The following is a 288,358-nucleotide window of genomic DNA, read 5'->3' on the forward strand; positions in this document are numbered from 1 at the left end:
CACAAAGAGCGCATTCCTGTTTAATATGTGATTTTTGAACAAGGCAAAAGAGGAGAAGAGCAAGAGGCAGAAAATGGTCTCATCCACAGAAATTACACACACTCATATAACTCATAGGTAAACTCCAAAATATGTCCACACTTACAACAATTCATAGTTCCTTCTATTTTTACCCATATCATTAAAACAATCTTGCAAAACAAGAAACAATGCACCAAGCTGAATCTGATGTGGGAAATCCAGATGGAAAGAAGCATCAGGCTTATTATGGTACTAGAGGCCCAGTGCATGAAATTCGTGCATGGTGGTGGGGGGGTTGTCCCTCAGCCCAGCCTGCACCCTCTCCAATCTGGGACCTCTCAAGGGATGTCTGATTGTCTGTTTAGGCCCGATCCCAGACATCCCTCTCATAATCCAGGACTGCTGGCTCCCAACTGCTCGCCTGCCTACCTGCCTGATTGCCCCTAACCGCTTTTGCCTGCCAGCCTGATCGATGCCTAACTGCTCCCCTGCTGGCCCGATTGCCCCTAATTGCCTGCCCCTACTGGCCTGGTCCCCCCCAACTGCCCTCCCCTACCGACATGGTCACCCCTAACTGCTCTCCCCTGCTGGCCTGGTTGCCCCCAACGGCCCTCCGCTGCAGGCCTGGTCCTTCCCAACTGCCCTCCCCTGCTGGCCTGGTCCTTCCCAACTGCCCTCCCTTGCAGGCCTAGTCCTTCCCAACTGCCTTCCTCTGCTGGCCTGGTCACCCACAACTTCCCTCCCCTGCAGTCCTGGTTGCCCCTAAATGCCCTTCCCTGCCGGCCATCTTGTGGTGGCCATCTTGTGTCCACATGGGGGCGGCCATCTTTGACCACATGGGGGCGGCCATCTTGTGTGTTGGAGTGATGGTCAATTTTCATATTACCTCTTTATTATATAGGATTCAACCTGTCCTTTCATCTATGTATCTATTTGCACAGGGGAAAAGCATAAAGAATGTAAAACTGAAGAAGCCAAAATTGCCATTCCCCCACCAACAAGCTGATTGGGTGGTGCTGAGCAGAATCAACTGACCAGGCCACCCTTGAGTGAGGAGTGTGGTGAAGCTTCCCACCCGACTCTGCCCTGGCCAGCACATGACTTCCCCATCAAAGACATATGCATTTGCATACACACAAGCACAAATCGTATGTTGACCAACCAAATTATATGGTTGTCCAACAAATCATTTTTGAGCACCTACTAGGAAAGTGCTGTGTTATGAAGGGGCAAAAATGAATATCAAGACTGACAATGACATGGGCAAGAGCAGCCAAGGAAGAGGTGACATGAAGTCTAAGTTAGGGCACTGCTGCTTGGCAGTGACCCTCAGTCTCATCAGAACTACTTTAATGAATTGGGGGAGAGAAGACCAATGTTAGCAGGTTAACATTTCAATTGAATATGAGTGCCACAAAATGTGGGACTTTCATCTCCCCTTATCCTTGATCATGTCATTGTATTATTCTAATCACATGTCTTTTGGGTGAAAAGAAACATCAAGATGCCTAAACGTTGAGGTTTATGGAGATCAGGTCCCTTGTTAAACCCTAGATAGAATTCTGATAATATTTAAGACAAATGAATCCTGAGAGGCAGAGTTACATAAAATTTCTCAATCATAATCACCATTTATTTTGTGGTAATCCATCAGTCTGATGGATTGTTGAAAATGTGGCAAGCTGAATCTGTTTCTAATACATACAAACATGGAATCTAGATCGGTTACCTCAGTCCAGTTGTTTGATCACCCAGATATGTCCTTAGGGCACTGAAGAAGTTACCAAATGGTCACTTAAATAACCTCTACTCATAAAGAGAAACATAATCACATTATTTATTAACTTATCTATCTATCCAGAAACTCAGTCAGCCAGACAGCCAAAAATACTTATTAACAACATATTATAGGCCAGACATTTGTGCAATTAGAAATATCAAGAAGGAAATATCCCTGTCCTCAAAAAATTCATACAGCAGTCTTAAGTATTTTTATTGTACACCACCATGAGCATATACTAGTATATCCAATGCCACAAATGTGTATTTCCTTACTTATCCTATATAATAAAAAGGTAATATGCAAATTGACCATCACTACAACACACAAGATGGCCGCCCCAAGATGGCCAGCAGGGGAGGGCAGTTAGGGGTGACCGGGCCAGCAGAGGAGGGAAGTTGGGAGTGACCAGGCCTGCAGGGAAGGACAGTTGGGGGGACCCAGGCCTGCAGGGGAAGGCAGTTGGGGGGGACCAGGCATGCAGGGGAGGGCAGTTGGGGGGACCAGGCCTGCAGGGGAGGATAGTTGGGGGGGACCAGGCCTGCAGGGGAGAGCAGTTTGGGGGGACCAGACCTATAGAGGAGGGCAGTTAGGGGTAACCAGGCCAGCAGGGGAGGGCAGTTAGGGGTGACCAGGCCAGCAGGGGAGGGCAGTTGGGAGGATCAGGCTTGCAGGGGAGGGAAGTTGGGGGGACAAGGCCAGCAGGGGAGGGCATTTGGGGGCAACCAGGCCTCTAGGGGAGGACAGTTAGGGGCGACCAGGCCAGCAGGGGAGGGCAGTTATGGGCAATTGAGCTGGCAGGGGAGCAGTTAGGCATTGATCAGACTGGCAGGAGAGTAGTTAGGGGTGATCAGGCTGGCAGGTAGAAGCAGTTAGGGGCAATCAGGCAGGCAGGCAGGCAAGCGGTTGGGAGCCAGCAGTCCTGGATTGTGAGAGGGATCCCAGATTGGAGAGGGTGCAGGCTGGGCTGAGGGACACACCCCCCCATGCACGAATTTCGTGCACCAGGCCTCTAGTAAATTATAAACAAGTACTACTATGCTAACATGAGGATATATCTATATATATAAAAGGGTAATATGCAAAGTGTCCCTGTGGGAGTTTGACCGGGAGATCGGGAGTTCTATCACTCGCTATGACATGCACTGACCACCAGGGGTCAGCATGGAATGAAGGAAGGCCCTGGCTGGCAGCCAGCATCTGGGGAAGGGAGGTCCTGGCCAGCAGCTGGAAGGCAAGGCCTAGGGACCCTACCCATGCACAAATTTCATGCACTGGGCCTCTAGTACGTATAATATATATATATATATATACACATATATATATATATATATATATATATACATATAACTATATATATATGTAGTTAACCCTTGAACAACATGGGGGTTAGAGGCACCGAACCCCCATGCAGTCAAAAAGCCACATATAACTTTTGACTCCCCAAAACTTAACTACAAATAGAAGCCTTGCCAATAACATAAATAGTCAATTAACACATATTTTGTTTGTTTTAAGTATCATATATTGTATTATTTTTTAAAAAAATTTTGGACAACTTTTTTTAAGCTGGGGACAATGAAACAAGGAGGGACTGGGGAAATGAGCTTAGGCTGGGCTGCTTGGCTTCCTGAGAAGCCAGAGAAAAGGGGGCCTTGGGGAGAGGTTCAGGAGGTTTGCCTGGGATGAACTGCCGTTGCTCATTGCTGCCCTGGTTACAACTCTTGTGGGGACCCCTAGAGTCTAGGAGATGCATGCCTGTGGGGAAAGAAGTGGGAGGTGGGTACAGGCATGCTTTTGGGAAAGAGAGTGTGCTATACTGTGTTCTTACAGTAAAGTAAGCTAGAGAAAAGAAAATCATAAGACAAAATACATTCACAGTATTTACTGAAGAAAGTCTGCATATACTAGTAAGTAGACCCATGTAGTGCAAAACCATTTTGTTCAAGGGCCAACTATATACATAACAATACTACTATATTCATATAGCATATATCTATCTATATGTAGAGAGATAACATATTAAAAAATACACACACAAAATTGAAGTTAAAAAATGAAAAGAAAAATAAATAGTTCTAAATAGAGTAAGAGAAAAAGTTGAAAGGAAAGACCCTTAAATCTGCAGCTCAGGGACAGTATCCAAGAAGATGGGTCCCTTGCCCTTGTGCTAATGTGAGCTCTATCTACTAAGCATACCAGTGGCCCCTTTGTGGTCCCATCTACTGCTTACCCCCAGACTGCCCTGTCCCATCATTTTGATGGCAGCATGCAACATTCTGAGGAGTGAAGTCAGCTAGTCCTACATAAATGGTTTAGAAAACAAACTGTGATAATAGATAAAATTAGATTTACTTTGGAAAATCCAAGACCTCTTCGTGTGGAAATTTAAGAGACTTCAGGAAATTGATTGAAGCTTAAGTAAAAAAAAAAATATCACCCACAAGTTCTTTTTTGCATTCATTACTAACATAACAATGAGAAGCCAAATTCTGCCACATTATTGGCAACCATATTTATATCACTAAAAAGAATGATTGTATCACTGACAGATGCTAAGACTCAGTGGTTTGAATCACACCATGTGTTACAAATTAAAAGGGCTAAAATCACAATAATGCTAATCTGGAAAAGAATAGGATATGAACAATTGTTAGGAGCTGCAGGATTAATATTTAAAAGCAACCCACACATATTAGCCAAAAAACGATGTGCTTAAAATTAGGTAGCATATTAACCCAGGGAGTACCTTGAGCAAGTGTAGGTCTACTCAGCATAAAGCTTTTAAATATAAAAAAGTATCCAAACTATCTTTCTATTTAAAAAAAAAAAAACAGGTATAAGTTTACACATAGGAAAAACTAAAAGAATTTCTACTGAACTGTTAACATTATATGTATGTGGGAGCAGGTTGTATTAAGAGAAACTTTTACCTTCTTAAACATTCATGTCTCTAAATTTGAATTTTTATAAAGCTAATTTACTATTCTTATGGTCAGGAAAAATATGTATTTTTAACAAACAAAAAATCCCTATTGAAAGAAATCATAGTATGGTATAACAGAAAACATATTGAACTAAAAATCAGTAGGCTAAGTTTCAAAAAAATCAATGCTGCAACTCACCAGCCATGAAATAGGTGGTCATTAATATTGGTGCAGGTGCTGGTGCTGGTAGTGGTTGCTGTTATATGCTACAAGGTTGTACAAATGTGCCCAAGTCCTCTCTTCTGAGGTTCTGCCTCTTTCTTCTGTATTGTATTCCAGCACTGCCCCCTACCCACTATATGCTGCATTAGAGCCTGCTCAAATCGATGTTTTTTCCACCAGTGATAGCGTCATGCACATACTAAAAATATATAATGGGCTTTAATCTTCACAAACCTCATAGACTCTTTCTCTAGACTACAGCTTAGAGGATGGGCAAGCAAAACTGCTTGGTGGAAGATGACGTGTGTGAATCAAATGGTTGTCTCTGGAAAGTGAGAACTACCCACGAACCTCCCTAAGAGGCTCCCCAACCAGCCCGTACTCTCTGTTCTGCTGCTCAATGACTCCTCTAGACCTGAGCAGCCCTGGGTTCTACTCTGGCATCTACCTCTACATAGTGCAACACCCAGGACAAGTCCTCTAACTCTCTGTTTGGGAGAACATTCCAGGCATATATTTAAAGGGGGAGCTATCTTTTCTTGCTGTACTACATGAGGTCATGTAGAGAAATTCGTGAACAGCTTCTTGAATTATTTCAGCAAGCACTATTATATGCTAGATACTATGCCAAGAGCAGGACACGAATGAGATATGGCCTCTACCCTTAGTGTTCCAGATAATGGTGTCTCAAATTGGTATATGGACACAGATGTAAAAGATACACACTGTCATTCATAGGTTCACTAAAGGCGCAGTGCAGGAATTAATGCACGGGTGGGGTCCCTTGGACTGGCAGGCCACCGGGGCCAATAGGGGCCGTCTAGCCCAGACCTGATGGGGGCCAATCGAAGCAATCGGGCCGGCTGGGCCGGGGGGCGGAACCATGGGAGGTTGGCAGGCCACAGGAGGTTGGCTGTGGGAGTGCACTGACCACCAGGGGGCAGCTCCTGCATTAAGCGTCTTCCCCCTGGTGGTCAGTGCACATTATAGCAACCTGTCAACCGGTCATTCAGTCGACTGGTTGTAACAGTCACTTAGGCTTTTATATATATAGATTCCTTCATGTTAACAGAAGAAGCCATGGGCCTTATCTTCAAGGAGCTTACTTATTCATAGTTGGTTTATACTGGTTTACAAAAAAATAGAAGTGGTAGGTATAATTTTTGTAAATCCTTTAGAAAGTTAACACATTTATTCAGCATTTACTATGTCTAGGCACTAGGCTTGATGGCAGGAATACAAAGAAGATAAAAACTACTTCCAAGAAGCTGATAGGAAACAAACGAATTAGAGAGTAAAGCAGTAAGGGATCGGTTACCGCCTCTTCCTCGAGTACTTGAGGAATTCGTCCCTGGGAAAAACAATGGATCAGATCTTAAAAGATCCTTTCTTGCCAGGTAAAGAACAGAAGATAAAGGGGATGGCCAGGAATACCTCCAGACAGATGGAGGTAAAAAGGATGAAGGTAAGCAGGAGGCCCAGACTATGCCAGGCTTAATTCAGGAGAAATATGCCAGGATTTAGGGTCCCCTACAGCTAGCAATGGGGGCTTTATTAAAATGCACTGAGCCTTTGAATAAAGGCTCTGGGGACAAAGTTTAATTGAGAATAAAAAATGTAGGAGAGCAGAGAAGATACCCAAAGTGAAAAGGGATAGATAGTAGCTAGAAGCAACGACCAAATCCGACTTCTAACCTGTGTTCAGGGAACTGCTGGCTCAGAGCACTGTCTTCCAGTAGTTCTCAAACATTATTGGGGTGGTGGGGGATCAATGTGGTTTCTTGTAAATTATCCTGAGAGTCGGGTTCCATAGTTGTGAATAAAGGTAGTCCTAAGATTGTGCTTTCTTTCCCCTTAACAAACACCCCTGCAATTCAGATGCACATGAGCAACAGACTACACTCTTTGAGCTACACCAAGGAATCTGATGAACGAGGTAAAATTCCAGGGCTCTGAGATCTGAAACCCTAGCTGTTTCAAGGGTCCCAGAAAACCAGGAGCTGTCACTGCATGTGACATGACTCAGCAGAACCACATACAGACCGACAGAGCTAAAAATGTTCTACACGTTTGCCCAGAAGCATCAAGAAATTTATGCAAGCCTAGCAAAGTGTTTTTGTAAATACCATTGGATAGTAATAAAGAAATGGCTACTTCTGGGAATGCTGTTCATCTGCTTTGCTCTTCCATCCTGCATCTGCAAGTTTCTGAAGGGCTGTGCTCTCGGCGTGACTATTCACAACCTGGGAAGAGAAGAAGCAGCCCAGGCGATGGCAAGAACAGTGACCTGTGCCTCCACCCAGGAACCAGTCAGATGTGACCAGAGTAACTTCCTCAAGCAAAGCTACCCTCCCCACTCTGAAAGAAGGAAAAGAAATGAGGTAGACAGCAGCTCAAAACGAAGCATGGGGGAGAGAAGGAACTTTTTGTCCATCTTCTGAAGCTTGCCTTTCAATAAATATTCTTTGTTTCAGTTTTCCTGAAGAAATAGGACAACAAATCACTTTTTTTTTTTTTGCTAAAGATAAAGGTAAAACTGCAAAGTCATTCAAAAAGTAATAAACTTCATCACCAGGTTTTCTATTTTAATTTTATATTTTAATCTAAATTCTAATGGACAGGCTCATTCCTATTTAGGAACTTCAATTAAGATATAGAGAATAAGTTTATTTATTTTTTAACCGTAGTATACCAACTTTAAAGCCACTGGTTCCTCAGCCCAGTCTCAGTGTAAGGCTTAGCTAAGGTCTCCAGGGTAACATTCTGCAGGAAAAGGGTGACATCTGCAGGAATGCTGTGTCATTACATGGTAGAATCCACTGGAATTCTCAAAAATCCATTCGTCAGTACACAGATTACACACAAAGCAAGTTGCCTGGCACATAATAAACTCTCAACAAATGATTCTTGTTCCTTGCGTGATGGTGGTGGTGGTGGTATATGCTCTTACATTGTATTTCTTGAAATTAAAAAACAAAAAAAGCCCAAAGAAGGCAGGTACCAGAGGCTATTCAAATTCTTTGGCTTATTGTTCTGTTTTCCATAGGAACCCTTCTAGAGAGATGACAATCTACCTTGACTTTAAAGACCTCATAGAAAGAAATTGCACAACCTCCCACATCCACCACAATCTTCAGCATGGCCAGGCTTGGGCAAACTTAGTTAAGTATGTAAGTTTAGTTTGAGGAGCTCTCCTTTCAAAATGGATGCTATTTTACAACCAACATTCCTCATCTGGTCAATAAACAGTTGCTGTGCACCTACTGCATTCCAGGCACTGTGTTATGTAGCCTGAGTTCAGTGGTGAACCAAATACACCGAGTGGCCAGATTATTATGATCTCTGAATGCATAATAATCTGGCCACTCAGTGTATATCCTACATAATAAAAGGCTAATATGCAAATTGTCCCCTCGACCAGGAGTTTGACCAGCAGGCAGGCCGGCCAACTGCCCATGTCCCCTCCCCCTGGCCAGGCTGGCCTGACCCCACCCATGCACGAATTCATGCACCAGGCTTCTATATATATACATATATATATATACACATACACACACTGAGTGGCCAGATTATTACACGTTCAGAGATCATAATAATCTGGCCACTCAGTGTATATTTTTTGTCTTGAACAGTAAGCAGTCTGTGGAGCCTGCAAGACTCCAGGGACCTCCTGCTTCTACTTCCTTCACTGCCCCGTCCCCCCCGCCTCATCTTTCAGGTGCTTCTTTACAAATACTTTATGCTAGGAACTCCCATACTCTCCCTCGCTTCCAACAAAACTAACTCCCTGCACTTCATTTTCTCAGTTACAATCTAGGTAGCAACTAGCTAACGCAGTAAACTATTCCATGCCAATTGTTAATAGATCACATCACCACGGTATTTTAAACACATTTCAATGGTGTCTTTCTGAAGACAGAATAGGCACTTGGGCCTTTGTGTCCAACTGATGGAGACAACAGTCCGAGGAAGGCAGGACTTTGTGCTACAGCACCACTTCACACAGCTGGCACCTGCCTTCCAGAGAGCACAGCCAACCTTGATTTTTTTTTGTTTTTATGTCACTGCTTACACCTGTTTCTGGGTCAGCCTCACTAGAGTTGAAGAATATATATGCAAGCACCTTTTAATCTAAAGTAGCTCCTTTAAATTCCTGATAAATGTAAGTCTCTTCTCATTCTTCTCCCTGCCATAAAGAAGCTCCTTATAGTAATCCAAAATTTCCATTGAAAAATGCAAAATTATGTCAACTTGCATTTTTCATCTGTTCTGAATATTTTCCTAAATGTTGCACAGTAAATACCCAAGTGATAAAACTGCCACTTCTCTTTCCCAATTTTATGAGTTAAAATCAGGTAAAATACTCACTATTCCTGCTTGTTATAAGAGGTTAACTCTCCAGGTAATCATTGACCCCTGCTCTTGGCCATTCTACAAGTTGGTGTTTGTTTAGGATTCTGGGCCTTGTTGGTGGAGATCCTATTCCTGTCAGCATTTAATCACTAAAACTTTGTTAGTGTTCTTAGAAAACACAAATTAAGAAACACAGTTCCTTCACTTGGTTGAACTGAGCTGTAGTTGACGTACATACATTACTAAGAAACAAGTCAAGAAATAAGAAGATAGGGTTTGCCCTAACTGGTTTGGCTCAGTGGATAGAGCTTCGGCCTGTGGACTGAAAGGTCTTGGTTCGATTCCAGTCAAGGGCATGTACCTTGGTTGTGGGCACATCCCCAGTGGGAGGTGTGCAGGAGACAGCTGATCGATGTTTCTCTCCCATCGATGTTTCTAACTCTCTATCCCTCTCCCTTTCTCGCTGTAAAACATCAATAAAATATTTTTTTTTAAAAAAAAAGAAGAAGATAGGGTTTGTGTCCCAAAATGACAACATTTTCAATGGAGCATATAATATCTAATAAAGAGGGAATATGCAAATTGACCATCACACCATAACATTCAAGATGGCTGTACCCACAGAGGAGGCAGGGATTCCATAACACAAGATGGCTGTGCCCACAGCGGAGGCTAAGTTCCCGTAACAAGCCTTAACGAGCAATCAGCTGGGACCTGAGGCTGCGTGGCGCTGGGCTGGGGCAGGGGACCTCAGGCTGCACCCCCAGCCTGGCAGGGCTTGACAGGGGACCTCAGGCCGCACCCCCCGCCTGGCAGGGCTTGACAGGGGACATCAGGCCGCACCCCCCGCCTGGCAGGGCTTGACAGGGGACATCAGGCCGCATCCCCCGCCCCAGCACCGGGCTGGAGGACCTCAAGCCATGCCCCCCACCCTGGCACCAGGCCGGGGGACCTCAGGCCACACCCCCCACCTGGCAGAGCTTGACAGGGACCTCAAGGCAAGGCCCCTTCCCCGGCATGGGCCGGGGGACCTCAGGCTGCACACCCTGCCCCAGGCCTGGGACCTGAGGCTGCACCCCCTGCCTGGTGGGGCTTGACAGGGGATCTCAAGCCATGCCCACTGGCCCAGGGCGGGGGACCTCAGACCACGCCCCCCGCCCCGGTGCCAGGACAGGTGACCTGAGACCGAGCCTCCCCACCTGGTGGGGCTTGACGGGGTGGGCCGGCTGGGTCTGGGTCTCACACAATTTTGAGGGGCACGTGGGTGGGCAGGGACTTGACTCTGGTTCCATGGCACACCCCAGACTCTGATAGGAGGAAGATTTTCATATATATTTTACTAATTTTCTTTCATCTCTGACACTTCTATTATAGAGAAAGGGCAAATAGCAATATTAAAGTATTTCCGGTCAAGGGCATGTACCTTGGTTGTGGGCACATCCCCAGTGGGGGGTGTGCAGGAGGCAGCTGATTGATGTTTCTCTCACATCGATGTTTCTGGCTCTCTGTCCCTCTCCCTTCCTCTCTGTAAAATTAATAAAATATATTGATGCCTTTTCTATAGCAATCACTTTGTATATCTTATTTCACTTGATCCTCTCAAGTAGCCCTGTCAAGTCATGTAGGTTGTTTGGAAAGATTCTCATTTAACTGATGAGACTACCAAGGTCAAGATTCTGTAACTTGTCAGCAAGTGATGCTGTTCAGATTCAGCCTCAGGTCCATCTGGGCCTAGAGCACAAGCTCCTTCCCTGATCTCTGAAGAACCTTAGAAAAAGCTGGCTGTAAATTTCAAATATAAACTTGGTATTGAATAGAGATGAGGCTACCATGGCAAGCACTCTGATGGAGCAACTTAAAATGAAACTCCATAATTGAGCACCATAAAAATAAAAAAATATTTTGAAAGGACTTGTGGTTATATGTTTAATGTATATTAATGATTAACAAACTATGTTTATCGTTTGTGGGGCCTTTCAATTGTAATTTTCAAATAATGTAGTATCTGTCCATTATTTGTGAGGAATCCGATCTTACTACTGCTATAAATACAGTTTAGGCTAAAAAACACTGACTCCTAGGGTAATGAAGAAGCTTACCACATTTAAGCTTTATTGATTTTGTCGCTGTAGTATGTTTCAGTCTATTTAGAATATCATTCTTGTGGCGAATGTGACTGATTGTACAATTAGTGAAAACAGATTTGTTTGATCTTAGTATTCACTATAAATATTTTGGTGTAACACTATTTGTTCATTCCTTTGTCCATTAAAAATTTATTGCAAAATAGTTTGAGGTTCTGTTCAAAATTAAGCATGCAATTACCATATGACCATGACCCAACAATTGGATTTGGGGGCATTTACCTCAGAGAAATGAAAAATTATGTTTGCACAAAAACCTGTATACTAGTGTTTATAGCAGTTACATTTTATAATAGCCCAGGACTGGAAATAACACAGATGTCCTTCAACAGGCAACTGCTTAAACAAATGGTGGCACATCCATACCACAGAATACTATTCAGCAGCAAAAAGGAATTAACTATCCATATACACAGCATCTTGGGTGAATATCTAGGGAATTGTCTACTCAGGGGGGAAAAAAGCAAATTCCAAAATGTTACATAGTGTGTGACTCAATTTATATAACATTCTTAATATGACAAAGTTCTAGAAATGGAGAACAGATTAGTGGTTGCCAGTGGTTAAGGAGAGAGTGGAAGTAAGAGTGAAATAAGTATGGTTGTAAAAGAACATGTGCCGTACTGGGAATCGAACCATGAACTCCTGGTTCATGAAAACATTCTGTACCTTGACCATATCAGTGTCACTATCATCCTCTCTAATAAAATGGTAATATGCAAATTAACCACCACTCCGCTACATAAGCCACGCCCACCAGCCAATCAGGGCGAGTATGCAAATTAACCCCCATCCAAGATGGCTACAGCCACAGAGAGCAAGGTTACCCAGGTAACAGAGCAAGCCAAGCTTTCCATAGCCATTGCAGGCCTAAGCTTCCACTCAGGCTACAAAGTTTCACTTATAGAAGGTAAACAAATTCAAACAAATGGCAGCAGAATGGAGCTTGAGAGAGCAGGCCAGGGTTGCCGCCAGCAACAGGGGAAGCAAAGCTTTCCGCACACCCTGGCCGGGCTCACCCGCTTAAGGCTACAAAGTTTCAATTGTAGAAGGTGAATTAACTGCCACAAAAATGGCTGCCACCCTGGAGGGAGCAGCAGGCTTGGCTCTGCTCCAGGCTACAAAGTTTCAATTGTAGAAGGAAAATAAATTCCAGATACCAGGCCTCCGCTTGGGTTGCCAGGGGGCGTGGCCGGCCTGCAAACCACCACAGGCCCCTCACTCAGGCCGCCCCACTCCCCAAGGGAACCCCCACCCTGATCCGGGACACCCTTCAGGGCAAACCAGCTGGCCCCCACCCCTGTACCAGGCCTCTATCCTATCTAATAAAAGAGTACTATGAAGATTGATCATCACTGCAACACACAATATAGCTGCCCCCATGTGGTCAAAGATCCTTCCCCCATGTGGACACAAGATGGCCAGCAGGAGAGGGCAGTTGGGAGGCACCCGGCCTGCAAGGGAGGGCAGTTGAGAGGGACCAGGCTTGCAAGGGAGGGCAGTTGTAGGTGATCAGCCCTGCAGGAGAGGGCAGTTAGGGGTGACCAGGCTGGCAGAGGAGGGAAGTTGGGGGCAATCAGGCTGGCAGGGGAGCAGTTAAGCATCAACCAGGCTGGCAGCGGAGTGGTTAGGGGGTGATCAGGCTGGCAGGCAGAAGTGGTTAGGGGCAATCAGGAAGGCAGGCAGGCAAGCAGTTGGGAGCCAGCAGTCCTGGATTGTGAGAGGGATGTCCGACTGCCTGTTTAGACCCGATCCCACCAGGATCGGGCCTAAACAGGCAGTCGGACATCCCTCCAGGAGTCCCAGATTGGAGAGGGTGCAGGCTGGGCTGAGGGACAACCCCCCGCCGTGCACGAATTTCGTGCACTGGGCTTCTAGTGGTGTGATATTGTACTAGAGTTTTGCAAGATGTTATCATTGGAGGAAACAAGGGTACAAGGGATCTCTATTATTTCTTACAATTGCATGTGAGTACCTCAAAATAAAATGTTTAATTAAAAAAAAATACTTAAGATACTGGAATTAAAAACAGAGTAAAGACTCCTGAGAGGACATTCAAGACCTACTACAAGAAAGAAGGTAATTCCACTGTGGTGTGGAAAATTTAATTCTACAGTTTGCATGAATGCCAAGGGGACACAGGAGAAGCACTGAACCTATAGCTGGGATAAGGGGATACAGAAAGTTGTCCAGAAAGGGGGTGCTGTAGCAAAGACTTGAGGGTTAGTACAAGTTATGCTGACAAAGAGTGGAGAGAAAAGGGTGGAGGACATTCCAGGGACAGGGTAGAGGGCATTCCAGGGAGAGGGGGCAGCATTTACAAAGGCAAGGAGAATGGAAATGATGTGGTGCATTAGAAAACAGTAGGTCGGTATGTCCCCTGCGCAGAGTGGCTAAGGGAGCTGACATAGACAAGGCTCATCTCAGTCCTAAGGCAAGGTCTGAAAGGTACATATATTAAATGTCTTGAAGTACATCCTGTAGAGTATATCCAGAGATTGCCATTTTGTCTCTGTGTCTGTTTATAGCAATAAATAAGACTTACGTTCTAATGTACCCTAAAGGGCATAAGGGGTGGAGATTGAATTGTGAGTTGAAGTGGGGGACCAGAAGTAGCTAGTGAAATATGGTAAGGATTTAAACTATAGCAGTGACAATAGGAATGAAGAAAAAGGGGGATTTGAGATACTTAACAGAGACAGACTCCAACAGTATAGCAGGGGTCCCCAAACTTTTTAAACAGGGGGCCAATTCACTGTCCCTCAGACCATTGGAGGGCCGGACTATAGTTTAAAAAAAAACTATGAACAAATTCCTATGCACACTGCACATATCTTATTTTGAAGTAAAAAAACAAAGCGGCAAAAACACCTGCATGTGGCCCGCGGGCCGTAGTTTGAAGACGTCTGGTATATGGTGACTGGTTGAATGTGAGAAGGGAAGATGAGAGAAGATCGAGGGCATGACTGCAAATGATAAAACTAGGATGCTGCTCACCAGCCTAGAGCAGACATCACTAATCAATAATTATTCTCTTTACATCTCAAGTCATCTCTCCCCGGAGCCAATACTTACCCGCGGAAAGAGCAACCATGTGCCTGAGAATACATAAATCTAGAACAATGAACTGCAAAACATTCTAATAAAATTAATAAACTTTTTAAAAATATATTTCTATTGATTTCAGAGAGGAAGGGAGAGGGAAAGAAAGATAGAAACATCAATGATAGAGAGAATCACTGATTGGCTGCCTCCTGCTCACCCTGACTGGGGATTGAACCCACAACCCAGGCATGTGTCCTAACTGGGAATCGAACTGTGAACTCCTGGTTCAGAGATCGACACTCAATCCCTGAGCCATGCTGTCTGGGCAAATTAATTAACTTTAAATTTAAAAAAAAATCTTCCTAGCATCTAATCCAAAGAGCATATAATTAACAAGAAAAAGAAAATTATCATCAGATTCTACTACAACAATTGTTTATGTTGCTGAAAATATATTAACATATTTAAGAGATTCTTGAAAGAACATGTAAGTCGAGGATATTATATCCACAAAACTAACCTCTCACTAGGAAGAATCCAGACAAACTTTTATCAACATATAAGAACTCAAAAAATATTATTCCCACAAGCCTCTTTCAAAAAGTTTCCTAGAGAACAAGCAGTAGACAGCTAAAACAACTAGAAGATATTAACATTAGGACTAGTAGTATTAAATATATAGTCACTTGTAGAAATAAATGGCGGTTAAAAGAGAGGGTATCATATGTAATGAATTGATATATATATATATATCTAAAACCTAATACTGTAACTATTATACAACTATGAAATTCAAACTGGAGGGAGGGGAGAAAGGGCACAGGATATGCAAAATTTTTTAACTGTTTTCAGTAATCATAATTGGTGGTGGTAATAACAGCATTGTAACCTGATATTGTGTGTATAATGTGGGATAAAAACATAGGAATCATGTATCATCGAAATGTACACTGGAAACCTATATAATCTTCTTACCAATGTCAGCCTGATACATTTAATTTAAAAAAGTAATTATGTGATGTTATAATTCGATCATCCATGCATTCTTGTGAACCAGGATTCTCAGGGAAAACACCATAGTGCTGAATTTTCATTGAAACTATCACCATAAACTTATGTAGTATTTAACCTTTAAATACAGGTATTCCAATGAGTATACCTAGCACCCAGATTGTGGTTGTGAAATACTGTTTTGCATTAAAGAAAACCAAAATGGCTGAACAAAGCAGCACAAACTTGGAGGCTTAAAAGAACAAAGATTTATTTTCTCAGAGTTCGGGAGGCCAGACACCTGAAATCAAAGTGTCCACAGGGCACGCTTCCTCTGAAAGCTCTAGGGGAGAATAACTCCGTGTTTCTTCCAAGCTCCTGGTGTCTTCAGGTGCTCCGTGGTTTCCAGCAGCATAACTCCAATGCCTGTCTCTGCCTTCGCATGGCCTTCCTTGTGCTTGTCTTATTCTCTTCTGTCTTTTATAAGGACACATCTTTAGACTTAGGACCCAATCCATATTGAACTCTCCTGGAAATCTTTAACTTAATCGCGTCTGCAAAGACCTTTTTTCCAAATAAGGTGACATTCGCAGGTTCCAGGAGGATATATATTGAGTGCTCCCATTCGATCTTCTACAGTTTGATCACTGGCCCCCTACGACTCATGTCTAGCTAACATGCAAAATGCATTCACCCCATGCCAACATTGCCAAAAGGCTCAATATATTATAGCATCAACTCTAAAATCTCATCTACATACCATCAGCTCAAAAGTCCCAAATCTCATCCAAATCAGGTATAGGTCAGACTCTGGGTGTGATCCATTCTGTAACAAAATTCTTCTCTATCTGTAGACCTGGGAAACTAGGAAACAAGTTAGCTGCTTCTGAAATACATGGTTAGACAGGCACAGGAGAGACATTCCCACTGCAAAAGAGATCTTGGAAGAAATAAAGGGCTCACCAGTCCCAAGCAAGTTCCAAATCCAGCAGGACAAATTCCTTTGTGTTTCAAGGCCTAAAAATAATCCTCTGTGGCCCGATGCTTTGCCCTCTGGGCCTGTGATGGGACCTGCTCATCTCTGTGCCACTGGAGCTCTGCCCTTGGAGACATTCTTCCTTTTTCTTGGAGGGTAACACACTTTGCAACCAAGTGGCTCTATCAGCCCATCACATAAGAGGGTCCTCACAAATCCATCCCGGATAGCCCCAGTGCTACTTCAGGCTTCTGCCAGGATGGTTGAGTAAACCCATAAGTCACATGCCTACTTTCTTAAGCAAAAGGTTCCCCAGCCACATCCCTGATCCTCTCTCCAGAGCATGCTTTTCCTACAGTAAATTTCCTAATTTTAGCATCCCCTGTGATCTTAATATTTGGAGGACCTTCCAAATCATCAAGTGCTTATTTCTTTTTGCTTAAAATTCCTTCCTCCCATTTACTTCTTTCCTTCGTGTTTTATTAATTAAAAGCAGCAACGAAAAACCAGGCTGCTCCTTTAATACTTCCATTGGAAACCTCAAATAAATACCCAAGTTCATCACTTGTAAGCTCTGCTTTCATCCATTGACAGTACACAATTCAGCCAAGCTTTCTGCCACTTTATAACAAGATTGCCTTTCCTCTAGTTACAATATGTCGGACATCCCTCGAGGGGTCCCATTTCCTTCTGAGATCTCACCAGAAGAACCTTTAACATTCACATTTCTACTAATATTCTGTTCATGACTATATGTACATATATGTATATGTATGAATATCCTATCTAGTAAAAGAGCAATATGCAAATTGACCATCACTCCAACACAAGATGGCTGCCCCCTTATGGTCAAAGATGGCTGCCCCCATGTGGACACAAGATGGCCAACAGGGGAGGGCAGTTGGGAGGGACCAGGCCTGTAAGGGAGGGCAGTTGTAGGCAATCAGGCCAGGAGGGGAGAGCAGTTGGGAGGGACCAGGCCTGCAAGGGAGGGCAGTTGGGGGCGATCAAGCCTGCAGGGGCGGGCAGTTAGGGGTGACCAAGCAGCAGAGGAGGGACGTTTGGGGTAACCGGGCCTGCAGGGAAGGGCAGTTGGGGGGGACCAGGCTGGCAGGGGAGGACAGTTAGGGGCAATCAGGCTGGCAGGGGAGCAGTTAGGCATCAATCAGGCTGGCAGGGGAGTGGTTAGGGGATGATCAGGCTGGCAGGCAGAAGCGGTTAGGGGCAATCAGGCTGGCAGGGGAGCAGTTAGGCATCAATCAGGCTGGCAGGGGAGTGGTTAGGGGTGATCAGGCTGGCAGGCAGAAGCGGTTAGGGGCAATCAGGAAGGCAGGCAGGCAAGCAGTTGGAGCCAGCAGTCCTGGATTGTGAGAGGGATGTCTGACTGCCCGTTTAGGCCCGATCCTATTGGCATCGGGCCTAAACGGGCAGTCGGACATCCCTCAAGGGGTCCCAGATTGGCTGAGAGACACACACCCCTCATGCATGAATTTCGTGCACCGGGCCTCTAGTAGTATATATATTCATTCTCTAAGAGCTCTTCACTTCCTTCTTAGCTCTCATCAGAATTGCCATTAACATCTATATTTCCACCAACTATCTCTTCAAGAAAATTTAGGCTTTTTCTATCATTTTACCTCAACATTCTTCTAGCCTCTATCCATTACCCAGTTCCAAAGCCACTTCCACATTTATAGTGTTCGTTATGGCAGCACCCCTCTTCCCAAAATCACAATCTGTATTAGTTGCCTAGGGCTGCCACAAACTTGGTGGCTTACTACAACAGAAATGTATTCTCTCCAAGTTCTGGAGGCCAGAAGTCCTAAGTCTGTAGGCTTGGGCAGTGAATCCTTCCTCACCGCTTTCAGCTTATGGAGGCTTCCGGGATTCCGTGGCTTGTGGTAGCGTAACTTCAATCTCTGCCTCTATCTTCACATGGCCTTCTTCTGTGCCTGTATATCTCAAATATTCCTCTCCTTTCTCTTATGAGGATACCATCAGTGACTGGATTTAGAGCCCACACTAAATCCAGAATGATCTGGAGATCTTAAACTTAATTACATATGCAAATACCCTATTTCCAAAAAAAGTTATATCCAAGGTACTAGGGCAGTGGTTGGCAAACCACGGCTCGCAAGCCACATGCAGCTCTTTGGCCCCTTGAGTGTTCTAACGCCACTTCTTCAAAATAGACTCGCCCAGGCAGAAAACTGACTTCTGTGCATGGGCCACGAAGTTTCAATCGCACTGTACTTGTGCGCCCACACGTGGTATTTTGTGGAAGAGCCACACTCAAGGGGCCAAAGAGTCGCATGTGGCTCGCGAGCCGCAGTTTGCCGACCACTGTACTAGGGGTTAATACTTGAACATATATTTTTGAAGGCTATAATGCATCCACTATAAGGGCTTTTTTGGGGACATGATGACAAATATGGAGAAGTAAATGCACATGATGAGCCGGGAGCATCTTGACACACCAGATAGAAAGAAGCTATCAAAGGCTACAAAGAACTCAGGAGCCAGTTTGAAGAGGCTCCCACTGACCAGAAATGAAACAATTTAAGTATCAATGGAGATAAAAACTACAGTGTTTTGAAAATGATCAAATATCTTTAAATTCCTGAGTTCTGAGTAATTTTTAATTGAATTTGTTACCTCATGAAGATAACAGGGAACCAACGTATTATCTTGAAACCCACATAAATAAAACGAAAGAATCAAGCATTTATCTTTCTTTTCCTATATGAACTGCACCACTGAGTAAGCAATATTAGATAAGGAGTATCTCCTTATGAAAATTATTTCAGCTAAAATATGAAAACAAAATAATAGAATTTTCTTATCACTATTTTGCAACCACCATGAATTCGTGGATCTAGGCATTGAACATCAATAGCATGTAACATCCAGAAAGAACAAAAACCAGACACCCTGTCCCTCCAGATGAAAGAATACCTTACCACATATAGTCTTGCCAAAGGGATCAAACAGGGGGCTGATCAAGCCCCTGGATCCTGCTGCCAATCTTCAAAACATAGAGGGCAGAGAGACATATTGAACTGTGTCATAATTCTGCAAACAGCAGAATCCAGACTATGAAATGCCATGAGTTCTTTCAAAGATAAACTGTAAGCAGAGGAAAATCTATACAATAAAAAAAATACATGGAGATGTTGTTTTTTTGTTTGTTTGTTTTTTATGAGCAAACTAAAACTACCATGTCAAAAGATGAACACTTGGATGACGAAATGATCAGGAAGTGCAACAGGGTGACTTATAATTTAAAAAGTTCAGAAAAGAGAGAGTGGTCAAAATGTCAGCGCTTCTGAGATTGGCAAAGATGACTACCTAAAAGATGTCTTATTCATCTTTGTTTTCTTAGTGCCGAGGAAAATATGTGGCATACAGTCAGAACTCAGTAAGTATAAACTTCCACGGTGTGTCCATCCCAATACCTGTGAGTCTCACACCAACACTTTTGGAGTTGTAAGAAAATGCAAAAAGAATATACAAGGAAGAAGAAGGGAGAAAGGGAGGAAGGCAGGGGCAAAAAGAGGGAGGGGGATGGGAACAGAGAGGGAGGAATAGGAAAAAAGAAGAGGGGGGGAAATCTCACTCACCGAAATGCTCCATGCAGCCCCCATGTCTCTCCATCCCAGCTTACTGAAAATTATCCTACAGAACAAAGGCACAACCCAGGTTTTCCCAGACTGCATATGCCTGTAGGATATAGCAACAATGAAAATTTTGTTTCTGGATCATAGACCCACGCGAGAACGCAGTAGTTAGAACACAGTAGCTCCTTGGAGAACTCCCTCCCCACCTCACCCCCACCACAAGTGTCTCTAAAACCCAAGATGTGTCTCACAGGTGCTCATGATGGGGCGCTGCCGTTTTCCCACTATCTCTTTCTGGGTGATTCAGCTCCCCATCCTGTCACTTAAAGGGCACTGAGGTTTCCTGCCAAATGCAGCCGTTAATCTCCCACTCATCACCAGGTGCTGGAGACGCCATCAGGTGTCATTCCTCTACCAGGCATGCCACTCAAGTCTTCTGTCAAACATCATGACTAAACACCAGAGCCCTCAAAATGCCCAAAATGCCATGGTTACCTGTGAGAAACTGTGCCCCCTCCCTTACTATCTGTTAGAGGTGCCCCAAAGCTTTGTTGCACCTGCTTCCATTATCTTACAGGCCTCAGTGAAAGAGCGCCTTCAGTTTTTTTACTCACAGACCTCTTTCTCTTTCTGGGATTTAGACATGGATTGTAACTTGCTGTAACTATCTTTTCATATTTACCCATTCATTTTCATAAATGGGGATTTTTATGTGCTTAGTATTAAAGAGTGCTTAATTTGCCCTAGCTGGTTTGGCTCAGTGGAGAGAGCATCAGCCTGTGGACTGAAGGGTCCTGGGTTCAATTCTGGTCAAGGGCACGTGCCCAGGTTGCGGGCTCAATCCCCAGTAGGGGGCGTGCAAGAGGCAGCTGATCAATGATTCGCTCTCATCATTGATCTCTCTCTCTCTCTCTCTCTCTCTCTCTCTCTCTCTCTGCCTTCCTCTCTGAAATCAATAAAAATATATTTAAAAATAAATAAATAGGGTGCTTAATTTAAAAATTAATCAGAAATGAACTAGAGAGAACTGAAATGGGTTATAAATTATTGAAGTCAGTCAGAAGTCATTTTGCAACAGGTTTCAGGGTACATTCTTAACCATCAAAGCAGCTGCCATTCTTAGTTCTTCACTGTAGTGTCCTACCATTACCATAACACAGCTACTTTCTCTGTCTATGATCACCTCTGGGCATCTTTCTACTTCTGTTTCAAATACCGGGCTACGGGCTCTCTTCCCATACCTCCAGGTCAAATTCCCAAGAAAGAAACTGATTACCATTGCTCTTGTATGGACATTTGTGACAGGCTATCTCGATCCCCAGTAGGGGGCGTGCAGGAGGCAGTCAATCAATGAGTCTCTCATCATTGATGTTCCTATCTCTCTCCCCCTCTCCCTTCCTCTCTGAAATCAATAAAAATATTTTTTTAAAAAGAATGTCATATGGTCCCAGCAAGAATACATGTAGAAGGAACCTCTTAGCAGGGATCTATGGAAGTGGAAGACACTCTCAGGCATGAATTTCCTCCACTAGAAAATTAGAATTCCTGTACATAGTGATCTTCAGCAGAGGTAATGTACTGGGTACATAGTAAGCTCTCAAATATTAATTTTAGTTCCATGGGTTAAACAAAAAGTTTAATTCCTTTACATGACATTTAAGTCCATTGAGTCAACTTACCTTTTCATTTTAATCTACTAATATATCATCCCTTGAATTCTAATAATAGCTAACATTTGTTGGGTGTTAACAATATGCCTGGCACTTCCCTTAGAGCAAGCATGTCAAACTCGCGGACCACAATGAATATTTTTGCAGCCCAGCCAATATAACGGTACGTAAGAAAAGTTTTAATAAAAATTTCATAACTTAATTTTTACAATATCCTGTTATACATAATTATTAACAATGAACTACAACGTTCACTAATGATTGATTACTATAATCGTGTTGCATTCATTTCCCTTACACGCCTTACATGCAGGCGCACCATTTCTCTCCACTAATACTAGCAGCAAATATTTTAGCAGCCGATTGCCAAGTCATTAATCTTGTACTGACTTGTTTGGTGTGTGCAATAGGAAATATTTCGCTTTCGGAGAACAAGAAAAATAGGTTTATTTGCGTTACGTTTATTAACTTGTGCAGTTATTCAGTGTCTGATAAGTTAATGTTCAAGAAAAATATTAATTTTTATTAAAATGTTCTATTGTTTTATGCTAATGATTATTCATTTATTTCAGCCCTTTGTATTCAGCATGTTTCTATCGAAATAAACCTACGTTTCCATGAAAATTGAAGCTTTTGTTTTTTTGAAGCCCACATAAACTTAAACCTTGTTTATTTGGCCCATGTTAGTCTTTGAGTCTGACATGCTTGCTTTAGAGTATTACATACATTCACTCATTTAATCCTCACAACACAAAGCATCAATATTATCCCTATTTTACCAATGAGAAAACTGATACATGATGACATTAAGTACTTGCACAAGGACACATAGCTAGTAAATGGTTGAACAAGAATTCAAACCCAGGTAGTATGGCTTCAAAGTTCAGAACTTAATCATTAAACCATACCACCTCTCAAACATTAACTAATATCCTATCTAATAAAGAGAAACATGCAAATTGACCATACCTCCACTACACCCACCAGCCACGCCCACCAGCCAATCAGGAGCGAGTACGCAAATTAACTCAACAAATATGGCAGTGGCCATGGAGCTGGAGCAAGCAGAAACCTTGGGTTGCCCAGAGCGATGGAGGAAGCCAAGCTTCCCGCCCACTCTGGCCAGCCCTGGCCTCCGCTCAAGGCTACAAATTTCAATTATAGAAGATAAATAAATCCCAACAAAGATGGTGCAGTCACAGAGCTGGAGCCAGCCAGAGGCTTGGGTTGCCCCTGGCTATGGAGGAAGGCACGCTTCCTGTCCGCCCTGGCCTGCCCTGGCCTCTGCTCAAGGCTACAAAGTTTCAATTATAGAATATAAATAAATCCCAGATACCAGGGCCTCCGCTTGGGTCGCCAGGGGGTGTGGCCGGCCTGCAAACCACCACAGGCCCCTCGCCCAGGCCACCTCACGCCTCAAGAGAACCCCCACCCTGATCCAGGACACCCTTCTTGGCAAACCAGCTGGCCCCCACCCGTGCACCAGGCCTCTATCCTATCTAATAAAAGAGTAATATGCAGATTGACCATCACTCCAACATACAAGATGGCTGCCCCCATGTGATCAAAGATGGCTGCCCCCATGTGGACACAAGATGGTCACCACAAGATGGCCAGCAGGGGAGGGCAGTTAGGGGTGACCAGGCCTTCAGGGGAGGGCAGTTAGGGGTGACCAGGCCGGCAAAGGAGGGAAGTTAGGGGCAATCAGGCTGGCATGGGAGTCGTTAGAGGGTGATCAGGCTGGCAGGCAGAAGCAGTTAGGGGCAATCATGAAGGCAGGCAGGAAAGCAGTTGGGAGACAGCAGTCCTAGGTTGTGAGAGGGATGTCCGACTGCCCATTTAGGCCTGATCCTATCGGGCAGTCGGACATCCCTTGAGGGGTCCCGGATTGGAGAGGGTGCAGGCTGGGCTGAGAGACACACACCCCCATGCATGAATTTTGAGAGCCAAATTTTTTCAACTTAAACTTCTTCTAATGCCACTTCTTCAAAATAGATTCACCCAGGCCGTGGTATTTTGTGGAAGAAGAGCCACACTCAAGGGGCCCAAGAGCCGCATGTGGCTCGTGAGCCGCAGTTTGCCGATCACGGTGTTAGGTTAAAGGACATACTCTGAATGGTTTTAGTGTGTTTTGAGTGTGTTGGGGTTTTCTTAATGGCTCGGTGGATGCTCAGATTTTGGAAAATGTTCCGTGAGCATCAGGTTTCCTCTGTTTGCAACTACAGGAAAGGACTAACCTTAGCTTAGAAACCTCCAAGTTCCCTTCTGCCATTAAGTGTGTGAGATTCCTTGGAGGCACAGAGAAACCGGTGAACACTTAACTCTAGTTTTTGTCTTAAACCGTTTTCTCCTTGATTTTTCAAAATTTAACAGCTATTGCTTCTAATTAAAAAACAAAAAATAAAGAAAAGAAAAAAAGAAACACTTGTATTCCCCCGTGCAGTTCTGTGCCCTTCTTACCGAAAAGGGGAGACATGGGACGGGTCTTGTGCAGTTCAAGGAGCCCGCCCTGGACACAACCCGGCGCGCCAGGCGGCCCCAGCGAGGGGCGGGGCCTCCGCCGCGTGATGACGTCGGGGGCGGGGCCTCCGCCGGACCGCCCGGGCGCTGACGGCGGTGGCCAGTGTGCTCGCAGCCGGGCCTGGGCAGCGGCGGCGTCGAAGGACCTCGCGCAGCGTCCGCGGGCTCCGGGGCGGGGGCTGCGGCGGCGAAGCCCCCTCCCCGGGGAGGCGGGGCGGGGCGAGCTCCCCGCGGGGAGCGGCGGCGACCGGGGAGGATGCATCAGAAGCTGCTGAAGAGCGCGCATTACATCGAGCTGGGCAGCTACCAGTACTGGCCGGTCCTGGTGCCCCGCGGCATCCGCCTCTACACCTACGAGCAGATCCCCGTGTCCCTCAAGGACAACCCGTACATCACCGACGGCTACCGGGCCTACCTGCCCTCCAGGCTCTGTATCAAAAGGTACCGTCTGGCCGCCTCCGACGCGCCGGCAGCCCCTCCTCCCCACCACCCGGGATCGGTCTGGTCTCCCCGCTGCTTTCCCCGCTCTCCTCCGGGCGCTTCCTTTTCATCTTTCCGCCACCTCTCCTGCCTGTTACCTTCCCTCCTCCGCCGCGGGGGGGATTTGATCCACCGAATAAGAATAACGATAGCACCAGTGACCCTAACTCCTGACTCTGGCGCTCTGCTGTTCACAAAGGGCTTTGACATCTTCGATTCCTTTTGGTGATGACCGGATCACATGCCGGACTCACCCCACTGACAGTGGTGGAGCCGTACTTGCCCCTGTGTATCTCTAAGCTTTATTTTTTAGAGCAGCCCTTTGGAAATTCAGATGTTCGGGGTCAGATAAAATGCCTGTATGATAGGAAACAAGTTCACATTTTGAGAAGCCCCTGCTTCCTTCATCCAGCAGGTACGGTGGAGCCCCTGCCAGGGGACAGGCACCTCAGCCAGGTGGTGCAGAGAACAGCAGACAAGGCCCTTGTTCTCAGGGGCTGCTAAAGTCCAGCCTGGGTGGCACACGTTGAAAAGATAATGACACTATTACATAATAACCGTTGTGAAAAACGCCGTGTAGGAAAGGCACTTGGTAGCAAAGAGAGCCTATAACGGGCACCGCCCTCCACCAGAGAACTGTAGGAGCAACTCTGGAATGTCATCATCCAAACCCTGAACACCCCGGAAAGCCTGGGCTTAAAAAAAAACACAACTGAAAAATCAGTGTTCAGAGTCTTCAAAGAGCTTTCTGTGGAAAGTCACTGTATGTACTTAAATCAGGACCCCACTTTAAGAGAATTAAAGTGCAGATGTCGGCCAGCTCCAGGTCACTGTAGAGACAAACCCCAGTGCTGGAAAGTGGGCTGTTGGATTGCTCAAGGCAGCACCCACAAGTCTGGTTCTTGACCTTTTCAGCATGGTCCTTCCCCGGTTCCTTTGCCTGCCTTGACAGTATTTCTGTGACTCACAGTCACAAGGTAACAATCACTGTCTATCCCTTTTTTACTTTTAACGGACGGCCCACAGGACTTCACAAGTTGAATCCTAAGTAATCTTTTTCTCCCCAGTGCCTCCTCCTGTGGATAAGGTATTACACAGGAAATCAGAGCTAAGCCCTGCAGGTAGTGAATTGCCTTAAATATTTTATACCCACCTAGCAGTGATCCTCTGCATTCTATTATTAGAGTCCAAATCTTATGGATTGAGAAATGAAATCTAGTGCTTTGGATCTTGGGCTGTTGAGTCAAAAGAAAAACAAACAAACAAAAAACTTGGGTATCCAGATCTACCACTTAGCCACTGTGGGACCTTGAGGAAAAGTTAACCTCTCTGAGTCTAATTTTTCCCATTTGTAAAAGTGAGGGTGATCGTAGTAGCTGCTTCAGAAAGCTATAAGGATTAAATGAGGTTACATATGCGAAACCCTATACAGGGCCTATGCACACAAACAAATGGTATCATTACGATCATCGATTTCAAAGCTAAACAGATGTTGATGATGGAGATGATTTTTTTTAAAATATATTTTTATTGATTGTTCAGAGGGGAAGGGAGAGGGAGAGACAGAAACACTGATGGTGAGAGAGAATCATTGATCGGCTGCCTCTTGCACACCCCCTACTGGGTCTGGGACCCACAAACCGGGCATGTGCCCTGAATCGAACTGTGTCTTTCTGGTTCATAGGTCAATGCTCTACCATTGAGCCATCCCAGCCAGGCTGATTATTGATTTTGAAACTGAACAGTCTGGGCCTAACTTCTCATAAATTAAGAGTATGTTGTCTATTGAGAATATTCTCCTAAGTGCTTTTCCCACCAGCTTGGTCTTTTCCGGTTTCAGCCTTTGCCCTCTCTTCTTGTTGCTATCAAGCACGACCAGGATAGATTTGAGATATAAGGAGAGGTATTGTGTCACAACTGTTCTGCCAGTACTCTGTTAGTTGGAAGAAACATGCCAAGATTGTATCTGTCAGTTCAGTTAGTCCGGTTATACGGAGCTTCACAAAATGAAAAGTTCTGAAGCAACAGGCAGAACATAGTATTGATTGTCAAAACAGACCTGTAGTTAGATGGGTTCCCTCACATTCCTGCATCTTATCCCCTCGACACACAACAATGTAAGTAGTCTTTATACTTGGTGCTTGTACAGGATAAAACCTGAACTTCATGATACATGATTCACTTTATCCTTGGTCGTTTGACTGTGTGAAGCCCTGCTGTTTTTGTTGTGCAAAGATGGGAACGGAGAACCATGGTGACTGCTGCAGATTCCATGGGCTAGGTATATGTTAATGTTTCCTAATGAGGATTCTGAATCAGTAAAAGCCAAAGGCTTAGTTTAGGAAGATTATTTTGCAAGAGAAATGCAAGAATATTTTCATTTTTTAGTCATGATGTCACCTTTCAATAAATAATCAGGTCAGTTCTATCCAGAGCAGGAGAAACGCTTCACAAGATTAAGGAAGGAGCTGGAAGGGACTTGCAGCATCATCTAATCCAGCTCCCTTTTCTGTAGATGAAGATACCGAAGCCAGAGAGGTTAAGTGACTTTCTCACGATCACAGAGCTGACTTGTTGCAGAGGGGGTGAAGGGACAGTAGGCCTGGACTTGTGCCCGGTGTGGTACACCAGCCTGTGCTGCAAACCAGTCAGTCAGCAATAGTGACCTCCTATTTATTGTTCCTAATAGGAACATGCCACCTGGAAACTGTGGTTGCAAAACAGTGGTTTTGAAAAGTTGTTCCAGCATGCCTGTCTTAAAGGTCTTTCCAGTGAATTCATTTTTATTTACTCTGCTTCTCTCAAATCCATTTAATTTTGCATTTAACAAATACTAAAAAGGTATTTTAAGTTGTCTAACCTAATACTTAGGTTTTCAGACACCTATTATTGAACATCAGAGTATGCTAGTTAATATCCAGTTTTAATCTGCACATTTATTTCTGTAGACATTTAGCATCTAATTCGAGCAAGGCACTGTGCTTGGAACAGTGGTGTCATAAAGATGAATGGTGCCAGCCATCAGGGAGTTAATAGGCTGGAGGTTGAAATGGCATTTATACATAAATAAGTCTAATACAAGGAAGAAAATGGTCAATATAATAATACAGGTGAGCATCAAAAAACCTCTAAGATCCTAGGATTGGTTGTGGGAAAACTAAGAGATTAATTAAGCCAAATGATATATCAAATTTAGAAAGGCAAAGATGGGGTTGAGGGCTTAAAGTACCAAGTGTTAGGTAACCCAGAAAAAATTGTCCCTAACCTTTAAAATGCTGACAGTGAGCGAGCCACTATGATTCTGAACTTCATGGGCTTTGTTTTGTTTTGTCTTCCAGTTTGTTTATTTTATCTAATGAGACAGTAAACATTTGGAGTCATTTGCTGGGTTTCTTTCTCTTCTTCACACTGGGAATATATGACATGACATCTGTGTTACCTTCAGCAAGTGCATCCAGAGAAGATTTTGTAATTTGTTCTATTTGTCTTTTCTGCTTCCAGGTAAGTCATTTCATAAACACTGTTAGTGGGAAAGAGAACTTTAGTCAGACAAGTCTGGGCAGGTGATGTTACTTCACATCCACCACTTGCTTTAAAAGCCCCCAAAATTGCATATTGGATAGCTTACTCACTTTCATAGTATAAGCACCAAAAGTATGTTTTATAAAAGTGTATTTGGATGTTATTATTAGAGGATATTTGAAATCTAATAAGTTTTAAAGATTGGGAACATTTCTTTGTTTCCTTTTCTCTTTCCCTTTATAGACATCTCTGCTTTAAGATTAATGCAAGGATAGGAAACTCTGATTTTACTATATTTTCAGATTGAAGTAGAATACTAGTGGCTGCTTAACACTTGAGAAAATTTCTCATCTTTTTCCAATTTATACATCTGTGATTTTTGTACTTGTTTCTTTACCATCTTAATTTTAATGTCTTGTTTAGCTGGTATTGATCTTATCTGTTGCTTTAATGTTAATTTCCTTTGGTCCTTTTATGCTTGCCTGGTTTCAGATACTTACTTCAATTTCTCTCCTCTCTACCTCTTGTATTTGTTAGTTCTTTAGCACTTTCATTTTTCTTCAGAGCTCTTTAAGAGTGCCTTTAGCAGTTATACTTTAGTTTTGTAAACAGATCATTCTAAAGAAGAAAACAAATGTGGACAAAATTCCTGTTGATAATTTTTAAATTTAAAAAAAAAATGCAGAAAGTACAGAAGATCATAAAAATGAGAAGAAAAATGTGTTATCCCACTTTCTCCAAATATAGGCCAGCAGTCCCTGCAGTTAACCTGTTGCTACATGGTTTGAAAGGTGAATCTGTAAGCCATCTGCTTTATTATGTATCATCTAATCTTTGGCCTTCATCATTTGACTCAAGTTAAAACTTTAGACTTAAATGACTAAGAAACCCATCAGAAAATATCCCTTCTCCCCAACCCCCACCATTTTTTTTTAGAATCCTAGTTTCTAGTATAATATTTTAAAGTTCTTTGAGGGTAAGAATACTCTGTATTTTTGTGTTGTTATTATTAGAAAATTTCTTTTCCTTTTAAGTATTTTTTAAAATATGCTCTTTCTCAGGTTTAATATTTGTCCCGATTGAAGCCTAAATATCTCTTAGAATCCATTGTTGTTTTAAAATGAATCAATTTTTTAAAATAAATTTTTAGCTATATCTTAAAATAGACTGAGGTGCTCTTAATAATCATAAATAAGCAAAACTGGTTTTTACTCTCTTGTTGGTTATATGGATATTATCTACTTTGGGAATCCCTCTACCCTTAGGCCTGCCCTTTATCCCTTCACCACCCAGATATAACTAGTGTTGGTCCAGGGAAAACATACTGGTTTTCATATTGGCCTAAGAAAACAATGCATTGCACAACTATAAAGATGAAATAGTTAAAAAAAAAAAAAAAAACTGCTGGTAAAAAAACATCCAAAATATTACAGTGATCTGCCCAGGATTACTCATCATTACAGTAAAACCCTGTTCTCCTAACTGGCAGTGCAATGACTTTTTGTTACCCACTATAAAACTTGCTGAAGACAAATGAGTACATCTTCCCTACTTAAAAATATCACTTCTGTTATTTTTATACTAGAGGCCTGGTGCACGAAATTCATACAGGGGGGAGGGTCCCCTCAGCCCAGCCTGCACCCTCACCAATCCGGGACCCCTCGGGGGATGTCTGATTGCCGGTTTAGGCCCAATCCTGGGGATCGGGCCTAAACCGGCAATTGGACATCCCTCTCACAATCCTGGACTGCTGGCTCCTAACCGCACACCTGCCTTCCTGCCTGATCACCCCTAACTGCCCCCACTTCCAGCCTGATCACCCCTAACCGCCTCTGCCTGCCGGCCTGGTCACCCCTAACTGCCCCCCCCCCCCCCTGCCAGCCTGGTTGCCCCATGCAGCCTTGTTCGGTTGTTTGGTTGCTCCTCACTGCCCCCCTGCCGGCCTGGTAGCCCCACACAGCCTGCTCTTCAGTCGTTTGGTCACCCCTCCCTAACCCCCTGCCAGCCTGGTCACCCCACGCAGCCTGTTCGGTTGTCCGTCCGGTTGTTTCGATCATGAGGGCCCCTGGCTTTTTATATATATGGATTTATGAAATTACATTTATAATTTGTTCATCTAATTTTCCCAAATTCTTAGAATCAGCAGGAAGCATGGTAAACCATAAATATATGTATTAATGTTGATTTACATTTAATTTTTAAAACACTTTTTTTTTCTCTTCAATTTTACCCATTTTATATACTCAATGCTTTCCTCTCAACCAGATTAATAGAGTACATTCTGAGTAACAATGTGACTTCAGGGGCTCTAAACTACCCCAGAGGTCTTCCTGTCTTAGAGAAGAGTAGAATCTGAAAATGTCTCTCCCTGGATTCCGTTCATTTACAGTCAGTTCAACAAATATTTTTACATGCCTCCTCCCTAAATCCAGGTACTAAGCTAGGCATCGGGAATACAGTGCTAAACAAAACCAACCTGTCATGAAGGTCAGGTCACTCCGGTAGGAGGGCAGAAGGGAGAGGGAGGCAGGGCATTTAAGTAGGAAAAAATAATTTTTGTAAAGGCCCAGAAGCAAGATACAGCTTAACACTTTCTGGACTTGCAGTCACTGGTCTTCGTGGTTGGATCTTAGGAGAATGGAGAAAGATGGGGCTGGAGAGATAGGCAGGAGCCAGATCCTGAGATACTTGGTTATTGTGCCAAGGAGTTTAGATGCAGGATGTCACAATCTAATTATCTGTTTGCCTTGGTGAAATGAGATGTTCCACAGAAGAAAACTGAAATGTACTCTTTTTTCCAGATAACTTTCATGTCAGTTTTCTAAGGAACTCAGTAACACATCCCTTTTAAAACAGAACAGATTAAGTATGGGTTAACTTTCTCAAAACTCAGTGCTTCCCATTAACACTGTATATTGTACTTTCCCTTTGATACTGTAGTTTTTCCTCTTTCTTATCTTCTCGTTCACAAAGAAATTAGCTTTATTGTTGTTTTTATTATCACTATAAGATATACTCATGGAGAAATTCAAGCAAACAATAAAGTATATGGAAGAAAGTAAAAATCTCTTGAAATTCCACTCCCAGAGGTAACCACATGTAAAATTTGGGTTAAAATTCCTCCTGACATTTGTGTATGCACAGCTGCCTCACACCTGCCACCTGCCTACCTACCCGTCTACCTACTTCCAAGCTATGATCATCTCTGCATGGTTTTTGTCAGTTAAGATCTTTCCATTTCAATGAGAATATACATGTTGATATTTTCTGGATATACTGTGTTTAATCTCAAGGATCTGACAAAACTATCAAGCTTCTTAGAATTATGTTTCATTGGATCAATAAACTGACTTGTAGTTCAGTAACCAAAGCCATTAGACTGGGTGAAGAGGTTGTGGCTAGGTACATTGTTTTGCATATTGATATTGAGGCCATGGGGACTGATTAGGTTTAATGACCATGTTATAGAATAGCAAGATGACAATTATAAGCAACCTTAGTAGTTGCTTACAAAGGTTTATCCATTTGACCTGCTTCATATTGTTTATCTGTCCTGTTTTCTCCACCCCCACTGTCACTGGCCTAGTGAGGCTCTTGTCATTGCTCCCCAGGGCTACTCTTGTAGCCTCTTGTCTCAGCCTTTCCATAAGGTTGCACTTAAAATCTCCAGTATTATCACACCTAGCCCATAATACTGAAGTCAAAACTCCTTGATGTATAGAGCTTACCATAATCATGTCATGAAGAAGGCTGCATGATACTCCTTAACGGTTCTGTTTCTCAGTATGCTGCTTTTCCTGAGGACCTCCCAGTAAGCATGCACACATCTTTATTTTTGTCCTTAATGGATACCAGATCAACCTGTTAACATTCAGTTCAGGTGTTCCCACAACTCCCACCTCCCCAGTACACACGCCCACAGAGCCAGGACGCTTCCTCTTCTATTTTCTCCTTGTGCTCTGCACTGACTTTTCCCATGGGACTTCTTACATCACCATCTGTTCACTTGTTTCAAAAAAATCTCTGAGAGTATAGGTTTCATCTTTGTATCCCCAGTGTGTGACACATCACAGATACTTCATGTGTGTAGGGAACTCAGCCATAGAAACCTTATCCGTTTTCAGAGTAGCTCATTGAATCAGACTAGTTTGCTCTCAATTTGGCAACCATATAAAGTAAACAAAAGTCATAATTATTTTTTCTTGAACACAACAAAGCCATGTTTAATTTATAACTTAAAAGTAAACTCTATACAATGAAATCTCATATAGCCATGAAAAATCTTAAATGAAAAAAGCAAATTACAGAACAGAATGTTCAATGTGATTCCATTTGATTAATCTAAAAAAGTATATATATAGCCCTTGCCGGTTTGGCTCAGTGGATAGAGCATCAGCCTGCGGACTAAAGGGTCCCAGGTTCGATTCCGGTCAAGGGCATGTACCTTGGTTGCAGGCACATCCCCAGTGGGGGATGTGCAGGAGGCAGCTGATCCATGTTTCTCTCTCATCGATGTTTCTAACTCTCTATCCCTCTCCCTTCCTTTCTGTAAAAAAATCAATAAAATATATTTAAAAAAAAAAAAAAAAAAAAATATATATATATATATATATATATATAGCCCTAGCCAGTTGCTCAGTGGTTAGAGCATGGGCCCACAGACTGAAGGGTTGCGGGTTTGATTCCAGTAAAGGGTACATACCTCAGTTGCAGGCTCAATCCCGGCCCAGTTGGGGCGTGTGCGGGAGGCAACCAATCGATCGATGTTTCTCTCTCTCTCTCCCTCTCTTCTACTCTAAAAAAAATCAATGGAAAAAGAATCTTTGAGTGAGGATTAACAAAATAAATAAATAAGTATGTATGTGTTCTGTGGGTGTGTGCAGACTTCTATATTATAGGTCTTTGACATATTCATTGAAAATACCTGAAAGGACATAAATGTTATCAGTGGTTACCTTTTGGGAATAGATTTGAACAGGAGGGATTTATTATTTTTTTTTTTTTTTTACAGCATACAATTCTATGATCTTTGACTTTTTTTAAGGACATATATTACTTATATAGTAAATACTTTTTATAAAAGAAAGTCCTTCATGGATCAAAATAAGCCTCAGTGGATATTTTTAAAACATTTGTAACTTTCCTACTATCATGCTATTTATTTTAAATGTCTATATTGTAAATTAGCTATCATTTTGAAATACTTTTGTTATATAGTTATCCCCATTTAACCCATGAGGAAACTGAGGCTTAGAGAAATAACATAGCTCGCCTGACACAGAGCTAACCTCCAAGCTCAGGTGTGTTTGACTGGAAAGCCTGGGCTAGACCTACCACTTGCCTGAACAACATGCATATATGTTGGTTTATTTCTTTTTGTTTCACTTTCACTTGTGTTTGTTTTATTTTTCATAGGTCTGTATGCTTTGCTCTGTGGGCTATCATCTTTTTTCCTGCCATCGATCAGAAAAAACCTGTCGAAGATGGATGGCATTAGATTATGCAGGAATTTCTATTGGAATACTGGGCTGCTATGTCTCTGGAGTATTTTATGCATTTTATTGTAATAATGTAAGTAATTTAAAACATTTTTTTATTCTACTTTTCTTATAGGTTTAGAGTTTTCTTGCCATTGTTCCTTTGAAATTCTGAATAAGCACATAATTAACTTATGGAAGAAATGGAAGAGTTTTGTGTAGACCTTTGTCACTACACAATAACAGAAAACTGTCAACATAGTGACAGTGTAAAACTAGCAAAAAGAAAAATCAAAAATTTTGTTTGAATGTAAGAGTATGTATTAATTGTAGCCATTTACATATGAGCCGTTTGCTTTTTAAACCTAGTTTGGAACATAAGTATGTAATTAAACTAGAGGCCTGGTGGGGTCCCTTAGCCTGGCCTGCACCCTCTAGCAATCCAGGACCCCTCGGGGGATGTCCGACTGCCAATTTACGGGCCTAAACCGGCAATTGGACATCCCTCTCGCAATCCAGGACGCTGCATGCACCAGTGACCATACTTTTCATACAGGTGAAAGGCATCTTGCTGTTGTATGGGCAGCTACATTTTTTTGCCCGGATTATAAAAAGTAGTACATAACATGATCCTTCTGAGGCAGTAGTACCGTTTTCCCCATCTTATGGGTGGAAAAACTGAAGCAGAAAGAAGTTAAGTAATTGGCTTTGTCACACAGTTATAAGTGTCAGAATCAGGACTGACCACAAAATGTGCAAGCCAGAGTCCATGCATGTCATCACTGCATCATCCTGTTTTTTCAGTGTTAGAGTAGCCTTGTCAGGTTTTAATTTTTAAATCTAAGAGACTGTTCCCAATATATAGGGTAGGGTCCCTAGGCCTGGCCAGCGATCAGGGCCAATCTGTGGGGCGACAGGCAGGTGGGGCGATTGGGGGCCCCCCCGCTGTCACCCACCTTGGCTGGCGGCCTGCTCACTGGCCCCATCCCCCGTCGCCGCAGGTCACCTCCCTCTGTCTGCTGGCACCTGCCTTGGCTGGCCTGGCACTGCCCACTCACCAGCCCTGCCCCCCGCCAACTAGTCGTTCCACAGGTCATTCCGCTGTTGGGTCGATTTGCATATTAGGGTTTTATATAGATAGATATATAAGCAATTAACTTGTTATAAATTGATTTTACTTTAGTAGTCAACCTATTATGTCTGCTCAGCCTTCACAGCTTGTTTGTTTTGCATGAAACTATTTATGACCTTGAAAAATGAGAGGGAACCTGCTAACTAGGAGCTTAGTGAGGACAGCCATGTAGTGTTTGGATTCTTTTGCTTATCTTATTCTCTGTTTCTCTGAAACCTGTTTTCTGCTTATCTTTTTGTAAACATATCAGATAATCAAAGAGATTAGTCAGACACTTTTTGTGAATCTCCTCAGAAAAAAACTGGAAGTCCAGGATAGATGGAAGAGAAAGGAGAACTACTAAAGCCATCACAGTCCATGACCATTTAAGGGAACATTTTCTTCCCTCTGGTATCTAATCTTCCTAAACACGCACTTGCTGTAGTGGCTCTTTACCTTTTGGGGAGCACAGGCTGCTTTGAGGATGAGATTGCAAACTATGGACCCTCATCCGGGAGAATGTACATTTGGGCACAAACTAACCAAATAATTTGACATGTGATTTCAGGAAGTGAACAGCCCCACAGAGTCATAGGAGTCCAGGTTATGAACTCTGTCCTATGAGATGTTAACTTGTGAGCTTTCAAGACCAGGTTTTCAACTGCTCATTTAGAAACCTAAATATTCTATAAGCCCTTCAAAACTAATATATTTTTAAATAAATATTGTTTCATGCCCCCCAGTTTTCTTCCCCAGTAAACACACACACACACACACACACACACACGTGTGCACACACACACACACACACACACACACACCATTTGGATCATCTTTGTTCATTTTCTCCATTGATAGAAGGTGAATGTGGCCTTTCATACTGGAAACAGCCAAGCCATCCTCTGCTGCCCTCTCACACATCCAGTCAGCCAATAAGACTTCATTTCAAAAATGCCTCCTGAATCTGGTGCTCACCGCCATCTTCCTTGTTCAACAAGAATTCAAGCCCTCATTCACTTGTTGAATCAGTTATTCTAATATCTTCTAGCTCTCTTCCTGCCACCGCATTCTTTCAACATGGGCTGTTAGAGTTTTCTTTCTAGTAAGTCAGTTTGAAAAACAATCACGTCGTCCCATTCTTCAAGAACTCTGCGACTCCCCAGTGCCCACATGGTAAAGCTCCAGATGCTTAGCCTGACAGTCCCCCTGCCGTTCAGCCTCCCTTCTCAAAATGCCCCTGCTGCGTGCGGCTGCATGTCCTGTTTGTTCCTTGAGGGCTTCCTCTTCCCACACATTGTATGTATTCCACAAGACCCAGCTAAGATGTCACCTCCTCTGTGAAGCATTTTTGGCCACTCCAGGTAACATTAATCACTGCCTCCTCTGTGGTTCCACAGCATTCTGGTGATAACACAGTTACAGTACTCATCATTAGATTATAATCATTTGTTTACACGTCTGCCCCTCCCGTAGTCTATGAGCTCACCCACTGGGTGAGTCCATGTCATAGTCATCTTTGTTTCTACAGGACATAAATTGTCCCAGCATATGATAGGTCAGGGGCGGGGACCGTTTGGCCCGCTGACCGTACAGTACAAGGCCTGCAAAATCATTTGGTCTGAACCTGCCAAGGCATTAGGGGTGAGTTAATTAAATGTTTGACCAAATATAGCAGGCTAATTTTTAAGTTGATAATTTTGTATGGCCCTCAAATGATGTTATAAATATCCCAATGGCGCTTGGCAAAAGAAAGGTTCCCACCCCTGTAATAGATACTCAGAAAATGCTTTTTATGATAAATGTGGCCTCTTAAACCAGCTCACCTTGAAATTTGGTTTGTCATCCTGAGAAACCTAAAAGTTGTTTAGTTGTTTAAACCTAAAAATGGAACATGCATTTTTTTAAGGAAGGAAGGTAATCATGTTCGCAGATGCAAATACCAAGCCAATAATTTGGAATGTGTAACGTAGAAGCCATAATTACTTTTTCCTTCCCTTGGCAATAACAATGAAAACCTGATTGCCTTTCATTCCAGTATTGGCGGCAGGTGTACCTGATCACAGTGCTCGCTATGATCCTGGCAGTGTTCTTCGCGCAGATCCACCCCAGTTACCTCACTCAGCAGTGGCAGAGGCTGCGTTCCATCATCTTCTGTTCTGTTTCGGGATATGGCGTGATCCCTACTCTTCACTGGGTTTGGCTCAATGGAGGCATAGGTGCTCCTATTGTACAGGTGGGTTGAGTGGAGACCATGTTTTCCCCATTTTTTGTGTCCTTTTGATTTTATTCCTTTTGGGTAAAGTAGTATAATCAGGCAAGTGGCTGAGTCTTTGTCATTTGAGAACATATTTCTAGTGACATACTGATGCCATAATTTAAACACCTACACAAATAAGCATATCTTACAGGAAGAGAAGTCAAATCTAACCACCATTTTTTTCTGAGATTGCTTTCTGTGAAATAATACGTTCTGAATTCCCTCTCTATTTTTTCTGTGTGTAAGTACCTAAGTCCTTGCCTGAGGAGGATGACTCGCGTTTCTAACTTTGTCAGCTGAGGCGAGGAGAATGCTCATGATAATGCAAGTACAGAAACAGGAGCAGTTGGGTGATGGGTGTGTGTATGGGTAGAGGAGGAGGAGTTGGGAAGGAATTTTTTCTTGGACCTGTTGAATTTGAGGTACCTGTGGGATATAAAAGTGGAGATAGATTATAGAATTTAGGTTAGAGTTTGAGACTAGTGATTAAGATTTGAAAATCATGCCTGACCAGTGTGGCTCAGTGGTTGAGCGTTCACCTATGAGCCAGGATGTTATGGTTCCTTTCCTGGTCAGGACACATGCCCAGGTTTCGGGCTCAATCTCCAGTAGGGGGCATGCAGGAAGCAGCCGATCAATGATTTTCTCTCATCATTGATGTTTCTCTCTCTCTCCCTCTCTCTCTCTGAAATCAATAAAAATATTTTTTTAAGGATTTTCAAATCATTATTGTATTGGTAGCTGGAGTCATGGAAGCATATTTCACCAACCAAGGAAAGTATATTGAGAAATAGAAGCTGTTAGAGTTAGGTATGATAGGAGCACAGTTGGAGTGCATTAGGAAGGATCTCAGTGATAACTCCTGTGTATTCTTGAGGATTTGAAATAAGACATTCTTAGAGATCCATAGAAAAATGCACTAGAAAGTAAAGTTAAGAATTATTAACATAAGTAAGCATGCCCACAAATGCAGCAGAAATCACTGTACTTTTTACAATGGGAACTTTGTCTGGAATATAGGAATTGAAATATAGGTTGTATTCAAAAGAATCAGAATTTTTTTAGAAGTGGAAGGACTAATAGTAGGCTTATACTTGCATGGAGTTGGCAACACCATGGTGAAAAACATTTGGGTGTAAAAATGAAAGGAGGTAGTTCTGTGATCTAGTGAATTTGAGTGGTAGGACCTGTGTGGCCAGTTTGCCAACTCGAGGACAAGGGTGATGCTTTCCTCCTCAGACTAGGAAATTGGGAGAAAGATGAGAGTGTAGTGATGTGGAACTTCAGTGATCCTGGTATCTGTGAAAACACTATTTTCTGAGAATTGTGATTTCCTGAAATGAGTAAAGAAAATAGAATAAGGGACTACCACTCTCAATTCAATTCTAACCAGAAATTGATAACTGATTGTTGACATAGAAGTGACCAAAAGTTTGGGATGAGTGACACAGCCTTTTAAGCTTGTAACAACAAAGAAAGAGAACAAGACCCGTTAAGATAATGGATTTTACAGAACTCAGAAAAAAATGGGAACTTTCCCATGTTCAGAAATCTTAGAATAGAAATATGGCTTAGGAAGACAGTGGTTCTCAGATGGAAATCTAACATACTCACAGACCATTCCAGTGGAGAAGCAAAGGGAGACTTCCAGGGAAATCTCTAGTGCGCTCTAATTTTTAAGAGATGGAAAGAAAAACACTTAACCAAAGATGAAAAGATCCAGGAGGACTAATTCTGGGAGGTGGGGTGGAGTCAAGTTCTAGAATGTTTGAGAAATCTTAGGTTGATTAGTCTGAGGATATAGAATTTAGGGAGGGCCGTGATAATTCTCAGATACTTGAAGAGGGAAGAAAAGTAGTCTGTCTTTATTTCTTTACTAGCAGCCCGTTTGCACGAAGATTCGTGCAATAGACGTTCATTCACCTGGCTGCCTGCACCAGTTTTCTGCCGGCACCGGGGACCCAGGCCTTGGCTGTGGCCACCGCCTTCTGCCTTCTTTCAGGGTCGGGGCTTGGCCCCGGGCGGCGGCCTTGGCTCTGCTGCACCCCAGCGTCCCTGCTACGAATCGTAGGAGCCGACCCCCGTGGTTGCCTGCGATCCATGCAGGCTCCCCGCTGGTGCCCAAGGCCGGGAAAGCCTCCGCCCGAGGCTTTCCCGGCCTTGGGCTCCACCACACCCCAACGTCCCTGCAACGGTTTCCTGGTGGGCGTGGTTGGTGGGCATGGCTTGTGGGTGTAGCGAAGGTACGGTCAATTTGCATATTACTCTATTATTATGTAGGATTGGGTTCTTGGTAAATTGGATTTATAACTGGATTAGGTATATAATTGATAGCTGGCTAATAGTCTTAGGGCAAGGAAATGCTGATTGAGCTATAAGATGGACTGCTTCATAATAGTATTCATCAGGGCTATGTTCCCAGGATAGTGGAACAGACTTCATTACTGGGCTAAACCTCTTGGGTCTTTCAGCCCAAGTCCCTGGTCTTCCGTCTTCTTGCTTATTCATGTGGTAATTCCATCCCAGATGCACTCCACGAATATGCCTGTAGATGGATTGTTGATATAGGACCTTCAACCTTGTTAAAGTTCTGGCTCCTTTAGTACCTAACCTTTAGGGCACTCTATATTCCACTCTTGTGGACTGCTTTCTGCAGTATTAAGAGTGAGGTTTCTGTTATTGGAGACTGTCTGCAAAAGCAATTGAGATTTAGCAGACTTAAATTCCACCTATAATTTCAGCCTGTAAATTAGATTCATAATAAATTGGGGTTTCAGCCACAGTGGGAGACCTGTGAACAGTATGTTTTGCTTTTCAGGACTTTGCACCCCGTGTGGTGGTGATGTACGTGATCGCACTTCTTGCTTTCCTGTTCTACATTTCCAAAGTTCCAGAGCGGTACTTTCCAGGTAGGTACTGCTTGTATAGTGACTATATGACTTTATTTTGAATATATGTTGTTGATATGTAAACTTAGATTTACTTTTTCAATATTATTGCTTATGGAATGGCTCTCCTATTCTCCAATGTTATCTAAAACTTGAACTTTCAAAGGGTTTTCACAGATTTTTCCTGTCATCCTCACATTATAGATTGAGTCCAATAGATGTGGACTCAAACCCAGGATATAAGCCCAGGTAAGCTTTGGCTGAGTCAAGAATAATATGACAGCAGTGATGTTTCAGGTTAGGGGGCCAGGACTAGGGGAGTAGATAAATTCAAACTGCAGACTTGGCCTTCCTTTCTCCTGGGCTAAGAATCGCTTTCTCAGTGAATTGAAGGTGCCGCTGCTCATGTGTGCAGGGGAAGAAGAGAATGAATAGAACGTAGAACCTGAAACTTTCCTCTGTACACTTGGTTTTCACCACTGAGTTTTATAGAATGGAACACGAAGAAGAACCCGAGTGTTGTAAATAAACATTAGGATTCAGGATAATTAGGACATGTCCCTGAATTGGAGACCACCCATCCTCCAAGCAGGGCTGGAATTTTCCTCAGAAAACAGTTCTGGTAAAATACATGTTTGTATCACTTTATCAATAATTCTTTTAAAAAGTGTTTCCTCTTCATCACAGACATGTAGAAAATTAAGCCATGAACGTTCTCCAGCATTTGTAGGCCTTTATATATTCAGGAGTTCCCAGTTGTCTAATATAGGACATTTATAAAAGGTCAAATGTTAAGGAACTTAACATTCCAGCTAGATGAACTTGACATAAAATGTGTCCCATGTGGCTTAATGTTGGTGCAGTATGGATACCTTTGAGCAGTGATGTGGAAACCGTGAAAAGGCTACAGGTAAAAGTGATAGTCTCAGATGTTCACAGATGCGTGGCTTAAGAACCTTGTCTGGCCATGTGCATTGGTGATGAAATGGTGGGTAAATACTGTAAAATAAAAGAAACTTAAACCTTGCCCAACTGGCGTGGCTCAGTGGTTGAGCATTGACCTATGACCCAGGAGGTCACGGTTTCTCAGTCAGGGCACATGTGGGGTGTGTAGGAGGAAGCCGATCAATGATTCTCTCTCATCATTGATGTTTCTATTTCTCACTCCCTCTACCTTTCTCTCTGAAATCAATAAAAATATTTTTTAAAAGAAAAAAAGCTTAAACCTAAAAACTTCCTTTCAGCTCAGATTAAATTTTTAATATATAAACATCACAATGTATTTAATGAGTCCAAGCATCCCTCAGGTGTCCATGGGCAGGATTTAGTAGCTCTGTGATACTTGTGTAACAATATAATCAATTTTCTTTTTAATCCTCTGTATTCTTGGTTTTTAAAAATGAATTTATAGCCCTGACTGGTTTGGCTCAGTGGATAGAGCGTCGGCCTGTGGACTGAAGAGTCCCGGGTTCGATTCTGGTCAAGGGCATGTATCTTGGTTGTAGGCACATCCCCAGTAGGGGGTGTGCAGGAGGCAGCTGATCGATGTTTCTAACTCTTTATCCCTCTCCCTTCTTCTCTGTAAAAAATCATTAAAATATATTTAAAAAAATAAAAAATGAATTTATAGGTTTCATAAGACTGTCAAGGGGTCCATGACACACAAAAAGGGGCAAAAAACCCTACAGAAATAATTCTATTGACTTAACATTTTAAAATCTACATAGTGTACTGGTTCTTTTTCTTGGTAAGGAAAAAAGAAAGAAAAAGGTTAGAGATGTTTGCATTACAAGAAAAAGTTATTTAACTCTGGATTTCATTTCCTTATTTTTCCAGAAGATTCCTACATGTTAATTACTTAATCTCCTTGGAATTTAACCTTTAACCACAAAGAGAAATAGTTCTCCTAAGTTGTATATGAACTAACCAACCTTAATTAACCCATCACTAATTACATTTTGCAGATTATTTCATTAGTGTGATAGCTCAAGATGCAGATCTGAGCTTTCTCCTTACACTGCTGCTTGAAATAAAAGTGCTCCTAGCAGACTTACGGCCAACACAGCAGTGCATCTGCTTCATGCCAACTCACTCTGTGATCGGAACACGGGTTTCCTTTGCTTCTCTCATGCAGTGTCTTTTCTTCATCAGATATAAGGTGACACAAGGGAGATTAAAGGTCAGATTCCTGAAATTAACCAAGATAGATTGTTTGAAAACACATTTGGAATAGTATTTCTAAAATTCACCAGAGTGCTTCATGAATAAAACCTTAAAATTAGACTCAAATATGAATTCTTCCTTTCTTGAAAAATATTTGGGTCTCAAATCAGTTTCTTGGAGCTCTGAGGCTTACCAAAATCTTTTTGCTGTAGAGCTATATTTCCAAAGCCAGAGATAAAATTTTATTTTTATTTTTATGTCAAAATATTACAACCAATATTCTTTTCTCTCTACCTTCCTTTCCAGGACAACTAAACTACCTCGGATCGAGCCACCAGATCTGGCATATCCTTGCAGTAGTGATGTTATATTGGTGGCACCAGTCAACAGTGTACGTCATGCAGTACAGACACAGCAAGCCTTGTCCCGACTATGTCTCCCATTTGTGAATTCAGGTAGAGCTACCTGGTATGTTCGGCTGTTAAGCAATATATAACGGGGAGTTGTATACCCCAATATTTCTAAGATCCCCATTAGTTTTTCCTTTTCCTATTTAATATATTATGAGGAATACCTTCTAAAAATGGAAAAATCATCAGGAGCTGTAATAGTAAATGCTTTACAAGCCCTTAAAACTACTATTTTGCTGCTTGTACAGGAAGTGAAAATTAATTGGCAATGAATGTGAAACCAGTGTCAAAACAGTATTCATTTTACTTACCACCAGCTTAATTTCCTTAGGAAGGGCTCACCTCCATTATAAAATGGGGTCACCCTGTGTGAATACTTTGATAGAAAATTTTTACAGATGATCAAGTGCCTAATCAAGGCGAGGGTTGTGACAGCCTATGCTGAACACAAGCTGGGACAGTGATTTTGAATCATCACTAGCCTTTGAATACATGGTTTGTGAGAAACTGGCATATGCGATGTTATTTCCTTTAGCCGTGAGTTCTCTTCTCCCTGGGAACAGGGGATTTTTTAGTTTGCTGGAACAAAAATTTTAAACCTCTTCTCTTTTAAGTTGAAAGAGGCGTTGAGAAGAGAACATGCATTGTCATTTCCATCAGATAAGAATGGCATTACAAACTGACCATGTGATCAGGTGACAAATTCTGTGATCTTATAACCAACTAATCAGCCATTGAAGCTTTTTAATTTCAGATATCGTTTAAGTTCATATAATAATTGAACTCTTGCCAGTGGAGTGCAGATATTTAGTTCCAAAATCCCTGCAGCAGAAAAACTTTCACCTCTGAATTTGCAATCCTAGACTCCCTGATGACTGGGGGATGCGGGGTAGGGAGGGGGGGGGAGTTTCCCAACTATATGGGTGCTACTTTTAAGGCCATAGAATCTAGATGGCCTGGTCTTGACCCTGAAATGAACCTTAAGCCTTAGAACAAAGTCATGCAGATGCCCCATTTGATGGCAGATTATTCACCTGTGCTCTGGTCTTTCTCTGTTTATGCATGTGTTAACATTGTATTGATAACTCAGAGTATTGATACATATTAATATTTGGGCCTGAAACATTAATTGGGCATTTTATTATATATACTTAAAAAGATCTCAATGTCCTATCATACAACATAACACTCTTGTTCTTTGGTCTTTTTCATATGCATAAGTTAAATCTCTTAAAGCAGTCATTCATAAAAACATGTGGTTAATTGGAATATTATCCAAGTTTCTTAATGGGTTGACATGAGCTACTTTAAATATTGGTATATCTTCAGAACCTTGGAATTACTAAATATCAGAAGTGTTGATTAATGGTGAAGCTTATTCCCAGAATGCCATTTGTATATCTGATACTAGGAATGTTAACTTTAATGTGCCTCAGTTTATGCATCTATAAAATTTTGTATTTTTTTCAGTGTAGTGTTTTTGTAATATAAATTCCCCATGCTAGTATCTCAGTAAAAAGAGTTTTCCCCCGTAGGCCAACGACACACTGTATTTTGGTGGAACACTACTCTTTGAAGATGACCGTTTTATCTCATAAGGACACAATTTTTTAAAATATATTTTATTGATTTTTTAGAGAGAGAAAGGGAGAGGGATAGAGAGATAGAAACATCGATGAGAGAGAAACACCCATCAGCCGCCTCCTGCATGCCCCCTACTGGGGGATCAAGTCCACAACAGAGAGTGTGCCCTGACCTGGAATTGAACCAGCAATCTCTTGGTTCGTACGTAGGTCGACACTCAACCACTGAGCCACACCGGCGGGGCTCATAAAGCCACAAATTTGATCCATGTGCTAAGTAATAAAAGATTCTGGTATAATGATAATAGGATACATTTTCCCTAAAACTTCCCTTATTGGCTTTCATTGGTTTTTTCAAAAAATGTTTTTATTGATTTCAGAGAGAGGAAGGAGAGGGGGAGAGGAATAGAAACATCAATGATGAGAGAGAATCATCAATCGGCTGCCTTCTGCATACCCCCCACTGGGGACTAAGCCTGCATCCTAGGCATATACCCCGACCATTGAACCTCAACCTCCTGGTTCATAGTTCACTGCTCAATCAATGAGTCACACTGGCAGCTGGTTGATATTATTTCTTTTCAATAGATATTTTGTCATTTTTGCCAAACAAAATACACTATTTACAATTAATTTAAAAATGAAGAAGTCTACTTATTTGAGGTCTGGTATCATTTTTGTTATAAAATCTTCTCAAAAACATATTGAAACCTTAAGTTTTATTTTAATTTTTAAAAATATTCCTGATTTTTTGTTATAGTGTATGAATTATTTAGTACTTGTCATCTGAATTAATAAATAAAAAGAACATAATGTGTTGAAAACTGTTTTTCAAATATAAAAGGTCTGATTGTAAGAATTATACCATGTAAACATTTCATCTTTTCAAGAAAGTGTTAAATATTATAAGAAATCTGTCCTTCCTCATTCTTATCTTTACTATGATGTATTTACTGTAACATAGAAATGAATGACTGTGGATTGCTGTCAACTATAAACACTTTTGTATATCAGCATTTATTGACCATCTACTGTGTGCACATCACTACTGGCAAAATTTTTAAGGCATTGTTAACATTAAAGAATAACTATTTAAAAATTGCCTTCAAATCTGAGCCTTGTAATAATGTATATTTAAGTTATTTTTGTTTTACTGGTTTTATTAAAATTTTTAATTTTACCTATGTAAAAGCTCTTTACTGACGGACTTTACATTTTAAAATTATCCATGGCTGCTTTAAATTGTCTATAGTGATTTATAAGGTTGTAGTTAACTCATTTAAGAGACAATTATCTTTCTATATAAGGCATTTTTAAATAGCAAGATAGTGCTTGTCTTCTTTGTTATTCATCTGAGTGCAATTCACAAGCTGCATGGCAAAATATGTATTATGTAAATAAACTGCTTTACTATATATATTAAGTGCTGCTCCTCATTCTTTATAATACATAACAGTTTCAAAATCATGTTTTAGAACCAGGAATGAAGAGTCAGGGAATATCTGTCACACCTTATGACTCCCCACCTGGACAAAATAACCGATTTTAAGGCTGTGATAGACTGGCATAGAGCTGTACAACTCTGTTTGGCAGGTAGGTACCTACCTAGATATACCCTTTGCCCTGTATTAAATGTCAAGGGGCAACACCTGCCTTCTGGATGCCTGCCAGCTGCTGAGCTGAGTGGGTCCACATCCACCCCAAATCCTCACTTCAGGTCATTCTACCCCTGCCGAAGAAAGTGAAGAGTCAGCTCAGCTAGCGGACAAGGGGCAGAAGTTCTGCATGCATTATCACAATAACTGCTTATATGGAAGAGGCACAGATGCTACTGAAACTCTGTGCCATACTTCCTCAGTAGGGTAGGGAGATAATGATCCAAAACGGAATCTTACTGTTTTCAGAAGGGAGATGGGGTAGCAGGAGGGGTCTCGGGTGAAGAGTAAATCTTCCGTCTTCAGAGGGCAGGACTGATAGCCACACAGGGTCTAGTCCTGCTCTATAAATCTGGGATCAAAAACACTATAGAACAGAGTTGTAATTTCAATAGTGTCAAGCATCTGAAGCAAAAGTGAACTATCTTTTTAAATGTGGCACAAATAAAACTCAGATGCTCATGCCTTCCATATGACACTATTCGCCACATCTCATAGGATGCTGGAGCCGGACTTCCCTACAAAGGGACTAGCTGTTCAATACAGACAGCTCTAATTGCGGCATGTATCTGTCTGTAAAGACGTTAACTATAACTGAATTTGAACAATGGTACATTCCACAGTTCTTTTTTTATATAACTTCTAATTTGTGATATTTTGCTCCTTTGTACCATTTATTAAAAAGACACAAAGCCCTTATTTTTCCACATAACTTTAGATAAATGTTACTACTTCAACAATAAAAAGTCCATTCATAACCAACAAGATAAATCTTTCCACAAGCCACCTCTCTGAAGACTCCAGGCTGTGGAATAAATACCTAAGATAATACATATTGCGACATTGATGCCAAAGTGAGTCCAGCAATCCAATAAATAGGTTTTTCTCTTTATCTTGAAAAAGCCTCTTTTCTGACATAACCGAGGAGTACAATATTTTAACCAAACTGTAAGTTATGTATGTTACCAGTTTTTAAAGAGTTTTAAAAATTAAACATACTACATAAACTATGCCAAATATTCAAAAGGTACTTCAAAGTCTTATGTTTTTGCTTCATCTTCATCTTAAGTATCTGTAATCATAATGCATGAAGAAATGGTGTTAGTAAGTATTTTTGTGGCAAAAATGCCATGTCAAAGTGGGTTTTCTTACTTGAATCCTAAACTGTGAACCCAGAGATCCAATTCTATTCATTTTTCTCTTTCACTAGCTGGTACATAATAAGTGCTTAATGTCTGTGGTGTGAATGAAATAAGAGAACAGAAGTTTACAACCAAATTTTTCAATAAGACAAATAATGAAAAACTCCAAAGTCAATGATTATAAAGAATATGCAATCCATTTGAGATTTATTGCATTTAAAGAAAGCAGATTATTAAAACAGGTATGATAAATACAATAAGAAAATAACTTTAAATTTCAAACAAAACAAAGTGAATGGGGGACAGAATTCAGTTGATAAGAATAAGCAATGTCAAGGCAAAGTAGTAAAATCAGTTAGTGCTTAATTAGATAAAGGGAGAAAATAAAAGCAACTGGTTCTATCTCATAACAGTTTCCCAGCTATATTTGAAGTTACCATAGAAAGTACATTTTGTAACTATTAGAAATATAATAAAGATGTAAATCAGGCTTAATAAAAGTTATTTGCTTAGTGGTACATAAAAGGCTTCAGAAAATTCAAGTTTAACAAAAAATGGAAATGTAATCAAAGAAAGTGCACTTAAAGCTGTCTGCCAGCAATTAAAAAGTAGTTCATTACCATACTGCTTACTATAGATGACTTTCAATCACAAAAAGAGCTAGGAATAAAAACAATTCTTTCAGAAATAGCACAATTAGTTTTTAAATAAAAATCACCCCAAATGATGACCCATTGCATTTTCCTGTCTACCGTATTCTTTTAGTGGCTTTTGTAAACCCTCACTAGGAGTGGAAGTTCTTTTAGTAATGATTGTGGTTGCAATTCCATTTAAAATTGAGAAATTCACATTAACTCTACTGAAGAGACATGTGCATGTGTGTTTACATATTTCTCTTAATATGTAAACACCAGTGTGTATAAAAGTTTTCAAATAAACTATCATTTATGTTATTCTCACAGTAAGTATACCATCTCATTCTCACAGTAAATCTGTCAGCTCAAGATTGAACCTAAAATGATGAGTAATTTTGCTTAAAAAGAAAAAAAAAAAGTGTACTGCACGTTCTACATATATGAAAACTAATGTACCCAAACTCCTCAGGACCTGTGATACCAATACACATGTACCTTCTAGCAGTGCTTATATGAAGTACCAAAACCTAAGAGGAATCAAGCAGAGCAGCTGAGTAGTGAAAACTGCCCTGCCTGGTGAACATCAGAGCAGAAGAGGGGGCTCACCTTGGTATTTTCCACCAGCAAGATGAGGACAAGACTCATCACTGTTAAACAACAAGCAAGGTAGGGTCAAAGGGAACATTTATCTACAATCCCGAATAATGTAACTGTGCCCAAATATGTACACACACACACACACACACACACACACACACACACACATACACACACACACACGGGTGGGTCAGTGGAACAATTACACCATTTCCCAGGCTGATCCTTTTGTATAAATATTCTAGTCAAACTTTCATCCAGCCTACAACCTTTCCTCTTCCACCCAACATGTATACCAAGCAACGTTTGCATCTTAACAGATACATTCTTCAATGCCATAAAAGCTAATCTTTAACACTTAACATTTTGCTGAAGTGATACTATTAAAATAATTAAGCAAGTGGTCCACTTTTAGAAAGATTATTCAAAATCAACCAGCATGATTAAAGCTGTTAGGGCAGAAATAACTTTGGCCTCAGATTTTTGCTAGCTTCATATTTTACTTCCCTTAGTGATGTTTGTTCAAGTATTACAGGTTTAGAGTTATAACTATTTAACATGCACAAAGCACACCTGATTAATAGGAATATAATTTCAACTTTCCTTCCCTAAACAAGAATTGGACCACCCATAATAGAGCCAGACTTTCACTGCGTGCTGTGTGCCAAGTGTGTGTCAATCTTTTTCACATACTTTGGGAACTTTATTTTCATAATTCTCACAAGGGAATGAGCTGGGTATCAGCTGTATGTATATCCTAACAGCAGTGGGAGGAGATGACTGAAAATGGAAAGCAACCCTCATCCTGTACTGCTGGGGGAAATGCCTCTACTCCTCCAACAAAGGACTCCCCATTGAATCCTGTGTTTCCTCTGAACTATAAATCTGTAGAGGAAAGTCACTGGGCTGTGACGTAAGAAACTTAAAAATGTAAATATTTTAAACAATGTCAAAGTTGTTTCATTAGAATTTATCCACATTATAGCCCAGAGTCTAAGTCTCTTAAAAATATACAGTGTATTGATACACAATCTTGGGCATATGCCCTGCCCAGGAATCAAACCATGACCTCCTGGTTCATAGATCGACACAACCACTTAGCCACCTTGGCTGGGCTTGATGAAAAACAAATGTACCAGAGAGAGTCTAGTATTTCATGTTTACATCCCATGGAGACCACACTAATTCATCCACCACCCCTTCTAAATCACAGAACTCCTGAGGTCTAGCAGAGACCAAGGCCAAGGACTAAAGCAGTCAAAAAAGCATACTGTGTACATCAACCAACAGATTTTCATTTTAAAAAATTTCTTCTGTTTGATACAAACCTACTGTAGTTCATGAATTTACTATATGTAATCATCAACTCCTCATTTTTAAAATAAAGTATCCCATGAATCTACTTTGTAAAGTTTTCAAGAACAACTACTTAAACATTTGCATTAGCAGTATTATTCAACCTGAGAATTAAAAAAAAAAAGGTGCAAACATAATATTTGCCTTTGGCACATACAGGACAAGTAGTGGTACAGTCGGGCTCCAAAGTGCAGCACTTTAGCAGTAATGTGATGCTTGATCTGCCTCTGCTAACTGTGACTCACATATTGCTTCCCTATCAGTCCACAAATTTGTTTCTGTTTTAAAAGAGAAAAGAGAGGCAATAAAAATGAATATGTGGTCTAGTTACATATACTCTGCTGCTTCCCAAGTTTAGAACAGTGAAAACAAGCAAATAGCTCATCCCAACTGGGATACTATGAAGAGATTCTAGTAAGATTACTCATAAAATACACTTTAACTGGGTTCAAAGAGAATTTAAAATATAGCAATCAAGGAGAGTGCCAGTTGACAAGAGTTTCCACTCTTTCTGTGAGGTGCTTTCACAGAAACTTCTACATGTTAATTTGATAGGGAAGGGGACAGTAAATTATAATTTCAAATACTTGAAGACACATTAATTCATATATTTAATTTCTATCTTATTAGTTCCTATAAAATCTCAAGTTTCTAATTAGGATTTGTGGTATTGAAAAAGAAGCAATTTGGTAGCTGAGTTCTTTTCACTAAAGACACAGTCAGCTAGCAGAGTTAAGACACTAGTTCCTCATCACCGGATATCTTTTACTAGTATGGAGCCAGTGTAAGATCGTCAACCCCGCAGAGGGCAGAGGTTCGCAGCAGGATCCCAGTCCTGCCGTAAGGCTGGGGGCTCTCACTGTTCTGTGCACTTCATTACAACGACCCTCCCCTTTCCCCACCCCAAACCTAAGGAAGAAACTGTCGCTCTTGACTTGGAGAATAATTGGTGAAGGTGGTAATTTAATAAAGTACGTTAATACATGATTTTACATTGTAAACGTCTTAAAAACCCAGGGTTTCAGCTACAGCTTTTCTTTTTTCTGAAGTAAAAATTCTGTATAACCTGTCTCCTCACTCACAGTTTTCCAATAATCTCCTTTATTAGAGACATGAAAATAAAAGTTTTGAGCAAGAAGCCATTCAAAAGCGGAACATTAAATGTTCAAGTACTGTGTTTTTTTTTTCTCTTCTATTTCATTTTTTCTTTTAGATTTTGCACACATCAGGTATCTCTCAAGTTTTTGTTCTAGGCTTCTACGTAGAAATTCCATATTAATGGCACTTGTTTTTAAAAATGAAAGTTTTAGGCACAATAGTTATTTCTGGCTCTGTTTTATAGAGAAAGGTAGAAGGATTAAAATCTCTGCATTCCCCAGATAATAAATAACCTTCTGATTCTTGGTGAAGACAGGATTCTGTTTTACTGTTGGAAATTAGAAGGACCCTTAAAAAATCCACAAGTGCAGCCTGTGTGTGTACAGACAGCCTTGGCTTTAATGCTGGATTGTGGAATGAGCCCGGATGGGCACACAAACATGACATTCTGGTACAAAAATAATGCACATCTGGAGCCAGGCCACATGCATCCCCTGGATTTCAGTGCTGTGGTCAAGTCAGTAGCTGAAACCCTGGGCCAGAGCTTCCGAAGCAGCTCCCTCTTCCAGCCTGGAAGAGACACCAAGTCACTACCCTGTGGAGATACTTCCTTTTGCTATTTGGTTTATTAAAAATCACCTCTTGTGATTGAATTGTAAGAATGAATGATATAAAGAGCTATACAAGTACACAATGGCAGATTCTATGGAAATACCCGGTGGTAGCCTTCAGCTTCTGGCTATTGCCCCTCCTAGACTGGTCATCCTGTCAGCTATGACCGTACTAGCAAGTGCAATGCGGGTTATTCAGCGGATTCTAGGTGGTGTCCCAGCAGCCATGCTGTCACTACTTCTAGCAACCTTTCCCCAATTGTACGATGCAGCTCCCCAGATTCGTGAGTACATCATGGAAACAAGAGGCCTTCCAAGTCAAGATGGTAACCTAGCCCCATGGATAGTGGACAACATTGAGGTGACTGGTGAAGGGAAGTACAAGAACATTAAAGCGGCGTTGTCTTTAATGTACCATTTAGTAAGAAAGCCTCAGCAAAATCCTGTTGAGCAAATCCAAAGGAGGTTCAATGCTATGTTTGCTATAGTCCGGCCCGGAGTTACACCACACATTATCGACTTGTACACCTCACTGAACTTTACAGAGGCAGCTTCATCACTCTCCAGCAGAGGATGAGATGTAAGTCTGCTACGGGGTTTACCAGACATCCAAGAACATGCGAGAGTTGGACCTACCGGACGCGCATTTGTAGCCCAAGTAAAATGAGTTGCGTCATTTGCTGAAATGACTCCCTACATCACTATTAAGTCCTTTGTCCATGAAGGCATGAAGGCATGTCTCACACAAGCTTTCTACTGGGAGTTGGTCATGAGATAAAGAAATTTATGGATGTTGAGGATAAACTGCTCTAGAAATATGGTCCTGCCATGTTTCCTTACTTGAAGGCTCTTAGGCTTGAAGGTCTTGAACTGCTTGCAACAGTATGTTTCCCGAATCTGTGCAAGGTTGCAAACACTCACAAGAGGAAAGCTGACCCTACTTTCAGACTATAAGTCCAATAAGGAACAGCTCTCACATTTACCTGAGTAGGAGATGGATGCTGTGTTGTCTAAACCACCAATAAAGAAACGCATTCCTGATAACAAAGATGCTGAAGGAATAAAAGCTGCCTACCGCATAACTGATCAAGACATTAGCGCAGCAATAGAATCTTCTGAGCCTCAAACCACCATTGATATAATTAAGCAGTTCTTGGTTGCCTTAGGTGCAAACAGCTCCTGACCTTAATTTAGAAAAAAAAAACAAAAACAAAAAAACTATACAAATAAATTTTCTCTCAAATTCATAAAACTATTCATCCTTTTTTGAAACGGGTTAACACCAAGAGTCTATCAGAAGTCTCTACTGTTTAGAAGGAAATGGAGCAGCACCAAATGGGTCTAATTCGATGGACTGGGGCTGTTGGGCCTGAGGTGAAGGGATGCTCTGCACCACAAGTTCTGTAAAGGGCACGGCACCAAAGTCATCCATTTTCAATGCCTCTGCACTATGAAAGGACCCATGGAGTGAGTTGGGTCTTGGCCACCCAGGCAGCACAGGGTTGTGGTCAGCGCAGATGTCGCCCAGGCCCTGGTGGGAAGGGTGCCATGGCACATCTGGGGGATGGAAGGGCTTGGCCCCAAACGGGTCCAACAGACTCTCCTCGGGAGGCAGGACATTCCCCCTGTCTTTCCCATCCGTCAGCGCAACACTAATGTTCTCCTTGGAGTCTGAGATGGTTAGAAACTCGTTGCTGCTCTGCGAGTCCCGGCGGCCCACCTTTTTGTGCCTGCGGGCCCTCTCTGGAGTGCGGTAGGTGGGCTTCACCGTCTTCTTCGTGCTGGTGGGCGTGCCGTGGTGCCGCTTCCCGTTACTTTTGGACAAATCCTGCTTCGTGCGCCTTTGGCGAGAAGACAGTTTCTGTAAGCTACGCTGTTTGACTTTTTGCTGCTGACTCCCAGTTATTTCCTCAAAGGGCACGAGGCCAAAAAGGTCCTCGTGGCTGTCACTTTTACCTGTGGATGTGGGGAAGGGATGAAACGGAGTAGAGCCAAATACATCTACACTTTTGGGACAACCAGGGAGCGTCTGTGCTTCGGGCCCCGCTGCACGACCGTCTTGGACGTTCACCTTCTTGCCAAAGGGGGCCTTCGTGAATACATCAAATTCTTCCTGCTCCAGTCCCACAGCAGGAAAATAGGGCTGCTGAGGGGGGCTCTTCTCACTCTCTCCTTGTTGGGGCTGTTGAGCACGCACTGCAAAGAAGGGGACAGCGCCAAACACATCAAACTCCTGTTTGGGAGTCTTCACTCCTGCATTAGAGGGCACTTGGGGTGAGCTGGGGAGTGCTGCCTTCGGGTCTTGGATTGGTCCCCTGCCGGGTTTGTCTCTGTAGGCAGGGCTCCCAGCACTGTACTTGACTTTGGCCTGTTCATCATCAGAATCAGAGCTGTGTTTCTCTTCCTCTTCCTCATCCTCAGAGTCCATGAGGAGAGGCCTATGACCCAGATTTTCCGGTTCAGTGTCATCATCGTTGAAATCTTGTCCTCCCTGAAGAACTTCTTCATCCTCTTGCTCTTCCTCTTCACTGCTCTTAGGAGAAGGGGGATCTGATTCAAAATCGCTTTCAGATTCGTCATTTCCCTTCTGCACCTGACCCTGTACGGATGAATTCTCTGAGGTTTTCTTTCCAGCCCGGTGGTCTTTAGACACTGGACTTGTCTTTCTACTCTTCATAGGGCTTGCAGGGGTATTTTCTTGATTCGTGGATGAATGTTCGATTTTCTTTTCAGGAGAACCTGCAGGTTCAAAGAAAAATCATTATAGAATTCTAATGCATTTCAAAAACCATTTGCAATAAACAGTATTTACTAACAAAAGCATTCCAAACCCCTCATACCAGTTCTCTTAGAGTAAGAAATAAGGTCAGTTAGGCTCAGGGATTGCCACTTGTCCCCAACTGGATGGCCAGGTCCTTCAGAGCAGACACTTACTTGTCTCTGTCCCTACATGCCACCTACTCATCTCTGGCCCTCACCTACAGGTAAGTTTTATTTATAATACCTGGCATAGAACTCTGAATACAATACACAAGCAGATCTTCTTCTCCCACTTTCAAAATAAGATTATTCAGACAACTGCCCCTGCAATTACCTGCTTATATTTACCAACCTTTTGCTACATTTCATTGTTATAAAGTTTGATATCTACATAGAGATACCAACAAGCATGAATAGCTTCTCTGCTCAATTATGTGTTTCACTTTAATTTTGTTAATTGACATTCCGTTTTTGTGTGTGTGTTTTTGTAAACTAGTATCGTAGGAGTCGGGTTAACATGGAATGCATCCCCATAGCCTGACCAAAGCTAAGGACCAGGCTCTGAACTGAGGCTGTACCAGGGGCATCTGCCTTCTCCAGATGACACAGCTCCCTTTATCATTTCTATACCAGTAGACATTACATTAAAAGCATATGCCACCCATAAAAAAATAATGTTAATGGTCACTGTATGATCAGTAATAAAGTTGCATCAGAGTGCTATACAACGTCATTGTATGGTATATAATGAAGATATACTCTATTAGTTTACATGAAAATATACTGCCATCCCAATATGCTGGTGTACTGAGCTGATTTTCCAGAGGTAGAGACCAAATTGAGTTGATCCAACCACATACCCATTTACCCTTCCCCCTCCTTTGATTAGTCACATATTTTTAAAACAATTAGTGAGGGCTGTAAGTCTAGTCTGCAGTCATAAAAATAATTTGCTTATGATGGAAGGATTATTGCTTTCCTGTTGGTAACACGGTGCTCCTATGGCACACGACACCTCTGAGTTTTCCTTCTCTTTGAAAGTCAGGTCTGCTGTCTTCCCACCTCTCTGACGATTCTCTCCTGGTCATAATTGTAGAGACTTCTCTTCCAGTAGCATCTCCTTAAACATGCACGTTCTCCAGGGTCCTGTCCTTGGTTGTCCTTCTCCATCTGCATGTCTTCCCCTGGGTCTTAACTAATGTATGTTAACTGTCACATGCACCATAATGACTGGATCTCTAATACCATGAATACCTATCTGTCTTATTCATCTCACACTTATGAATATGTATCCTATTATTACTTCAAACTCAGCAATTTCAAAAGGAATCATCTTTCCTCTGAAAATGGGCTCCTCACCAGTGCCCTCTAAATGCCCTCTGCAAAACATTTCCATCTACCTAGTTCTACAAACCAGCAGATATCTGGAAATGATTTTCCCTCTTCCCACCAAATAGTGTTTTTAAAATCTCTTGAACCCGTTCCCTCCTCTCCCTCTGCCATTTCATCCCCTCCTTGTCTCTTGTCTAGCAGCACTTCAGCCTCTGACCTGCCTGCCTGCAGCCCCACACCCTCACTCTGCTCTTCTCCTGTCACCAGAACTTTTCCGAATCTCTCATCCTGTAGCTACTGCGTAAAACCTTTCAGTGGCTCTAACGTCCCACCCTGAGCCCACACAGGGGCCGTTCTCTGCCTGGACCTGTCTTTGACCTCGGGCCCTGATGTCTCCCATGAATTTTCTTCATTATAGCCACTCGGCCTCTCCCCACTCAAACTCAGGAACCGAATAGATTTGGGTAAAGTGGGTTTTTTGTTTGTTTTTTAGCTGTCTTGCTATCAAAAACAGGAACCAGGGGCACTCTGCTGTTTTAACATCTCTCTACCATTTAATACCGTACCTCAGTATGTCCTTCCAGCATTCCCACTCCCACCTGACCTGCCTAGTGGGCCTGGCTGTATTTCAAGACCCAGCCTGTGCCATAGCCCTTTGGAGGCACCCCTTGAAAAATGCCTGTATTTGGTGCTTCTGATGACCCTAGTACAAGCCTTAACTGTAGTACCTATTGTACTGTATTACAACGATGTGTTTACTCATCTGTTTTCCCTACTTGATTATGAGCTCTCAGACACAAGCCTACTTGTCATTTACCTCTACCCTAGCACTGGGCTGAATCCATATTTGTTGAATGAAACAAATACTCTGAGCTCACAAATATGGACACATACATATTCCATATACTCAGAATAAAGAACGTTACACAGAAAATAAACCCTTTACATTTGGAGATGTTTTAGCTCAGAATCAGGCACTTACATTTTTTTGATTCAACAAAAACATTTTATAGGGTACTTTCTTATACATTGGTCATTAATTAGTGAATAAAATGAACATGGTCTATGCCCCCAGGAGTTTACAACCAAATGTGGAGACAGAGGACAAGTCAACATGAATGGGGCTGGTGCTCTGAAAGAACAGAGCAGAGCACACGTCCCAGGACAGGGGAGGCACCAGCCTGCTCTGGACGGCTGGCGAAGGCTTCTCGAGGAGACGCTGACCAGTGACCAGGAGCCAGCGTGCCATGGACAGGCAGCAAGCTGCTCCAAGTGAAAGCCACAGCATGTGTGGAGGCCAATTCAAGAAAGAGGTTGGTATGCTTAAGGGACTGAGAATAGGCCACTGTGCCTGCAGCATGGAGAGCAAAGGGGATACCGCACAACATGAGGTAGGAGGGGGCCAAGGACCACACTGTAAAGGTCCCTATGTGGCCATGATAAGGAGCTCCGTTTGGTTCTAAATTGTGTGGTGGGAAGTCTTCACAAGGCTTTATTTAAAATGGGGGTCATGCTCTGATTGATATTCCCAATGATAACTGAGTGAAGAGAGGGAACAAAGGGGGAGATCAGGGAAGAGGAAAGTGGGGTCCTTCAAGTTAGAGATGGTGGCTTGACGATGGTGGTGTCGGGGTAAAAAAAAAAAAAATGGAAGAAGAGACTGAAGAGGATTACTCTGGATGGTAATGCCATCAGCAGGCAGGCAAGTGAGTAAAGAGGTAGGTGAGAATAGAGGCCATTATCAGGAACTGGTTTTGGACACAAGTCTTGAGGTATCTGGGAGACATTTCAGTGAGAGCAGGTATCTGTGGCTTGAGCACGCTGGTTGGTTTTTAGTGGAGAAAACAGATCTGGGAGTCCTCAGCATGCAGGGATATGCAGAATCATACTGAAGGAAACCACCTGGGAAGAGAGGACAGAAGAGGAAAAGGGGGTCCCACACTGAGCCCTTAGGTGTCAAACACTTAGAAATCGGCAGGGGAACCTGCACAGCAAGCTGAAAAGTGCCAAAGAAGAGGCCCCAAACCAGGTGAGTGCAGCATTACGGAGGCCCAGAGAGGCCCGCGTTTCTGGGGCGGGAACAGACAGCTGAGCGGGTGCTGCCAAGAGCTCCAACGCACTGAAGGCAGAAAACGGCACTGGCTCTGGTCGGCTTTGCAATTGGTTGGCATCTTGAAGCGAGGAGTGGGCAGGAAATCTAGTGGGGCTGCGTGAGGGGAGAGAGGACACTGAGAATTCCACCAGGTTCTACTAAAATACAAATAGAATCTCCATCCATTATTCACCTGCTAGTGCCTTAAAACGAGCCAAGAGCTACGTGCTGTTTCTTTGCAAATTTATAACAGGATTATCTTTAATCCTGACAGATTAAGCCCAAATCAAATGCAGAGTCTCCAGTTTGACTTCTCCATACATCATACTTCTGATATGAAAAACAAAGACTACTTTTAGGTTAGCCACAGTATTTTCATGAATTTTTATTCAAAAGCAAAAGATGTAGTGGCAAAAAACACGCAATCACCCCTCACTTGGGGAAATTTCCGCTAAGGTGCATTATAACTTATTACCTCCTCAGGCTACTTAGCCACCCACTGGGAACCACAAGGTGCACTCCTCACGCCTGCTCATGCACACTTTCAGCAACATTCCAGTGTGTTTCCCAAAGTACATTCTGCAGAAACTATTCCCATAACAAGAACCGAGCAGGTCTGTGGCCTCAGAGAGCTGAGTTTATGAAATGCTGCTCACCTAGAAAATGCTCAGTATAGTAAAGGGGCTGTTCAGTCCTACACAAGAGAATCTGTTTAATTTTATGCAATCTAAATTTCCCAGATCTGCTTCACTATACTTTTATTTACATGTAACACCTATTAACCTTTATAAAGAATTTTAACAATAGCGCTTTGGGAAAATGCTGCCCTACAACTTCTCTGGGAAAAGTTCCATTTCTAGGGCATAGAGTTTTTGTTCCCTAGGTTTTTTGAACATTTAACATAGGGCAAAATCCTTCAATTTGCCTGTTTCCTTTACTCAATTGGCCAACACTGCTTTAATTACACACACACACACACACACACACACACACACACACACACACACACACACATATATATATTATATACAATTGATTTTAGAGAGAAGAAGGAAGAGGGATAGAGAGATAAAAACATTGATGAGAGAGGAACATCATCAATAAGAGAGAAACATCTATCAGCTGCCTCCTGCACACCCCCTACTGGGGATTGAGCCCGCAACCTGGGCATATGCCCTGACTGAAATTGAACGGTGACCTGCCGGTTTATGGGCCGATGCTCAACCACTGAGCTACATGGGTCGGGCAGGCCAACACTGCTTTCCAAACACATTTGTCAGCTTCTCCTTCTCATTCTGTCTGCCCTTTGTCAGGCTTTCAAAGTTGTATTAATAGAGATATACATTTCTTGGTTATAAAGTGCTATACAGATCTATATTTTATTTGTCAATGAGGATATAAATTTGTGGGTGGTTTTTTGCACTTACCATTTTCAGTGCATCTTTACAGGTAGCAATAATAGTCCATTACTAATTCTAATAGAAACATGATAAAACACTGTATATACAACATGTCACTACCTGTAGAACCTCTAGGTTGTTTCTAATCTTTCAACATCTTAAGTAGAGCCATGAACATGCACTTTTTCCTTGAGGGGGGGAAAATAAAACTCTGCTTTTTAAATCAATTTAACTTTATCACTTTATTGTTATTCCCCCCCTTATGCATAATTCACAGCTAATAAAGTTAACCCAGTAACCGTCTCTGACAAGATCACAGCTGAATGCTCCCTGTTCCCTCATATGTAATGAGGGAATATATACATTATCGTGTTCTGAGGCAACAATGTAATAAGGCTGTTGTAAAGAAAGCACTTAGTGTAGTGGCTGACATTTAATTTAATAAGCACTTGGTGAAGATAACTAGCATCGTCATTTCCAGGGGAAAGCCAAACTCAGTGATCTCATTCATTATACTCTAAACTCCTAGCAACTTTTCTGGACTCAGTCGTTGAAGGTGAATCTAGATGAGAGGGAAGACTGAGGAAAAGGGAAAGAGGAGGGTGCAATTCTTTGGCTAATTCAAGAGTAGTTCATGTCATTGTTTCATACCTGAAACTAAAATAATATTTCATGTCAACTGTAATTGCAAAAAAATTTAAATACATCAAAATACACACACACACACACACACACACACACACACACACACACACACACACACACATTAGTTCCGTCCATTTTAGAATTGGCCAGAAATAAGTAGGCAAATAACTATATGTCCACATACCACAAGGGTGCATTTTGGATCCTGGAAACTGTATCTCTGATTTTTAAATAGCTAGAGTTGAGCACACAGTATAAGAAATTATAAAGAACTGCTTTCAAAAAGAATAAGAAAAGACACACACAATGATCTATGCCATCTTTGTGGTTGCAGATTACATCCCTAAAAAGTATGGGCAACTAGGGAAATTTTCTGTCTGTATAGACAGACTAGTTTTATTTCTTTTATTGCCTCCCCTTCATAAAATTAAATAAGCAATCAATAATATTTATCCAAATTCCTTTTTCTCCCATATTCTCACAACCCACTCTGACATTGTGTAAATGTCTATTTCTCCATCTTTCCACTCCGTCAACTGAAGTAGAGGCAAGAGCAGCAATGAGCCTCTCTGACAGCATACTAAGAGCAACTTAAGTGTGAAGCACCATAAGCAAAACTTATAGGTGGTCTCTCTCCAGTGCTTTCTGCTAAAGAAAAGGTAAGTTCCAGGCTACATATTACAACGATCCTAGATAAGGTTTCACTTTCTGTAGTAACAGCCATCTACTTAATTGTCCTCTCTTCACTGTAGCAGAATAAAGGAAGAAATGGAATTATACAAAAATAAAAATTATTTCAATACATTCTATGGCTTTTAGTCCTATCCCATGGCATAAAAGACTGTCAAAATTAGTATTACAAGTTATAGTGTTGGTTACTAACTATACAATGTACAATACTTTAAAATGTGACTCCATAGCTAAGAGTGTATCAACTTTTATAATCTATTTCTTTGCCTAAATATATTCCTGTAATAAAAAAATAAAAATAAAAGATAGATAAATAAAACAGCTCAGATATTCCTACTGTTTGCTCCTGGTGCCAAATTGCTTCTTCCAAGCTGTTATGATTTACTACAAAATTTAAATCAGGATTATTTATTTCACTGTTTGAGTTAATTTCCCACAAGGATAGCCTAAATATTGTCTTATAATTCAATATATCCTAAATCCTAATAATCCCTGTATTTGCTGAGATTTGTATTATTAACACAAAAATGGCTGTTTTTCAAGTAGGTAGAAGGGGAGATATGTGGAATATACTAAGAACATGTATTTAAAGCATAAACTAATATCTAGAATATGCCCATAATCATACCACAGTTACACCTTTTCTCTACTAATTGACTTTAAAATGGCATATATTGACCAAATTTTATATTCGATTCTACATAAGGCTTCCTTGTACTAAATACAGTAGGATGATATTTTGATGGCCCCTAGTCAGGATATTCTTTATTTCTGTTTTATGCCTTGAAACTATAAATTGTAAAATTTTCAGCTTTTTGACTATCCCTCATCTTTTGCTGGAAACAGCCAAAATTCAATCAGAGCCAAACCCTAAGAATAAGGTGAGTGGCTAAGATAGACAATGCAGATTTGGGTAAATTATTAATAACAGCAATGGTGAGTTGTGAAGTCTCAAGTTCTCTTGTGTGACATGTGAACTATTCCTCGGGGAAATTCCAAGTTAAGTATTGAAAAAAAAAAAGAGCAATGGAAGCCACTAAGGTAAGTGTCAAGAGAACCAGTACTTATTCTCACTGCTTTCTGGCTTAATATACCTCATGTATAGAATTTCAAGATAGTAGTTCCAAGCTAACTAAAGTAGTGTGTCAATTATTCAGTACTATTAGTAAAATAACAAACATTTACTAAATAAGTGAAATACAAAATTAGTCATTTGAAAACAGCCTGTACTATATATATGGCAGCCATGGCTAGTGTTGCTCAGTGGCTAGAGTGCCATCCTGTGCACCGAAGGGTCACAGGTTAGATTCCTGGTCAGGGCACATACCCAGGTTGGGGGTTCAATTCCCAGTTGGAGTGTGTGTGTGAGGCAACCTGTCAATGTTTCTCTCTCTCTCTCTCTCTCCAGAATCAATATAAAACATATCCTTGGGTGAGGATTTATATATATATATATACTAGAGGCCTGATGCACAAAATTAGTGCAAGAGTAAGCCTTCCTTCCCCCGGCTGCCGGCACCAGCTTCCCTCTGACACCCGGACCCGGGCTTCCCCTCAGGCCACCGGCAGGCACCCGGGACCTGGGCTTCCCTCGCAGCCCCAGCTTTGTCCAGAAGGATGTCCGGTCTAATTTGTATATTATATTTTTATTATTATAGATTACTATAGATCAGGGGTCCTCAAACTTTTTAAACAGGGGGCCAGTTCACTGTCCCTCAGACCATTAGAGGGCCGGACTATAGTTTAAAAAAAACTATGAACAAATTCCTATGCACACTGCACATATCTTATTTTGAAGTAAAAAAACAAAACGGCAAAAACACCCTCATGTGGCCCGCGGGCTGTAGTTTGAGGACGCCTGCTATCCTATCTAATAATAGACAAATATGCAAATTGACCACACCTCCGACATACCCACAAGCCACGCCCACAAGCCCACCATCCAATCAGAGTGAGTAAGCAAATTAACCCAAAACAAGATGGCTACAGCCACAGAGAGCAAGGTTTCCTAGGTAACAGAGGAAGCCAAGCTTTCTGCCTGCCCTTGCCAGGCCTAAGCCTCCACTCAAGCTACAAAGTTTCAATTATAGAAGGTAAACAAATTCAAACAAATGGTGGCAGAATGGAGCTTGAGAGAGCAGGCCAGGGTTGCCGCCGGCAACAGGGGAAGCAAAACTTTCCGCACACCCTGGCCGGGCTCACCCGCTTAAGGCAACAAAGTTTCAATTATAACCCCAACACAAATGGCTGCCAGCTGCGGAGGGAGCCCCAGGCTTGGCTCCGCTCCAGGCTACAAAGTTTCAATTGTAGAAGGAAAATAAATTCCAGATACCAGGGCCTCTGCTTGGGTTGCCAGGGGGCGTGGCCGGCCTGCAAACCACCACAGGCCCCTCGCTGAGGCCGCCCCACACCCCAAGAGAACCCCCACCTGATCCGGGACGCCCTTCAGGGCAAACCAGCTGGCCCCCACCCCTGTACCAGGCCTCTATCCTATCTAATAAAAGAGTAATATGCAGATTGATCATCACTGCAACACACAATATCGCTGCCCCCATGTGGTCAAAGATTCTGCCCCCATGTGGACACAAGATGGCCACCACAAGATGGCCAGCAGGAGAGGGCAGTTGGGAGGCACCCGGCCTGCAAGGGAGGGCAGTTGAGAGGGACCAAGCCTGCAAGGGAGGGCAGTTGGAGGTGATCAACCCTGCAGGAGAGGGCAGTTAGGGGTGACCAGGCCAGCAGAGGAGGGAAGTTGGGGGCAAACAGGCTGGCAGCAGAGTGGTTAGGGAGTGATCAGGCTGGCAGGCAGAAGCGGTTAGGGGCAATCAGGAAGGCAGGCAGGCAAGCAGTTGGGAGCCAGCAGTCCTGGATTGTGAGTGGGATGTCCCATATTGGAGAGGGTACAGGCTGGGCTGAGGGACAACCCCCCTCTGTGCACGAATTTCGTGCACCGGGCCTCTAGTAGATATATAATACTTCCCTTCCTTCATCAGCACAGACTAAATAAAAGTGTCCTTTGATGGCCTGTTCTCATCTGGAATCATGTACTGTGTCCCACTTTGTCTGTATCTGCCCCAGAGTTGTAGCAGGGATTAAAGTGAGAAAACCACTTTACGTACACTACTTACAACAGCGCTGGCACGTTGCAGACACTCATTAAAGGGCTGTATTATTGTTATTGCTAATGTTTTATACCATCATTTCATGATTATTTATGGAATACCTGCTATATACTTCCATATACTTCAAATGGTACTAAGAAATAAATCATGAGAGGATAGTAACTAATAGTGTCAAGTGCACAAATGCAGTACTGCAAGGGTTTTTCAAACATTATCTAACTCCCTACCATTAGGCTCACACAATAACGTAAAAATGCTCAGTAAGGTTTGCTATAATCTTTCCTCTTCAATTTATCAACCTTATCTTCAAAATTGCTCCCCTCGCCTTCCATGGCAGATCACTGTCATGACTTCCTACCACTGTTACCTCCCAATGCTCATTCCTTTGCTTTCTCTTTTCTCTTTCCATTTCTTTCTATTGGTGAACTTAATCCTGTTTCATAGCTTCAACTAGATCTTGAAAGCAAAAACAAGAATGGATTTTAAGAGATATCATCCAATCTCTTTTTACACATAAAGAATTTGAAACTAAGGAAAATGAATTGCCCAAGTTTAGGGCCATCCATTAAGGCCATAGAGACTTCTCTGCTGATGCCACTAGTTTAAAACTCTCATCTGCAAATTCTACAATCAAACTACCAGTAGAATATCATCAGCAGCAAACATTCAACACAGCATATCATCAACCACCTACAAAATACAACCACAGACTTGTCTTACGTTTCTTTCGTATCCCCTTTACAAACCATGCCTGAAAAGTAAAAACAAAACAAAACAAAACAAAACAATGAATAGAAGGGCATTGTATTGTTTCTATTTCAGAAAAATAGTGTCTTGTTGAACTGTACAATAAATCCCTTTTGAGTATTTTGTAGAGTTAAGTTATAGTGATACTATATTCTAATATGTTACTCATATCATTGTAAATTGTTATTTAAAACAGACCACTATACAAAAATGAAAGAATACTCAACTTTATAAAATCCATGGAAGATAAACATCCAAATAACCTCAGTTACTTCATCTCTACATAAGGAAAATAATGGAACTTACCTGATAGAGCTAAACCTTAAACAGCATTCATCTTACTTACTGAAAGCTTATTAAATATTAGTGTGTGTATATGTGAGAGAAAGCTATTAGATTACCAAAGTATATTTTGATAATTTATTCATCAAGGTATCAGATGGCATACAAAGATGAGTAAGACAACTGCTGCCTACAAGAAGCTTATCATTGACCAAGAGTTGTGAAACCCCGCACTAATCCTGACGAGTGACCTGGAAGATGACTGGCCCAGGTAAACAACGGGGAGGTTCCAAAGAACAAGCTTTCCTGACCAAATGAAAGGAAGGACATAAATCTGCCAAATGAATATAAGAACATAAATTCATCTATTCCATGTTTGAGTTTTCATGAAAGGAAATTTCTAGGTGTTCAAATTAATAGTTTTACAAAATCTAAAAGAAGATTCCAAACTCAAAAAGTAAAATTTGTAGTCAATTTTCATATTTTCATATATTATAGTATTCTTTTAAACAAATACTTCGTGAAAAGAATAAGATGCTAGCTATGCCAGTCTATTTTATTTTTCAAATTTATCTTTATTGTTCAAAGTATTACAGATGACCCTCTTTTTTTCCCCCTTTAACCTCCTCCACCTCACACCCACCCAGGTCTTCACCAAACTATTGTCTGTGTCCATAGGTTATAAATGTAAGTTGTATGATTAAAATAGTGCAAATGATGTATTTTTAAATGACATAGTAAATGCACCTTCATAAACTATACCAAAAATTTCAATATATTTAGAAAATGTCAAAAATGTGGAGAGTGGGACATGTTTGCCTCATACTATTCATATTACCACTCTTCTAATCAGGTTTCCGTCTTTTAGAGGACAGTTCATTTAGTTATAAATCAGGTGGTACAATTTTAATCATATAAGAAGCTTCCAGGTTCAAATAAATTTGTTTTGAAGTTCTTTTCTTTGCTATCAGATTATAGGGAATAAATGGCTTGAAACTGCTATTATAATTACATGCCTTCTGTTGTCTCCTCATCTATGATATAAGGGAGGAGGTGAGGCTGTAAGACTTTAAAACTCACTTTGAATTGGCAGCCATCATTTCTCAGCAATTTACTATGCCAGGCCCAAGGATTAGAGGATTAGGAAAAGGTTTTATCAAAATCTGTACTATTTTTCTGAACACAGGCTGAGTGACAAGGCTGAGTATAAGACAATCATACTAGCTGTGAACAGTATTTCCTAGCCAGATTAAAAATGCTGTAAAACTGACATCTCTAATAGGTTACTCATATCATTGTCAATTTTTATTTAAAACAGACCACTTAATACTTTTGTTTTGCAGAACAGAGTTTAGAATTACACAGAGCTAGACTCCTACTTATACACTATCTAACCTTAAGCAAGTCATTGACTCTGAGTCTCAATTTCCACTGTATTATACAATAGAATTCACTAAGTAGTAATCATTACTGTGAACATCCTGGAATAGAAGAATTCTTGATCTTCAAGAATTATATACTACAATCTAAAGCTATAAACCATACACCTAATTCATTATCCTCCTATATAATAAAAGCCTAATATGCTAAGTGTACAGTCGTATGGTCATCCGTTCAACCAATCAAAGCATAATATGCTAATGATATGCTAAGACTGCTCAACTGCTTGCTATGACGTACACTGACCACCAGGGGGCAGACAGTTGACCAGTCGACCAGTCACTATGACATGCACTGACCACCAGGGGGCAGACAGTCGACCAGTTGCTATGACATGCATTGACCACCAGGGGGCAGATGCTCCGACTGGTAGTTTAGTTTGCTGCTGGGGTCTGGCCGATTGGGACTGAGTGAGATGGGCCGGACATGCCGTGGAGCCTTCCCGCAGTCCCTCCCCAGCTGGCCAACCTCCTGTGTCCCTTCCTGGCCCCAATTGTGGGTGGGTGGGTGGGAGGTAATAAATCAAAGACCATCCTATATAATAATCCTATATAATAAAAGGCTAATATGCAAATCGACCAAATGGCAAAACGACCAGTCGCTATGATGTGCACTGACCACCAGGGGGAAGATGCTCTGACCAGTAGGTTAGCTTGCTGCTGGGGTCCGGCTGATTGGGACTGAGCAAGACAGGCCAGACATGCCCTGGAGCCCTCCCGCGGTCCCTCCCTGGCTGTCCAACCTCCCTGGCCCCAATCATGCACCGGTGGGGTCCCTCGGCCTGGCCTGTGCCCTCTCGCAATCCAGGACCCCTCGGGGGATGTCGGAGAGCTGGTTTTGGCTCGATCCCACAGGGGGAGCATCGTTCAGCCAGAAGCTGGGCTCACGGCTGGTGAGCACAGCGGCGATGGCGGGAGCTTCTCCCACCTCCGCGGCAGTTGGACATCCCCCGAGGGCTCCCATACTGCGAGAGGGCACAGGCCGGGCTGAGGGGACCCCCCCACCCCAGTGTACGAATTTCGTGCACTGGGCCTCTAGTGGCTTATAAAATGACACAGCACTTGGACTCACAATTTATAATAGTTTATGTTACAACAAATATTTGCTACATTTGTGCACCGGGAGGGTGGGGGTTCCCTCAGCCTGGCCTGCAACCTCTTGCAGTCCAGGACCCCTTGGGGGATGTCCACCGAGGGGTCCTTAGCACTGCCGCAGAGGTGGAAGCGGGAGAGGCTCCCACCACCACCGCTGCACTCACCAGCTGTGAGCCTGGCTTCTGGCCAGTGCACTGCTGTGGGAGTGCACTGACCACCAGGGGCAGCTCCTGGTGGTCAGTGCGCATCATAGCAACCGGTCATTCAGACGTTTGGTAGATTTGCAAATTAGGCTTTTATTACATAGGATATATGATGGGACCTTTTGCAGCCCTAAATTCAATTTAACTTCCTATTAGATAATGAAACCCATAAAGTGGGTCTGGGGTTTGGTAGAGTAGTTAAAAATGAAATGCAATGTAAGAAATCCAAACTTCAGTACATAATTCATATGGTCTATGTCAACAAAATTCTTTATATACTATATGTTTCAGAAGGTGTGTTTATTAAAATTAGGTATTCCAAATTATAGAATAATTCACAAAGCCACAGACCCTATGTTGGTAACTAACTGTAAAACAATACTTTGGGGAAAAGGAAAGGTGTGTGGGCTTCAGGATGGGATGAATACTATGCTTTTAATTATTTTTATGTGAATAATGTTAGTTATTGCTTTAACAAAAATAGAAACGTCAGTATTAAAATAGTTCTTGGTAGTGCAAAGCTTCTCAAATTAAGGTTTAAAGGTTTCATTCAGTAGTTGAGAATACTAGCTCATTATTACTAGAACTTTGTACTACTACTAACTGCATAGCATATGCAAAACTTATTTAACACTAAGATTTTGGAATTTAGTAGTAAGTAATAAAAGTATTATTTAAATAACACTACCAACAACAGCCACAATAGAAACCAACACTGAGGACATGTATGGTTTGTATAACATACTCTCGTTTAATCCTTTCAATAATCTCATGAAGTAGTTAATATCTCCAGTTTAAGATAAAGAACCCCCCACCCCAAGAAATTAGGCAACCCCCAAAATCACATGGTTAATTTGTGGTAGAACTAAGATTTATACTCAGAGCTTTACATTTTCAAAGTCAATGTTCTTTATGATGTACCATTCTAACATCAGTTTAGTAGCCTGCCATAACAGGTAAACATAATTCCATGATAGTTACAATATCAACTAATAGGATAAGGAGTTACTTTCACATACAGCACCACACAGAATCTTGCTATAATTAAATTTTGCATAAATGAATAATTACAAATTTTAATTTTGCCCATAAAGAAATGTTTAAAAAATAAAAAAAGGAAAAGCTAGATTTGATTCATTTTTAAGACATGGTCTACCAAAACATTATCTTCAGTGAAGCTTCCTAAAAGTCTGAAAGTAGGATCATAAGCTAAGGCACCAAACAAATCAGAAAGATGAGTCTACGTAGACCAACCTGTGTTACTATAGGCCAGCTATCTACCTATAGCAGACCTGGAGTACACTAAGTGTGAGAGGGTGTGGAAGCTAGGGTTAGGGGCATAGGGAGCAGCCATTCCCCTAGTTGAGGCTTTCCCCTAGTTGAGGTATTGTTGTTGGTTTTTTTTTGTGTGTGTTGTTGTTTTGTTACCTCAAATACAATGAAGCAGTGTCTCAAAAATTTACGATAAAAATGACCAACACAGAATTATCAAGCACCAGTTTAGGGAGGAAAAAAATATATTTTTAGGCAGCAAAGTTTAACCATTTTCCTCCCATGCAAACATTCTCAAGAAATCACTAGAGGAGTCCTTCTATTAACAAACCAAGAAAGAAAAACAGGAGAACCAGAAATTTTCAGGACTCCTGGTGTGGAAAAGAAAATATTAGCATGACAAATGTGTGGCAGGCACAGAAAGCAACCAATTCGGACAGCAGAACTCCATGAAAAATGTAACCAGGTACAAGTGAAAATGACAGCCACCTTTAATTAGGAAGAAATTTACACTTCTAAATAAAAATGAGTCAATGATAGGATACATAAAAAACAAGGGAAAACAGTGCTAGGTAGAGTATATTTTCATTCGACAAAAAATTCCTTTTTCTTTTCACAATTTCTAAAAGTTTATGAAGAATTCATTTTTGTTTCAGTAGATTCATTTATTTCACTATTAGTGGAAAATGAATGCCCCCAAATCCTTTTTTTTTTTTTTTTTTTACTGAAAAGTTATATATAACAAAGTATTTCTATGCTTGATAATGCATAGATTATATTTTGTGGGGATGAGGTTCAATTTTTAGGTTATTTTTAGGTTTTTAATTTTGTATTTTGGATCTGATAAATAGAAATCAACAATACTAGCATACCAGTGATTGCCCTTTCTTCTCTCTCTGGCAGCACATTTTCCCCCTGACCATTCCCTCCTTATTTCCAGTCTATCTACTCAATTTTTCATAACCAAACTCTTGCAATGTTCATGTTCAAACTAAATCTGAAAAGATATTTTGGAAGGGTAGCATTTATATTAAAGGGCATTTTTCAAGGGCACAGTCCTAACACTAAAGGTATAAATTTTTAGGGATAGTCATAATTTTTTCATACATCCAGTAAATATTACTAGGTGGTTACTGGGTTGGTTACTACCCAGGATTCAAAGACACACAATTCATATATCCAAGCCTCAATAAGCTTAAAATCTAATAGAGACTTTAATTACTCACAGTAAAAAGAGAAAACAAAATAAAATGCAGCAATCAAGCTAAAATCAGTGAGCATATTTCTAGCTACAAAAATCCTAGGCCAACTCCAAAATAAGTGTGCCCAGGGAAAAGGCAAATAATTGAGACTCACACTAGCTCCTGATTCTACCAGTCATTTGTCCAGGGTTCTTCAGAAGCTCTTTAAAAACATAGAAGTTGCATAGACATGTGCAAACCTGAAATCTATTATACATCTTCTTCTAGAGCAGCGGTTCCCAACATGGGGCACATGCCCCATAGGGGGGCAATTTGATTTTTAAGGGGGGCAATTCAAGAATGAGTTATTAACAGTGAATTTCCTGCATTTCTTATGGTTCTAGGGGCCACATCTACACTATATAGATGTAAATTGTGACATACTTATGCATTTCAGTTCTCTAGTATGTTTTGAAACTTTATTTGCTATTTTTCGTATCACTTCATATTATTATTATTTTAATAATTTCTTAGTGATTTCTTCCTCAGTACTTCAACTATCGTTTTGTTCTTTTATTTTTCTCTTTTATGGATACCATGTTCTTTGGATGCTTGTTTAGACCAAGTTAATGGCCTTTTAGGCTTCCTCCACATGACTAGGAGTTCACTTCTTGAATAATAAGAATTATATGTCACAGGGGCGGGGGGCATCAGGATTTTAGAAATGCTTAGGTGGGGCATGGCCAAAAAAAGGTTGGGAACCACTGTTCTAGAATATGAAAATAAAGCTAATACTGAAATGACTTTCTGCCACAAATAGATCAATATTTCAAGTCACTGAGTACTATGTCTGAGAACATATAGAGACCATTTAGAGCAGGGGTCCTCAAACTTTTTAAACAGGGGGCCAGTTCACTGTCCCTTAGAGAGGAGGGGAGTCGGAGAGTGCGGCGCACATTCCACACATGCGCACTGTGGGCCCGGGACGAGTCGGCTGCTAAGCAGGACAGGCAGTGGCGGCAAAAACAGCCGGCGGGCGGATAAATGTCCTCGGCGGGCCGCATGTGGCCCGCGGGCCGTAGTTTGAGGACCCCTGACTTAGAGATACCATAATTTTTTTTTTAAAGCCGTAACATTTGTATAGCCTGTTGGGAATGTGAGGGAGCACATTGATGCAGATTAACTAAATAGACACAGTAAACTGTCTTCCCGAATTAATAATGTCAGCTCACTCATGAAAAAGATAATTAGAAAACAAGCAGAATACGACAAGAATATAGACTCTTGTCAATAAATGGCAAAGTGTAAACTATGGACCATGACAGTTACTATGCTATAGTTTCTGGATAACCAAATCTTAACGTTGAAAAGGTGTAACGTTGCCTTGATGTGTCCACCAAAAATCCTGAACACCTATTTCTTTCTTTTAAACAAAAACAAAAACCTAGGGCACAGGTGGTCTCCCAGCCTCCCATCCAAGTAGTAACCAGGACGACAGCGCTTAGCTTTGGAGATGAGGCGCCTTCAGAATGGCACAGCCTAACACCCAGGTGTCGGTTCACCTAGTTCTTCTCTAGGCTTTACATTCATAGTGTTTCTTTTGTTGTTGTTCATTCTTGTGTGCATTTTTTAAAATGGTAGTGATGATTATTACACATGTAACTTGTCTGAGAAATAAAAGGAACAGAACCAAAGAACATGGCTGACAGTTACCTTGACTATACAGGGGTGGGCAAAAGTAGCTTTACAGTTGCGAGTACATGAAACAGTTAACAAACCTATTGTAATTATCATAACCTGCATGTTTTTTTCCCATATGAACAACTATAAACCTACTTTTGCCTACCCCTGTATTAAACAAAATCTTTACCTTCTACTGAAGCATGATTTCTCCCAATACATTTCCCTTTTCCAAGAGTAAACTCATTTTTTCCATTATAACCAAACCCACAAAAATCCACTTATGCCAAAGTGAGTTCCTACTCTATCCTAATGTTCCCTCAACACTGCTAACTGGGTAATTACTTTGAAAATGTTAAACAACCCAATCAAAAAATAGGCAATGGACCTAAATAGATACTTTTCGAAAGAGGACAGAAGGAAGGCCAAGAGACATATGAAAACATGCTCAAAGTCACTATCATCCAAGAGATGCAAAGCAAAAGGACAATGTGGTACCACCTCACACCTGTCAGAATGGCTATCGTCAACAAATCAACAAATGACAAGTGCTGGCGAGGATGCGAAGAAAAAGGAACCCTCGTGTACTGCTTGTGGGAATGCAGACTGGTGCAGCCACTGTGGAGAACAGTATGGAGTTCCGTCAAAAAAACTAAAAATGGAACTCTCATTTGACCCAGTGATCCCACTTCTAGGAATATATCCTAAGAAACTAGAAACACCAATCAAAAAGGATATATGCAACCCTATGTTCATAGCAGCACAATTTACCATAGCTAAGAATTGAAAACAGCCTAAGTGCCCATCAGCAGATGAATGGATTAAAAAACTGTGGTACATCTACACAATGGAATACTATGCTGCGGTAAAAAAGGAATTCTTACCATTTGCAACAGCATGGATGGAACTGGAGAGCATTATGCTAAGTGAAGTAAGCCAGTCAGAGAAAGATAAATATCACATGATCTCATTCATTTGTGGAATATAATGAACAACATAAACTGATGAACAAAAACAGATCCAGAGACAGAGAAGCATCAATCAGACCATCAAACCATAGAGGGAAGGTAGGGGAGGGGGGTAAGGGGGAGAGATCAACCAAAGGACTTGTATGCATGCATATAAGCCTAACCAATGGACACAGACACCAGGGGGGTGAGGGCATGAGTGGCGGGGGGGAGCAATGGGGGGATAAGGACACATATGTAATACCTTAATCCAGGCGTCCTCAAACTACGGCCCGCGGGCCACATGCGGGTGTTTTTGCCGTTTTGTTTTTTTACTTCAAAATAAGATATGTGCAGTGTGCATAGGAATTTGTTCATAGTTTTTTTTAAACTATAGCCCGGCCCTCCAATGGTCTGAGGGACAGTGAACTGGCCCCCTGTTTAAAAAGTTTGAGGACCCCTGCCTTAATCAATATAGAAAAAAAGAAAATGTTACTACAAATATTTTTAAATAGTGAATAATAATTAAATTCTGGATTGAAATCAAAGCAAAAATATAAGAACAAAGGAGTAAATGATTGTGACAAATACAAAACCTTTTTAAAATGCAGCTGTAAGCACATGTATAAACTGGGAAAATATAGGATTTTTAAGCAAAAGCTAAGCATAAAAATACCTTTTTATATGTTTTCAATATATAAACAACAGATATCTTCATGCATGGATTTTTTTCAACAGTATCCAATAACAAAGGAGAAAGGAAACAGTACGGTTCTATTATGTAAATCCACATTTTTCTATGTTGGCAAAAGCACAAGCGAATCACCCAATGGAAAGAATGACATTAGGAAGACCAGGATGGCTGAAGGTTAAAGTAATTTTCTATTTTCTGTAACTAACACCTGATTCTTACTTTGGCTTTATATTAATAGTGTTTTGTTCTCAATCTTGTTCTTGTGTATATTCTTTTTAATGAAAGTGATGATGTTACACATGTAACTTGCCTGAGTGAGAAATGAAAGGAACAGAACCAAAAGGATCTTCTGGAGGATGGTTATGTGGAGCAGAAAGTAGTTCTACATTCTTATCTGAGGATGCTCTCTCCTCGAGCCTATCTGCAAAAATAAGATGAAACAAAACAAAAAATAAAATAAAATAAAATAAAAAACGTCTTTAAAAAACTTTAAGTGGTTTACAGTGTAAATAAAAGTGAAAATTAAACAACGGAACAGCATTTTGAAAAATATTACATTCAGAGTTCATTTTCATAACTATTAGAGGTAATCCTGAGTTTAATAAATTTTTGGTTGCTAAAAGCAAGCTTAACAATGCAATCACACGGCTAGATTTCACTAAATGCAATTAACCTAGTAATTTGGTTCGGTTTAGTTAAATACCAGTTGTCTTCAACTTGTAACATACTGGACCTGCACTTAAACCCAGCGTACTAAACGGAGACATATTTGGCAGACTTTCTCCATAAATACATATGGAAAAAAGCATTGCAAATGTTCTCTCATTCATTAAATAAGTAAATCCTATTTCTCAACAGCAATAAAAAGTAACACTGTATTTTATAGTTCACTTCTCATATTGTTTGTAGTTATTAAATCGTTCACATACACACAGGTACAAAGATATAGGTATCTCTCTATTAAATTAAACATTTTAATGACATACTTTATTTATTCACCCAGAAAATGCTTCTGTATTGTTTAGATATAGGCACTATTTTAGGCAGTGGGTATGCAACACTAAATAAAACAAAAAAGCAATAAGCAAATGAGAACTATACATGTAGCATGTTAAAAACAAATAAACCTACAGACCAGGGCTGGGGAACTTACAAGGCCCATGAAATTATTTGGTCTGGCCCTGCCCAAGGCATTCAGGGTGAGTTAATTAAATGTTTGACCAAATTTTTTAAGTTTATAATTTTGTATGGCCGGTGAATGATGTGATACTCAAATGGCTCTTAGCAGAAAAAAGGTTCCCCAGCCCTGCTTAGAGAGAAAAATGTAGTGCCGGGGAAAAGGGATTAATGGAGATACTGACTGGATGGTTCTGGAAAGGGTCCTGAGATTCTGTACTTCAACAGGCTCCCAAGTGAAGAGACAGTACTGGTCAAGGGAGCATCTTCTTCAGAAGGCAAAAGCCCAGCGTCCACACTGTCCTAAATATACTCAGTTATTGCTATGAACAACTAATTCTTTAAGTATCTTTATGATAATGGATACAATTACTAACTTTTATGGCTAAACTAACTGCAAAGTCCACATGAAACTTTAGGTTGCTTAAATTTTTACTTAAATTTTTTTGAAGCACTAATATTTTGTTAAGAAAACACATCTGACAATTGACTTATGCACTAACAAAACTTCCAAAACTTAAGAGCTGTTTTTCAAATCCAATACTGCAATGGATAACAGTAAAATTTTATTTTAGGTTTTCTTTTTCAAGATATTAACTCTGTACTTGATTCAGGAAATCAATAACAAATGCTGATTGAATTATAGAAAAAAGTTTTTTTTTAATATTTTGTTGTTCAACACCTATTAAAGTTAGTCTCTGTATATTTCAGTGTGTGTCAACCACCCAAAGTCAATGCAACATGCAGATCACCTATCATAGAATCTACACTTGAAACCTATATAATCTTTAATCAACATCACCCCAATAAATTTAATTATATATATTTTTTAATTTTGAACATTAAAAAAAAGAGAGAGTGAGAGAAATGTTAGTCTCATAGCATATTTCTGGAAAAAAAATAAGACTGGAGAATACGTAACCAAGGGTCTTTAATTTATTGTGGTGGGAAGCCATAAATCAAACCGTAAGAGCGGCCTGAGAATCAGTGAATCATAGGGTACCTGTGGTTACCCATGTTTTCAGGCCGTAAGTGCATTTATAGAATATCTGTAAAACCAGAGACTGCTTTGTATCACAGTCCTAGACTCCCCCATCCGTTCTTCATTTCCCAAATTCTGGTGCACAAAAAGTGAGGACAAAGGAAAAGGGATGGTAAGGACAAATGAAGAGACTGTCTCAGAGTGATAACCACAGCATATAATTATCCAAGATCCTTCATTCTTGAAAATCAAGACAAGAGTTCATAGGAACTTAGTCTAAATCAGGACCAAACTTCCTTCCTAAACCATCTGCATCAATCATTGCCAGGATTCCTGTGTAAAATGTAGTTACCTGAGACCTACCGAACCAGAATATCTAGGAAGGGAGTCTGTATTTTAACATAATCTACAGGCTTATAAACTACTATACCAATGGTTCCGGAATATAAAAATGCAAAGTTACCACTAAGATTCTTTAAATCCTCACACACTGGTGGGTGAATTCATTATAAATGTTCAAATAACACCATATAGTTATGATAAGAGTATAAACATTACCACGTAGGAGAAAACTAATATTATTTTTATACAGAGGGTCCTCATAATTAAAAATATGAGGACACTGTTCAATGCAAAGTTCATTTATCCAAATATTTCAAAACAGATATCAGGATAAATTCACTATAAAATAAATCATGTTCTCATTGTTCCACAAAACATAGAATCAATTTTCCCATGAAAGAGTTTTTAACTAATTTAGATTTTCAAAGTTCACATGATAATCTGGGTCCCAGGACACAAAATACAAAATAAAAACACATATTGTATTAATTATTTTAAATTATCCATCATTTTATAAATAAAAACTAATGAAGTAGTATGTAAAATTACTTTTCAACTATATACTCACCCCTAAAATTTATTTTAAATTCCATTTCAAATAATTGGTTTTCTTTAACAATTAATAGATTATAATGATCTGATTTATCCCATGTGTCTCCCTGCCAATATCCAAAAAGAAATACTTTGGGGTGTTTTTTTTTTTTAATCTTGCTTTTGGGGTCACACAACATAAATTGTAGCAGAAATGTCAAACAAAAAAGTTGTGGCTAAAACAAAAAATTTAATAAAAAGATGTAAGATTGGTTTTAACCAAAGTTTACAAACTTTTAATAGAGCAAAGCTTTTGTTTCATTTGTCCAATATAAGAAACTTACCTCTTCCTGCCTTTCTAACGGAACTGTATTGGTGAATAAAGGCAGTATCTTTTCAAAATTTTTAATTGATACGGATGGCAAAAATACAGGAATGAAAAATCCTAGAATCAAACTATATTCCATAATATCTATCATCAGAAAAAATTTATTACTCTAAATTGTTCAAGCCATTATCTTATTTATTAACCTTTAGGCTATTCAAGCCATTGGCTCCGGAATATAAAAACCTTTGGCTTGAACAGCCTAAAGGTTAATAAATAAGATTTAAAAGTGCAGTCTTCATCTGATGCTTTTGAAACTGTTACAGTATACGTGCAAATTTCTGTTATTCTGCTCTGAAGGAACCGTTATATAAATTAGCTCAAAATGATGAGAGTTAATGTTTTACAACAAACTTATTATATATGCAGATGTTTATGTATATTTTATTCTGTAGCTTCATAGAAAACAAAACAAAACATACATTCAGTAGATTTTGCAAAATAGCCAGTCTTTAGTTTCTTCTATTCTTCCTTTGAGTTTTGATGTAATTTTAGACAAACAACAAAAAAACAATAAATTCACCATCAACAAAAAAATATTCCATTCCATTAAGTATTATTTTTAATTAACATGTAGAGCTACACAGCTATTTGAACAAATGCAAGTTAAACATTTTTCCAAAGCAAACACCTGTATTCTAATTAGCATTTAATGTGTTAACTATTATGACAATTAGATTATTAAAGTTTACATACTAATCTGGATATTTTAGTACAACAGACAATGAAAAATATACTTAAATTTTTAAAAATATCACTGAGACCAGCTTTATTAATAATTCTTCATTTTGATTTAATGTTTTGGTTTTAATTAGGAACAGATAAAAGATTCTGAAGCATAAATAATATTCAGTTACACTAAAAGCAAAAGTAAGAAGAATCTGGTTTATTTCACATGTTAAATCCCTTTCTGTTTTCTTAAAGATCACTAAAAAACAGCTTTTGTTTTATTTTTAGTATCTCAAAATATATTATTTTAACATTACCTTCTGAATAATACACATAAGTATTTCTTAAACATCATATGCTTTTTATTTTTTCCTTTTAATAAATAACCATGTGTCATTTAAAATAAAATGTGAAATAAAAATGTATTAGTGTGAGCAATCATTACATGGTCAATGGTTATATCTTTAAGAAAGTATCTCATAAACCAAATCTAAATTATTTTATAAAGGACTTTGAAAATTGGTGAAAAATAACTACTTGAGGAAAAATAGATGAATTTGGTATTTCAAATGAATCAATAATTTATTTATTCATTTTTGGAAAGTTTTTAAGAGACAGAGGAACCAACCAGTAATGACCAAACAATCAACTTCCATGACACTAGCTTTTACCAAAACTCTTTTAAGTTTCTGAAGAGGTCTTTTGCCCATCAGTGTAATTTAAACCTGATCTATCAACTAGATCAAATATTAGATACATTTCTGCTTGTGAGTGAAAGAGGTGCTAGAGATGACTGAATAGTACAGCTAAGTAAAACTTCGGGAGGAAGACTTTCTAAATTACATTCTATATATTCTTGATTTCTTTGTAAGCTTTATTAAAACATTTCACCTTTCTTGAACCCCATTATTATGACTATCAATTACTAAGAGAAAAAAAGACATGTTTCTGTATCTCCTTCCTTGCTGTTACCTGTCACTCTTGCTGTTGTGTTTGTTCACAAAGTCCCTTCTAATTTGGTTTTTTGATTGCCAGCTGAGAAACCTGACAATTTAAATATAATTTTCAAATTCTGGTTAAAAGGCAATAACCTCATAAGTTGGAGCCTAAAGACTTACACAGAAGGTAAGAAAAGGAAAAGTGGCATTTTATTGAGTGCCCCGATTCTTTAAAGACATTTCACTTAATTTTCTTGAGAACACTCTGAGTTAAAGCATCATTATACTCAGCTTTTAAATGAGGAAGTGAGACAGCAGTTAAGTGACTTCATTGAGATTACAACCTAGTTAAACGACACTGTCAGGGCTCAGAGTTCCTATTTTCTGGTGTTATATGCCAACTTAAGTGCATCAGCCTCTGACAAGGATTTCCATAACTCAGGGACTATCCAGGCAATCTGCCAAATGGATGAGTTACTCCAAGTACGACCTTCACATAAATTTCCTCCTATACTTGTAGTTGGAACTTAACACCTTTCCATAATTAACACTGCAATGAAGTCTAAACTCTCTTTGGCATATGTACATGTGCACAACTACATATACAAAGTACACACATTATCTGACCTTGAAGTTTGAAAGCAAATAGCTGGTTAAGAGTTTTACATGCTAATTGCCCAGCTGGCGTAGGTCAGTGGTTGAGCGTTGTCAACCTATGAACCAGGAGGTCGAGATTCGATTCCCGGTTGAGGCATATGCCCCCAGTGTGAGGCATGCAGGAGGCAACCGATCAATGATTCTCTCTCATCATTGATGTTTCTCTCTCTCCCCCACCCCCTCTTCCTTCCCCTCTGAAATCAATAAAAAAATTTCTTTTTAAAGAATTTTACATGCTAAACCAATTTTTATGAAATTCTGTACACATGAATATTTATATGCCATTCTTGCCTATGTGAAGTAAATAAAACTTGGATGTCATTACAAATTTTTACAAGGTCAAAATTATGCAAACAGTTTACCCATTCCATAAATTAATTTTTTTAAAAAGGAGTTTTTACCAAAGGAGTAAAAAATACTGATTTAACAAACCCTTGGTTATACTCTCACAGTAAGAACACATTAAAATAAGTATTTTAATTGTTCCTATTGCTTTAAAAATAATTCTGTAAATTATAATGATCTGGTTATCACTGTGCCTCCCTGCCAACCCCCAACCCCCCAAAAAATACTTTGTTTCCTTTTTTGTTTTTTTAATGTATTTTATTGATTTTTTACAGAGAAGAAAGGAGAGGAATAGAGAGTTAGAAACATCGATCAGCTGCCTCTTGCACACCTCCTACTGGGGATGTGCCCGCAACCAAGGTACATGCCCTTGACCGGAATCGAACCTGGGACCTTTCAGTCCGCAGGCCGACGCTCTATCCACTGAGCCAAACCAGTTAGGGCTGTTTCCTTTTTTAAAACCTTGCTTTGGGGGTCTCTCAACATAAGTTGTAGGGGAAATGTCAAACAAAAAAGTTGTGGTTAAAAAACAATTTTTAATAAAAAGATGTAAGATTGGTTTTACCAAAGTTAACAAACTTTTATTAAAGGCTCAGAACTCATTTTATATCTGCATTTAATCATCAATTTAATTTTTGATAATCATATGACCAGTAGGTAAAAAACAAACTCAAATCCCAAACAACTATTCTTACATTAACTCAGGGCATTTAAAATTTTACATAAAATATAGTATACCAATGTAGAACAAAGCATTTCATCTAGTAAATGTTCTCATGAGGCCAGTTACCTAAAATAAACTAGAAACTAGAAACTCTAACTAGGGACCAGTAATATCTTCTTTTCACATGCAAAAATGGGCACACACACACACACACACACACACGCACGCACACGCACGCACGCACGCGCGCGCCTGGGAAACCTGAAAATTACATGCACCAGAAGTGTTTTGCTCCAATATGGCAACCTCCTCAAAACATTCCACAGTTCCCTTTTCCAAAAAAGGAACTCTTCTAAAATATGTATGGCGAGGCTTGACATATATATATTAGGTAGTTTAAGAAAAGGCAAAAAGGCAATGATTCCAAGTAAAAACATTGAGATATCTGATTTAAAATGGAAAAGAATTTATTTAACTTTTGCCACATCAGGACAACAAAGCAGCCCTTTCATGTTATCACTCATTAAAAGGGCATTACAAAACATTAACATAATGTAGTAGCCCATGTTTTCTTTCAGGCACTTTCAAAGGGCATCTCAGACCCACAATATCTTCTTTTGAATATGCAAAAATCACAAAGCTTCAAAATGATTACTAGTAAAGCAAGATACTAATGTCTCCCTTTTTATTTGAACATTAATTTTCCATGTTTTGGAGATACTCTGAACTTAACATTCAATAATACGCAATATATTTTAAGCGTTAGGAATCAGTGTATTATCAGTAATCTTGGGTTTAATAGCTACTATCAAGCAACTGAGTTCTAATGCACGCATCACAGTTTGATAGTTCTGTATGTTAGAGAAGATGGCCTGATTTTTGCCCTCAAATGCGCAAAAAGAATTTTCTATTTACCCCCTTAAAGCAGTCTTTGGCCTTGCTGAATAATTATAGAGCTGTTATTTTACTCTGAAGCAAAATAAGCCTTCAAGTGTCCCTTACTTGATCTTAGAAGGTCAAATTCTCTGTCCAACAGTTCTTCTTCTGTTAATTTGGAGAAATTATCCTCTCCGAAAGGATTCCACCCTGACATATCAGGTGGGTTACTGAAGTTCTTCTGATTTGTAATATTTGCAACTGCCTCTTTTTCAACAACTGACCTAGAGTAATAATTAAGAGAAGAAAAACATTAAAATTGAATTTTTTAAATGCCCTACTTTATACATGCTTAGGAAAGCAGATAGCTGTATTGTTATGGAGATGACAGATAAGGGCATCGATTGCGAGAAAGACCAACTGGGATTTTAACAGGCCCTTTAAGGTCACCAGCTGTGTACCCTTGGGTAGATACCTTAACCTCTCTATGTCTCAGCATCCTTATCTATAAAACAGGAGTAACAGGATATACCTCATAGGAATACTGAGAAGATTAAATGATTTAATATACATAAAGAGAACAGTGTCTGATAAAAAAAATATTATTAAGCATTCAATAAATATTAACTATTATTATCATAGTAAATAAGCCTTAAAATGAAAATCAGTAGCCATATCAAAGTCATCATTCTAAAATCACTATCAAGGTGATTTTATGCCCTTACTGTGAGAAGTCACAATAACTTTCCTTTTAACAGAGGCATTTTCTAAGTAGCTACCAACAAATTATTAACTGCTAGAATTGCTTTATAAATTAGCTAAAACTAGGTAAGGGTTATTTTCTATATAATAAATCTTTCATGGTGTTAAAGTACCTATAGTCTGGAGTCTGGGACCAATGGTTCTATGAAAGCTATCTAATAGGCCACTAGGCTTTTAAGAGAAGATGAGAGTCTCAAGACTTCTTAACCTAAGAATATCCCTGGGCACCTCCCTTCAATCCAGCCTGCAAATACAGCATAGGAATGAAGCAACATAAAAAAGTTTGTCCAGTTCATTCCTAATTCAGATCCAGATGTTCTAACATTGGTAATGGAGGAACAATCTCTATGTGCTTCTTTATTTTTAATCCTCACCCAAGGATATGTTCATTGATTTTAAAGAGGGAGTGGGGGGCAAGGGGAGGAGTAGGGGGACACTACAGAAAGATGGCCTCTAAACTAATTCAGTAGCCACTTAAGGACTCCAATCCACAATTACACCTACTTCCACAAGAATTTCCTTAACATTCACTGGAAAAATACTTGCCTATTGGCACTATAAGAGGAGTCCATTATGGTTCCAACCTGAGCTGGGAGAGATGGAGTATAGGAAACTAAGGCCGGTGAGAACTCTTGAGGGGAGGTAAGATACTCAGATGACACCTGTTGTTGAGACTGCTGATGTTGAGCTAGCATTTGCTGCTGCAAGAAAGCCTGCTGATACCGCTGCACCTGAAACAAGAAATGCCATTATACAAAACAATGCTCGAGTTCACTAATACACTGTCAGCCCCACACCTGTTTACTATGTTCCTTCGTCTTTTCACATTGGTAACAAAATCAAAAAATTAAAAAGAATTTATATCTGAAGGAGCAATTCGCTACTAGAAAAATACAGCAAAATGAAATAAATCTAGTTAAGAAATTATAAAGGTAGGCTAATTGGAAGGATTCAAAAATTATCCTTTAAATATCTATACTAATAAAAGCCTAGGTGGTCCTCGCACACGATGTCATCACAAGATGGCCACACGCACAGCGGAGGCAGGGCCCAGCGGCCGCTTCGTGTGGTGAGGCTTCGGGATCCTGCGGCTCTGTGCCACATGGAGGAGTCCGGTCCCAGCATCTCTGCCACCTCACGCGGAGGAGGCGGGTCCCAGCGGAGGAGGCGGATCACAGCAGGGGAGGGCAGTTAGGAGCAATTGGGCTGGCAGGGTAGGGCAGCTGGGAGTGATCAGGCTGACAGGGGAGGGCAGTTGGGGTCGATCAGGCCGGCAGGGGAGTGGTTAGGGGGCGATCAGGCTGGGAGGCAGAGGCGGTTAGGGACAATCAGGCAGGCAGGCAGGTGAGCGGTTAGGAGCCAGTGGTCCCGGATTGTGAGAGGGATGTCTGACTGCCGGTTATCCCCCGAGGGGTCCCAGATTGGAGAGGGTGCAGGCCGGGCTGAGGGACACCCTCTCCCCATGCATGAATTTCATGCACCGGGCCTCTAGTTTTAAGATAATAGAGTAGGTTAGTCCTTATAATATGGTGGTTGCTGTAAAAAAGATCAAACTATTCTCTGAAACAAACATAATTTTCTTCAACTGACATTTGCCAAGTGAAAGAGATATGGGACAAAAAGATCATGGGTAACAGACCCATTTTCCTTATACTATGAGATAAACAAAAAATACTACCAGTTAGTTACAAAGTGCCAAATTCAGGTGCTATATAGTTCAGCCCACTTTAAAGCTGCTTTAGAATACATGACTGGCTTTGAGTCAGAGAAAGACAAGAATCACATGATCTCACTTATATGTGGTATCTAAAGAATAAAATAAACTGATGTTAAACTAAACTAAATAAAATAAAATAGGACCAGAGGCATGAGTAAATGGAACAAACTCACATATCTCAAGGGAGGAAGAAAGGGGAGGATGGGAAGAGATCAACCAAAGAATATATATACATATATACATATATACATAGCCCATGGACACAGACAATAATGTGGTGAAGGCCTGCGGAGGAGGAAAGGAACAGGAACAGGGTGGAGGGAGGCAAAGGTTGGGGGTGGGCAGGGAAATGGGTAACATCCCTAAAAGAGTCAACAACAAAAACAAAAAAGTAGAATAGCTATTACCAGGAGCTGAGGGGGAGGGGAGAAAGAGCAGCTTCTGTTTAATGGATACAGAGTATAATTTGGGATGACAGGAAAGTTCCTGAGATGGAGAGCACAATAATGTGAAAGTACTTAAATGCCATTGAATTGTACACTCAAAAGGGGATAAAATGGTAAATGTGATGTTATATACACTGAGTGGCCAGATTATTATGATCTCTGAACGCATAATAATCTGGCCACTCAGTATGTGTGTGTATATGTGTGTGTGTGTGTGTGTGAATTCGTGCATGGGTGGGGTCCAGCCAGCCTGGCCAGGGGGAGGGGACATGGGCGGTTGGCCAGCCTGCCTGCTGGTCGAACTCCTGGTCGAGGGGACAATTAGCATATTAGGCTTTTATTATATAGGATGTATAATTAACTAACGTGAATTGATTTTGAAATAATTAAATTCTGAATAATGCCACTCACACTGTGAATTCCAACAGCATATTCAGAGAGAAATCTCTAGAAATTATGTAACACTTACCATTGCAGGATACTGTGGTACAGAAGGCTGTGGCTGATATACTGAGTGCATTAAAAACTGTTGCTGCAGTATCTGTTGCTGCTGCATTGCATGTTGATACTACAATGAGAAAAGTAAACAAGTTCATCAATATTACTCATGCCTTTTTTGTGCCATAGTCTTTCTTTTTACATGCTGATTGTACCATAACAATGACTTGGGTACTCAGGAATCCAAACACCAATGTAAAATAGCTATAGTCAGTAAGTACAACTTATATATGTTTATTGGAAATGGCTTCAAAATTATCAATGAAACATAATGGATTCAACCAAATCCATTTCCAGCACTTTAAGGATGTTGGGAAGAAACCTAAACACATTTACCAGTTGATGAAGACCTTGAAGTTACTTGTGTCCAGAACTCATTATATTCAACCAGAGACCTTGTGTACGGGAGGGGGGGGAGGGGGGAAGGGGATGGGGAAGGGGGGTCCCTCAGCCCAGCCTGCACCCTCTCCAATATGGGACCCCTCGAGGGCAGTCAGACATCCCTCTCATAATCCAGGACTGCTGGCTCCCAACCTCTCGCCTGCCTGCCTGCCTGATTGCCCCTAACCATTTCTGCCTGCCAGCCTGATCACCCCCTAACCACTTCCCTGCCAGCCTGATCAACACCTAACTATACCCCTGCCAGCCCTATTGCCCCTAACTGCCCTCCCCTACTGGCCTGGTCACCCCCAACTGCCCTCTCCTGCTGGCCATCTTGTGGCGGCCATCTTCTGTCCACATGGGGGCAGCCATCTTGTGTTGGAGTGATGGTCAATTTGCATATTACCTCTTTATTATATAGGATTCCCAAGCTCCTCTTATCTCCCCTTCAATTATATCTTCTAGCCATCACCTACTTAACTACCCTCCACTCTGGGTCTATCATTCAAGACCAGAGGAGGGAGACACGCCTGAGAAGTGCCATTCATATAATTGGCTCAAAAATATTTCAAGAAATGATGAAAGGATAATGGTGACAGTCATTAAATTTAAAGTAGTTTAGTGAAACTAGAAATTTGCTGGTTCTGATGAGGCAAAGCACAGAACAGATCTTAAGGTCATTTTTTTTCTATATCCCTTGCAACTCTAAATGCCTCCTTCCACCATCCACAAACACACCAAGCAAAAATACAAAAACAAAACCTCATGACAATGTTACTTCTCTAAGCTTAATATCACCTTTCCAACAATAAAATAATTATAGCTTATGTATCTGAACTCAAAATATAACTAAAAAAAATATTTATCATAAACTGCAGTGTTTATTCATGATGCCAAATGACTAGATGAATATTCTTTGCCTTACAAAGCCATGATGCAACTATTTCAATAGAGAATCCTTAAGTAGTTCAAAGAATGCAAATAAAATACATATTCCTTAGTCAGAAAATTAAATAAAATGTTTACTTGGATCTAGAGTTCAAGGTGCCCATGGTAAGAAAAGGAATTCACGGATATTCAAAGCTACATGCATTGCCCAACAGTACTTTCACGTCTAAAGTAACAAAAGAACTACCTGCTGCATATAAGCATCCTGCTGCTGCTGTTGAGGATGGCGAGGCTGTAAATGAAGTTGCTGCAGTCTCCAATCTCCCTGCTGTAGTTGCTGAAGTACTCTGTTTTGCTGTGGAGGCTGCTGAGGGGGCCCCTGACCCAATAAAATATCAGGGCTGACTCCAGGTCTCAGTGCTCCTAAAAGGAGTTTCCAAAAACTTACATTAACATACTCATGGATTTCAAAAACAATGGGTGTATTTCAAAACACTAATTCAATAATCCTTTAACCAAGGCATTTATAGCCTTATTTTATAATATAGAAACTTTCATAAGCACATAGTCTCAGGGGATTATTTACTCTAAATCTAAGTACCCATGAAAGTTAATTTTGTCAGCTGCAACTCTGAACAAGTCAACATCTTAGAAGCACTTCATCTTTCACATTTCATCTCTCCGTGAACAAAGCAGCCATGTCAGTTTCTTCTGCATTTCTCAACTCTGTCATGCACTGATATGAGCCTGTCTTTGCCAAAACGATTCTCTCCACCTAGAATGTCACTTTCCACCAACTGCAATTTTTATCCTTTAAAGTTTAACTCAAATCTCTCTTCCTTGTTCCTTCATCTAACACTTCTACTCAGTTTATAACGTTTCATGTCTTGCACATATTAACTGTTTAATGGCTATTTCCTAACTAGGGCTGCAGAGGGATGAGGTGGTGACTTATTTATCTCTTAGCACCCCAAAGAACCTTTTACACAATAGATCAATAAATGCTACTGTAATGAATGTATTAACACTGTCTCCTAAATGGATATTTATTTATAAGCTTCATAAATTTTACTCTAGGAATATCCTATGAATAAACTTTAGAAATTAATGAAAAAGATACACAAAACACCAGGAAAAAAAATAAAGAAATACACTATAATTTCTATATTCTCTGCCAATGAGTTACCATAAATTCAAATGCAACTCTTTAATCCTAAGGGGAAAAAGGAGAAACAGTTAAAGGAGGGAGAGAAGGGTCCTTTTCCATCAACATTAATATCTTCGAACCTCTCTAGGCCTTAAGTATGACACCTCTGTGACAATAGCTTAATAGCTTTTTCTAATTCTTCCAATTATAAGAAACTGCTTGTTCATTTTAATTACTCCTGAAAATATTTATAAAATATGAGGAAGAAAACTAAAACCATAATTGCACCACAGACATAACCACCATTATTAGCCTTTAAGTATATTTGTTTCTAGTTGTAAGAGTATTAAAAAGTTAAGCTCCTCAGCTATACATTTTTCTTTTAGCACCCTGATGTCTAGGGGAAGAATAGTCGTGACTGGATTTGGTAAAACCCAATCACAAACCAATGATCATCATGCAATAATTCTTGAGCTTCACCTCTTATCTCACAAACTGTGACCTTTATTTAGTGTCATCAAGCTAAACAGAGCTCCTTGGTTCTCAAGACAAGGGCAAAGAGCACCAGAGAACTCCCAAACAACATCGCAACAAACCCACAAGAAAACACTGCTTTCAGGTACATCATTAAATGCTCCTACCATATTTTCCCCATCTTGCAAACGATGAAAGTACGGCTCAAAGAAATTAAGTGAATTAACAAATGAAATTAAAGACAAATGATAAATTAGAAGAAAATATTTATAATACCTTTGACAAATAGCTAATATTCAAAATACATAAAACATTCAGAGCAATAAAAATAAAGACAATCTTATTTAAAAATTGCAAAAATAATTCACAGAAGAAAACAAATGGCCAGTAAACACATGAAAGAGTACTATTAATCAGGAATATTTAAATATAACAACAACGAAAAAAAGTTTCACCTATCCGTAAGGAAACATCTTTAAAAACTGATTCTACCAACTGTTGACAAGAACAGGAATGAAAGGACACTCACTGTTGATGATAGTGTAAATTTTTTAAGTCTTTTTGGATAGCAACTTGGCATTATCTAACAAATTTTGATGAAGCACACTGTTTAACATCTTCCTCAGAAAAGTGTTCTGACATGTGCATCACAAGTCTGCTATAAGAATGTTCATCCCAATACTGTTAATAAGAGCAAATACGGGCTAAACACTGAACTGCTGCAAGTTTATTCCGAGAAGAAAAAGGAGGGAGACTTTTACATCTTCCTCTGATTGTTGCTATACTGCCTCAATATTTTAAAAGAATAGATGTGTCTGTTACTTTTTGTACACATGGGGAAAACAGTATTGTTTTTCCAGCTGGGCCTAGAAGCACCAAGGATAAACACTGCCCCTGACACGGAAGGCAGCAGGCCTGGCACTCACAGCAAGGTCTTGTTTCCCAGATGAACATATGCAATTTCACTCAACACCAACACTAGACAAAGCCCTCCTGTGACCATGATGGATCAGGACAAGACGACCACTCCGTGACCATGTCTCGGCACTGACAAAATCAGGAACTCTGCCCAAACCACAGGAGTGACCGAACCCTCCCTGTCCTGCCTCACATGAATGAGGGCTGCTTCCCACCTACTGAGGCTTTGGCTTCCCTCCTTCTATTTATGAAGGCACCTAATGATATCACACACCCCCTTCCTAACTCCTTCCACTCAGAGCAAAGCCCCACTTCTTATAGCCTCCCCAAAACTACCTAACACAAGCCCAAATCCTTTAATAAGGCTTTTCAAATACCACTTTACTGAGACACTCCCACAGATCCCCATGGCATGTGAGTAATAAACCCATTTGTCCAACTACAAGTGTGATGCTGGTAGTCTTTGTCTGAAGGGCATTAATGCATAATTGACTAATAGGATCTCCAAACCAAAAAAGTAGAAAAGAGAAAAATTAACACACTGAATATTTACTATGAAACATAATTTTCCTAGATAACATACACCTTTGTTATTTACCCCTTATGACAGGAAAAAGTTGTTATTCCCATTTTATAAAAGAGAACAGTGCGGTTAAGAAATGGTAAAATGAGAATTGGACACTAAAGGATTTCAAATTCCCCTATTTTCCCCTCCCCTCTTCCCTAAAATACTCTATCTGGTATACCTGATCACTACAAAGATATGCAGCAATATGTCAGATAACATAAACATTACCTTCCCTAACCATATATTTTACTTCATAGTAATAACAGTAGTTAATAGTTAACATTTATTAAGGACATATTATGTGACGGCATTATATTAAGCAGTCATTTAATCCTCACAACAATCCTATGAGAAATATTAGCATTTTACTAACATATATTACTAAAAAATTGGGGGGGTGGGGGGGACTCAGATCCAGGTTCATGAGCCTTAAAATATGGGATCTTAACCATTAGAGTAGTCTGAACATATAAAAAAAAACATATATCATGAAATAAAGTGCCAGAGAGGGTTTCCTTGAGATGTGCCTTCAAGTTATATCCCCAAACCTTTGACAGAACAAGTTTACTCTCTAATATTAGGGATATTTCCTTGGGGATGGGGGTGGGGGGTGGGGTGGGGAGATAAATATTTTTAAATCCTGTACTGATTCATAATGCTTAGAGGATATTTTATATTATAAAAACAATTTTTCTCAAAATCAAATGACAAGACATATTTTTATACTGCACTGTCCACATAGTCCAAGACAGACTCCGTGGCCAAGACTCTAGATCAGTGCAAAGACATAGAACTTTGTGAGGCTAGAGTTTCAACTTCCTCCTTTCCAATACAATACAGGATTCTATAGTCTTGAACTTTATCATCAACCTCAAACCCTACTAGTTGATGACACTAGGGGTAAACAAATTGTGGGCTGTGTATACCATACTTTTGTATGTCCTACAACTTTAGGAAAATAATTACAGGCAGTCCTCGGGTTACGTACGACATTTCATGGTTACGTCGCCATCTCCCATTTATTTATAAAAAAAAAAAAAAAAGTTCTGTCATTTCGAGTATGTACATATGTGCTTTATGTTTTTTATTATTTATTTACCACAAGTAAAGGTCAGGAATTGTTATCTTTCTTTTAAAATTTTTTTACTGTTTCACTTCATTACTGCTGTGTATGTGCTCCATGTGAGTGATGTAGGTGCTTATGCAGGTGGGTTCCAACTTATGGTGAAAATCGCGTTACGTCACGCCATAGGAACGGATCTCTGACATAACCCGAAGACCTACTGTAGTTGAGTTTATTAGACATCAGTAGAAAGTTTCTTAAAGCATTATGTTATCTGCTTCACAACAGTAAGCTTGAAGTAATTTATACTCCTAGGAAATCAAAGGTGTGTTTACATTAACTAAATTAATTCCTAATTTGGCAGGGCTATATTACCTTTTGATCTGTGGTTACTGAATTCCCCAAGCACAGGGACTTTAACAGGTGTAGCTGAACTCTGAATGGTCAGCACACTGGGGGTGGCAGTAGTAGAGTTGGCCTTTGGTCTTTGTCTTGGTGCAATTGAGGTTTCTGTTGGTCCAATGGTATCTGTTATTCTACAAGAGAAGAATACATTTCATTCCAAATATTGGGATTATTTCTAATTCACTCTTTGTTCTATAAAGCATCTATTTCAACAGATGCACTTTAACCTTTTGCACTCGGATGTCGAGTGTGACTCGACATGGTTAGCATCGGTAGCAGCTCGTATGTCGAGCCACACTCGACACGTAGTTTCACCGCGGGGGGGAAGGGGGATTTTTTTGTCTATTTTTCCAGTATCTTTTCTTGTTTTCATTAGCATGAAAGGACAAGTAAAATGTAAATGCTGTCTCAACTGATGCCACCACCTAAGCTTCACCAATGGCATCTTCAAAGGCTATTTGTTTCTAAGACACATCAGTCACGTGAAAAAGGTTAGACCAGTACACTAACTTCCAGGGGTAGGTTATTATCCACTAACTTAGAGCAACGTTTAGATGGAAAGCTCCATATAATCACACCTCACTCTAACAAAAAACACAAAGATTGTGTTGTTTGTTCTAACAGAAAAATCAAAGGAGGAAGAAGAGAGACGATTTATATTTGCGAAACATGTGAATGTAAACCAGATCTTCATGTGGGTGAATGTTTCAAAAATTATCACACCATGAAAAATTATAGAGATTAAAATTACTCTTTGAATGTATCAATAATTTGAAATATAAAAAATCCAAATAAGTAAGTTTGTATGAAAAGAAACTCCAGTTTTTTATTCTACTGCCGCGCTTTGTAAAATCTGGGGTATTTAAAAAATTAAATCCCGAGTAGAATAAAGGAATCTAGAAAAAAGCAAGCAAGTGCAAAGAGTAAATTATTATTACAATCATGTTAAGAGTTCTTGGCTCCTTCCTAAGTCTCATTCCCAAGTTTTAAATGTTTACTGAGCCTGGCTGGTGTGGCTCAGTGGTTGAGCATTGACCTATGAACCAGGAGGTCACAGTTCGAATCCTGGTAAGGGCTTATGCCCAGGTTGCGGGCTCGATCCCCAGTGGGGGACGTGCAAGAGGCAGCCGATCGATGACTATCCCTCATCATTGATATTTCTATCTATCTTTCCTTCTCCCTTCCTTTCTGAAATCAATAAAAATATATTTTTAAAAAATAAATAAATGTTTACTGAAGATAGGAAAGTAAGATAAGCCTAACCATTTCCTTTAAATCAGTATGCAACCATTCACAGTCTGCCTCTGAAGCTGGCAGGGAAAGAATATAAAATTGCTCTTAAGGAGATGAAATAAAGGAAATAAACAAACCTTGTCCTAAGGTTTTAGACAAAATTGAGAGCCCCCTCTCTGAACCAACCAGGAAATACCAAAAAGAAACAACAAGTAACAGTCTTCCTCAGCTTGGACTCTAGGCCTAAGAAAGAAGAGACTGCACCCAGGACACATAGTAACAAAAGAAGCCAAAACTTTTAACAAATGGAGTTACCTGCTCACATTTAACTTCTTGAATCTTCAACTTTCCTTTTCTTAAAACACTGAATGGAAATTACATAAAACTTTCCCACTAGGACTTAGTTTAGACCACAGACATGGGAAGTCAAGTAGCAATCATAATTTTAAAAGCAAAGGACAATAAATATAATTTAAGAAAACACAGGCATTTGCTCTTCTCTTTCAGAAAACCCCAGGAAAAAATCTTTAACTTGCATACCTACTAACTTTGCTTTCTATAAATTCAGTACAAAAACTCAATTTTTAATAGTTCACTCTTCAACAAGACTGCAATAAAATCTCTTTACCAAGTTTCATGAGCATATTTTCAAATGATTTAACACTTAACATTGTGCATATACATGATTTATTAAGTGTACATCTGCTGCCGTGGATCCAGTCCTGTCTGCCAGACTGCACAGATCCAGTTCTCTCTTATATCTACATGAGCCACAAGAGGGAGCCATGGGCACAACTATCTTTCTAAAAAGGGAGTTAAAAGTATTTTAGAAAACTGCAGAAAGACATTGTATGCATGCTGTTTCCTAAATATAATATTTATGTTTTAGATGAGATGGGGATGGTCTAAGTCATATGAAAACTGAACTAAAAAGCAAATAAAAGGTCATGTATACATATAACCAACTAGATCTTATTTTTATGATAAATCAAATATTTATTAAGTTCAAATGATGGATGTGGCACTAAAACCAATATTGTACTCCCTATAATCAAGTAATTTAGAGAACCTATTATATACACTCTTTCTGTTTATCCATTCTTTAACAGACCTCACCTGCCTTGTTCCTATTCTAAGTCTCTCTCTAAAGTTCTGAAGACTTTGTTTAGTGCTTCCTCATTTATTTTACCAATGTACCGATATCTAATATACAATTACTGTTATCCAGCAAACACGACATACTACCCTGTCTTCAAAGAATCCATAGTATACCTAGGGAGATACAGCACATGTTCATGAAAATATACTAAAATATAACAGTAAACATCATCATTGCCACACTAGTACTGTCAAGAGTTTCATGGAAGAGTAATTAATTCTACCTTTAACCTTAATTGGCCTGAGAAGGCTTCAAGTAGGAAATGGAGATATAAATAAATATGGGTTTATTGGGCAGTGAAAAGAAGCGAAGCACTGTGTGTGAGGAAATGAGAAGAAAAACCTGGACAGTCAGGCAAAGTGAAGATAAACACACACCTGCCTGAAATGAAAGACTGAGTCACTACTGGTAGCAAAACTGCTGCACCGCTTCACCTGCATAATGCAGTAGACACAAAACTGTTCCCCCTGCTCTCCTTCTTGTCCTTCCTCCTATCACCTGAACAATCTTCCTAAAACACAGTCTCTCTCCTCTTAAAATCCTTCAGTGTTCTTGCTAGCACAAGAGATTCTCAGCCTCTTAATCTTTAAGGTGTTTCATAAGTTTCCAAGAGGAGATGCAGGGCCTTTTAAGGAGTAAAGCAGAGTGCCAGAGATTGAAGCAGGGCAGATGTATAATATTCATAAAAGTTTTAAAACATGTAATTAGTGATACTAGCTGTTTAAAGATTTCTCCACCCCACCTCACCCTCACAAATATGCCTTTTACATGGAAAAAGATTAACTTATTTTTTATTACTAGTTTTATATACATTTAGTTTTTTTTCAAGCTCTGAAACTATCACTATAAAGTAAATTTACAAATAAACTTTTTTTAATATACATAATGTATAGTTTTAACATATTATGAATAGCACTGTGAATTTAGCTGTTAACTATTTCATTTGCTTATAATACTACTAGAGGCCCGATGCACGAAAATTGTGCAAGAGTAAGCCTTCTTTCTCCCGGCTGCCGGTACCGACTTCCCTCAAGCACCCGAGACCTGTGCTGCTTCGCTCCGGCCGCTGCCGCCACCCACCCAGCTCCCCGTGGTTCTCCATTCGCCATGTTACGATCAGAGCCTGTGGGCCAAGGGGGAGGGACCGAGAGGTGGTCAATGCACCTCATAGTGACTGGTCGAGCAGTCATTCTGGTCGTTATGGACGCTGGCCTTTTATTATATAGGACTAGAGGCCTGGTGCACAGGATTCGTGCACTGGTGGGGGGCATGGCCTGCGGGAATCGGCCGCTGTGGGAGCAGCCGCTTATCCCAGTCAGCCAAGTGACTGTGGACCCACCCTCTGAGCGGCTGCTCCCACTGTGGGAGCGCACTGACCACCAGGGGGCAGCTCCTGCATTGAGTGTCTGCCCCCTGATGGTCAGTGTGCGTCAAAGCGATTGGTGGACTGGTCGTTCTGGTCATTCCGCCGTTCGATCGCTGGGCTTTTATTATATAGCATAGGTATAACTTGTGTCCTAGTGAAGATATTCAAAGCATCATTCTTATTCAGTTGACTCATGCTTTATAAAGACTTTTTTAAGATTTCTTAAAGATTTAATAATTAACCAAATAACAATTTAAAAAAACCTAAGTAACAATAAAATTCAATGGACAAAATTCATAATTCCCACTTGACTATAACAGCAGTTGCTAACTACAGCTATGTCATAGACAGGACACACTGTTGGTCACGCTGAATTCCTGCAGGTTAGATGTAATTTTACTCCTTCATCTCTTCCTGAAGAGTATTTTAAAATTCAAGTAAATGAACATATTTTTTGAGTGATGCCTTATTATTTTAAAAACTAAGTCATTCCCAAATGACACTTTAACAATTTATAAATAATAGATTATTTAGAACACATCTCACAACCAAGTCCCAAATAGAACTAACAGCAAGGTTTAAAATTCACTGGCCTAAACGCCAAAGGCCAAATTTCTCAGCATGACATATAAATAAAGTTGCTCCTGACTGACATTTACCTGGCTCTTCAGCTTCATTCCCACCACTCCCGTATCCATCCCCCGTACTCCAGTATACACTCCCCACCCATATGTGTGCCGGCCTTACAGTCTCACAAAGGCCACTTTTCTTGCCTGAAGTACCTGTCATACCAGGTGATGGACTATATTATTCATCCTTCGAGCAATAGCTCAGCAACCCCCACGCCTAGGGAAAGGACTGGGTTCTTTCTGTGCTCCCTGCCTTTCCCTTCCTCCACGCACAGAGTTGCCTGATGTCTATCAGGATGGAATTGTTCAGTTGTCTAACTTCATTAGAATGTGAACTCTTTGGAAATAAACACTGCTTCTTTTTCTTTGTGTTTCCAGTATCTACATCTTGCATATAACAGGTACATGACAAATATATTTTATGTCAAATAAAATACTCTGTATCAGTAAAATACAACATTAAAAAGCTGTGACTAAGAAATCTCCTCAAAGGTAACATTATCTAAACTCTATACCACATGTAAGAAGGAACACAACATTTTTATGTAGGTATAGATGATATTTAATTAATTACATTTGCTAGGATTAAAAATGAAAAATATTCCCCTTTTTAAAAAGCCTTTGCAAATGTCAGCACAACTTCGCTTACCTCGCTTTTATTTGGCTTTTTCTAGAAGCTGCTTCACTAGCAGTCATGGGTTCAGGAAGAGCTGAAGGTATAGAAGAATTCTGGGAAGAAAAATAAAACCTGTCATTTTAGTTTTCATTTTAATTGCAAATAGCTTTACTTAAAGGCTATGGATATATTCTTAAATTTTAAATGTACTGTCTGTGAGATACTATTATTTTCACCTCAGCTACAAATTGTTCACATACATTTGCCAGATATAACCTGCAAACATCAGCACATTACACAAATGTCATTTTCATCTTCATGTGCCACAAAAAACCTTCAAAAGTAAATAGAACAATATCACTGTATCCACATTATAAGTGGACAAATCTTGGCTAAAAAGGATTACATTATACTTGCAAATCAATGACTATTTTACACTTTGGGGAAAAAAACACCAAGCATATGGGAAAAGTGTTGTTTCTACATAGAGGAATAATTTTCATGACACTGCATGTAAAATCTAAAAAACAAGAGCATTTGTTTAAGTTCTAAATATGTTTAGCTTATTGCAGGTACTCAAATGTTTATTGAATGAAAAGCTAACTTCCCTCTTTTCCTTAGTGGAGTAGATTAAGTTATACATAAAGGAAAACTGACAAGAACAAATGAGGCCAAAATGATTGTTAAAAAGCTAAGAATGGCTTAAAATCAGAGATGATTCTGGGCCTTTATCAAAATTATCAGAAACCTGGCCATACACAGTTAATCTAACATAGTTAAGTACAGTGTGCAGACACACAATATAATTCAAAGCCTTTCCATGATATTAGCTATTACTAACTCAGCACCTTCCATGGACTAGGCACTAAGTTTACATTTATTATTTGTAGTCCTCATAATTACTATCCCTGTTTTACAGAAAAGGAAAAAACATTAAGTAACTTCCCAAAATACAGTTGGCCTTCCATATCCAAGGGTCCCACATCTGCAGATTCAACAAACTTTGGATCAAAAACACTACTCAGGAAAAAAAAATGTTACATTGCTGACATGTGATATATAGTTAGGCCTATGATGACTGTATCTCTACTAAAATGTACAGACATTTTTTTCTTGTCATTATTCCCTAAACAATACAGTATAATAACTATTTACATACTGCTTACCTTAGGTATTACAGGTAATCTAGAGATGATTTAAAATACACAGGAGTAGGTTATATATGCAAATACTACACCATCTATAATAATAAAAGGGTAATATGCTAATTAGACTGGACGTCCTTCTGGACAACCTTCTGGATGAAGCCAGGGCTGCGAGGGAAGGCAGGGTCCTGGGTGACAGAGGGAAGCCGGTGCCAGCAGCCGGGGAAAGGAAGGCCTACTCTTGCACAAATTTCGTGCATCGAGCCTCTAGTTTTACATAGGGACTTGAGCACCGCAGATTTTGGTACCTGGGGGAGTCCTGGAACCAATCCCCTGTGGATACTGAGGGATGACTATACAAAATCAGTCACTGGAAAAGACAGGTCTTTCCATTTACAATGTCTATCCCCTTTGTACCAAACTTCCTCAGCGTCTAGAGTGCTTAGGGCAGTGATGGCGAACCTATGACACGCGTGTCAGCACTGACACGCATAGCCATTTCTGATGACACGCGGCCGCATGCCGAGGATGAAACATGTGCTGCTCCTGAGGATGAAACATTTGTGACTAGAGTCTTGGAGTTAGTTTTTTCCTCAAAGTGACATACTACCCAAGTTATGCTCATTTTTTTGGCGAAGTTTAACACACCAAGCTCAAAAGGTTGCCCATCACTAGCTTAGGGTCTCAATAATTTTTCATAACACCCCTAATTCACTCCCCCCCTCAAAAAAATCTAACAGTCCTGTTTTTTTAATAGTTTGGCCAAAACAACTTAATTGTTGTTTGTGCTAGTCAGACAGATGTCACTGTGTTTCTCTCAAAAATGCAAAATATCACGCAGTGCCTTCAAGTCTACTAAAGTTTCCTAGAGCACTTCAGTACCCAATTTGGCAACTGTGGTTTTGTGACAAAAATACTGATCACAAACACTATTAGACTACTTGTCACGAGACAAATAACTCTGAAAGTGTGTATGTGTGTATACATAAACAGACACAAACGCACGCACACGCACATAATAAAATGGATTTTAAATTCATATTCCATTTAAAATACTTACATTGATATTGGAGATGGGGCAGTCCTTTTTGGCAAATTTAAATGCAAAATAGGACACTTGAAATATATCAGGTCTACGCTCTGGATCTGGTTCAAGCATGAATCCTGCAGGAATAGGTTAAAATGTTAAGAAGTTTCACTGAACACAGAAAGTATATAAGGGTACATTAAAAGGAATGTGTGTGTGTGTGTGTGTAGATAGACAGGTATCTTTTTTTCCATTCTAAGGTTAGTGATGAATCAAGCAAATATAGTTAACATCTATAGAAAATATAAAAATTGTTATTTATATATGAACTTAAAGCATTATCACAAGCTAAAGACACCTCAGTCATAAAACAGGTCTGTACCAGAAGCATAATTAACAAATATAATTATTCTTTTGAGAAAATAAAACAAAAGTGAGTTTAGTGAACACTGGGAAATTATTCATGCAAGTTCTAGGGCCATAGTAGGGGTCCTTAATGTCACTATTATCTAAAATACCTCTACTAAATTTTAAGTAATCCCAAACCACTAAGACTAAATTGTGTGCATTAAAAAGTAGTACAGGGTTGACAGTATAGTTTTCCAGAACTATGCATTCTTCTCATACTAAGGGTAAGTATTCACCACAGTTTTGTATCTCAACATACTCTACATATAACGTTCACTCTATTATAAAGAGACTAGAAGCCCGGTGCACGAAATTCGTGCACGGCAGGGGGTTGTCTCTCAGCCCAGTCTGCACCCTCTCCAATCTGGGACTCCTCGAGGGATGTCCGATCAGGCCCAGTAGGATCGGGCCTAAACGGGCAGTCGGAGATCCCTCTCACAATCCAGGACTGCTGGCTCCCAACTGCTTGCCTGCCTGCCTTCTTGATTGCCCCTAACCGCTTCTGCCTGCCAACCTGATCACCCCCTAACCACTCCCCTGCCAGCCTGATTGATGCCTAATTGCTCCCCTGTTTGTCCCTAACTGCCCTCCCCTGCAGGCCTGCCCCTCCCCAACTGCTCTCCCCTGCAGGCCTGGGTTCCCCCCTACAAGTTCCCCCCCAATTGCCCTACCCTGCAGGCCCGGTCATCTCCAACTTCCCTCCTCTGTCGGCCTGGTCACCCCTAACTGCCCTCTCCTGCAGGTTTGATCGCCCCCAACTGCCCTCCCTTGCAGGCCTGGTCCCTACCAACTGCCCTCCCCTCCTGGCCTGATCACCCCCAACTGCCCTCCGTTGCAGACCTGGTCCCTTCCAACTGCCCTCCCCTGCTGGCCATCTTGTGGCGGCCATCTGTGTCCACATGGGGGCAGCCATCTTGTGCACTGGACTGATGGTCAATCTGCATATTATTCTTTTATTAGATAGGATTTCACACCAACCTTACAGCATTGCTTGAAATGCCTGACCTTTTTCCTAACCAAAATGACCATACCATTTATCTGTTAATTTACAATTTCACAAGAAAGCTGACATTTATACTCAACTCACTTCTTTAACTGAGAAATTCATATTTTGTTAAAACTCTCCATGTTCTAACTCTGATTTACTAATGAATTATAAGTTCTTAAAATGTTTAAATCATTTTAAAATCTATTTGAAATATAAGATTTACAATATTAATTAGATAATATTCTGAAATTTGCTAATAAAATTATATTCAGAGATCATAGTATATAAATAGCTAAATTAAAATTATAAATCAAAATTAATTCAATTTTTCTTTCACATTTAAGTAATTTTTAAACAAATAATTTTTACTACATCTCACACAGCATGATAAACTTATTTTTATTAAAAGCACAGTTGTTTGGCAAGTAATAGCATAAATTTAGCAGAAACTTATTTGGGAAATTATGAACTCAGTTTTAAAATATTCTACACATGCTCAGCCGGGTGTGGCCCAGCCATTGAGCGTTGACCCAGGAACCAAGAGGTCACTGGTTCAATTTCAGGTCAGGGCATATGCCCGGGATTGCAGGTTCAATCCCCAGTGTGGGGCATGCAGGAGGCAACCAATCAATGATTCTCTCATTACTGATGTTTCTCTCTCTCTCCTTCTCTCCTTTTCTCTCTGAAATCAATAAAAATATATATTAAAAAAATTCTACATGTAACTTGATTTTATGTACTGGAAAACACTAACATACTCTACATATAACGTTCACTCTATTATAAAGAGACTAGAAGCCCGGTGCTAAAACTTATAGAATTTATTTTTTATTATATTATAACCACTGTTAGATGGAAATAACTAAAAACATTTAATTCTAATATTAATTGGACTATATTCAACCTCATTCCTGAAAAGATTTTAAGAATCTACAAGGTTTATTTTATCCTTCAAAATCATATTTTATCATGATACCAACAGATATTAAATGTTATAAAGTAGCAACAGTGCATGACATAGGAATACATTTAGACTTTTAACAATAAATGTTTATTCAAATAATTTTTAAAAATAAATCACAACAAACATCAAATTCACAAACTTAAGATTCTACTTTTCTAACAATTCAGTTTATTTAACTTTTAAAATCCTATCTAATAATAGACAAATATGCAAATTGACCATACCTCCAACACACCCACAAGCCACGCCCACCATCCAATCAGAGTGAGTATGCAAATTAACCCAAACCAAGATGGCTACAGCCACAGAGAGCAAGGTTTCCTAGGTAACAGAGGAAGCCAAGCTTTCTGCCTGCCTTTGCCAGGCCTAAGCCTCCACTCAAGCTACAAAGTTTCAATTATAGAAGGTAAACAAATTCAAACAAATGGCGGCAGAATGGAGCTTGAGAGAGCAGGCCAGGGTTGCCGCTGGCAACAGGGGAAGCAAAGCTTTCCACACACCCTGGCCAGGCCCACCCGCTTAAGGCAACAAAGTTTCAATTATAACCCCAACACAAATGGCTGCGGGCCTCAGAGGGAGCCCCAGGCTTGGCTCTGCTCCAGGCTACAAAGTTTCAATTGTAGAAGGAAAATAAATTCCAGATACCAGGGCCTCCGCTTGCGTTGCCAGGGGGCGTGGCCAGCCTGCAAACCACCACAGGCCCCTCGCTCAGGCCGCCCCACGCCCCAAGGGAACCCCACCCTGATCAGGGACACCCTTCAGGGCAAACCAGCTGGCCCCCACCCCTGTACCAGGCCTCTATCCTATCTAATAAAAGAGTACTATGCAGATTGATCATCACTGCAACACACAATATAGCTGCCCCCATGTGGTCAAAGATCCTGCCCCCATGTGGACACAAGATGGCCACCACAAGATGGCCAGCAGGAGAGGGCAGTTGGGAGGCACCCGGCCTGCAAGGGAGGGCAGTTGAGAAGGACCAGGCCTGCAAGGGAGGGCAGTTGGAGTTGATCAACCCTGCAGGAGAGGGCAGTTAGGGGTGACCAGGCCGGCAGAGGAGGGAAGTTGGGGGCAAACAGGCTGGTAGCAGAGTGTTTAGGGGGTGATCAGGCTGGCAGGCAGAAGTGATTAGGGGCAATCAGGAAGGCAGGCAGGCAAGCAGTTGGGAGCCAGCAGTCCTGGATTGTGAGAGGGATGTCCGACTGCCCATTTAGGCCCGATCCCAACAGGATCGGGCCTAAACGGGCACTTGGACATCCCTTGAGGGGTCCCAGATTGGAGAGGGTGCAGGCTGGGCTGAGGGACAACCCCCCCCCCGTGCACGAATTTCGTGCACTGGGCCTCTAGTCTAAGTATAAATATTTATTCCTATAAAAGACTTGAAGTGGCATACAACCTCTAAATTTTTTAAAATATATAGAACATTAGGACTAATGGAAAAGTAATGGCTGAGAGACCCAAAATATCAACAACAAAAAACACAACAAATGCACCAGGATTATGATAGCCATAAATAAATTTATATGATTTGATCTTATAAATATAGGCCACAAATTCAGCTACCTTCTAGCTGTCAACACAAATAGGGCAACATGATCAATTCCATGAATCACAGTGTCCCTAACATAAAAATAAACCAGGTGCTAAGAAAAAGCACTACTGCTGATACCAAAAGCAAACAGTAAATGCTCCTTTGGGTCTTTCTAAAGCTGGCTCCCACTGTGTGAACACTGCCCTTAAAGAACTGCAGTGAGTGACACTGGGTAATGTCTTATATGATCCTTCCATGTGGACCAGTGACAAAACACCTACATGCCGTTAGGTAAAAACAAAATTCTGTAGGGGTAGAGAACAGTATGGTATGAGAATACTGTTCTTATCTGAATCTGGAGAAAGCTTTTTAAGTTTCTAGGGAGAAATAAAATGATACGTTAGGCAATCCTACATACTTTTTTTTTTTCTTTAACAGTAGGTGAGAAGCACTGAAGGGAAATAAATGAATTTGAGATTTGAGGTTCTCTAACAAATCCTATATAATAAAAGCCTAATATGCAAATTGACCAAACAGTGGAACGACCAGTCGCTATGACACGCACTGACCACCAGCGGGTAGATGCTCAATGCAGGAGCTGCCCCCTGGTGGTCAGTGCAGGAGCACCGCTCAGCCAGAAGCCGGGCTCACAGCTGGCAGGCACAGTGGTGGTGGCGGGATCCTCTCCCACCTCTGCAGCAGCACTAAGGAGCAGTGAGCTGAGTGGTAAGGAGCAGCGAGCAGACGGGTAGTAAGGAGGGAGGGGTCCCAGACTGCAAGAGGGCACAGGCCAGACTGAGGGACCCCCCTCCCCACCCCGTGCATGAATTTCGTGCACCGGGCCTTTTGCATTTGTATAAGTAATTGTATATCTCAAGTTAAGCATAGCACAACATCCTCTAATGTTCAGGTAGCTAGGCTGTGGGTAGAAATGATATCATCGTATAAGCAAACTAAAGGACCGGTTAAGTCCCTGGCTCATGTTTTCAGGTGGGACTACATCTCTGTGAGAGCCAGTTTAGTTTGTCTAACTGTACCCATCCCATTTATGTGATATAAAATCAGTTTAAAAGGTAGTGACTAGCATTTATTTTAATAAAGTAGAAAATATTAAGTACACTAATGTGGTATAAGCAATATTTCATGAAACTTGTTCCACGTGTATGTATGCCAGGTCATAACTAAAATGTATTTATTACTGTGGATCACAAACTCCTTGAAAACCACTATGCTAGTGACCACTCCCTATATAACTCATTCCTCTCTAAGGGAAAGAGTGATTTGTGCTAAGAAGAAGTGGGGGAAGAGGGAAAGCACATCTCTGCTGCTCTTTCAGAACAGTTTACTCTCAGGACGTACACTGTATATTCTATGCAACCCATGTTTTGCAAGTGGCCTGCTTCTGTGGAAGAAGTCTAAGGTTCCTAGCATTGCCTATAACTGGGTTTGAGTAAACCTGGGGCCTGAATACAAATGAAGAGGCCCATTTGGCATCAGGTCTAAATTTCATTCTGCAATCTACTTTATTTACTGATGTTGACAGTTTTATCTGATGAGCTCCTGTATCCCATCTCTGATTTGGTTCTAAATTCAAAGCATGATGACACGGAAACGCACAGGTAGAAAATGGCTACATTTTTATCTCTGAATATTTTTATACTGGATATTACCAGCCATTAAAAAAAGAAATAAACTCAAAAAAGCATCGTTAAGCATTTAACTTAAGTAATATAATTTTTCAAACTATCCAAAGGAATGGATAGCAAAATATACTCCTAGACTACTGAATAATATAACCTGAAGTTGCATAGTATCATCTACAAAGAAATAAAACAATCCATCAAACAATCATATATATTTATTTCATAGATCAGCTCTACTCCAGCTAAACACTGAGGCATATCTGCCAAGAAAGACAACTTTGGTTTAATTTTAAGTATAGTTGGTCCAAAGCCATTTGCTCTCGCAATAAGGAAACTTCAATTCTAGTATTTTTATTAACTCCCACTTCATGACAATAAAACTGTATCGTTTACCAAAACATGCTCTTGAGGGGAAGGAGTGAATTAAGGAATCCATGTGTCCAATTCATCTAAGAAATTAAGTTTTAAAGAGAAAACGAGGCAGAGAAGCTAAAATACAGCCTTGTTTACTCAATTAAAATGATCATGTGAATCATCATGAGAATACTCCCAGTGCCCCTGATTCTACTGCAAATATAAGAGTGACTTCTAAAAAGGTAACCGCATAGACATGAAAGGCTTTTTCTCTGCTCCTTTTAACTGGGTGAATCTTTCTATTGACACAAACCCCATTAATACAACCTGAGAACACAATATAGTCTCAGCATTAAAGGCAGTGTATGATTAAACCATCAAAATATTTCCAAGTGATGTATAAGACATATCTGACTAAATAACACTTATGTGAGGCAGCTGAATTAATTATTTTTGTATGTATTTTGTACTGGAAAGTACAACAACCATGCATATTACAACAGAAAGAGCAGCAAAAGGAGCTGCTGCTGCTATAGCAGTGGCGAAGTTAAATTATGGTTTAATTAAAGGCTCAAGCCAAAATTAAATAAAGGAGTTCCAATTCAAGTTACACAAAACCATGGCTCCAAGCCTAGTCTACGTCAAAGTTACTAGTATACCAGAATTTTTAATCTAACAGCTCAGCACATTTAATAGGAAAAGACTTTGGATACAAGTATCAAAAGAATGTTCCTACTTAAAATTTAATTTTTTTCCTTCCAAAAATACACTTTTTCTTTACCACAGACTGCCACTTATTATGGTAATTTACCTGAAAAGAGAAATACCCACTCTAATTTTGCAACCAAAAGTACTTCAAGCATTTACTTGTTGTTTTTATCTGTTAACCTATGGAGATTATTATAGAAACTTACATGTTGGGCATGTGTCCTACATACCATATTCTGTGGACTAGTGAAATGAAACCTATTTTAACAGCCATAATGAATGTGTTCAATCATAATTAAAACATTTAATCGCACCATAAATATGTAAGCACAGTATAGTTGGGATAGGCCTGGTAGCTGTCCCTAAAAGTTATTATCAGAGCCCTCTTTTTACATCTCCCCAGTTGGTTAACCCGGAGCCACTGATTGAAAACCTCCAAGGAAATCCTATCTTAATCTTTGGTTTCTTTTCAAAGACACATTAAAATTTCTGACATTTAAAAAATATATAGGAGAAAAGAGTAGGTAAGGGCGCATATGAAACAAGATTAGCCATGAGTGGGTACCCACTGAAGCATCACTGTACTGTGCTGTCTCTATTTTTTAAATTTTCATAATAAATTTTAAGTATATTATAACAAGACAGTTCCTGGTTTCCCACAGAAAGTATTAAAATAAATTTATTTATTCTCCAAAAGATTAAAAAAATAACAAGTGTTGGTGAGAATGTGGAAAAAAAGGGAATCCTTGTGCACTTTGATGGAAATGTAAATTGGCACAGGAAATGTATATTGGAAAACAGTATAAAGGCCCCTCAAAAACTTAAAAATAGAACTATCATGTAATCCTTCACTGCTACTTCCAGATCTGTATTGGAAAGAAACACAAACAATAACTGGAAAAGATATCTGCACCCCCATGTTATTGCAGCATTATTTACAATAGCCACAACAAGCAACCTAAATGTCCGCTGATGGATGAATGGATAAAGAAAATGTTATGTACACACACAGAAAAATATTATTCAGCCATAAAAAGCAAGTAAATTGTGCCATTTGAGACACCAGGGGGGGACACAAGGGCATTATGCAGGGTAAAAGAAGTCAGACAGAGGAAAGACAAATACCTATGATCTCACTTGTATGTGGGATCTTTAAAAAACAAACAAACATAGATACAGAGAACAGATTGATGGTTGTGAGAGGTGGGGGCTGGGTTATGCGTGAGGGTACAAACTTCTAGTTATAAAGTAAATAAGTCCTGGGGATGCAATGTACAGTATGCTGACTATAGCTAACAACACTACTGTATTTTAAAAGTTGCCAAGAGAGATGTTTAAAGGTCTCAGAACAAGGGAAAAACAATGTCTAACTATGTGAAGTGATAGGTGTTAACTAGAATTATTGTGGTAATCATTTCACAATATACAGGTTGTCCCCAAAAAATGTATACACACTTTGAACAAATATGAAGATAGTTTACTAAATACATTTCATTTTCAAAATGTAATAGAATCAGCTGTTAAAGTGTGTATACATATATTTGGGACACCCTGTATACATACACCAAATCATTATGTATATACCTAGACCTAATACATTATGTGTCAATTATTTCAATTTAAAAAATAAATTTAAACCTAATAGATAAGCTGCTAAGAGCTAAGATCCAGAATCATAAAGCAACAATATGTTAGCAAACCCAAACGCAACAACAAAAAAGCTTTCCTTGCTGTTCATTATGATTCATTACATTATTGCACAAAATAAGAGGTAAGAAAAGTAATTAGTTACATTTAAGATATATTCTGGAATATATGATAACTTATGGTAGGCCTTTGATAGATCCACCATTAATCTGCAAAACCAACTTCTGCTTCAAAGCATCCAAAGAAATCTCTGCAGGAAAAGGACATGCTATTGAGTATCCAACAGCAGATGCCCTGATCCTTACTCAGAAAATCAGAAATTAGGTTAGCTCAGGAAGACTTACATAGGTTTCAGTAGTATTGGTAGTGGTAGTTAACACAGCTGCAGTGATGTAAGTATTAAAAAAGTCATCTCTTACTGAGTACTTATACTAAGAAGCACTTTTCCTAATTCACTTTTCACAATAAACCTAAGAAGTAGGTACTTTTAATATGCTCACTTTAGAAATGAGACTGAGATGAACAGAGGTGCCCAATATTCCACTAAATAGGTGACAGCAGATGCAGCCCAGGCCTTCTGGCTCTTACTCTTAATCTCCACATGTACCTCCCTAACCACCTTAACAGAAGCTAAAAGAAAGATGAGGCAGCCAGCATTCTGTTCATACACCATAACTACTCAGTCATTCTGTTACAGTTTTGCTTCTCACTCCTCTAAATGTTGTCTAAGTTCTTTTTTTAAGTCTTAGATCCATAAGTAGAAAATGCTTCTCTCCTCATCCCCAATCCACCTCCACTACTTTTCTATTGGAAAAGTTAACAGAAGCTAAGAAAAAAAAAAATTGTAAATAACTGATTCTGCTGCTTAAGAAGTCAGCAGAAAAATATAATAAAATTGTTAAACAGAACTTTATGGATAGTATCTTTATATATAAAAAGGCAGTGACCATGACGACTGAAACGACCGTATGACCAGTCACCATGCGGTGCTAGCATAGATGCACAAACACAGGTAAAGTCTATGAGTGAACTAAGAATGAGCAAGACAAATGCTTGCCTTCACGGAGTTCGCACTGTAAGAAGGTTAGGTCAGGGATGAGAATTCAAAATTGCCACCAGCACAGACCTGAGGTGCCGCTTTCAGAGTGGCCAGAGATACACCCTGTAGCAGACTAGGGGTGTGACTGAAGGGCTGGCGCTGACATGAAGGCGGGGCCATTCTGGATTTCCTAGAGGAGCCAATGGCTGCCTAGGAGGCAGAGCTTTTGACGCTGACTGGCATAGAAACCGACCAATCAAAACCTAATCTGAGTGAACTGCGAAGGCAGAACCTAAGGTGGGGGCTAAGGAGGGGTTTTAAGGGCAACAGCTGTTTGGTTTAAGGTGTAAGAAAGCAGTTCAATTTTTCAATAACCGATTTGGCAGTATAGTGCATATGGCTGGCTATCAGTCAGATATAGGGGTTATGTATTTTTGTCTGCCAACAACATCTCCTCCTGCTGAAAAAGGCTTTCTTCTCCCCCCCCCCCCCCCATTTAAGCAATCCTATCCTATATAATCTATCTATACTAATAGAAGGGTAATATGCTAATTAGACCGGGTCAACCAACTTCCTTCTGGACAAAGCCATTGTGGTGGGGGCCAAGGCAGAGGCAGTTAAGGGTAATCAGGCTGGCAGGAGAGAGCAGTTGGGGGCGAGACCAGGCTGGCAGGGAGTTAAGGGCGATCAGGCTGGCAGGGAAGGACAGTTGGGGTCGACCAGGCCGTCAGGGGAGGGCAGCTGGGGGCATTAGGCAGGCAGGCAGGTAAGTGGTTAGGAGCCAGTGGTCCTGGATTGCGAGAGGAATGTCCTGGATTGGAGAGGGTGCAGGCCAGGCTGAGGGACACCCCAACGCTGCACAAATTTTGTGCACCAGGCCTCTAGTGTAATAATAATTATCCTTGACCAAATAGTGATAATCAAAAGTATATTCAAATACACCTGTATAACCACAAACCATACAGTTTTAACAAAGATTAGGCATGACTATTTCATTTTCAAATATCCTCATCACATAAAATTGATGCAAGTAGAATTAGTAATTCTATCAGTACTAAAAAGATGTATGTTTTTACTCCTTTATCTTATAATAATATGAGATAAAATATACTGCATAAATAGACAATTGGAAATAAAAAGTTACACTTTCAAAAACTATGTGCACAGCTAGGCCCTTCCTGGTTTTCTGAATGCAGGATTTATTTGAAAGAATTATAAATCACTAATTACAAAGCATAAAAGTAGACAGAGAAATCTAAATAGGACCGTGAGAAACAGGCAAGGTCACATGCGAAAAAAGTAAAGAAAATAAAAAAAGAATACAATTGCAAAGAGTCTAAATGTTTTCTGAAAACATTACATTATAGGTAAGTATGTTCTGGTTCCAAAAAATATCTACTCTGTTAAGCTTTACTACCTAAGACAATATTTAAAAAGTAAAGTCCATAAAAATCCTTTGACAGGAGACAAAATACCAACATTTACTTGAATACTTTTATTTTATTAAACCTTTTTTAAATTTTCTGGCTACCTCTCAAAATTAAGTTCAAAAACATTAATACATGGTCAAATTTATACAAACACTGATAAAAATGAAAATCTATGCATTTAGTGACAAGTAAAAGAAGCATAGGTTGCATCAATTTACTAGGATTAATTAAATCCTAAAATTATCAATAATGTTTAGTTTTTCAACCTTGCCATTACAAACACAGTCACACACACATACACACAGAGAAGGGGAAAAGATCAAACCTAACATAAGAAAATAAGATCTTCTTACTGCTTTAGTCAAATTAAATCACAAATCAGGGTATATAATGTCCAGTCTCCCATACAATATTGTCCAATAAGAATATTCAGAATTCCTAAGACATTGCAAGATCCCCAATAAAATCCTCAGTTCAATTGTGATTAAAACATTACTTAGCAACAAAGCAGTCACAGTTACAATGACTTATAACAAGGGCTTCAATAAAAAGTTAAACTTCAATTAGCCAGAACACAACATAGCCAAAATAAATTCCTTCATCTATTCTTTGAGAATTCCAATTAATCGGGGTTCTTACATGCTCTTGATGCCCTAATTTTTGTACAATGAAGGAGGAAACTGGCCAGATAAGATAGAGTGGGTTATGGATCTAATGCGTATTCAAATACACTCTAATGGTATGTTTGCTTTTAAAATTTTTCACATTCTGAAAAATGTCAGGCTAAAATTAACAGGGCTAAGGGAAAAATAGATTTGGAACAAACCATTGGAAAACCACAATTCTGTCACCAGAGCACTGACAAAAACATTAATTGGTACCTAGGAAGGTAACCTGGACTGCCCAGGCAGGTCGATTAACTTGGCTGGAGGCTGCCACAAGGATATAAAAACACATCAAAAGAAGGCTAGGAGATACTCAACCAATAAAAGTGGAACTGGCCCAGAGGGGCTGCTCTTCAGGGGGCCACCATTAGTAGGGAGCCACACAAAACTGACAGGTAAATCTCTGGAAAGAAAACTCCAGGTACAAGCACTCATATTTATTATTCTCCAATCAGAGCTACAAGTGTTTCTGCTGGAAGTTCAGCAACCAAGCTTAGGGCTATTTCCTTTCCCCTGCAAGTCATAACACCATCTCCCCAACCCTATTACTGGTTCCCCTTGCCTAGGAAAACATCCCACATGCAGCAATGTAATTTTTGTGTTCAACTGGTATAATTCTCTAATTTCTAACATGTGTGAGCAAATCCACATTACAGAAATAAAAAGACTGTGCTTTAAATACTGTATGTTCGCAAAGCAAGGCTAGCTATCCTTTAATACTTTTTGACCATTTTTCTTTTGGGTACTTCCTCTTTTTTACTTACATGAGTCTCATAAATTACAAGAGTCAGTCATTTGTCAAATGTGTAACAAATTGTTTTTCTAACTGATCACTTGATTTTATGCTGAGGTTCATGAGTTTGGAAAGACTTTTTAATGGTTTAGTTGTATATATTTATGGCTTCATCTTTTCTCATTCCTGAGATTTAATGCCTCACTTTTAGATTACCCATTCCAATGTTATAAGTAAATTCACACCTGTTTTCTTCAAATACATTTTTTACATTTGTCTTTAACTTATTTGAAATTTTAGCATAAAGTTTAAGGCAGAAATTCAGTCTGATTTTTTAATCTACAAATTGCTATTAACTCTGTATTTCCACTTTCCCCGCTAAGTTGAAGTGCCATTTTTATCATTCAAAGTATCAAATACATTTAGATTGACCCTCTTTTCTATTACATTGCTCTGTGTGGTTAGAGGCTATGACAGGGAATATTTAACAGGCAGAAAACAGAGTAGAAAATGCTAGACACACTTTAATTCAAACAGTATTGAGAGGTACTGTTTAAATTCTGCAGCTTCCTGATGGTCCTATCCCTCCCCAAATCATCATTTTTTCTGAAATTTTACCAAGTACATATGAAAGAAATTAAATTAGAGTACCTATCAAAAAGGAAGAAAAAAAGTCAGAGCAGGCTAGAAGGAAAAGTGAAGTATTCTTTTGAATTCAAAGGCCCATAGGACTATACTTCTGATGCACGTAGGTTGCTTCTGATAACCATTTTATAATCATAAAGAACAGATTAGTTAACAAGTAAGCTACATCTAAGATTAGCAATACTTTGATTCAAAAGAAGCAACAGATCTGGATATTTGGATTTCAAAAGAACAAAGACCAAATAATTAAATGTTATGCTTAAGTTTTTCCAGAAATTCCAGTTTCCTTAATTACATAATCTCTATGTTCTACAAAAGCTTATCTAGGGGCTTAATGTACCAGCTAGTAATTAGGCTGCTTTCATTCTATAAAAGTCTATAAACAACGTTTTTAATGTTTTTCTTTACTATAGCATCATAAAATTATAATAAATGAAATTAAAAGTCTGGATTTAGGCTAAGGGATGTAATAGCAGGCCTTATGTACAGTATCTGTCATAAATTTTTCCCAATACTTACTTATTAAGCAATGGATGTTATGGGAGTAACGTGAATTGTCTGGGATGGTAAAGCTGCCATCACAGATAGCAACCTGACTCTCACCAAAAGGAAGAGTGAAGAAACAAAGTTTATACAGTAAACATCCCAGTGCCTGTAAAATAAAGAAGCATGAATATCGTCAGAACTCAAATAAACAACTTAACCACAAGACATAAAAATAGCACTAAACCAAAAACTGAATTTATTATTTTAAAAAAGACTAATGTTTCTATACTGAATCAATCTTTTCACAAATTACTTGCTTAAACTAATTAATGAGCTTATTTATTGAGAAGACATTTAACTATATCATTTCCATGTTTTTCTATCACATCTGTGGATAGCTGTCTAAATTAATGCTATCATAGAACTCTAAATCATAAATAATATAACTAAAATTAGAAGTGGTTGGTCCCTTTGAGGAAAAAATTTTACTTTTATTTCTTTCACAAGGAAAATATATCTTTAATACATAACTAGCATATAACTAAGTAAGCACAACGAACCTTCTAGCAGCATTTTTTAAAAATTCACTATAAAACATGTTTTAAAATCCTGGGATTCCAAATGAGCTAGCCATAACAGTTAAATTTATTAGACACTAAGCATGTTTCATTATTTCCTACTATAAAAATTAGACTATTTTTCCGCATAACCCTATGATCTTTATTCTATAACTAGATGCCCAGTGCATGAAATTCGTGCACAGAGGGGGGTTGTCCCTCAGCCCAGCCTGAACACTCTCCAATATGGGACCCCTCGAGGGATGTCCACTGGGATCGGGCCTAAACGGGCAGTCGGACATCCCTCTCACAATTCAGGACTGCTGGCTCCCAACTGCTTGCCTGCCTGCCTTCCTGATTGCCCCTAACCGCTTCTGTCTGCCAGCCTGATCATCCCCTAACCACTCTGCTGCCAGCCTGTTTGCCCCCAACTTCCCTCCTCTGCCGGCCTGGTCACCCCTAACTGCCCTCTCCTGCAGGATTGATCAACTCCAACTGCCCTCCCTTGCAGGCCTGGTCCTTCTCAACTGCCCTCCCTTGCAGGCCGGGTGCCTCCCAACTGTCCTCCCCTGCTGGCCATCTTGTGGTGGCCATCTTGTGTCCACATGGGGGCAGGATCTTTACCACATGGGGGCAGTTATATTGTGTGTTGCAGTGATGATCAATCTGCATATTACTCTTTTATTAGATAGGATTTACTATTCATATTTGTACCTGGATAATCTATATTAAAATTCAAAAAGGCAGGGCTCTGTCTGCTTCACAGGCATCACAGTACCAATAAATCTACTTGCTGACAACAAAAATAAAATACCCTAAAAATGAAATTGTAGCTAAGCTGGTAACAGCTCAAACCAGAGAACCAGTAATGAAATGTAATTTTCGGGTCAAGAAATCATTATGTTGTCACAAGATGTGTAATCTACAAGCCTTAAATGTGTAAAGGGGTATTTCTAATTCTAAACAGATTGTACAAACTTATCCAATAGTTAGTATACAATTTTATCAACAATACTAAAATTTATCCTTACCATCTAAAAATCAGCAAATCAGTTTTGCTTTGTTGAATTTTCTCCACATACCAACTTAGCAAATGCAACTAAAAAATACTCTAAGCTTTATAACTATTATGAAGATCACAATACACAGAAACACCTGTGTTAAATTTAATATTAATTTACTAACCATTACTTTCAACATTTTAACAGTGTTCTAAGGAAAACATTTAAAGGCTCTAGAAATTTCAATATATCCATTCAAAGACATTACAGGGTTATTTATTATATGATTAACAAAACTGTGAAGATTCTGCCCAGCCAGTGTGGCTCAATGGTTGAGCATCAACCCAGGAACCAAGAGGTCATGGTTAGATTCCTGGTCAGGGCACAGGTCCGGGGTTTAGTGCTCAATCCCCATTGGATGGTGTGCAGGAAGCAGCCAACTGATGATATTACTCTCACACACTGATGTTTCTATCTCTCTATCCCTCCCCCTCCTCTCTCTCAAAAAAATCAATAAAAACATTTTTTTAAAACTATGAAGCTTCTGAATAGAAAAATCCAGTAAAATGTGGCTTTAAAAAATTTATGATGCTTTGTTTTATAAGATATCTTCAGCATGTATGCAGTAAATTGAGGATGAGGTTCCCTTAACAATAATAAAAAAATACTATTAATGGTGCAATATCTGCATTAAATTACACTTTCTCCTACCCAGATGACAGTCTAGGCCAGTGGTTCTCAACCTTTCTAATGCCACGACCCTTTAATATAGTTCCTCATGTTGTGGTGACCCCCAACCATAAAATTATTTTCGTGGCTACTTCCTAACTGTAATTTTGCTACTGTTATGAATCATAATGTAAATATCTGTGTTTTCTGATGGTCTTAGGCGACCCTGCTAGCGGTTCTCAAAAGGGATCTCCATTTTAGCCAGTTTTATCTCATCAATCAGACCTTTAGTAATGTGTCATGTGTTACAGTAAATGTTCTGGGAGTAACCAGTTAACAGTTTTAGACAGCAATGTCAGTATACTTAAAAACATAAATCTAAAATACTCTGCTTCATGTTGTTTGAACACAATGAGGTGTCCTAGTTTTTTCACACCAAAGGCATTTCCCTCTTTATCCATTTTATATTATGAGACTTGTCAAAAAACAAGAGAGAACAAATGACCTGATTTTAAAAGCTATCACCATCCTCCATTTTCCTCATAAAAAAAGGTAACATGAAGCATCTTCCACCTAAAATGTGGTAGCTTACTTATGTTTCACCTGAGCTAAGACAAGCATAAAAAACACACCATGCAAATTAAAGTTCTATCTCTGTCCAACATATAAACATAGCTTCTGTTTTCTGATTATTTTTCTTGCTTCTTTTTTTTTATCTTTGAGTATCTATAACCCCATAATTATACTCAGTTAGCTGTTGGAGAAATTCTACTCCATATACTAATCTATAAATAGCATAAATTTTAAACTTATCACTGACAACTTAGTATGTTGCTTGGCATGCACACCAAGTCTGGTGAAAAATAAACAACAAAAAGATTCCCTCTACTTTTCGTTAAGATACTGGGTAACCCTTCATGATTGCAAAACAGTACTGAGCTATGATGTCTGTTTCTTCTGCTGTTGAAATAGATTTTTAGGTAATACAGATTTCAACAGCCAGTCACAAAATTAGGTCAGTAAACGCTTCCACAGTCACCTCTTCTAATACTTTCATTTTATCAATTCAGATCCAATTGAATTTGCTTTCTACATTGTACTACAAGCCATTTAATGAGTCAAATGTTAATGCTGAGAAAAGCAAATTAAATTTGAGTTATACAAGCTGGTGATCTAAAAGCAGTATCAAATTAAACCAAACTTATTCATAGTGTGATTCAATTATGTGTATGGTTAAAAATGCAACTACCACAAGATTTAAGGAACACCATTTGGTGAAAAAAGTATATATTATGTGGACAGATAAAAAGATAACAAAGCTATTCTTTTTTATTATCTTGCAGGAATATTTGGGTATCCCAATCCCAAGAGGAAGAGTCCAGGAGAAGGGAACCAAGGAGATATTCATTTTATTTCACACATTACTTTGAACTACTTTCTGAACATTATGTTTTAAAAATAAAATAAACATGACTTTTCTAGTAAACTCTAGAACTATTTCCAAAGGATTTTTTTCCCTCCATCCCTAACATGGTCACTAGTGGTAGATATAGCTAAATACTAGCTGAAGTTAAGTGAATTCCCATTTAAAGTACCTCCCTGCTAGTTTATTAAATATTAGTAAAATATAGTTTGCTTATGAAATAAGTTCTAAAGAGGTACTGACATCTATATATATAAAAGGCTAATATGCTAAGTGTCCGACTGTTCGCTATGACGTGCAATGACCACCAGGGGGCAGACGCTCAATGCACAGGTATGGAAACATGAAAGAGACTGATGAATCTCAGAGGGAAGGGGGAAGGGAGAAAGGGGTAGGGCGGGAAGAGATTAACCAAAGATCTTATATGCATACTAGAGGCTCGGTGCACAGATCAGCCTGGCCTGCGCCCTTTCACAATCCGGGACCCCTCAGGGGATGTCAGACTGCTGGTTTCAGCCCAATCCCCACAGGCAAGGCCTGGGGACCCCACCGGTGCACGAATCCGTGCACCAGGCCTATAGTCCTATCATAAAGTTCAACTTTATAGAAATACAATCTATCTTAATAATTCAATCCAGATATATATGATATGCTAAATAAAAAACTTGATATATATTTTAGTCAATGACATGTTTATAATTAGAAAAAAAGTTTTACGCATGTTAATTTCCTAAAATATTCTAGGAAGTTATCAGGGTAATTACTCAAGAGTAATGTCCAGCTTTTCCATAAAGTGATCAACCAAAATTCCACTCAATCAAAAAAATGTTAACACTCATATATAATCTAAACACACAAAAAATATCATGGTAAAAAGTTACATTATATGGAAGCCAGTTATTTGCTTTTTTATACCTAAGCTTTCCTTCTCAGGATTAAGAAGATAAAATGTTCTATTTTCATCTCCTGAATAAGAATCTCTACTATACAACACTTTTCTGCTTATTAGGAAATACCTTTTGGGGGACAGGGGGCAAGTAATCAATTGAACTCAATTTTTTTAAATTTGGTTATAGAAAACATCAACCTTTCTTGGCCTTACCCAGATATCAGCCTTGGTGGTGATGGGTTTCCCTCCATAAAGGTTGATCATTTCAGGGGCTCTGTATGACAGGGTTGTATACCTGGCAGTAAATAAGTAAAATGGAGTGGAGATATAAAAATAAAATAAAAAGACAGATACTACATTGTTTCTACATAAAATACTACAAAAAAATTTCTCTGCTCAATAACATTAGATAGAAATAATACTACTTTTAAAAGGCATTAAAAGTCTATCAAGGATTAAACAATACAAAACATGTACATATACACATTTTTTATTCGACAAGTACAATAGCATCTATACTAATAAAAGGGTAATATGCTAATTAGACCGGGTCGACCAGCCATCTTCCGGACGTCCAACTTCCTTCTGGACAAAGCCATGGTGGTGGGGGCTGAGGCAGAGGCCGTTAGGGGCGATCAGGCCAGCATGGGAGGGCCGGTGGGGGTGGGATCAGGCCAGCACGGGAGGGCAGTTGGGGGCAATCAGGCTGAAAGGAGATGGCAAATGAGGGCAAGATCAGGCCGGCAGGGGAGGGCAGTTGGGGGCGAGATCAGGCCAGCAGGGGAGGGCAGTTGGGGGCAACCAGGCCTGCAGGGGAGGGCAGTTGGGGGCGAGATCTGGCCAGCAGGGGAGGGCAGTTGGGGGTGAGATCAGGCCAGCAGGCGAGGGCTGTAGGGGGCGAGATCAGGCTGGCAGGGGAGGGCAGTTGAAGGCAAGATCAGGCTGGCAGGGGAGGCAATTGGGGCAACCAGGCCAGAAGGGGAGGGCAGTTGGGGGTGAGATCAAGCTGACAGAGGAGGGCTGTTGGGGACGAGATCAGGCAGGCAGGGGAGGGCAGCTGGGGGCAAGCAGGCTGGCAGGGGAGGGCAGTTAGGGGTGATCAGGCAGGCAGAGGCAGTTGGGGGCAAGATCAGGCTGGCAGGGGAGAGCAGCTGGGGGTGAGATCTGGCTGGCAGGGGATGGCAGTTAGGGGCGATCAGGCAGGGAGGCAGAGGCAGTTAGGGGCGATCAGGCAAGCAGGCAGAGGCAGTTAGGGGCAATGAGGCAGGCAGGCAGAGGCAGTTAGGGGCCATCAGGCAGGCAGGCAGGTGAGCAGTTAGGAGCCAGTGGTCCCAGATTGCGTGAGGGATGTCCGACCGCCGGTTTAGGCCCGATCCCTACAGGGATCGGGCCTAAACCGGCGGTCGGACATCCCTCATGGGGTCCCCAATTGGAGAGGGTACAAGCTGGGCTGAGGGAACCACCCCCCATGCACAAATTTAGTGCATCGGGCCACTAGTCTCTAATGATAAAAAACTTAGTTCTCTTTAACCTTTTGCACTCAGATGTCGAGATTAAAATTACTCTTTGAATGTATCAATAATTTGAAATATAAAAAATCCAAATAAATAAGTTTGTATGAAAAGAAACTCCAGTTTTTTATTCTACTGCCGCGCTTTGTAAAATCTGGGGTATTTAAATAATTAAATCCTGAATAGAATAAAGGAATCGAGAAAAAAGCAAGTGAGTGCAAAGGGTTAATACAAAAATTTTAATGAAGACAATGTTTTGGAAACATAGTGTTCCTTGAGTTCCTTATTTAAAATAATATAACTTAAAATATACTTATCAAAATATTTTAATCAATCCTATATAATAAATAGGTAGTATGCAAATTGACCATCACATCCTCGCACAAGATGGCCATCCCCATGTGGTCACAAGATGGCCGCCACAAGATGGCCGGCAGTTGTGGGCAATCAGGCCAGCAGGGGAGGGCAGTTAGGGATGACCGGGCCGGCAGGGGAGGGCAGTTGGGGTGACCAGACCTGCAGGGGAGGGCAGTTAGGGGTGACCAGGCCGGCAGGGGAGGGCAGTTGGGGGGGACCAGGCCTACAGGGGAGGGCAGTTGGGTGGGGGGGGGGACCAGGCTTGCAGGGGAGGGCAGTTGGAGGTGACCAGGCATGCAGGGGAGGGCAGTTAGGGGCGGCCGAGCCAACAGGGGAGGGCAGTTAGGGGTGACCAGGCCGGCAGTTGGGGGTGACCAGGCCAGCAGGGGAAGGCAGTTGGGGGCAATCAGACCGGCAGGGGAGCAGTTAGGCATCGATCAGGCTGGCAGGGTATTGGTTAGGGGATGATCAGGTTGGCAGGCTGAAGCAGTTAGGGGTAATCAGGCAGGCAGGTAGGCGAGCGGTTGGGAGCCAGCAGTCCCAGATTGTGAGAGGGATCCCAGATTGGAGAGGGTGCAGGTTGGGCTGAGTGACACTCCTCCCCCCACCCTACCCCAGTGCACGAATTTCATGCACCGGGCCTCTAGTTTAAAAATAAAACTTATTTCAAAATATTAGTTTATATGTTCACTAAGAAGTTTGTTTTCATTGACTCTAACATACTTCCTTGCACATGGCAGTAAATCTCCTTTAGGTTTGTTTTTATAATTGTTGTTTTAAAAAATCTAGGTGCCATAATTTTAACTACACTAATTAAGTACAATTCTAATACTGCCATCATAAGCTATTTGGAATTATAAGACACTGTGAATATTAAGCAATACAAAACCCCCAAATACATTATGAACAGAATATTTTAATGAAGTAGTGCTTGATTCCATGGCAGAAATTACCAAAATATGGAAGAACTTCCTATATCATGGCATAACTTAAAATTCATTTTGACTGTTTATAGGTTTTATTTTACATAAAGTGTTCTTAGAAGTGAGCATTCTACCATCTTACTGATTTCAATGACCCTGATTGGCGGGACATTCTGAATGATAGAAACAACCCAAGAAACCATAATATGAAATGCATGCAGGCAGGACTTTTGTTCACTGCTAGCCTGCAGCACCCCCTTACTACTATCCTTTAGTGTCCACTACATTGCAGGACCTAGATAAATACCTCTTAATTAAGTAAATGGTTGGGCCATTAACTCCTCAACTGAGTCACAAAGCACACCCTCATAAGTTTACATTCATCATTAATGCAAATTTCTATTAAACCTTAACTATACTTCAGATCTCAACAACAAGAAATAAAACCTAGCAAGTTAGAGGTACTTGAGCAGAATCAAAGGAGCCATTATATATCACAATCCAATCATTTTTGCATTCTCAAGAAGTCAATTCAATAATTTATTGTTCTTGACTTCTTCAGGACATTTATATGTTTACTAAGGAGTTGTTTTTATGGAATCTAACATAATCACCATAAGCTAAGTTCTCTGGATAGAAATATGTAGTCTAGAAATCCATAGTGCTATACAACTAAGCTAGGGTAATATCAGCTCTACTTGAGCTATTTCAAAATATAAGTTACAGTTCAAATAACAGCTCCTAGATAGTTTAAACAACTGAGAATGTGTGAAGAAGTGGGCAACTCAGAAAAGGCAACTACTTATAAATTTGCATTCTGACAGATCTTTCTGCAGTCTGTATCATTTCATTAAGGTAATCTAAGACTAACAAACAGTTCCATTTTCTAAAACAGAAAAGTCTTAACAAGTAATCTAGCAACTTTGGAAAGTACAAGAATAAGGAAACATAAAGCAGATATGACTAATTTTTTTATCAGAGAGCTTTCCAGTACACTATTACTAAGTAACACATTTTTAACAGTTTTCAATGCATACAGAAGTCAACTTGTTAATATTAAATATGAAAAGTTTAAATGTTTTCAAATAATTTAATTTTTCCTAACAAAAACAGTACTACTAAAAATAAAGATGCTTAACTGAATTCAACAATCAGTGAAAACTCCCTTTAATGGTTTCTTTAATTAGTACAGCTTATTTAACAACTTTCTTGATAAATGTGTTTAATACATAGATGAATAACTTGTATCCATGGTAAAATGTATTTCCTATTGAGCTAGATCAGACATAAACTAATCAATGTCTATGGTATAAAAGCGTTTTGAAGAAATCTATGAAAGGAATATCTAAAATATATATTAGCAGAGCTGAACACAGACCCAAGTTATCTAAAATTCCCTTAAGACAAATGCAATAAAGATAAACACTTACTTTTTAATTTCTTCTTCTACTATATTCACTCCATCTTTTTGAGGATTAAGAAATTTATTAGTGGCACTGCCAAAGTCACAAAGTACATAGTTTCCACCATCATTCAACAAAATATTTTCTACCTTAAGAGAAAAAAATCAATAATTAGTACTATTTTCAAAATGAAGATTATCTTTTTACAACCATGACCTTACACAATAAACATTGAAGGGTTTATGATATATACATATACACATACATATACAGATCATATGAAATATGGTCTATACTAAGTTGTGCAGTAAGACAATTCCAGTTTTAAATCAGTAAAACTCAGATAAAATATCTACATGAAAAAACTTAGTAACTTTTAGTAATTTTAAATAATCTAAAAAAATCATACAATTGATGAGGGAAATGTAAAAGTTGTATAACTTGCTGGTTACCCAAATTAAGGGACACAGTCATGCGTTTCAACCTTGACTTAACTTGTATCCTTTTACCATAGGGTTCCCTGGATGATGTTTTCGTGGTTATGACCTATATTCTAAGTAACACCTTCTATTCTCTTGCATCTTAAGAGTATCTTATCACCTTTCATAAATTTTGTATAGTAAGTCAGAATTGAGATTCACTCATTCATTCATTAAACATTAATTATTGAGAGCACACTATGTAACAGGCACTGTTCTAAAAGCTTGGATACATTAATACAAAAGAGAAAAACCCTTGTCCACCTGGAGCTTATATTTTAGTGGGAAAAGACAGAAAATAAACAATACATAAGCAAATTATATAGTATCTTAGAAGGTGAGAAGTGATAATAAAAAGGAGAGCCGGTAGAAAGCGGGAATGTTAGGTTGTAACTGTAACTAAGGCAGTATAAGACAGAACTCAGTGAGAAGGTGAACCTGAGCAAACTTGAAGAGTGAAAGGTTAGCCATGGGATATCTGCGCATAAAGAATTTCAGGAAGAGGAATTTTTAAATCTTAATATTTGTGGATATCCAAGAAGACACCTATAGTTTTACAAGGTATGTGCACGGGCATCTCTAGTAGTATGATACCAGAAATGTTCGATCCACTTTGGGGGCTTTTTCCAATGTAATAGGGTATCAGATACAAGAGGTCTGAGTGCACAAAAAGGTTAAAATATAGTATGACTTTAAAGATAATCACCACCCAATCTACAGCCAGTTTTTAGATGACATCAGGAAATGCAGCAGGGGACAGAGGCCAAGCTCAGTGCTGGTAAGAAAAACTGATTTAGATGAAAATAGCCCAAGAACATTTTAACTTGAAAGTTAAAAATGCATCAATACATGAGGATTCTAAATTTTGTACCTTCAGATCCCGGTGAATTATTGGAGTCTTACACTGATGCAACCTCGCAACAGCTTCACAGGTATCACAGAATATCTGTAACACTTCTGGTTCCGTAAAACCTGTCTGCAGCTTCTTATTCATCTGATTCACTACCTGCCCAGCTAACCAAAAAAGTAATTTTGAGAGGGCATATTTGTATACATGCAGTCTATCACAAAGAAATTAAGAAATGCATTTATGATCTCAGGTACGAGGGAATTGGCTTTTTCATAATTCTCCTGTAAGGATACTTATTACACCATTAAGTACTGATTCAATGAAATACATTTTATCATATTTTACATCTCTAACTTGAGAACATCTTACATAGATGATGTCCTGCTAATGCAATTGCCATGTTTTAACATTTTAACATATCTGAAATCAGGGTGTACCTTATAATTGACAGCATCATAAATTTTTAAAAAGTTTATTTCACACTATGCTAATTATTGGGTAAACAATGGTAAACAAAAATAAAGTTGCTATTGTCATAGAATTTATAATCTAAAGGCAGAGGTAAACATTAAAAAGTCACATTAAATAAACACATATCATAATTATGTACAATCCTATACAATAAAAGCCTAATATGCTAAGTGTCTGGTCATCCAGTTGTCAGTTTAGCCAATCAAAGCGAATTTGCTAATGATATGCTAAGGCCCCTCAACCGCTCACTATGACATGCACTGCCACCAGGGGGCAGTCGACTAATCAACCAGTCACTATGACATGCACTGATCACCAGGGGGCAGACGCTTCGACTAGTAGGTTAGCTTTGATTGAGCGAGACAGGCCGGGCATGCCCTGGAGCCTTTCCGCGGTCCCTCCCTGGCTGGCCAACCTCCTGCATCCCTTCCTGGCCCCGATCGTGCACCAGTAGGGTTCCTCTGCCTGGCCTGCGCCCTCTCGCAATCTGTTGACCCCTCGGGGGATGTTGGAGAGCCAGTTTCGGCCCGATCCCACAGGCCAGGCTGAGGGACCCCAGTGGTGCATGAATTCGTGCACCGGGCCTCTAGTAAGAATAATGAGAGAAACCTATGTTAAACTGGTGAAGGAGGATGAGGAAGAAAGAGTGCTAGATAAGGCCAATCTAAGGAAGTTATATTTATGTTTAGAATGAAGGGTAGGTAGGAATTAACCAGGAAGAGATATGGAACAAAAGCAGATTAGGGATAGCGAGTGGCAATTACAAAGGCCTCCAGTTTGGGAAAGAGCTTAATGACTTTAAGTAGCTTAAAGAAAGCCAATGTGGACATGGTCTAGAAAGCAGAGAAGAGGGTAAGGTGAGAAGAGACTGACAAGGCAGAAAGCAATCAGAAATACTTACATTTAATTTAAGAACTAAAGAAACTTCCTTATCTGACTTTTTAAAAGATTTCCTTGATTGAGGGATAAGGGAATCAGAAGAGTGGAAATGAATAAGAAGCTAATACTCTAAACTAGGTAAGGGATAATGGGCAGAGTAATTTGCTAAAATTAAATAGCCACACATAAGTCCTGAGAGAACTATTATATACTACAATATACCACAATAATTGCAGTCCAGTAATGACAATTCTTAATTATTAAGAAATTATCATTATATTTTAAGAGCAAAAGTAAATATGTGATTCATTCAGAAGCCAGTCTGATAAAAATCATGTTTGGGGATTTTAAAAAGGCAAGTTTATGTTAACTTGAAACTTTCTTTTAACAAGCTTGAATAAATGAATCCTCGCTACTTTGAAATCTTTAAGAAAGTGCATATACAGCTCTTCCTTTTATTATTACTGTCTCAACAGCATTTTCTTGTATTTTCTGAAATGGTTGTTTCTTTTCTTAGAATTTTAAAGCAAAAAGAACATGAACATTTACCTATCAACCTCCAACTTTCTGAAAACACAAGCCCATTTCGCTGTAATTTGTTCAGGGTATCTAATAAGAATGAGGCGCTTGACCAGGCAACAATTTCCTTCACCCTCTTGTCAGACACCCTAACTCATTTTGACCCAAAATTAAACAGGATAAAAAATGTTTTTTAGGTATTCATTCACATTCTTGAAATATCATTTCACTGCTAAAGAAATCAAAATCTTAAACTCATTTCACCTCTTCTAAAGATTCAATGTTGTAATGAGTAGAATGAATTTTAAACAAATGTTAATCCTCTTCCTTCCACTGAGAGATATTTGAGCTAATAACCTTGAATGACAAAATTCAGCGCCCCCCCCCCCGAAAAAAAAAGCTAAAAGCTGTATTTGAGCTGCATTTCAAATGTAGACACAAAAAACATTTTATTATTCAAAATCAAACTCTTCTGAAAATTATGTTAAAGTAAGATTATTCTAAAGAAAAGTAAGATTTAACTATATATATATTGAAGGTCTTTTAAAACAAGATGCATAGAGCTCTCAAATCTTTCTATAGTTTCTAAACAGGTATCATCTCCTAAGCAAAACCTTAAATAGTCTTGCCAATTTCAGCACTAAAATAAAAAAGTCAACATTTCGCTAACCTCTCAAAGTAGGCAGCCAACCCTTCCTATCTGATCATACAACAGAGTAAGGCAGAAGTGGCAGTGTGCCAGTCCCAAGCCTACGCCTTAGGAGCCCTCACATCCTCTACCTGCCCTCTTATGTTTCTACCATCTCCATGGAAAAATATCCCCAGGATAGCTTGTTAGTGCCAAGAAGAAGATGAGAAATATGTAAAACCAGTCCCAGCAAACCCACTGGCATATGAGCAAGCCCAGTGAAAATGAGTAGTGTCACCCCACCAAGCTCAATCTAGAACAGTTGGCCGACTGATACACAAGCAATAATAAATAACTGTTGTTTTATGATATTGAGTTTTGTAATTAAGCAAAAGCTAACAGATTATTATCCATAGGAATTTCTGTAAAACATCCCCCCCTCAAAAAAAAAAATCTCTTTTCATAAAATAATAAAAATATATTAAAAATACCAACTCTGATTTCTCAAAGTTTGGCAACTAAAGCACATAAAACCTCCCTTTACTTAAGAACATTAGCAAATTAAGCAGTGTTACATCATAAACCTGCAGAGATCTAATACTGGACAAAAGATGACTGACACCATGGTGGGGTATGTAAGCTATTTAACATATTCTTCTACTCTCTATACAGTTTTCTCTCTACATAATGCAAAACACAATGTACCTGAACTATATATATAACGCTGACTCCCTCACTAAAGCATCTTCATTCCTAAACAATCTTATGTAAAACAATTAGCTTTTACAGAGGAAGTAAGGGGAGAGCATTTTTGTTCACCCATTCTCAATCCACTGGGAATTTCTCATTTATTCATCTGAGAAAAGGAACTGAGAATACTCTATTCAGATCCTATAACTTATCAGGTAAAATATTTAAAGAAAACTTGTAACATAATGGAGAGGGCATATTAACAAATAGAAAAAAAATTGCCAGGAACAAAAGAAAAATATTTTTAAAAGCTGTAGTATCTGTAAAAAAAATATCTGCACCTAAAACAAGAGCAGGTATATTTTAACAAAGAACAACAATATTGAGAGAACAAAAAAGAGTTCTTAGAAATTAAAAATAACATGGCAGAAATACGAAATTATATAGAGGAGCTCAAAGATAAATTGAAGGAATGCTCCCAACACAAGGAGAATAAAAAGAAAGAAAAGAAAAATCAATGAAAGAAAACCAGAGAATTGATCAATCTGTGGCAGGATAGTAAGAAGATAGGAAAATTCCTGGATAAGTGGAATGGGGAAACTGAGACAAGAAAATTAAACAAGGCCAAACAGTTTGGGCAGCTTCCAGCAGCTTATGAATCGCAGGACCTTATCCTCCCCAACCAAGGACACTTGAGAGCAAATGGTTTATACAAAGAACCAATTAATGCCATTTGTGACAGCTAAACCCAAGGACAGACAAAGTCTGGGGCACAAACAACAAAACCCCAAAAGCATTTGCATGGTATCACTTGGGGGGTGGGGGAGTATTAGGCAGGAAAGATAGTTGTTAGAACAGGGGGAGGAAAAAGAGAAAAGAAAAAGGGAAGTTTATCTCACCCAGAGAACAAAGAAGTCAGAAATCTTGGGACTTACCAAGATAAAAATCAGATGTTCTCACAAATTCTGGGAAAAGTTGCAACAATGTAAAAGGGGGACTTTGAAATCTAGTCTATCCTGCAGGGGAACTTTGAAACATATGGGGGGGGGGGGGGGGAGTATAAATCCCTTCAACCCCCACAAGGCAGTGCACTCAGACTGGCTGAGTTGCCCACTTGTGCTTTATGCCAAATATATTTTAATAAATTGGCTTGTTTTACTTCAACACTGTTGTCACTCGTCAGCTTTATCACAAGTATGACAAGAGCCAAGGAAGGGAGAGCCAAGCTCCCTTCAACTTGACCAGAGCTCTCCAGTAACAAATCTAGGAAGACTAATACCCTAAAAATTAAAAGTCCAAAAGGAGAGAACAGAGAAAATGAAAGAGAAAAACACTGAGTGCCCAGCAAAAAAAAGTACCACCAAAATGACCTATAACCAAGGCATATATATCTTGAAATTTTAGAATGCTGAGGATAAAGATTTAAAAAGTGTCCAAGTAAAAAAATAAGTCACATTAAAAAATTGAGAAAGCATAATGCATCCAACTTCTCAATAGTAACAGTAGGAAAAAAGTAATACCTTTAAAATTATAGATCAAATTATACCTAACTACAACTCTTTATCCAGCCAAATTAACAAATATGGATGTAGAATAAAAATATTTTTACATATGCAAGGTTTCAAAAATGTTTTCTTCAATCCTGGTCAGGTAGCTCAGTTGGTTAGAGCGTTGTCCTGATTCGCCAAGGTTGAGTGTTCAATCCCTGGTCAGGGCACATATAAGAGTCAACCAATGAATGAATGAATAAGTAGAATAATATATGGTTATTCATTCTCTCTCTCTCTCTCTTTCTTTCTCTCATCAATTTAAAAAAAATGTTTTCTTCCATAAATCCATTATCAGAAAACTAATGAAAATGTACTCTACCAAAGACTGTAATAAAAATAAGTGGGGCCCTAGCTAGCATGGCTCAGTGGAGAGAACGTCAGCCTGCGAACTGAAGGATCACAGGCTCGATTCCGGTCAAGGGCTTATGCCTGGGTTGCAGGCTCAATTCCCAGTAGGGGGCATGCAGGAGGCAGCCAATCGATGATTCACTCTCATCATTGATGTTTCTATCTCTCTCTCTCCCTCTCCCTTCCTCTCTGAAATCAATAAAAATATATTTAAAAAAATAAAAATAAGTGGGACGCATGAGTAGCAGAGAGTCTAAAATAGGAGGAAGGCAAAGGGAATTCGAAGAATAACAGCTAAATGCTGTTCAAAATTAAACAGAACAATGTCTCCAAAAGGATGTTTCTAAGGAAAGAAAAAGTGAAATTGACACAAATATTAAAATGTTTACGTGTAGTGCGTAAAGATTTACACTTCCATTGGGAAATGTGGGACTAAAATACTAGTATGTATAAAGAAAACACAGCAAATGAAAATTGGCATAATTATTAACTCCAGGAAAAATAATAAGAAGTATAAGAAAGAAAATGCAATTACAGGCTATTACATGTCACAATTTAATGGCAGACAAAAAAATTTAAACACTAATTATTAATTCAATCCAAAAGTTGAGACTATTCTACAGTGACAAGTAAAATTCTCATCTTTTCTTAAAGATACTATCTAAAAATAAAAACAGAAAATCAGCACTAACAAATTTTCCAGAGCCCAGAATCACATACTTCGTACCCTGATTTTCTAAGTTCCTTCCTTCTCTTTTATACTCTAAGAATCTCACTAAAACTACCAATTCTTTTCTGCAAAATGCATTATAGAAATACAGAAATAAACATGAGAAGAAACATCTCGAGTATTTTAAAGAACATGTCTTGGAAGAGAGGAATGGGGCAGGAAGATATTGATTTAGCCATAACTTAACAGATTTATTTGACTTTTAAAAATATATACATGAGTAACTTTGATCAAAATAAAAATGTCATGTAACAAAAAAAGCTTGTCGATTCAAATCAGATTTTTTAAACTGTTAATTTTTAAAAAGCAAAAGAATGCCTTCCTCATAACAATTTGTCCCCTAAATATTGGAAGTTCATTTGGTCCCCCTTTTAAAATGTTTTCTGGTGACAATTATTTAAATTCATCTAGGGTTATAATTATGCCCAATTCAATTATCTTTAAAAAGTTAGGGCTACTGGTCAACTATAATCCAGCTAAGAATCAGAACTGTAAATGCTAGATTCAGGAAAGTGAGAAAATCAGTATCTTCTCCTTAAAGAGATCAAAATGCTTTACAATAGAGAACATGAGATATGAATAAGAGAAAACAATCAGGAAAACATTTAACTTCTTATATTATAAATGAAAATAAGTTAAAAATACATCACAATAGATATTATAATATTAATTAATTTTATTTCCCTCTGTCCACCCTCCTCAGGAGACCAAATGAGACCATATTTTCTACATCACCACTACATCATCCTTCTCCTACAGCCTTAAGGAAGTGACAAGAGTTTCTGGTATCATAATTAACAATCGTAACTGTCTTAAGACAATCCTACCTAATAATAGAGTAATATGCAAATTGACCGTACCTGCGCTACACCCACAAGCCATGCCCACCAGCCATGCCCACCAGGAAACCATCCTGCCGGAGGCTTTTCCGGCCTTGGGCACCAGGAGATCCATCGCCGGGATGCTGGGGTGCGGCCGAGCCCAAGGCCAGGAAAGCCTCCGCAGGAGGCTTTTCCGGCCTTGGGCACCAGTGGGGAGCCTGCAACGGATGGCAGGCAACTGGCGGTCAGCTCCTGCGACAATCAGAGGCTGACCAACTGGAAGTCAGTGCTGGCCCCGCCCCCAAGCAAGCGGTTAGGGGCAATCAGGTAGGCAGGCAGAGGGGTTAGGGGTGATCAGGTAGGCAGACCAGTGGTTAGGGGTGATCAGGTAGGCAGACAGACCCTCACTGGGCTGGCCCCGCCCCCAAGCAAGCTGTTAGGGGCAATCAGGCAGACAGGCAGAGTGGATAGGGGTGATCAGGTAGGCAGACCAGTGGTTAGGGGCAATCAGGCAGGCAGGCAGAGTGGTTAGGGGCAATCAGGTAGGCAGACAGCCCCTTGCATGACTGGTCCCACCCCCTAGCAAAGAAAGAGGGAGGCCCAGGCCAGGCAAGCCATTGCACCCCAGCCTGTCGCCTGCAGAGGGAGGCCACCGGTGGCAGGGGAGGGGAGGCAGTGCTGCACAGATGGCAAGCAGTGGCAGCGGCGGGGGTGGGGCCAGCTTCCTGCAGACCAGGGAAGGAAAGACCTAAAGCCAAGCCTAGGGACCCTACCCGAGGGGTCCCAGATTGTGAGAGGGTGGTTGGGCTGAGGGACGCCCCCGAGTGCATGAATCTTCATGCACTGGGCCTCTAGTCTTTATAATAAAAGCCTAAGTGACCATTATGGTGGAAAGACCAGAATGACCGGTCGCTATGATGCGCACTGACCACCAGGGGGCAGATGCTCAACACAGGAGCTGCCCCCTGGTGGTCAGTGCATTCCCATAGGGGGAGCACTGCTCAGCCAAAAGCTGGGCTCATGGCTGGCAAGCGCAGGAGCGGTGGCGGGAGCCTTTCCCACCTCCATGGCAGAGCTAAGGAGCAGCGAGCCAAGTGGTAAGGAGCGAGGGGTCCCAGACTGCAAGAGAGATGTCCGCCTGCCAGTTTAGGCCTGCAAGGAGCGGGCCTAAGCCAGCAGGCAGACATTCCCTGAGGGATCCCGGACTGCGAGAGGGTGCAGGCCGGGCTGAGGGACTCCCCCTCCCCGCCCCCGTGCACGAATTTTGTGCACCGGGCCTCTAGTCTAAATATAAACCAGAACTCCCTAGAGCCCAAATTGTCAGATACAGTCTGATTTTTTTTTTAAGTTTGCAGGAAATAGATTGTCTCTTCATGCATTAAAGTAAAAAAAAATTTCAAGGATTTTTTTAAAGTTATCTTATTATTCCTAAGGCATACTATACAAGCAATTATTATTTTTAAATATCACATTAGGTCCAACAAAATGGTTTTCTACCTTCTAATATCTTACAAAAGAACCCCAAAATGCCAAATAACACAAGTTTATAAAAATTATAGGTTAAAATATATCTTCTGAATTTATTACATTTAATATGTTGAAAGATAACATGGTAGAGTGCTGAAAGAAATCTTGTAACACAATGTAATATTGACACATTATGCTCTTCTTGGCTAGATTATAAAAGAATTGTATAGGAAGCATGAAGTGTAACTGCTCTTTACCTGCTTAGATTTCCTATTTTAAACCCAACAGCATTTTCTTTGTCCATTTATCTGCTCATACCATCACTGCAGCAACTATGACTTAGGTTTTAAATATTTTTAACAGCATTCCTTAGACAGATGATTAAAGCTGAGATTGCAGTAAGTGTCTAGAATAAAGTGAAAGCTGTCCTGGGAGAGACCAAGACACCTACTAACCTATTTTAAGGCCTTTTTAAAATTTAAAACAAATGCAGAAAAACACTTACCTCGGCAATATTCCATTAAGATAAGTACTTCCCATACATTATCGCTAATTGAATTAATGGCACAATCCAAATAACCCACAATATTTTTGTGACCAGATAGCTCTTTCTGTAAAAAAGAAACAAAATTTCAAGAATTGAAAATATACATTTTAAAACTCTATCATTACCAATGGTTTGAAGTCTTAATTAATGTACTTAGACTAGAATTTCATAAAGTAAGACAGGCATAAATATGGAATCTGACATATTTCAAAAAGGTTTCTATAGTTCTGATGGAAAGTATTTACATGTGACTATCATTTACTGACAGGCAAATATTCAGTGAACACTTATCTTTAAATTCAATCAAGAAGAAAGATGGCTCACTCTAAAGTAATAGTCTCCAAGGGTGTACAAGATAGTCCTTAGAGACTCAAGAATAAAATATCAGAATTTTACTTATATTTATTTTTATCTAGAAAAATAATAAGCTCGCCAAAACCGGTTTGGCTCAGTGGATAGAGCGTCGGCCTGCGGACTGGGGGGGTCCCAGGTTTGATTCCGGTCGTGGGCATGTACCTTGGTTGCGGGCACATCCCCAGTGGGGGGTGTGCAGGAGGCAGCTGATCGATGTTTCTCTCTCATCTATGTTTCTAGCTCTCTATCCCTCTCCCTTCCTCTCTGTAAAAAATCAATAAAATATATTTTTTTAAAAAAAATAGAAAAATAATAAGCTCTAATACAGAGATGCACAAGGTAGGTTTACAGTTGTGAGTACAAAAAATAGAGTTTATTTTGTATTTTCCATACAAATAACTGTAAACCTACTTTTGCCTACCCCTATATTTATGAATTAACAATTATATTCTTATTTGCATGTTTTGCATGCAACATTGCAATTAATGTGTAAACAAAATGGCCTAAAAATATTTGTCAAGAAATCATAATGATACTACCTATAATACAAGTAACAAGGATATAATAAGAAAATGGCAAATCTGATACTTTCAGCTCCTAGTATAAGTTAACCATCAGCATATACTGAGGTTTATAGTAATCATGATCCAATCAGGTCTATCTAGAAATTAAAAAAACAATTATCAACAATACTATTTTAACTGAATTTACATCCACTATCACTAATAATAAACCTAGTTGTAACTGTGTAATGAAATTTGACAATTGGCTAATGGCAGCTGGACATGTCACTAATTCATAAATAAGTATATATAATGAAGATGGATCATCAAAAACAGTTGGAAGACCACTGCTCTACAGAGCTAATCTCCCTAAAATATCTTATTCAAAAGCCTAAGACTTGAGTGTTGCTAATATTGATGATGACTATATTTTTATGTCTCTAAATTATACACATTCTACTAAAAGTACCATATCTAGGTACTTATCTAAGTTCCAGTTAGTTAGAAAATTAGGGCTAAGATTCTCCCATTATCTTGGGATAAATCATTTTATTCTTTGGCTTACAGTTTTACCTGTAAAAAGAAAGGAAGTCTCAAAGTAAGAAACAGGGACAACAAAAGCAGAGCTGAGGTAAGTCAGACTGAGACTGTATAAAGTGCCCATCTTCAAACCAAAGGGATCAAAATGGGTGTGCTGATAAAGATGTTGATAAAAAAAAAGAAATATCCCTCTTAGTAGCTGGATAAGTAGAACTGGTATAAATAACAAGTATGGAAAAACAAGAATGCAGAAAAACTGAACATTCATATATAAATGTCTAATCATCATGCTGGATACCTGGAACTAACAGAATATAGAATGTCAATTGTAATTAAAAATTAATTTTTAAAAATATTGGAACAGTCATCCATTGCTGGTATGACTATAATATGGTTCAGCTACTGAGGAAAACAGTTTAGTGGTTCCTTAAAAAGTTAAACACAGAATTACCATATGACTCAGCAACTCCATTCCCAGATATATAGACAAAGAACTGAAAACAGGTACTCAAACAAATACACATATATACATATTCATAGCAGCACTATTCACATAGCCAAAAAGCAGAAACAGCCCAAATATTCATTGATGTTTTTTTAATGTCCAACAACAGATAAACAAATTGTGATATATGTATATAAAATGATTTATTCAGCCAGAAAAAAAGAATGAAATACATGCTACAATGTGGGTAAACCTCAAAAACATGCTAAGTGAAAGAAGCCAGATACAAAAGATCACATTTATCTCTTCTGATTATTTCATATAAGTGGAATTCATATGAAATAATCAGAATAGATAAATCCAAAGAGATACAATGTAGAGAGGCAGTTGTCAGTGGCTAAATCAAGTAAAGGAATGCAACTGCTTAATTGACAAGAGGATTTCCTTTTGGAGTGATAAAAAGGTTTTAGAACTAGCTCAACGTGGTGGCTGCACAAACATTGTGAATGTACTAAATGTCATTCATTGAATTATTCATCTTAAAATGGTCAATTTTATATTATGTGAATTGTACCTCAATTAAAAAATTTTATATATATATGTATATATATATACTGTATATATACATATGTACACATGTATGTATATATATACACTAGCACTTGATAAACAGTAGATGAGGAGGAAGAAGAGAACAGAACAAAAAAGGGGAGGAGGTGGGAGCGTAGAACAATTAACAACAAGAAGCCATCCAGAACACTGAGAATAATGCTAGAAAACAGGGAAATTGCTATTTTGTAATTTTTTTTACTGCTTACTGAATTTTTCTTTAATAGCCTATTAAAAATATTTTTAGTCCCAGCCAGGTGGCTCAATTAGTTGGAGCGTTGTCCTGTACACCAAAAAGCTGCAGGTTCGATTCTGGGTCAGGGCACATTCCTAGGTTGCCCATTAGATCCCAGATTAGAAAGCAACAAATTGATGTTTCTCTCTCCCTCCCTCCCTTCCTCCCCCTCCCTCTCCCTCTCCCTTTTTCTTTCTCTAAAATTAATAAACGTATCCTCAGGTGAGAATTTAAAAAAAAGAAAATGTTTTTTTTTTTAAATACTTTTCACTTTTCCTAATATTTAAAAAGAATTGTTCTCTTGCTAAAGGGTATCATATATATTGCAAAGTATACCAAAAAAACTGAACAACTTATGCCATGATTTTAAAAATAAAAAGCAAAACTAATCACTGTCTGTGAATACAAACACATACAATGAATATATGAACACCTTTGTGAATGGTAAACACCAAACTAAGGACAGTGGTTACTTTCCAGATGGGAACAGTACAGAGATATTTTTGGAATGGAATACACAGAAAACTTCAACTGTCTGTAAGGTTCTAATTATTAACCTGGGTAGTGAGTAAATTGGTGTTTATTATATAATTCTCTAAATTTTTCTATCATCAAAATTATCCATAATTTATTTTTAAAAAGAAACCAGAATACCATGCCCACTGAACAACAGTAAAGAAGGAAGATGACAGGAAAGAGTTGGCTGTATTTAGCCCTAAGTGTGGCTATACAAAGAATATACTTCAAATTCCCATATAATTTTCCAAGTTAATTTAATGAGGTTCAAAGGTTTTCTAGATGTGCATAAACCAACAAGCATTTTGTCTAAAAGCTGGTTAAAGTTAGAGTACAAAAACAAAAGAAAATACTCCAATTTTTAAATGGAATTACTCTTTCACTTACCATAATTTTAATTTCCCTTTTACAAATGTTGAGGTCAGGCAAGTTATTGACATACATTCGCTTCAATGCATGGCGGATTCCACCATGAGTCCGCACCAGGAAAACTGTGGAGAATCCACCTAAAAGAACAAGTACCAATTAATTAAAAAGAATCAGAAACTACTTCCAAAATCATGTAATATTGAGGAACTTAATCTCAGGAAAATTAACTGTACCCAAAACAAAAGTAAGAACAGTAAGCAATTAATAAATTATATTGAAACCCGTGACATTGGCTTCTTATGACAATCATGAAGTAGCACTTAAGAGGACATGAAAATGAATATGCATGTGTTTTGAAAATTAAAATACCATAATTTCATTTTGCATGTGAATACCTTTTATGTGGTATGTGGAAATTGTCACATATAAATTCATATTATAGTTGGCATATATTAGTGATTGCCTACCCATCAGCCTCTGCCTCTTCTGTAATTACAAAACACTGATGTTATTTAAGACTAGAGGCCCGGTGCACAAAATTCGTGCACTGGGGGGGGGGGTGTCCTTCAGCTCAGCCTGCTCCCTTTCCAACCTGGAACCCCTCAGGGGAGTCCGACTGCCGGTTTAGGCCCGATCCCATATCCCTCTCACAATCCGGGACTGCTGGTTCCCAACCGCTCGCCCACCCACCTGCCTGCCTGCCCCTAACCGCTTCTGCTTGCAAGCCTGATCACCCCCTAACCACTCCCCTGCCGACCCTGATTGACACCTAGCTGCTCCCCTGCCAGCCCGATTGCCCACAACTGCCCTCCCCTGCTGCCCTCCCCTGCTGGCCCGATAGCCCCCAACTGCCCTCCCCTGTAGGCCAAGTCGACCCCAACTGCCCTCGCCTGCAGGCCTAGTTCCCCCCAACTGCCCTCCCCTGCAAGCTTGGTCCCCCTCAACTGCCTTCCCCTGCTGCCTGGTCTCCCCTAACTGCCCTCCCCTGCAAGCTTGGTCCCCCCCAACTGCCTTCCCCTGCTGGCCTGGCTGCCCCCAAGTGCCCTCCCCTGCAGGCCCAGTCGCCCCCAACTGCCCTTCCCTGCCGACCTGGTCGACCCGAACATCCCTCCCCTGCTGGCCTGGTCGCCCCCAACTGCCCTCCCTCCCCTGCAGGCCCAGTCGCCCCCAAATGCTCTTCCCTGCCGGCCTGGTGGACCTGAACTTCCCTCCCCTGCTGGCCATCTTGTGGCGGCCATCTTTGACCACATGGGGGCAGCCATCTTGTGCGAGTGTGTGAGGGTCAATTTGCATATTATATATAGGATTATATATTACGAGGCATCAATAGAAAAAGGAGAATATGCCTTACCAACAATTTTAAAAACTTTAAATCAAACCACAATTCAGAATGTACTAGTATTTGGAATGATCAAAAAGGGCCTGGAAGTAAGCAGCAGATATATTGGAGACATGCAATACTGCATTAATGAATACTTAATAAATATTTATTTGTTCATATAATTAGACTTCCTTACAGCTTGCAGAGTGCTTTTTTAAAACTCTCATAGCAAGAGAACCAAGATGGCGACATAGGTAAACACCTGTACTTCCTGCCTCCCACAACGGTATCAAAAATACAACTAAAATACGGAACAACTATTATCCAGAACCACAGGAAAGCTGGCTGAGTGGAAGTATTACAACTAAAGAGGTAAAGAAGAAAGTGCATTGACACTGGTAGGAGGTGCGGAGGCACGGAATTGAAGGTCAGGTAAAGAGCTTCACAGACAAGAAAAAGCTAAAGGAGTTCATCAACACGAAACCAGTATTATATGAAATGCTGAAGGGTATTCTTTAAGAAGAGGAAGAAGAAGGAAAAGGTAAAGATAAAAATTATGAACAACAAATACATATCTATCAACAAGTAAATCTAAAAATCAAATGAATAAAAAATCTGGAACAGAAGAAACTGGTGAATGTAACAGAATCAGGGGCATGGAAATGGAGCAGACTGACAATTCTCGGGGGGAAGAGAATGGGGGGGAGTGCGGAAAGAGATGGGACAAAGATCTCGTATGCAGTACCTATGGATGCAGACAGTGGGGTGGGAACCGGGTGAAGGGGAGCTTTGGGGGGGAAAAAGAGGGACATCTGTAATAATCTAATCTAATAATAGACAAATATGCAAATTGACCATACCTCCGACACAGCCAGAAGCCACGCCCACAAGCCACACCCACCATCCAATCAGAGCAAGTATGCAAATTAACCCAAACCAAGATGGCTACAGCCACAGAGAGCAAGGTTCCCTAGGTAACAGAGGAAGCCAAGCTTTCTGCCAGCCATTGCAGACCTAAGCCTCCACTCAAGCTACAAAGTTTCAATTATAGAAGGTAAACAAATTCAAACAAATGGCGGCAGAATGGAGCTTGAGAGAGCAGGCCAGGGTTGCCGCCAGCAACAGGGGTAGCAAAGCTTTCCGCACACCCTGGCCAGGCCCACCCGCTTAAGGCAACAAAGTTTCAATTATAACCCTAACACAAATGGATTCGGGCCTCGGAGGGAGCCCCAGGCTTGGCTCTGCTCCAGGCTACAAAGTTTCAGTTGTAGAAGGAAAATAAATTCCAGATACCAGGGTCTCCGCTTGCATCCCAGGGGGCGTGGCCCACCTGCAAACCACCACAGGCCCCTTGCTCAGGCCGCCCCACGCCCCAAGGAAACCCCACCCTGATCAGGGACACCCTTCAGGGCAAACCAGCTGGCCCCCACCCCATACCAGGCCTCTATCCTATCTAATAAAAGAGAACTATGCAGATTGATCATCACTGCAACACACAATATAGCTGCCCCCATGTGGTCAAAGATCCTGCCCCCATGTGGACAGAAGATGGCCACCACAAGATGGCCAGCAGGAGAGGGCAGTTGGGAGGCACCCGGCCTGCAAGGGAGGGCAGTTGGGAGGCACCCTGCCTGCAAGGGAGGGCAGTTGAGAGGGACCAGGCTTGCAAGGGAGGGCAGTTGAGAGGGATCAGGCCTGCAAGGAAGGGCAGTTGGAGGTGATCAACCCTGCAGGAGAGGGCAGTTAGGGGTGACCAGGCCAGCAGAGGAGGGAAGTTGGGGGCAAACAGGCTGGCATGGGAGTGATTACGGGGTGATCAGGCTGGCAGGCAGAAGCAGTTAGGGGCAATCAGGAAGGCAGGCAGGCAAGCAGTTGGGAGCCAGCAGTCCTGGATTGTGAGAGGGATGTCCGACTGCCCGTTTAGGCCCGATCCCTGGGATCGGGCCTAAACGGGCAGTCGGACATCCTTTGAGGGGTCCGAGATTGGAGAGGGTACAGGCTGGGCTGAGGGACAACCCCCCTCCGTGCACGAATTTCGTGCACCGGGCCTCTAATTTGAACAATAAAGATTAAAAACATGATTAGCAATGTAAAACTAGGCCTAATCTGAGAAGCCCTGATGGTTTTATTTTACTGCTCTGCCATTTGGCTTCTGCTACTGTAAAGAAATACCTAGAAAATGTCAATAAACTTTTGAGTTAGCATAAAAAAAAAATTAAAAAAACCACCTCTCATAGTTTCCTGTGCATACTGAAGAGACAGATCAACCTGTCTCTTCCACTAGATGCTAAGCAACCTGACAAGGGCCTCACTCATTGTAAATGCAAAATGAATAATCAATATGTTTAGAGCATAACTATTAAAACACTTATGAATTAACCAAATGGCTCCAAATTTTTTTTTAAAAAAGAGGTATTTTTAAATGCCTTGCTAAAACTAGCATACACTAGTTTCTTTGACATAACCTGACTACAAGTAAACAATTTCTTAGTCAAGAAATTAATTTTTTCAGGCATAATGTGCAATCAATAAGTGACTCTCGGCTCCTAATTAGTACTTTCTTTCCAAAGAATTGAAAATCTAGCTTGAAATGAGTTAATAAAATTAGATACCATTAAATGTTTTCTATAATCCTGATTTTCAACCCATTATCTTAACCAACACATTGAAGGACACTATTCATTCCCCAAAATGGTAAAGACTGTCAACAGAATTGGTAGAAAAAGATATCAAAATTGATGCCGAAACCGGTTTGGCTCAGTGGATAAGAGCGTCGGTCTGCGGACTCAGGGGTCCCAGGTTCAATTCCGGTCGGGGGCATGTACATTCGTTGCGGGCACATCCCCGGTGGGGGGTGTGCAGGAGGCAGCTGGTCGATGTTTCTCTCTCATCGATGTTTCTAGCTCTCTATCCCTCTCCCTTCCTCTCTGTAAAAAATCAATAAAAATATATTTTTTTAAAAAAAGGATATCAAAATTGAGAAGTACATTATTAAAACATTGATTCAGCAAGGATCTTCAATGTACGCCAAAATCCTTGATGAAAGGTTGATGAGAAATAGGAGAGTCACATGATGCCAAATTATCAAAAGGCAAAACATTCCTTTACAAGGAAGAAATCTTTTTTAAAAAAAATATATTTTATTGATTTTTTACAGAGAGGAAGGGAAAGGGAGAGAGAGTCAGAATCATCGATGAACAAGAAACATCAATCAGCTGCCTCCTACACACCCCCCACTGGTGATGTGCCCGCAACCAAGTACATGCCCTTGACCAGAATCGAACCTGGGACCCTTAAGTCCGCAGGCTGACGCTCTATCCACTGAGCCAAACCGGTTAGGGCACAAGGAAGAAATCTTGGCATCACTAACATTGGCATTAATATAGACATTATGTGCTTCCTGATGTAACAGAATATGAAGTAAAAAGTATTACCTATGCGGTGCCTCTGCCAAAAACCTTTAACCTAATAAATCTTAAGGCTTAACTTCCAGTTAAGAAAACAGGGGCTAGAAGGAAAATAAAACACAAAGAAACAATCCTACAAAGTCCAAGATACTGACTGACTGGCTAATTGTCTTATACAGTGTTGACATGTGAAGTAAAAAAAAAAAAATGAGGGGGAGGGTTATTCTAGATTGTAAAAGACATTACAATGAAATGCCATACATATCCTTGATTAAATCCAATCTTGAAAGTAAACTTTTTTATTGGTGAACAATTTGAAAGTCAGTTGTAGGTATCATGTCATTTTACTCATTAATACTTAAAGGGTACTGGGTAAAAGAAGTGAAGGGATTAAGAAGTACAAACTGGTAGTTATAAAATAGTCACAGGATTGTAAAGTACAATATAGGGAACATAGTCAATAATATTGCTGTAACTGTGTATGGTGCCAGGTGGGTACTGGAAATATCAGGGCAAAAACCTTATAAAGCATATGAATGTATAACCACTATATTGTACACCTGAAACTAATACAAATTAATATTGAATGTAAACTGTAATTGAAAAATAAAAATAAATAAATAATGCTTAACAGTTACTTAAACACATATACATTCTTAAAATGGGTATATTATCCTAACTAACCATAGTACCTTTCTGTCCCACCTAAGAAAATGAACAATAATTATTCTAGTACATACATCAACCTTACTCAAAATTATCCATGTGTTTTTTAAAAAATGTATAGAGGAAAGATTAGTTGTTATATCTACATCATGGGTATATGGTTATTCACTATAGTACTCTTTCAATTTTTCATAATAAAATTGAAAAAAAAGAAAAGAAACAAGAAACATGGGATTCTTTTCCCCAGGTAATTCTTCTCTCCCTTGCCATCCACCAACCTTACCACCACCACTGAGAATTATTTTACAAGAAAGACACTGCTACTTGTTATTCAGACACAACTTCCCAAAGGCACCATAAGTCTCTTGCCACTGAAAATGTTTATGGTATCCTAGATACCTACAGCTCCAACATCCCAACACACACAAGCACTTCATGTTTATGAAAGACTGGGTTTTAGCAGTGCTTGCTCCTATCAAGTTTGTTTCCCTAGGAATGGAAGAAGAGAGATGGAAGGAAAAGATAAAATTATATGTGGTCTTTCTGTATTGTGTTTATCTTCAGACATCATGCAAATCAACGAGAGAGAAAATACCAAGTTGTCAGCAACTTCTGGTTTCAACTACTGCCAAAGAAAACAATGTCAATTGAAAGCTGTCTTCAAGATAAGTGGAACAGGCATTTATTTGGTTGTGGGATTTGAGCCAAAGACCTGCCTACTCAATAACCTCTGGCCTGTGGTACATCAAACTTTCATAACATTAGGTTAAGGCAATGACTCTAGGAGTTTCTTTTAAAACTGAAAATATCCCTAAAGAGGATTAGTAACTTTAAAATTGTACAAGTTATTGTATCAGTTGGTGCTATCTAGTACAATGCAATAAAAGAACGAGTCAGGTACAATTGAATGGCTGGGGAATGGGAGGAACAGGAGTTGAAAAGAGAAGAAAGGCAAGAACACAACATTCATAGAGCCCTGACAACATACAAAGCATTTCCAAGTACATTATTTAATTCTCATACCATCGTGAGGCAATTTAACTGTTATATTGTTATAGATCAGTGGTCGGCAAACCACGGCTTGAGAGCCACATGCGGCTCTTTGGCCCCTTGAGTGTTCTAATGCCACTTCTTCAAAATAGACTCACCCAGGCCGAAAACCGACTTCTGCGCATTGGCCACGAAGTTTCAATCGCACTGTACATGCGCGCCCGCATGTGGTATTTTGTGGAAGAGCCACACTCAAGGGGCCAAAGAGCCACATATGGCTCGCGAGCCGCGGTTTGCCGACCACTGGTATAGACTAGTGGACCGGTGCACAAAATTCGGGCATGGGGGGGTGTGTCCCTCAGCCCGGCCTGCACCCTCTCCAATCTGGGACCCCTCGAAGGATGTCCTACTGCCAGTTTACAGGGATCGGGCCTAAACCAGCAGTCGGACATCCCTCTCGCAATCTGGGACTGCTGGCTCCTAACTGCTCACCTGTCTGCCTGCCTAATTGCCCCTACTCTGCCTGCCAGCCTGTTGGCCACCAACTGACCCCCCGCCGGCCTGCACACCCCCAAATGCCCCCCCCGCCAGCCTGATCACCCCCAACTGCCCCCCATGACAGCATGCTCGCCCCCAACTGCCCCCCTGCTGGCCTGCTTGCCCCCACCTGCCTTCCCCACTGGCCTGCTCACTCCCAACTGCCCTCCTGCTCACCCCAAACTGGCCCACCGCCGTCCTGATCACCCCCAACTGACCCCCACTGACGGCCTGCTCGCCCCCAACTGACCCCTCTGCTGGTCTGCTCACCCCCAACTGCCCCCGCCCCCCACTGGCGTGATCACCCACAACTGCCGTCCCATCCTGTCCTGATCACCCACAACTGCCCTCCCCTCTTGGCCTCTAACCTCCTCTACCTTGGCCCCGCCACCATGGCTTTGTCCAGAAGAACGTCCAGAAGATCTCCTGGAAGGTCTCCCAATCTAATTAGCTATTACCCTTTTATTAGTATAGATAGAGGCCTGGAGCATGGGTTGGGGCCAGCTGGTTTGCCCTGAAGGGTGTCCCAGATCAGGGTGGGGGTTCCCTTGGGGCGTGGGGCAGCCTGGGTGAGGGGCCTGTGGTGGTTTGCAGGCCAGCCATGCCCCCATGGGGTGAGGGTCCCCACTGGGGGGGCGTGACCAGCCTGGGTGACGGGCTGAGGGCTGTTTTCAAGCCACACCCCCTTCAGGGTGGGGGTTCCCGCTGCGGTGCCTGGCCAGCCTTGGTGACAGGCTGATGGCTGTTTGCAGGCTGGCCACGCCCCCCAGCAGGGACTCTTAGTCCGTGGGGGCGTGACCAACCTGGGTAAGGGGCTGAGGGCCATTTTCAGGCTGGCCACATTCCCTTCAGAGTGGGGGGTCCTGCTGGGGTGCCTGGCCAGCTGGGTGAGAGGGGCTGAGGGCCGTTTTCAGGCTGGCCATGCCCCACGGCGACCCAGGCTCCCAGCCCCTCCTTTTTTTTTTCCCAGCCCCTCCTTGAACGAAGGCCAGGGTGGGCTGGAAGCTTGGCTTCCTCCATTGCCGGGGGCAACCCAACCCTCCTGCTTGCTCCAGCTCCATGGCCACTGCCATCTTTGTTGGGTTAATTTGCATACTCACTCCTGATTGGCTGGTGGGTGTAGCGGAGGGATGGTCAATTTGCATGTTTCTCTTTTATTAGTGTAGATGAGGAATAAACTAAGCACTGAGAAAGAAGGTAAGCAGCTAGTCCAGTAACACAAAGCTGGTAAGATGGAGTCAGAGGTCTTTTTTTCCCTGTTGAATCTCATGTTCTAATGATTTTTATAACCACACCTATTCTTTTAGCTATGCCATAAGAAATCTGTGTGTATGTGTGTGTGTATATATATATATATATATATATATATGTGTGTGTGTGTGTGTGTGTATACACACATACACACACACACACACACACACCACATATATATATATATACTGTATATATATATATACACTGAGTGGCCAGATTATTATGATCTCTGAACACATAATAATCTGGCCACTCAGTGTATATATACTATTAGAGGCCCGGTGTGAATTCGTGCATGGGTGGGGTCCGGCCAGCCTGGCCAGGGGAAGGGAACATGGGTGGTTGGCCGGCCTGCCTGCTGGTCGAACTCCTGGTCGAGGGGACAATTTGCATATTAGTCTTTTATTATATAGGATATGTGTGTGTGTGTGTGTGTGTGTGTGTGTGTATGTATATATATGTGTGTGTGTGTGTGTATGTATATATATATATACATACACACACACACACACACACACACACACACATACTAGAGGTCCGGTGCACGAAATTCGTGCATGGGTGTGTGTGTGTCCCTCAGCCCAGCTTGCACCCTCTCCAATCTGGGACCCCTCAAGGGATATCCGACTGCCCGTTTAGGCCCGATCACACATCCCTCTCACAATCCAGAACTGCTGGCTCCCAACCATTCGCCTGCCTGCCTGATTGCCCCTAACCACTTCTGCCTACCAGCCTGATCACCCCCTAACCACTCCCCTGCCAGCCTGATCGACGCCTAACTGCTCTCCTGCCTGCCCGATTGCCCCTAATTGCCCTCCCTTATCAGCCTGGTTGCCACTAACTGGCCTCCCCTGCCGATCTGGTCGCCCCCAACTTTCCTCCCCTGCAGGCCTTGTCCCTCCCAACTGCCCTCCCCAGCAGGCCTGGTTGCCCCCAACTGCCCTCCCCTGCAAGCCTTGTCCCTCCCAACTGTTCTCCCCTGAAGGCTTGATTGCCCCTGTCCTCCCCTGAAGGCTTGGTCCCCCTGCAACTGTCCTCTCCTGAAGGCTTGGTCGCCCCTAACTGTCCTCCCCTGCAGGCCTGGTCGCCCCCAACTGCCCTCCCCTGCTGACCCGGTCACTCCTAACTGCCCTCCCTTGTCAGCCTGGTCGACCCTAACTGCCCTCCCCTGTCGGCCTGGTTGCCCCCAACTGTCCTCCCTTGTAGGCCTGGTCCCTCCCAACAACTACCCTCCCCTGCTGGCCTGATTGCCCACAACTGCCCTCCCCTGCTGGCCATCTTGTGGCAGCCATCTTTTTCCACATGGGGGCAGCCATCTTTGACCATGTGGGGGTGGCCATCTTTTGTGTTGGAGTGACGGTCAACTTGCATATTACCTCTTTATTATATTGGATACACACACACACACACACACACACACACACACACACACACTCCTTGTTATATAGGAAATGGAAAGATTTGGTAATAACATTAAAATTTAGAAGAAATAAGAGGAAAATAGGGTAATCTATATAGAATGCCCTCACATCCCCACAGTTTTTTATTGATAGAACCTTATTTAAAAGGCTGTATTTCTTATATAAAAGAGGACCATAGGTCAAAACTATGTTTGATTTGGACTACAGAGTACCTTAGAAAATTGTGATACCTTGGATGACAATCTAGATTTTTTAGTTTCTCCTGAAAAACTTGGAAATAAGGAGAGTGGGTCCTCATTCAATAAAACTGAGCAGTCAGTTGCAGTACTGTTTACTCAGTTCATGTTCTCTGCAGTTCATCACAGCTTCCTCTACTCTTGGCTGTTTCAATGCTCTCACTCTTTCTTTTACATTGCCTGCCTGGCCTGTGCAGACATCTGAGTTTGCAACCCCTACAACAGAAACTTCTAAAAACTTAACCACCACAACATTTGTATGTGTTATACTTATTCAGTACCTCTCTTTACAACTGGGTTGTAAGTTCCATAAGACAGAGACTGTGTATACCTCATTTATCAAAGTATCTTCAATGCCTACCACATTGCCTAGCACTCAAGTATTAGTATTAGCTGAGTGAATGACTTAACATTAATAAACTGGTTCTACTGGAAGTAGTTCTAACTGATAAGCTGCAATTGTTATATTGATCTTCTATGAATAAAAAGCAATTAATCTCTAATTCATCATTTTCCCTTGATTTGACTATAGTATTTCTAATATAAGCTACTAATTCTGAAAACAGAATTTCACTTCTTTACCATGTAAATCATTCATTCAACGATAGAGGGTGTCCAAAAAAATGTATACACACTTTGAATGATTATAAAAGTCAGTGTTTATTAGCATAAAGTTCATTTTCAAAATTTATACGAATCTACAGAAATGAATATTTTTTTTGTCAATTCCTGTTTTCAAACTGATGACCATTCTGGTCTAGGCACTACTGATAAGGCAAAGCAATGGAATCCTAAGCATCAAGAAATCGTTTCATTTAGTATTTGTGCACCCTCAATTCATCAAATATTGCCGGTTTTGTACCATAAACTTTATCTTTTGTGTATCCCCATAAAAAAAAGTCTAGTGGATAAATTTTCTTTGTTCAAAGCTTTGTCTGGCTTCACCCATTATTTCAAATCAGTTAAACCTGAAAAGGAGTAAAAATTAAGTGAGTTATGAGCTGTTAAAGTGTATACACATTTTTGGGGAGATACCCTGTGTCCCAAAAAAATGTATACACCCTTTAAATAATTATAAAGGCAGTATCTGTACTTCAATTGTGTTTTCAAACTTTCAGTAGCATTTTAGGATGAATTTCCTTTGTTCAAAGCTTAGTCTGGCTGAAAAGAAAGTAACATCAATTGAGCTATCAGCTGTTAAAGTGTGTATACACATTTTGGGATACGCTACATATATTAGCGTATATGTAGCGTATCCCAAAATGCTCACAGGTACCAAACACTGTAAAAGGTGCTAGATGCTAGGAACAAAACTAACTAAAGGTTAGCCCTGTCTTCTCTGGGGCTGACCTGCTGCCCATTATAAAAGGTTCCAGTACCCTAAGCTCAGGGTTCCTCTCCTGTAAGACAATCCACTCCATGTGCAGGTGTCACCTGGCCCTTTCACACAGCCCTGTGGAAACAGAGGCTCTGGGAAATGGAGCCAATGCTGATACTCTGGGTGCAGCTATTGCTGTGAGAAATAAAATCCTTCATATCTCATCTCTTCTGCCAGCATCCATGAAACTATGGGAAGATACCTTGCCAGCTTATAAGTAGGGTAAAATCTCAAATTCTTTTTTTTTTAAGGGACAGGGAGAGACAGAGAGAGATGAGAGAGACACATTGATTGGCTGCTTCCCACAGGGGCCCAACCAGAGCCGGGGATCAAGCCTGCAACCAAGGTACCTGCCCTTGACCAGAATCGAAGCCAGGACCCTTCAGTCCTCAGGCAGACACTCTACCCACTGAGCCAAACTGGCTAGGGCTCAAATTCTTAACAGTTCTTGACAGACAACAGGAAAGGTTTGAATAAAATATCAAGAGCACAGTTGGGCACATGTTAAGTTAGAGATACCCATTGGACATCCAATTGGAGATATGGAACTGGCAGATTTGCAAGTATAAGGTCTAGAGAAAAGATCAAAGCAAGAGACATATATCTAAGAGTTATCCTCATTTATACCTTCCTTTATCATCTATCATAGCTACAAGGAAAAGCTGTGTTCCTTACTGCCTAAAATAAAATCCCTCCGCCCAAAATCATCCTATATAACGCCATGCCCTCGCATGACGTCATCACAAGATGGCCACCACAAGATGGCTGCACACACAGCGGAAGCGGGGCCTGGTGGCCACTCCGCATGGTGAGGCCTGGGGGTCCCGCAGCTCTGCGCAACGCAGAGTAGGCCAGTCCCGGCGTTTCCGCCGCCTCCGGTGGAGGAGGCAGGTTGCGGCAGGGGAGGGCAGTTGTGGGCGATCAGGCCAGCAGGGGAGGGCAGTAGGGGATGATCAGGCTGGCAGGTGAGGGCAGTTGGGGTGATCAGGCTAGTGGTCCTGGATTGTAAGATCCCTGAGGGATCGGGCCTAAACCAGCAGTCGGACATCCCTTGAGGGGTCCCAGATTGGAGAGGGTGCAAGCCGAGTTGAGGGACACCACCCCCCACCCCGTGCATGAATTTTGTGCACTGGGCCTCTAGTCATTTAATAATTTAAGCATCATTATATTTGTTAGCAAAAATGTTCTGGAATCAATAATTTTTTTTTATTCCCTCTTGGTGAATGTGGAAATTAGTAAATATTTCTACTGTAATCATACATGAAAATTGTATATCGTATTAAGAACCTTAAAAAATATTCATATTCTTTTTATAAATATATTGATTTCAGAGAGGAAAGGAGAGGGATATATAGAAACATCAATGATGAAAGAGAATCATTGATCAGCTGCCTCCTGCATACCCACTACTGGGGATCGAGCCCACAACCCAGGCATGTGCCCTTGACCAGAATTGAACCCAGGAACCTTCAGTCCACAGGCCAATGCCTTATCTACTCAGCCAAACCAGCTAGGGCAAAAAATATTCATATTCTTTGTCTCGATTTTATTTATAGAATTCCATTATAAGTAAATTATAACTGAAATGTGGAAACCTGTATTTCCAGCAACATGCAAATGATTAAAAATGGTAAATAATGTCACATAGGATAACATATTGTGTAGGCATTAAAAATGCTTACAAAAGGCTAATATAACTATAAATATCTATTCAGGACACAAAGTTTCTGATTTTCAGCCAATAAAATTTGTTTTATGGTGAACTAATTTGAGATGGGTTCTTTTGTTTGCAATCAACAGTCCTAAACAGGCATCAAGTACATTAGCTGTTAGATCAGAACCTGGAAACCAGCCATCATTTTTAAGATTATTTCCGTAAGAATGCAAATATCATGTATTTCTCATTAACTGAGAACTATGTAGAGGCTTACACTGCATAACAATGAATGGCATGTTCAATGATGATCCTTATTGTGATTATAATGGAACTGAAAAATTCCTATTGCCTAGTGACATCGGAGCCATCATAATGTCATTGTGCAACGCATCACTCATGTGTCTGGGGTGATACTGTGTAAACAAACTATTGTGCTGACAGTAGTATAAAAGTATAGTACATACAACTATGTACAGTACATAATACTTGATAATGACAATAAATGACTATGGTTTATGTATTTACTACACAATACTTTTTTGTCATTACTTTAAAGTGTACTTTTTCTACTTACGGGGAAAAAGTTTGCTGTAAAACAGTATGCTGTGTTACGTACATCCACAGCAGCCTCATACATTTCACAATTACAGCACCTCTTGATAATATCATTTTCTCTTGTGCTTTATTCAATCTCCTGTTGTTTGGTACAGTAACATGCTGTACAGATTTATAGTCTAGGAACAATAAGCTATACCAAATAACCTAGAGGTGTAGTAGGCTGTACAATCTAAGTTTGTGTAAGTATAACGTTCACAAAAGTACACAATTCCCTAACAACACATTTCTCAGGATATATCACCATCATTAAGCAACACATGACTCTATATAGTACATGTTACCAAGGTAGGTGCTTCCTAACAAAAAAATCAATTATTAGCATTATCCTGAGTTTTAAGTATTTGGTAACCGTAAGACAAAACAGTTACCACTTTAGGATCCACTTTATATCAAACAAATTACATATTTGTATATTTAGATATGATATGCACAGAAACTAAAAAATAAATACTACCACCAAAGATACTGACATTGATTTTTTACATTATTGCCATAATTTATTATAGTTTGCTAACACTTCTGTTTGAAACAGACTTCAGAGACTAACAAATTCTTTTCAATAACTACATTCTGAAAAATTTCCCACTCCTGGAGACTAGATAGAATTTCAAAACAGTTATACTGGTAAGCTGTCCCTAATCAAGTCAACTAAATGAAGATAAAAAAGTTTCTGATGGGTTGCAAAGTTTTTGGGGGGACTAAGTTTTTTGTGTAAAAGCTGTACATGACAAGTCAATAAATTAATCTGAGTATTTTATAAAATGGTCCTGAAATTTCTTCTGTGACTTCTAAAATGTGTTACAAAAAATGTCCTTATCTATGGATAAAAATGGAGTTTCTTGATAGAGATTACTTAGTAAAAACAACATTCACTTATTTGTATATTTATCAAAAACATCAAACTACTTACCTTATACACACATGTATACCAATTTATAAAATTCTGAAAGAAAAAGGGAGACGTTTCTATATTTACAATTAACTGGGCTTCCACCATAATCTCCTGACCTTATTTTCCATATAGTATGTGTGTGTGTGTGTGTGTGTGTGTGTGTGTGTGTGTGTGTGTGTGTGTATACACCTATGTATGAAATTCTAATAAGATAAATTTGTTTTCACTTGCAAATATTTGGCAATACATATAACCAAAGCTTCACAATTAGACATAAAATTAATAATTAATGCCCTAGCCGGTTTTGCTCAGTGGATAGAGCGTCGGCCTGTGGACTCAAGGGTCCCAGGTTCGATTCCAGTCAAGGGCATGTACCTTGGTTGCGGGCACATCCCCAGCAGGGGGTGTGCAGGAGGCAGCTGATCGATGTTTCTCTCTCATTGATGTTTCTAACTTTCTATCCCTCTCCCTTCCTCTCTGTAAAAAATCAATAAAATATATAAAAAATAAAAAATAAAAAAAATAATTAAGTGCATAATGATTATGTATTGCACAATTAGCAGAAATTAGGGTTTAGAAACACACCTAAACCTCTACATATTCAGTCAAGTATTTACTGTCTTACTCCCTCTAGGCCTCATTCTCATTTGTACAATTACGTTAACTACAGATAATCTCCAAGGATTCTTCAACTCTTAGAAACTAGAAATAAAAAGTAGCCTCAAATACGCTACAATCTAGTAGGAGACACCGATAAATAAATAAATAAAATATCCTAGCAAATGAAGTACAAGAGTTATGGGGAAGTACAAGAATTATGTTTAAGGCATATGGAAACAAAAAGAAGTTTGTAATATAATATGGAAACAAAAAGAAGTTGCAATAGCCCTAACCAGTTTGGCTCAGTGGATAGAGAGTCGGCCTGCAGACTGAAAGGTCCCAGGTTCGATTCTGGTCAAAGGCATGTACCTTGGTTGCGGGCACATCCCCAGTAGGAGGTGTGCAGAAGGCAGCTGATCAATGTTGCTCTCTCATCAATGTTTCTAACTCTCTATCCCTCTCCTTTCCTCTCTGAAAAAAATCAATAAAATTTTTTTTTTTTTAAAGTTGTAATATATGGAGAAAAATCACAAAAGGCGCTACTAAATATGTAATATATGAGTTGGCCCTAGCCTGTTTGGCTCAGTGGTTAGAGAATGATGTGTCTCTCTCACATCAATGTTCCTCTCTCTGTCTCTCCCCCTACCTTCCACTCTCTCTAAAAATCAATGGAAAAATATCCTGGAGTGAAGATTAAAAACAACAACAAAATATATATACATACTAGAGGCCCGGTGCATGAAATTCTTGCATGGTGGGGAGGGGGAGGATTCCCTCAGCCCAGCCTGCACCCTCTCCAATCTGGGACCCCTCAGGGATGTCTGACTGCCGGCTTAGCCCTGATCCCGGGGTTTGGGCCTAAACGAGCAGTCAGACATCCCTCTCACAATCCGGAACTGCTGGCTCCTAACTGCTCACTACCTGCCTGCCTGATCGCCCCTTACTGCCCCCCCCCCCCGCCAGCCTGGTCGCCCCCAAATGCCCCCCTGCTGACCTGGTCACCCCCAACTGCCCCCCCCACCAGCCTGGTCACCCCTTACTTCCCCTACCCCACCGGCCTGGTTGCCCCCAACTGCCCCCCTCCCTCCACCAGCCTAGTTGACCCTCGCAGCCTGCTGTTCAGTCGTTTGGTCGTCCCTCACTAACCACCCTGCCAGCCGGTCGCCCCAAGCAGCCTGCTGTTCAGTCGTTTGGTCGTCCCTCACTAACACCCCTGCCGGCCTTATCGCCCCAGGCACGTGCTGGTCGTTACTGTTACTGTGATGGCGTCCCGGACAATTTGCATATTCCTCTATTATTCGTATAGATATATGAGCTGAATCTTGGGAGAATGTATTGTAGTTTCCAAAGAGGTAAAGTGAGGCATGGGGAAAAAACAGGTGTAAAAATATCAGGTGGAGCCCTGGCTGGGTGGCTCACATGGTTGGAGTGTCCATCCCCTACATCAGGGGTCCTCAAACTTTTTAAACAGGGGCCAGTTCACTGTCTCTCAGACCGTTGGAGGGCCGGACTATAGTTTAAAAAAAACTACGAACAAATTCCTATGCACACTGCACATATCTTACTTTGAAGTAAAAAAACAAAACAGCAAAAACACCCGCATGTGGCCCGCGGGCCATAGTTTGAGGACACCTGCCCTACATCAAAAGGTTTCCAGTTCCATTCTCAGTCAGGACACATACCTAGGTTGTAGGTTCAATACCCAGTTGGGGCATGTATGGAAGAAAAACAATCAATGTTGCTTTCTCACACTGATGTTTCTTTCTCTCTCTATCTACCTCTCTCTCCCTCCCCTACTCTCCCCTCTCTCCCTCCCTTCATCTCTCTCTAAAATTAGTGGAAACATGTCCCCAGGCAAAGATCCAAAAAGAAAAAATCAGGGGAGAGAGGGACACTTCCAAAATAGAAAATTGGTGACCTCCAAAAATCTGTTCCTCCATAAAAGGAATGAGAAAGCTGGCAAAAATTGCCAAAATCAATTTTTTCACAACTCTGGAAATTACCCAAAGGCTTGCAACAATTGGAAGAACTTTTATTAAAGACAAATGACTAAATCTCAATAAAACAGTGATCCTGTGACATTTTTAACTTGTCCTATTCCCATCATTCTCTCCGAGTTCCATAGTACTCTTAAAAAATACAGCTCATAACCACAGTAAATGCAAAAACTACTAGCCTAGCAAATAATAGAGGAGACAAAAGACTTGGACTCACCAAAGAACCCAAAATGTCATGATTAGACCTGTCAGGAAGCTCTCTTGAAAAACTCTTATTCTCTATCACATGATCTCACTCATTTGTGAAATATAATGAACAACATAAACTGGTGAATAAAAATAGATCCAGTGACAGAGAAACACCAAAAGGACCGTCAAACCTCAGAGGGAAGACGGGGAGGGGGTGGGGGGGAGAGAGCAACCAAAGGACTTGTATGCATGCATATTAGCATAATCAATGGACATGGACACTGGGGTGGGGGGGGCTTGTCGTGGCTAGGGAGGGGTCGATGGGGGAAAAGGAGACATATGAAATACTTTAAACAATTAAAAATAAATAAGTAAACAAATAATAAAAAAAGAAGAAAAACTCTATTCTCAGACTTTGTCTTTATTTGACCTGACTCAGAACTCACAGTGTGTGAAAAGCACTATCTCAGAGCGTTTGCTGAAAACAATAAACAGCAATTGTAGAACACTGCAGTGTCTTAGGCAGTGATAACAAATGGAAATAATGACAGAATGACCAAAAGACTTTACATAGAAAAAATGGGAATAAGAAGTCTATAGAGAACTCTGACAAACGGACATATTCCTGGGAATCCAGAAGGCCACACACAAGTACAGAGCATTATGTATGACCAGGAAAGATCTGAGAAAGCTCTAGTCCCTCACATCTGGCTGATACTGAGACTATGCACAAGAAAAAAGTAAAGGCTAAGAGTTGTAAACTGCATCAGAGCATGAAACTCATACCAATTTACACGGAAAGCCACTCAGCAAAAGCTATAAGACTTACTGGTTCCAGGTGTTCAAGAAAATATCTGACCTATCATCAGCTGACCACTAACCTAACTGAGGAGAGACTTTGGTGGCAAATAATTTTTTTTTTTTATTCAGACTTTACATAATCATACCAAGAGAGTCACTAAACAACCTAAACAACAAATCCTGGAGAATGGAGAAATGTAATTTCCAGAGTTGCCACATTATATTATTTAAACTGTCCAATTCTCAACAAAAAATTGTAAGCCATAGGAAATTATGGACTATAGGAAATAGGAAATTATGGACTATAGAGAGCAGAAAAAGTAGTCAAGGGAACTATCTCTGAAGAAACCCAGGTGTTGGTCACACCAGGAAAGAACTTTAAATTATCTATGACAAATACATTCAAAAGAACTAATTAAAGCCATACCTTAAAAAATAAAAGAAATACATAAAAATCTTATCTCATCAAGTAGAAATATCTATAAAGAGCCAGAAATTAGTTTTGAAACTTTAGAATTCAAAGACACAAATAGGTTAACAGTGAAAGAATGGTAAAATATACACCATACAAAGAGTAACCAAAGAAAGAGCTGAAAAGGCTATACTAATATCAGATACATTAGGTTTTAAGAAAAGAAAGGACATTTTATAATGATTAAAGGGACAATCTAGCATGAAAATATAATAATTATAAACACATATACACTTAAAAGCAAAGCCCCCACCCAGCTGTGTGACTCAGTGGTTGAGCATCAATCTATGAACCACGAGGTCTCGGGTTCAATTCCCAGTCAGGGCACATGCACAGGTTGTGGGACCAACCCCAGTAGGGGGCATGCAGGAGGCAACCAATCAATTATTCTCTCTCATCATTGATGTTTCTGTCGCTCTCTCCCTCTCCCTTCTTCTCCCTGAAATCAATGAAAACATTTTTAAAAAGAAATAAGTAAAATTATCTCTATTTGTAGATGACATGATCTTTTACATAGAAAAGCCTGAAAAATCCACACTATCGGAGCTAACAAACAAGCTCAGGAGGTTATAGGATATAAGATCATTACTGTAAAACTCAACTGTATGTTTACACAATAGCAATGAACAATCAGAGAAAGAAATTAAGGAAATAATTCTATTGACAATAACAACAATAATAAATTTATTAAAAAAGATATAAAAGACTTGTATACCAAAAATTATAAAACATCTTAGAAAGAAATTAAAGACCTAAATAAACATAAAGGCAACCCTCATTCATGAACTGGAAGAATGAATTGTTAAGATGGTAACACTCCTCAAATACTCCCCAAATTCCCATTAAAACACACACACACACACACACACACACACACACACACACACTCCCCTAATATCCCTATCAAATCCTCTTCTTTTTTTTTCCAGAACTAAACAAGCTCTTCCCAAAATTTATATAGGAATGCAAGGGATGCCCTAGCTGGTTTGGCTCAGTGGATAGAGCTTCGGCCCATGGACTGAAGGGTCCCAGATTCAATTCTGGTCAAGGGCACGTACCTTGATTGCAGACTAGATCCCCGGGCCCTGGTCAGGGCGTGTGTAGTAGGCACCCAATCCATGTGTTTCACATCGATGTTTCTCTCTCTGTCTCTCTCCCTCCATTCCACTCTTTCTAAAAATCAATGGAAAAATATCCTTGGGCGAGGATTAACACACACACACACACACACACACACACACACACACACACACACACACACACAAAAGAAGTGCAAGGAACGCAAAATATCCTAAACAATATTGAAAAGAACAAAGTTGGAGGACTTACACTTTCTAATCTCAAAACTTATGAAGCTACTGCAATCAAGATAGTGTAGTACTGGCATATGTTAAACATACAAATCAATGGAATAGAACTGAGCCTAGAAATACACCCATATATTTATAGTCAACTGATTTCCTACAAGAATGACAGAACAATTCAATGAAGAATGAATAAATATGCCTTTCAATAGGGCACTGTGACAATATTCACATGTAAATGAATGAAGTCAAACTTCTACCTCACACTATATAAAAAAGTGATTCAAAAATGGATTAAAGACCTAATCCTATATAATAAGAGCCTAATATGCAAATAGACTGATCATAGGAATGACCAGTCGGCGGGGGGCAGGGCCAGCGAGCTGGCGGCACCAGGCCAGCCAAGGCAGGTGCCAGCAGGCAGAGAGAGGGGACTGCAATTGGGGGACTGAGGTGACCAGCGGTGGCAGAGGGACAATAGGGGGGTGGGGCAGGCCAGCACAATCCCCGAATGGCCCACAGGTCGCCTCCCACAGAGGGAGGCCAGACTGCAGCCATCAGTCGGACATCCCCCGAGGGCTCCTGGTTTGTGAGAGGGTGCAGGCCGGGCTAAGGGACCCCACCCCCACCCCACTCAAGTGCATGAATTTTCATGCACCAGGCCTCCAGTTAAAACTATAAAACTCTTAGAAGAAAACAAAGGTGGAAATCTTTGTGACCTTGAATTATGTTTTTTAGATACGATACCAAAAGTACAAAGAAAAAATAAATTGTAACTCATCAAAATTTAAAACTTTTGTGCTTCAAAGAACTCTATTTAAAAAGTGAAGAAATAACCCAATGATTGGGAGATGATTTTTACAGATCCTATATCTGATAAAGATCTAGTATCCAGACTCTAAAAACTCTTACCATTGAACCATAATCAAATAACTAATCCAATTTTTTAAAGGGCAAAATATTTTTTTAATATATTTGTTACTGTTGAGAGGGAAGAAGAAGGAGAGAGAGAGAAACAATGATGAGAGAGAATCATCTGCTGCCTCCTGCATGCCCCACACTGGGGATCGAGCCCACAACCTGGTCATATGCCCCAACCGGGAATCAAACCGTGACCTCCTGGTTCATAGGTCGACACTCAACCACTGAGCCACAATGGCCAGGCTAAAAGGCAAAAGATTTTAATAGAAATTTCTCCAAAGAGATATACAAATGACCAATAAGCACATGAAAAGATGCTCAACAACATTAGTCATGGAAATCTGAATCAAAACCTCTTCATACCCACTAAGATGGCTATAATAAAAAAAGTCAATGTGTTGGCAGGGATGTGAAGAAATTAGAAACCCTCATACGTTGCCAGTGAGACTATAAAATGGGACAGCCATTGTGGAAAACTTTGGCAGGTCTCAAAAACTTAAACATGGAGTTACCATATGGTCCAGGAATACTATTCCTAAAAATATACCCAGAAAAACTGAAAATATTCATACAAAAACTTGTACAGAAATGGTCATAATAGCATTATTCATAATAGCCAAAAAGTGGAAACAACCCATATGTCCATCAACTGGTAAATGGATAAACAAAATGTGATACTACCCATACAATTTAATATTATTCAACCATACAAAATGAATGGCATACAGATACATGCTAAAACATGGATGAAACTTGAAAACATGCTAAGTGAAAGAAACAAGACACAGAGGCCACATATCATCTGATTACATTTGTATGAAATGCCCAGAATAGACATATCTATAAAGAAAAGGAACTAGATTACTGATGACAAATGATTGGGGCATAAAAGGAGGAATGAGAAGTGACTGCTAATGAGTACAGGGCTTCCTTTTTGGGTTGATGAAAATGTTCTAGATTTAGATAGCAGTGGTAGTCCAATATACTAAATATACTAAAAATCACTAAATTGTGCTTTAAAAATTGAATTCTGAGATACGTAAATTATGTCTCAATAAACCTCTTATTTTAAAAATCAGAGTTTGTCCACAGAATTGTAACAGATTCCACATAACTAAAGCACAAGTCTCAAAATATGAAGTTACGGAAGATGAGGCATGATAGAAAGTCAGAAATGGTTCTAATCATGAAAGATCATTGCTGTTTGAACTTTGTATGCAGAAGGTAAGGAAACCATAGGAAGATTTTAAGCAAAGGTAAATATTCATCAGATTTGCAATGGAAAGTAATTAGTAATTACATGCCTATACATGAGCAATAAAAAGAAAAATGGAGCTCTCACCAGTTTTGCTCAGTGGATAGAGCATCAGCCTGCTTACTGAAGGGTCCTGGATTCTATTCCAGTCAAGGGCACATGCCTGGGTTGTGGGCTCGATCCCAAAAGGGGTGTGCAAGAGGCAGCCAATCAATGATTCTCATCATTGATGTTTCTATCTCTCTCTCCTTCTCCCTTCCTCTCTGAAATCAATAAAATTATATACGTTAAAAAATGGAAAAAAAATAAAGATATCATTTATAATAGCAACAAAAAAATAAAAGCACTTTAGGAATAAATCAAATAGAAGATGCATGAGATCTTTAGAAGGGAAATTATAAAACTTTAATAAAATTCAAAGAAAACTTAACCGGAATTTGTATGTTTGTTTAATGGAAAAGATTATAAAGATTTCAATTTCTCACACAGTATTTGATAAATTCATTATAATTCAAATAAGAATCCTATCATTTTTTCGTAGACTTGGATATGTGGATTCTAAGATTCACATGGAAGTGCAAAGAATTAAAAATAGCTAAGAATTTTTAAAAGGAATAAGATGAAGTATGGCATTAGTCACTTTACCAATTATCAAGATTATAAACTCTGATAAGATTATAAGGTAATGGCATAGAAATAAACAAAGGGCTACAGGATAACAGAGCTACCTCAGAAACAGAACTATTTATATGTGAAAATTATAAAAAATGGATAACAGCAGACACATTGCATATTATTAGGAAATTTCTTGAACTGGGGTGAATACGAGAATTTGATCTTTACCCCATATGTAACATATCAAATATATATTTGATAGCTTAGCAACCTAAATATGAAAAATTAAACATTAAAAGTCTTAAAATATATGTATGACTTTAAGGTAGAATTTCTTACATTAGACATAAACAACACAATTCAAAAGGATGAAACTAATAAATTTGACCATGTTAAAATTTAAATTACAATTTCTGTTTTTAGGAACATGATAGACTAGAGATTCAGACAAAAATCTCCCTGGTACAGTTACAGTAATCCTTAATATGCTGGATAAAATAATCATGGATGCAGATAAAGAAAAGTCCTTAGGGCTAGAAACAAGAAGAAAGCATGAATCCGTAAGCTGCACTGGAGCCAATGGCCGACACTAGAGAAGGGTAGAAAGTCAGAATGGAACCACCACATAAAGTCTGGACCCACAAAGCACTTCCCCCTCAATGTGAAACAGAAATCCACCCATCCTGCAGATGATACTAAAGAGATACATGCCTTGGCCTTAGCTCTGAATGAAGGGGGAGAGTCTCCTGAGACTTTCTAAGCATGAACCTAATTCTCAAAGATTTGAAATTCAAGTATCTGTATGACAAAAAAAAAAATTCTAAGCCAACAATTTAAAGTAGCACCAGGTGGGAATACCAAGGAATCTGGTGGAGATAAACTCAAAAAAGGTACTCAGACCTCAGAAACCTCCAACCAGTGAAATTCTATGGGATGTGAGCACAGAATAAACAAAAATTTATAAAGAAGGAAGGAAATCCCTGAGTATTCAATAAACCAACCACCATGAACGTAAGTCAGAAGAAACAACCAACTATACAATGAGACTTGAAAAGACTCGAAAATATTGAAATTACCAAATACAGGATCTATATATATAAAAGCCTAAGTGACTGAATGACTGAAAGACCGAACAAACAACCAGCTGACCGGTCGCTATGACGCACACTGACCACCAGGGGGGCAGATGCTCAATGCAGGAGCTGCCCCCTGGTAGTCAATGCACTCCCACAGCCAACCTCCCACCGCCCCGATCAGCCCCAATGGCCCCCATTGCCAGCCAGGCTGAGGGAACCCCACCTGTGCATAAATTCGTGCACCGGGCCTCTAGTATAAAATAACTATGTTCCACATATTTAAAGAAATAAAATAGGAAACTGAGAACATAAAAGGGGATCCATAGGTTATTGAAACTGACAACAAAAATATGGCCAGGCAATTTTATAATACAAATTTAATTTCGAATATGAAAAATATAATAAATAAAAAGGGTAACAGCATATGAAGCACACGGGAAAGAAGGAACTGGAAGATATATGCTGAATGCAGTAGAATGCTGATATATACCAAAATGCAGCACAAAGGGTTAAAGATGGAAGCTAGGAAAGGTTACGAAACCTGGAGTTTACAGTGAGAAGATTCAATATACACCTGTCACCTAAGAGAACTGGGAAGAGGCATTATTAGAATAGATATGGTTGAGAATTCCCCAGAACTGATGAAAGACACCAATCCACCAGGTATTTATTTTTATTGATTTCAGAGAGGGAGAGAGAAACAGAAACATCAGTGATGAGAGAGTATCATTGATCTGCTGCCTCCTGCACTCCCCCCCACTGGGGATAGAGCCCACAACCCGAGCATGTGCCCTTGACCATAATCGAACCCAGGACCTTCCAGTCCGCAGTCCAATGCTCTATCCACTGAGCCAAACTACCTAGGGCCCCCAGATTTTTTAAAAACCAAGAATTCTAAAATAAAATAACAGAAAACCACATTCATACCATCACAGTGAAACAATGAGTACAGCAACAAAGATAAGACACCAAAGCCATCCGTGAGAAAAGACAGATTACCCACAAAGACAATTAGAGTGATTATCAACTTTTCAAGAGTAAAATGATACCTTCAAAATACTGAAAGAAAATAACTTTCTGCCTAGTTCTCTATCAAGAAAAACTCTATAGAATGAAGATGAAATAAAGATTTTCCAGGCTAACAAAATTACCTTCACTAAAGGAACTTTAAAGGAAGAAGGTATCAGAATGAAAACTGAGCCTAGATGAGAGCACTGACTTATAAAGCAATAAGTATACTAGTAATGACTAATTTGTGATCTAAAGAAAAGTGTAGATGTAAAATCCTGGACAATAATATCATAAATCAGTAGAAGAGAATGATGATAGAAGTTAAAGTATTCTAAGCTTCTTATAATATTTGTGAGGCCTACAGATATTAACTTTAGCTTTGTATTAACCAGTGAAAGTACAAAGAATTTAGTATATAACTTCTAATTAATGGAGCAGAAAAATAAAATGAAGGAAAGAGAACCTTAATCAGTCCAAAACAAAGCAAGAAAAAATTTAAGGTAATTGGCAAGCATTATTTGAAGAGGAGTCATGGGAAAAAGCAGGAGACAAATTAGAAAGGCATTTCAGTATGAAAAAAAAAAGGGTCTCAAAGGCCACAGGATGATCATTAAAATAAGAGGAAAGAAGGAGTAGGTAAAGATGAAGAATGTTTTGCCATATCTATACTGTTGGATTACTTTATAGCAAAAAGTTATTTCTCTATTACTTGTGACATTCACAAACACATACATGCACACATGTGCACACACACACTAAAAGCTACTTCAATAGTCCAGGCAATCCTATCTAATAAAGAGGGAATATGCAAATTGACCATCACTCGGTAACAAGATGACTACGCCCACAACAGAGGCAGGGATTCTGTAACACAAGATGGCTGCACCCACAGCAGAAGCCGAGTTCCCGTAACAAGACTTAATGAGCAATCAGCAGGGACCTGAGGCTGCGCCCCCCACCTGGTAGGGCTTGACAGGGGACCTCAGGCTGCGCCCCCCGCCTGACAGGGCTTGACGGGAGACCTCAGGCCACACCCCCGGCGCCGGCGCCGGGCCGGGGGACCTCAGGCCGCGCCTCACGCCCTGGCACTGGGCCGTGGGACCTGAGGCCACACTCCCTGCCCAATGGGTCTTGACAGGGGACCTCAGGCCATGCCCCCCACCCAGCAGGGCTTGATGGGGGACCTCAGGCCATGCCCCCCTCCCTGGCACCAGGCCAAAAGAGCTGAGGCCGTGCCCCCTGCCCACAGGGCTTGACAGGATACCTCAAGGCACGCCCCCTGCCCCAGCACCAGGCCAGGGGACCTGAGGCTGCGCCCCCTGCCCGACAGGGCTTGAGGGGGACCTCAAGGTGCACTCCCCGGCCCAGGCCGGGGGACCTCAGGCTGCGCCCCCCACCCTGGTGCTGGGCCAGGCGACCTGAGGCTGCGCCCCCACCTGGCGGGGCTTGACAGGGGTGGGGCCGGCCAGGTCTGGATCTAGCCCAATGGGGGTGAGGCCGGCCGGGTCTGGGTCTGGGTCTCACACGATTTTGAGGCACACATGGGTGGGCAGGGACTTGACTCTGGTTCCTGTGGCGCGCCCCAGACTCTGACAGAAAGAAGATTTTCAAATACATTTTACTAATTTTCTTTCATCTCTGACACTTCTATTATAGAGAAAGGGCAAGTAGCAATAATTAAAGTATTTCCTCTAATTAATTCCCTTTTAATGTGTATGAATTTCATGCACCGGGTCACTAGTAAATAATAGTTATTCACAGAAAGTAGGTGACAAACTATGTGTTGGCTCCTCACTCATCTAAGACACATAAGTCATTAATTTGGTAAGAACTTCGGGTTTTCAACAGTTTTAAAATATATTTTAATAGTTTGATACCTTGTCTATTCCAGAGGCAAGGAAGCCTGGACTACAAAGAGATTTGGGGATTTTGTGATTGTGAATAGATCCATCACATAGAGATATTGTGGGGAAATATAGGACAGGTAAAACACCAATGCTAGGCAAAGGAAGAATTACTTGGTGAGCATTATGAAATGTTCTAAATCTACCTTAAAATATTTTGGACAACTGCTATTAAAAAATTAAAAGAAAATTCATAAATACACCAAAAGGTTTTAAATATATTCACCCTTCAAAACTTATTTAAAATTGAGTATGGTCCAGCCGGTGTGGCCGAGTGGCTGAGCGTCGACCTATGAACCAAGAGGTCACTGTTTGATTCCCGGTCAGGGCATATGCCCAGGTTGTGGGCTCGATCACCAGTGGGAGGTATGCAGGAGGCAGCCGATCAATGAGTCTCTCTCATCATTGATGTTTCCCTCTCTCTCTCTCTCTCTCTCTCTCTCTCTCTCTCTCTCTCCCTTCCTCACTAAAAGCAATACAAAATATATTTTAAAAATAAATAATAAAATTTAGTATGTATTACATTTAGATATTTCTTATATAAGCAAGGCAATTCAAGCTAAAATCCATTAACAAATGAGTTGTTTGGCACTTTTACATTTTAGGTAGTTACTTTATAATACAAACTAGAGGCCCGGTGCACAAATTCATGCACCAGTGGGGTCCCTCAGCCTGGCCTGCAGGATCGGGCCAAAACCAGCTCTCCAACATCCCCCGAGGGGTCCTGGATTGTGAGAGGGTGCAGGCCAGGCCGAGGGACCCACCGGTGCACAATCGGGGCCGGGGAGGGACACAGGAGGTTGGCCAGCCTGGGAGGGACTGTGGGAGGGCGCCAGGGTATGTCCAGCCTGTCTTGCTCAGTCCTAATCAGCTGGACCCCAGCAGCAAGCTAACCTACCAGTCGGAGCATCTGCCCCCTGGTGGTCAGTGCATGTCATAGAAGTGGTTGAGCAGCCTTAGCATATCATTAGCATATTATGCTTTGATTGGTTGAACAGCCGACCTGTCAACCGGACACTTAACATATTAGGCTTTTATTATACAGGATTATATTTTTCTTAAATAAAAACAGCTCTATTTCAAAGTTTTGAAGACAGGTGTAGTTAAAGCTATTCCAATTTAAAATATTAACATGAAATGATCAGAGGGAAAAAAAAACACCATTTTTTTAACAATAAATGTAATTTAGGCTCATCTTATACTAGATAATTTGCATACATAACTAGTATTTAGTTCATCAAAGTAGTTAAAAATCACAACAGCCTATGGTTAGCAAACAAAAACCACTAAAAACTGTACTACTAATATGCACATGAGCAAGTTAGGAAGCATGGTAATTCTACATTATCCGATCCAAGTAAGATAAACCTTTTAGTAAGTCACAAAGGATATAGAGTGTACTGCACGGGATATGTTAACTCCTCCTGGCACTATCCTTTTTCACTATACTGGCCCTAACATGCCCATGCACACACTTTGTATTACAATCTCAAGTGTGCCAAGTAAACACAGCACCTCCTGTAATTACTTCAGAAGGAGTAAGAGGGGATTACTGAGAAAAATCGCAGCACAGAGCCGAAATTATCAGCAGAGAACCAGTATCTATTACTTCAAGGCCTGATACCAAAACCTTGGCTGAGAAAACAGATGCATATTTAAACATTCTGTGTAAGCCTAGGCAAAGCACACTCTACAATGTTTAAAATCCGTTTATCTTGGTGTTACTAAATACAAACAAGACACAAATTCAAAGAATAGCTTGTATAATTTGTCCTTTTCAAAGACAGCTCAAGTCTATTTTCTGATTCCTTATTTCTGTCAGGCAGAGTACTGCATATCCTTTGCACCAACTTCCACCATTCCCTGGGCTTAATACTCCATTGACTAAATACAGTTTATCCTATTAACGGAAAACCATCCAGTATTATCTAACTTAGTGCTCTCCAACTACTTGGCCAGCCCCCTGGTTAAATGACTGAGTCTGCTTTCAGCCTGAGTTGACCCACAGGGGCCTCCAACCACAACAGAACAACTTGGAGGGCTGAGAAGGAATCCCCTTGGCACACCTATAACCCATTGTGCCCACTGGTATGTGCACTGCACATCAGTAGGGAGAAATTGGCTAAACTCTCCTGATACTCAGAGATAAGACTAGATACTGCCTTACAAACATTTGTTGTACTTTTGATAGAAAAGCCAACCAGACTGAGAAAACTTAAACATAAAACTTTTTAATTACACACACACACACACACACACACACACACACACACACACACATTTGACTCAGCACCAAAATCTCCTCCAATGAAACAAGTATTTATATACAGGTTAGAAACATAAATTCTCTATACACTTACACTTCCCAGTATTTTCATGCATATTATAAGTACCTACAGCCACTATTATATAAGTCACTAAGATACAAAACCTTGAATATATCATATTTTAATTGTAAACATCACAGAAAATCAAGTATACTACAAATATAATTTATATAACGTTTATGCATTCTGAAATCTGCAGTATTTGTGTGTTTTCCTGAGGAAAGGGTCTGTATAAATTTCACTAGATCCTCAAAGAAATATGCAATCCAAAAAAAGTTATTTTTACTACTCTTACTAGAATATGCAACAAAAAGAACCTTTTCCAAATTCTGGTCCTCTATGTCCCCTTCTTAAAATTGTCTATTTAACTGACTCCTAAGGGTACATGACCTTCCTAGGCCTCAGATTCCTTCTCTGTAAAAATGGAAATAGTGCTGTTGCCTGTCTACTTTAAGACCTGTTGAACACATTAAACATGGCAATGCAGGACAAAAGTTCTCTAGGCAATTAGACATCTCTATCAAAATATGTCAGTGCAAAATAATTTAGTAATGTTTATTATTCATATTTTATCTGCTAAAACGATGCACAAAGACATTTAAAATTTCCGAGAGAATAAGTACAGTATTTTATATTAACACACTGCGGACAGATCACGAGAATTCGCGCTTCATATTACACAGTGTTTTACAAAGTATCATACTTTAAAAAGATATTAGCTTGTAAGAGCATGAAATAAATAACTTCAAAATGCAATGGGTATTTAATTTTAAAGCATGACTTTAACATTTATGGAAAACGTTTTTTGTACTCGTTCAATAGAAACCCATCTGGCTACTGGGTAAAGCTAGCAATGTGTTAAAAAAATAAAAGAATAAAAGAAAACCCAACCTCTGTCTTAAAATCATTGATATACCCAGCCTTTGGTTCTTTCATTCAGTTGTGGATCTTTAAGACATGTAGGTTTAGGATTCAAGATGGCCGACAGGACAACAGTGAGGAAGGGAGTGTGAGTGAGTGAGAGAGCGAAAGGGGAGTGCGTGGACGTGCGGGGGGTAGGGGTGGGGGTGAGGGACAGTTATATTCTGCAAGACTGTTTGGGACTGGCAGATCAGGCTCCCCTGGCTGGGCAGCATCTGCTACCGCTGCAATCTCTCCTGGGGCGGGGCTCTGCCACAGAGACCACGCCATCTGGAAGGGGAGAGCTGCTGTGACTGGGGGGGTCTACCCTCACCTCCACCCGTGGAGCCCTTAGTGACACCACCTGGGACCCTACAGCCATACTGGCCAGGGACCAGCTGCCTCGGCTGCGAACCCACGAACACCAAGACTCCAGCTTCCCCCGCCACGGGCGCCTAAAAACTTTGTCCAGGGTTAGACAAGGTGGCTGTCAAATAGGGAGGCGGGTCCTGCGCCTTCTCACAGAGCAGATAGAAGACAGAATGAAAGTAGTCTTGAGAGGGAAGTTCAATGCTCTACAGGCCTACCTAAAAAAAAAAAAAAAAAAAAAGAAAAAAAAGAAAAAATGGTAATAAATTACCTAACCCAACAACTCAAAGAATTAGAAAGAGAGCAACAAGAAAAGCCCAGAGTAAATAGAAGGAAATAATAAAGATCAGAGAAGAAATAAACAACATAGAGACAAAAAAAAAACAAAACAAAAAAAATCAATAAAACCAAGAGCTGGTTTTTTGAAAGGATAAACAAGATTGATGAACCTCTAATGAGGCTCACCAAGAAGCAAAGAGAGAGGACCCAAATAAACAAAATCAGAAATGAAACAGGTGAAGTAACAACTGACCCCTCAAGACATACAAAGGATTATAAAAAAATATTGTGAACAACTCTATTCCAACAAAGTGGACAACCTAGAAGAAATGGACATATTCTTAGAAAAATACAAGCTTCCAAAACTCAATCAGGAAGAATAAAAAATACCTGAATAGGCAAATAACTACTGAAGAAATTGAAGCAGTAATCAAAAATCTCCCAGCAAACAAAAGCCCTGGTGTGGGCTTTACAGGGAAGTTCTACCAAGCATTCAAAGAAGAACTAAAACCTATCCTCCTCAAACTATTTCAAAAAATTCAAGAGGAAGGCACACTTCCAAGCTCTTTCTATAAAGCCAGCATTACCCTAATTCCAAAAACCAGATGAAGACCACAAGAAAGAGAACTAGAGACCATTATACTTGATGAACATAGATGCTAAAATCCTCAACAAAAATTCTAGCAAATCGGATCCAGCATTACATTAGAAAAATCATACACCATGACCAAGTGGGATTTATTCTGGGGATGCAAGGATGGTACAATATCCGCAAATCAATAAATGTGATACAGCACATAAACAAATTGAGAGATAAAAATCACATAATCATATCAATCGATGCAGAAAAAGCATTTGACAAAATCCAACACCCTTTCTTGATAAAAACTCTCAGCAAAGTGGGAATAGAGGGAGCAGACCTCAACATAATAAAAGCTATATATGATAAACCCACAGCTAACATCATACTCAATGGGCAAAAACTAAAACCATCTCCTGTAAGAACAGGAACAAGACAGGGATGCCCACTCTCACCACTCCTATTCAACACAGTACTGGAAGTACTAGCCATTATGATTAGACAAGAAGACGAAATAAAAGGCATCCAATTTGGAAAAGAAGTAAAACTGTCCTTACTCACAGATGACATGATACTGTACATAGAAAACCCCAAAGACTCCATCAAAAACCTACTAGACTTAATAGAAATTAATTCTGCAATGTAGCAGGATACAAAATTAACACCCAGAAATCTATGACTTTTTAAACACCAACGTGCATGGGGGATGTCCCTCAGCCCAGCCTGCACCTTCTTGCAATCTGGGACCGCTGGCTCCTAGCCATTCACCTGCCTGCCTGCCTGCTCACCCCTAACCACTCAGCCTGCCAGCCTGATCAACCCCAACTGCTCCCTCCTTCCAGCGTGATCACCCCTAACTGCCCGCCCCTGCCAGACTGATTGCCCCCAACTGCCCCCTCGCTGGCCTGCTCACCCCCAACTGCTCCCCTGCAGGCCTGCTTGCCCCCAATTGCCCTCCCCTGCCGGCCTGATCACCCCTTAACCACCTCTGCCTCGGCCCCGCCACCATGGCTTTGTCCGGAAGGAAGTCTGAAAGTCTCCTGGAAGGTGTCCCAGTCTAATTAGCATATTACCCTTTTATTAGTATAGATAATGAACTCACAGAAAGAGAAACTAAAAAAACAATCCCACTTACCAATGCACCAAGAAAAATTAAGATACCTAGAATAAACCTAACTAAGGAGGTGAAAGACCTGTACTCAGAAAACTACAGGGCATTGAAAAAAGAGAAAGAGGAAGACAAAAACAAATGGAAGAACATACCGTGTTCATAGATTGGTAGAATCAACATCATTAAAATGTCCATACTACCCAAAGCAAATTATAGATTCAATGTATTCCCCATTAAAATAGCAAAGGCATATTTCACAGATCTAGAACAAACTCTCCAAAAATTCATCTGGAATAAAAAAAGACCCCGAATAGCCACAGCAATCCTGAGAAAGAAGAATAAAGTTGGAGGGATCATAATATCAGACATCAAGCTATATTACAAAGCCAAGGATCTTAAAACTGTCCGGTACTGGCACAAGAACAGAACAGAGAACCCGGAAATAGACGCAAGCCATTATGCTCAATTAATATTTGACAAAGGAGGCAAGAGCATACAATGGAGTAAAGACAGTCTCTTCAATAAATAGTGCTGGGAAATTTGGTCAGATACACGCAAAAAAAAATGAAACTAGATCACCAACTTACACAAAATACAAAAACAAACTCTAAATGGTTAAAGCACTTAAATGTAAGACGGGAAACCATAAAAATCTTAGAAGACTCCATAGGCAGCAAAATAGCAGACATATGTTGTAGCAATATATTTACCAATATATTGCTTTTAGGGCAATGGAAACTAAGGAGAAAATAAACAAATGGGACTACATCAAAATAAAAAGTTTCTGCACAGCAAAAAAAAAAAAAAAAGCAACAATACAAGAAAGCCCACTGCATGGGAGAACATATTTGCCAATGCTATTTCAGATAAGGGTTTAATCTCCAAAATTTACAGAGAACTCATGCAACTTAACAAAAGGAAGATACACAATCCAATCAAAAAATGGGCAAAGGACCTTAATACACACTTTTCGAAAGAGGACATTCAGAAAGCCAAGAGACATATGAAAACATGCTCAAAGTCACTAATCATCTGAGAGATGCAAATAAAAACAACAATGAGGTACCACCTCACACCTGTCAGAATGGCTATCATCAACAAATCAACAAATGACAAGTGCTGGTGAGGAGGTGGAGAAGAAGGAACCCTCGTGCACTGCTGGTGGGAATGCAGACTGATGCAGCCACTGTGGAGAACAGTAAGGCGTTTCCTCAAAAAACTAAAAATGAAACTTCCATTTGACCCAGTAATTCCACTTCTAGGAATATATCCCAAGAAAACAGAAACACCAATCAGAAAGGATATATGCACCCCTATGTTCACAGCAGCACAATTTACAATAGCTAAGATTTGGAAACAGCCTAAGTGCCCATCAGCAGATGAGTGGATTAAAAAACTGGTACATCTACACAATGAATACTATGCTGCTATAAAAAAAGAAGGAAAGCCCTAACCAGTTTGGCTCGGTGGATAGAGCATCGGTCTGCAGACTGAAGGGTCCCAGGTTCGATTCCAGTCAAGGGCATGTACCTTGGTTGCGGGCACATCCCCAGTAGGAGGTGTGCAGGAGGCAGCTGATCAATGTTTCTAATTCTCTATCCCTCTCCCTTCCTCTCTGTAAAAAAATCAATAAAATATATTTTTAAACAAAGAAGGAAATTTTACCATGTGCAACAGCATGGATGGAACTGGACAGCATTATGCTAAGCAAAATAAGCCAGTCGGAGAAAGATAAATATCATATGATCTCACTCATATGTGGGATATAATGATCAACATAAACTAATGAACAAAAATAGATCAGAGACAAGGGGTGGGGAGGGGGGGTTAGAGATCAACCAAAGGACTTGTATGCATGCATATTAGCATAACTAATGGACACGGACACTGGGGCAGTGGGGGCTTGTCCTCAGGGGTGGCAATGGACTGAGGGAGGGGGAGTCAATCGGGGAAAAAGGAGACATGTAATACTTTAAACAATAAAAAAGAAAAGACATGTAGGTTTAGCCCTATCCTGTTTCACTCAGTGGATAGAGCGTCGATTGCAGACTGAAGGGTCCCAGGTTCGATTCCGGTAAAGGGCACATGCTCGGGTTACAGGCTCCATCCCTATAGGGGGCATGCAGGAGGCAGCCAATCAATGATTCCCTCTCATCATTGATGTTTCTATCTCTCCCTCTTCCTTCCTCTCTGAAATCAATAAAAATATATTTTTTTCAAAAGACATGGAGGTTTATATTAGAATATAAGACATGTAGGTTTATATTAGAATATATTTTACTTGAATGAGGGTATCAGCAGTTATATGCACTTTTTTACTTAACGATGACTACAATGAAACTCTTGAGTAAGAGAACTTTGTTAAAACTACTGCACACCTGGCCCGGCTGGTGTGGTTCAATGGCTGAGCATCAATCATGAACCAGGAGGTCACAATTGGATTCTGGTCAGGGCATATGCCCAGCTTGGGGGCTCGATCCCCAGTAGGGGGCGTGCAAGAGGCAGCCGATCAATGATTCTCTCTCTCATCACTGATGTTTCTATTTCTCTCTCCCACTCCCTTCCTCTCTGAAATAAAAAACATATTAAAAAAAAATACTGTACACCTGAAGTGATCTATTTAGAAACTAAGGAAGAGTCACACCTTTGGCAGAATATGATCATAACATTTTTAAGAACAAATGTCTTCTGAGTGAAATAACTCGTAGAAACGCAATAGCAAGAAAACTAAAAACAGAAAACCAGTTTTCCTCCTCCCTTGGCGAGGCTCTATATATGTTAACATTTCTAAAATTATTCCTGTGACCTAAAAATTCTTAATGGACTTTGACCCTAAAAAGCCCAGGTAATAGAGAGAGCCTTAGAAACGGTTAAGTTTCTCACACACACCCAACAGGTACTATGTTGCCTTTTCCTTTGTTTCTTTCAACTAAAATCTTACCAGATTTATTATAATTCTCACATTTATGACTGCAATATTTTTCTCTACTGACCTGACTTACCTGCATTTAGTGAAACTATAGTTATTTTAAAACATACCAGATTGCTAGATCTTCATAGATAGAGTCTATGTCTGTTTAACTTCAATTCCTAAGGTCTAAGTCAGTGGTCAGCAAACTCATTAGTCAACAGAGCCAAATTATCAACAGTACGACGACTGAAATTTCTTTTGAGAGCCGAAAACCGACTTCTGCGCATGGGCCACGAAGTTTCAATCGCACTGTACGTGCGTGCCCGTATGTAGTATTTTGTGGAAGAGCCACACTCAAGGGGCCAAAGAGCCGCATGTGGCTCTCGAGCCGCAGTTTGCCAACGACTGGTCTAAGTGATACGATAATAAGAATATATGTAGCTCACATTATATTGGACATATGTTGGAAAACACTGGTTTATAGTGTAGAGTTTATTTTGTGGACCTACACTTTGCAGTTGGGATTGTTCACCTGGGGTTCACAGACATCCACGTGTGTTTTTCTTAGGAGTGGGCTTAAGGCTTTCAGTATATTCTCCAAGGAATACACAAACAAAGAAAAGTTAGGAACTGCTGTAGAATTTGTAGGTCACACTTTCCAGTTGTTGCTTGTAGTTACTTGGGCACTGCTGGTGGCTTGGATCTGGGGAATCCCTTTTTCAGTTAGGTAAGCTGGGCCAACCTTGTTTTTGTTTGTTTTATCTTTTCAGGTGAGAGAAACAAACAGGCATATATGCTGAGCAGGAATCAGATATAGTAAGTATTAAGAAACAAGTAGAGCCCTAACCAGTTTGGCTCAGTGGATAAAGCATAGGCCTGCAGACTGAAGGGTCCCAGGTTTGGTTCCGGTCAAGGGCATGTACCTTGGTTGCAGGCACATCCCCAGTAGGGCGTGTGCAAGAGGCAGCTGATCAATGTTTCTCTCTCAACGATGTTTCTAACTCTCTCCCTCTCCCTTCCTCTGAAAGCAATAAAAATATTTAAAAAAAGAAAAATAAGTAGAAAATAGAAGAAAATCAGATAAATTGATGGAGAAAAGAACAGGAGCGAGAGGTAATGAGGGGCACAGCCTCTAAAGCTGGATGTAAAAGAGGGAAAGATATTAGAGGTTGATTGGGGTGGGGGGGTTATACTCTAAGTCCTGGGAATGCAATTTACAGCATGGGGACTATAGTTAATAATACTGTATTATATATTTGACAGTTTCTGAAAGAGTAAATTTATTTTTTTATTTATTTATTTTATTTTTTTTTATTTTGCGGGCACCAGGACCAACGATCACCAGCTGCCCAAGTATCAAAATATTATGCTTCCGGAATATCTTGATGTCAATCAAGCTGCTCTACGTGTGCCACTCACGACAGAAGCCCTTTTGGAGAGGGTAAATCTTAGAAGTAAATCATCACAAATAAAAATTTGTAACTGTATGTGGTGATTAATGTTACTTTTTGTGGTGATCATTTCATAATATAAACAAATATCAAATCATTATCTTGTACACCAGAAACTAAAATGTCAATAAGATCTCAATTTTTTAAAAAGCTCTCTATTTAGAAAAATACAGATACTAGATAAAATGCTTCTTGATAATGATGGTGATAATTCCACAATTAAATGACATTAAAAATTTTTTCTTCTAATACTGTAAAATCATAGATCAAGAACCATTCCATTTTAACTTTTTACTTGCATGTGTACAAAAATATGCAACATGTATCACAGAAGCAATGTAAGGTCATTTTCAAGAAAATTGTTTTAAGATGTCATTGGAATTTATTTCACTACAAAGACTGAAAGTTTAGTATTCCAGTTTTAAATCAAATGCATTTGTGCCATGGTCAAATAAAATGAAAAGTTGAAAGAACCTTGTTTCTTTATTTTATTTTTAATAAATGTAGCACATATTTGTTAAATAAAATGGTAACGGGATTTGATATTATAGTTCCTCCGACTCCAAGCCTTAATGTTTTCATAACCTTGAACTAGGAACAGGAAAAAGTGGAGAATAATAACTCGGCTACTTCTCTTCCTCTTTTCACTTTCCTTCCACCCAACAAGAAGCCCTAGATATACTATGCTATATGCAATTGAAGAAGCTAAAGTACTGTGACTACATGTTAGTTACTTTACAGTTCACAAATGAATTATTTCATTTAGAAATGGACCTTTCTAGACTGAGACAAGAGACTAATTTGGGAGAAGCTTAAATTTTAAATTTTTAATATTAATCCTGACATCTTAAACAAGTGTAGCAATAATTGGACGGCCTTAGGAAAGAGCAAAGAAAGCTTTAACTCAAAAATGTTTGGGAATATGCCCTTTCCACCTCAGACTCCTGAGGCACCCAATAATACTCCAGCTAACTCCAGAATATTAAAAGCCCCCTCGTCCTTTAAGCCTGCTTCAATCAAGGGCCAATGCCTGTATGAGCACAGGATCCAATTAAGTGGGAAAAGTGCTTGATTAAGTTAATTCGTCCGAAATTCTGCCCTCCACAACCAATACTATAGCACTATAGTGTTACTCTAGGTTCATCCCTTACTCTGCTTTCTCACAGTTAAATAAATGAATTAAATTGGATAATTTCTACAACTGTGGGAGATTTAAAGACACACTAGAATTTTAAAATAAAAACTGTTGCCCAGTGTTGTTCAGTGGTTAGAGCATCAGCCCACACACCAAAGGGTGGCAGGTTCGATTCGATTCAGTCAAGGGTACGTACCTGGGGTGCAGGTTGGATCCCTGGCCCGGTCAGGGTATGTGCAGGAGGCAACCAATCGATCTGTCTCTCTCACATCAATGTCTCTCTCTCTCCTCCCTCCATCCCTTCCTCCCTCCATCCTTTCCACTCTATCCCCTTCCTTCTCTCCCTTCCACTCTCTCAATGGAAAAAAAATAGCTTTGATTGAGGATTAACAAGAATAAAATAAAGACTGTTATTCCAATAATACCAACTCCAATTAATATTTAGGACATTTTCTGAAAGAAGCTGAATAGGTCTTGCCCTTAATCCAGATTCTTGTATACCACCCACTACCCTCCATCCCTGTATTTTTTCTTCTAAAAAGCAAGTATCAGTAGGACTGACCTCACAATACCTATAATGGCTCACCATAATTTTTTTTAATATATATAGTCTTTATTAGAATGACAGGCACTTCTCCAAGATGAGAACATATTTGAACCTTAAATCTGTAAAGAGGAGCTAATGCTAGAAATCTATGGAACATTAAATTAGTTACATGCAACTTTCATTATAGCACCTTGCAAACTTATTTCCAATATTCCTATGGACAGGGTACTATCAGCAAACACATTTTTTTTAAATCCACGGATTTGCAACATTTCTTAAATTCCCACTTCAGTGAGCTGAAAAACATAAAATCCATATGAAAACTATCAATTTGGACTGAGATCCTTAGAATTTTTCCTTTGGATTGTATAAACAATATTTTGCTGAAAGATAAAAAATTAAACTTTTAACAATCCAGTTAACTATTCACAAGGATTCAAACTGGGCCAGTTATAAACAAGAATACTTCTTTAGATCTACATTACACTGTATACACTACCAGTTAATTAGTTATAAACAAGAATACTTCTTTAGATCTACATTACACTGTATACACTACCAGTTAATTATCTTACCAACTTCAGTTACTAGTCACTCATCAAAAGCCTATGCACAGCTAGGCATATTCAAAATCCTACTTCTGGAAAAATAACTCAAAATCTATGTCCAACTGAGCAGTATCTTTTCTTTTTCTTTTCTTTTCTTTTTCTTTTTTTTTTTTTTATACAAAGAATAGACCATTAACATTCAGTAGGAGAGATTCTGTTATGCAGGCCAGAAAAAGAAAAAGTGGGTCATGGCCAGTGATGCACAATCCCACTCCCTAGAAAAACAGTCCTGACAACATTCACTAAGTAAAACATTTCACTGCACTATGCGTACATCATTTTAGTACTAATATCGTAATGATTTCAGGATGATTAGTAAAACCTAAACTAATTACTAACAATCTCATTCAAAGGAAAATACTTACGTATGTAAAAAGGTCTAATCAGCCCTAACAATGATCCAACCAGATAAATTAAGCAAAATAGTAAACAGAGTATTTGGGCAGGGAAAGTGGTGTGCTGGAAACCTCTCTTCCAGGAAACCAAAGAAGGAAAAGAAGAATGTTGAGGGTGGTAATAATTAGTTATTAACAAACTACAGACTTAATTTGCTACCCTCTGATCTGTTATGCCAGGCTTACAGATTCCCTTATCTCAAAGAAAATTCAATGTCTTGCTACCTAAAAATGAGCACCTCCAACATCATAGACTAGTTAGAGGGGTCCCCCACAGTAATAGTCACATGTTTCCTCCCTCCAGACATTAAGGAGATGAGGCCCCTCCTTCCTAATCTCTCATTCTCTTAGATACCAGTTGTCTCATTAAGCTTTGGTACTGTCAGACACTCACAAGAAAGCCATGGCAAGTTGACCATTTCCAATATTGTTACTTTCTTAAGATTAGGTACTCAGAGCACTACTTTAGCCTTGTTCAGCCTGCTCTCTGTCGCACAGCAGTGGCTTTCTTTAAAGATTATAGAAATCAAGGGAACTATTCTAGTACATTTTTGAGAGGCATATCTAATAAGAAGAGCAATGCAGCGCCCACAAAACAAAGATGTACTATCCATGTAATCATAACAGAAATCAAACAGCCTAGGAATCAAAAAATAATTCTGGCAGTATTTTTTTTCCATCCTTCTAGATAATACTACACACCTACATTATCATTAAATATTGCTACTGCTAATTTAGTTTTATAAACTAAACTTGAAAAACAGAGTCACACTACTCCTAAATATTGACTGAACAGTTTGATATGTCAAAAATACTTGCTATCCAGTTGTTTCAAGTAAAAGCAGACCTCTGATTGCTTTTCAATTCAAGCTTCAATCTCTTACAAATGTACTGAATACCTAGAGTGCAGCACTGTAAGAGATAAAAGATGAGTATAAGCCAAACCTTAAAGGAGCTCTTAATCTTGCAGTAGAGGAAACTTTTTATTGGCCATTTTATTGGAATAGAACAAAGCTGTGTAAAAGAAGTGCAATATGAGTAACAGTTGCTACACCAGATATCAAAGGAAGGCATAAGTATACTCATTTGGTTCCTAACAGGGTTTCACGAAAAAATAAAGATTGCAAGAAAGTAACTGTATTTTAAATGCATCCTGCAAGATCCAATTTCAACATAGTAGGGCAGGTTTCTGCACTCTAGGCAAAAGTAACAATATAAGCTGAAAAACGGGAATGAGAAAGCATGAGAGAAGTGCAGAAAATATCAAGTACATATATATCAATATACATATAGGATTGGAGTGAGAGATTAAGGTTAGAGAGGTGGGCAGGGTCACACTGCAGAGAGCCTTGAATCCCAGATAATGAGTTTGTATTTCACTTGGATAGGCAACTAAGAGGGTGACAAGGCAGAGGTCCATTTCTGGAAAATCAAGCTAGAAGGAACATAGGAGTTGATTTGGTGAGTAAAGAGCCTAACAGAAGAGTCTGCCTGAGAACATAATCCTATATAATAAAAGCTAATATGCAAATAGACCAAACGGAGGAACAACAGGTCACTATGACACGCACTGACCATCAGGAAGCAGACGCTCAACGCAGGAGCTGTCCCCTGGTGGTCAGCGGTGGCGGGAACCTCTCCCGTCTCTGCGGCAGCACTAAGGATGTCCAACTGCCGCTTGGGCCCACTCCCACATCCCCCGAAGGCTCCCAGACTGCAAGAGGACACAGGCCAGGCTGAGGGGAACCCCCCCCCCCCCCGCAGTGCACGAATATTGTGCACCGGGCCTCTAAGTTCTCTGATAAGCGTTAAAAACCCAAATTAGAGCCGACAGCACTAGAAACAAAAGTAACTAATTCTTCACATATATTATCATGGGTAAGCACTCTATCCATAAACTCACTCAGAGAAAATATCGCCATAACTGTTCCTCATATATTATTTCCAAATAAAATTTGAAAAACAAAAAAGTATCTTACTTCCAGGTACCCTCCAAATTATATATATTACAAATGAATCATTTGGAGAACACAAATTAAGTGACAAAAGATATATTAAAAGTGGCATATCCTTTGAAACTAAACAGTACTCTGAAATGCCACACTATTTTGAGCTCCCATCCCTTTATCTCAACAGGTACCACACAAGGCAATTTCTTAGAAAAAAATGTATTCCCAATGATTAAGAAATAATTTTACACTGTGGGATAAAAAATAAATTGCTAATCCATACTGAAGCTTGCCAAAGAACTCAAATGCATGATAATCAAACACAATCTTTCCATTATGGTCTCAGTCCTAAAACTGTTCATCTTCATCCCGCCTCCTTCCCAGGCTCTTCTTCTCTCATCAGAACATGAAAATCAGTTTTACAGACAGAATCAGAGAATGCTAAAATGGAAAAAGATGCTACAGATTCATTTTTATCCTCATTTTTTAAGGAAACTGGGGTCAAAATGTCATAATGAGAGTTAGTGGCAGGACTAGGATCAGCAGCTGGGCCAACTCCAAGTTTTGCCTTTTCTTTAAAAGTTAACTCCAAGGCACCATTGAAAAGATTTAATAAAATGTTAAAATAGACAAACTAGTAGTGACAATTGTTTTTCTATTTTAAAATAGTATCTCTTGGAAAATACCTCCCTAAAGGCTACCTCCCAAACTATGCCCTTAGTGTTACAGAAATTCTGTGAGACCAGGACAAACCAAAAATTCCAAAAACAAAGTATCTCTGTAGAAAGGCCGGACAACCACTTTCCTGCAGAGAGACGTGAAACTGTTAGCAGAAATGTGCTGACTGATCTCATTTGTAAAGCTGATACACACAGAGAATCCCTAAATTAACTAAGTGCCAACTATTTAAAACAGCTCAGTCATTAACCATTCAACTCCCCAAAACTCAGTTCCCTAAAAATAGTAGTAGGTTTGTGGGCAGATGAATGGTTCACCAGATGGATGCAGTAGAAAACTAAGAAATAAGCAGTCTCAACCTCCTGCAGATGAAACCTTATGCAGCTTTGAAATTGCCCTTCTGGACTTTTAATTTCAGAATTCCAAGTCAAGGCTTTAACCATTTTGATAGCTACCAAATGTGTTCTAATAAGTATAAGTTCTCACCAAAAAATGAGAGAGAAGGGGTGAAAGAGAACCAAGATAATATACAAGATTAATTAAAAACATTAAAGAAGCCCAGCCAGTTTGGCTCAGTGGTTGAACATCGACCTATGAATCAGGAGATCATGACTCGATTCCAGGTCCTGGCACATGCCCGGGTTGCGGGCTCGATCCCCAGTAAGGGGCATGTAGGAGGCAGCAGATCAATGATTCTGATCACTGATGTTTCTATCTCTCCCTTCCTCTCTGAAAACAATAAAAATATATATTTTTTTAAAAAAAGAACACTAAAGAAGACTGCACTCAATGTAAGGACAGACATCAATTCTACCTTCTAGTATATTCCTTAATAAGAACAATCAGCCCTAACTGGTTTGGCTCAGTGGATAGAGCGTCGGCCTGCGGACTGAAGGGTCCCAGGTTCGATTCCGGTCAAGGGCATGTACCTTGGTTGTGGGCACATCCCCAGTAGAGGGTGTGCAAGAGGCAGCTGATCGATGTTTCTCTCTCATCAATGTTTCTAACTCTATCCCTCTCCCTTCCTCTCTGTAAAAAATCAATAAAATACATTTAAAAAAAAAAAAGAACAATCAAAGACCATTTCCAGTTTTCCCTTCTGCAAACCCTGTAATAGAAAGATACTAACAATATTAATTTACTTCCATAATTTTAAATATTGTCAGACAACCTTTCTATTCTGCTCAGCATGAGAATGTCAGTATTAATTATACAAAGATGACTTAGCCAAAAGCAAAGAAATTTGACGTTAGTGAAATTGAGCACTTTTATTGAAGATAAATGTGTAATTTCCACTACTTTTTTTCTGAAATAGTAAAAATTGAGAATTGTTTTAGTGTTACAATCTTGTCCTTGAGGAAAACTGCCACCTCTAGAGAAAAGATATCAGTGAACAACCAAAATTACAATCTAGGTGCTATACCTACAATGATAACAGAAAAGTATGTAGTTAATGTCCTTTGCTGCAAATTACCTTTCATTTATTATGAAAGCATATGCTGCTTTCAATGTCAAAACTCTATATAGTTGATTGAAACTTAAAAATTATGTATGGGTGAATGCTATATAGCAATTATCTAATTAAAATGATTACAACTGTTTACAAATATAAATGTGATACTTAATACAGGGTAAATGTAATACCTAATCTAAAAGCAACTTACTACAACTCCAGAATCAGATTTCACTAAAAACTCACAACCAAATCTGAACCTAAAAATGACTCATATTTATTGAGAGATTTGGCATACACTGTTAGGTAGTCGCACATTGTTTTGTTAATATTTTGCCTTTACCTAACTTTTCTTATGGTTCAGATTTCTGCAAAAATATTCTTATAAAGATTTCCTTTATCCTCTAAAATAAACTGAATCAGCTTTTATCTCATAAAGCCCTGTGCTTTCTTCTCATGTAATTATCAAAATTGATAAGTACATTAACTTGATGATTTTTGCTTAACATTATCTTTCACACTAGTTTCTCAAGGCCAGAGAAATATCTATTTTGTTCTTCACTGTATAACTAAAATAACACGTAGTACAGAGCATGGCACACAAGGGCATTTAAATAAACTGTGGAATAGCAACAGTTATTGTTATTTTTGTTAAGTCCTTCCCTTCTGTTCTCTCTGTCCTCTCTCCAGAACTTTAGCTTACAAATTACTGGAAAGCCAGAGATGATTTCTGCAAATGAGATATATTTAAATCCATCATTTTCCTACTGATTTACATAGCAAATCAAATGTCCTTTACTGCCTTCCTGTAAAATTAATAAGAACGGATTAACACTTAAACCTAAATTCGCTCACCCTAATCTTAGTCGTTAAGTCTGAGGGCAGTTGGGGGCAACTATGTTTACACAGAACACTGTAGTAAATTCCTGGCGGCTAATTACTGACAGCATCAACCCCCATGCCCAGGTCAGAAAGTCTTACCCCCACAATCATATTCAAGAAACCATTCCTGTCCAACTCCCATAACTTCATGATTAGAACCATCTCAACAAATTATGGATGCTATCCAAGACTCTACACTAACCAGTTAAGTCAACTTTGTACCAAAAACATTTAGAAAAAAATGTTCTCCTACTCCAGAACCAAATTCTTCCCATTACCAACCAATAATAAATTCCTCTGACTAGCAACTGAAGGCCTATGGAGGCATGTGATCAAAAAGCCAGTAATAGGAACTTAGATTACATTGAATTATATGTGCTTGAAGATTTGATACTATTTCAAGCTAAAATTTACATAAGTCCCTATCTTGTTTCTATAATTCAAAGTTGAATTTGGTTAGCATGCACAACTGAAACTAAACTATTTTGGGAAGAAACATGAAAATGTCCAATTATCCTATATAATAAAGAGGTAATGTGCAAATTGACCATCATTCCAACACACAAGATGACCGCCCCCATGTGGTCAAAGATGGCCGCTCCCATGTGGACACAAGATGGCCCCACAAGATGGCCAGCAGGAGAGGGCAGTTCAGGTGGACCAAGCCTGCAGGAGAGGGCAGTTGGGGGCGACCAGGCCTGCAGGGGAGAGCAGTTAGGGGTGACCAGGCCTATAGGGGAGGGCAGTTGGGGGGCAACCAGGCCTGCAGGGGAGGGCAGTTAGGGGTGACCAGGTCTGCAGGGGAGGACAGTTGGGGGTGACCAGGCCTGTAGGGGAGGGCAGTTGGGGGGGACTAGGCTGGCAGGGGAGGGCAGTTAGGGGCAACCAGGCCTGCAGGGGAGGGCAGTTGGGAGGGCAGTTGGGGGCACCAGGCTGGCAGGGGAGCAGTAAGACGTTGATCAGGCTGACAGGGGAGTGGTTAGAAGGTGATCAGGCTGGCAGGCAGGTAGACAGGCGAGCAGTTCGGAGCCAGCAGTACTGGATTGTGAGAGGGATGTCCGACTGCCTGTGGGATCGGGCCTAAACGGGCAGTCAGACATCCCTCAAGGGGTCCCAAATTGGAGAGGGTGCAGGCTGGGCTGAGGGACACACCCCACCCCTCCGTGCACAAATTTTGTGCACCAGGCCTCTAGTAAAATATAAAACTAAAAAGGTACAAGTTGTCAGTATTTCAAACATATATGTACTTAACCAGAAAGACATGATTATACTAAGCATATATTTCAGAGAGGAAACTACTCCAACGGTTTAGGTATAACATACAACATAAGTATATGTACCCCTGGGAACTATTTATATTTTTTAAAATCAAATGTGTATAATGTATAAACATGCATGTATGTGCATGTGTATATATACACATAAATGCACATATATAGTTTACCCTCATTATTTGAGAGTTCCATATTTGAAAAGTCACCTACTTGCTAAAATTTATTTGTATCCCAAAATCAACACAATACCCCCAAATCCATACAATGACACTTTCACAGTTATATGCACACACGCACATAGTGGTGAAAATTTTGAATAGATGAGTTGGAGTAAAAAAGGTGATGCTGTGCCTTCTGATCTCAGCTCTCATATTATAAACAAGTGCCCTTTTCAAGATCTATTTAGTGTCATGTTTTTCTCATTTTTGTGCTTTTTATTAGTGATTTTATTTTTTAAATGTCTCCCAAGTATAGTGCTAAAGTGTTGTCTAGTGTTACTAAGCCCAAGAAGGCTGTGATGCCCCTCACAGAGAACATATGTTTATGAGCTAAACTTCATTTAGGCATAAACTGCAGTGCTGTTGGCCATGAGTTCAATGTTAATCAGTCAACAATTTATATTAAATACTAGAGGCCCGGTGCACGAATTCGTGCATCAGTGGGGTCCCTTGGTCTGGCCTGCAGGATTGGGTCAAAACCGGCTCTCCAACATCCCTCGAGGGGTCCTGGATTGTGAGAGGGTGCAGGCCAGACCGAGGGACCCCACAGGTGTGCGATCAGGGCTGGGGAGGGACACGGGAGGTTGGCCAGCTGGGAAAGGACCGCGGGAGGGCTCCAGGCCATGTCCAGCCCGTCTCAGTCCCGATCGGCCGGACCCCAGCAGCAAGCTAACCTACTGAACGTCTGCCCCCCCCCGGTGATCAGTGCATGACATAGCGACTGTTCCGACTATCTGTCCCATGGTGGTCAGTGCACATCAAAGCAACTGGTCGACCGGTTGACTGTCTGCCTCCTGGTAGTCAGTGCACGTCATAGCAAGCAGTTGAGCGGCCTTAGCATATCATTAGCATATTACTCTTTGATTGGTTGAACAACCATCCAGATGACCAGACACTTAGCATATTAGGCTTTTATTATATAGGATGGTGTATTTAAACAGAAACACACACAAAGCAAGGTTCTGTACTGACTGGCTGACAAAAATAGTGTGAACAGAGGCTTGCAGTACCCTAACCCAGTGGTCAGCAAACTGCGGCTCGCGAGCCACATGCAGCTCTTTGGCCCCTTGAATGTGGCTCTTCCACAAAATACTATGGCCTGGGCGAGTCTATTTTGAAGAAGTGGCGTTAGAAGTTTAAGTTTTAAAAAACTGGCTCTCAAAAGAAATTTCAATCATTGTACTGTTGATATTTGGCTCTGTTGACTAATGAGTTTGCCGACCCTATATTTCCCTTAAAAGCAATGGTTCATGTTTATGTTGACTTTATAGAACATAACTATGGCAAGTAATGAGAATTTTATGTATACATGTATATATACACATATATGTATGTATATACATACATATGCGTATGTGTATATATACATATATATATATCTATATATATATAAAAGGCTAATATGCTAAGTGTACGACAGTCCAACCAGTCGCTATGATGCGCACTGACCACCAGGGGGCAGGCGCTCAACGCAGGAGCTGCCATGACAAGCACTGGCCATTTACAGAGAAATGGCACCAGGGACCTGGCACTGACAAAGCAACACTAGGCTTCCCCAAGTGGGACACAGGCTCCGCCACCATCCCAGAGCGACAGCCCACCAAATCAGAGCTGATGCTGCCGAGACCCCATGGCACAAAATGCGGCCCACAGCCCAGCCTAGCCGGAAAGGTGGCTGTGGGCGCCGGGTAATGACATCACATAGCAACGCCCGGCTTCCTCTCCCTAGAGACAGGCCATTTAACAATAAACGGCACCTCAGAACTGGTGCCCACAAAGCAACACTCAGCTTCCCCCAAGTGAGACACAGGCCCCGCCATCACCCCAGAGTGACACCCTGGGACAAAATGCATCCCACAGCCCAGCCCAGCAGGGAAACGGTGGCTGTGGGCACTGGGTAATGACATCAGGTAGCAACACCCAGCTTCCCCTCCCTAGTGACTAGCCTCCTTGCAGTTTCTTCAGCCCAGGAACACAACTTGCTTTATAGCCAGGTGGAAACATATTACACTTTAACCAAATGTCTGTGAAGCATTGTCCCATGCCTCATCTCATTTGATCCTCACAGAAGTCCTGGAGTGGGAAGATAGGAAACTCGGTGGAATTCTTTTCATTAACCGGAAAATGGAGATTTAGAAAGCTTAGAAACTTGACCTCACTGAAAAAAAGTAAGAAATTGTGGACCTTGAAAATGACTTCAGGTTTTCTCACTGCGCAGAATATAGTCAAACACTGCTGCAGTTAAATATTTTACCCTTTGTTCTCCCTGAGTGATCTACAATAATAATCTGCTTCGTGTTGATATTTACTTCTGTGTTGCTGACAGATACCTGAAAGAGAAGTTGGGGTGTTTCACTGGGCTGGAAAAAGTTTAGCTAAATCAGAAAGCAGGTCTAACTAAGCAACTTTATCTATATATATAAAGCTCTCGCTGGTGCCAATCGCACGCGTGTGTTTCGATCTGTCATTGTCGATCATGAATTTAGTTTACACTTCTATAATAGAGAAAGGGCCAACAGCGATATTAAAATATTTTTTCTAATTAATTGCCTTTCAATGTGCACGAATTCATGCACCAGGCCACTAGTATACATATATTTATACATATTTATACATGCATACATGCATGTACATAGTATATATATTTATACATACATGTACACAGTATATACATATTTATACATACATATACATACATACATGTACATGTGTATGTATATATATCAAAGAGAGAACCAGAGTTTATGAAGCCTCTCAAAGGCACTGCAGAAGCCATTCTGAGCAAACTGCCTATGTTTGCAGGAGAGTCAAAACACCTCAGAGCACAGCATCTACAGGGTCTTGGCCCCTGTTTAAACAATACTGACTTAAGGAAAAAATAAAAAATCTACCAAGTTTGTTTTTTGGTCTGTCTTTGTTTCTACCCCTTTTGCCACTTAATGGTATAACTCTCCTCAATTCAGGTACTTTAAACTCTAGCCTGTTCAGAAGCACTTGCCCTAATCTTATAATCCGGGTAATGTATCTGTCAGTTATTGAATGATCATTCTTGAATGTGAACCAGACTTGTGCTTAAACATCTTGCCTAAATTGTGGCATTACTTATTTGGAAAGAAGAGAGGCTATTAAGCATCTGGAATAGTAATGAATTATCAAAATCAAAAAGTAAACCAAATATCGATAATTTTAGTGTATATTCTGAAGAGAGAAGAAATACACAAGGGAAGAAAGCCTAGGCCTCAGCCTTCCCTCCAGGGAAAGCTAAAGCCTAGTCCCAAGGGTTGGGGTGTTGGGTGGTCAAGTCCCATCTTCCAAAAGAGTTTCTTCAACCTTTGCTTCCTCCTAGCACTTGATTACAGACTATTTCCAAGAGAAAGGCCAAATCAGTGGAACAACATTAGCGCTTGAAATTTTTTTACATTTTTTAGTGGTTGAGCACTCCTTTCAAAATTCATTTTTAACTTCATTTCCAAAAATTACTTATTTTTTATTGAAAATGACTTGCTTAGGGTAATGACAATATGCTTAGAACAGTGATAGAAGGTACAAAACCAGTCTAATTTGATTAAGGTCAGTTTCCTTTCTACTAAATAAAAGATCCATCTGCGATTTAGTGAAATGAAGTGAGTGCACTACTACTCAAGCTACACTTCAATTAGTTAATACAATTCAAACAGAAGTATAGCATGTGGGGTAATAGCCGTCTTCTCAAAACCTACAACTCAATTTAAACCTATTATATTGAAATTCACATATAATAAAGGGCTAGGAAATTTTAAAGCATAGTAAATCTACCTATCATGACCAATTACCATAGGGTGTCCCAAAAAAACGTACACACACTTTAACAGCTGATAACTCTACTTCGAAATGAAATGTATTTTAATAATCACTGTCTTTATAATTAGTCAAAGTGTGCAAGTGCATTTTGGGGAGACACCCTATATATACATTCTCTAGAGAAGGTAAGGATTCTTCCTTGCACCTCAACAATGTTCAGCGAGGCTCATTAAGTAGGGGCAAAGTTTTGCAAAACAATGACAACCGCCTCTAAATAATTCAACATTCCTTTCCTTTTAGAATGTTTTTTATAGACAAAAACCTCCAGATTTTTCTCTTGCACTAATTTGCTATAACATTCCAAAAAAAAAAAAGGTGTAATCTCAGTCTACTGTCTTCAAACCACATCATCTCTCAGAGAATCAACCTTCAAATTTCTTCTCTCTTAACCTTGGGACCTAAAAGGACCGTTTATCAACCAAATGTTTCTTTATGAACTTTTAAAAGTATTTATTTTGTAATATAATTTTGCAACTAAAAACTCAAAGGTCAACGAAGCGTGTCATAAGCAAGAGAAAGTGTTTTCTACAAGCCAATGATACAAACAACACAAAACTAAAGAGCGCAATCTTTTCTTTTTAAAACGGTGCAAACTTTCTGTAAGCAGACCTGCAACTGCTGACCTAGTCTGGTCAAGAGAGCGAGGGCCCGAACACAAACCTCCACAAGGGAAAGCTAAACTGTCTTCAGACCCCCTCTTCAAGTGCTGCCCAAAGGACACTCTGAAAGGGAAGGAACAGGCAAGGCTCCGAATCACAAAGACCGAGAGACTTCAAGTTCACCAGCTCGCCCAAAGCCACCGACTAACAGAATTGGGGACAAACTATCACCTGTAACATCGCGCACACACAGAGAAATGTATTGTGATTTTTTTTTTTCCAACTGGTGACAGAGCAGGAGCAAAACCAGGTTGCACACCGGAGGGGCGGCTGCAGGGTCCCACGCCCCGCGACGCGGGTGGAGAGTCCGACGAAGAAGCCAACGCAGGACACCCGCCGGAGCCACAGCTGGCAGCGCGGAGCCTCAATCCTGCCCGATCTGACCCCTCCAATGAGTCAGTCACTGGCCCGATCAGAACCCACATCACTCGCTAGGACGTTCTCTATTTATTTCCTCGCGTCCAGAAGGGCTGAAAACGACTTAAACTTGTCCTGAGAGCGGCCAGCGGCCAGAAGAACCGGCTGGAGAGCGAAGCCCCGAGAGAGCCCCCGGCCGGCCCGACAGGAGCTGCAGAGAGGGGAGCGCGACCCGAGAGGGCGCCTGGAGAAGCCCCCGCCACCCCCCAGCCCGACCTCACCTGCCCGCCCCCGGCCTCCCCGTACCTTCCGCTAGCGACTCCTCCAGGGTGACCTGGTAGCGGCCGACGGCGAACACCCGGACCCCGACGGACGAGCCACCGGAGCCAGAGGCGGCCCCGGCCCCGCCGGCCCCGCCGCCCGCCGCTCCGCCGCCGCCGCCGCCGCCGCCGCCCTCCGACTTGGGCATTCGAGAGAACTTCTTCATGGTCCCGCCGGCGCTGCGGGGCGCGGGGCGCGCGCGCGCGAGGGCGAGTTCCAAGCGTCCGCGAGGGGTCGGCGGCCCCCGAGCGTCCGAGCGCGCTGCGGCCCGCGAGCCTCACATGCCGCGCGCCAGAGCGCACTGCCCAGCCCACCGCCCGCTCCCAGCTCCGCTGCAGCTGCCGGGCTCCCGCAGAGGGCGGCGGGGCGGGGAGGGCGGGGACGGGGCGGGGCGCTGGGGGCGGGCCCGAGCGCGTGGGGGTAGAGGGGGGGGGCGCGACTCCAAAGCCGCGGCGACTGCCCGGGGCGCCCCCCGCCTCTCCGAGCTCCCGGAGCGCGATCCGGGGGAGGAAAGCGTGAGAGAGGGAAATGGAGAAGGGGCGGGGCGGCCACCCCCCGTGGGAGTGGGCTGAACCTCCCGGGACACTCTCGGCCCAGAGCGCAGCCCGCGCCGCCGCCGCCGCCCAGGCCCGGGACCCGCGCCGCCCGCCACTCGCGGCTGTTGGCGGCGCGGCGCTGCGACCAACGGCTCTCGGAGGCCGGGCGCCCCGCGCAGGCGCGCCTTCCGCGCCGCCGGAAGTGACGGTGTCGGCTTCTGTCACGTGGAGGGGGCGGGGAGGGGATGGAGGGCGCGGCCGGGGTCCCGGGTCTGGGGTCCCTACCGGCAGGGCCGGCCCGAGCTGTGGAACCCCGGGCTGCGAGCCGGGAGCTGGCCGGGAACCGCTGCCCGCGCGCTGGGGTCCCGTCCTCGGCGCTTAGGAGTTTGTCACTCGGGGGCGCTGACAAATGCCGCCAGCAACTTCATCCCCACTGGGGAGCCTCCACCCCAGCTTCCCGGACCCCCCCCCACCACCACCACCCCCGAAAATCGTCTTCCGCTCGCACACCCCGCGCGTGGGAGGCGAGAGCAGCGCGGATTCCGGTAACCGGCTTCGGGAGCTGCAGTGGCGCACCCTGCGCAGACGCGCGTGCTGGGAGCGCTTTGCGGTTTATCAATTAGGAGAACTTTCAAAATCTCGGGGTGCTGGGCGACGGCCGTGGGAGAGGTTCCCAGCGGGTACTAGGACCTTACAGACCAGACCACCCGCGGCCGGGAGCGCCTCACGGACTCGCCCCCAAGGTCACCCCCCTGGCTTGTGGCAGAGCTGGGACGACAGGGTCCGTCCTTCCACACTTGGTTCTGGAAAAGTAGGTTTGGGTCAGGTCATTGCAGAACGGGAAATGGTTTAGGACTGTTTGGAAGGAAACCAGCATTGGGTTCCCCGTCCCCCACTGTCCCTTTAACAAAGGTTTGCCTATTTGTAGGGCCTGTGTGCAGCGCAGCGTTTTCCCCATGTGAGTTGCAGGACCACTGTGGCCGGGGGTCCCAGTTCCTTGAGAGGTCAGAGGAATCTGGGTAATGCTTTCTAACATGGCATTTCCCAAATTTTTGAAAAGTCAGTCAAATAAGTTGCGCCTGTAGGACTCCGTATGGACCTTCTATGAAATCTCCACCCCCATTTCTTTATCCAACTTTTTAATGAGATGCAGGCAGAAACGTTAGGAAATGTGCTTAGGCAAAAAAACAAAAAAAAAAAAAACACTTAGTCTTCCATTCTTTCCTCCCCTTTGCTGTTTGAAGAGCAGCTATTTCTGCCAACACCACAACAGTGCTCTGGCTTTGGGCGTTTTTGCTGCTTAACCCACTAAGCCAAATTGCTTCATCAGGAGACCTGACCTTGAAAGTACATTAGGGCTGAATAGAAGAAGTCAGGTGATTGATGTGGTCTGACAATTGAAGATTGCCATTTAGAAATAAGCTGGCCTTTTTTTTTTTTTTTCCTTACTGTGGGGACTCACTGTGGAGTCTCATTCCTACATTTGAATTACATTTTCAAGCAGATTAAAGAGAAATTTAGTCATATCATACAATTCAAAACCCGAACCAGTACAGCATACAAAGTTTGGGCCTAATACAACTTTACCTGATCACAAGGATAAATAGGCTCATATGGTCAGTTTGGGAGCCGATTTACTATAACTGCTATGGTAAGAAAAACCCCTTCTGGGCACCCATAGAACCTGATGTCTGATACGGAAGTTGATGATTAGTCTAAGGCCGTGGTCGGCAAACTGCGGCTTGCGAGCCACATGCGGCTCTTTGGCCCCTTGAGTGTGGCTCTTCCACAAAATACCAAGGCCTGGGCGAGTCTATTTTGAAGAAGTGGCGTTAGAAGAAGTTTAAGTTTAAAAAATTTGGCTCTCAAAAGAAATGTCAATCGTTGTACTGTTGATATTTGGCTCTGTTGACTAATGAGTTTGCCGACCACTGGTCTAAGGCATAGACCACACACACACACACACACACACACACACTCTAAAACTATGGGTAACACCAAGCAATGTGTTCTTTAATTTTTCACCAAGCATGTAATAAAATTTGAATAGCTTCTGATCTCCACAGAATGTTAACTGCGCAATATTCTCTGACAGATAACAAAATATCCCGAAAGGCTTAGTCCAGTGCCATAATTACCTTTATAAGTCATCATTTCCAATGCCTGATTAGTCCTTTTTTCTCACAAGTCACTGTTTTCCTTTGATGATGTGTCTTCTATTATTAGCTTCATAATATTTTACTACTAGAAATGTTATTCTCCTTGCCTAAAATTGCTATGTACCTAGTTAAACGCACAAATCTTTGCTATCCAAAAAAGTAAAAGTCTTAAAATCCATTAAAGAATATGTGTCCATTATTAAAAGAATTGGCTTTTTATATCACTGATATTTAAATCCTCTATTTAAAGTATTTGACATTATCACTATATCTTCTATTTAAAGTATTTGACATTATCACTATACCTTATAAATTTTATATATATCTAAGAAAAATCAATCTTATAGTATTTAAAATATCAACCTGCTCACAAATATTCTTAATAAGAAAAATAACTCATTTGACATGATATGCTTTTTTATGATAGAATTTTCCTACAACTTGACCGTGCCTATAAAAAAAAAAGACTTCAAGAGGCAGGCTACTTCACCACCAAGAGAGAGACTTGGATCCCTCACCCAGGTGAATGGGTTCCACCAGGTACACAGCACCTCAGCCTCACACTTCATGACAGGGATATTTTTCTGCCTAAGGAAGTTATTTGTCCTAAATTAGGATTATAGTCACATTCCTGGATATGTTCCTAACCTCCCTCTTCTTAATACCCTTTGCATTTCCTTCCTATGGCTGATTACTACCCAGCTCCCGGTTACGTTTCTATAAAACTTTAGCAGAGTGTAAAATAACTAATTCTAGGCACTTGTGATAGCCCAGTGCTATTCTAAAGTGCATCACATGTATTAACTCAGTAAACCTTCATGACGATGCTATCAGATAGCATTTCAGATTATCACTCCTATTTTGCAGATGAGAAAATACTAATGCACAGAGAAGTTAGGTGACTTGTAACAAGGTTCAAAAACAGGTAAAATGGCTTAAAGCTCATACTCTTAACCACTACACCAGGCAGACTTTCCTTAAAACGTGCAGTAAGTGATATGATAGCTACAATCTGAGGTAGTAGGGTCCCCTCCTATGCCCTCTGGCCACATCACTCACACGTGAGTGTGCTGCTAGAGCTCAGGGAACACTACGAGATAATAAGTGAGATTATCTTTACCTTCTGATTAACCAGGTGCGATTTTTTTTAACTTAACACATACTTGCTGAATATCTACAATGGGTAGGATAGTCTGTGAATTGGGGTGGTGACTAGGCAAGGCAAAGTTGAATAAGACAAGTCAAGGTTTCAAGGAGTTTATATTCTTTGGGGAGGAGATACAGATATGTACACAACCATATAATAAAGACAGAGGGGGGACTGGGAATGGAAATAGAGTTGACTGTAAGCTCTATAGAAATGAGCTCTAAAGGTTATTCTATTATGGTATGTGGACTTCAAATCTCCTGGCTGTATGGTTGATATTATGATCTTAGAAACTTCTTCTGGGGACAGAAAAGCAGCTTTTTGGGTTTAGAAGCAGGTTAGCAGCTCCCATGGAAAAATCCTGAATTCTGCCTCAATGTGTTGAACTCTACACTTCCACACCATTCACATATGCACATGCAAAACGCTATGCAAGTTACTGTAAGAGACAAAAGGATTGAAGCTTAGTTCAGCTTTTGTTTCAACCACTTATCCTCTTTTACTCAGGCTTCTGCCAGCCGTCGTAGAGACTGTTTGTTTAACATGCACAATGTGCTGGACAGTGTATAAACCAATACACAATAGAACCCATGCAGTCTGGTAAGAATCATGGAATGTCAGAGCTAGAAGTTGATATGATCAAACAAACCAAAAGAGGAACAATAGAAGGATTTATTGAGCACCTACGTTAACATTATGTTTAACACAGTATATATGTTATTCATTAAATCCCCTAACAAGGGAAGTGGATATTATTAACCCTGACTTGGAGCTCTTTCACTCCAGCCATGAACCATTTCCATTTCTTACCAAACTGTTTCAGGCCCCACTGCTCAAGTTAGAATATCTTGTTCTCGCTCACCATCACCAGACTCACTGGGTGACTATGAAACTCCAGGGCCACTTCCCTTGTGAAATCTTTCCTGACCTCTGCTGTCTGCCAGATCTGGATACAGCGGACTCACTTGTACCCCACACTGTGCTTCACAGACTCCCAGAGCTACACTTACCTCTGAATGATAAGGCTTCCTTATATGTCTGTCTCCCTTCAGTGCATTGTCAGAGCTTTTAAGGGAAGGGACCATGTCACATTGTTTTCTTAAAACCCAGTGCCAAGCAACGTGCCTGGCATGCAGTGAGTATTAGTAAATGAATAAATAGTAAAAAAAATCCAGTAAGTGGTAGAGTGTGGGGGGTTGAAACCAGGCTCAAATTTCAGATGTGTTTGAAATCTCAAACTTAAGCTACCTGCACCTGAGGTTGGGAGATCTTAATATAGGAAGAATGTGTTTTCTTTTATTTGGTTTTTGGTGATGGTTCTGGTTTTATGTTTGTTTTTGAAGTGGAAGCTGGGAGGTGATGTGATCTCTGAGGATTCAGTACACAATACCAATTATAGTGATGGACATATAGTAGGTAATCAAGAAATGCCAGTTCCCCTCCCCTTTTCCTATATCATCTTGTTCTAAGTCAGTCGTTCTCAACCTTTTTAATGCCGCGACCCTTTAATACAGTTCCTCATGTTGTGGTGACCCACAACCATAAAATTATTTTCGTTGCTACTTCATAACTAATTTTGCTACTGTTAATGAATCGTAATGTAAATATCTGTGTTTTCTGCGGTTCTGAATCGTAATGTAAATATCTGTCTTAGGCTCTCCAGCAGCGGTTCTCAACCTGTGGGTCGCGACCCACAGGTTGAGAACCACTAGCAGGGTCGCCTAAGACCATCGGAAAACACAGATATTTACATTACGATTCCTAACAGTAGCAAAATTACAGTTAGGAAGTAGCAACGAAAATAATTTTATGGTTGGGGGTCACCACAACATGAGGAACTGTATTAAAGGGTCACGGCATTAAAAAGGTGAGAACCACTGTTCTAAGTTATACTTGAAGTGAGAGCTGGGGCCCAAATTACTCAGCCATGCCACCCTTTCATCGCAGATGCTTCACAGATATAATCTATTGATTCTTACTTGGGGTATTGGGCTTCTTTGCATTTATCATTGATTTTATTTATTTTCTGTTTTGGAAGACATTAAACTGTAATTGTAATAGAGAACAATATAGGCAGACTCGGCAGGAAGAGCTTTACCTGCCTGAAAGCTTCATGAGGGCGAGAACCATGACTTCTTTATCTCTGAATATGCGGGTCTCCTAGTAAGCGCTTAATGAAGATTTGTGGAACTTAAGCACATTGGCCAACTTAAACCTGGATGGTTTTCTGGACCTTTGAGGACAGTCTTCAGGGAAGAAATACAGGTAGCTGGCCCAGCCAGCATGGCTCAATGGATGAGCATTCACCTATGAACCAGGAGATCAAGGTTCGATTCAAGTTCAGAACACATGCCTGGGTTGTGGGCTCGATCCCCAGCAGGGGCATGCAGGAGGCAGCCGATCAATGATTCTCTAACTGATGTTTCTCTCTCTCCCTCTCCCTTCCTCTCTGAGATCAATAAAAATAAATTTTTTAAAAAAAGAAAGGTAACTGAAGAAAACAGGAAATAGGCCACTGCTCAGGGTATGGCATTATAAGAAAGGATATTATAATTCTGGAGCAGAAAACTTAGAACAAAAGGATACCATCTGCAACATGGATGGACCTAGAGGGTATTATGCTAAGTGACATAAGTGAGACAGAGAAAGACAAATACCATATGATTTCACTTAGATGTGGAATCTAAAAAATAAATAAATAAACAGAACATTATGACGGTTGCTCAATAGGAAGGGTGTTGGGGGGATGGGTGAAAAAGGGGAAGGGATTAAGAAATACAAATTGGTATTTACAAAATAGTCATGGGGGTGTAAAGTTTGGCATAAGTAATATAGTCAATAATATTGTAATAGCTATGTGTGGTACAAATGGGTACTAGATTTATCAGGGTGGTCACTTCTTAAGTTATGTAAATGTCTAATTACCATGTTGTATACCTGAAACCAATATAGTATGTCAACTATAATTGAAAAATAAAAAATTTATTTTTTAGAAAAGGTAAAATCTGGACAGCATAAACAAGAGAATGCCATAAGTAATATCAACAAGATAAAGACAGATGAGAGGTGAGAACTCTGAAACCTGAAGTAAATCTGAAAGCATAGTCTGAGGCTACAGCAAAGGGTGGGTTCCCACCACTCCAAACAGATGTGCTCTAAGAGGCTGTTATCTGCCACAGGCTCAACTATCTCACCCCTTTCCTTTTGCTCTTGCTGTTTCCCAGAACTTGAACTCTGGTTTGCCCTCCTCCTCATCCCCTGTGGACATGTACAGCTTATCCAACTTCCTAGTAACTTACCTCCTCCAGGAAGATTTTTCCAACTTCCTACTTCATAATAATCCATCATTTCTCTGAACCATGAAAACATTTTTGTTTGCGTATAAAGCCTAGAATACTGTGTTCTTTAATCGGCCAGTGTATAGAAGTCTTAACTGTCAAACAAAATACAGTGTATGGTTTTCATTTTAAGTAATTGCAATGCATACATAGCCCGACATTAGGCACGTTATAGGTGATAAACACTTATTAAATTAAATTAAAGTGCCTATTTAATAAATGCCACTTTGAATTGACATTTTGAAATGTGTTTGTTTTGAGTTTTTGTTTTGTTTTGGATTCACAGAAAGGAATTAAAGACGAATGCTTTGAGGGGAGAGTTAAATCGATCAGAGTCTAGATAAGCAAAGCTAAATTTGACTGTGCTGATCTTTAAATTTAAAAGAGAAGTTCCTATGATAGGTCTTTCCTCAGAAAAATCTTTAAGAAGTGTGACCCGATATTTATGTACCCACTTCTTAAATTATATTTTCAAATTGCACTTTGTTGACCTTCAATTATATTATTTGCATGTTGCTCTAAAAATAATATTCAAGGAAATTATTCTTAAAGGATAAGTATGCTTTTTTTTAACCTTTTAGTTTTTCATACTTCAACACTGTACCTTGTTTCTGCTCTCTTATCTGCTGACAGCAGTGGGCCTGCTTATGAGGACAGATTAAAAACATTTTTTTTCTCTTACCATGACAACACCCAGCTAATGTTTACTGATAAACTAGTAGCAAGTCAGAACATCTTAAAGATGAAGAGGAATTCACACCCCTAATTAAGAATTCAGTAGTGAAAGAAATTGTATAGCTAAAAGAAATACATATATTGTTAACAATTTTATTAGAATTCTTTTCATTTTTATGCAAATGAAATATCCTCTGTTGAGTCACCATGTTGTATCCTTTCTATAGACAAGCTCATTTATTATAAGCTCTAAACTTATAAATTTAGTGTGTGTGTATGTGTGTATTTCAGCAGCTAAGCACTAAAATATTCATTCTGTGTTGACAGACACCTAATTTAAATTTTGCACATATATATAAACATACTTGGTCTTTGAAAAATGTGTCTAACAATACATTTTGTTATTTTATTGATTAAGGTATTACATATGTGTCCTTATCCCCCCATTGCCCTCCCATCTAACAATACATTTTAATAAGAAAATAACTGTTATGAAAGATACTAATGCTGACATTTTTTTACAAGAAGATTAATCAAATATAGATTTGGCCCACTTAAACTTTAAACTTATAATAATACTAGAGGCCCGGTGCACAAAAATTCATGCACGGGGGTGGGGGGTGTGTGTGTCCCTCAACCCAGCCTGCACCCTCTCCAATCTGGGACCCCTTGAGGGATATCTGACTTCCCGTTTAGGCCCGATCCCAGTCGGACATCCCTCTCACAATCCAGGACTGCTGGCTCCAAAACGCTTGCCTGCCTGCCTGCCTGCCTGATTGTCCCTAACCGCTTCTGCCTGCCAGCCTGATCACCCCTAATCACTCCCCTGCCAGCCTGATCGATGCCTCACTGCTCCCCTGCCAGCCCGATTGCCCCTAACTGCCCTCCCCTGCTGGCCTGGTCACCCCTAACTGTCCTCCCCTACAGGCCTGGTCACCCCCAACTCCCTCTTCTACAGGCATTGTCTCTCCCAACTGCCCTCCCCTGCAGGCCTGGTCCCCCCCCCCCCCAACTGCTCTCCCCTGCAAGGCCTTCTCCCTCCCAACTGCCCTCCCCTGCAGGCCTCTTTACCCCTAACTGCCCTCCCATGCCGGCCTTGTCACCCCTAACTGCCCTCCCCTGCAGGCCTGATAGCCCACAACTGCCCTCCCCTGCAGGCCTGGTTCCCCCCAATGGCCCTCCTCTGCAGGCCTGGTCACCCCTAACTGCTCTCTCCTACTGGCCTGGTCGCCCCCAACTGCCCTCCCCTGCAGGCCTGGTCGCCCCCAACTGCCCTCCCCTGCAGGCCTGGTTCCCCCCAACTGCCCTCCCCTGCAGGCCTTATCACCCCCAACTGCCCTCCCTTTCAGGCCTGGTCCCTCCCAACTGTCCTCCCCTGCTGGTCATCTTGTGGTGGCCATCTTGTGTCCACATGGGGGCGGCCATCTTGTGTGTTGGAGTGATGGTCAATTTGCATATTACCTCTTTATTATATAGGACTAGAGACTCAGTGCATGAAAATTCATGCACTGAAGGGGGGGGTCCCTCAGCCCAGCCTGCCCCCTCTCACAGTCTGGGAGCCCTTGGAGCAGGAGGCAACCTGGTAATCAGGGGAAGGCGACGCCCCATCACACCTCTGCTGCTGCCACTGCCAGCAGCGCAAGCCTTGGCCGGCCCTGGTTACCTGAGCCTTAGATGGCCCTGGGCGGCTGGGCAGCCGCCATCCGAGTCTTGCCTGCGCCTCGGGCCAGCCCTGGGTGGCTGGGGGGCTGAGGGAACTGGGGAACTCCAGAGGCAGGTGGGCCCGGCCTTGCTGTGCACCTGCCATCCCAGCAGGGCTGAGGGTACTGGGTGCCACCACCTTGTGGCTGTGGGCGCCGCCATCTTTGCGATAGCATGAGGGTCAGTTAGCATATTCCCTCTTTATTAGATAGGATGACAACAAATTGATGGTCAAAACCTTAATAATGAAGTCAAACAACTAAAATTGTCTCAAGTTATTTCACATAGCAATTTTTATTTTTGTCGAATTTATCACTTGTTTTGATATCATTTGCACACAGCCCAGAAGACAAACTTGTCTGGCCTGGTGTAAGTAATTAAATTAATTAAATAGGCACTTCCTGCTGGCCTATATATACATACAAATACACATAGTGTTGTATTAGTCACATGGGAAAATAGAAATAGCACATAAGATCCAAACTCTAAGGCAAATAAACATTGAATCTAGTGGGAATGGGCATGGTTTCTCCTGTTCATGATCATGCTGTACATCCTTTACATTTGTTCTGCTTTTAAGCTGCAAATTCTCTCTTCTACTCACTACTGTTCTCTTTCTCACTTATAATTCATCAACTTTCTTATTTATCTTAAGGAATAATCTCTGTTATCCTCTATGGCAATTCTCTGTACATCAGGGATAAAACTGAATAGAAATGTATGGCATTACGTGCATTTAGGATAAAAATAAGTACGTTTAATAGAAACATTAGTGTTTCTGTTTAACAAAAATATTAAGAATACAAATTCCCTTTTGTAAAAGAGGTTTGTTTTAAATTCTGCAACATCACAAGAATTCGTCAACAACAATTTCAGTAGAATAGTCATTAATATTTCATGTTGTCACATCTCTGTTCAAAAAAGCAACACTAATCACTAATGCAAGCAATTCATTCTATTTGAATTACTAAGAATTTATGAGCCCTGGCTGGTATGGCTCAATTGATTGAACATTGTCCCATGCACTAAAGGGTCACTAGTTCAATTCCTGGTCAGGGCACACACCCAGGTTTTAGATTCCATTATCAGTCAGGGTGTGTAAAGCAATGAATCTCTCTCTCTCTCTCTCTCTCTCTCTCTCTCTCTCTCTCTCTCTCTCTCTCTCTCCTTCTCCTTCTCTCTCTAAAATTCAATAAAAACATATTTTTAAAAAGAATTTATAAATGCCCTCTATGCAATAACTAAATTTTTACATTCTAAAACATTTTTTAAAATAAGTAAAATGAAAAAATGACATGGACTTTAGTTATGTGATTGTTTAGGGGAAGTCTTTTACTTATTGATTACAATGCTTACAGAATGTGTAATCAAAATCAATTTCATAACTATGCTTTATTCAGTACTCATGACAGCACTTTCAGGATAGTGTACTATTATGTTGTAAGAAATACAATTTCTTAACCAACAAGTTCTACTGGTTCTTGGGCATGTAAAGCAGTCTATTTTGTGATAGACATAGAAAAGAATGTAGCTTTTTTATTCATTGACGAAAAGAAAAATATAGATTGACAATTTCACAAAAATCATATTTTCACAGATAAAAGCATGATATTATATAAAGACAACAGAGCTGGTTAAGTTGCCTAAAATCTGAAGCATAACAGTTAATTTAGTAGGCTGTATGGATAATGTATGACAGCTCTAAAGACAAATTTATGTTATTGATGATGCCACTATTTTGCTTGATTTGTTGGGCATGTTGATATATAGTTTTTTTTTTTGTTGTTGTTTTTTTTTTAGAATTCCAGCAAGAGCAGAAAAAGACTTTCTGTAACAAAACATTTAGCCCTGTAGACATTAGCAGAAGGGAACAATGTAAGTGTGACAGAGACTGGCAACCCATAACTACATGCTGAATTTATATACTTGAATCCTAATATTAGGATTATCTTTTATAAATAATCTGGGTCTTTTATAATTCATGTTCAATTTACAGTTCATTATTCAATAAACACTTATTAAGCCAACCACTATGTGTGACTCTGCAAGAGATAAAATGATTAATAAGGCACATTATCTTTATTAAGGACTAGAGGCCCAGTGCACGAAAGTCATACACGGGGGGGGGGGGGGGGGGGTTAGGTCCTCAGCCCGGCCTGCACCCTCTCCAATCTGGGACCCTTCGGGGGATGTCTAACTGCCTCTTGCAATCCGGGACTGCTGGCTCCTAACCGCTCACCTGTCTGCCTGCCTGATCGCCCCTAACCACCTCTGCCTGCCTGCCTGATTGCCCCTAACTGCTTCCCTACTGGCCTATTGCCCCTAACTGCTCCCCTGCTGGCCTGATCACCCCTAACTGCCTCTGCCTTGCCCCGCACCCAGGACCCAGGATCCCCTTCTCCAGCCGGTCACAGGCACCCGGGACCTGGGCTTCCCTCCCTCTGGCTGGTCGCAGGCACCCAGGACATGGGCCAGCTTCGCCTGGGCCGGCTGCAGCCATAGGGGACCGTGGGCAGGTGGCTTTGCCCAGGCTGCAGCCGCAGGCACCTGGAACCACGGGGCAGGTGGCTTGTTCCTCTCTCGGGCCGCAGCCACAGGCTCTGGTGCCCAGGACCGTGGGGCAGGTGGCTTTTCCCTCTCCTGGGCCACAGGCACAGGCGCAGCCACTGGCACCTTGGACCACAGGGCAGGCGTTTTGACTCTCTCCCAGGCCATAGCCTGGCTGGTCCCCATTCCTCTCTCTCCAGTGTTGAGTGTCTAAGCTGTTACGGCATGACAGCATGAGGATGTGATGACCATTTGCGTATTAGCTTTTTATTATATAGGATAATAAAGGACAGGTGCATTCATATCTAACACAAGGAAGAATGCTAAGTGTTATAATAGAGAAAGGAAGTGCTAAAGGAACATAGTGGGAGAAGTAAATTTTAACTAATATATTAAGGAGGCTTCATAGAGAAGGTGGCATTTGAGATGAACATTTTAGAAGACCTGAGTTTTCAACAAATGATCCTGAAACAGTGACTTAATCTGCCCCAAACCTCCCATTTCATCCTCCTTTAACCTGTTCATTTTCTTTTTCCATAGCACTCATCTTCTAATTTATTTATTATATGTATTGTTTATTTGCCCCTCACTAGAATGTGTTTAGACAGGGGTCTTTATTTTGTTGGTGGATGTACTCTGATGCTAGTATTTCCTGGCTTAATGTAGGCACTTGATAAATATGTGTGGAATAAACTAATGAGGGTAAGATATAAATTAACCAGAGAAGCAGAGAGGGCAAGGTTTTTTTTTCTTTTTTTCCAAATAATAAGGGGTCCAATGTGGCTGGTATGACTATAAAAGATACTTATAGTCATCTATATTAATAAAAGGGTAGTATGCTAATTAGACAGGATAGACCGGACATCTTCCAGACATCCTTCCGGACAAAGCCACGGTGGTGGGGGCTGAGACAGAGGTGGTTAGGGGTGATCAGGCAGGCAGGCAGAGCAGTTAGGGGTGATCAGGCCGGCAGGGGACAGCAGTTAGGGGTGATCAGGCAGGCAGGTAGAGGCAGTTAGGGGCAATCAGGCAGGCAGGTAGGGGCGGTTAGGGGCAATCAGGCAGTCAGAGGTGGTTAGGGGTGATCAGGCAGGCAGAGTGGTTAGAGGCGATCAGGTAGGCAGGCAGAGGCCATTAGGGGTGATCAGGCAGGCAGGCAGAGTGGTTAGGGGTGATCAGGCAGGCAGGCAGGTGAGCAGTTAGGAGCCAGTGGTCCCAGATTGAGAGAGGGTGTAGGCCTAAACCGGCAGTCAGACATCCCCTAAGGGGTCCCGGATTGGAGAGGGTGCAGATCGGGCTGAGGGACCCGTGCATGAATTTCATGCACTGAGTCTCTAGTCTATGATAATAAAAGGGTAATATGCTAATTAGACCAGACGTCCTTCCAGACATCCTTCCTAATGAAGCCAGGGCCAGAGGGAAGCCAGCCTGGGTCCCGGGTGCCTGAGGGAAGCTGGTGCCGGCAGCTGGGGGAAGGAAGGCCTACTCTTACATGAATTTTCATGCATCAGGCCTCTAGAATGATATAAATAGGGAAGGAAACTAGATATAGAATGAAATGGGCTAAGTTTTTTTCCTTACTTTTCCATTAAGTAATGAAGCCAATTTGAAATTGATGGCTGAACTGTGATAACACGCATGTTATAAAAAGTTATTGAATAAAATAAGTAGCAAAAAGCTCTAGTTCTGAAATCTTTATGATTTTTAGCCATTTTACCTTTTACTTTTATATATATTTTATCTTTACTTGGGCTTTTCTGCTCTGAAATTTTACTCTCTTACTAAAATTGCTTCTATATCATTTCAGTTTATTGTTCTTAAAAAAATGAATTCTATAAAGTGAATGTATCCCCTTTCACAAATACTATAAAATGATGTTAAATGAATATGTCCAAAACTTGTCAGATGATATCCGAGGTAACATAACATATAATGTCAGGTTAAATATACACTAATTTCAGCTGCCACATCAATTAACTAGTAATGTTCCAAACTGCATCCACTCATAGAAAAATGGATTGTTATAGGTATGGACCCATGCAGCTTAGAATCACTAAAAATCTATGGTATGGTAATAGGTTGGTGTCCATTATGCAAATTTGCCTTGTGAATAAATCCATATCCTTTTTATCCCTATAATTCATAAGGTCACTTATTCACCAATCTGTTTCATATTTTAATTTCTTCCCCTGTTTTTTAAATCAACATTTATTAGTGTCATGAGCCATTTTGTTCAGTGTCTAGTTCACACTTGTCCAATAGATTTTCTGAGATGTTTAAAATGGTCTGTATCTGCACAGTCCAATATGGTAGCTATTAGACACATGTAGCTATGACTGAGCACTCAAAATGTTGCTAGTACAACCGAGAAATTAGATTCTTATTCTGTTTAATTTTAATTCATTTAAATTTAAATACTCCCATATGGCTAGTGGTTGCCATATTGGACAACACAGATCTAGATGTTTTTTTCAGAAGGTTTGACAACTACCTACTTATCTATTTGACAATTTTATGGAATAAAATATATTGTTTGGCCTTCCACATCCAGAAAGATAAAGTAGAGATATTTTCCTCTATTCCTACTTCCCTATTTCTCCCTGGGCTTTACATATAAAACAAACATGAGAAGATTCTGAGAGGTAAGAAAGGGCAGACCATCTAGGGACTTTGGGATGTGAAGAACAACATGGTGTGAGTTCTCTGGGCTTTCTTTTTGCCTCATATAATCCTAGACTTGCTGCAAAAGCAACAACCTGAGACAGCAAGGAGCTCAGATAAAAAAAATATAAAAAGCCTACTCTTTCAAACTAAAAGACCAAGAAAGGAGCACACTAGCAAGACAAAAATAAAAAGTTTTAGACATCATGCTCTCTACTTCCCAGACTTCCCTTTTCTGAAGTGCCACCCCTACCCAGACGGACAAAGGCTGAGTAGGAACCAAGATTACCATTCTCATGCTGTAAGGAGGTGCCTCAACCCCCCAAGATGGTATCAGGGAGGGTCTAGTAGGGGGCCAGAACTTTCACCTCTGCTAGTCTGTAACGAGTCCCCTGGTGTATTAGTTGAGATGACATGGGGAGCCTGGACTTCCATTCTCTCCCGGCAGTACCAACACACCCCTGCCTCTCCCCACTGAGTTTGTGTCAGAGGAAGTCTCATGAAGAGTTAGGAGTTTTACAAGCACTCAGCAGGAATGAGGCCTCCACCGGTGGTGCCAGAGGAGACCATACGGAGAGATGAGCTCCCACTCCTGCCAGTAATAATGAAGAGCCTACCTCCATCAGATGACCACGTAGGTTAAATATGGAATGTTGACTTCCTACCTCCACCTGGCTGTAAGGAGGCAGTGTCCACCCTTCTCCTGCCAAAGTGATTTCAGAGAAAGCCAATTAAGATTGAAGGTTTAAATAAAATCCAGAACCTTATAACACAAAAATATTTAGTTTTCATTTAAAAATTACTTATTATACCAAGAAGCAGAAAGAACTGAAACTGATATTGTTCTTTAAAAGGTTCAGTAAGGAATGAACCTCAACCAAATGAATGAATCTCAAACTCAAATTTAAAAAAAAGACAATCAAAAGATGCCAACACTGAGAGGAGAGAGATGTTAAAATGATCTAACAGAGATTTTAAAGCAGCCATTAAAAAAGCTTCAATGAGCAATTATAAACACACTTGAAATAGATTTTAAAAATAGCCTCAGAAATAAAATAGAATATAAAAAGAAAAAGCCATTGGTAATTTTAGAAAACTGGGGGGGGGGAAATACAATAACCAAAATAAAAATCTCAGTGAACAGGCTTAAGGGCAGAATGTAGGGGACAAAGGAAAGAATCAGTCAACTGGAAGACAGAAATTACTCAATCTGAACATAGGAAAAACAAAACAAAACAAAAAACAGAGTATCAGGAACCAGTGCAACCAAAACAAAAGATAAACATTTATGTTATCAGAGTCCCAAAGGAGAAGAGAAAGATTGTGGAACTGAAAAAGGACCTGAAGAAATAATTACTGGAAACTTCCCAAATTTGTAAGAGGCAAAAACCTACAGATTCAGGAGGCTGAGCAAGCCCCAAACAGAAATAGCCCAAAGAAATTCACACTATAACACATTAAAATTAAACTTCTAAAAACTAAAAAAAAAAAAAAAAAAAAATTGAAGGCAGACAGAGAAAAATGACACTCTACCTAAAGAGGAAAACTAATTCAAAAATAATTCATCAAAAAACATAGAGCCCAGAGGAGTGGCACAAGGTCTCTCAAATCTTAAAAGAAAAGAACTGTCAATCCAGAATCCTTAACCCAGCAAAATTAGCTTTTAGGAATTAAGACATTAAAAAATTTTTTAAATATCAAGAAATTCTCAGATGAAGAAAAAAGAGATAATTTGTCAGCAACAAACACACTCTAATAGAATGGCTGAAGAAAATTCTCTAAACAGAAAGAGCATGGTAAAAGAAGGAACATCAGAACATGGTAAGCAAAAACATACGTAAATACAATAGGTTTCCCTTCTCTTGAATTTTATAAATTAAAATTGATAGCTGCAGCCAAAAATTATAACACTGTCAAATGTGGTTCTACAGAGGAAATATTTAAGACATTTATGGTAAATAGGAGAGAATAAAGGGACATATAGAGAGGTAAGTCTCACACCGTATACAAAACTAACTCAAAATGGATCTTGGATTCAAATATAAAACTTAAAACCATAAAACTTTTAGAAAAAAAGGTAGGAGAAAATATTTGGCATATAGACCTAGGCAAAGAATTTTTAGACTTGACACCAAAGGGATGATCAATCCAAGAAAATTGATGAGGTTGATTCAATCAAAATGAAAAAAAAATTGCTTATAAAAAAACCCTGTTATGAACATAAAAAAACAAGCTCCAGACTGGAAGAAAATATCTGTAAACCACATCTGTGATAAAGAACTAGTATTTAGAATATACAAATAACTTTCTAAATTCAATAATAAAAAAAACACCAAGCAGTTCAATTGGAAAATTGGCAAAAGATATGAACAGACATTTCACTGAAAGTATATAAAAGTGCCCATGAAAAGATGTACAATATCATCAACCACAATTTAAATCACACCAAAATATCAATACATAACTATCAGAATTGCTAAAATAAAAATATAGTGACAAAACCAAATGCAGGCAAGAATGCAGAGAAAGTGGGTAACTCGTGCATTGCTGGTGGGAATGTAAAATAGTATAGACATTCTGAGAAACAGTTCCACAGTTTCTTCAAAAACTAAACATGCAACTACTATACAACCCAGCAATGGCACTCCTGAGCATTTATCCCAAAGAATTGGAGACTTGTGTTCATATGAAGATCTGTACATGAATATTTGTAGCTGCTTTATTCATAATAGCCAAAAACTGGAAACAATCAGATGTCCTTTAGCACATAAATGATTAAACAAATTGTGGCACATTTATATTATGGAGTACTATTTAATAAAAAGGAAGGTACTATTGATACACTCAACAATCTATATGAATCACCAGAGAATTATGCTGAATGAAAAAAAAAAGCCAATTTCAAAGAACCAAATGCTGTAACCTTAGAACAAGTTATTCCTTTTATATAACACTAGAGGCCCGGTGCTTGAAATTCATGCACGGGAAGAGGGTGTGTCCCTCAGCCCAGCCTGCACCCTCTCCAATCTGGGACCCCTCTCACAATCCAGGACTGCTGGCTCCCAACTGCTCACCTGCCTGCCTACCTGATTGCCCCTAACCACTTCTGCCTGACAGCCTGGTCACCCCTTAACCACTCCCCTGCCAGCCTGATCGATGCCTAACTGTTCCCCTGCTGGCCTGGTTGCCCCTAACTGTCCTCCCCTACAGGCCTGGTCACCCCCAACTGCCCTCCCTTGCTGGCCCGGTCACCCCTAACTGCCCTCCCTTGCCAGCCTGGTCACCCCTAACTGCCCTCCCCTGCCCTTTTATAGATGTGGCTATAAAAGTGCAATGTGAGAGTTTCTTATAGTTTTGCAAGATGTTACCATTAGGAAAAACTGGGTCCAGCTGGCCTACCCCAATTGGGACTGACCAGGGCCAGGCCAGCAGGGGGAGGGGCCACGGGAGGTTGGCCAGCTATCCCTGCCCCTGATAGGGGTGGGGGTGGCTGATTGGGGGCCGAGCTGTCTGGCGGGAGGGGCCATGGGAGGTTGGCTGGCCACAGTGCACATCATAGCGACCAGTTGTTCTGGTTGTTCTGGTCATTCCGGTTGTTCTCGTAGCTTGGCTTTTATATATATAGATTCTTGTCATGACAAAATTATAGAAATGTCTAATGCCTTAGTAGTTCCTAGGAGTTAGGGAGGGAGTTGGGACAGGAAGTAGATGTGGCTATAAAAGGGCAATGTGAGAGTTTCTTGTGGTGGTGGAAATGTTGTATGTATTAACTGTACCAATGCCAATATTCTGGCTGTGAAATTGTGTTATCGTTTTGCAAGATGTTACCATTGGGAAAAACTGGGTAATCAATACATGGAATCTCTCTGAATTTTTTATTACATCTTCATGTGAATCAACAATTATCTCAAAATAAAAAGTTTAATTAAAAATAAATATATTTCCTGAACCCATTCATGTTCAGCATTATTCAAGTTTATCACTTTTTAGTGAAATAAAATTAGACTTTATAATATTTTTACTGCTAGCCTCCAATTAAAAATGGATTCATCTAGTTTCCCCCTTCTTAATACTATATTTCAGAGGAAAGTTTTATTAGTCTCATTTAGTAGAATTACTAATCTATTGTTTCGTTAATAGTACTGTCTCATCTGACAATTGATGTATAGTTTTCCTTTAGAAGATACTGATTTGAGAAGTGTTTCTTCACAAGCTCTTGGAATTTATATATTATTCAAGTCTTTGAAATATGTTGTAATTGTTTCTAATTCATTAAACAGAGAAACTAACCACTACATTTGATGGTTTCTCTTCCATCACCACTTTATTTTTACTTTCGACAATGTTGTAGAAGTTCAGGAAACAGTAGAAAACAAGACAATTATCCCTATCCTCAATGAGTGTTTATATTCTAGAAGGAAGATATAAAGAGATAATTAAAATATATAGTATGTCAAATGGAGAGGAGTGCTCTGGAGGAGAATAAAGGCAGAAAAGGGGGCTAGGGAATGTAGGTGGCTAGGCGCAATAGCAATATTAAATAAAGTACTGAGTTTTTTTATTATATATTTGAAAACTTATCAGGGAAACTCTTATTTTTCATGGTGAACAATCCTACTGTAGCATGTAAATTTTCCCAGTAAAGACTATGACTGTAGAACAGGAATTTGCAACCTTTCCCTCCACTGTGACCCATGTGACTTATGACATTCATGTGTGTCACACATTCCCTTAAGGGAGCCAGTGGCCAGTGAGACTTCTTTATTTTCTTTTTTAAAATATATTTTATTGATTTTTTTTTACAGAGAGGAAGGGAGAGGTATAGAGAGTTAGAAACATTGATGAGAGGGAAACATTGACCAGCTGCCTCCTGCACATTCCCTACTGGGGATGTGCCTGCAACCAAGGTACATGCCCTTGACTGGAATTGAACCTGGGACCCGTAAGTCCGCAGGCTGATGATCTAGCCACTGAGCCAAACCGGTGAGGGCCAGTGAGACTTCTTGTGTGCTCCATGTAATTCCTGGTACCTGGCTATAATTCCACCTTGTTTTCTCTCAGGATAATAAATTCAAATGTCAGTGTGAAGGTGTGCTATTGTGATAGTTCTAAATCTGAGTATGTTTTCAAAATATATAATTTTTTAAAAATTCAGTACTTTAGTGTTTGCAATATACAATTTATTTCAAATACATCTGAATATTGAATCATTGGCATTCAGAGTAATACTAACTGTATGTGATAGTAATACCTAATTGGTAGATAACATACCTTCTGCCAATTCCTAGGGGATAGACAATTATATGTTGATTTCACAAATAGGGAAGTTGAGACCAAGGGCAAAAATTATAAAATAAAACAGTTTTAATACAGTTTCAGATAAACACTCTTGATGAATACTTCAACAGAAGCTGAAATTTGGCATCAAAGTAAGCATCAGTAGACTGGATGACAGAATTTTGCTGGCCGGGTGGGCAAATTTTCCTGGCTTAAAAAGTTAAATAAATCAGTTGTTACACCTGGTATTACCATTCACCGGTTCAAAACATTTCAAATGAAAAAATGTCAAGCAAATAATTGCATCTAACCAAACAAAGCCCAATGTAAAAATTCCTCACCATGGAATTCTTTTCAATGCAGTAAACATTTATGAAATGTCCTCTATGGGATAAGCACTGTGCTATGCGTGCACTGGAGGCCAACAAGAAAATTAAACCAAGGTCTTTGTTTTTATTGATTTAAATTAGATCTAGTTGGTTAATATACAGTCTACAGTGTCAGCCTTGATATTTCCTGTGTAATTAGATCTTGCTTAGAAATTTTCAGGAGGAAAAAAATCTGACAAAGTGAATGATGATGCCAAATAGGTCGTTTCTGTTTGAGGGGATAAGTAAAGTGTGGGGTAGGGGTCTAAATGGGAAATGCCTCAACCCCATACTGTGCTGGACATGGCTAGCAGTCCTAAGTCCTAGTTTCACTTCACTGCTTCTATGAAATGGTCCTCAAACTGGTTGCACCCTGGGCATTAGAGGTATGAATTACAATAGGGTTTCCTGAAGCTTAGAGGTGAGGCCTCAGAACAACATTCGGTTCTGTCCCCCTCTCAAGGCCCCCTAAAAGTAATTTACTTGAGTGTTCATTCATTGTCCTAATCAACAGGAGATGTCAATTAGGGGTACCTATGATCTTGGAAATGCTGAGTGATCCCATCCTCTCTAGTGTCACAAAATAGGTACTTAATACATTTTTTGCTGAACAAATGAAGCAATGAGTCTAGCATCCCACCTGGAAGGTAATTCTCCAAGATCCTGTAACCCAAATTCAAAGTTGGTTGATATTCAAACTTCCACAGTTTCCCGAAATGGTTGCTGGCCACACACACAGGACAGTGGAGTGATATGTTCAAGACTGTGTCCCTCCATGGCACAGCACTTAACAGAGCTCCAGGAAACCCCACGTCAGAACAGGAGGCCTGAAGCAGGAATTAGAGCTTGATAAGTGCTAGAACTTTTGCAGATAATTTAGCTGCGCGGCAGAGATGTAGTCACTAATAAATGGGCAGATTTGTATACAACGAAAATAAGGAAAAGCTTAAACCCTACTTTTCTTCATCTCTTAGGCCCTGGGGGCTCGTATGAGTGTCATGGGTTCTGAAAGTCAGCAAAAGGCTCAAGTATTGTCCTCAGGACTTTTAACTTCCCTCTATGGGTGAAGGAAGTAGGGAATGAAGAGGCATCTTGAAAATTACCTGTCCCTCCATCCAGTTTGATCATGTTTCTCATGCAAACCCAAGTCATAATGGGAAACTCCTCAATGTAGTCTACTGAGGGGTTCTCTGAGGTCCCCATGGCTGTCCCAATGCCTGACTTTCAAAAGCTTTAAATGTATTTTCTTAGATCTTGGCTTCATAGGGATGGGAAACCTTTATCTGCCAAGGGCTATTCAGATATTTATAACATCATTAGAAGGCCATACAAAATTATCAACTTAAAAATTAGCCTGCCAAAACAAACAAACAAACAAAATAAAGATTAGCTTGCTATATTTGGTCAAACATTTAATTAACTCACCATTAATGCCTTGGCAGGGCCAGATCAAATGATTTCTCAGGCCTTATATGGCCCATGGGCCTGGACATACCCTGGGCCTTAGAGGTATGAATTACAATAGGATTTCCTGAAGCTTAGAGCTGAGGCCACAGAACAACATTCGGTCTGTCCCCCGCTCAAGGCCCCCTAAAAGTAATTTATTTGAGTGTTCATTCATTGTCCTAATCAACAGGAGATGTCAATTAGGGGTACATATGGTCTTGGAAATGCTGAGCATATTTTTCAGGATTTATTCTAATTCTTGGATATGTGTTCCAGAGCAAGCACAGGAGAGCTATCTGCCAAGGTTGTCGTGACTGATGAAAACTCCCCCTCCCTCCCTGAAGAAAGCATAATTCTGGATGTAGTTGGGCACCCTGGTGGCAAAGAGGTTTAGTAATGTAAAATGTTTTTAAATCTTGAGTTTGGAAAAATGCCAAATGAATGATACTATTTCTTAGGACTCAACCACTACATGTATTATGTCTGAATTAGCATATTTGTAGATTTTAAACTCCACATCTATATTTAATAGCAATCACACTTAGTCCATCAAAGTGTAGCCTTGTAAGAGCTATTTCATGATTAAGAATATTCACAGGTCTTCAATGTTTATTTCTAGAACAAACAAAAAAATATGTTGCCCATGTTATTAAGAGCAACATAAAATTAGGGATTCATTTATTCTTCCGGTAATTGATTATTTGTTGAGTCCTTACTATGTACAAAGCACTGAGTTGAGATTAACTGTGTTTTGGCATATTTTTTTTTCTTTTCTATTTATTGTTCTTAATTTTAATGGATGACTGAGTTAGCTGAACTGGAGTTTATAAGATTCAGATACTTCACTGGTTGGTCAGGCTGCACTTTTCTCTAATTTTTTTCTACATTAGCAGTAATGGCTATGTTATGTCTTTTGCTTTAAGTAAACATTTCTAAGTGCTAGTAATATGCGAGTAGTTAGAATTTTAAGTCAGTCACTACCTCTAAGTTTCCTCATTTATTACAAAGAAGATAAACTTCAATATTCTTTTGCTCTTAGCCTTTTAGGATTTTATGATGTTAGTTTATAAATGTTGACCATAAAGGGAAATATTTTTGCAAGAAACGTTCTAGGGAGTCTTTGGTAAAACTAAGTAGGTGAAATTTATCTCCTGTACTCAGTTCCTCTAACATTTCTTCTTCTTTTTAGCATCCACGTCTTGCATAAAGGCCCAATCTCCCTGCTAGAGATGAGAGCAGTAAGGAGGACAAATCACAGTTTTGCCACTCAGTAGCTCTATAGACTTTATTTATTCTCTAAGCCTGAGTTCCCTCATTTATAAAATAGGGATTATCATGGTACATTCCTCATATAGTCACTGTGCAGATTAAATAAAACATTGAACACGAAGCACTTAGCACACACCCATGTACACCTTAAAGAGCAACGAAAAGTTGCTAGTTTTATATTTTGCCAAATAAAGAAAAAAACACAACCTCCATTTACTATCATAATTATTTCATAAAAAAAACAACATGGTACCATTCAAAAAGGAGAACATGATCTCAGAACTTGTGATTTTAATTGAAAATTTTACTACATTGTCTTTGTTGCTCACATATCACCATAAATTAATAAAAACTTCATCTTGGACCAAGTTTAATTTTGCAGACCCATGTTTGGGAACCACCACAGTGACCTTTCCAATTCTCTTTTCCATCAAAATGTGCCTACCCTGGTCTCATTCCCTTGAAGCCCTTGGTGGAGCCAGTTCTCTTTCCTAAGTTTACAGCTCCCTGGTCTATAGTGAATGCTGGTGGATAAATGTAGTCATATTCTTGAGAGCATATTTATATCCTAATATAGGGGCTTTATCCGAGTAAGTGATAGTAGTGGTGAGAATTTTAGACCAGTTTGCAGTTCTGGGGGAAGACGATTTGGGTGCAGGCACCCTTTCCAGCATCCTGCATATCCACCTGCTCTACCTATGTTGATGGTTGGCCCTCTCAACCTTCCTTAGGTTTAGGAATGTTAGACCTGCCACAGATAGCAAGAGGTAATATGCAAATTGACTGTCACTCCAACACAAAATGGCCACCCCCATGTGGTCAAAGATGGCCACCCCATGTGGGCACAAGATGGCTGCCACAAGATGGCCAGCAGGGGAGGGCAGTTGTGGGAGATCAGGCCAGCAGGGGAGGGCTGTTGGGAGGGATCAGGCCTACAAGAGAGGGCAGTTGGGGGCGATTAGGCCTGCAGGGGAGGGAAGATAGGGGCAACCAGGCCTGCAGGGGAGGACAGTTGGGGGGGACCAGGCCTGCAAGGGAGGGCAGTTCTGAAGGACCAGGCCTGCAGGGAGGGCAGTTAGGGGCAATTGGGCTGGCAGGGGAGGCAGTTAGGCATCAATCAGGCTGGCAGGGGAGTGGTTAGGGGGTGATCAGGCTGGCAGGCAGAAGTGGTTTGGGGCAATCAGGCAGGCAGGCAGGAAAGTGGTTGGGAGCCAGCCATTCTGGATTGTGAGAGGGATGTCCAACTGCCCGTTTAAATGAGCAGTTGGACATTCCTCAAGAGGTCCCAGATTGGAGAGGGTGCAGGCTGGGCTGAAGGACACACCCCCCGCATTCCCTGTGCATGAATTTCGTGCACTGGGCCTTTAGTTATAAGTGAAATAATGTTGAGGAAGTTTTCCTGGTCAGTTTATTCCACTTCTCCCAAAGAAAGCCTGTCATCTTTAGTAGATGTTTGACCTGTCATGACGCTGATGGAAAAATAACTTATTTTTGAGTAGGTTTCTTCCAAGGATTAGCATAAAAGAGGTACAGGGTGCCCCAAAGGCTGGCTTGCATAGAACAGGCTAATCACAGTGGTAAATAATGGGCTTCTCCAGCGACAATGGCAGTAGTTCTAACACAGCAAGCCTAAATTTCATGCCAGATGTCATAACGGTAAATGGACAGCATAGCACACAGTGCACTTTACTTATTTATTTTTAAAATATTGTTGAAAGCATTACATATGTCCCCTCCCCGCCCTCATTGACCCCTTCTAACCTGCCCCCACCTCCTGCCGCAGGCCTTCACCACCCTATTGTCTCTATCCATGAGTTATACCACACAGTGCACTTTAAAGCCACAGTGGGGAGCATGGATATGGGGTCAGAAGGTTGTGATTCAAGCCTACGGTTAGACACTGATCAGCTGTGGAAAGTAGTTAATCTCTCTAAATTTCAGTTTCCCGAAAATGGGGTTAAGATTAGGACCTACGTCACAGGCTTGTTATGAAGATTAAACAGGTAACTCATGTGAAACGTTTTAGCACAGTGCCTGCCCAGGTTAAACTCATGGTTAATATTAGCTTTGTTATTATTATGTGCATTGTGACAGGATGTGTCCACTTTACTGCTAGCTTCATTCACCACTTATACTAAGTATATTTGCTGTTTTAGTCAGAACACACTCTGAAGTAAAAAAAAAAAAAAAAAAAATGCAAACTCGGGTCCAGATCTGAGCAAATGCAAGACATATCTTGGAGTTCCCCTTTTAACAGGTTCCACAGAAATATCCCAGCCTTGACTGAGATGTGTTTTACTTCCTCAAATCACCTCTCACTTCTCTTTTGTTGTTAATGTCAGTCTTGCCACTCAGATTGTTTCTAAGAGAGAATTTTCTTTGTTGTCGATTTTGTGTGTGTGTTTTCTTTTGGGGGGAAGGGTAATTGTGATTGATAGCACATTCTTTAACCATGAGCAAACATTACTTGGGTAGTCTAGTAGGTGGAACATTTTAATTCTAAAGAGTGATTGTTTCTAAAGAGTGATGCTCAACAAGTTTGTTTTGGGGTTGTCAGATTTCATAATTACAGTCAATTTTCAATTACCCACATAAATAAAAAAAAGGCTGTCAGTACAGATAACAGGAAAATGATAGACTCTACAATTTTGGTTAACCATCCAGCACAGTTGGGCCAAGCTTCTATATATACCCAGTGGTAATGCCAACTGGTTAAAGGAATTTAGCCTCTCTATAATCTCCTTGAAACCCTTCTTTGATATGGATTTGACATTTTCTCAATCTCATATGAAGTACTAAGAAATAACAGATTTGAGTCCTTTCTTCCAGTGAAGTTGTGGCTCCTGTATTCCTGTAAAGTGCAAATTCCAGAACTGGCTCTCTCATAGGTCTGGGCCTACCTCAGTCAATATGTCAACCATGTGGCCAAGCATAATGCATGTGATTCATCTCCAATGCACACAACACCGAGGGTGATAGCTATACTCCTGGCCTGCTTCAATACATAAAGCTAAGACTAGTTTCTAAGATGAGCTTCAATATATGAATAGGGGGAAAGTGGCAGCTGAGGCAGCCTATTTCAACAGGGGAACACTGAGATTGTTAGACATGTCTTCTTCACATTGTCTTCTCTAGCTTTTACCACTGATTTTATCCCTTGGGAGAAAACTATTTTTCTTCTTTGAATATTTGAAGAAAGCTATTACATCCTGCCTGGTATTAAGAGCTGTATGACCTTGGCTAAGTTCCTTCATCCCTCTGAGTTTTGTGTTTTGCTTTTGTTTTTTTATTCTAGAAAGGAGGGAATAGGAGTAGGTGATCTATAACTGACCCTTTAGTTTTAATATTATAATTAAACCTTGAATAATATGGGTTTGAACTGCATGAGTTCATTTATATGTAGATGTTTTTCAATAAATACCTGTACTATTTTTTATCTACAGTTGGGAGTCCACAGATGCAGAGGGACGATTGTAGGCATGGATCTACACCATTTATTTATTTGTTTGTTTGATCTATACCATTTTATATAGGGGACTTGAACATCCTCAGATTTTGGTATCCATTGAATGTTCTGGAACCAAACCCTCAACATATACCAAGGAACAACTAAGTTTTGGAGGAGCCAAAGTTAATGTGGATTTTTTACTCTGGGGGTGGGGAGGTTGGCACTCCTAGCCCCCACATTAAGAGTCAACTGTATAAAATTCTATGAAAAATCTCTTTTGATGCTAGTTTAGAATGGTTTATACTATACTAAGTCTAGTATAGTATAATGTGCTTACCATACATGATATCAGATTTAATTCTCATAATATTCTCATAGGGCAATTATCATTTCTATTTGTGAGTGAGGAAACAAAGGGTAAGAGAGAGTAAGTAAACCATGTCCCAGGTTTCTGGCATAGCTCTCTGCTCTAAGGTTTCATCTCCATCTTATGTTTTATTGAGAATCTTTTTGTTAATCTCTCGGTTTTGTTCTCCAACACTAAAATGGGCTTAACAACAAAACCAACTTGACCTTCAATTCAGAAGACAGCACAGTGTGTTCTGAGGTCTCTGCTATGAAATGTGACGAAGCTGCAGGAGTTCACTTTGGAGAACTGGGCCTCAGCTCATCTAACGGGGTCAAGGTTTGAAAGTTGATAAGAAATCAGCACCAGAATTCATAAGCATGTGTGCCTCTTGCCAGGACATTAAAAAACTAAGGACATTGCTTTATAAAAAGACGATCACTTCTCCTGCATTTGGTGACCATGGCCTGCCACATGCCAGGCATTCAGTTAATCACTTTTACCTAAAATTTCTCACTTATTCCTTATAAGAACTCTATGGACTACCAGTTGGTGGATGTGTAATTATCCTAATTTCACATGACAAGGGATTGACATTAATAGTGGGTAAATGACTTGCTCAACCAGTAAATGCAAGCTCAGGATTATAGCCAAGGCCTCTGTACTCCAAGTTCCAGACTCTTTCCACTCTGCCAGGATTTCCCAAAGTGTGTTTCAGTCCACACTCATCCCCAAAATGCTTTTCCAGAAGAGATGCCACAGTCAACTATGCATGGTTCAGCACACCATGGGCTCCCTTAGAGGTTCAGAGAGCTTAGCACATTCAAGGATCCAGAAAATTCTGGGCAGAAAATGTATTTAACAATTTCCTTCCTAAATTTTCTGAAACTTATTGGCAGGGCACTATTTACTCCAACAAACACATGTTAAGAGCCCGAGGAACAGAATCCCATATTACTCTTTTTTGAGAAACACAGCAACATGCCAGACCATATTAAAAGTATTTTCTATAGAAAAAGATTGTCATTTTAAACTATCCCTTTTCTTCATGTTAAAAATATAGATTTTCCCATGAGTTAACCAGTAGATCTCATTAGTTCATAAGCCAGGTGGTTATAGTGATTCAACAAACTTCCTTGCTCATCCCAGAGAATAGTATGTTTCTGTGGAATTACACACATGAGCATACCAGATGGGAATACCAAGAAAGCATATAAACAAGTATCACCTATTCTTATGGTACATTTCTACATTCTGAAGAAGTTTATTTATACATGGAAGGTACCATTTACCTCTTCCCAAATTCCTGCTGTTTGACATGCTTTATGTTTTTATTCTAATGTGAATATATTTTTTTAAGATATGGAGAATTGTGTGATTCCTTGAATCCATTAATGATGCCTGGCATGTTTCAAAGCTAGGATTAAAAATCATTGAACAAGGTAATGAAGTTGGATTTGGCTATGAAATTAATTACTAAATTTCAGCTTTTTGGTCCACTGATTATTTTTAGAATCTGTCCACCAATTCTCATTGGCTCTGTAGCAGGCTTCAAAAAATTTTTTAAGTAATTTTTTATTGGTAATCATGAATTCACAAAAATCTCAAATTTCTTGGTGAAATTCATCATTTAGGAAGTGACATTTTATGACTTTCAGATGACTACACCCACAGAATTGCAAAAGCTGAGATGTATATTTTATTGAAAGTAACCAAAAAATAAAAGGGACAAACACAAATTAATTGGTTGCCATAGAATGCAGGTAAGTATCTCTTGCTGTTTGTTATTCATGCATGCTGTTCAAGTTATCTATTGCTATATTATAAACTACACCAAAATGTAGTGGATTAAAACAACAAACCTTTTATTATATCTCATAATTTTGTGCAACAGTGATTTGGAAAGGGTTTGGCTAGATGATTCTTCTCTTCAAAGTACTGGTAACTGAGTCCTAGACATTTTGGTTCAGTGGATAGATCGTCAGCCTGCAGAATGAAGTGTCCCAGGTTCGATCCCAGTCAAGGGCACATGCCCGGGTTGTGGTCTTGATCCCCAGGGGGTGTGCAGGAGGCAGCCGATCAATGATTCTCTCTCATCATTGATGTTTCTATCTCTCTTTCCTTCTCCTTTCCTCTCTGAAATCAATAAAAATACATTTTTTTAAAAAAGCATTGGTAATCAAGATGCTCTTGAGTGTCCAAGATGGCTTTGTCTACATGCCTGGCACCTTGATGGGATGGCTGGAAGGCTGGGTTCTGCTGGGCCCCTACTCCTCTTCATGTGGTCTCAGGGTGTCTCTATGTTTCAGGGCTCCAAGAGCAAGTGTTACAAGAGACAAGAAATAAAAATTATTGGGCCTGGAAACTGGCACAAGGTTGCTTTCACTCTATTCTTTAGTCAGAGACGTGACAGAGTATAGAGTCCAACTCCAGCAGGTGTGTCGAAGGATTTGTGGCCATCGTTAACCTGAAAGATAGGCCAAACGCTTTGGCAGAAAGGTTTGTGACGTGAAGGAAAAATATATGAATGGTCTACTGAACTTTTGAACAGGTTGGTCCTTTGATATATAACTCCTTTTATTCGTGAAGTCAAAGCAGCACTATAAAAATATATACAATTTGACACATCTCTATGAGGTCATTTTATAAATGAACTATGTGCTGGTTCTGACTCTCCATTGAACATTTCTTTTGTCATCTTTTGCCTCATGTAAGCACTTTCAAGCAGTTACATTATTCCTTTATTGTTTTGTTCTTACTAGCCTTAATAGCTAATACTTGAAAAATAAGTACCAAAATAAGCCAAAAAGTAAAGCAAACCTGCCAATACTAATAACACAATGATCAAGATGGCAATGGCTATTCTTCACTGTCTGGTAACGGTAGAGATGTGTTTTTGCACTGAGCAGAGCATTAGTATCTGTTTTTTTCTCTTTGCTTTGGGGCCTATCTTTGTCCTTTCTCCCCCCTTTTTTTAAATTTAAAATTTACATTCAATATTATTTTGTATTTAGTTTCAGGTGTACAGCATAGTGGTTAGACAATTATATACTTTACCAAGTGTTTCCCCTGATATTTCCAGTCATCCCTGTCATCATACATAGCTACTACAATATTATTGACTACATTTGCCATGCTGTACTTTACATCTTTGTGACTATTTTGTAACTAACAGTTTGTACCTCTTAATCCCTTTCCCTTTTTCATCCAGTCTCTCAATCCTCATCCCTCTGGTAACCATCAGTCTGTTTCTGTATCTATTAGTGTGTTCAATTTTGTTTATGTTTTTCTATAGATTCCACATATAAGTGAAATCATATGGTATTTGTCTTTCTCTGACTGACTTCCTTTACTTAGCAGAATACCCTCTAGGTCCATCCATGCTGTTTCAAATGGTAAGATTTTATTCTTTTTACTAGAGGCCTGGTGCATGAAAATTCATACACTGGAGGGGAGGGACCTCAGCCTGGCCTGCCCCCTCTCACAGTCCAGAAGCCCTCACGGGCGGGAGGCAACCTGGCGATCAGGGGAAGGCAACACCCATCACACCTCTACTGCTGCCACTGCTGGAAGCGCAAGCCTTGGGCAGTCCTGGGCAGCTGGGCAGCCACCATCGGAGGCTTGCCTGCACCTCAGGCCAGCTCTGGGCGGCTGGAGGGCTGAGGGGACTGGGGGACTCTGGAGGCAGGGCTGAGGGGACTGGGCGCTGCCATCTTGTGGCTGTGGGCACCGCCATCTTTGAGGGTGGGGAAGTCAATTAGCATATTCCCTCATTATTGGCTGTGGGCGCTACCATCTTTGTGACAGCGTGAGGGTCAATTAGCATATTCCCTCTATTAGATAGGATGGCTGAGTAATATTCCATTATATATGTACCACCACCTTTTTATCTCCTTGTCTACTGTGGCACTTGGGTGGCTTCCATGTCTTGGCTATTGTAATAACGCTGCAATGAACATAGGGGCACATATATTCTTTCAAATTTGTGTTTTGGGTTTCTTTGGATTTAGAAGTAGAATTGCTAGGTCATAAGGCAGTTCCATTCCTAATTTTTTGAGGACCCTCCATAGTTTTCCATAGAGCCTGCACCAATCTGTATTCCCAACTACCTTTGTTCTTATCTATGAAGATTTATAATTCTAAAATACTTTAGAAGAGTTTCAGATTTAAGTTTTATTTGGGTGAGGCAAAGAGAGCCTTGTGAAGACCCTTTTAACTTCAACCTTTGTCTTTGATGCTTCCCTTTTATACCCCTTCTGCAGAAGTATTGAGCCTTTCTTAGAATATCAGTGGCTCTGCTTGGCCAGTGTAGCTCAGTTGGTTGAGTGTCATCCTGTGCACCAAAAGGTTGTTGGTTTGATTCCAAATCAAGGTACATATCTGGGTTGGGCATTCGATCCTGGGTTGTTGGGTACATATGGAAGGCAACTGGTCAATGTTTCTCTTTATCTGTCTCTCCCTTCCTTTCTCTAAGCATGTCCTCAGGTGAGGATAATAATAATAATAAGAATAAGAATAAGAATATCAGTGGCTTCATGTGACCCATTCTCACTTATCAGATATTTAATAAAAATTTTATTTTAATGTAAAGAATGATTCCACTTCATGTAGGTTATTTAATTTCAGGGAATAATTATACATGTATTCCTCGATGCTGTATTTTTCTTTACAACCAAACAATAAGCTAGGATTAAAAATGGTGGCAGAGTAAGTGGATGCTGCATGGACATGCTTCTAGGAACAAACTGGAATTACAACTAAAATACAGAAAACTTCCTGAATAATCAACTGAAAACTCGAAGGAGAGAACTCTGATACTTGAGGACCAAAAGTGGGGATTGCATAGAGACTGATAGGAGGGGCAGTGGTGTGAAAGGGCAGGCCAGGAGCCCACAGACAGCAACTGAAGTCCCAGAGAGATATCTCAGCTGTGGGGGGGTTGCCACTGAGAACTCTGGGATCTAATCCCCAAGCTGGGCCCCCTAGCAGAGAGCACCAAAACTGAGAAGGGTACCCATATAACATCTGGCTGTGAAAAGCACTGGGGTGCTGTTTGCCAGGGGTGACAGCTGAAAATTCAGGCACCCTCTTAAAGGACCAATACACAAAATTCCCTGTAGAGCCACCCACCTTGTGCTCTGGCAGAGGGAGGGTGAAGTGGACTAGAACTGTGAGAGCTAAAGCCAGGACTAGCAACTCGGGGGATAGAGCTCAGAAGCCAGACACACCAAGTTTCGTGGGCTGAGTCATTCCCTCATGTAGTGGAGGTTATCTTTCCCACATATACATCTGCCTTGCCTGGGGGGAAGACAGAATCTTAAAGGCAGCAAGAGAAAAGAAAACCGTTACCTACAAAGGAGTTCCCATAAGGCTGTCACCTGATTTCTCATCAGAAACTCTACAGGATAGAAGGGAATGGCATGAAGTACTTAAGGTAATGGAAAGCAAGGATCTGAGGCCAAGATTACTATACCCAGCAAGGCTATCATTCAAAATAGACTGTCAAATAAAGAGCTTCCCAGACAAAAAAAGGCTAAAGGAGTACATTACCACCAAGCCAGCATTATAATAAATTCTAAAGGAACTGCTAATGAGAAGAAGAAACAGAGAGAGAAACTTAGCCATACAGAATTAAAATGGCAGTAAATAAGTACCTATCAATAATAACCCTAAATGTAAATGGATTAAATGCTCCAATCAAAAGGCATAAGGTAGCTGAATGGATAAAAAAACATGACCCAACTATATGCTGTCTACCAGAGACCCACCTCAAAACAAAAGACACACACAGGATGAGAGTGAAAGTTGGAAAAAAAATTTCCATGCAAATGGAAAAGAAAAAAAAAAGCTGGAGTAGCAATACTCATATCTAACAAAATAGACTTTAAAATGAAGGCCATCACAAGAGACAACAAAGATCACTACATAATGCTAAAGGGATTGATCCAACAAGAGGATATAACCCTAGTAAACATATATGCACCCAATATAGGAGCACCTAAATATATAAAAAAAACTTCTAGAGGACTTCCAATGGAGAGATCAATAACAATACAGTCATAGTAGGGGACTTTAACATCCCTCTGACTTCACTGGATAGATCTTCCACACAAAAACTTAACAAGGAAACAGATACTACTCTAAAGGACAAACTGAATCAGATGGATTTAATTGACATTTATAGAACATTTCACTCCAATGCAAGCAGAATACACATTCTTCTCAAGTGCACAGGGATCATTCACAAAGACAGACTACATATTAGGCCACAAAACAAGTCTCTACAAGTTCAAGAAGATTGAAATAACATCAAGCATCCTCTCAGATCACAGTGGAATGAAATTAGAAATCAACTACAGTAAAAACACCCAAAAACATTCAAACACATGGAGGCTAAATAGCATGTCATTAAACAACTAGTGACGCTGTGCATAGATTTGTGCACATTGAAAGGAAATTAATTAGAAGAAATATTTTAATATTGCTATTTGCCCTTTCTCTATAATAGAAATGTCAACAAAAATGACCAAATTCACAATCAACAATGACAGATCGAAACACATGCATGCGATTGGCGCCAGTGAGGGCTTTATATGTATTGTGCATGAGCGAGCCAATGTTTATTTTTAAATTTCCAGTGTGCATCATATGTACTGGCTGGTTGGTTGGTCGTATGGTTGGGCAGATGGACGGTCAGTCACTTAGCCTTTTATATATATAGATGAATGGGTTACCAATGAGGTCAAGAAAGAAATAAAAAACTTCCTGGAAACAAATTAAAATGAACACACAACAACCCAAACTCTCTGGGAGACAGCAAAAGCAGTCCTGAGAGGGAAATTCATAGCACTACAGGCATACCTCAAAAAAAAAAAAAAAAAAAACACAAGAAAAATCAGCAATAAATTACTTAACCCTACAACTAAAGAACTAGAAATATAACAACAAGAAAAGCCCAGAGTAAGTAAAAGGAAGGAAATAATAAAAATTACAGCAGAAATAAATAACATAGAGACTAAAAAAACAAATAAACAAAAATCAATGAAACCAAGAGCTGGTTCTATGAAAGGATAAACAAAATTAATAAAATGTTAGCCAGGCTCATCAAGAAACAAAGAGAGAGGGCACAAATAAATAAAATCAGAAACAAAAATGGAGAAGTAACCACTGACACCACAGAAATACAAAGAGTTGTAATAAAATACTATGAACAACTATATGCCAACAAGCTGGACAATGTGGATGAAATAGACAAATTCCTAGAAAAATATAATCTCCCAATACTGAATCAGGAGGAATCAGAAAACCTGAATAGGCCAATAACAACTGATGAAATAGAAGCAGTAATAAAAAAAAACTCCCACCAAACAAAAGCCCAGGTCCGGATGGCTTCACAGGCAAGTTTTACCAAACATTCAAAGAAAAATTAACACCTATATGCCTCAAGCTATTTCAGAAAATCCAAGAGGAAGGAACACTCAAATTCTTTTTATGAGGCCAGCATTATCCTAATTTCAAAACCAGATAACGACACTATAAAGAGAGAGAATTACAGGCCAATATCCCTGATGAACATAGACACTAAAATCCTCAACAAAATATTAGCAAATCACATCCAGCAATATATTAAAAAGATCATACAAGTGCGATTTATTCCAGGGATGCAAGGCTGGTACAATATTCTCAAGTCAATAAACATGATACATCACATAAACAAATTGAAAGACAAAAATCACATGATCATATCAATAGATACAAAGAAAGCATTTGACAAATTTAACACCCATTTTTTATAAAAACTCTCAGCAAAGTGAGTAGAGGGAGCATATCTCAACATGATAAAGGCCATATATGACAAACCTACAGCCAACATCATACTCAATGGGCAAAAACTAAAACCATTTCCCCTAAGAACAGGAACAAGACAGGGATGCCACTTTCATCACTCCTGTTCGACATAGTACTAGAAGTTCTAGCCATAGCAATCAGAGACAAGAAGAAATAAAAGGCATCCAAGTTGGAAAAGAAGAGGTAAAACTGTCATTATTCGCATATGACATGACATTGTACATAGAAAACCCCAAAGACTCCATCAAAAAACTACTAGATTTAAATGAATTTGGCAATGTAGCAATACAAAATTAACACCCAAAATCTATGGCTTTTTTTATATACCAATAATGAACTCACAGAAAGAGAAACAAACAAAAAAAACAATCCTATTTACCATTGCAACAAAAAAATTAAGATACCTAGGGATAAACTTAACTAAGGAGGTAAAAGACCTATACTCGAAAAACTACAGAACATTGAAAAAAGAGATAGAGGAAGACATAAACAAATGGAAGAATATATCGTGTTCATGGATTGGTAGACTCAACATCATTAAAATGTCCATACTACCCAAAGCAATCTATAGATTCAATGAAATCCCCATTAAGATATCAATGGCATATTTCATAGACCTAGAAAAAACTCTCCAAAAATTCATCTGGAATAAAGAAAGAACTCGAATGGCCACAGCAATCCTGAAAAAGAACAATGTTGGAGGGATCACAATACCAGGTATCAAGCTATAATACAAAGCCACTGTTCTCAAAACTGGTACTGGCACAAGAACAGACATATAGACCAATGACACAAAACAGAGAACCCAGCAATAAACCCAAGCCATTATGCTCTATTAATATTTGACAAAGGAGGCAAGAACATACAATGGAGTCAAGACAGTTTCTTCAATAAATGGTGTTGGGAAAATTGGATAAATACATGCAAAAAAATGAAACTAGATCATCAACTTACACCATACACAAAAATAAAGTCAAAATGGATAAAGGACTTAAATGAAAGGTGGGAAACCATAAAAATCTTAGAAGAATCCATAGGCAGCAAAATATCAGACATATGTCATAGCAATATCTTTACTGATACAGCTCCTAGGACAATGAAAATTAAGGAGAAAATAAACAAATGGGACTATATCAAAATAAAAAGCTTCTGCACAGCTAAAGAAACCATCAACAAAACAACAAGAAAGCCCACTGCATGGGAGAACATATTTGCCAAAGCTATCTCAGATAAGGGTTTAATCTCCAAAATTTACAGGGAACTCATACAACTTAACAAAAGGAAGATAAACAATCCAATCCAAAAAATGGGCAAAGGACCTAAATAGACACTTTTCGAAAGAGGACATACAGAAGGCCAAGAGACATATGAAAACATGCTCAAAGTCACTAACCATCTGAGAGATGCAAATCAAAATGACAATGAGGTACCATCTCACACCTGTTAGAATGGCTATCATCAACAAAGGACAAGTGCTGGTAAGAATGCGGAGAAGAAGGAACCCTCATGCACTGCTGGTGGGAATGCAGACTGGTGCAGGCACTGTGGAAAATAGTATGGAGCTTCCTCAAAAAATTAAAAACGGAACTGCCATTTGACCCAGTAATCCCACTTCTAGGAATATATCCAAAGAAATCAGAAACACCAATCAGAAAGGATATACACACCCCTATGTTCATAGCAGCACAATTTACAATAGCTAAGATTTGGAAACAGCCTAAGTTCCCAGCAGCAGATGAGTGGATTAAAAAACTGTGGTACATCTACACAATGGAATGCTACACTGCTGTACAAAGAAGGAACTCTTACCATTAGCAACAGCATGGATGGAACTGGAGAGTATTATGCTAAGCAAAATAAGCCAGTCAGAGAAAGATAAATATCACATGATCTCACTCATTTGTGGAATATAATGAACAACATAAACTGATGAACAAAAATAGAGCCAGAGAAAAAAAAATCTTAGAATGTAGTAGAAGTAATCTTGTTATTTTCAGATTTTTAATATTTCCTACAACTTGTGTGATATACTATGTTAGTACAGTTTTGGTAATATTATTATATTTAAAATCTTTTTTCTTGAAATATTAATGTTTATTGTATGCAATATTATATTTAAATTTTTTTGAAATATTAATGTTTATTGCATGTAAATGGCTAATTATTTTGTATCTACCATCTGGTAATATATTTATTTTGTATTTTTTAAAAATAATAATAATTTAAAAATTGCAAAAAATAAAACACAGAAAAACAAAACAAAAAAACACACAGTAAGTTAGAGCAGGGGTTGGTAAACTATAGCCCATGGTCAAATCTAGCCAACTGCCTAATTTTGTAAATAAAGTTTCATTGGAACACAGCCATGCTCATTGGCTTACATATGGTCTATTACTGTTTTCATGCTACAAGGGAAGAGTTGAATAATTTTGCCTGAGACCATATGGTTTGCAAGGACTAAAATGTTCACTATCTGGTCCTTCACAGAAAATTTGTTGATGTCTGTTATAGTGTAATTCCTTTGGAATTTTCTTAGGAAACTCATTTATTTTAGTTTGTTTTAAATATATTTATTTTGTTGTGGGTAATAAAAATAAACAAATTACAGCTTTTTTAGTCTCAGATCTAAATAGACAAATATACTTTAATAAACATTGAATTTGTAGTGATAAAAGGGTCCTCTCTCATACTGTGTTCCACTCACTTCTTTTGATGCTGATCAGACTTCTGTAATTTATGAGTGGCCTGAAACAAAGACAACCTCAAAGATAAGACACATGAGTGTAAAAGGAACAAATTAGTCAGACAAGGGAAGTTATGGACATGGTGGCTGAAATTATGATGTCTGTTTAGTCCCTCTGTCCCTGTTTTTGAAGACTTGGTTCTGACTCACATTATATGTGGGCATAAGGGAAACTTCAGGGAAATCTATGGACCTTTTAGAAGCAAATATATATATTTGTCCGCCTCCTGCATTTATTAGATTGTGCTCTGTCTACATATGAAAACAGATGTTTGCTAATTCCAAGTGTTAGCTAGGGCACTGGCAAACTAGCCTTCTTATCACTATTTGTAAGTGTATAATTTCTTTCAATGTTTCTAAAAGGCTAAATGTTTCAAGAGCCTTAATAATTATCTTAGGATTCCAGTGCTAAGATTTCTCTCATGAAATAATCAAAAGTAGGTATAAAAATTACAAATGCTTTTATTACAGCTATATTCATAATAACAAAACAGGCAACAATTTACATATCAACCACAAGAGATTAAAGGTAGTAAAGGGAAACTAGTTATGCATAATACTGAGAGGGGAAAAACAAATGATAAAACAATACATATAATTTAAGCTTGCTTTTTAAACATATATGTCATTTATGGGTAGAAAAGCCCAAAAGACACACAATTTAAAAAAATGGTAATTATAATTGAAAGATGGGATTGAATTATTGGATTTTGTTCTTTGGATTTTTTTTCATATTTACCAACTTTTCCATAATGGGCATGCATTGCTTTGGTAATTATAATAAAATAATGACAAATATTATTTATTTAAAGAATTTTTTAAAATCCTCAACTAATCAACTGTTTATCTTGACTATCTATAGTAATAAAAGGGTAATATGCTAATTAGACGGGATAGACCAGCCATCTTCCAGACAAAGGCACAGTGGTGGGGGCCGAGGCAGAGGCGGTTAGGGGCAATCATGCAGGCAGGCAGAGTGGTTAGGGGCAATCAGGCCGGCAGGGGAGAGTGGTTAGGAGCGATCAGGTCAGCAGGGAAGAGCACTTAGGGGTGATCAGGCAGGCAGGGGAGAGCAGTTAGGGGTGATCAGGCTGGCAGGGGAGCAGTTAGGAGCATCAGGCAGGCAGGCAGATGTGGTTAGGGGAGACCAGGCAGGCAGGTGAGTGGTTAGGAGCCATCAGTCCCAGATTGCAAGAGGGATGTCTGACTGTAGTTTAGGCCCAATACCTGTGGGATTGGGACTAAACCGGCAGTCCGACAACCCCCAAGGGGTCCCAGATTGGAGAGGGTACAGGCTGGGCTGCGGGACCCGCCCCCATGCATGAATTTAGTGCACCGGGCCTCTAGTGTGATTAATAAAAATAAAAAGGCTTTTATTGATTTTTATGGAATTTACTTGGTTGGATGAATGCATGTAGTTAACCGGGTATTTGTAGGCATATCCATTAATTATTCTCTGTCTCCTAAGAATTAGTACAGATTTTGAGATGGTGTCTATTCTTTTTTTTTTTTAAATATATTTTTATTGATTTCAGAGAGGAAAGGAGAGGAATAGAGATATAGAAACATCAGTGAAGAGAGAGAATCATTGATCGGCTGCCTCCTGCACACCCCACACTAGGGATTGAGCCTGCAACCTGTGTATGTGCCCTGACTGGGAATCGAACCATGACCTCCTGGTTCATAGGTTGACACTCAACCACTGAGCCATGCCATCTCGGTGAGATGGTGTCTATTCTATATCTCATTCCTAAATGTACTCATTTTTAAAGCTAAAATAGAAAATGTTTTTCAGAACTAAAAAAGTTAGACACATCATTTTTAATAAGAATTTAGTATTTATATTTTTTAACTTCTCATGATAATCAATTATAGGAAAGGTTCATATTCAGAGAAAAGAAGATTAGAGACACAAGGACAGCCTGTCAAAGTTTAATAAGTATTTCTCTTGAGTGTTATATTTATAAAAGATGGTGCACAGCAATTTTTTGTTTAAATCCAACTTTTCTCCCCAGATCAATCAAGTAGGTTTCAGTCAAGAGTTTGGTCTGATAGATTCCTTTGCTCCCTGGCCTTAGGCTGATGCTGCCAGAATAGAGGAGGCCAAGAAAAGCAACTGCTTGGGGCCAAAAACATCTGCCTACTCTCTATGGCTATAACTGAGATGAATTTATATCTTGCAGGCCAATGTCTCAGAAAACATATATTCTATTTCCCTCTTTCAGGTCACTTAGCTCTCCCTTCAACCACTATTGATCAGGTGGTTTAGAATTTAAGCAAGTATTTTTTTATTCAGAATCTAGCTACAAAATTTATTTTCTTCTAATGAAAGGCTCACAGAAGATGCGTGAAATCAAAATGTAAACAAAGCAATCTTCCAGCAACAGTGAAATAGAACATTTTCAACAACAGGTGGTAAAGCAGATTGCATTACAGTAAGTATTAATATTCATTATGAAAGGGATTACCTTAGCTTTGGCCAAAAAGGTAACCAGGAATACTGTGCATATATACAAAGTTATGTATAATCACAGCCCTGCTAGAAGTCCAAACAAACTTCTAGATAAACTTGCCTAAAATTATGAGACTTTTGAAATTTGGGCTATGTGGCTTATTTTAACTAAAGTCCCATTTTCAATTTTCATTGAGAGAAATAAAACAATAAATCAGGAATTGGGGTGTGCTGAAAAAAAATTGAAATGGATATTAATGGGGTAAATTTTGTTTAAATGTTCCTTTTTTCCCCATTTAAAAAATATGTATGTGTTTTTATTGATTTCAGAGAGGAAAGGGGAAGGAGAGAGAGAGAGACAAACATTAATGATGAGAGAGAATCATGGATGGGCTGTTGTCCACACATCCCATACTGGGGATTGAGCCTGCAACCCGGGCATGTGCCTTGATGGGAATCGAACTGTGCTCTCCTGGTTCATAGGTCAATGCTCAAACACTTGGCCTCCTCTATTCTGGCAGCATCAGTCTAAGGCCAGGGAGCAAAGGAATCTATCAGACCAAACTCTTGACTGAAACTGACTTCATTGATCTGGGGAGGGAAGTTGGTCCTGTCTTGAATTTAAGAAAAAAAAAAAAATGCTGTTTTTTTTCTATGTTTTTAATACCACATTTCAAAACTTTTAACAAATGTTATTTGACCTTGGTAGCTTCTCTTGTATTTTAAGACATTTTTATTTTCATTTATATTGCGTGCAGTCAGATTCCACAGAGAAAACAAAATATTAATTTAAGTGTTCAAGGCAAGAAAGCTAACATTTAACTTCAATACATACAGAATTTTACCAGTTTTCACACCTTGAACAAATTCTTATTAATAATGCATTTGATTTCCAAGGCATGGAAACAGGGAGAAGGAAATCCTTGACAAAGGTCCATATTTTAATTGTGCCATGCTAACTTAGTGTGGACACTTTAAAACTTTCTAGTTAATCGTAATTAACACAACAAATGACATCTTTTGAGTATCAAATTTATTGCTCCAAATCCTTGAGTTAAAACATAACACCTGATATGTCATCCAGGGTTCTTCAATATGAATTTTTTAATGGTGATGATGATGGAGATGGGGTCCTCCCTATATGGTATATAACACATGCTGTTCATAGATATGATCTGACCTGACTTTTGTCTGACAACATCTAGCCCCTTACTAATGTAACCTTCACTTTTGATCAACCACAGATATTTTATGATGCCCATGAAAAGCAGGTTATTTTGTAAATGCCAGACATTTATTCCCCCAAAAGATTCTTAACACTTTCTTTTCTCTACTTCACTTTCATATAATAGAGTTCATCAAACTCTGATCTACTGGAAAACATCTTATACTGAAAAAAAAAAAAAAATAGGGACTTTGAAGTTAGATACTGAATGTTTGTCCCCTTTTTCCCTCCCTCCCCAATTGAATATGTTGAAATCCTAATCTCAACATATTAGGATTAGGTGGACGTATTAGGAGATGGGGTTTAATCCCTTATAAATGGGATTAGCACCCTCATAAAAGAGACCCCAGAACGATGCCTCTTCCCTTCCTCCATCCGAGTTTACAGCAAAAAGATGGTCATCTAAGAATTGGGCTCTCAGCCTGGCTGGTTGGAGCATTGTCTGGTACACAGTGTGGATGAAAGGGGCCACATACTAACCTGACAAGCTCAGGGAAGGCCTGCATGGCGGTCTTTCAAACTCAGAGACCTAAAGTAACCACAAAGGATGGTCTGAAATTAAACTTTAACTAAAAGCATTTATGGTGGGTAGTTACATCCTAGGCTAGTATCTTCACTGACAAGGTCAACCTTTACCTTACTGAGCCTATCTGTCTTTTTGCATCTATAATAACATACCTTGAAATGTCTGGGTAACTTGTAACTTCCCTTTTTTTGGACCCCTTGGAGCACAACCTAATGTGCTGGGCACCAGGACAGATACCAAAAATTCCTTCATTGTTATTATGTTAATTGTTCCTGCATCCACTTAAATATGTGTCTATCATTTTGCTTTTTATCCAATACCAGGGGTTCTCCCTACACACACACACACACACACACACACACACACACACACACACACACATACACACTTTTCTTTCTTCTGCCTCTCTAGTCTATCACCAATGGATTTCATGTAACCCACCTACGCCCCTTTCCTTTGATTGCGATGTATAAATACAGATGTAACCCACCATTCTCCAGAGCATTATCTCAATTCATTGAGGTTCTGCTTCCTGGCATATGTTGACAGTTTGGCTCAAATAAACTCACAAAAATTCTTTATAGGTTTCAATGTTTTTTTACCTTAGCAACAGAAAGATCATGAATTCCATTTCTGGTCATAGCACATACCCAGGTTGCGGGTTTAATCCCCAGTTGAGTCAGGGTGCATATGGGAAGCGATTGATTGATGTTTCTTTCTCACATCAATGTACCCTCCCCCTTCCTCTCTCTCATCCAAGATCAATAAAAATCTGTCCTTCTCTGCTGGCATGGCTCAGTGGTTGAGTGTCAAACTATGAACCAGGAGATCACATTTCGATTCCCGGTCAGGGCATATGCCTGGATTTTGGATCTGATCCCCAATGTGGGGTGTGTGGGAGGCAGCCAATCAATGATTCTCTCTCATAGCTGATGTTTCTATCTCCCTCTCCCTTCCTCTATGTGAAATCAACAAAAATATATTAAAACACACACGCACACACACAGAAAAACATGTCCTCAGGTGAAGATTAAAAAAAAAAAAATTTAGTATGCCAGAACAAGTGGAAGCCAGAACAAGTGGAATAGGGAAACTGAAATAGATACTTAAACAGCCAGCCAGTTTACAGCCATTTAGTAAGTCACAAAATCCTATCTTCCCTAACCAAGGACACTTAAGAGAAAATGGTTTGTACTTCTCCCCAACAAGAGCATAAATAGCTTAAATCATCCTACTCAGGGAGATAGACAATAGAAATCCAAGTGGTGCCATTTGTCCCAACCACACCCAAGGACCGATGAAGTCAGGGAACAAACCTCATTTTGGCTCATCAGCAAACAGCTGATGAATATTCTATTGAGATCCTCCCCTAAGACATCTCCTAAATTCCCCGCCTTTAGAAAAAAGATGAGAAATGCCATGGACGGTGTGGCTCTTTGGTTGGAGTGTCTGTTTATGGGTTGATTCCTGGTCAGGACACACACCTAGGTTTCTGGTTTTATCCCCAGTAGGGGCATGTATAGGAGGTAATGGATCAATGTTTCCCTCTGACATGGATGTTTCTCTCTTTCTGACTCTCTCCCTTCCTCCCTCTCTGGAGTCAAAAAATTTCAGTAAATACATATGTACATACATACGTACACACATATATACATCCATCCATAAGAAAGCAGATAAGAACCCTCAACACAAAGACCCAGTATGTGCTCTTGCTCTGGAGCATGCCCATGCCTTTCTTCTTGTCTTTTTTCCCTCTCATTGTGCATCTTTACTTTTTTCCTAAACTCTAAGGATCCACATGAGCCTTGCAACCAGGGGAGCAACAGGCAGTGGCAGCTGGTCCCCGGCTAACCCTCTCAACCTGTCAAGATCCCCTTTTCTCTGACTTTTCAGTGAGGTAACAGCAGCCCTGCCTTGGCTCATTTCTTTCCTGTAACGTTTCTAGAGAGCCCAAGCAGAGCACTGCTCTTCCACCCTAAACCTTTCCTATGTCTCACTGTCTCCAGATTTAATAAGCACACTCTCAAAATCACCTGAACTTGTTTTGTGAAATCTTTCCTGCACAAAGTCAAGAGCACACACACTACTGGTGGGCCCAAGGCAGACCTGCTCAGGGCCCAGTTCCTTTCGGGTGACATGACCACTGATTCTGCCAGTGCCTTGATCTTGGACTTCAATTGATATAGGAAATATCCAAACCTGTAGAGAATTTTTATAAGAATTTATTTGAGCCAAACTGATGGTAATTGCTGGGAAGCAAGATCTCAAATGCTTCTGAAAATCACAGTTTTGCAGTTTCTTTTATACATTTGAAATTAAGGAGGGAACATAAGGAAGATTATAGAAAGGTGGGAGAAAGTAAAGTGGGATCGGATTACAGAACAGTTAAGGAGATTAAGTTCTCTCCCCAGGGTGGTTATTCGAATTTTAATTTCAAAGGTGTGTTAACCTAGATGCACAGAAACAATGAGTAGTGCTTAAGGCAAAGATAAACTTTTTACTAAAGAAGTTATATACGTTTGGTGTGATACCCTCCAAGACCGGCCCCGTTAGAAATTTCTGATCAGATCACCCTTGAGGTTACTTTCCATAGAACCCCCACCCTTTTATTTTTTTCCCATCCACAGTACATATTTAGCATTTTTTTTGTTTAAACCAGTTCCTAAATACACATGCCTATCAATTAACAATATCACATCATTAACACTTCTCAGTGAAAGTTTTCCTAAATAATTGCATTAGTAAGAATCTACTTTACAAAGTCTTTTCCTCTGTAAATTAAAATAGATTTTAGCTGAGATTTATTTATTTATTTATCCATTTATGTATCCAACAAGTATTTGCTGAGGCCCTAAAAGGCACCAGATGTTCTAGGTGCCTTGCTAGGAATATAGGAGCAAATAAACTAGATGAGGTTGCGGCTCCTGTGGTTTCCATTCTAGTAGTAGAATTAGACAACCAACAGATAAGAACATTGCAGATAGTGATAAGTGCTCTACAGAAAATAAAATGTTAATTGAATTGTGACTAGGGGAAATTTAATTTACATAAGGAGATGGGAAACAGCCTTATCTTACTGCAGAATCCTTTTGCTAGTAGAAGGAGAAATAGTGATTCCACAAACCATAGTTTCTAAAAGTATTTTTATTGTTTCAATTTAAAGAAGACCAAGATATTTTAATCTTTTAATGCAAACGTATGCAAACAATTCAATATATATGTTTTTTGTTTGTACATGGAATTTGATTGTATGAAATACTTTAATTTAGGTGTATATTCTCAACTAGAAGGAGCATTTGAACGTTCTCTACCTAATTTGTAATTCATTTGATCAGTTTGTAGTTTTTGCAGTTGTTCTTTAGGTCAGCAATTTTCAACCTTTTTCATCTCGTGACACACATAAGCTAATTATAACATTCTGTGGCACACCAAAAAAAAATATTTTTTGCCAATTTGACAAAAAAGGGTGTAATTTTAATTTATTCACACTGAAAGTCTTTTGTTGTGTTGGCTGTTGTCATTTTTATTTGACAATCTAAGGGAAAAGAGGCCAGTGCCCTGACTAAATAGGTATTGCATGTTTTAAAAGGGGAAAGATTTATGCGATCTGAAGAGAAACCAGAGTATAGGTATTGCATGTTTTAAAAATTCTTGTGGTACATCAGTGTGTGGTGGCATACCAGTTGAAAATCACTGCTTTCGGTGATTTTGGGTTTTTTGTTTTTTTGCCTTTAGATGATTTTGGATCTCTTTGAAAACCACCTTAACAGTGACTTATGTTGCCAAAAATGCAGGAAACACAATAAATCATCAAGCAAATTGTCAATTTGTAATGTCATTAAAAAAAAAGACTTCTAATTTCAATATCTGAAAAATTAACTTCTTGAAGAGAGATAAAATTATAATGTTCTCTCAGCTATGAGGTCATTTGGAAATGATTCTTTTCTGCATCTGCTCTATAAAACTTTCAGAACTAACACATGCACCACCTCTGTTTTCCTCTGAAGAATAAGAAAAGAATCTAGACTAGCAAATCAAGAGTGATGAATGGAGTCTTTTTTTTTTTTTTTCTAATGACAGTAAAATATTCACACACTGGATGACAAATTTCTTAACTCCTTCAAACTGTATAGTCCTACCATTTAGGTATTCCTTTCTAGAAGTATCTTAGATTCATGTTATTTAAAAAACAAACAAACAAACAAAAACTAACAACATGCTTGTTGTACTGGATAAGTGAAAATCAATATTGACTGCCTTGCAAGTCTTGGGAATAAGGAAGAAGTTCAGCTTCCTTTTTTAAAAAATTCAATATATTTGTGTTTATTTCAGAGAGGAAGGAAGAGGGAGAGAGAGATAGAAACATTCATGATGAGAGAGAATCATTGATTGGCTGCCTCCTGAATGTCCCCTACTGGGGAGTGAGCCTGCAACCTGGGCATATGCTCCAACTAGGAATTGAACCAGTGACCTCTTGGTTCCTGGTTCCTTGACACTCAACTGCTGAGCCACCCTCAGCTGGGCAGGAAGTTCTTGTTATTAGTTTTCCCTTACTCTTCTGGAAGGTAGCACCAGTCAGTACATCTCAGTGATATTTGAATATAGAGTTCTAAAATACATATTGGAAAAAGGTAACTACTAAGGTTAATATTTAAGAAGGTTGAAGAAATTATAAAGAGATAATCATCTAATTCAAGTGCAGTTAAGGCACTTAATCTTTTCAAGTTACATCTAGATGGATGTTAATATGCTTTGGGCTACAATAACAGAAATCCTCTCTGGAAGTGCCTTAAATGCTAACAACATTGTTTTTCTGGTATAACAAAGAGGCCAGAGGAAGGACAGGACCCAATGTTGGCTGATTCAGTGACTCAATGATGTCATCAAAGCTTTATATTTTTTTGCCTCCCTCTGCTTTGCTGTCCTCAGGAGTGGTTTCATCCTTTAGTTTTTCCCTTTGCTGGAAGATGGCTGCCAGTGGTCACTGAGCTACAAATGTCCTTCTATATCAGTGGTTCTCAACCTTCCTAATGCCGCGACCCTTTAATACAGTTCCTCAGGTTGTGGTGACCCCAACCATGAAATTATTTTCGTTGCTACTTCATAACTGTAATTTTGCTACTGTTAATGAATCGTAATGTAAATATCTGTGTTTTCTGATGGTCTTAGGCAACCCTGCTAGCGGTCACGACCCACAGGTTGAGAACCACTGCTGTAGAGCCTAAGACCATCGGAAAACACAGATATTTACATTACGATTCATTAACAGTAGCAAAATTATAGTTATGAAGTAGCAACGAAAATAATTTCATGGTTGGGGGTCACCACAACATGAGGAACTGTATTAAAGGGTCACGGCATTAAAAAGGTTGAGAACCACTGTTCTATATGTCCAGAAGAAGAGAAACCCTATCCCCTAACCATTCGGACCTGGGGTTAGATACACACTCCAAACCAGTATCAGTTGTCAGGGAAATGCCACACACAGATTGTTCTAAACTTTAGACTAATCGTGATCAAGAGGTGAGGATAGAATCAGGTTTCCTGAAAGCACATAGTTGTGTGGGAGAAAAGTTATTTAAGGAGTAAATGGTAAATGAATGTTGGGTAGGCAACCAATATTATGCTCTATTTCAAGATACTAATTGCAAATGAGATTACAAGACAGAAAACTTTGGAACAATACAAAAGGAAAGAAATATTCAAACTGGAAAGAAGGTGACCACAAACAACAGACCAATCACAATGACATCAATCCTAGTTCAGAATCAAGAACTGGTTATGAGAAGTTGCAGACAGCTGATCAGATCACATACTTTTCACCCCACCAGCTTTATAATCCCATGAATTCTCCCCATGTTGGCCCCAAACTTCTCATTCCAGTCATCCTAGACACTTTGCCAAAAAGCAAGCTCTTTCTTTTACTATTATCTCCAATGTACTCCATCATTTTTCTCTTGAGTCTTTAATTAAAAAGCAATCCACCTACATCCTTTATCTCTTGCCTAAATGCTTTCCTTTCTCTTTTTTGTAATCTGAGGTATTTGAAAAAGAGCCAGATTTTGTTCACAGGGTATGTGTGTGTACATAAAGGTGAATGTTTTGAAAGGGATATATCACCGCATCTGTACACCTTAACCTCCACCCCATTTTACTCTGCTTGGCCCCCTGATTTGGGAGTGGGGGGAGCAGCTTGAGCCAACCTACACTCTATCTTTATCAAGTTGAATAAATTATATGGCAAGGAGAAAGTGGGTGTGGTTGGAGATGAATACCTATAGAAGGCTTCACAGAGGAGGTGTCACTTAAACTGACGGTACAATCTAGAGAGAGAAAACAGCAAGTGTTGAAGAATGTTATTTAATATGACTAGGCCACTAGGTGAGGCATGAGAGATGATGCTGGACAAAAAGTGGGAGCCATCTCTCGTGGTTTTTAAATCCAGGTCTATCACTATAAATCTGATTCAATTAATCTGAGATGAGGCCTTGGAGTCTATATTTTTTTTAAAGGTCCCAGAGGATTCTGATATATAAGTGGATTAAGAACTACAGCTCCAAAGAGTCATTGAAGTGTTTTAGGCAGGATAATGACAGTCAGATTTGGGTGGGATAGCCTAAAGAGAAACAGTTTGGATGAGAGGGGAATCTTGAGAAGTAGTCTGAGAACTGGAAGGCAATAGTGTCTTAAACAGGAGGAGGAGGAATGGCCATCAATGTCATATTAATTATACAGGTCAAGGGTGGACCTGAAAAGAGACTATTGGATTTTTCTTATTAGCATTGTTGCAAGAGTAACTTCAAATTACTCAGCTCAAAATGAATGAGACTGAAAGGTGAATAGAAAGTAAAGAGGAGGATGTTTGGTTGTGAAGAGATGATCACAGTAGGAAACATGTGGGCGTTTTGTACTTTAGCATGGAAGTGACTGAGATGTTTAAATATTAAGAGGAATTAATTTGTTTTACCAATAGAATGGATGAAAGGGATTTGTGTTTTTAGTGTCATAGTAAGGCCAATATGAATGGACCCTGTGGCATGATCACCAATATATCAATATTGGTTATATCACACCAGAGAACTTCCATTTTGGCTGTCATTCTTTAACACCTTTTAGGAGGTTTCTCAAAGCAACCCTGACACTTTCCAGGACACAGTTGTCAGGTTACAAAGGCATTTCACAGCCCAGGAACCAGAGCCAGGCAACGTTCAAGTGGAAACCTTTAATGGAGCTCTATTCCTCTAGGTCCAGCTTCTGCGCAGAGCTGGGGGGAGGATAGTGTGGGCTGTTCTTAGCTTCCCCCTTCAATCCCCTCCTTAAATGTTTGCAAACACGAATCTAGAAAGTTCTAAAAAAGAATCTTGAAAGAAGCCAAATTTGGTGGTTTAAATCAGAAGGGGAAAAGTATGAGTGGAACAGGAGAACTGGTGTCTAGTGACCACCGGAATGTAGAGAAGGTCAAGTCAAAGTACCTCCTCCCAGCTTGGAAGGCACTGTGGTTGCTTAAATGCAATTGAAGTGTAAGGGACAATACAAATCAAAGGGAACCCAAATACTAGGCAGAAATTGTAAGGCTATCTATATATTCTATGAGCTCCTATCTCTATGCCTAGAGGTATATGTCTATATATTTATATTGTTTATATTTAATACATGCTCATTTGTATAAAAATGCAAACAATATTCAAGAATAGAAAATAAATATTGTTTCACATTTGAGGACTTCTAATGGATGATACTCATCCAAGTTCAGACACAATTAGAGACAGAGTCAGGCAGGTTTGTTACTGCGAGAACGATGTAGAATGTGGCCTAGGTGAGGGCAGCAGAGGGCCTTGCTGATACCAAACCCCAGGATAGCACGCGTCTGCCCCAGTCACTGAGAACGCCACACAACCACATAAAAAAAAGTCCTGAAATGCTGACAAGTCAATGTTTTCAGGGCTCCGCCTTTGGCTAAGGAAAAGAGGAAGCATTCACTTGGAAGTGATTATAAACAGTCACACTTTCCCCCACTTAAAAACAAAAGGTAACGTGGGCTGTTGGCTTTGAAAACTTGGCTGGAAAACGCATTTGATACATTAACCTACCCCAGCATCATAGCTTAGCTTAGCCCACCTCCAACATGCTCGGGACACTTACATTAGCCTACAGTTTGGCAAAATCATCTAACCCAAAGCATATTTTATAACAGTGTTGAAAAAGGAAAAAAAAAGAAAACTTGGCTGGCCCTTCCCTTATCTTGATGGCCCGGTGTGCAGAGACACTGCGACAATTTATTAAAAAATGGTAAAACAGCTGAGATGTGGGGTTCAAAGGTCATATACTGATGTAATTTCTTCCCTGGGTTTCTTGGAAACTTTGGTCAGGAAATCTCTTGCTGAGTTAGCAAAGACAATGAACCAAAAATACACTTGCTAGCAACTTGAGCAAATGCCTGTGAGGCAGCTCTTTCTTGTTAAGGCTGGCAACGCACAGGACACAATCCCTTTACTTACCAGAGTGCTACTGTTGGTGCAGCCCACAATGGTTTGTCATTTTCTCTAACTAGTCATCTGCAGCTTCCGTTATTTCTAATGATATCTGCCAAGATCAGGTCTCTGTTTAAATATGTACAGCAATGAGTAGGTCATTACACCTAAAACATCACTATTCCACTACCTCTCCTTGTATAAGCAATGATGTTCATTGAAGTATTATTTTTTAATAGTAATAAAATAAGTCAGAAGAATTTAATTGTCAATCAGAAGGGAAACAAAATTCATTAAAATTATTATTTAAAAAGAGTAAGTTGGATCTGTATATACCTATTTGAAAGAAAAAGTCTACAATGTATTTTAAGCCAGGCAAAGGAGGTTGAAAAGTAGTATACAGAATATTATTTTAATTTTTGTACAAAAATGTGTAAAGTTCATATCCATCTTCGAAAAATGTCCAGACGAGTGAATCCCAAACAATTTCAAACTGTTACTGGAGACTTCCTGTGGAAAGGATGGTGGAACAACGTACTCCCTCTTCTTTCATTTCCATTTGAGGAAGAGTTTATCCCTTATTCTTGTCTCATAATCACCAACCTATTAACTTTGTTCCTAATTAAGAATTTTAATGTGATCCTAATAAAAACACCGACACTTTTTCTGGAGCTAGAGAAGTTGATATGAAATAAAATTCATATGGAAAAATAAGCATCCTGGAATATCTAGGAAAACGTGGCAAAGTCAGAACTACAAGGAAAGACTAGCCATGCCCACTGTTAAAATACACCACGAGGCCTCTATAATTAAAACTATGTGTATGATACCAGCACGTGCATAATCAAACTACCAACGAAATAGAATTAAAAGTCCAGAAATAGAACCAACTGCAGATGGCAAAGACGAGATCACAGATCCCTGGGGCAAAGATGGACTTTCAATAAATGCTTTTGAAACAACTGGGTAGCCATTTGGAAAAAGATGAAATTAGATTTATTCCTCATTCCTATCATAAAGGTAATCTCCAAATGAATCAGAGATTAAATGTAAAAAGTCAAACTATTCAAGTCCTAGAAGAACATATAGGTGTAAGAAAAGTTTCTAACTATGACTTAATATCCAAATGCTAAAACATTCATAAGTTTTGCTACATAAAAAACCCCCATACTTTTTGCATGGGTAGAAATATATTTTAAGTAATGTCAAAAGTCAAATACCGGAGAAACCAAGATGGCGGCATAGGTTAAACACCTAACCTGCAGCCGGGCACAACAATTTCAAAAATACAACTAGAGGTCAGAACGGACATCGTCCAGAACCACAGGAGAGCTGGCGGACTGAAATGCCCACAGCTGGGGGGAAGGAGAAGGCCACGGGGACAGTCGGGGAAGCCGTAAAAGCCTGAGGTATGGAGAAACGGGCGGAGACACGAGCACACGCGCCTGCGGGGAGGATGGAACCGGAGAGGAGGGGGCGGCTGATGACCTGGCTGGAGTTCACTGGCAGGAAGGAGATAAAGGCTCCGGAGTGCGCTGAGCACCGGCTCCGATTGCACTGAACCCCATTCCGGGCGAAACCCTGGGAAACTCACTCACTTTCGCAACTCCGCCGCCCCCGCAGGCCGCCCGGCCCGGGACGCTGGGGACGCCGCCGCAGCGGCGGCGCCCGGAGCCCGGCGGCCTCCCAGCACCCGTCCCCGCCGCGCAGCCCCCGCGCGCCTGGTCCCGCGGGCCGCGCGCCCCGCACACCGGACGGAGGCCCGGGCGCCCTCTCCGTGCACCTCCCGGCGGCGCTAGACTTCAGTAGAGTTGACTGAATTCAAGGGATTAAAAAGTATAAATTGGGGGGACGCTGCGGCGGCGACGTCCGGAACACGGTGATGGCGGTGCCTGGAGCTCGGCGGCCGCCCAGCGCCCGTCCCAGCCGCGCAGCCCCCGCGCGCCTGGTTCCGCGGGACGCGCGCACCGCGCACCGGACGGAGGCCCGGGCGCCCTTTCCGTGCACCTCCCGGCGGCGCTAGACTTCAGTAGAGTTGACTGAATTCAAGGGATTAAAAAGTATAAATTGGGGGGACGCCGCGGCGGCGACGTCCGGAACACGGTGATGGCGGTGCCTGGAGCTCGGCGGCCGCCCAGCGCCCGTCCCAGCCGCGCAGCCCTCGCGCGCCTGGTTCCGCGGGACGCGCGCACCGCGCACCGGACGGAGGCCCGGGCGCCCTTTCCGTGCACCTCCCGGCGGCGCTAGACTTCAGTAGAGTTGACTGAAATGAAGGGATTAAGAAGTACAAATTGAGAAGTTTGAAAAAGATGGCGGCGGAGGTTAAAGGCTGTTCTGTTGCCTCGCACCCAGCGAAATCGGAGGGGATGAGGTGTGGAGGTGCGTGGGTCTGGCTGGTGGCGGGGGGAAAGGGGCTTTTGTTCCAAACCTAAGGGAGATTAGCTCTCCATCACCCTGAAACCCATCTTCTGGCGAACCCCGGGAGACCCAGATGCCTGCGGGGAGAGGCGGGACTCTTGCAGAGGTGCGCCCAGCAATCAGTGTTTGCTGCGCTGGAGTGCGGAACAAGGGGACTTAGATACATGGAAGGCAGAAGGACCAGACTCACAGCCATCGAGGCTCGCCGCACCATGGCCTGTTGGCGCCCTGAGACCCCGCCCCGCCCTGGGACCCGCCCCGCATGTTTTGAAGACCTGCCCCGCAAGTCTTGTAGGCACACCTGCGCCCCAAGCAACGGCTTATGCATGTGGGTGGCCTGCCCTCTGGCAGCGGACCAGATGATCTGCTGTTCTAGTCGGACTGCTCCAGGGCCACTCAGACAGGAGGAAGAAACTACAGTTTTTGCTGTAATCCTTGCTGAGTGCCTAAGGCAGTAGCTGATCTACACCCCATTGGAGACCCAGAAACGAGGGCATCTAGTGGTCTGTGGGAGATGACACCAGATTTCAACCACGTGCATAAGGGACACATTCAACGGGAATATTCAGTGAGCGCCAAAGCTTTGCTGCACCAAGACCCGGCCCATAAACGTGTCTCCTGCACAGCAACTCTTCCTTTATAGACAAAGAGAGCCCCCCCCCAGTGACACCAACAACAATCAAGACTTAACTATACAAAGGAGGACCAAGATGGAGGCATAGGGCGGAAGCCTGATTGTTGCCTACCACAACAACTTTGAGACTACGACAAGAGAGCAGAGCAGACACCATCCAAGACCACCATAGGGCTGGCTGAGTAGATGCTCTACAACTAGAATAAAAGAGGGGTATGTGGGATGATGCTGATGCCGGTGACCCAAAGACCACACTTTAAGAACTACAGCTCAGGCGACACAAAAGAACTATGGCTCAGGCGATACAACAGCGGCCTGGAACGTGCTCGGCGCAGTTCCCCCGGCGGTCTCCGGCTGAGGGGACGGCTCCACTGGCAGCCAAGCACGGACAGACGAGCCCCTATGAGACATGGGGTGGGAGACTCCGCGCTTGCTGACCTCTGAGTCCGTCAAGAATCTCAACGCCCCGGAAGCGGCCAGGTGCGCATGCTCGGAGACCGGCCACCTATGCAGACCCAAGGGCCGACGCAGCGACGCCAGACTGGCCCACCGCCATGCACCGGGTGCACCGGAGCTTCGCCGAGCCGCCGCCCGACGAGTTCTGCAGCAGCCATACTGGAGCTCTGGAAGGATGGCCAGGGGAATTGCTGAGGGGGGATTGACCGGCAGGAATTGGGATCGGGAAGACGGGGCCCCGCTGAGACCCGGGTGCGGGCGGGGTTGCGCGCCTCTGGACTCGGGTGTGGTCACACGCCTCTGGGTATAAGTGAGGCCTCACATCCCTGGGTCTAGGTGAGGCCACATGCCCCTGGGTCCAGGTGAGGCCGGACTCCGGGTCCGGGTGAGGCCAAGTGCCCCTGGACCCGGATGACGCTGGACCCCGTGCCCGGGCGAGGCCAAGCGCCCCTGGGTCTGGGAGAGCCCACACACCCCTGGGTCCAGGCGAGACCATGTGTCCCTGGATCCGGGTGAGGCTGCGTGCACCTAGGCCCGGGTGAGCCCAAGTGGCCCTGGGTCTGGGAGAGGCCAAGCGTCCCTGGGTCCGGGTGAGACCATGTGTCCCTGGATCCGGGTGAGGCCTCGTGCACCTAGGCCCGGGTGAGGCCACGTGCCCCTGGGTCTGGGAGAGGCCAAGCGTCCCTGGGTCCGGGCGAGACCATGCGTCCCTGGATCCGGATGAGGCCTCGTGCACCTAGGCCCGGGTGAGCCCAAGTGGCCCTGGGTCTGGGAGAGGCCAAGCGTCCCTGGGTCCGGGTGAGACCATGTGTCCCTGGATCCGGGTGATGCCTTGTGCACCTAGGCCCGGGTGAGCCCAAGTGGCCCTGGGTCTGGGAGAGGCCAAGCGTCCCTGGGTCCGGGTGAGACCATGCGTCCCTGGATCCGGATGAGGCCTAGTGCACCTAGGCCTGGGTGAGCCCAAGTGGCCCTGGGTCGGGGAGAGGCCAAGCGTCCCTGGGGCCGGGTGAGACCATGTGTCCCAGGATCTGGGTGAGGCCTCGTGCACCTAGGCCCGGGTGAGCCCAAGTGGCCCTGGGTCGGGGAGAGGCCAAGCGTCCCTGGGTCCGGGTGAGACCATGTGTCCCTGGATCCGGGTGAGGCCTCGTGCACCTAGGCCCGGGTGAGCCCAAGTGGCCCTGGGTCTGGGAGAGGCCAAGCGTCCCTGGGTCCGGGTGAGACCATGTGTCCCTGGATCCGGGTGAGGCCTCGTGCACCTAGGCCCGGGTGAGCCCAAGTGGCCCTGGGTCTGGGAGAGGCCAAGCATCCCTGGGTCCGGGTGAGACCATGTGTCCCAGGATCGGGGTGAGGCCTCGTGCACCTAGGCCCGGGTGAGCCCAAGTGGCCCTGGGTCTGGGAGAGGCCAAGCGTCCCTGGGTCCGGGTGAGACCATGTGTCCCTGGATCCGGGTGAGGCCTCGTGCACCTAGGCCCGGGTGAGCCCAAGTGGCCCTGGGTCGGGGAGAGGCCAAGCGTCCCTGGGTCCGGGTGAGACCATGTGTCCCAGGATCTGGGTGAGGCCTCGTGCACCTAGGCCCGGGTGAGCCCAAGTGGCCCTGGGTCGGGGAGAGGCCAAGCGTCCCTGGGTCCGGGTGAGACCATGTGTCCCTGGATCTGGGTGAGGCCTTGTGCACCTAGGCCCGGGTGAGCCCAAGTGGCCCTGGGTCTGGGAGAGGCCAAGCGTCCCTGGGTCCGGGTGAGACCATGTGTCCCTGGATCCGGGTGAGGCCTCGTGCACCTAGGCCCGGGTGAGCCCAAGTGGCCCTGGGTCGGGGAGAGGCCAAGCGTCCCTCGGTCCGGGTGAGACCATGTGTCCCTGGATCCGGGTGAGGCCTCGTGCACCTAGGCCCGGGTGAGCCCAAGTGGCCCTGGGTCTGGGAGAGGCCAAGCGTCCCTGGGTCCGGGTGAGACCATGTGTCCCTGGATCCGGGTGAGGCCTCGTGCACCTAGGCCCGGGTGAGCCCAAGTGGCCCTGGGTCTGGGAGAGGCCAAGCGTCCCTGGGTCCGGGTGAGACCATGTGTCCCAGGATCCGGGTGAGGCCTCGTGCACCTAGGCCCGGGTGAGCCCAAGTGGCCCTGGGTCTGGGAGAGGCCAAGCGTCCCTGGGTCCGGGTGAGACCATGTGTCCCTGGATCCGGATGAGGCCTCGTGCACCTAGGCCCGGGTGAGCCCAAGTGGCCCTGGGTCTGGGAGTGGCCAAACGTTCCTGGGTCTGGGTGTGACCATGTGTCCCTGGATCCGAGTGAGGCCTCGTGAACCTAGGCCCGGGTGAGGCCACGTGCCCCTGGGTCTGGGAGAGGCCAAGCGTCCCTGGGTCCGGGTGAGACCATGCGTCCCTGGATCCGGTTGAGGCCTCGTGCACCTAGGCCCAGGTGAGCCCAAGTGGCCCTGGGTCTGGGAGAGGCCAAGCGTCCCTGGGTCCGGGAGAGACCATGTGTCCCTGGATCCAGGTGAGGCCTTGTGCAACTAAGCCCGGGTGAGGCCACGTGCCCCTGGGTCTGGGAGAGGCCAAGTGTCCTTGGGTACGGGTGAAGCCAGATCCTGGGTCCGGGTGAGGCCGTGCGCCCCTGGATCCATCCGGGTGAGGCTGGGTCCCAGGCCCGGGTGAGACCACGCGCCCCTTGGGTATGGGTGAGGCCACGTGCCCCTTAGTCCAGGTGACGCCGTGCCCCTGGGATCGGCCGAGACCAAACCAGAGGGAGTCAGACCTCCATTACCACCATTTGTCCACCATCCAGAGCTGAGGGGTCAGTGCTGACATGTACACATAAGGAACTACTGGACATCGAAATCGGGTCTCAAAAGAACTGTTGGTCCAGGGGGAAGCTTGCTACAGATTGATTCATTTGCCTGTCAGCATAAATATTATTGCTCATCTCACATTCAGTTCTTATTAGTATATATCTAGTGACATTTAATCTCGTTCATCTAGAGGAAATGATGAACAACATAGACTGAGGAACAAGAACAGAACCAGAAGCAAGGAGGCATCGATCGGACTATCGGGCCTCAGAGGGAGGATAGGGGAGGGTAGGGGGAGGGTGGGGGGAGGGGGAGAGTTCAACCAAAGGACCTGTATGCATGCATATAAGCCTATCCAACGGTTAAGTTCAACAGGGGATTGGGGCATGCGTGGGGAGAGGGGTGGGATGGGAATGGGGGGATGAGGACAAATATGTGACACCTTAATCAATAAAGAAATTAAAAAAAAAAAAAAAGTCAAATACCTAATTATAAGAAAATATTTGCAATATATACCTATATGTATAAAAGCCTAATATGCTAAGTATCCGTCTGACCAGTAGCTATGACGCGCACTGACCACCGGGGCCAGACGCTCAACACAGGAGCTGCCGAGCTGCAGTGACTTGGCAGCGGCAGTTCTCAGGTGATGCACACAGAAACCAGAGAGGAGGGAGCCCAATTCCTCACGGGGGCTGTGCGATTCCACCTTTGGCCGTGGGTTATGTTGTTGCTGGGGCACTGTTGGCCCCAAATCTGGTTTACTGCACACTTGTGTTTGCATTCCACACCCTGTAGAACAGCAACTTTGCAAAGTGCCCTCTCGCACTCTGGGACTCCTCAGGGGATGTTGGAGAGCCAGTTTCGGCCCGATCCCTGCAGGCCAGGCTGAGGATCCCCACCTGCCGGAGGGACCCCAGAGTACTCACTCCACAGATGTCCTTCGAGCCACGGCTCCATCCCAGGTGTGGCCAGCAGGGGAGGGACCATGGGAGGTTGGCTCCATGGTGTGTCCGGACCATCTCGCCCAGTCCTGCCCCACTGGCCTCCTTCTAATTAATTTCCTTTCAATGTGCACAAATCTGTGCACCAGGTCACTAGTAATAGATAAAGGGTTAATATCTCTAATACACAGAAAATCTTTTTAAATTGAAAAAGGATTTAAAATCTTATTGAAAAATGGGGGGAAACCATGAAAGACAACTCACAAAAAGCTACAAAAGTACAAAATGTGATTCTAGACTAGATCCTATATTGGAGGAAGAAAATTCTGTTAAGGACATTATTGGGGCAAATGACAAAATTGAAATGTGTGCTTGTAAATTGGATAAAAGTATTATATTTATTTTAAATTTCCTGAATTTGATTGCTGTATTGTGGTTATATATGAAACTAGTGGCCCGGTGCATGAAATTCATGCACGGGGGGAGGGGGGGTTCCCTCAGCCCAGCCCGCACCCTCTGCAATCTGGGACCCCTCGAAGGATGTCCTACTGCTGGTTTACAGGGATCGGGCCTAAACTGGCAGTCGGACATCCCTCTCGCAATCCGGGACTGCTGGCTCCTAACCGCTCACCTGCCTGCCTGCCTGCCTGATTGCCCCTAACCACTCTTCCTGCCGGCCTGCTCGCCCCCAACTGGTTTAGAATGGGGGCCAGAAAATTGTTTCTGTAAAGGACCCAACAGTAAATATTTTTTTGTTTTGTGGACCAGATAGTCTTGATGGCAATTACTTAACTGTTGTAGCACAAAAATAGCCATTAAAGAAAAACAAAACCCATAAATGAATGGCAGTGCTCTCATAAACATTATTAAAAACAAAAAAACTGATGGCAGGATTTGTCCCTTACCAAAATCAGGGCTATATTACTTTCAGAAGAAACAAAGAACAGCTATTTGGAAAGCATTGATTTTTGTCATACATATTTGGCATCTAAGTTCTCACTAAGTAGTAGATATTGCTTTTTTTCTTTTTCAGTCATAAATATACTTTTTAAAAGCTTTTACCTTAAAACTGAACTTACAGGAAAATTGCAAGCATAGTAAGGATAACACCCATATACCCTTTACCAGAGTCTCTAGTCTTAAATATTTTGCCCTGTTTGCTTTTCTCTCTCTTCTCTCTCCCTCCCACTCGCTCTCTTCTTCTCTAATTAGAGGTTATACATAGTATTGCTATTGCTCAATAGTAACTGTGCTGTCAGTGTTAGGAGTCATCTGTTTGGTGCACACAGCCTTCTCAGGCTGTTTTTCTGATGCATCATTCTTCACACATGGCACCTGCAAACGTGGACACTCATTTTATTTCAATGTTTACTTTGTTTTTGTAACATGTCGAAATTGAAACTTAAGAAAAGGCCGATGGGCTATATTTTCCTTAAAATTTTTTTTAGGTTTTTGAAAAATGTTTAGCTTTTTAAAAATAATATAGTCACAAGGTTCAAAATGCAGAAGGCCTAAAATGGTGTACAATCTAAAAATCTTTTTTCTATCCTTTGTCTCCCAAGTGCCCAGTGTTGCTCCCATCAGAATTCTCTTCATTTTAAAACATATTCTTCTGAATTCTTTGTTATCATATACAAGCAAATTCTAATACAGATTCTTATCTCCCTCCCTTTTTTACACATAAGGCAGAATATTGTAGACCCTGTTCTGCACCTTGCTTTTTTTTCAGTTAACATATCAGAGCTCACCCCATATTTCAAAAATGAAAGAGCTGGTTCTTATATTATTCTCCAAGTCCTCTGGAAATTGAGTCAGTTATAACTTTAATTATTTTGACTAAAACAACAGTTCTGATCTAATCTAGGTTATCGTCTGGGGATCCCTAATCGCAAGTAGATATTGCTTTTTTTCTTTTTCAGTCATACATATACTTTTAAAAAGCAATATCTAGATGTGATGAGAAAGTAAAGGGAGGCAGCTCAGCCATGCAGAAAACTAGACTTTGATCTGACAGCTTTAAAGGGGATCTTCAGGGATTTTATTAAGAAAAATAATTTAAATATTCTACTGATATTAGGAAGCAGGCTCAAATAAAGCAGCCTCAGTGACGTCAGTGAAGAGGATCACAATACGCTGGCCCCAAATATGTTGCTTTTGCATGAGGATTATTTTTAGCTGAAGGCAATTAAGAAATAGCAGACACAGAAGGTACTCTTTGCTCTTTCGCTTTCAGATACAAGCAGGGCATACTTTTTTTTTTTGGTAACGGTAACATGAATTTCCCTTTGTGAAGGAGTGCCACCTCCCCTCTGTGGCAGCAGGAGAACAACCCTCATTGCAGGAGACAGAAAGTCAGCACTAAGATGAGTCCACATAAACAAGCCTTAGAATTAACTCCTATCTTCCATTAATTTTCCCACATATCCACCTTCCCACAACTTCCTGTCCCTAGAAGCGTAAACCTTTTATTCTTTGTGTAGACACTTCCCCACAATGGATCATTCTTTGTTAAAATGCTATGTAAGCTCTTAGGCCTAACCAGTTCATAGGGTTTTACTTCTTTCCTGTATGCCCCTGTGTGCATACAAAATATACCGTTTCTTCTGTTAATCTATCTTTTGTCCGTTTAATTTGCAGGCCTCAGTCACTGACCTTAAGAGGGTAGAGGACAAATACCTTCCCCACCCCACCGCTGCCATTGATATTTCCACTGACAAACAGTGAGAAAAAAAAAAAAAAAGTAAAGATGTGAAGATGTCAAATTGTTCTCTGACTTACAAATACTGTTCTGGGAGGAAAACTGATAGTAACATGGTGTATTTAAAACTATCAGTTCCAGTAGATAACGTTTTAATACTCATTTTGTTAAACAAAACACCCTCTTTTGTCATTACAAACTTGTACTTGATCTATTTTCTCCATTGCCAGTAAGCTATGAATGTCAATACCTTGTTTAGCTTGTTTTTCCTATGGTAAAGGCTTGCTTTTTGTGTTGTTTTTCTTTTTTGTTGTTGTTTTGTTTTGTCTTTATTTCAGAGAGAGGAAGGGGAGAAAGGTAGAGAAATAGAAACATCAACGACGAGAGAAAATCATTGACCTTTTGTCTCCTGCATGCTCACAACCTGGGCATGTGCCTTGACGGGGAATCGAACTGTGACCTCCTGGTTCATATTTCAACACTCAACCACTAAGCCACAGAGGCCGGGCTGTTTTTAAAAAGAAAGAAAATATAATTTTCATACAAATATCAATTGGATAGATGTCAAATATTTGATGGAGCTCATTAGTTAATGAGGAAACCAGTACGAGGTAAAAACTAGTTCAAAGGAGACGTCAGCGTCCAGACACCCGCAGGCAGGCAGGAGCACTGACAGGAACTGGCGAAGGGGCAAAACGGGCCTCTTCTATCTGGTGGAAGCCACCGCACATTTGTTATCAGTCTGGGAGCTCCTCAGGGGCCCCCTGCTGCTGGTGGAAGCAGGCCTCTTGTGATGTCACAGGAAGAGGAATTTTCTGAGACTCCCACGGGAGAATGAGTCACATTTCTTTCCGTGGAATTAATTCCAAGGTCCCCTCTCCCTCCATCCCACTGTGGAGGCAGTCCAGCTGTGTCTTTAGCAGAGATAGGATGAAAGCTTTTGCCTAAAGTTTCGTTCCATACTTGCACAATCCAATCCAGCACCAGGCTAGCTTAGCTTGTTTTCCTGCTGCTGGTGTAATGACCTGGTTATTATTTAACAGAAAAGGAGGAAAGGGAAGGCTATATGATACAGGCATGCCGTTTACACAGCTTTGCCGAAAAACTGCATTTAACATTTTCTAAGGCTCTTCCGCGCTGATGGATGAGGAAGGGACTAGACAAAGGTAATTTAGACACATGCCCAGGAAGGTCTGAGTGACTTAGGAAGGTGCTTGCCCATCAGTCACACCTGGAAACAAATAATTGGCCAGAATAGGTGTGGCCACTGCAAGCATGCAAAACCTAAATATTTAAACTTCCAAACAAAGGAAGCCCTCCCCCTCTCCTTCCCCCTCCCCCTCTCCCTCCCTCCTTCCCTCCCTCCCCTCTCTCCCTCCCTCCCTCTCTCCCCTCCCTCTCCCTCCCCCTTCCCTTCTTCCTCTCCCTCTTCTTCCCCCTCCCCTCCCTCTCCCCTCCCCCTCCCCCTCCCCTGTCTCCCTCTCCCTCTCCCTCTCCCTCTTCCCCCTCCTCTCCCTCCCCTCCCCCTCTCCGTCTCCTCCCCTCCCCCTCTCCTTCTCCCTCCCCTCCCCCTCTCCGTCTCCCTCCCCTCCCCCTCTCCTTCTCCCTCCCCTCCCCCTCTCCTTCTCCCTCCCCTCCCCCTCTCCTCCTCCCTCCCCTCCCCCTCTCCTTTTCCCTCCCCTCCCCCTCTCCTTCTCCCTCCCCTCCCCCTCTCCTTCTCCCTCTCCCTCCTCCTCTCCTTCTCCCTCCCCACCCCATCTCCCTCTCCCTCTCCCTCCACATGTGCCAGGCCTTCTAGGGACTCCTGTTGCAGGGGGCTCTGCTCTCCTCTGTGCTGTGAGCCATGGGGGACACCCATGGAATAATGGACTTTAATTAGCTGGATATTGAACTACTTCCGGCTGCAACATGGAACAGAAGCTCTGGACACTGGCCTTGTTTCTGGCTCTGCTGAAACTCCAGTTGCATCTTTTCCAGGACTTTCTTAAAGGGCAGGGGACTTTAATTGTAAATTCATGCAAAAACAGCCTTCTTCCAAAGCCCATCCTCTCATGGGGGCTTCTAAAAATTCTTATTTCTGCAGGGCCCCAAGGACCTCCACTTGCTCCCATGAACAACAGGGAAATTTGGTTCTCGGTAACATTCCCAGCTGCAGTTCACTGCATATGGGTCTCTATGGCCATGGGCCATGCAGTTTCTAGGGCCACATCGCTATGGAGGGAGCATGGGTGAGTACAAGGAAACAGGAGCAAAACCAGAGGAACAAGAGAGAATTCCTTTGTCTGGGGATTTTAATCTCCTAAGATTTTTTGTACTTGTAGTGGCCACACACCCTGTAGCCAATTATTTTTGTTTCCAGATTAGACTGACAGGCACCTTCCCTACGTCTCCCTACTTCGCTGTGCATGCACCCATCTCCCTTTTGTTGGGCCCCTTACCCCAGGGACCCGCAGGGAAGGGACCAGTGGTTCCCGGGGAATGTGAAATTGCAGCTTCCTGGTGAAGCTGCCCAGATGGCCATGCTTGCCTGGCCTTCCCTTTGCTCCTTTCCTATTATTAATATTATTAAGTTCATTGGCATGTCTATGATCAGGAATTCTTGGCATCACCATCAAGTCTGTACAATTTACAGAGTTGTAAAATAGCTTAAGGACAATGAAAGGCACAGGCCCTGTAAGTTAAACCCTGAAAGCTTTGCTAGACAACACTAGTATTCCATTCAAAGGACACCTGCAAATCTAAAGCATGTTTTAAATTTTTCCTATTTCAGGCTTTCACAAACTTTCCTCAAAGACGTAACTGATCACACACACACACACACACACACACACACACACACACACACACACACAAAGTTACAATGAAAGACAACCAGCAGGTTTTGTGAGTGGGTTCTTAATAGGCACTGTACGTGCTAATTGAGGAGAGCAGTGTTGAAGCTCTGGAAGAGAGTTATATAGGCTCTAACAGTTTTTACTTCCCAGTTTTCAGTGGCCATTCCATTACTCTGTGCAGCTGAATGCGTTATTCAGGTCAGACGGCAGAATGGGATCTGCAGTCAGGCTCCCTCCCCCCAGGAACAGAGCACTGGCCCTTGTCCTCCTTCACCCACATCGCTCGAGGGCAGCAATTTTCAGCGTGTGTGCCACAAGAATATTTAAAACATGTAATGCCTGACTATTAGTCAGGGGGCACTGACCTCTTTTCTCTTAGATGGTTAAACAAAACAAAACAAAAGACAACAGCCAACATAATAGCTATTTGGTGTGAATGAATCAAAATTACGTGCTTTTTTTTTTTTGCCAGCTCGGCAAAAAATATATTTTTGGGTGTTTTTTTTTTTTGGTGTACCACAGAATTTTAGTAGTCTATGTGTGCCATGAGATGAAAAAGGTTGAAAATTACTGCTCTAGGCATGATTAGCCAACCACAGGAAACTAGGTAACTATATTGTTCCAGAATGTTCAGTCCTTTGCAGTCATTGTACATTCCCTGGGCCATCTTTGTAACTCTTCTTTCCTCCTCCCCACCTTGCTTTCGTTGATAAGAAAACTGGCAACAGCTGTTTCTAAGGTTACAGGACTCCTCTCAGGATATCTGCTCATAGTTGAGGGTAATAGCAGGCAGACATAGCTACCAATATACGTGAAGCTCCCCAGCCCCCAAAGCCCATGAAAGGCAGAGCGAGGGGAGAGGGGACGGTGAGGGCCACACCGCTCTCAGTCAGGGTGGACTGCAGTGTGCCGGCTGCGTGGGATGCGAGGCTAGCAGACGATAATCAGTTCAGAAAAAGAAACGACAACAGGGGAAACGTGTTTACTTCTTAGGAAATTAATGTATTGGTCTGTATTCATGTACTCATTCACAATCTTCAGTTCGTTCATTCAGCAATATTTATGTCAGGACAATAAGGCAATATAATCCTTAGTGGCCATTTGTCAGCTGCCTGCCACAGGAGGACAAAGGCCAGGCAAAACTTGCTGGACACCATGAGTCAGACCATATAGGGAATGGAAACTGTCCTCCAGACACCTGATCGCACACCTGCATGCCACCCGCATTGCAAGCCCACCAGCTCAGGCCCAGGCCCACCAACGAGAGTTTCCTGCCAGTGACTCATACAAGGATGGAACTCCAGCTCCCGGGTGCCGCCATCATCCACCCAATGTCCCCTTGGCTCGGTACTGTGCTGCCCTTCCCTTTGGATATCCCACCCCCACCCCCTTTCCTTAAATTCGAATTTTCTTTATCCACCATCTGAGATGGCTATTTAGCCTGCCCACCACCACGCTAACCTTTCAATTATGCGTTTTTATAACGGCCTTGGGGAACTTGCTGGGCAGATACAGACTATACTTTAATGGATTCCATCGTTCCAATCTCTGATTAGTTGCACCTTCTTACTGGTTTCACTGATACAGCATTTATTTGTGTCTTGTGGCTTTTAAGTTTGGTTGTCTGTCTTCTTAAATAATAGTAAAACTCCTAAAAGGTAGTGGGGTATCTTGCTAAACTTGATTTTTCCATAGTCTTTAACCTAATACTTGACTTTTAATGGACTCTAAATAAGTGTTAGTTGTTTTGGTTGAGATTATATTTAAATCCTCACCCGAGGACATTTTTCTGTTGATTTTTAGAGAGTATGGGAGAGGGAAAGACAGAGAGAAACATCAATGTGAGAGAAACACATCGATTGGTTGCCTCCTGCACGCACCCCAACCAGGGCCTGGGCTTGGGAGGAGCCTGCGCCTGCAACCAACGTAAGTGCCCTTGACTGGAATGGAACCCGGGACCCTTCGGCCCGCAGGCTGACACTCCACTGAGCCAAACCGGCTAGGGCTGATATATATTTTTTTAAACCTCAAAACTATTTTGATTTTGAGAAATTTAGCCAACCCTTTCATGTTCATACCCCACCAGCATTAGACACATGCTAAATCAAGCCATTCAAAATCTCTGGGCCATGCTAGTACCAGGCCTCACAAAGGGAAGCCTTTTGAATGGGCCCAAACCTGCTGGGCAAGTCCTGGGCCTCCAGTCACTCCAGGAGGACCAGTGTTTGCATTCTCCCAGGGCTGTGCAAGTACTGGCATGTAGGCTGGAGAGGGAAGTGAAGAAAAAGGCTAAGGTTCAAAGCCTACTAGTAAATGCACGCATTCAGGAGTTCAGCTCTCTAAACTTCGCTTTCACAATTATAAGAGATGGTAGGTCTCTTGCCCACCCTTGGGGACTGGGAGTCAATGTTGCATGCACACAGGGGCACTTGTTTGCCAAGTTTCCTCTCTTGTTCACAACTTCCCACTGCAAAACTCATTCCTTCATGTCTGTGGAGCTCATGGTTTTAGTTCTTCTTCAGCGAGGGTTCAGCTGGCAGCTCACAATGTTGTTAGTTCATTTTGAAAAAGAGTTTTAGTCCTTTAACACATGGTGGAACATCACCCGTAACAGAAAGAAAACTAAACATGGGCATGTTAAGTGAGTTGTTGCCCCAGGATCAGAATGAGAATTGTAGGGGACCAGAGATTGCCACCCCCAAATATGCCTTTGGGGATATTAATTATTTTAAGCTGGTCGCTTTTTTTTTTTTTTTTAAAGCTGGCCCTTTTTAAGAAAACATAAGACTCAAAAGAACCCGTGACCCTCCCCCTTTACATGCCTAAAGAAATTCAGATAGAAACACCTGCTTCGGGAAGGGAACTCGAACACATTCACCTTAGCACGTATGAATTAAGTGTGGCACATGGGAGCATCCAAGCAAGCCTGTTTGTTGGGCTCTCCTCTGTGTCCTGTCGTTTCTGGGGGCTCAGCAAGAATTGGTTTACCACGTGTTTGCTTTTTCTCATCTACCAATGAATTGACTACTTTCCCTTTGAAATCTTAGACCCCTTCCTACCGCTCCTTAGTCCAGAATGGCATCTCCACCTCAATGGCCCAATGCCTCCTTAGGTCTCATATGCTTATGGAACCCCCATCTGCACATCCATAATAAATTTGGTTGTTTTCTCCTGTTAATCCATCTCATGCTAATTTGATTATTATTCCAGCCAGAAGAATTTAGAAAAGTGAGAAGAAAATCCTTTTTTCTTACCCCACAGAAGGGAGATGAGTTACTAGTAGGAAGAGCCTGGAAATCCTGTGTGTTCCCAGCCTGGAAAAGCTGGTATATATACCCTGGGGCCTCCAATCAGCAGGCATTTGGTGGAAGAGCAGCATCAGTATCACCTGGAAGTTTGATAAAAGTGCGGAACTCTGCCCCAGGTGACTCCTCTTCACATTAGAGTTTGAGAAGCATCAATAACATCTGGATGCATTTGAATGGTGAAAGGCTTCAAAGAAGGGTTTTCCACTTTGCCAGAATGGATTTAACTGCCCCCTTTTCTGGATTTTGGTTGGGTACTAGTCATTCTTGTGGAATATAAAGGATCACATAAGGTTGGACCAGCAATTATACTAGATCAACGTTCAGACCTCTAGAAGTGTCTCAGCTAAGAAGGAAAGACATGTTATCCTAACAAGAAGTAGATAGTCTTTGTTCCATTTTAGAGATAAGGAAATTGGGGCTCAGAGAATTTGTCCAAGATCATCCTGCCAGTTGAGTGGCATAGCAGAGATCGAGCCCAGGTCTACCTAAAGCCAAAGCTCATGATTTTTCATAGGAATGATGCTTTGGTGATTATTATTAGTTATATTCTTTTTATAAACAGCACTCTACATGTCTTTCCCTTTATATTTACTAGTATGTCGTTTTTCCAGGATAAATTTATATAACAGCATAAATTAGTGCTATTTTTCATAAGTGTTAAATTTAGTTATTTGGAGCTACCAACCACTCAGTTCCCCTTCAAGCAATTTTCAGCATAACTGCCATGGGGAAGGGGAAGGAAACAGAAAGTCGGTGACAGAGCAAGCGTTCCACTCCGGAAATGACCCCAGAGGAGCCTGGGCTGTGCCAGAAAGAGGAGGGAGATAAAAGAGCTGAGGACTGGAAACCGGAAACAGGAGAACTGTGTAAACAGATGATTCTGTCACCTTTGGCAGTTCTGCCTTTGTCACCTCCTTCTGATCAACTTCCCACACTCCACACAGAAGGGACTCAAAGTGTCAACAGCAACAAAGTCAGTGCCACAATATGGGACACCCTCGCCAGAAAGGATGTGGGGTGGTGCTCTGAACATGGCCACAATCCACAATTTTATGACATGTCATAAACGCTTGTGGAATGTGAACTTTTCCATGCCCCTCCCTCCAGCAAAATGGGGGGTAAAAAGAGAGAGGGGGAAAAAAGATATGGCGTTGAGAGATGAGAATGTGGCAACCTGGAGCCAAAGGTTATAAATGGCAACTCTGGGCCTAAAATGAAGATTGCTATGAGGTTTTCCATTATTTTATGATAGAATTCTAATTCTCAATTAACTTTTTTGAAGTAGACCAGTCCTACTGCAGTTCAAAAGAAAAAAAAATAGTATACTGTATATTGAGCTCTACAATATTTATTTCCCCCAATTTTATTTTTTAAAATACTCACCTGAGGATTCTTTTTCCTTTTTTTTTTTAAAGAGAGAGTGGAAAGGAGAGAGGAGGGAGACGGAGAGAGAAACATCAATTTGAGAGAAACACATAGATTGGTTGCCTTCTACTCCTGCCCTGACAGGGGCCGGAGATCAACCTGCAACCAAGGTATGTGACCTTGACCAGAAATTGAACCTGTGGCTCTTCAGTCCTCAGGCCAATGCTCTAACCACTGAGTAAACCAGCTAGGGCTCCCCCAATTTTATTTTTTAAAAATTCAAAGCCATAGAAAAGATGAAATAATAATACAATGAAACTTTTGTACCCTTTACCTAGATGTAACAATTATTAAGATTTTGCCATATTCTCTTTCTGTTTTTGGTAAATTATTTTCACAATTCTAATCCCTAAATATAAGCATGTATATCTAAGAACAAAAACATCCTCTCTATATATACAATACCATGATCACATCTAAGAACTATAACATTGATTTAATATCATCTAATACTAGTATACAGATCATATTCAGATTTCTTCAATTGTTCCATATATAGTCTTTATAGGTTTTCTTTTCCCCCTTTTTTGACCCAGAATCCAATCAAGCTTCATGAATTTTATTTGGTTGTAAAATCTCTTAAAGTCTTTTTAATCTATATTAAAAGAGTCTGCTTTCCCCCTCATTTCTCACCACATTTCAACATCTAGGGAACTTTTTTTATTTCTTATTAATACAGTATTTATTTGTCTTCCTTTTGTCAAACCCTGAGCCAACCACTTTCCCCAGGCTGCCTAGGGAGGTATAGGAAAAGGAACATACAGGGCAGACAAGACACGGGAAAAAGAACTATGGGAGGTGGAGACAGCTTCTTCACATGGCGAAGAGGATGAGAAAGGCCACCATCAGGCAAAAGAGCCCCATGGCCTCTGAGAGGGCAAAACCCAGAATGGTGAAGGAGAAGAGCTGTTGCTTCAGAGAAGGGTTCCTGGCATAACCAATGATGAGGCTCCCAAACACAGTCCCAATTCCAGCCCCAGAGCCTGCCACCCCTACTGTGGCAGCCCCAGCCCCAATGAACTTGGCTGCTGTGTCGATGTCCCTTGAAATGGCACTGGTTTGGAAGCTGCGGCTAGAAATAAGCGAGGTCAGGGGACGTGGGGCTGCCAAGCTGCTGAGGATCTCATCTGTCAGTGTCTCTGGTCCTTACAGCACCACTGCAGACATTGACGGGCTCAGCTGAGAGGCGCTCCTGACCAAGGAGGGGGTGGAGACAAACTTGGTGCAGGCATACATTTTCAGGGGATGAGGGGAGCTGCTCCCAGTGCAGAGAAGCTATTTCTTTTTTAGAGAGGGAGGAAGGGAGAGGGAGAGAGAAAGAGAAAGAAACATTGATGTGAAAGAGAACCCTCAATAGCCTGCCTCCTGCATGCCCCCTACAGGGGATGGAGCCTGCAGCCCCAGCATGAGCCCTGACCTGGAATGGAACCGGCAATCTTTCATTGCATGGGACGATGCTCAAACAATTGAGCCACATCAACCAGGGATTGGGTATTTTTTAAATTAAGTTTATTGGGGTGACATTGGCTAATACGATTGTATAAGTTTCAAGTGTACAGTTGTGTAATACATTATCTGTATATTGCATTGTGTGTTCACCATAGAGTTTTTCTTTTAGGATACATCACAGTCTAGATTTCACTACTTTTCTTCTGTATAATTTGTTTTATATTTATATTTATTTAAACCTATAATCATTAAGCCTGATTCTGGGGAAGAAGATGGCTACCATGAGCCAAACTTCTCGAAGGTAAACCTTGAATTAAAAGCCTTTAACTACACTAAGTGCAATTATCTAGAACCAAGGAGGGCAAACTACTACTTCCCTGGCAAATCTGGCCTGCCTAATTTTCTAAATAATGTTTGGTTGGAACTCAGCCACAACCTCTCATTTATATATTTTCTATGGCTGCTTGGCTGCTTTCTTGCCAAGAAGGCAGAGATGAGTAGGTGTAGCAGAAGCTGGGTGGCCTGCAAAGACTGAAAAATGTTTACTGTCTGGCCCTTCATAGAATAAGTTTGCTGATCCCTAATCTAAAACAAGAAATACAAATTTTACTTCCTTCTTTGACTTTTAGTCAAGGCATGGTTCAAATACTATCAAGTAGATCTTACAGATTCCCTTGATAATTTTAACAGTGGGGAAGTAGAAAGAACAACATTTATCAAGATTATTATTCTTGATTTTAAATATTTCTCCCTTTTAAAAACTCTTTTCCTGGCCCTATGATGACCACTTGGATTTAATCCAAACTCTTCAGTCTGAAATTCATGGAAAGGCTCTTCACAGCCTGACTCTTGGCACCATTTCCTTTGTCATATTTGTTCCCCTGCCTTCTAGTTCAGTGGTTTTCAAACATAAGGATGTAAAACACACACACACACACACACACACACACACACACACACACACACACACACACACAATCACTCAAGGGGCATGTTTAAATTGCCAACTATCAAGTCCTACCTCCAAAGATTTGAATTAAGAAGGTCTGGGTTGCCCTGCTGGGTGGCGTCGACCTATGAACCAGATCAGGGTTCAATTCCTGGTCAGGGCACACGCCTGGGTTGCGGGCTTGATCCCCATCAGAGGGTGTGCAGGAGGCAGGCGATCAATGATTCTCTCTCATCATTGGTGTTTCTATCCCTCTCTCTTTCTTCCTCTCTGAAATCGATTAAAAAATTTTTTTAAGAAGTTCTGGGGTGAGAGGCGGTAATCTGCAATTTTTACAAGTACTCCAGATCAATCTAGTGCAGGTGGTCTGAAAACCACATAGTGGAAATCACTGCTTTAGCGACAGCAAAGTATTTGCATTTGGCACCTCCACATCTTCCATACCCCTTCCAACAAGGGTGCTTGGTGAACCCTTCCTTCCTCTTCATTCAAGGATCTGGGCAAATGTCTGGGTGAAACTCCTTTAATGCTCTCCCTTCTGGGCTCCCTCATAGTACATTCACTCCAGCCTGATAGCATAGAAATGTACAGATATCTATTATCATTTCTCTCATTACATTATTGTGATTTATCACCGGCCAATCTCAGGGAGTTTCTTGAGAGCAAGAAGAGTCCCAGCCACGTTTGCACCCAAATCACAGTCTTGCACATAATTAACTTGGGATAAATATTGAAATCTATGCTTGACTGAATAAGCTGATTATTTGAAGCTATTGACATAAATTTTATTACATTGTAGATGTTGGTAACTTAATTAGGTAAGCTCTCTCCTTTATATGTGTTATATAAAATATAGTATTTATCACCTAATTCCTGAAAATGATTTGACATTAAAAGACACCACTGAGGGAATGAAAAGAACAGCCAGACTGAGAATTTATTCCCAATTACTTGTATTTGACAAATGAGTCCAAACAAGAATGGGCTAAAAGCTTCTATAATTTAATAAGGAAAAGAAAAACTACCTAATTAAAATATACAAACAAAATATTTAAATAGCCACTTTATGAAAGAGGATACCCATATGGCTAACAAGGATATTAAAAGGCACTTGACATACTTAGTTATCAGGAAAATGCAAATGAAAACCACAATGAGATTCCACTATACACCTACTAGAATGACAGAGTTGGCAAGGATGTGGAGCAACTGGAACTCTCATGCATTGCTAGTGGGAGTATAAATTGGCAAAGTTATTTTAGTAAACTGTCGATATCTATGAACTCTAAATACACACCTATTCTATAACCCAGCAATTCCACTCTTAAGTATACACTGAAGAGAAATAAGGCATTTGTTCGTTAAAAGACATAAAAAAGAATATTCATAGTAGCTTTATTCATAATAACCCCAAATTGGAAAGAACCCAAAGTCCATCAACAAGAGAATAGATAAATAATTGTGAAGTCCTATATAATAAAGAGCTAATATGCTAATTAGACCAAACAGCAGAATGACCGTCTGGATGACCTTCTGGATGAAGCCGGGGCTGTGAGGGCCGGCCGAGGCTGAGAGGGCCGAGACCCTTGCATGAATTTTGTGCAGCGGGCCTCTAGTATTTCTATAATGAAATACTATACAGCAATTAAAATGAATTACTAATATACCCAATAGCATGGATTGTTGCAAGAGGAATTAATGGGCTAGATTTCCCAGACAGGAGTGGAAGTGGGGTCCTTGAGTACTGCTGAAATAAACATGTTCAGAAACCCCCATTGGAAGATGGGATGTGGAAAAAGGCCTTATCGGCATGAAGTTACATTTCTCGGGTTCCAGAGTCCCCTGCCCCTTCTGCTAGTCTTGGAAAAGGTGCAGCTGTGGGGTCAGTACAGCCAGAAGCAAGGCCAGTGTCCCGAGCTTTCGTTCCATGTTGTAGCCAGGTGTAGTTCAGCATCCAAGCTAATTAAAGTCCATTAGTCTATTGTGTGGAGTCCAACATGGCCCTGGGCCACATGGGCACAGGGGAGCACATCCCCCTGCCCCAGGAGAGCCAGGAACTCAGCGTGCGAGAGGCGAGAGAGAGAGAGAGAGAGAGAGAGAGAGAGAGAGAGAGAGAGAGAGAGAGAGAGAGAGGAAGGGAACTTACTTTGCTTGAAAGTTTTAAATATTCAGGTTTCTCCTGCTTGCAGTGGCCATGCCCATTCTGGCCACCAACTCGCTCCCAGGTGTGATTGATGGGTAATCAGTTAGGCACCTTCCCAAGTCACTCAGACCTTACTGGGCATGTAAACTGCCTTTGTCCTGTCCCTTCCCCCATTGATCAGTGGGGAACAGACTTGGAGAATGTTAAAAGCAGCTTTTTGGAAAAGCTGTAAAAATGGCATGCCTATATTATTTAGCTTTCCTTTCCCTCCTTTCCTGTTAAATAATAACCAGGTTATTACAATGGCATCAGATGACTTTCACAGACATAATGTTGAATGAAAGAAGCCAGAAATGAGTACATGCTTTATGATTCCATGAAGTTCAGAAACAGGTAAAACTAATCTATGCTGATAAAAGTCACAGAATAATGGTAACCTTTTGGTAAACTATTGATAAGAAGGCATTTACAGCAACTCCTTTTTTGGGTTGCTGGAAATAGTTTATATTTTAATCTGGTGTTTCCTGGTGGATATATACGGAAAAATTCAACAAGTTATACACTTAACATTGGTACATAGTATACATATGTTAAGTTTCAATTAAAGAGTTAAGAAAAATAATCTGGGACAGTTTACATCACTTCTCTATATTACTAACTGTAGAGCTATGGGTGACAAAACATAAAACTTTGTTAATTGCTTATATCTTCCACTCCTCCCCTATACTTTCCTCATCTGGTTGTTGTAAGGATTAAATAAATGAACACAGAACAAAGAAATAAGAACAGATTATGGAATGTAGTTAGTAATAAGTAAGAATTAGTTGTTATGATGACACAGCTGTGCTAAAATGTCCATAGCACTGTAAAATATACCTGGCTGGTAGTTATATTTTCAAACCATTTTTGACCTAATGGCTGCCAACCTTTTAAACATAATTTTCTTATATAAGCTAATTTTCCTAAAAACATCCGTATATTAGAAATATCAAATGGGAAAAAATGATGGCAAAAAGTACCCATAATTCATCACTTTTTTATTTAATGAAATTACAGTTTCAGAAATATCAAATGGAACAAAACAAAACAAATTTCACCACTTTTTAAATGACTTTTTTCATCGCACAATAGGTACATGTTCCTCGATTTTCCTCTTCACTCTTCAGAGACGACTACCACCACCAGATCAGACTGGGTTTGAATTTTGTGTTAGGAAAGAAGCGTTCTGTGTATACTGTTGGTCTGAGGATGATCAATAGCAGGCAATCAGCACACACAAGGCAAGGGCTAAGTAATGCGGGTCTCCTGTGGAGAAGGTGCCTGGAATATATTCTCTTCTTGGTGGAGTCATGAGTTGCTCCTTTGTCCTTTGCCTAAACCAGCCCCTTCAGCATCACTCCTGCTGGCACCACGACGTTTGGTAAAGTAAGTACTGGGTGTGCACAGCCACAGGCTCACAGCTGAGGCTTTGTCTTTCCTCAAACAAACACAGTCCCCACAATGAGACACTGTCTGTGGGGACCAGAGGGTGGTGGGAGGATTGGCTAATTCTCTTTTCTGTCTTGCTGCTATTTGATGCTCCCTGTAGGTGACTTTCCGTAGAGGGTCCGATGAGCCCCTCAGGGCAATGCAACTTGCCTAAGGGCTTTTTTTGTAACTGAGGGTGGGAGGAGTTGGAGGGTTTCTGGAGTCTGTGGTCCCTTTTACCTAGAATCAAGAGTCCAGTTTTTCTCTTTGAAAGTATTTGATGCTCTTCTTTTGAAGTTCACAAATATTTTACCACTAGAGGCCCGATGCACGAAATTCATGCAAGAGTAGGCCTTCCTTCCCCGGGCTGCTGGCACCGGCTTCCCTCTGGCACCCGGGAGGGAAGGCTTTCCTCACAGCCCCGGCTTCGTCCGGAAGGTCATCTGGAAGGATGTCTGGTCTAATTAGCATATTACACTTCTATTATTATAGATGTTTCTAAGAGATTTAGATTTGATTTGGGGTGAGTTTAGGACTCACATAGCTTTTTCTCTTGAATTTTAAGATAGGTGATAAAATATTCTACTTTTATTTGCTCTCTTTTCCCCATTTATTCATTGCATCTCTATTCTATCATTCTGCCTTTTCTCCTCCTCAAATACCTTTATCAGTTTCTTTCATTAATTCATTCAGTGCATATTTTGTTGATCATTTACTATTGCCAGGGACTGCTCTAGGTTTGGGGATACAGTGGTGAACAAGATCAGGCATCATGTAATTGATAACCAAAGATAACCAAATATACATTTACAACACATGCACTAACATCATGTAGTAATAAGCATCATAAAATACAATACAGCAGTGTCAGTGGATGGAGAACGCTGTGTTGGGATCAGGGTGTTCACTTTAGGTACATTGGTCTGACAAGGCCTCTTCAAAGAGGTCACATTCCTTTGATGGCTTTACTTTCTCCTCAGGTCTTTTCAGGTGTTGGTGATCTGATTCTGTACCTCTCATTCTACATCCCCCTTCTTATCACATCCTCCATTCAGCCCTTTCCATGAATGAACTACTTTCCTCCCGCTTGCCCTCACTCTGGACTGCTCCTTCCTGACTGTCTCCTATTTTCTCCCCAATTATCCTGGGAGTTTCCATAAACAGCATAACCCTGTCACAAAGAATTTACGTGTGGGAGTTTAACACAGACTTCTAAGTGATTGTACTATCATGCATATGCCTTGGAAATTGCTATTTGAGAAATAATTCTAGTATAAACCAGAGGTTTCCCAACTTTTAGGTTGATGCACTGCTGTAAGTAGGGGACCAAAGGCTTTGAAAGAGAGAGGTATCCTTCCCAGCTCCTTCTGCTCAGTCCTGCAAGTGCCGCCTACGCTTATAAATATATCAGCGCAATCGAGCTTTGCCTTATTGTTTAAAACTGATTTTTAGAGAGTGAGGGAGAGGGAGAGAGAAAGAGAAACATTGATGAGAGAGAGAAACATCACATCGATAGGCTGCCTCCTGCACACCCCCTAGTGGTGATCAAGCCTGCAACCTGGGAATCAAACTGGCAACCTCTAGGTTGGGAGGAGGCTCAACCAACTGAGCCACACCGGCCAGGGTGAGCTTTGCCTTATTATGCAGCCATTTGGGTGGCTATTAAATTCCCACTTTCTGTTGAGTAACGTATATGGAAATATAGGATGGAAATGACTCCTTTTAAAAAACCCACACTCATTTTCAGTGTGACTCACATTTTGAACGGAGCCCAGACCACCTGTTGTTTATTCCTTACCATTTGGAACTCTACCTTCATTTCTGGGTTTCCTCCAGAGGACATGGAACAGGAATTTGCACTCCGTCTTCCATTTAGTAAATACATTCAATGATGGAGTGGATCCTGTGAGTTGCATCAAACAATATATAGAGGCTGAATTTCTAAATTTCTTGGCCAGACTCTTGGGACCACATACTCTTATAACAAATGGTACTTGGACCATGATTACTGTTAAAAGTATTGATGACGAGAGAGGGAAGGGCCATGCCTAGTAATGAAATCTACACAAGCTCTTCAGAATAATTTGATTTGATCCATCATTTGGAAACTGTCTTTGTCAGCTTTTAGATACCTTTATTCTCACAATGAAACGTCGTTTTTATTAGAACAGTGAACACAAACCTATTATCTATGCAGACTCAATGGCCTACAAAAAGAGTGCTTTGGACTCTAATTAAGAACAAAGCGCCCAATTACAGCAGACTGAACTTTGGAATCACACCTTTGCTTTTGTTTCATCTTGTAAGACTGAACAAGGAAGCAGTGGGAAAGGGTCAGGCCAAGTAGCTATTTCAGGATTTAATTAACGGATTGGGTCTCACAGCTGCTTTAGAGGCTGCTGAGGTTAAGCCAGAAGGAAGGCAGCACCACCGTGGTGAAGAACCTAGTTGTCGGTTTTGCAGACTCTGTAATTTTATTCTGTCAGTTCACCAAGGAATGAGCTGTCAGGTTCTGTCTACGTCCCAGCTTCTCCTTTGCATCTAGCTTTCTGCTTCCCCGCTTCAGGTTTAGCCCCATCCAGGTTCCGTGACCCATCTAGCATGGAGGCCGGAGTGTTCTAGAGCTTTGGCTACACAAAATGTGACCTGAACAGCAAGGCATAACCTGGCCCCTTGTTAGAAATGCAGACTCTCAGGCTCCCCCCAAACCTCTGATTCAGAATCAGAATCTGTATTTTAGCAAGGTCACAGGTCGGCACGTTAAAGTTTGACCAGCACTATTCCAAGGGGCTCTAGCCCAGCACTTACCTGGATGGTCACCAAACTCTAGCGAGCCTCAGAATTACTGATAGAATCATTTATACAAAAATGAACATTTCTGATTCCCACCCCCCAGGGATTTGACTCAGGGAGTCTGGGTTTGAAATCTCTCCTTTTGGGGGGCATGTCCTGGTCTGGGTGTGAGCTCAGCCTCAGTCCTGACAAACGGGCTTCTACATAGTCTTGTGTCTTTGTCACAGTTCTTTAGCTAGTGTCCCGTGTTCAGTGTTTGCTTTAAAACGTTTATCATTGACTAGAGGCCCGTTGCACGAAGATTCGTGCAATAGACCTTCCTTCACCTGACTGCTGGCACCAGTTTTCCTCCGGCACCGGGGACCCAGGCCTTGGCTCTGGCCACCCGCTGATCGGAGTGGTGGGAGGCGTGGGGAGTCCCGCCGCCCGCGCCTCCTGCCGGCCCGATCAGCCGCCCCGGGTCCCGCTGCCGCACCTCCTTCGTCCCCCCTCAGCGGCGGCCGATGGGGTGGCGGGAGGCGCAGGCAGCGGGACTCGCGCAATTGGGGGTGGGGCCGCCATCTTTGCTGGGTTAATTTGCATAGCGCCCTGATTGGCTGTGGGCATAGCGAAGGTACGGTCAATTAGCATATTACTCTTTTATTAGGTAGGATGGCTTCAGAATTTCTATGCAAAAAGATGCTGGTACAGAAATCTGGTTTGAAGAAGGCCTGATGCTTTTGCTTAGCACTTTTCATAGGGTTGAGGAAATATCAGTTGCCCAAACTAGAAACCAGAAAGAAAATTAATGGAGATTATTGGGGAAAACCATTACTATTAATTAATACCACTCTCTCCCCGCTAGGCCTAGAGACCTTCTCCTGAACTCCAGATTTGTGGTTGGAGTCCTTTAATCACAAACATTAGAACCAGTCTCTGCCTGACAACATGGAAATTTATTAGGAAGATGTCAGGTGGCTCAGAGAACAATAAGAAGTCTATAGAACAAGGCTCATAAGTGGATAGGAAGCATGGCAGATTTAGGGGGTCTGGGGAGCAGGAGCTTCTCAATAGTTTTGTCTGGGAGCCAGCCCTGACAATAAGTTCCAATTGTTTCCAATCTTTTTGTTACTTTTCCTAAGATCCAAATCCCAGGACAGGAATAGATGGCCTGACTTGGAGAGGGGAGGGTTGCCCACTTTGAGCAACACTCTTAACAGACTGTATCCAAAAGGAAGGGTAAGAAAGGGTAATTCCTCGGTGGAGACGGGGCTTCTAGAACAGATGCCCGGCAGTGAAAAAAGCAATCAGCACACTTCTATGGCTTCGCAGACTGCACAAGAAGTAACTTCCGGGAGTAGATTTTTTAATCTGTTTGGGTTTTTATTGTATCCCATGTGCTTAGAACAGTGCCTGGCACATGGTAGGTTCTCCATAAGCATTTGTGGAAGGAATGAATGACTAGAGAGGTTCTATGGCATCATGGTTAAGATGTAGCTTCTGGAGTCTGGCTGCCTGGGTTCAGAGCCCAACTCTCTTATTTCCAAGTTGTGTTCATCTTGAGTGGGGTCTTAACTTCTTTGTGCCTCTGGGCTTAGGTTTCCTCATACCTAAAGTGGCAGTGATAATAAGGGCCATTTCATCGGGTTGTCGCTAGGATACACTTACAACTTAGAAAGTAGTTAGGGTGAACTTAGAACAGTGCTTATTATGTTGGCTATTGTTTCATCTATTGCTGTGTAACCAACTATCCCAAACCTTAGTGACTTAAATCAACATTTTATTTATTTGCTCATGATTCTGTAATTTGGACAGGGCTCATAGGGGACAACTTGTGTCTACTCCCTGACGTCTGCTGGTGCTGGAACATTTGTGATATCATCTTGGCTCACATATCTGGCACCTCAGCAAAGATGGCTCACATGGTTGGGGGCTGGCTGGAGGCCTTGTCTAGGATTGTCTATCTGGGACCTTGCTTCTTGCTGTCAGCTGGGTTCTCAGTTCTCCTCCATATCGCCTTAGGGTCCCTCCTGCCCTGTGGCCTCGAATGGAGTCTCTGAGCTGCCCATATAGGAAGTCTGGCTATTCTGGTTTCAAGAGTGCAAAAGTGGAAGCTTTTCGGTCCTTAAGTCTTAAGGCTTAAGTTTTTCAACTTTGGCACTATTGACATTTTGAGCTGAATAATTCTTTGTTATGGGGACTGCGCTGTGCATTCTTGGGTCCGTAACACCTCCCTGGCCTCCACCTACTGGATGCCAGTAGCACCACCCCCTTCCTCTAAACTGTGACAAACAAAACTGTCTCCAAACACTGTCAAATGTCCCATAGAAGGCAAAATCTCCCCTGGTTGGAAGCTGTTTGGTTAAAGCAAGTCACAGTTTCAGCCCAGATTCAAGGGGGAGAGGCTTGGTTCACTGAGAGCCGTCAGCGAAACAGACTCCCACTGCTATTACTGTCTCTGAACACAGCATGCCGCGGGAACCTCTGTTTCTGAATCCTGCCCATAGGTCCGGCCATCTCTCTCTCCTTCGAATGGGGTGCTCATTCTAACTTCTTGCTTGAATGTCTCCTCTTGTCATTGGCAGTGCTGTGCGGTGTCCATTCTGGTCGCTGCTCTCGGTGGTCTCTCCCGCACCATCCTAGCGTCCAGGCGTGCTGGCTCTCCCCTCACCTCCCCACCCTCTGCAGTAAACAGAACGGTCTAGTGCTCATATTGTAGCACATGACCACGCTCTGTGATGGGTAAAGCTGATCTTGCAGTCTCTGAACACAGCATATGTTCTAACACCCGCAAGCATTAGCAATCGCTATGCTCTCTCTCTCTCTTTCTGAAAGGCACTTGCCTTATCACCCCCACTCCCACGAACTCACTTCTGCTTTTCCTTCAGGATTCAGCGTAGGGGCCACCTCGCCTCAGAAAACTTCCTGGAAAGCCCAGGCTCCAGTCATAGTTAGCAGTTTCTTTAGGGCAGAGGCCTTGTTGTGTTCATCTTTATATTCCCACCACAGTGTCCACTGCGTAGGAAATATTTCTTATAATAAGTGAATGATTTAAAAGCCAAAAGGAAGAGTTTAAAATTTGAAGAGAGACCGAGAAAGTATGGGAGTGGATCATGTCATTATTTGGGGGAAACAGCTTTCTGGGCAGGAGAAGCAGCAAGTTCACGGTGGGGAGGCTGAAGTGGCTGTGGTGTGTTTGAGGAAGGGCCATGAGGCCAGCTTCCCGGGGCAGAGTAAGGGAGGAGGACAGTGGTAGGAGTTTTGGTCAGACAGGTAACAGAACAGATCATGTTGTTTGCAGGTCAGGGTAAGGGGCCTCGACTTTATTCTGAATGAGATGAAAAGCCTGTGGAAGGAATTTTGAGCAGAAGAGTGGCTTATATTGACCTATGTTACTAGAGGATTATTCTGGTTGCCGTGATGAGAGGGGTCAGCACCAGGGAGGAAGCAGGGAGAGCAGATAAGAAACTATTGCAATAATCTGGTGAGAGATGATGGTGGACTGGATGTGAGACACAAGAGAGGGAGAGGTTCAGGGATGACTTCATGGTTTGTGGTCTGAGCAAGAAGAATGAAGGCTGTTTTCTGAGACGGGGAGACGGCTTCGGGATGGAAATGGCAAGTCTGATTTGATGTATTAAGTATGAGATGCTTACTATACATTCAATTGCTTGCAGAGTAGACAGCTGGCTATGCAAGTGTGAAGTGCAGAGGAGGTATGCTAGTATAAACTGAAGATACAAGTGGGGAAGTTCTTTCAGCTCTATTAAACTAGGGTAAACTTGGAGTGATTTTAAAAAATGACAAAGTACAAAAAAAAATGACAAAGTACAATGGCTCAGTAATAGAAGTTTATTTCTCATAAGTCAACAGTCTAGGGAAGTTCCAGATGATGGGCAAATTGTGACAAGACCTATTTCTATGGAGAGTTGGGGACAAAAACCTGATTGAAGTTGTTCAGCAAAGAATGGAAAAGGGAGTGGTTGGCATTGGAGACTGTGAATAGACAATTCATTCAAGCAGCTTGGTTATAAAGGAGAGCCAAGGTAGCTTGAGGGAGATAAAGGTCCAAGGCTTTTTGTTTAATGTTTAAGGCTTTTATTTTAATAGGCAAAAACTACAGCATGTTTGAAGGCTGATGGGAACGGCTCCGGGGAGAGGAAAAGATTGATGACGCAAGGAGAGGGGAGAATTTCAAGAGCACAGTCTTTGAGTAGGCAGAGGAAATGCCAACCAGAATGAGTGCTTGGCCTTACACAGGAGCATGAACCACTGTTCATCCATAAAACATAGGTTAGCCCAAGCTTATGGGCACAGATGCAGGTAGGGGATCAACTATTCTGGTCTGGGACTGAGGGGTTTCTTGGATCATGGGACTTACAGTGCCCAAACTGGCACAGCCAAGGACAAATAGGAATGGTTGGTCACCTCAGAGGTAGGCAAATTTGGGGTGTGTGTTTATGGAAGTTCTCTTTGGATTGCTTTGAGTATCGCCAAATGAGGAAGGGCTAGCCTCCTCAGTTGCTTCAACCCATTACTAAGCAACTGCATAGCCTAAATCCCAGTGTTATGCAACGTGAAAGCTATTACAATGAATAATGGTTGTTCCAGTTCTTGAGGAGCTTGGGATAGTGGGAAAAATAGAAAAGAACATGACTACTCATAAAGCAAGCCAACGTGGGATGTGTGTAGTGAGTTTATTCATCGTAAGGCATCTAAGTCATGTTCCATATTCTTCAGGAAACTATTAGTTGCTAGAAAAGATAATACTCAAGAATACTAATGGTTAATATTTCCCAAGATCTTACTGATTTCTAGCAGCTGTATATTTGTTAATTCATTTCATCTTTATAACAGCCGATTGGAGAGGTCCTATCATTATTATCTCCATTTTACAACTGAGGAAACAAATGCATAGCGATTTGCTCCAAGTCACACAGCCATTTGCTCCAGGTCACACAGGCAGGTTTTGAACCTTGGTTGCATCCCCACCCAAGCTTTTCAGCACTAAACTGCACTATTTTCTAGAAATTGCTGTTATATGTGGTAAAATGTGATTATGATTAATTGTATCCACAAAGGCCCTACAAATTTAGAAGAAGGAGAGACAATTTTTATCTAGGGAAATCAAGGAAGACTTCCTGGAGGAACTGTCATTAAATGGAACTTGAAGGAAGTTAATATTTCATTAGGCAGAGGTGAGGGAAGGACATGCCAGGCAGATGAGCCTCAGTGAGGACTAGGTTCTCTCTCTCTCTCTCTCTCTCTCTCTTTAAAGACATGTTTTTCTTTACTTTTTAAAAATATATTTTTATTGATTTCAGAGAGGAAGAGAGAAGAAGGGAGAGATAGAAACATCAGTGATGAGAGAGAATCATTGATTGGCTGCCTCCTGCTTGCCCCACCCTGGGGGTCGAGCCTGCAACCCTGGCATGTGCCCTGACTGAGAATCAAACCTTGGCCTCCTGGCTCATAGGTCAATGCTCAACCACTTAGCCAAGCTGGCTGGACTAAGTTCTCTTTTTCATCACCTGCTATCTTCATGACTCCCATGCTCTATGATAAGCTTGTTTTTCCTTCCTCTGCCACCAGAAGAGATGTTTGGGATTTTAAGAAGGTAGAACCACAGAGTAGAATGCTGACCTTTACTTTCTTACACATGTACAGCTTGTCTTTCGAGTTCCAGAATGGATAAAAAAAACTCTGTTGGTCTTCACAGAAAAAAATAAAATAAATTTAGTAATTAAATATACATTTAAATAATAACATATATAGAGAAACATGCACCGAATATAAGTATTTTCATTAAATAAACATACCTGTATAACCAGCTTATAGTTAAGAAAAACTTTGCCAGCATTCCAGTAGCCCCTTCATGCTACTTTTTAATCCCCTCCCCCAAGTTAATGATTACCCTGATTTCTAAACTCACTTATTAGTTTTGTCTATTTTTGAACTTGGTATAAATGCTATCCTACATTTTGTTCATTTTTTCGGGGTCTGGTTTCTCTTAGTATATTTGTAGGATGCATCCATATTGTACGTTTTGGCTGTACGTTTTTCATTCTCTTTGCTGAATGGTATTCCCATGCATAAATATCCCAGAAAGTTCCACTATTTTAAATCATTCCACTGTTGATGTGGGCTTGAATAATTTCCAGTTTTTGGCAATTAGGAATACTGCTACCATGAATATTCTTGCCATGCCTTTGGAAATAGACTCATTTCCTTTGAGCTTAAACCTGCACATGTATTTTAAAGTTTGTCGTGTTCTTTCTAATGCTTTCCTGTGTGTGTTTGCCCCGGCTGTGCTTCCAGCATGGACAGGGAGGTTATGAGGACAAAATGGCCTCTTATCAGTACTCTGGGGTTTGTTGCAGAGTTTCTCACTGGATTAAAATATGCTCTGAGACCAGGTAACCAGGCCTCCAGAGATAAAAATCAAATATTTCACACAGGCGGTTTAGCAAAGATCAATCAAAAGCTGTCCCTATCTTATTCCTGAGTGGCTCTGATCCAAAAGTATTAACTCAGCTAATTTTCATTCCTTCTGAGCAACACCAATTGCAAAGTCCTGTAGCTAACTGTTCCTGGCCAAGGGTCTTTGTTCACTACCTATTTACTATATGCAATACAGGATAGATACTCAATATTGATTTGTTGATAGATTGACTGGTTTGGTTTCTGATGGTATACAGAGTCATATCCTGTACTTTCTCATAGAGCAAATTTTCTGTACTGTTCAGTATGGTAACCACTAGCTACATGAAACTATTGAGCATTTTTAAAATTTTATTTTAAATTATAGTTGATATTATATTAGTTTTAGGTGTACAACATAATGATTCAACATTTACATATCTAACAAAATAATCACTACAATAAGTCTAGTAACCATCTGTCACCATACCTAGTTATTACAATATTATTGACTATATTCTTTATGCTGTACATTATATCCCCATGACTTATTTATTGAACTTCTTAATCTCCTTCCTGTTTTTTGCCCATCCCCCTACTCTCCTCCCTCTGGCAACCATCAGTTTGTTCTCTGTATCTGTGAATTTGTTTGTTTCATTTTGTTTGTTCATTTACTTTGTTTTTTAAATTTCACATGTAAGTGAAATCATACAGTTTTGTCTTTTTTTGTCTGACTTATTTCACTTAATATAATACTCTCTAGGTCCATACATGTTGTTGCAAATGGCAAGATTTCATTCTTTTTTATGGCTGAGTGATATTCCATTAGTATGATGTAATATACACACACACGCACACACACACACACACGCACACACATATATATATCACATCTATTGCGTATCTATCTATATATGTCACATATTCTTTATCCATTCATCTATCAAAGGACACCTAGGTTGCTTCCATACCTTGGCCATTGTAAACGATGCTGCAATGAACATAGGGGTGCATATATCTTTTTTAATTATTGTGTTTATTTTCTTTGGATAAATACCCAGAAGTGGAATTTGTGGGTTTGTGAAGGAAACCATCAACAAGACAAAAAGGCGATCTACTGAATAGAAGATATTTGCAAATGATATATCTGATAAGGGGTTAATATTTAAAGCATGTAAAGAATTCATATGATTCAGCATCAAACAAAACAAACAATACAATTAAAATATGGGCATAGGACCTAAATAGACATTTCTCCAAAGAAGACATACATATGTCCAACAGACACATGCTCAACATCACTAATCATCAGGGAAATGCAAATTAAAACCACAATGAGATATCACCTCACACCTGCAGAATGGCTGTTATCAAAAAGTCAACAAATAACAAGTGTTGATGTGGAGAAAGGGTACTATTGAGCATTTGAGGTCTGGCCAGTGTGACTGAGGAGCTGAATTATTTTTGATATTTAATTTTAATTGGTTTAAAATAAAAATGATACTTGAGTTTGTTAAGAAAACTTAAGTATTTTGGACCAACTTGGCTATGTGAACCTAACTTTTCCAACTGTAACTTTTATGAAACCTAAATTTACATAAAGTATTTCTGATTTTTTCAACTAAATTGAGATGTGCTGTAGTATAAAATATACAAAAGTCTTAGTATTAAAAAAGCATGTAAAATGTCTCATTGAATTTTTAAATATTGATTACATGTTAATAATAATATTTTGAATATATTGCGTTAAATAAGGTATTTAATTTAATTTCACTTGTGTCTTTTTTTAAATTTTCACCTGAAGATATAGATATATATGTATATATGTGTATATGTGTATATGTGTATATGTGTATATGTATATATGTATAAATATATATGTATATATGTATATATGTATATACATACATATACATTTATTTTTAAAAATTTATTATTTTTTTAAATCCTCACCGAGGATATTTTTCCATTGATTTTTAGATAGAATGGAAGAGAGAGGGAAAGACAAGAGAAATATCGATGTGAGAGAAACACATTGATTGATTGCCTCCTGCATGAGCCCCGACCAGGGCCCAGGCCAGGGAGGAGCCTGCAACCGAGGTAAATGCCCTTGATCATATGGAACTCGGGACCCTATGGTCCGCAGGCCGATTCTCTATCCACTGAGCCAAACCGGCTAGGGCAAACATTTATTGATTTTAGAGAGGAGAAGAGAGAGAGAGAGAGAAAGAGACATTGATGTGAGAGAGAGAAAAAACCAACAGTTGTTTCCTGTACATGCCACGACCGGGGATTGAACCTGCAACCTAGGTATATGTCCTGACTGGGAATCGAACCCGAAATTTTTTGGTGCACAGGATTCTCCAACCTATTGAGCCACCCAGCCAGGGCTCACTCGTTTTTTTTTTTGTAGTGACAGTCATTATATTTCTGTTGGACACCGTTTTTCTAGAGGCTCCAAAATATAATGTTGCATGGAAACTCTGGATAGTCTTCTGCCTCAGGAAACTAGGTAAGAATGTCTCTTTATATAAATACAGAATATGTTTCTGTGTTTATGGCAGATGTTCAGGAAAGGGAGGTGCATTTGGTAGAGGAGAATGAGCATGAACTGTAGTGTCAAATCTGTTTGGGTTTGTATCCCAACGCTGCCACTTAATAAGTAGGCGACATTGAGCAAAGTATTTACCCTGAGTACATGAACTTCCAGATGTCCTCTTATGTAAATTAAAGCTATAAATACCGTGGAGCACACTGCCAGTGCTCTGCCCACATTCCCTGTGTCCCATTTATTATTTCTGTGTAAGTACACACCCACTCCCTACCTCAAATGGGGACAAATTTATACCCCAGCCCCACTGGGGCTTCCAGCTCAAGTAGAGATTTCACCAGGAAATCACACCCTTACTTCCGTCATCTAAGGGTCAGCGGTGGGAACCCAAGTTACGACAGTTACTTACTTCATATAATTTGGGGGCTTAAATGAGAAGTGCCTGGCACAGAGGAGGTTCTTAACCCCACCCCATGCTATATACCAGCTAATATACTCCATTGATTTTACAACCATATCAGGGAGAAGTGAATTGTCAATGTCTTTTTTAATGGTTTTGGAGTGGGTTTGTATTGACACATCCATAGTCTTTCTCTCTCAAATCTTTAGCCTAACTAATCATTTTTCCATCAGCTCAGATGGAAAAAAAAACATGTAAAAATTCATAGGTTCATGAGACCTTAGAGAAGATTGAATACACTTATGAATACACTTACCTATTACTTACATGTATATATTTTATGTATATAAACATGTATATATGTTTGTATTACTTGCATGGATTATAATCCACCTATAAACCCACTTATTAAACATGTATATTACTCATTTCTGTGATTTCCCTCTGAGTATGTGTTAAATAGATGCTGTGAGTAATTAAATCACTCTCTGGGTATAAATTCACTATTTCAGAATCAAAAAAGAAGATTCTTTCTGTTAGAAAAGAGTTTGCTGACTCAACACACATGAGCATGTACACACACACATACCCTATAAATACATATAAGTCCACATCTACATGTTGTGATTAAAGCATTTTATATGTTAAAGACAATCTATTTATATTTTCATATACTTTCAGTTCATCCTTTTAACAAGTTTTTAATTAATACTAGTAGTTATCATTTATAGCTATATTAGAGTACATACCAGACATTATTTTAAAGAATTGCCAGACACTACCTCATTTAACCTACCCAAAAACTCAGCTCAATAATTATCTCCTCCAAGAGGCCTTCTCTGCCTGCTCTGAATTAGTCACCCTCAGTTGCTCTATTGTAGCCTTTATCACTACTTGAAATTTTTATTTATTCGGCTTATGTGTTTATTGTGCCCTTCTTCACCCATCTCCTTCGTTATCCCAATTAGAACTTTTCTGTCTTGTGTACCACTATAAACCACAGTTACTAGAATAGTGCCTGGTACATGGCTGATGCTCAGTAAATTTTTATTGAATGATAGAATATATAAAAATGATGGCGATGAGGACTCCGAAGCTCAGAGAGGCTAAAAGGTTAAGATCCCAGGGGTGGTAAGTGGCTAAGCCCATATTTGAACCTCTGTCTCTTATTCATGCCTCACTCTTGTTCTCTATATTATGTGGACTATAGAAGGATGGCAAAGCTTACACATAAGGAAATCTCCCTCTGGTAAGGGAGGGGAAACATTCACTTCCAGTCAATATATTTGCTAATCTTACAAGAATCTGTATTAAGCACCAAGGACACACAAGCAAGCAATACAAGCATAGCCCAGGTCAGCATGGAACTTTTGGTCTAAACCAGCAATTTTCAACTGGTGTGCCACAAGAATCTTTAAAACATGCAATAGCTGACTATTTGGTCGTGGGCACTGGCCTCTTTTCTCTTAGATTGTCAAATTAAAAAAAAAAATGACAATAGCCAACACAACACTAGCCATCTGGTGTGAATGAATCAAAATTACACCTATTTTTTTTTTGTCAGATCGGCAAAATATGTTTTTTAGTAACTAACTTGTGTGTGCCATGAGATGAAAAAGGTTGAAAATTGCCGGTCTATACTAGTCAGTCGGGAAGTAATACAAGTAAGATACATATTTTGGAAAGGTATGTATGGGGATAGGAGAAAATAGCAGGTAACTCTTCCAAGTAAAGGGGGTCAAGGAAGGCTTCTCTGTGGGAGGAAATGCAGCCTATTCAAGAAGTGAAGAGACACATAACAAGGAGGTCATGTAGAGGTGAAGGTGAGAATGGCAGGAGATGAATGGAGAACAGCCTTGAAAATGACATCTGTGAACAATGGTCATGCATGGTGGAGAGAGATTTGTCCTGCCAGAGGTTGCTTACGGTGCTATTGCGATGGGAGTGAAGAGAATGGTAAAAGTCCCACCATGGGGACGGCTTCATGAAGTCATTATAATAACACTTAAACACTTACACACTTCTATTTCTCACTCATCCCATTCTCAAAGCTCACACTACCGTAGGTAATCTCTTTTATTAGTTGTTGATATGTCCTTCCAAAATTATCAAACACAAACAATTGTGAATATGCATTTTTATCTCCACTCACTCCCTTTTCCTGCACTATACAACATACTATATGCACCATTCTATACTTGACTTAGCAACACTCGTTGGACACCTGTCTATATCAGCACACAGAGAACTTCCTCATTTTTGTTTTTACAGCTGCACAGTGTTCATAAGGATGTACCATAATTTATTTACTTTTCATAATTTATTAATCATTGGGGTGTTTCTGATCTTAGGCTATTGAACAGTTTTGTAGTCCTGGCTGCTTATAACTATACAAGTATCTTTATAATTTTTAAAGCTATCGCTGAATTGCCTTCAATGGGGATTATTTGAAAATGCCTCCACGTGGATAAATTTAACTACAACACTAAACATAAAGCCAGAGAAGCAAACAAAAAGAATTATTATTTTTAAATGATGCCATTAATATGCTTATTCATTTCCAATAAAATACGGCATATAACTAAAAATTCAAAATAGAAAGTTGTGTCATATATTAGATAAAGTATGGATCCAGATATTGGGAAGTTTGAAGCTGATGCAATTTAGGGGGGTCTCCTTTAAGCAAAATAATATGAAACTACAAATGATGTCTGTGAACAATGATCTTATACACTTTGGAAGGGACTCATGTAGGAGAGGGGTCTGAAGTGTAAGCTCAGTTGGCTTTGTGGCAGATCTGCTCCATATGACATACATGCACACATGTGGAGAAAAACAAATTATCTGTCCTTTCCAATGGGGAGAAACCATGTTCAAAAAGCGTTTACCACTGTCCTTAGCTACACATCAATGAGAATGAGCCCACAGGCCTACAGGTGTCAGCTCCATGATGTATGTAATAGTCCCTGTATTCACATTCTATCTCCCCAAATGGATTTGTTCCACGTGTGTGACATCTTTCATCTTAGAAACCCCAAACACCTTATAGAAAATTCTTGTTAATATTAACAATATGATATGGAGGAAAGTGTCACATTGTAGACAACATTCCTTGGGAAGAGTTCAGAGGGCCCCCATCAATTTCATCTGTCCTGACCATATGCATAAAAAGCTCCAGCTGGGCCCTAGACGGTTTGGCTCAGTGGATAGAACTTCGGCCTGTGGACTGAAGGGTCCCAGGTTTGATTCCGGTCAAGGGCACATGTCTGGGTTGTGGGTTTGATCCCCAGTGGGAGGCATGCAGGAGGCAGCCCATCAATGATGCTCTCTCATCATTGATGTTTCTCTCTCTCTCTTACTCTCCCTCTCCCTCCCTTCCTCTCTGAAATCAATAAAAATATACTTTTTAAAAACACACAAAACAACAAACAAACAAAAAAAACTCCAGCCGGCAAGAGGTTACTATTGGGAAATGACTTCCTCATACTAAGTTTGAAAGAGATAAGCTGACAAATTGAGTTTAGTGATCCGAAGTTAATGATCCATCTCTGTAACAGGCAGCAGCTTGCTTGCCCGGTCCCAGGTTCTGCTGCCATTCCTTAGTCAGGCAGCATTACAATACTTCGAGGAGAGAAGTATTGGCTGGCTGATGAGGAGATGAATACATGCCCTGGAATAGCAGTAGAAAAGAAAACATAAGCAGAGCAGAGAGGAAAGAGGAGAGGGATCCAGACCAGGGTTAATAGACAATAGAATTAATTAGTATGTTAGTTAAAAACAAAGTGAAAATCCATTAAAAATAAACCTCAAGCATAGAACAGAAATTTAGTAAGATGGGTCACCTGCCAAACAAGATTAGGGTTTTAGTGGAACGGACTACATTTAACAGAGAAAGACTCATATCTGACATTTAAAATATGGGCATTATCCAAGTAAGTGAGGTTTGGAGAGTCCATATCCAGCCGCCTGCCTCACAAAGTTAAGCGGTTCTGTGACTATGTTTAAGTAATGTTGACCTTCAGTCAAAGTGCCTCATAAACTGGGTTTATGTTCACTGCCAGTGTTCAAATGAGTCCACACTGACTGCTTGTTAGGAAGCTTCTAGTACTGCTGTTTCTTTTATCTTTTACTTTGTTTAAGGGTGAGTCATCAAAAGAGAAGGTCACTGCTACCTATGTGAAACTCCCATATCCAAGAAACATCAACTTTTAACCTTTTCTTTTTTTGGTATTGTTAGTTTCAAAAAAATGTGTGTTTATTTTGTCTGAACTAGTTTCTTTGAAATTATCTTAATTCTGGTGTCTCACTGGGTAGTGGAAAATGGAATTTCTGTCATTATTGGGGTTTTGTCTGCCCTCGGTCACACAGGACTCAGAATGCTTATGTGGTGCCCAGAAAGTCGGATGCGAGAGCCTCTGTGGTTTCGGCTTACCCAACAGTCATTCCCAAACCCCTCCGGCTTTGTCACCTTCCTTGCTGCTAGGGGTGGACAAATGGTCAACTGAGAATACCGGCCTGTAAGAGGGAAGAGAACTTCTGCTGGGGGTGTAGGCAACGCTTTTCTTTCCCTGATAAAATAAGCGCAAGATCCTAAGGCTCCCTCTCCCTCTCTCCTGACTTGATATGGACACGGTATCTGAAATGGCAGCGTCATCTTGCAACCCCAAAGGACAGGCCAGGAGAATTGCAGACTTGGTGGCCCCAACCTCATTGAGCCGCGGAACCAGTTCTGCCACCCACTTTCTTCCAGAATTTCTGTTGTGAGAGAGAAAAGGAACACCCTCTTTGTTCACACCACTGTATTTTGCGTCTTTCATTATTTGCTGCTTAAGGCATTTTTGACTGATTCATAGAGGACACAGGTCTATTTTCCAGTTGATCATGGTTGCTGCTGATATTCTTATTGTCCAGCGGTTTCTTGAAATCCAGTGACCAGCTGTTCCTGGGCCCTTTATTGGACATAGGAAATGATCAGGACTGGGACCCTGGTGTCTAAGGCTCAAAAGCCATACAGCATCTCGCTGAGCCCAGCCTGGGAGCCAGGAGCAGGTCCCCACTACTCTGTAAACCAGTGGACTGCTATCCCTGCCCTGGATGGAAAAGGCAACTTTTTGATCCGCTTGCCAGTTTCTCTTTCCTCCATTCAGGGCATCTCGTACACTCTTCTCTGTGAGTTGAGGTTTTTACGTACAAATAAATGCAATGCCTTTCCTCAGGAAGCTCCTGCTTTCTGTTTAGCTACAAACCATCACTGAGACAAGGCAGCAAACACCAATGATCTGCTTCAAATGTAGGAGGGACAACTAGAGTGATCAACACAAGTTAATACTTTAATACATCACTTTGCCACACCCACCCGTCTAGCAAAATAGCCACCGTGGCAAGAGACAGCTGATTAACAAAGATGACTTTCGAGCCTTGTGCTGACTTGCTTGGATGATATCCCTTAACTTGTTTCTCATCTACACAGAAAGGTTTTCAATGCACATATGACATAGGGATGCTTCTTTATTCATAAGCGAGAGAGCTGGTGTGGTTTGGATGGTGGTATATGGATGGGAGGGGGGGAAAGGAGAGTCACTATTCACCCTAGACTTAGCTTACTCCTAAGACTTGCCATTTTGACCTTCACTGTTTATATTTAAGAAGTTGGAGCTTTCATTTGAAAGTGCTTGCTTTTTATTTCTGGATTTCTTTTTAGAAAAAGTTTTATTTAAGGTTTAAAACTTTTTTTTTTAAAGGGTAATTATTTACAAGATTAATTGCAAAATTGATTTTAATGGCAAATGACTGGAAACAACCTAAATATCTCCAACAGGAGCCTGATTTAAACAAATTATAGTACAACTATCAGTATATGAAATTAGAGACTGGGATGCTATATAACTATTAAAGAAATGAGGAAGTACTCTATAGCAAGTATGAAAAATCTTCTCTCTGGTTCTTGTCTCTTATTTCACTCATTTTCCACACCCCCCGTAGGTTATTTCTTACGAATCTTTTCAGAGTTTCTGTATAGACAGGTAAATACAAATGTAGATTCTTATTTTTCTTTTTTATATGAAAAGTATAATATTTTACATACTGTTCTGTCCCTTGTTTATTTTACTCTGACATCAGAGAGTAATTATAACTTAGAAGCTTAGAGTAAGGGTACTGATAGATTGAAGCTCAACCAAAACTACAAATAACTTTACAAAAACTGCACCTCCCATATACTTCAACACAGCTAGTGAACATCGCCACAGGTGTTTAGATTGTTAGTTGAACTACAGTCCATGTTTCCTTGATGCTGATAATCCACTCATCCCACATTTGGGGGAACACAAAAGGGAAGCTTCTTATGTATTCAGTTTGCGTGACAGCTCAGCATCGCTGAGCCGTCTGTCACTAAGGTCTTTCTGGGCCTTCATCTGCACTGTTTGCCATCATAAGGACACGCAATACACGTTTTCTATTCCTGCATTGCTTGTAGGCAGTCATGATTGGCCAGAAGGAACAAATATTACCAGTTCTATCACGTAATTCCTAATGTGATGAAGCTGTGCTTAGGTGGCTTTTAAATAGGACAAACTTATATAAATATTTTCTAAAATTCTTGAGCCCAAAAGGTCATTCAGTCAAAACCCTAATATTTGTGACCAAGTATCAATCCCTTTCCATAAAAAAAACAAAAAACCATCTTTTCATAATAGTCTACAATAACTGCTCCCAAATTACAGCAAAATTATTTTTTTAAAGTCAGCTTTCCATTAACCAGGGGAGAATTATGTAGTTTGTGTCTCTTACGAGGCTAAATTTCTCCCTTGATGCCTATTTTTCAGTTATTTGGCAACTTCATCAGAGCCCATGAGGGGAAATCATGAGATACGGGGAACTGGTTAATGAATTATAGCACGGTGTTAAAGTTCATCTGACCCAGCCTCCTTGTTTCACAGATAAGGAAACCAAGGAAGGGAATGGCTAAATGACTTGTCCAACATCATGCAATGACTTCCTAAGAGACCCAGGATGGGGAGCCAGGCCTGCTCTCCAGCCCAGCATTCCTCTACCACACCTGGTGCACATTCCTAGGCATGAAATGGAGAAAACAGACGCCAATAATTACTATGGACAAGGATATGATGGCTACTAACAACACTTCAGGCATATACACCATATGCTTTGAGAATATCTCTTTTCCTAATTAGGCAATCTCATTCACTCCCATAGTTGTCATTGCTATCTGTGTAATTGATGACTTAAATAGTATAGCCAGCCCTGACCCCTTCCATGTATTCCATTGTCTTTGCCTCTTTCCTCTTCAAGGTATTCTCCACAATATGTTACAGTGATTTTTCCAAAAGGTAAATGTTCTCTGTGCTCTTGCCTGAAACTCTTACTGTCTTCCTCATGTTCAGTTAAAAGAAGCACATATAGCATGATTATTTAAGGACCTTCATATAATCCCTCTTTGCCTAACTTCTATTCCACTATAGCTTCTCAATGTTAGGTTCCATAAAGGCAAAAATACTTGCAATTTTTTTAAGTTATTAAACTCCATGTCCTTACACATGCATCCCCTCTATCTAAAATACTATCCTCGCTGTAGCCAGTTTGGCTCAGTGGATAGAGCATTGGCCTGCGGATTGAAGGGTCCAGGTTCGATTCCAGTCAAGGACACATGCCTGGGTTGTGGGTTCGATCCCCAGTAGGGGGCGTGTAGGAGGCAGCTGATCAATGATTCTCACCATTGATGTTTCTATCTCTCTCTCCCTCTCCCTTCCTCTCTGATATTAATATATAGTATATATATATATATATATATATATATATATATATATATATATATATATGACTTACTAATAAGACTTCTACATAACTCTAGAAGCTGTGCCAGGAGCAAACTCCAGTTTCTGTATATAAAATACTTTCCCACTTCTTGGCATGTTGTCCACTGTTGTTCTCATATTCATCCTTCAACACTCAACCTGAGTGTAAGAATCAACCCTTCAGTGAAGGCAATAGGCAGAGCTTATTTTTTGATGCTTACACTGCACCTTGTATGTATTTCTATTATTATAGTATATCACACTAGGGGCCCAGTGCACAAATTCATGCTCCTTGAAAGGAACTGTGGGCCGTGAGGCTGTGCTGGGCACAGGGACAGGTCTCGGCCCATCCTCTGCACCCCCACACCGAGGCCCCAGTCCCCTGTCTGGCTGGCACACCTGCTTCTGCCGCTGCAGCTCCCACATACTGATGGCACCAGCCCCGCTTGCACAGCTGACAGTGCGGAGCGATTGGGGTCGGCACCAGTGGAGGGTGTGAGCGGGGCCAGCGCTGTCAGCAGGTGCAAATGGCAGCTGCCAGCCCCCATCATCCCTCAGGATCAGGGGGAGGTGGAGAAACCCTCAGGGGCGATTGGGGCCGGCAGCTGCCGCTGGCACCCGCTGATGACACCAAGCACCAGCACCGGGTGCCAGTGGTGGTCCGGCGCCAGCTGTGGGTGTGAACAGGGCTGGTGCTGGCAGCAGGTGAAAGAACTGGGTAGGATCACAGTGTGCGGGAGTAAAAATTTTTCAGTAACCACCAGAGGCTCGCTACAATGACAGTGACCAGTGCCCCGCCTTGGTCTGGCGCCCCCACTCACCTGCTCCACCATCCCTCCACGGCTGACACCCGCCATGTTCCGCACTCTGCTGTGTGCTACCTACACCCGCCATGTTCCGAGCACGCCCCCTCATGGTCAGTGCATTTCATAGCAACCGGTTGTTCAGTTGTTCGGTTGTCCTGCTGTCTGGTCTATTTGCATATTAGGGTTTTATGTATATAGATCATATTATAATTTGTATTTACATGTCAAGGTGGTATTTATCTTTGCCTCAAGACCTCGCAATGCTTGAATGAATAGCAGAAATAATAAATGGGCATGTGTAATAATAATTTAGAGAAACATTTTGTGGTCAGATGTAACCTGGTATTTTTAGAACATCTGAAAATAATAGTATTTGGTCAATGCCACTTGGGCTGGACTCATATAGAATTGAAATGTTTTGAATTCTAAATGTTTCTTACCTCCTCAGAGGATTATTTTTTAAATTGAATAAAAATTGCTCAGAGATTTGAAAACCCAGGCTTGGGAACAAAGGGAATTCAGGCAAGCAGCACACAGCCAAAGGTCATCATGTTGCAGCCCGGTACTAACTGCTGCCGCCAGCAGCCTCTGGATGCCGCCATCACTGCTGGCCTGGAGGCAGGCTTGCAGTGGATCATTGCTTCCCCTGCTTCTACCGGCACTACCAGGATGAGTGTGGTCTCAGCTAAGCCTAACTCTAGCTGCAAGGAAGGCTAGAAATATGCATATCAGGGGTTTTTGTTGTTGTTGGTTTTGTCTATTATGGTAGGAGATTGGCCTAAGATCCAAATCATAAGCCAATAGAATGGGAAATCCCTCAGATACAAGAGGGGATTATGATGCTGGGTCCACGGCATCTCTTTCTTTAACTGTTGCCATGACCTCCTCCCAGCTATCCAGCTCTGGTCCCCTCCAACCCACTGTCCCTGCTGGCACCAGAATTTCTTTTTCAAAGGAAAATCTGATATCTGCCCTTGGTCTGTTTAAAGCCTTCACTGATCTCCTCCCTTCAATGCCTAGATAGATGCAAACCCATTAGAATACCATGCAAACACTTCCAATCATCATCTGCCTCCATAGCCAAATTCTTCTTCTGTGCTTCCCATCCTCCAAGGAACCCTTCTGACTGGCTTAAATGCTAGTTTTCCCAGTGGGTCATGCAGGTTTCATGCCCCTTTGCCTTCCCTTTGGTAAAAAGGGGAACTGTGAAGGCATTTAAAAAACAAAAGACTAGCATACTGACATCTTCCCTCAGAAAAGGTCAGTGTTGTGGGATCTTCTAGACAGGGAGGGAATGAAGGCAGGGTCCTTCCTAGGTTTGGGCTGATGCTTTGTGACTGAAAGAAAAGAGTAATACTCCCTCCCCCACCCCATGGCACACTGCTGTGGATGGAGGCATGGCCAGCCTGTGCTCAGTGGAGAGGACCACTGAGCCTTCTCAGGGCACAGTACTTGGGTAGCAGACACAGGGACCACATCAAAGAGCAGTAAGTAGCTAAAGAAGCAAATTCAATCCTCCACCTCATTTTACTGCCCTGACATAAAGCTGGGATGCTTGTTTTGACCTATGGAAAGAGAGTTCAAAAAGTCACTCAAATGAATACCATGGAATATTTTGCCTGATTACCAATGTGATTACAGACCAAATTATACTCAATTTGGAAGAGAACTATATATATGTGGACTGGAAATCTATCTTACCCATGACCATGCATGCTCATGTTGTTCCTCCACTTGTGGAAATAACCTTCCTTCTGTTGACTGCCAAGAGACTGTGCTCAGCTTTCAAGACTCAGCTGACTATGCAGATAAAGAAAGTGGTGGAAGTGTTGTAGGCGGGGGTGGGGAGGGAATGGCACCAGGTGTCTGATCAGTGGGTGGGGTCAGACCAACAGATCAAACCTGGGTTCAGCAACCTTGGTACTTGAGCTCTGGCTAAGAAAAGAATAGAGAGCCAAGACTCAAACTCGCTAGAGGATTTATTTGGGCAAGCAAAAAGAAAGTACACTCAAAGAGAAATTTCAGGTGGGCAGCTCTTTGAGCCACTTTGGGGAGTGGGCTAGAATTCGTTTTAAACCCTCGGAGGGGAGTTAACTGCTTTCTTCTTCAAACTGACCTATTAGGGCCCATCCTGTCGTCTTCTGTCCTTGCATGAAGTTAGATGGGGCTTCCCTCCAGCCCTGTTGTTCTACTCTAAGGGTGGGGTGTCTAGCATAGGATTAACCACATGTCAGGGGAGAAAAGGTCAGGAGATTCCGACATGCATGACTGGAGGCATTCTAGGGTGAAGAGGGGGTCTTAGGAGCAAGATCTTGAATGACAATATTTACTAGTATCTCCAATATATGCTCTATCAGTTCTTCTTCATTGCTAGGTGTCCGACGTTCTGCACTGGTGACCTTCTGTAACTGGCCCATCTTTGCTCTGCTCATGTCTAACTGCCTACCACAGAAGAATTCAGAGTAAACTGGGCAAGGAAAAGTAGGGGTGGGTGGAAAAGCCCTTCTGTACTACTTGAAGTTTTCACAATATGAGTGTATTATTTTTACAATTGGATTTTTACAAGTTCACTCAAGAATTAGAGAAAAGGTAGTGCCTCCTTTGCTTTTTATTTTTATTTTTGTACTTCTTTTGAAAATGATCTAAAGGTGTTTTGTGAGGAGGGCATGGGAAATGAAAAGCAAAAACACCTTAAGGGGTTTTAAAAACACATTATTATGTTAAACATTACTGAGAGCTATTTCATTAGAAAATTGCTGAACAATGAATGTTGGACTAGAATGCACTCAGTGACACATTAAAGGATAAAATAAATAAGTAAACAAAGATTGTGTTTCGGGTCTTTTATAAATGCAAACAATCCTCTCAGTGACTATTAGTGGCCATTCATCTTCACTTGTTTTTTCAGCTTTGGCCTCTTCAATGCCTCCCTGACCATGAGACCAAGTCCAGGCCTCCTAATAGGTGCACCAGGTTGTGCTGTTATTCTCACTGTCATACACACACTGACATTTAATAACACACTCTTCTTTTCCAATGTGCATCAGCCATATTTTCTCATTTGATTTGCATGACAACCCTTGAGGAATAAAGACAGTTATTACCTCCTTGCTGATAAGGAATGCTCTCTTACTTGTTGATGGAGCTAGGATGAGGCTCCTGTTCTCCTGGCTATGAGTGAAGTTTCCTTTATTTCTGCCTCATCTGCATTTCTAAACCACAATCCACACACTCCATTTTTATATAATTATTACTCTAATTGTTGTCAGATGAAGTGGGGGTCCTTTTCCCCACTGGGTGCTGGGGGGGGGGGCGGGTGTGAAGCCCTTACAATATCTTGAGAAAAAGAATTGTCTGAGACTCTCACGGAGAACGAGTGATTTTTATTTGGATGGAATTACATCTTTGTGTTTCCAAAGTCCCATTTCCCTTTGTCTCGTCACAGAAGAAGTATAGCTGGGGTTTCAGTAAAGCTGGAAGCAAAGTCAGTGTCAGTCTTTTCCCATGTTGGAACTGGGTCCAGTTCAGCGTCAAGATAGTTATACTGCACTGGTCCATCGTGTGTGGGATCTGCAGAGCCATGGGCCACAAGAGAGAATTCAGGAGAGCGTGCCCCAGGCAACAAGAATCCCGAGGGTCCTGAAAGCACAAGGACACCAAGAGGAATCAAGAGAGTGAACTCCTTTGTCAGGGGATTAAAATCCCCCATTTCTATGTGCTTGCAGTGGCCATGCCCATTCTGTCCAATGACCTCTGTGCCCAGGTGTGACTGACAGCGAGCACCCGTCCCAGTCATCCCAACTTCACTGGGCATGCAGTTGGACCCCTGGGGAGCACAGAGTTGTTGTAGCTTCCTGGTGAAGATGTCTAAATGACATGCCTATAATATCTGCCCTTTTCTTCTTTTCTAGTATTAATATTTGGTTTAATTATGATGGTATCGTAATGACACTGTAGACCACCACCTCATTCTCCTCTAATGCCATTTCTCAGTATCCTATTCTTATCATGTACAAGATAAAAAATTGAATATGTATGCATTCAAATGGAACGTGTGTGTATGTGTATAATGATTAGTTCCACAACCAGAGTATATGTTCTATGAGAGCAAAGACCATGTGTCTCCCTTCTTCATTCCAACTCTGTACCCATTTAGTGTCTGGCACATCGCAGGCACATAATAAACATTTGTTGATTGAATGAATGATTGAACATCAGCTACTATATTCACGAGGACTCTCTCAGTTGCAGACCCCTCATTCAAACTAGCTTGAACAGAGAAGGAAAATTGTGGAATTGAATATCTAGGAAGTTTAATCACAGCTCCATTGAGATTAGGTTAAACTTACTGTCTTCTTTCTCACCCTCCTTCTCTTCTTCCTATTTCCCTCCCATCTCCCTATTCTCCCTCCCTATCCTTCTCCTCCTCTCAGCTCTCCCTTCTTTTTCTCTGTCTTATTCTCCTTGGCAGCTGGCCTCCTCCACCTCCTCCATGCATGGTGAAGATGGCAGCTGGTAGCTCTGGGATCTCTGCCCTAGTTTGGCATCCAGGGGAAAGAAAGCATATTTATTGCAATATCAGTATCTTAATTTTAGGAAAAAAGAATTTTAGGATTGGCCAAACCTGTATCCTATGTGGGGGCAGGGTACAGTGATTGGAAGCCCCTTTCAAACCACGTGGAAGTGGGGAGTGGTATTTTCCCAGAGCAAGAGATATTGGGTAGATGAAAACAACATATGTCCTCCATATACTTTCACATGGAATTCTATTAAGAAGTAAAGGAGAGGCTGCTTTTAATATCAAGCAACTTCCTGCCTCTCAAATCAAACTCTCTGGATGGAGCTAAATTGTGACCATTTGAACTGTTTAACTTAGATCCTAAATTACTAAAAGATGGATTGTACTTTATTCTTTGAGTCTCAAGGTATTAATAAGTCAATTACAGAGACAAGCCTACCTATAACCTTCATCTCTATCTGTTCAGCAAAGCAGAAGACTGCAAACCATTTTTTGTTTGCTTGTTTTGGCTTTAGGCCAAATAGAAATTCTAGAAATTTGTTTATAGATAAGTTGTGTTTCAATGTCTGAGAGGAAATGTGCTACTGGGTGCCTACCACAGGAGGCAATTCCCCACTTCATGGAGAAAAATCTGCAGGCAACATGCTCATTTTCCGATGCATACAGAAAAATAGAATACTCACCCTTCCCATTGCTAAGACAATGAAAGTACTGATGTTCCTATTGGCATGCAACCTTACTTTGGTTATATTGTTTCTGGTGTACAATACTGTGATTCTACGTTTTATACCTTACAATGTGATCACTGATTAATTCTGGTAATCATAAGTCACCATGTAAACTTACCACAGTATTATTGACCATATTCCCCCTGCTCTTTTCACCTGCCCTCCACTTTCTCCCTTCTGGTAAGCATACCTTTTGGTCTCTGTTTCTATAAGCCCTGTAGCCTCATTTTTTAAAAGGGAGAATTGGGTTTTCTGGCTTAAATATTTGTTAATTTGTCCAGGCTCTTGCTTGTGTGTGAAAGCTGTCTTCTAGTAAAAAGTAATGATCAGAATAATTAAAAAACAAAACAAAAAAACCCCCCACAACTTTCCTTATCAGTTTCTAATTCAAGGCACTATGATTTTATATCCTTTTCATATTGGTATGACGTGCCTGAGAAGGCAACAGTTTTATAAATGAATAAGAATAAGTGTGAAAAATCCTATTTAGAGGTCCAATAATGTAGGATCAGAGACTTAAATGCTGTTTATAACACAGAAAGTGTTTAACTGGTTCTTTTTTGTCACAGCTTTTTTATTTTATAAACTGGGTCTTAAGTGAACCTTCCTGCTTTTTAAAGTTATAAATATATATACGATTAGTAAGAAAAACACTGAAGGAAATGAAAACAACCTCACATCCTGTACTTCCTGACATCCTCTTTAGATTTTGTGAAGTTTCCTGTCATTACTTTTTAGTATATTTAATTTTTAAAGAAATTCCTTTAGCAAGAAGAGAGAAGCCAGCTCTCTCTCTCTCTCTCTCTCTCTCTCTCTCTCTCTCTCTCTCTCTCTCTCTTCACACACACACACACACACACACACACACCCCTTAAAGATTTAGAAATATGTATTACAGTATTATCCCATAATCTAAGCACCATGGCCCATGACACATGGGTGATGTGGGAAGCACTGGAGAGAACCCCTACACTAACGAGAGAGCAAGAAGTATTACATGCCAGATTTCTGCATTTCTTCACAGTGATGGAGTCACAGGATAAAAATGTCATGGTTATCATTAGTCATTATTGTTAATAGCTACCACTTATTGAGCTTTTGCTCATTATCATGATGATAACGAGCAAAAGCTCAATAAGTGGTAGCTTTACACACAGTGCTTTACACACACAGGTACTCCACATACTGCTCATTTGTCATGTGCCCATAATTCTTAATATCAGAGTTTATGCTGGGAGTTAGGGCTGTGATTTTGGTGGTCACAATCCATTGGTAAATATGAACTTAACTTAATGGGTGGAGATAAACTCAATCCTGTAACAGCTTGTGGAAGTGAATTATATTATCCCCATTTTTTGGATGAGAAATATCAGAACTCATTCAATTTCACCAAATTACTCAAAGGTAAAAGTAAAACTGTATTTGAAGTGTTTCTGTCTCCAAAACCGTATCTTAACTACTAGGGCTATATTACCTCATTTACCAATTCTAGATATGTTACATTATAAAGATAAATATATGTAGAAGAAAACCAGTTTCCTAATATATCCAACTAGAGGCCCTGTGCACAAATTTGTGCACAGGTGGGGTCTGGCTGGCCCGTCCCGATTGGGGCCAATTGGGGCCAGGTCGGCTGGGGGGAGGGGCCACGGGAGGCTGGCTGGCTGGCCCCGCCCCCAATTGGGCTGGTTGGCTAGTCATTCTGGTTGTTCCAGTTGCTTGGCTTTTATATATATAGATAAGGGAGAGCTTAAGGCTTCTGTACAATTAACCAGGCTGCATTGTATTGAATACAGTCTTAAAAATCAAATGTGGCCCAGCTGGCATGGCTCAGTGGTTGAGTGTTGACCTATGAATCAGGAGGTCACGGTTAGATTCAATTTCCAGTCAGGGCACATGCTCGGGTTGCAGTCTCCATCTCCAGTGGGGGGCATTCAGGAGGCAGTCGATCAATGATTCTCTCTCATCTTTGATGTTTCTATCTCTCTCTCCCTCTCTCTTCCTCTCTGAAATCAATAAAATTTTAAAAAGTAAAAAAATAAATAAAAATAAGGTGTGTATATTAATTAGAATTGTGGTAAAAATTCATAAGACTCAATACCATATAGAAATAAGAAAATTCATGAACGACTTCATAGGCAAAGAAATTTTCTTTTAAAATTAATAATAATCATATTTTTTATTTACATTGTACTCTACAGTTTATATAAGGCTTTTTAAGATACTAGGTGCTCCACAAGCATTCCATGGGCACTATATGTGTGGCCTTTGTATGGCAAGACTGCAAGAGTGGCTTCAGCTGATAACAACTGGTTATCAACAGGAAGACCAGCACATATTGGCCACACTCCAAAGGCATAAAAATGGTGCCTATAGATAATCTGCTATTATGAAATTCCCAGCACTTAGAGAAGTAGCAAAGCTGCCAATTGAATGATTGGGCAGATGTATTTAATAGGCTCTATAAAGTTACATATAAAAATGCAATCAATAAAATGACCCTGGAACACCAACAGCCTTTGAAGAAAACATTTCTATCTTTCAGAAACCCCTACAATGGTATTTGTCAAGTACATTTGTCATTTCAGAAAGATGTCTGAGAGTTACTAGGACCACTTCAGTTGTCAGCATTCATACACTAAGTCTCAATCACTCCTTGCTTTTTTAGAAAAAAAGCACAGTACATACATCAAACAGACAGAATTCTTTCCAGTTGTTGTGGCTGGCATTTTATTCAAGTTTAAGGAAGACCCTAACTACCCTCAAAGACTTCCTTAAGCACATCAGAGTTTCTACTGTGGGTTAAGGCAGTGTTTTGGGCAGCCACAAGCCATCCATGAAATCAATTTAGTGTTGAGAGACAAACAATTTTAAAAATGAAGTAGAACAGAATAGAAAATGTCAGAATGCGTTACAGGTAGTAAAGGTAAGTATGTTTCATGACACTTTTGTTTTAGTTGTTTATGTATGTATATTCCTGAGTATGGATACTTAATGTGGGTTATAGGCAAAAGAAAAAAAGGTTTGAAAGCCACTGAGTTAAGGCATTATCTCCAAAAGGCATTTCAATGAAAACATGGTTTTGGGGTAGATGTCTCAGAGCACATAGTCACTTTGTTATATGTGGTGGAGCAGTGGAAGATGATGCTGGGAGGCCAGGGGTGTTTATAGCCAAAGTATAGGAGGACTTAGGAGCGAAACCTCACCTAATTCAGAATTATGCCTAATTGTGGACCTGCTCTTTGACCCTGACTGTGACTAAGATATACCTAGGGGTACTACTTGTGGGATGAAGGGATGAAGGGTAAAAGGGAGAGTAATAGAGAGGAGAGACAAGGAGAACAAGAAGGGGAGTATCAGAGTAAAATAATGTGAGTCACAGCAAAGGTTGGGGTTCATATGTGAAAAAGACAGAGGAAAAGAGGAGAAACCCAAACTAAGAGATGTTTAGGACGAGGCTTGGCAGATAGAATCACGCTATGTTAAAAGAATGCCTTGGGCGGCCAGTAACATAAGCTTGATTTGAATGGCTTAAACAACAAAGAAACGTATTGATTGAGTCACTGGCTCAATTCATTGGCCTCAATTTTATACCTCTTATGGACATGGGACAAATGCAGGAGCAATTGGGACTATGTGCTTCCTGATTTTCTTCATCCAAGGATTCATGTGGTTGGAAAAAGCCTGGATTCCTGTGGTTTTCTGATAGCAAGGGATAACTTCCCAGAACCCTCCAGCAAATTTTTGCTTACATCTTATTGGCCAGAATTGAATTATATGTCCATTCCTGAGTGGTTGGCTGATGGAGAGATGGCATCATAAGTCACCATGTAAACTTATCACACTATTATTGACTATATTCTCCCTGCTCAGACCAATCAGACTTGTCTTTGGAGTTGAGATTAACTTCCTTCAGGCACTTGGCTAGATGAAAGGTAAGAAAAATTGAAATTCTTTGCGGAGGAAGGGGAAGATATTTTGTTGAGTAGATAATCAACAAAGTTCACTGCATACAAGAAATTTTTAAAATGTTGGTAACATTTCCTAGTAGTTCTAATGGATTTAATATTGAATATTTCTATCATCAAAACAGTTTCATCTTTAGAGACCTATTATGTCATGCTTCTTCTCACAGAAGAATGTCTCTGGAGGCTTTTAAATAAAAACAAAAAAATCAAGTACAGAGAGCTTCTATTTTCCATATACTTTGCCACCAAAAGAAATCTTAATTTTTTACTCAAAAATAATATGTTGCATTCACTCCCGCAGAGACAATGCACAATGATTGACCTCTGTTGGGAAAGACATCATGAGAGAGAACCACTAGCCATTGTGCAGAGCTTTATTTCTCTCCCTGACCTCCCCCCCCCCCCCACATACACACACACTCAGAAGTTATACTCAGCATTATCCTCATGCCAACTTGCCAACTTTCTGCATCACGACACAAAGACATTGCTGGTTAGGATCATTCTAGCCTGAAGAAAGGCAAGCGCGAAGCCAGCCAGGCTTAGATGAAATGCACACTGTTTGCTGAATGGCCATGGTGTTTTGAGGGTTCCCTTTATGAAAGACTAGCGTAAAGTCAACAGCCCACAGTTGCTCAAATCTGGGCTTTGGTTTCATTGCCACCACCGGCCACTTCCCCACCCAGGAGAATTACAGCTAAGAGTGGTGTTTTAACTACATCCCCAGGGGAGTGTTGAGTAAGAAGAAAAGCATGCTAGGTCTCCAATAAATCATTTCTGGAAAAAGGACACTTCAGGAAAATTAAACAAAGTGCAGAAAAGCCTTAGCTTGCAATCTGTTTCAGAATTTGAGTGATGGCTTTCCTCCCTGCTTAGACAAACACCAAGCAGGAAGCTCTGAACAGGAAGAAAACTTCTGTCCAGAGCACAGAAGAGAATAGCTAAGGATGACTTTCATTGATCCTCCCCTGACCGTTTTAACGAATGAAGGCAGCTTGTTCTTTGACTCCTTCCAATTGAACTTCTGATTATTTTCACAAGCCCTGTGGTGTGGATCCGACAACTCCAGAAATCTAATGAGCCTGGAACATAGTTTTTCAAAGCTCAGCTAAATCCCCAAATAGTTTAACCAGTTTCCTCTAGTGCCCTGACTACAGTGTGCAGGTAAATAGCTCTCCCTGGGATAGCTATCTGCCTGCGGGAGGGCCTATGAGAAAGTAACTTGCATATCGCGCTCACCAGTATTTGCAAATACCTTGTGATGTTGGAGAAACATAGCTTTCTGTGTGCACCTTGGGATTTTCTATTTGGCGAACTTTGCTGTTGTCCGCCCGCCTTACTTTTCCTCTGCTGCACAATTGCAATGCTGAGTTGTCTATTAACAACGATGTCAGCCCGAATTTGTTAGCTGAGCTTGCTGCTGGCTGCCTCCATAGCAACCAGCTGAAAATATTATAAAGACTTTCCCCATGAGCCCATACTGAACAAAAGCACATCACCACCTCTTTCTGTTTTAACATTTGTCTACCTCAAGATGAGCTGGACAGAATTCAGAAAATATTTTCCA

The 288,358-nt window shown here is 40.8% G+C and overlaps 2 protein-coding genes and 2 pseudogenes across 18 annotated transcripts; 1 reads left to right on the forward strand and 3 right to left on the reverse strand.

The window, feature by feature from the left end:
• The first annotated feature begins 24,388 nt into the window (after positions 1-24,388).
• On the forward strand, positions 24,389-64,666 carry PAQR3 (progestin and adipoQ receptor family member 3). Of its 7 annotated transcripts, none has more exons than XR_008558501.1 (10): positions 24,389-24,706; positions 28,084-28,246; positions 33,683-33,838; positions 36,891-37,088; positions 39,931-40,021; positions 42,470-42,631; positions 45,632-45,749; positions 56,418-56,655; positions 60,022-60,138; positions 64,471-64,666. XR_008558501.1 is itself a non-coding variant. In XM_008143646.3 (6 exons), the coding sequence occupies exons 1-6, from the start codon at positions 24,522-24,524 to the stop codon at positions 42,610-42,612; spliced, it is 936 nt and encodes a 311-aa protein (XP_008141868.1). In that variant the 5' UTR covers positions 24,389-24,521; the 3' UTR covers positions 42,613-43,456. The 7 variants fall into 7 exon arrangements, 1 of the variants encoding a protein (XP_008141868.1); XR_008558502.1 differs by having other exon boundaries at positions 60,025-60,138; XR_008558504.1 differs by having other exon boundaries at positions 42,470-42,618.
• Positions 42,005-183,539, reverse strand: BMP2K (BMP2 inducible kinase). Of its 11 annotated transcripts, XR_008558490.1 has the most exons (19): positions 183,114-183,539; positions 132,381-132,499; positions 128,750-128,855; positions 120,163-120,305; positions 118,840-118,961; positions 114,832-114,913; positions 110,113-110,245; positions 96,872-96,975; positions 94,700-94,779; positions 89,634-89,794; positions 85,336-85,511; positions 83,791-83,889; positions 81,705-81,889; positions 80,523-80,680; positions 73,142-73,252; positions 52,971-53,989; positions 49,699-49,819; positions 48,195-48,235; positions 42,007-42,188 (listed from the first exon to the last, which is right to left on the reverse strand). XR_008558490.1 is itself a non-coding variant. In XM_054727989.1 (18 exons), the coding sequence occupies exons 1-17, from the start codon at positions 183,292-183,294 to the stop codon at positions 53,015-53,017; spliced, it is 2,820 nt and encodes a 939-aa protein (XP_054583964.1). In that variant the 5' UTR covers positions 183,295-183,539; the 3' UTR covers positions 49,756-49,819; positions 52,971-53,014. The 11 variants fall into 11 exon arrangements, 6 of the variants coding, with proteins under 6 accessions (XP_054583964.1, XP_054583956.1, XP_008141932.3 ...); XR_008558479.1 differs by having other exon boundaries at positions 42,005-42,188; positions 48,195-49,819; XR_008558483.1 differs by lacking the exon at positions 42,007-42,188 and having other exon boundaries at positions 48,178-48,235.
• LOC114232300 (U11 spliceosomal RNA) lies at positions 168,680-168,796 on the reverse strand (annotated as a pseudogene).
• A 67,930-nt stretch (positions 183,540-251,469) lies between the features above and the next one.
• On the reverse strand, positions 251,470-252,077 carry LOC103287913 (ATP synthase F(0) complex subunit C2, mitochondrial-like; annotated as a pseudogene).
• Positions 252,078-288,358: the final 36,281 nt, after the last annotated feature.

This window comes from Eptesicus fuscus, chromosome 2 (assembly GCF_027574615.1).
Source record: "Eptesicus fuscus isolate TK198812 chromosome 2, DD_ASM_mEF_20220401, whole genome shotgun sequence".
In the NCBI taxonomy this organism is placed as follows: Eukaryota; Metazoa; Chordata; class Mammalia; order Chiroptera; family Vespertilionidae; genus Eptesicus; species Eptesicus fuscus.

Bases quoted from the DNA above. Each gene is read 5' to 3' on its own strand.
- PAQR3 (XM_008143646.3), top strand. From the start codon at position 24,522: ATGCATCAGAAGCTGCTGAAGAGCGCGCATTACATCGAGCTGGGCAGC. The intron at 24,707-28,083 runs GTACCGTCTGGC...TTTGTCTTCCAG, and splicing joins TCCAGGCTCTGTATCAAAAG to TTTGTTTATTTTATCTAATG. The intron at 28,247-33,682 runs GTAAGTCATTTC...TATTTTTCATAG, and splicing joins TTTGTCTTTTCTGCTTCCAG to GTCTGTATGCTTTGCTCTGT.
- BMP2K (XM_008143710.3), bottom strand. From the start codon at position 183,294: ATGAAGAAGTTCTCTCGAATGCCCAAGTCGGAGGGCGGCGGCGGCGGC. The intron at 120,306-128,749 runs GTAAGTGTTTTT...TTTTTTGGTTAG, and splicing joins CTTAATGGAATATTGCCGAG to CTGGGCAGGTAGTGAATCAG. The intron at 114,914-118,839 runs GTAAGTGTTTAT...ATTTACTGCCAG, and splicing joins GTAGAAGAAGAAATTAAAAA to GTATACAACCCTGTCATACA.